The 288,358-nt window shown below is 44.3% G+C and overlaps 2 protein-coding genes, 1 long non-coding RNA gene and 1 other non-coding gene across 4 annotated transcripts; 2 read left to right on the top strand and 2 right to left on the bottom strand.

Annotated features, from left to right (window-relative positions):
- Positions 1-45,749: 45,749 nt before the first annotated feature.
- On the top strand, positions 45,750-94,918 carry PROSER2 (proline and serine rich 2). The gene is made up of 4 exons (XM_003257635.4): positions 45,750-45,864; positions 74,313-74,531; positions 89,203-89,455; positions 92,146-94,918. Exons 2-4 carry the CDS (start codon positions 74,394-74,396, stop codon positions 93,060-93,062), a joined length of 1,308 nt encoding a protein of 435 aa, XP_003257683.1. The 5' UTR covers positions 45,750-45,864; positions 74,313-74,393; the 3' UTR covers positions 93,063-94,918.
- LOC105738215 lies at positions 72,999-115,539 on the bottom strand. Its single transcript, XR_001113963.2, has 6 exons — positions 115,000-115,539; positions 110,271-110,377; positions 92,021-92,157; positions 85,492-85,605; positions 79,579-79,699; positions 72,999-74,088 (listed from the first exon to the last, which is right to left on the bottom strand). It is a non-coding gene; the product is annotated as an uncharacterized LOC105738215 (long non-coding RNA).
- A 22,240-nt stretch (positions 115,540-137,779) lies between these two features.
- On the bottom strand, positions 137,780-258,104 carry UPF2 (UPF2 regulator of nonsense mediated mRNA decay). The gene is made up of 22 exons (XM_030819306.1): positions 257,970-258,104; positions 250,344-250,726; positions 244,329-245,108; positions 229,649-229,809; positions 220,186-220,383; positions 217,362-217,511; positions 215,610-215,713; positions 213,537-213,622; positions 196,738-196,846; positions 185,110-185,223; positions 181,783-181,899; positions 176,718-176,903; positions 173,781-173,984; positions 172,695-172,970; positions 169,540-169,723; positions 165,837-165,976; positions 160,538-160,642; positions 160,154-160,252; positions 154,133-154,300; positions 148,997-149,138; positions 146,921-147,041; positions 137,780-139,063 (listed from the first exon to the last, which is right to left on the bottom strand). Exons 2-22 carry the CDS (start codon positions 250,706-250,708, stop codon positions 139,054-139,056), a joined length of 3,819 nt encoding a protein of 1,272 aa, XP_030675166.1. The 5' UTR covers positions 250,709-250,726; positions 257,970-258,104; the 3' UTR covers positions 137,780-139,053.
- On the top strand, positions 140,915-141,022 carry LOC115836778. The gene has a single exon (XR_004031798.1). It is a non-coding gene; the product is annotated as a U6 spliceosomal RNA (small nuclear RNA).
- Positions 258,105-288,358: the final 30,254 nt, after the last annotated feature.

Below are 288,358 nucleotides of genomic sequence, written 5' to 3'. Positions count from 1 at the left end.
CGAGTATACATATGTATGTATATATAATCATATATGTTATGTATAATACATTGCATATATTATCTGTTATATACAATATATGTATAAAAACATACAAACAAAAAAAGAGCGTTTAGGGCATAAACTCAATAAAGGAATTTGTATTAAAATTGAGGAAAATCTCCTAGAAAATAAAGCAGAAAAACAGACACCATGGAAGAGAAGTATTTTAAAGAACCAGATCAAGAGAACCAACAACTAAATAACAGGAATTCCCAGAAGAAAGAACAGAGAAAAGGGAAGGGAAGAAAGCATTAGTGAAATAATTCAAGGAAATGTCTCAGAACAGAAAGACAGGTGTTTCCAGATGGAAGGGGCTCATGGGCCAGACGTGGTGGCTCACGCCTGTAATCCCAGCACTTTGGGGGGCCGAGGTGGGTGGATCCCCTGAGGTCAGGAGTTCGAGACCAGCATAGCCAACATGGTGAAGCCCCGTCTCTAATAAAAATATGAAAATTAGCCAGATGTGGTGGCGCACGCCTGTAATCCCAGCTACTCGGGAGGCTGAAGCAGGGGAATTGCTTGAACCTGGGAGGCGGAGGTTGCAGTGAGCTGAGACCATGCCATTGCACTCCAGCCTGGGCAACAAGAGTGAAACTCTGCCAAAAAAAAAAAAAAAAAAAAAAAAACTGACTCACAGCAAGGCCACATCATTGTGAAATTTTAGGACACTGTCCAGCAGGCAGCTGGGTGGCTTAAGAAATTGCCATCACTGTACCTTCTGTCAGCATCCCCTCTTTTGAACCAGATGAAACTGCTGGAAAACAGCTCCACCAGAACAGATGCACAAGCCACGAGGAAGAGAACCCGCATCCATCACAGACAACCTCTCTTCCCAGGCCACCTTCTACTCTCCCCACCGCTCTGTCCAGGCACAACCTCACAGCACCAAGTGAGGACATCTGTGAAACCCCACACATACGTGCTCATCACAGAAGTGCAAGGGACATATGGCCCCTCGAGGCCAGCCTTGGCCATCAGGGAACAGGAGCAGGTGGATACGAACTCCCCACAGGGCCTCTCAGGCATGGAATTCAGGGGACTCTTCTACTAAGCTCCTTGGAAAGCCCCATCAGGATGGAGCCCCAGCTGCCCACAGCCGTGACCAACTCAATAGCCCACCCTTGAGTTATATTTCCCTCCTCCTGTCTCCTGGGATCACCTTCTAGAATAAACTAGGAGCATGCAGGCCTGGGTCTCAGGCTCTGCTTTCTAGGGGAAACCCAGACTAAGATGCTATATTAGTCTGTTATGCTGCTAATAAAGACATACCTGAGACTGAGTAATGTATAAAGAAAAGAGGTTTAATGAACTCACAGTTCCACATGGCCGGGGAGGCTTCACAATCATGGCAGAAGGCAAAGGAAAAGCAAAGGCATGTCTTACATGTTGGCAGGCAAGAGAGCTTGTGCAGGGGAACTCCTGTTTATAAAACCATCAGATCTCATGAGACTTATTTACCACCCAAGAACAGTATGGTGGAAATAGCCCCCATGATTCAATTATCTCCACCTGTCACCACCCTTGACACGTGGGGATTATTACAGTTCAAGGTGGGACTTGAGTGGGGACACAGCCAAACCATATCAGGTACCAACCCGGGAGAGGGGCAAAGGGTGGCCCTGGGGCAGGAGGCTTGGGGAGTGACCAGCCCTGGTAGGAGGAGGAGGGAGGCCAGGGGATGTCTCCAGGAAATACACAGACACTCGCAGATTTGACATCGGACATAACTGAGCTTGTGGAGGTTTGTCCTGAGAGGCGGGGCAAAGGGGAATAGCACAGGACCGATTTAGGCTGAACCAAAGGTCATCCTGCCGACAAGGCAGCCTAGGGATGTGCTCCTGGTATGAAGGCACAGCTCCGTAGGAGAGAGATTTGGTAACATAAATCAATAGACTTAAAAGTGGCTATCCTCTGTACTCTTAGGAAAGAATCTGAAATTGAGAGAGAACTTCACGAAAAACTGAATCAGGTAATATTTATATTATCATTAAAAAAAAAAAAAGCAGGTCAGGTGCGGTGGCTCACACCTGTAATCCCAGCACTTTGGGAGGCCAAGGTGGAGGTCAGGAGTTTGAGACCAGCCTGACCAATATGGTGAAACCTTGTCTCTACTAAAAATACAAAAATTAGCTGGGCATGGTGGCACGCCCCTGTAGTCCCAGCTTCTCAGGAGGCTGAGACAGAAGAATCACTTGAACCCAGGAGGCGGAGGTTGCAGTGAGCCGAGAGAGCACCACTGCACACCATGCTGGGCGACAGAGTGAGACTCTGTCTCAAAAAAAAAAAAAAAAAAAGACAGTAGTTCAGCCTGGGCAACATAGTGAGACCCCCATCTCTATAAAATAAACATTAAAAATCAGCCAGTTGTGGTAGCATGCGCCTCTCGTCCCTGCTGAGGTGGGACAATCACTTGAGTCCAGGAGTTCAAGGGTATAGCAAGCTATGATTGCACCTCTGTCCCCCAGCCTGGGCAACACAGTGAGACGTTGTCTCTTAAAATTTTTCCTTTATCAAATTTTAAAAGCAGTACTGTTTTCATGTGTAATCCCAGCACTTTAGGAGGCCAAGACAGGCGGATCACCTGAGGTCAGGAGTTCGAGCCCAGCCTGGCCAACATGGTGAAACCCTGTCTGTACTGAAAATACAAAAATTAGCTGGGCATGGTGGCAGGTACCTGTAATCCCAGCTATTCGGGAGGCTGAGGCACAAGAATCACTTGAACCTGGGAGGTGGAGGTTGCAGTGAGCCAAGATTGCACCAGTGCATTCCAGCCTAGGCAACAGAGTGAGACTCTGTCTCAAAAGAGAAAGAAAAAAGCAGTACTGCTTTGAGTCCAACTCAAGTGTAGTAGTGATTCCAGGACATCTACTGGAAGGGGTATCACCACGCAGCCACTGTAAGTGATGTGTGAGGCCGGGTGTGGTGGCTCACACCTATCATCTCAGCACTATGGGAGGCCAAAGCAGGTGGATGGCTTGAGCCCAGGAGTCTAAGACCAGCCTGGGCAACATAGCAAGACCTCGCCTCTCTAACAAATACCCAAAAAAATGGGATTATGGGGACAGAGAAATCCCACAATCTGCCGTCCGCAAACTAGAGACCCAGAAAAGCCAGTGGTGTCATTCACAGGCTTGAGAGCCTACGGTGTCAACTCCAGTCCAGGTCTGAGAGTCTGGGAACAAGAAGCACTGAGGCAGAAGAAGATCCATGGCCCAGCTTTAGCAGCCAGGCAGAGAGCAAGTTCCTCTTTCCTCTGCCTTTTTGTTCCTTTCAGGCCCTCAGTGGATTGCATGACACCCAGCCCCACCAGGGAGGACCACCTGCTTTAGGAGCCCACCGATTCAAATGCCAAGCGCTTCCAGAAACACCCTCCCAGACACACTTAGAAATCATGTCTAACCAGCAACAAGCTGGGCATCCTGTGGCCCAGGCAAGTCGTCACATAAAATGAACTATCACAGTATCTATGCTGGTAGAGGCACAGCCTAGCCCTGGAAAGATACACACGAGATAGTGGTGCTCACCTCTGGGGAGTGCACCCCTGAGTTCTGGAGCTGAAATGGCCCATTGGAATGCCTCCATATTGGGCCAGCATGATCAGGCCTCCATCCCCAGCCTCCGTCAGTCATGGCGCAGCTGGCTCCCTGGCGCGGAGACAATCCCTGAGGGGTGGCAGCTGAGGCAGCAGCTGGGCTCACAAGTCCTCCCCTGGAAAAGGCATCGGTGCACCCCTCAAAGTAACAAAAGAATGCCCATGATAACATGGAGAGATGTTTAGAGAGAAAAAAAGCAGAGCATATATTTTTTTTGGTGGTGGTGGAGGGGATGGAGTCTCACTCTGTTGCCCAGGCTCGAGTGCAATGGTGTCATCTCCGCTCACTGCAACCTCTGCCTCCTGGGTTCAAGTGATTCTCTTGCCTCAGCCTCTGAAGTAGCGGGGACTACAGGTGCCTGCCACCACACCCGGCAAATTTTTGTATTTTTAGTAGAGATGGGGTTTTACCATGTTGCCCAGGCTGGTCTCAAACCCCTGACCTCAGGTGATCCACCCGCCTCAGCCTCCCAAAGTGCTGGGACTACAGGTGTGAGCCACTGCACCTGGCCAGCAGAACACATTTTTATCTATAGTACAATAATGATTATGTGAAACAAATTTTTAAAAATCATAGAAAAAAATTCCATAATTTTATTTATTTATTTATTTATTTATTTATTTATTTTTATTTTAGAGACAGAGTCTCACTCTGCCACCCGATCTAGAGTGCAGTGATGTGATCATAGCTCACTGCAGCCTCAAACTCCTGGGCTCAAGCATTCCTCCTGACTCAGCCTCCAGAGTAGCTGGGACTACAGGAGTGAGCCACCACTCCCAGCTAATTTTTAAAAAAATTTTTGTAGAGACAGGGGTCTCACTTTGTATCCTGGGGTGGCCTCAAACAATCCTCCCACCTCAGCCTCCCAAGGGTGCTGCCCACTGTGCGTGGTCTATAATTTTTTTTTTTTTAAGACAGAGTTTTGCTCTGTCACCCAGGCTGGAGTGCAGTGGCACAATCTCAGCTCACTGAAACCTCTGCCTCCCAGGTTCAAGCGATTCTCCTGCCTCAGCCTCCCGAGTAGCTGGGATTACAGGCTCCTGCCACCACGCCCGGCTAATTTTTGCATTTTTAGTAGAGACAGGGTTTCACCATGTTGGCCAGGCTGGGCTCAAACTCCTGACCACAGGTGATCCGCCTGCCTCGGCCCCCCAAAGTGCTGGGATTACAGGCGTGAGCCACCACACCCACCGTGGCCCATAATTCGTAAGTAATCAAAACTCTAAAAAGCACCCCCTAGGCTCTGCTTCTGTTGTTTCTCTCATTAAGCTTTGCTCTTGTTTCATGACTTCTGTGCTTATAGAGAAGGAACAGGAATAACTAATCATTATCAAATAACCTCTGAATGTATAGGGTACCACAACAGAAGGAAATTGGTCATATAAGCCAATATACTCCCCACCCTTGTAATCAATCACATGTTCAAAGGAAAAAGTCAGTGGTCCCAGACATTCTGTTAAGTTAGAATGACCTGGAACAATTATTTCTTTTCTCAACACTTAATGCAGCAGTCATAAAATTCTCCAGCAGAGGGCAATGGGTATTTATCTCTAGAATAAAAAGTTAGCTGTGTAACCTGCTGCTGGTTCCTTCGACTAGAAAATGATACAGACTTTTCAGCCCTGAAACTAAAAGTAACTCGTTTAGCAATTTACATAGCAAAGTTAGCTAGATGTCAGTTCAGCTGAGGCAGTGGAGAGAAAGAAGTTCATAAATATAATTGTTTGCATTTTATTTTTTGAAATAGACCCGGCTGACGTCATAGCCTGCTATGAAATCGCTGATGGTTCAGTCCTGGGCTCCAGGGCAGGGTTTCTCAACCTTGGCCCCGTGGACCTTTTAGGCCTGACGGTTTTTTGTTGTGGGGACTGTCCCAGGCCTGGTAGGATGCTGAGCAGCGCCCCTGGCCTCTCCCCTCACCAGCCGTGACAGCCACAAATGTCTCCAGACATTGACAAAAGTCCCGTAGAGAGAAAGGCTCCCCCACAGGTGAGACCACTGTCCTAGATGATTGTCTGGGCAGGTGAGTTTACTGTTAAACATTGCATAGACCGTGCAGGTGATGCCGGAGTCCCGCTTTATTCCCGCCTTGGGCTGTTTTTGGGAGTTCTCAAGCCCTGAGCTAAGAGCTGCTTACAGAACTCAGACGCAATAAATCACATGTGTTCTAGACCCAAGGCCACCTCAGGGCAGAATCAGCACCTGGAGGCTTCCCTGACAAGACTCCACTCTCAGGAAGCTCGACGGAGCAATGGGTGTATGACTCAGGATGTCCTGGAACAGAAGAGAGGCCTGTCAGTAAGATTCTCCCTCGGACATTTCTGTTCTCAACGCCCCCAATTCCGCCCAGCCTCTGGCAGGGTGGGACAGAGGAATTCGAGCACCTTCCTTCAGATCCAGCCCACCCTGCCCCGCCCACAAGGCACCTTCATGTTCCTCAGGCACATCCCATCTTAAGAAGCTTAGCAAAGTCTCCCCCCATTCAAAGAAGTTTCTGGCTAACAAGGAGGCTTTCTCTCGAGTTTGTTTTGCTGCATTTCTGTCATTTTTATAGCTAAGGATACTAAGTGATTGTCCCCACATCTCACAGGCAACGCATGATGCCGGATCCTGCTATGATTTCAAGCAGGACTGAGGCCCCAGAAGCAGGGAGCTGACCTCTGCCTGGGCCAACGGCCCCGCAGGGCCCGAGGCTCGGTGCCCGGGGCTCCTGATACTTTCATGGGCTCGTGAAGACGTTTTCATGTTACTTTCTTTTCCAATCAGGAGAAGGCAGTCGTCAAAAGATCATTTTTAATTTTTTTAATGGAGGAAGGAGCCCTTGAAGGCAAAGGTTCTCAGGGCCCACTAAAGTCATCCTTCAGCCCTCATCATTGTGCTGCACCCCCTTTTAGGTGAGGCTTCATACAGGCACGGTCTTGGTTGGTTAAATACAGAGCTAACCTCAACACCAGGGGAAAACGGGAAGAGTACAGGTCTTCTCTATTACGGGGTCCATTGCATCATTTCCATATATTCATTTATTCACTCATCAAACATTCAAGTGGCTGGGTATAAATGAAAGAAAAAAAGATAAAAAATTTAAATATATTGCAAAACTTTGGGTTTAAATAATACATTAATTCCAAATCATGAAAAACAGAGAATTGTTTTTAATTCTATGTTAAATCCTTAAGCCACCATAGCTACTTTTCCAACACTGGGTTTGGAGGGGAGGGAAGAAATCAAGCTCCTTTCTTTCCTCATTTTACTGCAGCCTCTCTGTGACAACTAGAGGTGAGATGACATCTTAGTCAGCCTGGGCTGTCAAAACAAAATACCATAGATTGGGTGACTAGAACAACAGACATTTATTTTCTCACAGTTCTAGAGGCTGGAAGTCCAAGATCAAGGTGCCAGCATGGTTGGCTTCTGTTGAGGGCTCTCACCTAGGCTTGCAGACAGCCACCTTCTCCTTGTGTCCTCACATGGTAAAGAGTTCATTGATGCTCTTCCTCTTCTTATAGGGATACCAGTTTTATGGGATCAACGTTCCACTCTTTTGACCTCATTTAACCATAACCATTTCCTGAAAGGCCCCCTTTCCAACACAGCCACAGTAGGGGTCACGGCTTCAACTTATGAATTTGGGGCAGGACACAATTCAGTCCATAGAAGGTGAGTTGGCCAAACAATGGCATATTTTTAGCCTTTAATTGCAAGGCTGGTCTAAAAAAACAATCAAGGAGGAAGGGTGGAGTCCTTTGAGTCTTCTTTCCTAAACCTCACCTTTTCACTGATCTTTTGCTCCAGTGACTGCAGAATATAATGACCTGATAGCCTGATGGCCATTGCTCCTCTAATTGCTGGAACTGGTGAGTAACAGTGGTTATTTGTTTGAGGTGAGGTGGATATTTTGAGTTTGGTTCAGTTTCTTGATTTGGGTTTGATGCATTTGGTTTTTTTCTTCTTCTTTCTTACCCTGAGAATAGGAAGAGGAATTATTCCTGCCTGGAAAAGATAGCAAGGTTTTTTTGTTTTGTCTTTTGAGACAGAGTCTTGCTCTGTTGCCCAGGCTGAAGTGCAATGGCATGATCTTGGCTCACTGCATCCTCTCCCTCCAGAGTTCAAGCGATTCTCCTGCCTCAGCATCCTGAGTAGCTGGGATTACAGGTGCACAACACCAAGCCTCGATAACTTTTTGTATTTTCAGTAGAGACGGTGTTTCACCATGTTGGCCAGGCTGGTCTTGAACTCCTGACCTCAGGTGATCTGCCCACCTTGGCCTCCCAAAGTGCTGAGATTACAGGCGTGAGCCACCACCCCCAGCCTCGATGGCAAATTAATTGCCTAGGAAAGAAATGTCATCTGCGCTGACTCTTCCATTCAGTAGCTTAACATCCCTCTGTCACGTGTGTCACCGCTAAGCTGTATCTCTCCACAGTTGACTCTGACTTTGAATAGTCCATTGAGTGAAGATATGAATAACAAGGTTTCTTAAAAACGTATTTGGTAGGGCACAAAATTATTGTGCTAATTACATTATGTTTGGTGGGAACTTGAATTTCTATTACCTGAGCACATCTTCCCTCTTGCCTGAAAACCCTCTGCCTTCGGATGTTCGCGTTCATGATTTCTTGACCTTCAGAGCTCAGATATTTAATCTGGGACAGCCCTTGCCTAGTAGTGGCCCAGTGTAAAATCATTTGTTCACCCCATCACATTTTTCTTTTTCTTTTCTTTTCTTTTCTTTTTTTTTTTTTTTTTTTTTTTGAGACAGAGTCTCACTCTGTTGCCTAGGCTGGAGTGCAATGGCTCAATCTCTGATCTCGGCTCACTGCAACCTCTGTCTCCTGGGTTCAAGTGAAAGTGATTCTCCTGCCTCAGCTTCTTAAGTAGCTGGGACTACAGGCCTGTGCCTCCACGCCCAGCTAATTTTTGTATTTTTAGTAGAGATGGGTTTTCTCCATGCTGGCCAGGCCGGTCTTGAACTCCTGACCTCAGGTGATCCGCCCACCTTGGCCTCCCAAAGTGCTGGGATTATAGGCATGAGCCACTGTGCCCGGCCCATTCCTATCATATTGTTCACTCATTAGGTCCGGGACAGCCAGAATCACAGAACCATGGGACAAGAGTAGGATGGTGGTAGTTTGAATTTCTCAGGTGGAATAGAAGGTGTAGGAGATGGGGGGATCCTGGGTGTGACTGGGAAGTGGTGTGGACATGAAGGTCATTGGGGATACGGAGTTCAGGGTTATGAACTGGACTCTTTACAGATGGGCTCCCAGGACTATGGCAGGAGCAGAAGTAGGAAGAATGAATGGGGTCCCCATGAAAGAGGATGGCTGATAGGCCAGGTACCGTGGCTCACATCTGTAATCCCAGCAATTCTGGAGGCTGAGGTGGGTGGATCACGAAGTCAGGAGTTCGAGACCAGCCTGACCAACATGGTGAAACCCCAACTCTACTAAAAACATAGCTGGGTGTGGTGGCACATGCCTGTAATTCCAGTTACTCAGGAGGCTGAGGCAGGAGAATCGCTTGAACTCTGGAGGGAGAGGATGCAGTGAGCCAAGATCATGCCATTGCACTTCAGCCTGGGCAACAGAGCAAGACTCTGTCTCAAAAAGAAAAAAAAAAAGAACAGCTGAGCAGGTGGAAGAATCTTAGGGGGAAGCAGGAAGCATCCCGCAGGGAGAAGGCAGAGGAGGAAGACAGAGACCTCCTGCATCTCATCATATGCCGAAGCTACATGTTACAAAGAAAGATGTTCAATTTTTTTTTTTTTTTTGAATAAAAGGAATGACAAAGCAACACTCCAGGATGGCGTCACTTCTCTCCAGCCTGGGTGAGAGTGAGACTCCATCTCAAAAAAATAAAAGGAATGCTTTGGAAGTGATCATGAAGAATATGGGAGAACCCCAGTTCCCTTTTCCTGGACCCCAAGGTGGGGAAGGAAACACCTTCTCCTTGCCGAAGGGCTGCACAGGGAGCCCATCCTCAGGGAAGAGGGGAGTTTCTTTCCTACCAGGAAGGTGGATCAAGCCCAGAATTAGCATGGGAACTGCCAGAAGGTAAACTGAGGCCCATGAAAATATTAAACAGATTATTTGAGCAAACAGTGATTTGTGGATCGGGCAGCCCCAGATGGCAAGTGGTTTGAGGTCTGAGGAAGGAGCGCGCGGGGCAGGCTCCCAGAGGTGAATGCAGAAGCAGAGCACATTGATCAATCACAGCAGAGCAGAGCCTTATACAAGCGGCCCAGAGCCTGGTCCTTAGTTACGGGGCAGCAGGCAGCTTCTGATGGGCCTAGAATATAGCCCCGAATGCTGAGTTGGGTTAGGGTTTGCTGACATAGGAACCCCGGGCCCTGCTGCAGCCTCAGTCTCAGCCCCCCGATTAGTTATTCCAACAGAATGTAAGAAAGACTGCGGAGAAAGAGGCTGGGTGCATGGACAGCGCTGGGAGGCAGCAAGGCTGGGGCAGTGTGGTGTGTGCCCTGCCCAGGTGCACCTGGCTCTGAGAGACAGAGACAGAGGGACACAGAGACACAGAGACCGGTCTCACCTGCCGCTCCAGCCGAGCTCGCACCCTGGCACAGAGCTGCACCTGCTCAGAGGAGGGAATGCCGTGAGCCCAGGGCCTTTGCCCAGAGGGTCAGCTCTGCAACACCAGCCGCTCCCCTCCATGTAGCCCAGCAACATGGAGTCCCCCCCAGACCCAGGGGACTGACAGCAAGAGGAACTGGAGAAGGCACAGAGCAAACAGAGCTCCCAGGCTGGAGAGGGTGAGCAATGGGGGGCAGGGGGCGTAAGCCTGGAGAGACCAAGACTTACTACCAGGACATAAGCCACTTGCTGCAAACTCAGAATGTGTCCCATGCAGCCTGGTGCACCCGTGGCCAAGTCCTGGCCGCCCTGCATAGGGTGGGCTGCAGGAGGACACAAAGGAGCCATGGGAGGAGATGCTCTGGAATAGTTGAAGGACAAGCGAAGAAATCCGACTGTTCTCTCAACCTCACCTATGCTGGCATCAGGGAAATATGTGAACCTGTGACTCCTCAAGCAATTTTTATTTTTATTCATTCATTTGTTTTGGAGATAGTCTGGCTCTGTTGCCCAGGCTGGAGTACAGTGGCATGATCACAGCTCCCTGCAGCCTCAACCTCCAAGACCCAAATGATCCCCCCACCTCAGTCTCCTGAGTAGCTAGGACTACAGACACATGCCACCACACCTGGCTATTTTTTTTTTTTTTTTTTTTTTGACACAGAGTTGCTCCATTGCCCAGGCTGGAGTGCAGTGGCATGATCTCGGCTCACTGCAAGCTCCACCTTCTGGGTTCACACCATTCTCCTGCCTCAGCCTCCCGAGTAGCTGGGACTACAGGCGCCCGCCACCACGCCCAGCTAATTTTTTGTATTTTTAGTAGAGACAGGGTTTCACCGTGTTGGCCAGGATGGTCTTGATCTCCTGACCTCGTGATCCGCCTACCTTGGCCTCCCAAAGTGCTGGGATTACAGACGTAAGCCACCGCGCCCGGCATGCTAATTATTATTATTATTTTTTTTTGACTTTTTGTTGAGACAGGATTTTACTATATTGCCCACGGTGGTCTCAAACTTTTGAATGCAAGCAACCCTCCCACCTCGGCCTCCCAAAGTGTTGGGATTACAGGCGTGAGCCATCACTCCCAGCCCTCCTCAAGCAATTTGATACGGGCAGAGAAAACAGAAGGCTTATTAATTTCAGAAATAAATGATTTAATTGGATTACTATATGTTGAGAGCTAACGCCACATAACACTACACAACACTAACAATAATTACTTTTGTTGTGATGAGAGAACGATTATGTATTCACCTCATAAAACTTTGTGGAGGGAGGGCATTGCAGAAAATAAAAAGAAGCATTAAGTCCCTGGAATACTCCTGTCTTCACTTTGGCAGCTCAAATACAAGCCTCAGGGCCTGTCAAAATTTCTCTCTGGAACCATTCGTATTAGAACCACCTGGAATGTCTCAGGCCCGCTTTGCTGCAATAGAATCTCTGGGTTTGGAGAAATACAGGAATTTGCATTTTTAACAAGCCCCTCCTTGATGCTTAGTGTATCAGCACTAAGGAGAAAAAAAATATATATATACACACACACACATATATATATATATACACACACACGCATATATATATACACACACACGCATATATATATACACACACACGCATATATATATACACACACACGCATATATATATACACACACACGCATATATATATACACACACACGCATATATATATATACACACACACGCATATATATATATACACACACACGCATATATATATATACACACACGCATATATATATATACACACACGCATATATATATATACACACACGCATATATATATATGCTTTCATTTTGCTCTATGCAATCCTTCATGAAGTGAGCAAGGGAAAAAAAGAAACTTTCCTGTACAGCACAAATTCACATTTAATAGTCCTCCTCCAGTTCTGAGTTTGTTTTGTCTAGTCCTAAAGTTGCTTTTAATAAGGGAGTAGCGATCCTAGCCCATTGAGCTTGTTTTTTAAATGATGCTTTGATTTCTCAGGCAGGCTGGGTTGATGTTACCCTTGGCATCCTCCCAGATAATTTTAGTGTCAATAAAAAAATCTGGGCGTCTGCCGCCCTCCTTATTTTACCCTTGGGTGATGTGAGCAGGATATCTTAGGATGTCCCCAGCTTCAGACATCTGAACTCAGAGCTATGTAGAGATCCGTGAGTTTGCACCCTGGCTAGACTTCAAGAGCAACAGGAGAAAATCAAAAGGAAAAGTCCATGCAAAGAGGACCTTCACCAAGGAGGCTATGAAAGTCAATTTCAATAACATCTGGATCTTGCTAGATATTAAAACCAGCTTGTGGTATTCATGGCTGTTCACGAGAGACAGGAACTTCTCCTGCTTGAGCTCCCAGAGGCCTTAAGCTCCCAGAGGCCAAGAGACATGAAATGAAGATCCTGGCAGCAACAGAAATGTCTTGAAGATGAGGTCCATTCCTAGGAGTTGTATAGAACACCCCAAATAAAATGCACCAATAAAGCCTCATTCCTAAGAACAGCAGATTAAATTCTCAGTTCCAGTGAACTTTTTGGGTCAGAAGGTGCCAACCAATCAAATACACCGTGCCTGCCTTCCCTCTCAAAAGCGGGCACTTCCCTCTCAAAAAGAAAGTTGGTACCAATAGCCTGGGAATCCAGCCCCACCTCCGCCAGTGCTGCCCCTGCCTGCTCTGTTCAGCAGCGGATCCCCAGCTTCACCAACGAACCTCCCTTTTCCTATTTCACATTGGACTTCCACAAGTGATTTCAACTGATGAAAGCATCCTGCTGCTTTAAATTTTTTTAATATTTGAAACCCAACCAGGTCCAGTGGCTCACTCTGGTAATCCCAGCACTTTGGGAGGCCGAGGTGGGAGGATCACTTGAGGCCAAGACTTCAAGACCAGCCTGGGCAGCATAGTGAGAACTTGTCTCTACAAAAAATCAAAAAATGAGGCAAGAGGATGATGGCTTGAGCCCGGGAGGTAGAGGCTGCAGTGAGCTGTGATTCTGCTTCTGCGCTCCAGCCTGGGCAACGGGGATGAGACCCTGTCTCAAAAGAAAGAAAAGTTTGAAAGCCATTGTGTGTGGGACTTTCCAGAATAAAGAGGAGTATCTTAGGCCAAGAAGAATGACCTGCCCAGGGGTCACATAGCTCATCCATGTCAGAGGTGGGACCCATTATCTTCCCAGGGTTCTTGTAACAAATTACCACATATGCGGTGGCTTCCGACAACTCAGATGCGGTACCTTACAGCTTTGGAGGTCAGAAGCCCTAAACAGGGCCAGGCTCAGTGGCTCATGCCTGCAGTCCCAGCACTTTGGGAGGCCAAGCTGGGCAGATCACTTGAGGTCAGGAGTTTCAGACCAGCGTGACCAACATAGACTCCAGCTTTACAAAAAATTAGGCAGGTATGGTGGGGCACACCTATGGTTCCAGCTACTTGGGAGGCTGAGATGGGAAGATCACTTGAGCCCGGGAGGTCAAGGACGCAGTGAGCTGTGATTGTACCACTGCACTCTAGCCTGGGCAACAGAACGAGACCTCATCTCAAAAAAAAGAAATCCAAAATGGGTCTCCAAATGGGCTAAAATCAAGGTGTTGGCGGGGCTGCATTCCTTCTGGAAGCTCGAGGGGAGAACCTGTTTCCTCACCTCTTCCAGCTTCCTGCCACTGCCCAGGTGGTTTTGACCAGTGGTCCCAGCCAGCGCTCTGATCACTCACAGCCTCTTGTTCTCTGGCTGTCCACCTCCCTCTTGCAAAGGCGCTGGTGATTCCATTGAACTCACCTGGCGAATCCAGGCAGTCCCCCAGCTAACGAGCCTTCACTTAATCACGTGTGCAGAGATCCTTTGGCCACGTGAATCAACGTACCCACGGGTTTTGAGGATTAGGACACCAGCATCTTCAGGGGACCATTACTCCGCTTACCACGTAGAACCAGAATCCAGGTCTGTTAACCCCCAACCCAGGTATCCCTACAGCTCTCAGGTCCTCACTACCCCATTTGTCGTCTTGGGCTCCTCAGAGTTCAAGGTCACCTCTGCGGCTCAGAGACAGCAGCAGAGAATTACCCCTTGAAGTGATGGTTTGGTATTGTGTGTACTGCATATACCCCTAGAGAATCCATAGCACCCACCTCGCCCCATGTTACCTAACTCCTCAGAAGGAAGGGGGTTTGCCCCTTGGGGTCAGGGTGCATCTTGGTGATCCACTGAGAAGGGTTAGGGGGAAGACTCTTTATCCAGGAATAAAGCAAGTGCTGCTCACCTGCTGGTGACTTCTTGGGAAACTGGGGAAGAGGGAAGGAACCACCCCAGTGTCCACGAGTCCCTGAGCGCAGGCTGTAAATGAAAAAGTGTCTGAGACAGGTCTCAATCCGTTTGCATGTTTGTTTTACTGAGGTTAAAGATGCGTGCTCAGGAAGCAGGTCTGTGCCTTTCTCCAAAGATGATTTTGAGGGTTTCAATATTTAAAGGGGGCCGGGCGAGGTGGCTCACACGTGTAATCCCAGCACTTTGGGGGATTGAGGCAGGCGGATCACTTGAGGTCAGGAGTTTGAGACCAACCTGGCCAACATGGTGAAACCCCGCCTCTACTAAAAATTCAAAAATTAGCTGTGCGTGGTGGCGGGCGCCTGTAATCCCAGCTACTTGGGAGGCTGAGGCAGGAGAATAGCTTGAACCCAGCAGGCAGTGAGCCGAGATCACGCCACTGCACTCCAGCCTGGGTGACAGACCAAGACGGTCTCAAAATATATATATTTAAAGGAAAAGGGGTGTATATTGGGGAAAAAGTAAGAACTTTTAAAAAGTGTGGGTAGACAAGAGGCAAATGGTTGCATTTTTTTGGGTCTTTGGTCAGCCATTCACATGAGAGGAGTGACAGAGGAATAGTCTTAGGCATTCATCTAGCTCGGTGAATCTGCATTTTTACATAAGAGATGATCAAATAAACAGGGCAGAGGAAGCAATCAGATACGTATTTGTCTCAGGTGAGCAGGGGGATGACTTTGAGTTCAGTCCTTTGTCCCACACCTGTGTAGATAAGCTATCCATTTACATTAGCAGAGTGAAGCGCAGCAACTCTTTCAGGGTAAAGACCTCAGGGCCACAGGGAATTTCTAGTGGGCAAATTGTGAGAGAGGTATGTAGCTGCTTTTTTTTTTTTTTTTTTCTTTTGTAGCTACCTTCTTTAGGAAGAAAATGAGAGGCAGGTTTGCCTGATTGCAGTTCCCAGCTTGACTTTGCCCTTTGGCTTAGTGATTATGGGTCCAAGATTTATTTTCCTTTCACAACCCCAAGGCTTGGTACCTTGTGTACCACTTGTGTTGATCAGAAACCAGGAAACACGGGAACCAGGATGGGAAGAGGAAGGCAGGCTGGGCTGATGGTGTCCGTGGGTCTGTCTGATACCAGGATCAGGGAGGCTGCAGGGACAGGCCAGGGCTCCCAGGAGCAGTAAAGGGCTGGCACCCGGCATCACCCAGCTGAGTCACCTCTGTCCGCACTTCAGAGCCCACTAGGCCAACAAGGGTGAACTCAAGAGGAAACGCAAGGGGCTTCTGACTAAAGATACACGCACCAGGAATTCCTGCATTCCTTGGTGGGTGTGCCTGAGAGTCATTCTCCCTCCCACTGCCAGAATGATAACATTCCAAAGGTGTCACTGACCACTGTCCTACAACCAGCAGGGGCCAAGAAGGCTGTGAGCCTCTGAGAGGAGCCAGATGGGAGAAGCGGTGCCAGAGCGCATGAACTGTGACCCCTGAGCCAAGCCTCCCCTGTCCCTCCCCAGCTCTGGGCAAACTAACAAGAATAATGGCAGTAGCGCTTTGGCAGGCTGAGGCACGTGGAGTTCGAGACTCCTGGCCTGGCCAATATGGTGAAACCCTGTCTTTACTAAAAATACAAAAAAATTAGCTGGGCATAGTGGTGGGCGCCTGTAGTCCCAGCTACTCGGGAGGCTGAGGCAGGAGAATCTGCTTGAACCCTGGAGGCGGAGGTTGCAGTGAGCGGAGATCGCGCCACTGCACTCCAGCCTGGGCGACAAGAGCAAGACTCCAACTCAAAAATAAAAAAAAAGAATAATGGCAGAGCCTGAAGTCAGAGCTTCCTGAGAGCACCGAGGACGTCTCTGGCAAAGCCAGTTGAGAAAAGGCTTCATGATAACTAGAGGTTAATGAAGACTCTTTAGTCATCTAGGAGGGGGGTAATAATTAACCAAGAGAGGTCCTCTTCAGTCTTAGCCCTGGAGGGGCACTAGCAGGTTCTGAGGGCTGGTTTCAGGGGCTTGTGACCCACGCAGTCACAGGGCCTCAAGCTTGGTTTAATGGTCTGCTGTTGCCATCTTGAAGTAATCAATTATTTTGTTTGTTTTTAAAGACAGAGTCTTGCTCGATACCCAGGCTGGAGTGCAGTGGCGTGATCACAGCTCACTACAGCCTCAACTTCCCAGGCTCAAACTATTCTCCTATCCCAGCCTGTAGCTGGGACTACAGGCATGTACCACCACGCCCGGCTAGTTATTTAGTTTTTGCGGAGATGGGGTCTCACCATGTTGCCCAGGCTGGGCTTGAACTCCTGGCCTCAGGTGATCCTTCTGCCTTGGCCTCCCAAAGTGCTGGGACTACAGGCATGCGCCCCACTGCACCCAGCCAGTAATCAATTTTGAACAAGAGGCTCGGCATTTTCATTTTGCACTGGGACCCACAAATTATGTAGCCGGTTCTACAGGTCTGCCATCGTTGTGTTTGTGTAGGACCGAGAGTTGGCAAGGCCGTAAAATGCTCAGTCTCTCAGCTTCCAAGCAGATGACTCATCTAGTCATGAAATCAGATTAAACTTGGCAGAGAACTCCCTCCCACACACACACCCCACACGCGCACCCACACGCGCACCCACACGCGCACCCACACGCACACCCACACGCACTTACACACACACCTACACACACCCACACACGCACCTACACACATTCACCTACACACGCACACACGTGTACCCACACGTGCACCCACACACGCGCACCCACACACACAGCCACACACGCACACGCACCCACAGACGCACCCACACGCACACCCACATACACCCACATGCACACCCACACGTGCACTCACACGCACCCACACGTGCACCCACACACCCACACACGCACACCCATACACGCACACATACGCACCCACACACGCATCCACGCACGCACACTCACGTGCACACATACACACACACGTGCACACATACGCACCCACACACGTGCACACACACGCGCCCACATACACACACATGCACCCACATATGCACACGCACGCACCCGCATAAGCGCACACAGACGCACACGTATGTACTCAACAGATCACACCAAACTGAAGTTCAGCGATGAATGTAGGTGGGATCAGGCCATGACTGAGAGTTGCTCGAGGGAATTTCATCACATTTCAGGGAAATAATTTGGAACTCAGCTAATGGGCTCCTATCCACTTCTACCACGGCTCAGTGAACTCAAGAAAAGAGCTGAGGCCAGGCCAGGTGGCCCACACCTGTAATCTCAACCCTTTGGGAGGCTGAGGGGGGAGGATCACTTGAGCCCAGGAGTTTGAGACCAGCCTGGGCAACATAGCAAGAGCCCATCTCTGCAAAAAAATTAGCTGGGTGTGGTGGCATGCCTCTGGTTCCACCTACTGGGGAGGCTGAGGCAGGAGGATTGCTTGAGCCCAGGAGTTGGAGGTTTCAGTGAGCTATGATCTTACCACTGCAATCCAGCCTGGGCAACAGAATGAGACACTGTATCCAAAAAAAAAAAAAAAAAAAAAAGAGCTGAACTTCAAAACTAGTTTGAATATTTGGAATTAAGTTCTTTAACAGCCCCAACCACCACCATTATGACTGTACCAGCACACAGGGATGCGGGGAGAGCCCACCTCCATCCCCTGGGGGCTCCTTCATCCCAGAAATTTGTGTTAAATGTATGGCTGGCCCACCACTGACCCCATCAGGAGCACATCCTCAGACTCCCAGAGCTGTGGGTTCCTCCCACTTGTTTCCTACTGAGTCCTCTATTTTACTGTCAACACTGTGCCCCAAATCAATGTGTCCCCTTCAGCAGCCAAGTTGATATTTTTTCCGGTCAGCCCCCTGCTAATAAAACCACTACCAGAACTGGGGAAGAGGGAGGGGCTAGGAACAGAGCAGAGCAAAGGCTGCAGACTCCTGCTGCCACCGTCTGAAGCTCAAGCTCATTTTCATGAGTAAACGCTTCTCAATTTGTTTTCTGCTTCTGGCCAGTCTCCAAAACTCTGAAATGGTTGTTTTTGACCTTTTTTTTTTTTTTCCTATTTGATCCTGGTCTTTTTGGGGAAGGGGGAAGGACTTGCTGACATTTTCATGCCTCCATAGCTGGATATTTGGCTGCTAAAGGAGTTTTTTTTTTTTAAATTTTAGGGTGGAGAGGTCCGACGCTGTCACCCAGGCTGGAGTGCAGTGGCATGATCATAGCTCACTGCAGCCTCAACCTCCGGGGCTCAAGTGATCCTCCCACCTCAGCCTCCAGAGTAGCTGGGACTACAGACATGCACCACCATGCCCAGCTAATTTAAAAAAAAAAAAATTTGTAGACACGGGTCTCATTATGTTGCCCAAGCTGGTCTGGAACTCCAGGGCTTAAGCGATCCTCCTTCCTTGGCCTCCCAAAGCACTGGGGTCACAGGTGTGAGCCACTGCACCTGGTGGGCTTTCTACATTTTTTAATGTGATGAGGCATGAACTTTCCAGTTTTCCGCTGTTTCCACCACCCCTCTGGCCCTACCCTTGTCTTGTGACTTTAATGTACGTTATCTGCCCGGCCCTGAAAGGCTTTTGAGCTTATAAACTGTGGCCCACAGGAGTGGCACCAGGACATTGTCTTAAAACTGTATTGGAATTTGTAATTAGCAATAATCCTTCCACGAACATCCACCATTCTCCAAGGCCTTTGTGCTAGATCCCCGCAGAGACAAAAGCATAGAAGATCCTTGTCTTCAAGGCCTCTGAAATCCTGGGGGAAATGAGGGACGGGAACACATAGCCATAACTGAGTGCAATGCCTGCAGCGTGTGATCGGCACAAATGTGTTCTCTGTGGGTGGGGAAGGATGAGATTCCTCCAGTGAATACATACAGACCCTGCGAATGGTTTGGAAGGTTCTTTTCCAACTACTAAACATGAGTTAGGTACTTAAACACTTGGAATGAAATCGCTTCCATTAGAGAAAATAAATAGGTGCATCCTACAAAAGAGAATTGAGGTACAGAATGTTCTGGAGGGCTAGACAGCATCTTGTTGGTTGAAGGTAGAGAGTGAAAGGAATACTGGATCGAGAACCCAAAGACGTGGGGTTCGGTCCTAGCACTGCCACTATGATGCTGCGTGACTTCGGGCAGATCACCTACCATCCTGAGAATCAGTTTTTGCATCTGTACAATAAGGAAGAGGTGAGGCCAAGTGTACCGGCTTGTGTCTGTAATCCCAGCACTTCGGGAGGTCCAGGTGGGAGGACAGCTTTGACCCCTATGATTTCATCTCCACCCCAGCCAATCAGCAGCAAGGCCTAGCCACTCCCACCCCTTCCCCCAAACTGCCTGTGCTCTCAAGAGCAAACACAGAAAAAGAGACCACAGGGAGCTTTGGGTGGTAGGATTCAGCTCTGCTAGCAGCTTCTCATTCTTTTTAAAACAGTCGGAGGGAGAAAAGTGAATATTTGGATTAAAAACTAGACCTAGGGCTGAGCATGGTAGCTCACGCCTGTAATCCCAGCACTTTGGGAGGCCGAAGCAGGAGGATCACTTGACCCTAGGAGTTCGAGACCAGACTGAGCCACATACCAAGAACCTGCCTCTATAAAAAATACAAAATTTAAAAATGAGTCGGGTGGTGCTGGTGCATGCCTATAGTCCCAGCTACTCGGGAGGGTGATGTGGGGGGGATCACTTGAGCTCAGGACTTCAAGGCTGCAGTAAGCCAAGATTGCGCCACTGCACTCCAGCCTGGGCAACAAAGCAAGACACTGTCTCAAACAAAACAAAACAAAAAAACTAGACCTACAAATATGTTATAGAAAACAAAAATGAACTGGGCACAGTGGCTCACACCTGTAATCCCAGCATTTTGGGAGGCCGAGGCGGATGGATCACTTGAGATCAAGAGTTTGAGAGCAGCCTAGCCAACATGGTGAAACCCATCTCTACTAAAAACACAAAAAAATTAGCCGGGTGTGGTGGTGGGAGCCTGTAATCCCAGCTACTTGGGAGGCTGAGGCAGAAGAATCGCTTAATCTGGGAGGCGGAGGTTGCAGTCAGCTGAGATTGCGCCACTGTGCTCCAGCCTGGGTGGCAGAGCGAGACTCTGTCTCAAAAACTAAAAGAAAAAAAAGAAAACAAAATGGTTCCACACTAAGAAAGGCAGACTAGAAAACAAGAAAATATCACTCTTAACAGAATCCCAGGCCCGAAGAAGGAATGGCAGATTAAAGGCGTTCATATTTATCATAGCCAAAGAAGGAAACACTGCAGGAAATGCTTAACAAGGCTGCAAGACCCAATTATAACCAAAGACAGGAAGCTGAAGCAGGAGGCTTATCTCATTAGCTAATTTGAATGCAAAACTACAGGGGATGTTTCCTGTGCGCCTCCAGGGAGCCCTTAATCCCTGCATAGGAAGGGCCCTCAGAGATCTCGGAGGAGTTATTGAAGCTCTCTTGGGCCTCTTCCTTATGCTCTCTCTCTTGGAAAGTGGAGAAGGAATTCACCCAGGATGAGTGAGCGTTTTTATTTGAACTCCTAAAACATTTGTGTTTGGTGTTCATTTTGAAATTAAAGCATTTTACCAAGAAGCAGCCCCAGGGAGCTAAGGTAGCAGGGCCCAGTGGCCAATGGGGCCTTTCAGCTTCGACCTCCTGGGCTCAAGTGATCCTCCCACCTCAGCCTCCCTGTAGCTGGGACTACAGGCATATGCCACCATGCCCGGCTAATTTTTATATTTTTTGTGGAGACGGGGTTTCTCTGTGTTGCCCAGGCTGGTCGCCAACTCCTGGGCTCAAGCGATCGGCCCGCCCCCACCTTGGCCTCCCAAAGTGCTGGGATTACAGGCATGAGCCACCTCGCCTGGCTTGCCTCGTGTTTAATGTGCTTATGCCGCCTGGAGCAAGAGGATGGAAAGACCTAGGTTACCAGGGTTACCAAGCACCCAGGCTGGCAACTCTCACATTCCACAGTCACAGGCGCGAGACCATCATCATCTCTCCCAGTGCTACTGCTGTGTTTATGAGCTCCCAAGTCACTCAGCAGGGACAGTGGCATCAGATGCAGAGGGTGGAATCTATAGCACTAAAAGGACTTTGGAGAAGAAAGACAAAATCCAGTGCAACCACCCTGTGTGCCCAGGTCTGTGCTTTTGGCTGTGGACAGGCTCGCCGAAGCCAGCAGCATGGCAGCTCGGTTTGAGTCGCGCCACACCAGGAGCGCATCTCAGAGTTTCCATCACATCCATTTTCTCTCCCCCAGTGGCACAGTTTCCTGATCAAATACAAAATGAGTCCACTTGAGGCAGCTGCCTTTGAAGTATGAGAGGCACCACGTTTTGGGCATTGTAGGAAAGAGCCCTGGTAATTATAAAGTTTTCATCCACTTTCCTTATTTTTTTTCCCTTTCCACCAGTCACTGACAGGATAATCAATGGTAAAGCTGACCAAAGCTACTCTAAGCACTGACGGGTGTTCCCTGAATTCTACATTGTACATCCAACTGCCTACAGGAACTTAGCCTTGCTTTTTTTTTTTTTTTTTTTTTTTTTTTGAGGTGGAGACTTGCACTGCCACCCAGGCTGGAGTGCAGTGGCGCGATCTCAGCTCACTGCAGCCTCCACCTCCCAGGTTCAAGTGATTCTCCCGCCTCAGCCTCCCAAGTAGCTGGGATTACAGGCGCCTGCTACCATGCCCGGCTAATTTTTTGTATTTTTAGTAGAGACAGGGTTTCACTATGTTGGCCAGGCTGGTATCAAACTCCTGACTTCGTGATCTGCCTGCCTCAGCCTCCCAAAGTGCTGTGATTACAGATGTGAGCCACGGAGGTCAGCCTTTTTTATTTAAAGACAGGGTTTCACTCTTCCCAGGTTAAACTCGAACTCCTGGGCTCAAGTGATCCTCCCACCTCAGCCTTCTGAGTAGCTGGGACTATAGTCATGCACACCATGCCCAGCTCTTAGTCTTGCCTTTTTTTTTTTTTTTTTTTTTTGGAGACAGAGTCTCGCTCTGTCGCCCAGGCTGGAGTGCAGTGGCGCGATCTTGGCTCACTGCAGGCTCCGCCTCCCGGGTTCACACCATTCTCCTGCCTCAGCCTCCCGACTAGCTGGGGCTACAGGCACTTGCCACCACGCCTGGCTAATTTTTTTTGTATTTTTAGTAGAGACGGGGTTTCACCGTGTTAGCCAGGGTGGTCTCAACCTCCTGACCTCGTGATCCACCCACCTCGGCCTCCCAAAGTGCTGGGATTACAGGCGTGAGCCATCGCGCCCGGCTGGTCTTGCCTATTTTTGAACTTTCTATAATTGGAATGATATTGTGTTCATTTTTCTCTAACGCCTATATACAAGCAATTCTTACCTTTTCGAGAGTTATGTTTCACCCATATTGAAGCATGCAGCTGTGGTTCATTTCCACTCCTGTAGTATTCTATTTATGAATATAAGTCAGTTTATTTATCTGTTCCCTTTTCTAGCTTTTCCCCCTTATTATTACAAATAGTAGTGCCATAAACATTGTTTGAATGTGTCCTGGTCCACAAGGCAAGACTTCTGTGGGAATGGAATTGCTAGGGCTCAGTTTTATAGCTAATGCCCAAAAGTCCAAAGTGACAGTACAAATGTATCCTCCTCTTGTGGGTGGAATTAGTCTCCCCAAAAGTCATAAGTTGAAACCCTCACCCCCTCGGACCTCGGGATGTGACCATATTTGGAGATGATAAGTCTTTTTTTTTTTTTTTTTTTTTTTGAGAAGAGTTTCACTCTTGTCGACAGGCTGGCATGCAATGGCGCGATCTTTGCTCACTATAACTTCTGCCTCCCAGGTTCAAGCGATTCTCCTGCCTCAGCCTCCCAAGTAGCTGGGTTTACAGGCATGTGCCACCATGCCCGGCTAATTTTGTATTTTTAGTAGAGACGGGGTTTCACCATGTTGGTCAGGCTGGTCTCGAGCTCCATACTTCAGGTGATCCACCCACCTCGGCCTCCCAAAGTACTGGGAACACAGGCATGAACCATGGCTCCTGGCTGGAGATAAGTCTTTAAAGAGGTAATTGATGCAGAGATATGGAACCAACTGAAGTGCCCATCAGCCGATGATTGGATAAATCAAATGTGGTATATAAACACCATGGAATACTACCCAGCCATGAAAATGAAATTTTGTCTTTTGCAGCAACTTGGATGGAGCTGGAGCCCATTATCCTAAGTGAAGTAACTCAGGAATGAAAAGTGAATACTGCACATTCTCACTTAGAAGTGGGAGCTAAGCCATGGGTACACAAAGGCCTATGGAGTGGGACAGTGGACACTGGAGACTCAGAAGGAGTGGGGGTGCAAGGTGGGTGAACAAACTATATGTTGGGTACAACGTATGCCCCTCAGGTGATGGGTGCACTAAGATCTCAGACTTCACCACTACACAATTCATCTGTGTAACCAGAAACCACCTGTGTTCCAAAAGCTATTGAAACAAAAAATATATACATTAAATAAATAAATAGAATAACATTTAAAAATAAATAAATACTAAAATATTGGGTTGGTGCAAAAGTAATTGCCATTTAAAAATGTCAAAAACTGCAATTACTTTTGCACCAACCTAATGAAGTCATTAAGTTAAAGTGAGGTCTCAGGGTGGCCCTAAGCCAATAGGATGGGTGTCCTCCCAAAAAGACACAGACACAGAGGGAAGGCCACGGGAAGTCACAGGGCGAAGGCAGCCAACTACAGAAGGAGAGAGGCCTCAGCAGAAGCCAATGCTGCCAACACCTTCATCTCAGATTTCTTAGCTTCCAGAACTGCGAGATGACGCGTATCTATTGTTGCGAGACGACGCGTATCTATTGTTGCGAGACGACGCGTATCTATTGTTGAAGCCACGCGGTCGGAGGTGCTTTGTTGTGGCAGCTAAGCCAAACTGAGCCATCTCCCTCCAGCAGTCCATGCGCATTCCAGCAGCTCCTTGCCTTCTCCAAGTGATTCTTCCATTTTTGACAACTGGGTGGAGGTGAACGATATCTCATGGTGGTTTCAAGCCGCGTTTCTCTGATTATTGATGACGCTGATCATAGATGGTATTTTCATTTGTTTATGAGTCACTCGTGTTCCTTCTTAGAAACGCCTGGGCATGTTGTTTGAGACTTTTGCATTACTTTTTAGGAGTTCATATATCCTAGATACTAACCCACTGGCAGGTATGTGTATTGAGAATATCTTCTCCAAGTTCATGCCTAGTCTTTTTGCCCTCTTTACGCACTTTTTTTAAATTATACTTTAAGTTTTACGGTACATGTGCACAACATGCAGGTTTGTTACATATGTATACATGCTCTTTACACACTTTTTGATGAACAGAAGCTCTGTCGCCTAGGCTGGAGTGCAATGGCACAATCTCAGCTCACTGCAACTTCCGCCTCCCAGGTTCTCCTGCCTCACCTTCCTGAGTAACTGGGATTATAGGCACCCGACACCATGCCTGGCTAATTTTTGTATTTTGAGTAGAGACGGGGTTTCACCATATTGGCCAGGCTGGTCTCGAACTCCTAACCTCAAGTGATCCACCCACCTTGGCCTCCCAAAGTGCTGGGATTACAGGTGTGAGCCACCACACCGCCCAGCTAATTCTACAGCCTTAATTGACTACGGTTCTGTCATAAGTCTTGTTCTCCAGAGTGTGGCCCTGCCTGAGTATTTCCTTTGGGGAAGAAGAGGTCTAGACTAGCGGTCCCCAACCTTTCTGGCACCAGGGACTAGTTTCATGGAAGACAATTTTTCTGTGGAGGAGGGTGGGGGATGGTTTTGGGGTGGTTCCAATGCATTACATTTATTGTGCACTTTATTTCTATTATTATTGCATTGTAATATGTGACGAAATAATTTTGCAGCTTGCCATAGTGTAGAATCAGTGGAAGCCCTGAGCTTGTTTTCCTGCAACTAGATGGTCCCATCTGGGGGTGATGGGAGACAGTGACAGATCATCAGGCATTAGATTCTCATAAGGAGCACGCAGCCTAGATCCCTGGCACGCACAGTTCACAATAGGGCTCTTGCTCCTATGAGAATCTAATGCCACTGCTGATCTGACAGGAGGTGGAGCTCAGGCGGTAATGAGAGTGAAGAGGCGTGGCTGTCAGTACAGATGAAGCTTCACCCAGTCACCTGCCACTCACCCCATGCTGTGAGGCCCTGTTCCTAACAGGCCACAGAGCAGTACCGGGGTTGGGGACCCTTTGTCTGGATTATTCTTGGCACTTTTCCCTTCTATTTTAAATTTGAGATTTGTCTTGTCCAATTTCAGAAAAAAATTCTTATTGAAACTTCAAAAGAAATTACATTAAATTTATAAGTCAGTTAAGAACGGACATCTTTATGACATGAAGTATTTCTTTTTATAAACATGGTATCTATTTGAGCTTTCTTTAATGTCTTACAAAGAATTTTATAATTTTCTCCATAAAGGTCTTTTATAGATGTATCCTTAGTACTCTATTTTTTGTCATTGTTACTGTTTTTTATTTTTTTACATAAAACTGAATTTCTGTTTGTCGCTGGTGTAGAGAAACAGAGTTGACATTGTGTATTGATTCTGTCACCAGAAAACTTGCTATCTTATATATTCTAGTAATTCTTGTATTAGGGTTCTCTACAGGGACAGAACTAATAGGATAGAAATATATTCAACGGGGAGTATATTAAGGATGCTGACTCACACGATCACAAGATGAAGTCCCACAACAGGCCGTCTGCAAGCTGAGGAGCAAGGAAGCCAGTCCCAGTCCCAAAACCTGGAAAGTAGGGAAGCCCACAGCGCAGCCTTCCGTCTGTGGCTGAAGGCGCCAGAGCTCCCGGCAGATCACTGGTGTGAGCCCAAGAGTCCAAAAGCTGAAGAACTTGGAGTCCGATGTTGGAGGGCGCCACGGGCTCTGCTGCGCAGAGTGGGGACCTTGCAAGGGCCCCGGGAGTGACTTCTCCTGGATTTCCTGAGCAACTCCAGACCCGGGGAGGAGCCGCCAACCCGTGCAGCCAACTCTCAACGCATCTCAGCATTAAAGGGAAAGAATGACACTCCCACAGCCATCAAAACCGAAGTCCTTGTTTCCTCCCCTGGCTGGATCCCGGGGGTTGGAGAAAGCCCGCCTTGGCAGCCGTCGCGGAATCTGTGATGCAGGCAGAGCCCTCCAGGCCCCGTGCAGGTTTCATCATCTGCGGTGCGCACCTTCCCGAAAGGGTGGCCGGTGGTCCGGGGCTGTGCGTAGCCCTCCTGGCTCTCCCTACACGCTGTAGGTGTTCGTGCAGCCGCGTCACGCCGAGGCCCCACTCCGCGTGGCTAACACAGGGTCTTCCAGCCCCTCCTTCCCTGGCGATGTGAGTTAACAGCCTCATCCTGGGAACCTTCCCCAGCTACATGACTTATACCCTGATTCTGGGAACCACAGAGTTCAGCACTCAGTGCTGAAATGGGAGATGTCCCCCCTGCCCCCCGCAACACCCCACCCCGTTCCTCACCCACCACCCTCGACACTGGGTTTTTCTCAGAATCCAGAAAGCACAGGGTACCCTCTGCACGCGATCACCTGCAAGCTGGAGTGTCCCTTCCCCCTTCCCCCTTTTCCTGCCCGAGGCCTGCAGAACCAGGACAGAGCGGCCCTCCTGGACGCCTTCTTCACATCAGGGCTCTCCCAAAAAACAGTTTGCAGAGTTTCCCAGACGCACCCTTCGCTAACCCATGCTCTCTCCCATTCTCCATGCAAGAAAAGAGTGAGACCTCCTTTTCTGGAAATTTCTAAAAATAGGTGAGAAGTGCATCTATTAGAGCTGGAGAACTGGGGACTGCCCAGAGAAACGTCTCCTCCAGCCAGTGCTGTCCGCTGCCTCAGTCAGTCCCCTGCTGAGTGGTCTGAGTGGCGCCGGTCATCTCAACAGGGTGGACCAGCCACTAGCCATGCCCCTAGGTCAGGACAGCCCTGGGCACTTTGACATTTTCCCCACCCGGCTAAAATTAAGATTGAGCTGCCCTGGGAATAGGGCCCATGTGCTGTGCATGCAGGGACCCATGGGTTGTGTTGTCTTCTCTGAGACCATAGATGGAAGACTCCAGATGCTCTCTAGGCCATCTGGAGTGTTCCTTGAGTTTCTGTCGGCCCGTTGGGGAGCAACATAGTTGGGCGTGGTGGTGCATGCCTGTCATCCCAACTACTTGGGAGGCTGAGGCAGGAAGATAATTTGAGCCCAGGAGTTTGGGGCTGAAATGAGCTATGATCACACCACTGCACTCCAGCCTGGGTGAAAGTGAGACCCTGTCTCATATACATGCATATATACCTACATGCATACATACATAGATGATGAATACCAGCGGAGTGCAGGGGCGGGCACTTGTCATCCCAGCTACTCAAGAGGCTGAAGAGGTTCACTTGAGCCCAGGAGGTCAAGGCTGCAGTGAGCTATGATTGCATCACTGCGCTCCAGCCTGGGTGACAGAACGAGTCCCTGTCTTTAAAACATTTTTTTTAAGAAAGAGAGAAAGAAGGAGACATGGGAAATGGTTGGGGATACTTGAAAACCTTCATGAAAAAAGTGAAGTCGAAGCTGAGCTTCAAGGACCAGCCAGATTTTTACCAGGGCAGGGGACAGCCCAAGCAAAGACGCGGGACCAGGAAGTACAGAAAGTGCTCAGGAAACAGCAGAACTGCAAATATTAAAGCAAGAGAAACAGCAAGGGACTAGAGGGCAGCAGTCATTTGGGGGCCAGGTAGAAGAATACAGCACTGGAGGGGCTGAATTTAGGAAGCCATTGAGCGTTTTTGAGTAGGACTTGGCTGTGAGGGGTTTCTCAGGCAGCCCAACACCTGGAAACGGGCTCAATTCCTACTTTCCCACTTACTAGCAACAAAGGAATGGAGTCATTATTACGGCTGCAACGTGTCCCTGAAATTCACATATGCCAAGCCTCCTGGTCCTTTTCCACTAATGTAGGAAAAAAGAGAACTCAACAGCCTCATGAACAGTAATTGACTTCAGAGCCTTAATGTGAGCAGCATCAGAAGTTTCCATGCTGAGCCTCCCGCGAATAAAGCATGACAGACTGCCCTCTTTCCTTCTCAAATGTGCTAACCAACAAATCAAACCTTGGGGTGAAGGACAGGTCACAGCTCTGCCCCTCTCTGAAATTCAGAAGCTGCTCCAGCAGGATTGAAGGAACCTGGGCTTCCCACTTCAACCTCTCAGCTTCTGTTCTCTCCCAGTGTGGCTTTTATTGTGAGAACTGGGTCATCACAAAACCATCTGGAAATGCCTGCCAAGAAGGCTCCTTCCCCAGAGTACCTGCAGCAAGCCCAGGTGAAGTGGAAGGCCTTCCAGATAGCACACAATGCTGCCTGCAGATAGTGATCAGACCCCAGAGAGGGTGGTCAGGCTAGTGCTGAAATGTCACACTACCCTGGCGCATGCCCATCCTCCTGTTTCAGTTACGAGATACTTTTTCACTTATTTAAAGATATCTGGCCAACGCCACCCTATGACATCTCTTCGATGGGCAAGAAAAGGAAGCCTATATGTTTACAAAATATATTTAAATATTTTTCCCCTGATCCAATGTTGATGGCTTTTTTCAAATAATTAACTGAAAACTATTTTGCTAAAAAAAATCATAGTATGTTATTCCAGCACTGCCTTGTTTTGTTTTGTTTTGTTTTGTTTTGTTTTGTTTTGTTTTGTTTTTGAGAAGGAATCTCACACTGTCGCCCAGGCTGGAGTGCAATGGCATGATCTCAGCTCACTGCACCTTCTACCTCCTAGGTTCAAGTGATTCTCCTGCCTCAGCCTCCCAAGTAGCTGGGATTACAGGCACCCACCACCATGCCCAGCTAATTTTTGTATTTTTAGTAAAGATGTGGTTTCACTATGTTGGCCAGGCTGGTCTCGAACTCCTGACCTCAAGTGATCCGCCTGCCTCAGCCTCCCAAAGTGCTGGGATTACAGGCATGAGCCACCATGCCCAGCCGTAACCTGAATTTTATTAATGTACCAAAGGAACTCACTATGGAAAGGTGCCTTTTAGCAAATGCGTTTATGAAATGAAGAATTATTTTGCCTTCTTAGAAACACTTCAAACATTTGTGTTTTCTTAGAACAACTTTTAATGCAATGTAAGCTAAAATGACTTCTTCATTCTGTAATTCCACTTATTAAATTAGATGACTTCTTGCTCATATATCATATTGCTTGCTAGCGTCAGATCTTAATTGCTTAGCCTGTTCAATTGCTGAACCTAACCAGGCCTGTTCCTCTTTGGAGCTCATAAACACTTCTTCCCAGGAGAGGAAGGACAACAGAAAGTCAATGAAAATTAGAGTTAATTTTGTTATTTTTAGTAGATTTGGGAAACGGACTCATGAAAGATGAAGCTCAAACCTATTACGGAATTATGTCTGGGTATCAATTATCCCTGCTCTCCTCACATAGTTGCTTGAAAATGGGCATATGGAAAAACCCCATTGAGAATAATTATTCCCCCAGCATAACACATGGTTTACAAGGATGGCCCATCTGCTCTGCCTGGGGGTGTCAGAGAGAGGAGCAGCCTGTATCCTGGGGCCAGGTCTGCCTCTCACCTGCACGGCCTTAACTTTCCTCTTTGTCACCTCTGACAGTTCTGGCTAAAGGTTTCCAAAGAAGACTAAAGAATGACATGACGATGTGCAAAATGACGACGTCTGTGTAGTATGAATCCCGTGGCATGATCTCTTTGTGGCTTCTGAGTTTTGCTTGGATGTAGGGCTTTTGTCTGTCTCCAGCAGAGATGATGCTTTAATCTATGTCCGCTGTGCCCATGGCATTCTTCTGTTTGGGGTTTCGTTGATACATGGAAGTACCGAATCTTTTCATACACATAAAACAGCACTTCGTAGTTGTCATGTGGTAATTCTTTATGGACACTTGAGAAAGATTTTGATGCTTTCCATCAAAATCTTAATGGATTTTTATGAAGTTTTCAACCTTTTGCTAGGAAACACAGCTTCTATTTTGTTATCATTCTCCCTGTAGCCCTTCCTCTTCGTATCTGTCAGTTCTCTCTACTTAGATGAATATTTAATAAGGTGAGATTTCCACATTTCTAATGAGATTTCCACATTGCTCATGTTTATTACAATTCCTTAAACTCTCATAAAGGTTATGCTTTTCCCCAATACTAATTTAATAACTTTGAAAATGGTCAACAATGTGAGCACAAGTCCCTTAATGGGCTTTATGGAGAGCAAACTCATGGAAAAGGTACTGCTACACCAGGCAACAAGAAACTCATGAACAACAGCCCTGGTGAAAAGCAGACAGCAGTAGACCTAGAATGATCACTCTGCCACTTACTACATGAGTGAGATAGAGCAAAACATTGAATCCTTTTGATCAGCTTCCTCATCTGTGCAATGGGAATAACAACACTTTCCAAGGCTGTCGTGAGAATGAAACGTGCGTGAATCAGTTTTGCAGGCTATGAAATGGTATAAAGATACAAGGTGATATTATTTATACACGTGAAATGTGAGAAAGAGGGTGTCTAGGCTTTTTAAAGAGCTTAAGGAAGAGGATAGGGGGTGGGGGGCCTGAGACAGAAGATGATGAGCCCAAAGGGAAGGTGAGGACCCAGCCCTTAGTAATAGTAAACACATTTACCTCATGAGTTCTCTCACATATATGGAGATTAAGCACCTAATGCCACAGGGCAATGGCATGCACATGAGTTTTTTTTTTTGTTTTTTTTTTTGAGACTGAGTCTCGCTCTATCGCCCAGGCTGGGTACAGTGGCATGATCTTTAATCACTGCAACCTCCACCTCCCGGGTTAAAATGATTGTCGTGCCTCAGACTCCTGAGTAGCTGGGATTACAGGCGCCCACCACCGCGCCCGGCTAATTTTTGTATTTTTAGTAGAGATGGGTTTCACCATGTTAGCCAGGCTGGTCTTGAACTCCTGACCTCAAGTGATCCACCTGCCTTGGCCTCCCTAAGTGCTGGAATTACAGGCGTGAGCCACTGCGCCCAGCCATGTACATGAATATATAATTCAAGCATCTCCATGATCTCCGACTTCTTTTCTTTTTTTTTTTGAGGTGGAGTCTCACTCTGTTGCCCAGGCTGGAGTGCAGTGGTGCGATCTCAGCTCACTGCAAGCTCTGCCTCCCTGGTTCACGCCATTCTTCTACCTCAGCCTCCTGAGCAGCTGGGACCACAGGCGCACGCCACCACGCCCGGCTAATTTTTTGTATTTTAGTAGAGATGGGGTTTCACCATGCTAGCCAGGGTGGTCTCGATCTCCTGACCTCGTGATCTGCCCACCTCAGCCTCCCAAAGTGCTGGGATTACAGGCGTGAGCCACTGCGCCCGGCCGATCTCCAACTTCTTGAGGTCACTATTTTATTTAACATCAAAGTAAAATGCCTTAAGTAGTTATAATAGGAGCATCTAGAACACTTGCTACTATTTCTTTAACATATTCAAGAGCAAGGGAGTTTGCTTTCGTTGTTGTTGTTGTTGAGGCAGGGTCTCCGTCTGTCACCCAGGCTGGAGTGCAATGGCACAAACACAGCTCACTGCAGCCTCGACCTCCCAGGCTCAAGTGATCCTTCCACCTCAGCCTCCCAAGTAGCTGGGACTACAGGCGCATGCCACCACTCCCAGCTAATTTTTGTAATTTTTGTTAGAGACAAGGTTTCACCATATTGCCCAGGCTGGTCTCAAACTCCTGAGCTCGTGCAATCCACCCACCTTGGCCTCTCAATGTGCTGGGATTACAGGAATGAGCCACCGCACCCAGCTGGCTTTGTTTTCTTACTCATAATCACTGACTTCTCCGCATTCCTCCAAACCATCACGCCCAGCTCTATTTCAGCCTCTACTTGCATTCCTGGAAATGATAGGATGTGACCCCCAAGAGCTGCTAACACCAGGCTGGTGTCACTGAAGCTCAGGAAGTGCTGAATGACCACACGATTTGCAAACACTTCAAAGTGAACGCCCAACATCATCAGTCTGTTAATGTCCAGGCCACGTCCCACATAGAGAACGCTTTACTTCCACATCTCTCCATACATAGGTCCTGGTCTCCTATCACATTGCCACGTAGCCCTCCCTCCCCTTCCCCCATAGACCGTCTTCAGGGCCCCAGTCCCCCTCTGAGACTCCCGTGGATCATTCCTGTTTCTGTATCAGGCAGTGATTTAACTCCTTTTTTGTTTATACTCTCCCATCTCAAGCACTCCGAAAAGAGAACCTGGCCTTTCACAATCAAATAGAGGTGATGGATGGATGAACGCACTTAATAAGTGAGATGCCCAGCAGATGGTTTAAAACAAGGTTCCCGAGTGGAACCAGAGTCAGTGCTCAGCTTGTTAAACAAAACAAATAATGCCCAGCGGTGGTGATTTTTCAGGTCATCATCATCGAGGTAATATTTGAGGCCAGGGTGATGAATGCTTTTGCCCAAGGAGAGCTGTCTAAACCCTGGGCTGAAGATTCAACTTTGGGAAAAATACTAACATTTAATGGATGATCCAAACAGCCAGATGCCTGAGAAGTGGATAAGACGTACGAGAATGCAGCTTTAGAATCGTGGTGGGAATAGAACCGAGACACCAAGTGTTTAGAAAATAAATGGGGGATGAGATAGTGAAGGCAATAAATAGATTTGGCCTGCTGTAATCTCACGTGAACAATTTTGAAAGTTAGTAAGCATTTTAAGAAAAGCCAAGAAAGAAAAAACTCTCTTTTTCTTATTGCTTTATATTCCCGTAACTGGTTTATTCAGGACTCTCAACTTAATGGGGTATAAACATGAAATGGTTTTATTGCTGTCAGTATCTGTCCCCAGTGCTTCCTCGTTGAATTTCCATTTTCCACAGAGTGGCAGTACATCAGTGATCAGATGGGCCAGATTTAATAATTTTTCTAACATCTAACATTTTTTACTTAATAATCAAATTAAATTAGACTAGCCTAATAACCAGTCTCATTTTTATAGCTAAGATGCAGCCCTTTTTTTTTTTTTTTTTGAGATGGAGTCTCGCTGTGTCATCCAGGCTGAAGTGCAATGGTGCGATCTCTGCTCACTGCAACCTCCACCTCCTGGGTTCAAGCGATTCTCCTGCCTCAGCCTCCCCAGTAGCTGGGATTACAGGCACCTGCCACCACGCCTAATTTTGTATTTTTAGTAGATGCGGGGTTTCACCATGTTGGTCAGGCTGGTCTCGTACTCCTGACCTCAAGTGATCCACCTGCCTCAGCCTCCCAAAGTGCTGGGATTACAGGCCTGAGTCACTGTGCCCAGCCCCTGCTTTTTTTTAAAAAAAAGAAAATGACAAATGTTGGCAATGAAGTGGATAAGCTGGGACCTTCATAGATTGCTGGTGGGAATATCAGATAGTGCAACCACTGCAGAAGACAGTATGGCAGTTTCCCAAAAAGTTCAACATAGAATTATTATAGAATTAGCATAGAATTCAGCAATTCTTCTTCTGGGTGAATACCGCAAACCACTGAAAGCAGGGACTCAAACAGATATTTGCACACTTGTGTTCATAGCAGCATTATTCACAATACCAAAAGGTGGACACAACTGCAATGTCCATTGGCAGATGAATGGATAAACAAAATGTGATCTATACAGACAGTGGAATAGTATTCAGCTTTAAAACATGAGATCCTGCTACATGTTACAGTATGAATGAACCTTGAAAACATTAGGCTAAGTGAAAGAAGCCAGTCACAGGCCAGGTGCAGTGGCTCACGCCTGTAATGCCAGCACTTTGGGAGGCCAAGGTGGGAGGATCACCTGAGGTCAGGAGTTCAAGGCCAGCCTGGCCAACATGGCAAAACTCCATCTCTACTAAAAATACAAAAATTAGCCGTGTGTGGTGGCAGGCACCTGTAATCCCAGCTACTCAGGAGGCTGAGGCAGGAGAATAGCTTGAACCCGGGAGGTGGAGGTTGCAGTGAGCTGAGATTGTGCCACTGCACTCTAGCCTGGGTAACAGAGCAAGACTCCATCTCAAAAAAAAAAAAAAAAAAGAAGGAGAAGGAGAAGGAGAAAGAAGAAGAAGAAGAAGAAGAAGAAGAAGAAGAAGAAGAAGAAGAAGAAGAAGAAGAAGAAGAAGAAGAAGAAGAAGAAAAAGAAGAAGAGGAAGAAGAAGAAAAGAAGAAGAAGAAGAAGAAGAAGAAGAAGAAAGAAGAAGAAGAAGAAGAAGAAGAAGAAGAAGAAGAAGAAGAAGAAGAAGAAGAAGAAGAAGAAGAAAAACCAGCCAGTCACAAAAGGATAAATTGCCTAAAATAGGCAAATTCATAGACAAAGTAGAATAGTGGATGTCAGGGGCTGGCAGAAGGGAGAATGGGGAGTTACTGTTTAACCGGTGCAGAGCTTCAGCTTGGGAAGTTGAAAAAGTCCTAGAGATGGGTGGTGACGATGGTCGCACAACATTGTGAATGCACTCAATGCCACTGAATTGTACCCTGAAACACAATTAAAATAGTACATTCTATGTTATGTATATTTTACCACAATAAAGCAAATTTTAAAAATTCAGTCCTAGGCATTTGAGAGCTTCCATTTCAAACTCAACCGCCCGCCCATCAGCCCCTCACCTTCTCGCTCTGCACCTCGCACCAGAAGTTTCTGTGCTCTTCCATGTAAAGCCTTGGGAAGTGAAGGGTCCCCTTCCGTTGCCTTGGAGGGACTTGGAGAACTGGGGTGGGTAGAGTTGTCCCATCCTCTTCCCAGACTCACTGAGCTTCCAGCACTTCAAACCTCAAAGGAGCAGATTACTCCTAGGAACTCCACAGCCTGGAGACGGGCACAAGTGCTACAGGTCTGCCCCTAACCTCAGTGGGAGAGGGACAGAACCAGATGTGGCACCATCCTCCTGGATCCCAGAGCACTCGCGCTGACGCCTCTTACCAGGCCCAGCTCTGTGTGGCCTGGGAACATCTGTGTCATCTGTATCTTAGCAAGAGTCCAGCTGGAGAGAGATGCTGAGAGCCCCATCTTGCTGGACTCTTCATGAGTGATTGTCTCAGGACACGCCTCCTTACTTAGCTTCAGGGATCAAAGGGACCCCTTCTCCTTTGTGATAGGAAGAACTCTAAGACAGTCCCCATGATCCCCACTCCCCACCCTGGTATGATCATATAATCCTTCCCCTTGAGTATGGATGGAGCCTGTGAATATCCGTAATGGAGCTCTCTTCCGTGATAATATTACATCACCTGGCCAAGGGATAGCGCGGATGTGAAGTCCTAATCAGCTGACTGTGTGACCATCAGAAGGGAGATTGCCCTGGGTAGGTGGACAAGGAGGAATACCTCCTTCCCAGCTCCTGTCACCAGGAACACTGACTGTAGCTCCATGTGACTTAGGACCCAAAAACCTCCTTAGTTTGGAAATGAGGGTGGGGTTGGGGTGTCATTGGTGGTAGAGTCAGTTCAGGCCTGCAGACCTCAGGAAGCCCTGGGATGTGGTGAGCTCCTGGTAACATCTTGAACTTGGACTGTAAGAGCTAATGAGAACCTTTGGCCCTGAGGTTTGGTCCTATGTTGCAATTTTAGGACAACAGGAAAAATCCCACTTAACATTTTATGACGGGAGGTGGATGGCAGAGTTTGGTGTGTTTCTCCTTTCTTTTCCTGTTGTGGTTCTCTGTAGGAAGAGTTGTTTTTTTTTTTTTTTTTTAATCCTACTTACCAATTTAGAAATTGAAATAAAATATTTTAAGTGTTTCCAGGAATTGTCAGTTAAGGGTCCTCCATCCTCCCCTCCGCCAATATTGCAACACGGAAATACAATGGAGACTGAGTACCCGAGAGCCTGCTCACATCTAAGGCGCCCTGCCCAGAAGCTGCTGTTGGATCTGTAAGGCTCAGGGACACACCTGCGTCTGCTGCTACACTAAGTGGGCGGCTCTCCTGCTGCTGACCCCTCTATCCTGACCCTGCAAGTGGGATAAAGAGCTCAGCTCAGAATTCAGAATTCAGGAAATGAACACCCTTCAGTTCAGGGACAGATGGGAAAGGAAGTTATGTCATGAGTCACCACTGAATTTATTGTATGGAAAAATTAGAAATCTGGTATTATGAAATACCCGAATTAAAAAGGCTTGACAACAATAAACTTCGCAGAAGGGTAACACAGGCTCCCAGTGTGTGCCAGGTCCTCTCCGTATGGTGCCCATCTTCCCTTTCCGATGGGCCGCCTCCTATGTCTGTAACACAAACAGAACTGGGTTTCAGTGGGGATCCCTGCTGTTACCTGGCACTCACCTGAGGCCGATGTCACTCATATTCAAATCTCCTGAAAACAAAGTTCACCCGCAAAGCACTCAGGGAGAATGTAGGTTTTACTGGAGGTTTGGCGGGAAGCAGGAGGTTAAAGGATGCCTTACCTAGGAAACTTCCTGAAGCTCTTCTTTAAAAGAAAGCCTTGGCCAGGCGCGGTGGCTCACACCTGTAATCCCAGCAGTCTGGGAGGCTGAGGTGGGTGGATCACCTGAGGTCAGGAGTTCAAGACCAGCCTGGCCAACATGGTGAAACTTCGTCTCTACTAAAAATACAAAAATTAGCCAGGCGTGGTGGTGCGTGCCTGTAATACCAGCTACTTGGGGGGCTGAGGCAGGAGAATCGCTCCAACCCAGGAGGCAGAAGTTGCAGTCAGCCAAGATCGTGCCACTGTACTCCAGCCTGGGGGACAGAGTGAGACTCCATCTCAATCAATCAATCAATAAAAGCCTCGCTTTCTCTCCGCAGCTGCCTTACCTTGATCTCCCCAGATACTGCAGAGTTCCCAAGCCAGTTTCAACATCCTGCCAGAGTGGCCTACTCCATCTGCAAACCGAAAACTAGCCAGAGGTCAGCAGAAGCAAAACACATTGTCCTCAGCAAAATTTTAACTGCAGTCACTTCTCAGGCTTATCTTTGGGGAAATCATCCTACCTGTTGCTTCATTTGCAGAATCACTTATATTCTATCTGTGGATTAATTAATTGTTAGCCATGAATGGCTTCCCATCTGATTCTTGCCTGTAGCCCCCAACCCCTCCTGGACTATAAGTTCCATGCAGGCAAGGGAGTTTATCTCTGCTGTTCATAGTGGTATCTCTCGGACCTTATGCACAAACAGCACAGAACAGACCGCAATTTTTTTTTTTTTTTAGAAAGAATCTCACTCTTATTACCCAGGCTGGGGTGCAGTGACATGATCTTGGCTCACTGCAACCTCTGATTCCTGGGTTCAAGTGATTCTCCTGCCTCAGCCTCCCAAGTAGCTGGGATTATAGGCATGCATCACCACACCCAGCTAATTTTTTTTTTTTTAAGTAGAGACAGGGTTTCACCATGTTGGCCAGGCTGGTCTTGAACTCTTGGCCTCAAGTGATCCACCCACCTTGGCCTCCCAAAGTGCTGAGATTACAGTCATGAGCCACCATGCCTGTCGTCACAAATCATTTTTGAATGAAGAATAAATGGGTGCCATACACCCTCTGGTCCTGTTTGGATCTCAGTCACTTGCGGTTCCTAAAGTTTGCACAAACAACACTTGTTTCTTACCAGAGACCACTGGGAGACCTGCTTCTCTTTCACAACCCTTATCATTAACCTTAGACATCACTACTGTTTTCTTCCACAGTCAAACGAAACAAGAAATGTGTTTCTCTTTCAAAATATCAGCCCGGAATATGGACGAGGCAGCGCATCACTCCTTTGCTGGGTGTGTGAAACTAGTTTGTTATCTTTTTACAGCTTTTCTCTAAACTTGTCACCAAAAAGTCTCCAAGTCATAATTTCCTCATCTGTAGAAATAGAATAACTTTTAACTTTCTTTTTTTTGAGATGGAGTCTCACTCTGTTGCCCAGGCTGGAGTGCAGTGGACAGTGGTACGATCTCGGCTCACTGCAACCTCCACCTCCTAGGTTCAAGTGACTCTCCTGCCTCAGCCTCCAGAGTAGCTGGGATTACAGGCACCCACCATTATGCCTGACTGATTTTTGTATTTTTAATAGGAATGGGGTTTCTCCATGTTGGCCAGGCTGGTCTCGAACTCTTGACCTCATGTTATCCTCCTGCCTCGGCCTCCTAAAGTGCTAGGATTATAGGCGTGAGCTGCCTTTTTTTTTTTTTTTTTTTTGATCAGGAAACTTCACTAACAAGTTATCCCTGAGATGTATCAATCTCCTTTCCCTTCCATACACCTATCAAATATTTATTGAAAGTTTGTGGCTGGGCATGGTACCACTCGCCTGTAATCCCAGCTATTCAGGAGGCTGAGGTGGGAGGACCACCTAAGCCCAGGGGACAGAGGTTGCAGTGAGCCAAGATCCCACCACTGCACTCCAGCTTGGGGCACAGAGCGAGACTTTGCCAAAAAAAAAAAAAAAAAGATTTGATATAAGCCAGATTCTATGTTGTGCACACTGGCATTTATTGTCTCATCTAAAAAAATGAAATATATTAGTGTTTGTTCATTATAAAGAGAATACGAGGCCGGAGTGGTGGCTCATGCCTGTAATCCTGGCACTCTGGGAAGCCAAGGTGGGTGGATTACCTGAGGTCAGGAGTTCAAGACCAGCTTGACCAATATGGTGAAACCCCGTATCTACTAAAAATACAAAATTAGCTGGGTGTGGTGGTACATGCCTGTAATCCCAGCTACTTGGGAGGCTGAGGCAGGAGAATTGCTGGAACCTGGGGGGCGGAGGTTGCAGTGAGCCAAGATCACACCATTGCATGCCAGCCTGGGCAACAGGAGCAAAACTCCGTGTCAAAAAAAAAAAAAAAAGAATACGAAGTCACAATAGGAAGTTTGAAATATATACAATGCTATAAATAAGAATTACACATAATTACATCCAGAAAGAGTAACTGTTATCCTTTTAATATATTTCTGTCTGGGTTTTCTGTATATATATGCATTTTCCATAGCTGAAGTAATAATTTACATACAATTTTGAAATGTTCTTTTTTCTCTCTTAACAATATATTTAGGTATTTTCCTGTAGTTCATAAAAAATTCCTTTTTTTTTTTTTTTTTTTTTGAGACAGAGTTTCACTCTGTCGCCCAGGCTGGAGTGCAGTGGTGCAATCTCAGCTCACTGCAATCTCCACCTCTCAGGTTCTAGAGATTTTCCTGCCTCAGCCTCCCGAGTAGCTGGGATTACAGGCATGCACCACCATGCCAAGCTAATTTTTTGTATTTTTAGTAGAGATGGGGTTTCACCATGTTGGCCAGGCTGGGCTCGAATTCCTGACCTTAGGTGATCTGCCCGCCTCAGCATCCCAAAGTGCTGGGATTACAGGCGTGAGCCACCGCGCCTGGCCGAAATTCCTTATTTTTAACAGCTGCATAATATTTATTTAAACTTCTCCCTGATTTGGGGTATTTTGGTTGTTTCTAATTTCCTGACAGTATGGAAAAGGGAGACAGTGTATATATATCTTTATCCATAAATCTTTCTGAATATTTTTTATTTTTTCCATAGAAGCCCTAGATATGGAATTACAGGGTCAAAACACATAAACATTTTAAGCTCTTGAAATATTTTACGGCCGGGGACCGTGGCTCACGCCTGTAATCCCAGCACTTTGGGAGGCCGAGGCGGGCAGATCACGAGGTCAGGAGATCGAGACCATCCTGGCTAACACGGTGAAACCCCGTCTCTACTAAAAATACAAAAAAAATTAGCCAGGCAAAGTGGTGGGCGCCTGTAGTCCCAGCTACTCGGGAGGCTGAGGCAGGAGAATGGCATGAACCCGGGAGGCGGAGCTTGCAGTGAGCCGAGATTGCGCCACTGCACTCCAGCCTGGGCGACAGAGCCAGACTCCGTCTCAAAAACAAACAAAAAAAAGAAATATTTTACAAAATTGCTTTTCAGTTAAGTTATATCAACTTATGTTCCCACTAATTGTATTTAAAATTGCCCACTGGAGCCGGGCGCAGTGGCTCACTCCCGTAATCCCAGCATTTTGGGAGGCCGAGGCAGGTGGATCACGAGGTCAAGAGATCAAGACCATCCTGGCTAACATGGTGAAACCCCGTCTCTACTAAAAACACAAAAAATTAGCCGGGCATGGCGGCATGTGCCTGTAATCCCAGCTACTCCGGAGGCTGAGGCAGGAGAATCACTTGAACTTGAGAGGCGGAGGCTGCAGTGAGCCAAGATCGTGCCACTGCACTCCAGCCTAGGCGACAGAGCAAGACTCCATCTAAAAATAAAAAAATAAAAATAAATAAAATTGCCCATTGGCTAGGCAGGGTGGCTCATACCTATAATCCTAGCACTTTGGAAGGCCCAGGCCAGTGGATCACTTGAGGTTAGGAGTTCGAGACCAGCCTAGCCAACATGGTGAAACCCCATCTCTACTAAAAATACAAAAAATTAGCCTGGCGTGGTGGTGCACGCCTGTAGTCCCAGTTACTCGGGAGGCTGAGACCTGAGAATCGCTTGAACCTGGGAGGCTGAGGTTGTAGTGAGGTGAGATGGAACTACTGCGCTCCAGCCTGGGTGACAGAGCAAGACTCCGTCTCTAAATAAATAAATAAAATTGCCCATTTCTTTGCACTCCTGCCAGCATTGAATATTAGAACCTGAAATATATTTTCTAATTTATAAGGTGAAAATATTGTATATTATTTAACATTTTTATTTTTGAAATTACTAGGTAACCTAAACCCTTTAAAATGTAATAACACACACTTACACAGATATACGCATGGCTAATTACTAACCACTTTAATTTTCTCTTTAAGGAAATTTTCCCACAGACTTATTAGGGTTTTCTTATTAATCTGCGTGTACTCCTAAAGATGCAATTAACTCTTGGGTTTGTTATGCAGAGTTTTGTCATTTCAGATTTTTTTTTGTCTTTTAGAATTCTGTTTGCAATATTTTTAGTTACCAGAATTTTTAAAATTGTATGCAATCGAATCTAATGGTCATTTCCTTCCTGAGTATTCCATTTCTTTTCTTTCTTCACCTTGAGATCAAATAAATATTTGCCTATGTTCCCCTAATTTAAAAATTTTTTTTTGTTTTTTTGAGACACGATCTCTCTCTGCCTCTGAGCTGGATTGCAGTGGCACGATCACAGCTCACTGCAGCCTCAATCCCCCCAGGCTTAGGTGATCCTTCCATCTCAGCCTTGTGAGCTGCTGGGACTACAGGCATGCACTACCACGCCTGGCTAATTTTTGTATTTTTTGTAGAGAGGGAGGGTCTCATTATGTTGCTCAAGCTGGTCTCGAAATTCTGGGCTCAAGCAATCCTCCTGCCTCAGCCTCCCAAAGTGCTGGGATTACAGGCGTGAGACACCACGCTCAACCTTAAAATTATTTAATGTAGCTAGAACATCTTTCAGCATATAATGACAGGTAAGGGCTTAACTTGATTATCTTTTCGAAGTACTACGTTTCTTACCTCCATTTATTGAGACTCCATCTCTTTTTCATTTATTTTTGATGACTTTTATCACATATGAAAGTGTACACTACCTTTTCCTGGGTTATATTGTTCTATTATGATACATTTCATCAGTACAGCCTTAGACTATGTTTCAATAATAAATAGGTCAATTTCCCATGTTTTTCTTCATTTTCTTAATTTTGTTAACTTTTCTCACCTGTTATTTGTTTAATTTGTTCAGATACACTTCAAAATACTTTTATTTTAGCCTTATAGGGTAGGTGTTAATAGTCTTATTATATAGATGAGGAACTGAGGCTCAAAAAGGATAAACAGCTTAAGGTAATAACAAATCATGTCTTTTACATCTCCCCTGTCAGATGCAAACTGCTGTCGATTTTTTAGTAAAGTTACGAAATTTTCTTACCTTTCTTTCTCCTTTCCTGTCTGCTTCCCTCTAGTGGTCACGATATATATTACAATATAGTACAGTTTCTGAAGTCAATTTTTTTTTTTTTTTTTTTTTTTTTTTTTTTTTTTTTTTGAGACGGAGTCTCGCTCTGTCGCCCGGGCTGGAGAGCAGTGGCGCGATCTCTGCTCCCTGCAAGCTCCGCCTCCCGGGTTCACGCCATTCTCCTGCCTCAGCCTCCCGAGTAGCTGGGACTACAGGTGCCCACCACCACGCCCACCTAATTTTTTGTATTTTTAGTAGAGACGGGGTTTCACCGTGTTAGCCAGGATGTTCTCGATCCCCTGACCTCGTGATCCACCCGCCTCGGCCTCCCAAAGTGCTGAGATTACAGGCGTGAGCCACTGCGCCCGGCCCTGAAGTCAATTTTATACAGTAATTAATATGCTCCTTTATAACATAAAAAGACATAGCTTTTTTTTTTTTAGCTTACTTTAAAATTCTTAACCTATATAAAGTTCATTAATATTTCTTTAATATTTGGGGGTCATGTATTATCAGGATTTTCTTAGCAAAGACCAGCCTCAGAAAACATTTATGAAAAAGTCAAGTGACATTACAGTGAAATTTTAAAAATTTCATAGGTTTTAAAACTGTAACAATACAAAGACCCTCCAGATATTTCTTTGTTCATTTATTTTCCTATGGACATTATCTAAGTACTTTCATAAATAACTATCTTTATTTAGTTATTTTTGAGACAGATCCTGTCACCTAGTCTGGAGTGCAGTGACGTAACCTCGGCTCACTGCAACCTTCACCTCCTGGGTTCAAGCAACTCTCCTAGCTCAGCCTCCTGAGTAGCTGGTATTACAGGCATGTGCCACCACGCCCAGCTAATTTTTGTATTTTTGGTAGAGATGGGATTTCGCCATGTTGGCCAGGCTAGTCTCGAACTCCTGACCTCGGGTGATCTGCTTATCTTGGCCTCCCAAAGTGATGGGATTACAGGCATGAGCCACCGTTCCCGGCCAAATAACCATCTTTAAATTTCCCCCTGTAAACCATTTCTTTTCCTCTGACCTGGCTTCACTGTCCTTTCTCACTTTTTAGTCCCTTTGTGCGTACAGTTGTCATAAAGGTGCATAGGCCAGGGGTCATTGGGGCGGTAGGCCAGCCTGAGCTAACTTTCTGGCCAGGTCTGTGCCAGGCCACAGGAGGGCCACCTGATCATAATTCCCATAAAGATTTAGGACATGCTAGCAGGGGCTGGCCTCACATCCCTAACTGCCTGTTGATTGAAGCCTTCTCAGTCTCATTTTCTTCCTTGTTCATTTTCTGCTTCTATTTTTCTGCCTTTTTCTTTTCCCTTTCTTCCTTGCTAACCCCATCATCCTTCAATCTCATCCCTCTCATTTCTTTTTCAGCTGCAAGAAAAGGCACCATAAAAGTTTAACCGAGCAAAAAGAATAATAATAAAAAGAAAACTAATTCTAGAAAGCATTTATCAACATTTATCAAAATTATTTATCATTTATCAAAATCAAGGGAAAAATTTTTTTCTCTTGATCTGATTTCCTTAAAGGGCCGAGTGTGGTGGCTCATGTCTTTAATCCCAGCACTTTGAGCGGCCCAAGGGAGAGGATCGCTTGAGCCCAGAAGTTTGAGACTACTGTGGGAGTGAGACCCTGTCTCTACAAAAAGAAAAATAAAAAATTAGCCAGGCATAATGGTTCATGCCTGGAGTCCCAGCTTGGGAGGCTGAGGCAGGAGAATCACTTGAGCCCAGGAGTTGGAGGCTGCAGTAGGCTACAATCTCACCACTGCACTCTAGCCTGGGCAACAGAACAAGGCCCTGTCTCAAAAAATAAAATAAAATGAATTCCTTAAAGACAGCAGCTGCTATATTACCTGTTACCTATAGGTAGGTGTTTAATATTACCATTTATTATGTCACTTCATTATAAATGTGTTCATATTTAACACAACATGAGACAAAAATGTAAGAGGGAAAATAAAAGAACATAACCAGAAAGCTTAGGTTTATTATTCACTGAGGATTAAGGATTGTCAGAGTTGATTGTCTCCTGGATTTTGTTCAGAAAGAGAGGATAATAATACTGACCCAATTAAGTAGCAAGTTGGGTAGATTAAAGTGCTTTGTAAACATTAATTAAAGATGCAGGGAGTTAGGTGAGGCCAATGTGTTATTAGAGGAAAAGTTTTCTTCCCTTTAATCAGGTTTCTCTTTCTGGGGAGGGCAAAGAAATGACCTCAGGACTAAGGCATTGGGGCTGAACCCTGAGTGGGGCCAGTGACTCTGTCATTCTGTGCAACCACTTCCTTCTTAGTTTTCTGTAAAATGGGAATCAATACAAACATTTTGGGAATCTAGGTTGTTATAACGTTTGCCATTTGAGTATATAACAAACCCTACAATTAATACAACCCCATAACCCTTGCTTTCTCCCTGCCTACTGAGTTAAACCCAGTAACATTAACTTCCACCAACTTCCAAAAGCCTTCCGCAACCAGCTATTAACCTTAGGAGATATTTCCACGGTGATAGCCTGAAGAAGAAAATGCAGCGAGCCGTGGGGTCAAAAATTCTCCCACGAGTTTCTTCAGCTGTGTGAACCTCAGCTTTCCTGCTCTGTAAAATGGGGTTAAGAAACCAGAAAACCATTTTAAGGATTAGATGAAATAATGTATGTGGTGTATGCACATTAAATGCTGTGTCTGAGGGTACAGGTATGCAGTAAGTTGCATCAGCATTATTAAGTATAAAATAGCCTCTCAAAGCTGACCATAATAAAAAAGAAAAGAAAAAATTAAAGGCCAGGTGCAGTGGCTCAGGCCTGTAATCCCAGCACTTTGGGAGGCTGAAGTGAGAGGATCGCGTGAGCCCAGGAGTTCCAGACCAACGTGGGCAATATAATGAGACCCCACCCATCTCTACAAAAAATTTTAAAATTAGCTGGTGTGGTGGCGTGCACCTGTGGTACCAGCTACTCGGGAGGCTGAGATGGGAGGATCACTTGAGCTTGGGAGGTGGAAGTTTGGAAGTTGCAGTGAGCCAAGATGGCACAGCGTGCACTCCAGCCTGGGCGACACAGCAAGACCCTGCCTCAATAAAAATTAGATTAAATTAATGTCCCATCTCTTGCAAGCTTCAGACACACATCCCTATTGCTTTTCTCCGCGTGGGTCGCTCGGCGATGGGGTTGGGGATTTTCACGGTGATGTCCCCCAACTCGAACTTCACACCTTGACCGAGGGCCCCCGGGAGGCGGCCGCGAGGACCCCAGCGCGGCGGGGCCTGGCCCTTTAAGCGTTGGGGGCGCGCGCAGTGCGTGCCTGAGGATCGCGAGTCCCGGCGGCGCGAGCGCGCGGCGGGCGGTGGAGCGCGCACGGGGAGAACGCGCGGTGGGGCGGCCCGGGACAGTCTGCGCCGGACGGGCGGCGGCGTGAGGGCTCCGGGTCGCTGGCTGTGGGGACACCTCAGTCCCGGAGTAGGGGTCTCCCGCGAGGTGAGTGTGGCCCTAGGACTCCGGGCAGGGCTGGAGCGACGGGAGGGCGTCCTGGCGGCGGTGGCGGCACTCGGGTCTGGCTAGGACGCCGGCGGGTCGGGCAGCGAGGGGGCGCCGGACCCTGCCTTGCGCGCTCCTCGCTCCGACTGGGGGAGCCCGGCGCCGCCGCAGAGGCCACCTGGTGCCCGACCCGCGACCCCGGGGCGTCGCTGCCTTCTCGGGGACCTCGGAGTCGGGGCGCGGCGGGGAGCGCGCTGGGTTCCGAGTCTGGGGCTATCCTGGGGGCGCAGGGGTGGAGGCGGGTTTCCCAGCCTTGGGCGCAAAGCGTCCCCGCTGTCCCCACCGCTCGTCCCCCCAACCCGGGACCCCTGTCCTTTGCGCCGTGGGACCCCCATGCGGCCTCGGGGAGAGGGTGCGGGTCCGACACGGCGGGCCGAGCCACCTGTTCCACCCGGGCCCCCAGGTCCTGGAATCACGCGCGGATGTGCAGGGTCTCCCCAGCCCAGCGCGGCGGGAGGGACTAAAATAGAGCAGAAAATGTGTCCCGTGTGATGAAATTGAAAAGGCAGTAAAATAAACTCCAGTATTTCTCCAAGGCTTTGAAAGTTTCCCAGTATTGTTTTACGGAGTCTAAATTTAAGCATCTAGTTGTTTGGTGTATTTTTTTTTTTTCCTTAACCGCAGGAACTAACCTCAAAACTTTTAACTCTTTACCAGAACCTAGTGTGTGCAGAGCAGAAAAAGTGAATGAAAGAAAATGACTGTGTGTGTGTTTTTCCACCCTAAACAGAGTAAAATGTTCAGATCTGTAGGAAGAAGGTTCTTTCTGGCTCCAATTTTAACGGAGAATATTTTTTAAAAATCGATATTTCTGAAAGGTATCGAAAGACCAAACCAGGCATACGTGGAAACTTGAGGGAAATATTCATAGGAGAAAACTTTATTAAAAATACTTTTTACATTATTTTTTAAAAACACTACATAAAAGTGCCCCAGCATGCACTAAAAAGTTTGCCCTCCAAGTTCCGTGTCTGAATGTTACTGATTGTTTTTCTAGGTGGAGGAGGTATTTTCGTTCATGAAGCCAGTGTGGAAATACAAACAAATGCCCTATTGACTTGGGATTGGGTGGGAAGGATGGAAGTTGTCTAAAATCTTTCTTGCCAAAGTTGACAGCGTATGTATGGAATCTTGTGTGTTTTCTTGTCCAGACTAGTAATAGCCATGTTAAAGTGACTATATTCCTTGGTAACAGCACTTCAAATGAGCTTTCTTTGGAAATTTTAGGTGCTGATGATTTAAAAGTAACACATTTTCTCCATTACTAGAAATCAGAAATCCGAAATTAGAGTGATAGTGGAGCGAAGGCTGGAAAGAGGAGCGATGCTTTTAGGAAGGTCTGAGCGTGTTTGAATCTGTGGTTGCTGGGGGTAGGGGAGTTGCCCATTAATTCATTCAGGAATATTTGTAGACTGACCACCTACAGCGCGCAGAGCCGTGACTGGTCATCCAGCCTACGGTCATTTCTAGATAACAGCCACATGGCCCAAACTGATTAAAACCAGATCAAGCAAGCCTTCATCAGCAGCTGAAGAGATACCTGGCCTTGGTTCCAAAGTTCTCAGACACCCAAGGCGCCCAGAGTTGGCACTGTGTGTTGATTTGGAAGATCATCTCAGATAACTCCAGGAGTGGAGCCTGGAAACCTGAAGGGGGAGAGAGGAAGGGCCTGCGTAGAGCAGAGCTGAGAACCCGGGAGCCTCTAGAACTAGAAATTCAAGTGCATCTTATCTGCAGTGTTGTGGGACAGCTGCCAGTGGCACAGAGGCCATTCGGGAGGTGCCAGGGGAATCCTAGGAGCATCCCAGAACCTGAGCTCTTTCCTTTGACGGTGAAGGCCATCGTTGCGTTTCACTTTCCTTTGCACTTGGTGGCTTGCTTCCTAGATGCCTGTGTGCTCTAAGAAGAGGGCCTTGCAATTCCGCCCCTGACTGACTGCAGCCATCCCGCTCCACTCTGAGGGGTCTCCTGGCCACCATAGGAAAGCCTGTGTTCATGGAGGCACTGCCCTCTGCACGGGTTATGTCCAGCCAGTGGCATCAACAGCCTCTGTCTGCGGAACCCACAGTGAAGCTGCCGCTCTCCGTAATGCCCTTGTCCCCTTTCTAGACTGGCAGCATTCATCTTGAAACCTAAGAGTATTTTAAGAAAGTTGGTGCTGGGTTTCTAATCTGTGCATTCAGGATTGGCAGGGAAGGACCGTATGGAGAGAGCATTCTGCCTTGTCAGACAGGGATGGGGGAGCTCTTCGTGAACGTGCCTCTTCGGACTGGATATTGCCAGAGACTGTAGCACTGTAAAGACTTGATGCTGTTTATCTTTTTTATTATAGTCAAATACATAGAACATAAAATTTACCACTTTAAAGTGCACAAATCAGTGGCATTAAGTACATTCCATTCCCAATGTTATGCAATCATCACCGCTATCAAGTTCCAGAGCTTTTTCATCACTCGAAAAGGAAACTCGTTAAGCAGACGATTCCCATTCCCCTCTCCCAACCTCTGGCAACCACTGATCTCCTTCTGTCTCGGTAGACTTGCCCCTTCTGGATGTTTATACAGATGGAATCTTAAAATCTGTGGCCTCTTGTGTCTGGCGTCTTTGACTTAGCACAGTGTTTTTCAAGGTCCGTCCATGTCATGGCGTGTATCATTGCTTCCCTCCTTTTTATGGCTGAATAATGTTCCATTGTGTGGACAGATCACATTCTATTTACCCATTCATCAGATGAATGACTTTGGGTTGTTTCCACCTTTTGGTTATTGTGAATAGTACTGCTATGAACCGTTGTGTACAAGTTTTTTGTTTGAACACCTGTTGTCAATTCTTTTGGGTCTGTACCTGAAAGTAGAATTCCGGGTCATATGGTAATTCTGTGATTAACTTGCTGAGGAGCTGCCAACTGTTTTCTATAGCAGCTGTACCATTTTGTGTTCCCACTAGCAACGTGTGAGGGTTCTAGTTTCTCAACATCCTTGTCAACCTACTTGTTATTTTCCCCTGCCTTTTTATTTATTTATTTATTTTTTTTTTTGAGACAGAGTCTTGCTCTGTTGCCCAGGCTGGAGTGCAGTGGTGTGATCTTGGCTCACTGCAAGCTCCGCCTCCCATGTTCACACCATTCTCCTGCCTCAGCCTCCTGAGTAGCTGGGACCACAGGTGCCCACCACCACGCCCGGCTAATTTTTTGTATTTTTAGTAGAGATGGGGGTTTCACTGTGTTAGCCAGGATGGTCTTGATCTCTTGACCTCATGATCCGCCTACCTCGGCCTCCCAAAGTGCTGGGATTACAGGCATGAGCCACTGCACCTGGCCTTTTTTTTTTTTTTTTTTTTTTTTTTTCTGAGATAGGGTTTCACCTGTTGCCCAGGCTGGAGTGCAGTGGCACGATCTCAGCTCACTGCAGCCTCAGCCTTCCAGGCTCAAGTGATCCTCCCACCTCAGCCTCCGGGGTAGCTAGGACCACAGGCACATGCCACCACGTCCAGCTGTGTTTTTGTGTTTTTTGTAGAGACTGGGTTTTGCCATGTTACCCAGGCTGGTCTCAAACTCCTGGGTTCAAGCGATCTTCCCACATCTGCCTTCCAAAGTGCTGGGATTACAGGCATGAGCCACCACGCTTGGCCTTCCTTTACAAAAAAAAAAAAAAAAAATTCCGGTCCTCCTAGTGGGTATGAAGTAGTATCTCACGGTGGTTTTGGTGCATTTCTCGAATGACTTTGATTCTGGACATCTCTTCAGATGCTCGTTGGCCACATCTTCTTTAGAGAAATGTCTGCTGAGAACTTGATTCTCTTTTTGTGTTAGCTTTCATATCGTGAAATTTTGCATGTGACTAAGTACAGTTATTTGTATAGGGCTTGGTTTGTATATTTAGGTTCCTTCCTAAAGCTTCTGTTGTGGGTCTTTTCCTGCTTTCTCTTTTAGGCTGCTGCTGCTTCTCCTCGGAAGCCAGTTGTCTGACTTGTGCTTTGTCATTTTTAATCTTCTGCCTGTTGTAGTTCTTGACCCCAAGCCTGGGGTATTGATCAGTTCATCTGGCAGTACAGTATTTGTGGATTGACCACGTACAATGTGCCAAGCTATTGGGCGGGTCATTGGGCATACAAACATAGAAGTCCTCTTTTTTTTTTTTTTTGAGACATGGTCTCACTCTGTCACCTAGACTGGAGCGCAGTGGCATAATCACAGCTCACTGCAGCCTTGACCTCCCAGGCTCAGATGATCCTCCCCCTTCAGCCTCTAGAGTAGCTGGGACTACAGGTGCGTGCCACCATGCCTGCCTAATTTTTGTATTTTTGATAGAGATGAGTCTCGCTGTGTTGCACAGGATGGTCTTGAACCCCTGGGTTCAAGCAATCCCCCCACCTTAGCCCCTGAAAGTGCTGGGATTACAGGCAAGAGCCACCTTCTTTTTTTAATATACGTCTTTGCGATGTGCACAGATTACATTTTATTTTTTTAAATTAGGTTAGTGGGCACATCGGGAAAAAGAACGGTACTACACTGGAATTTAAGAGATCTGCGTCAGGTTTCAGCCCCCGATAGCTGTGTGGCCTCAGGGTTCACCCTTCACCCTTCTGGAACTTGGATTCCTGGTCTATAAAATTTGGGGTAAGACTGAATGGCTTCTCAGACCTTGAAACTGGAGTTTCACTATATATAGCTTTCCTTTACAAACCTGATTCTGGGGGTATTTCAAACCATTTAGTTTGCACATATTACTTAAAGGAACTCTCTGTGTGAAAAAAAAAAAAAAGTCTATACTCTTTTGTACTAGACTATAAACAGGTGAGTTGGGTCCGTTGCTGCCTCCAAAAATAGTGCAATTGGTATTTTCTATAAATATTCAGAGCATTTTGGCCGGGCACGGTGGCTGACACTTGTAATCCCAGCACTATGGGAGGCCAAGGCAGGCGGATCACCTGAGGTCGGGAGTTTGAGACCACCCTGGCCAACATGGTGAAACCCCATCTCTGCTAAAAATACAAAAAATTAGCTTGGCGTGGTGGTGCGTGCCTGTAATCCCAGCTACTTGGGAGGCTGAGGCAGGAGAATCGCTTGAACTCGGGAGGCGAAGGTTGTAGTGAACTGAGATCACGCACTACACTCCAACCTGGACGACAGAGCGAGACTCTCTCCAAAATAAATAAATAAATAAATAAATAAACAAACATGCTGAGAGTTTAAAGAGTTGTAGTGAAGATTTGAGTTCCTAACACGCTGGGAATACGGAGGTGACTAAGGCAGTGTGGGCCCTGCTCCCATGAAGCTTTGCGTGGGTAAAGGAGACGTTCAGTGTCCAATGTGAATTGATAACAGAGACCCACAGGTGTTTTGGGAGCAGAGGAGAGAGAGTCTTTCTGTCAGGGGTGGCAGAACACCAGCTGGAGAATGTAGCTTTTGAGCTGGGCCAACAAGGGCAGTATAGGGGAAAATTTAGGCCAACATGGTAGAATCGAGGAGTCAGTTATTACGCTGCAAGGGGTTAGCCTTCCAGTCGGGGGCATGGACCAGCGAAGGTTTCTGAGTAGGCTGCAGTGGCAGATCTTGTTTCCCGGCTCTCCTGTGGAGTAGACATTTACATATGGAGGGATTAACTTGAAGTTGAACAGGATGTTAGGGACTGAGGAAGGCAGCATAGAAAAAGGAAGATATAAGATGGTATGAACAAGGGGAAGACACCTGGGCATGTCAATTGTCGAATTGAATTTTAGGTACAAAAAAAAGTTTTTTAAAAAGTATTACATACCCAGGCATGCTAGATCATGTCTGTAATCCCAACACCTTGGGAGGCCAAGGTGGGAGGATTGCTTGAACCCAGGAGTTTGAGACCAGTCTGAGAAACATACGGAGACCTCCATCTACAAAACATTAAAAAATTAGCCAGGTGTGGTAGTGTGCACCTGTAGACCCAGCTACTCAGGACGCCGAGGCAGGAGATGCTTGAGCCCAGGAGGTTGAGGCTACAGTGAGCTGTGATTGTGCCACTGCATTCTAGCCTGTAAGACAGAGTGAGACTCTGTCTCAAAAAAAAAAAAAAGTATTGTGCTAGAGTAGAAAGCTAGAACCAGCTCTGTCAGACTTGCCAAACTGACTTAGAGGCGCTGTACCACGGTTTTTTCATATGCCACAAATTGCCCACCATCTACACCAGGTAACCAATGAATTTGTTGCATGAGCTCATGCTAATGCCAGCAGTATCACTTTAAGAATGAGATGGCACTAAAATGTACATGAGGTGAGTCTGTTCTGTTAATTTTCTTTCTTCTGATTTTTTTTTTTTTTTTTTTTTTTTTAAGACTGAGTCTCACTCTGTCACCCAGGCTGGAGTGCAGTGGCGTGATCTTGGCTCACTGCAGCCCTCACCTCCTGGGCTCAAGCAATTCTCCCACCTCAGCCTCCGGAGTATCTGGGACTACAGGCATGTGCCCCCATGCCTGGCTAATTTTTGCATTTTAGTAGAGATGGGGTTTTGCCATGTTGGCCATGCTGGTCTCGAACTCCTGAGCTCAAGTGATCCACCTACCTCAGCCTCCCAAAGTGCTGGGATTACAGGTGTGAGCCACTGTGCCAGCCACAATAGGCAGTTTTTCAGCCCTCCTCTCCCCGCTCCGTGGACCGTCCCACCTTTTGGAGTCTCTTCCATGTCCATTATTGCACTCTGTGCATTTATGTGGACCCATCATTTAGTTCCCACTTGTGAGAACATGCAGTGTTTGACTTTCAGAGTTAGAGTTAGACTTTCACTTAGGATAATGCCTTCAGTTCCATCCATGTTGCTGCAAAAGACATGATTGCATTCATTTTTATGGCTGAGTAGGCATCCGTGGTGTTTATATACCACATTTTCTTTATCCTGTCATCTCTCAATGGACGCCTAGATTGATTCCGTGACGGTTACTGTGAACAGCACCGCGGTAAAGGTACAAGTGCGAACAGCGCCGTGGTAAAGGTGCAAGTGCAGGTGTCTTTTGATGTAATGATTTCTCTCCCTGTAGGTAGATAACCAGTAGTGAGATTGCTGGGTCCTGTGGTAGTTGTAGGTTTAGTCCCTGAGAAATCTCCATTCTGTTTTCCATAGCCGACTCTACCCTTGAGCTACTTAAAGGTGTCCTGATTTCTCTGAGAGAGATTGATAGGCATTCCTTAGACTTCTGAAAATAGTAACATGGGAACTGTTAGTTGGAGTCTTCCAGTTTTTTCAACAAACATTTGGTGGTCCCCATTGCTTAAAAATGTGCTAAAAACCCCTGCTTTCTCTCTGTCCTATTAAAACTGGGTAATGCCTTTGTGCCCACAGGCTTGGATTGACTTGAGGAATTTGCTAGCAGGTTCCCCAGAGGTATAGGAAGAGCAGGAGGAGAAGCAGCCTCTAGCTCCTCCCCAGGGAGGAGGTGGTTACTGGCCTTACCTTACTGACATCATGCGTCATCCGGCTCGCAAACGGACTGGTGGAAGATGAGGTTAAAAGTTTCATGCGTTGGATTCCCAGCAGGAGGTCTTGTGTGAGCTTGTTCCACGCTGGTGTGGATTTAAATCTGTTCAACTTGAGATAAGATATGTAAATCAGACCACGGCTGCCAGTCTAACCAGGTGTTATAAATACCAGTGCTAAATGAACATGCTCTAAGCCAGCTTTCTTTTCACTGGGAGCATGGATTAAAAATTCAGCCAAGAATTTTGAGCTTCTTGGGGTGTGGGTGTTGGAGCACTGTAGAACCCTATAAAACAATAAGGTGTAATTCCTTCCTAGCGAGAAGTACTACATTTATCTCATTAGTGAAGCACATATTGGGTGCTCAGTAATATTTGCTAAGCAAATAAAGACAAAGCACACAAACTTGTTTCACAAAAGTAGAATGACTTCAACTGGAATTTCCTTCTATCCATAAATAATTTGCTCAGGAATCCAGAAATGTAATAGACATACCAACTGTCCATTTTTCAAAAATGAGCTGAGTAAAAAATGTGCAGGGTCTCTCTTCACAAACATTTCTTTTTTCAATTTTCATTATTTTCCAAAACTTCGGAGATTGATACCAATTTGCAAACATTGCGTCAGCTAGAACTGTTCCCCAGCTAGACTCTGCTCTGGTTGACCTCCCCTCGCCTTCCTTCTGGGTCATTCCTTTTTGTTACTAGGACCCAATCAGATGTCTGGTCACGATTGTTTTCAGGTGAGATTTTACTTTAGGAAAATCTGGTTTTGGTATCTTTTTCAGTGATGGCGAACCGACAGTAGGAAACTTCTTCCCTCGGGGCCTGTTAAACCAGCCTCTCTAGGTAAGGCGACCTGGTGAACTTGTTTGCTTTAAGTGTGGGCGAATCAACTACTTCCATGTGATGGGAGTAAGTCACTGCTCCTACTAACACAGCTGAAACTATTCACAACAGAGACAGTTTGAAATCAACCTTGTTTTTGTACATTGTTCAGAAAGTGCTTTTTATTTAAAAAAAATTAAATTTAAAATTAAAAAAAAAAGTGAAAGCATGATCATTCTTCCAGGAAGTAGAATTACTAGCCTTTTAAAATCTGTGTTTAAGGTTCTAAGTTCTTACGTAAGGCATTTCAGAAGGGAAATCCCAATTTGGAGGAAAAGCAGAATCATATGAAAAGGGTGCTAACCCGTGACCGCATCGACGATTCAAAACTCCAGAACAAAACTGCCCACACTCCCAGCAGCCAACTTCCACCTGGATCTTTCTTTGATCTTCAGTGCTGGGATATAGTCCTAGTTTGCTTAGGGAGAATTTTTGGAAGCATTCTTTTCTTTCCAAGGTTTTTTTCTTGAAATTGAGAAATAGCGCAGAGTAAAGAGTAGTTGCTTCATATGCTTCATATTTATTTTACTGCAGCCTCTGTATTTCTGTGGAGGCCCATTTTTAAGATTAATTTTGGTCATGGATTACACTTGGAGATGCATACACATTCATATTGACGGGGATTACCTATTAATATTGGGAGGCGTTACTGGGTTAGCGTGTGTAATGTATATTGGCGTCAACTTTTTAATACATCGTTATTTATGAAGCTGGGTTAAGCATCCTTTCTACTGCTGTGTTTAAAGTCACTCCCCTCATCCGCCCGTTTCCCGATTTAAATGTATAAATTGGATGAGATTAATTTCTCCTAAGTTGGAAGGACTTGATCTATAAATATGGTGGAGAGGGAGGGATAATAACCACACTGATGTTAACATGTTTGAAACCACTCTGAAGTATTTAAGCTTTTCTTTTAGATCCAAGGTCTGTTTTTAGGGTGCTCTATCCTTTTTTTTAATAAGATGGTTTTAGAGTTTTGTTTTGTTTTTGAGACAGGGTGTCACTCTGTCACCCAGGCTGGAGTGCAGTGGCTCGGTCTTTGCTTAGGGCATCCTCCACCTCCCAAGTTCAAGCAATTCTCCCACCTCAGCCTCCCGAGTAGCTGGGATTACAGGCACATGCCACCATGCCCGGCTAATTTTTGTATTTTTTGGTAGAGACAACATTTCACCTTGTTGGCCAGGCTGGTCTCAAACTCCTGACCTCAAGTGATGCACCCATCTCAGCCTCCCAAAGTGCTGGGATTACAGGCTGGTTTTAGAGTTTTTAAACACTAATTTTGGTTAAGTAACAAATAGTGATTAAGTCTGTATTTTGTGACAAGTATTATACAAAATGTTGTGGCTTTTTTTTTTTTTTTTTAGGTCTTTGCTGGGTGCAGTGGCTCACACCTGTAGTCCCACCTCAGGAGGCTGAGGCAGGAGGATTGTTTGAGCCCAGGTGGTCCAGGCCAGCCTGGGTAATGTAGTGAGACCCCATCTCCAAAAAAATTTTTTTAAATAAAAAGCTTTGCCGGCTGGGTGTGGTGGCTCACACCTGTAATCCCAGCACTTTGGGAGGCCAAGATGGGTGGAAGGTCAAGATGGGTGGATCACCTGGGTCAGGAGTTCGAGACCAGCCTGGCCAACGTGGTGAAACCCCATCTCTACTCAAAATACAAAAATTAGCTGGGTGTGGTGGCTGGTGCCTATAATCCCAGTTACCCTGGAGGCTGAGGCGGGAGAATCGTTTGAACCCAGGAGGTGGAGGTTGCAGTGAGCCAAGATCATGCCATTGCACTCCAGCCTGGGTGACAAGAGTGAGGCTCCATCTCAAAACACAAAAAAAAGAGCTTTGCCTACAAGGAGTTTATCATCTAATGGAGGAAAATAAGAATTACATGCAGAAACTTTATGGGATCAATTGTATCCAAGTGGGGAAAATGGCACATAGAGTGAGCAAGCGGTGGGTATCAACAGCAAGCTCGGGAGTCTGGCGGGGAGGCCAGTGATGAGGGAGTCACGAAGGCTTGACCGTGTTCGGTAGAGTTTTTGAACTAAGCTTTGAAGCCTGGGAGGAGGGCAGCAGGGAGGCAGTGGGAAGGGGTTCCCAAGTGAGTAGCTCTTTTTTTTTTTTTTTTTTTTTTGAGACAGAGTCTCGCTCTGTCGCCCAGGCTGGAGTGCAGTGGTACAATCTCAGCTCACTGCAACCTCTGCTTCTTGGGTTCAAGCGATTCTCCTGCTTCAGGTTCCCAAATAGCTGGGATTACAGGCACTCGCCACCACACCCAGCTAATTTTTGTATTTTTAGTAAAGACGGGGTTTCACCATGTTAGCCAGAATGATCTCGATCTCTTGACCTCGTGACTCACCCACCTCGGCCTCCCAAAGTGCTAGGATTACAGGCGTGAGCCACCGCACCTGGCCATGAATAGCACTTTCATAGGAGACCTGGTTCATATCGTGGAAAGGAAGGTGGAAGAGACAAGGCTAGGCCAGATTCTAGAGAGACACTTTTTAAAGCCTCGCATTCTTACAGATTGGCTCCTTGGCAGTACAGATGAGGAAAATGAAAACTCAGCCACCTGGCAGGGCGCAGTGGCTCGCACCTGTAATCCCAGCATTTTGGGAGGCCGAGGCTGGTGGATCACCTGAGGTCAGGAGTTCGAGACAAGCCTGGCCAACCTGGTGAAACCCTGTCTCTACTAAAAATACAAAAATTAGCCAGGCATGGTGGCAGGTGCCTGTAATCCTAGCTACTTGGGAGGCTGAGGCAGGAGAATCATTTGAACCCAGGAGGCAGAAGTTGCAGTAAGCTGAGATGGTGCCACTGCACTCCAGCCTGGGTGATAGAGTGAGAATCTGTCTTAAAAAAAAAAAAAAAAAAAAAAAAAAGAAATGTTAGTTATTGAAATATCTGGTAGTTTACAGGTGGGTGTGATATGAGTGTTGGTTTCTTTTGACCTTGGAGGAAGAAAACGCTCTAGGAGCCCCAGCTCCTCTTACCTCTGCCTGAGGTTGGCTTTGTGCACTTGTGTCTGAATGTGCAACTTTGGTGCGGCGGGGACAGGGATGACATGGACATTGGGCTCAGTGTGTGAACGCAGAGAAGGAACCAGGCGTGTGCTCAGAGCTCTCGGGTGTGTCATGATAACTAGGGTAAAATCCTATTTTTACGAAAGTAGTCTATAAATTATTTTTAGAGTAAAAAGGAAATGGTTAATTTAGTCTAAGAGTTTGTTTTTGTTTTTTAAAGCCCCACTTAAGTTGAATAATAGAAAACAAAGAATGTATGGACTCAGTTTCCTTTAATTTATGAATTGAGTTTAAAAAACTATAGAAGAGTCTTGACATCATTCATTGCTTCCTTTTCCAGTACATTTCTTATTATAAAACTCATTTTTGTTAATACACAATTACATAAAAATAGGAAGTAACACAGAACCAGATAGAAACTATGAAAAAGCAGGACTCTCTTCTTCGTTTGAGTAAAATCAAAGCAAAGTGCCTGTCACATAGAAGACACTGATGCCTGTTCACATGGATGAATGTTGTCAAGAGCCACTAGCATTAGGGCCAACAATGGCTGTTTTGTGTTTCCTGATCTTTATTTTCACCCACTGCTTACCCATATGAAGAAGCCCACTCATGGTAATGAGCGGGGTGATTCAGAAAGAGTTCCCACTGTGAAACGCTCTCATTCATGGTGCTCTTGAAGGTCAAGGAAAACACAGCTTTTTGAAAAGGGCTTGGCTGTTAAGTCACCATATAGGGATTTTTGGGGGATGTGGTTTTATTTATTTATCTATTTATCTAGAGACAGAGTCTCGCTCTGTCGCCCAGGCTGCAGTGCAGTGGCACAATCTTGGCTCACTGCAACCTCCACCTTCTGGGTTCAAGCGATTCTCCTGCCTCAGTCTCCCGAGTAGCTGGGATTACAGGTGTCCACCACTATGCCTGGCTAAATTTTTTTGTTTATTTTTTTGAGACAGAGTCTCACTCTGTTGGCCAGGCTGGTGTGCAGTGGTGTGATGTCCACTCACTGCAGCCTCCACCTTCCAGGTTCAAGCGATTCTCCAATCTCAGCTTCCCAAGTAGTTGGGATTACAGGCGCACACCACCACACCCGGCTAATTTTTGCATTTTTGGTAGAGACGGGGTTTCACCATTTTAGCCAGGCTGGTTTCGATCTCCTGACCTCAGGTGATCCTCCCACCTCGGCCTCCCAAAGTGCTGGGATTACAGGCATGAGCCACCGCACCTGGCCAGGATGTAGCTTTAAAGACAATTTCTTTCCTAAGATGTCTTTATTCTATATTTTGGAATAAATCTTCACAAAATTTGCGGTGTGCACGCCAGCCCCTTCCTAGCGTGTAGATGTGCACTTTGACCCTGCTGTAGTATATAAGTATGCTCATTGACCTCTGCCCTACTGTGTATCCTGACACAGAAAGGGGGATGTCTTTTAGAAGCTCATTTCTACCTCTTTCCCAGCTCAGCTGTGCTTGTCTTGACTGTATCTTAAAAGTGCTGATTAATGGTGGGTGTCTGGACAAGGTAGGAGAGTCTATAAACCTATACCGAAGTCCTGTCTTACACACGGTTTTGCTTTCCATGGTTTCAGTTACTTGCAGTCAACCATGGTCCAAAAATATGCAATGGAAAATTCCAGAAATAAATCCTTCATAAGTTTTAAGTTGTGCACCATTCTGAGTAGTGGGATGAAGTGCATCATTCTGATCCATCGCCTCCTGCATGCGAATCCTCCTTTGCCTGGAGTCCCCACCTGCCCATCACTTAGTAGCCAACTCAGTTCTCAGATCAGCTGTCTATGTGACAGTGCTTATGTTCAAGTCACTTTTATTTAATAATGGCCCTGAAGCAGATGAGGCATGATGCTGGCTGGTAATTTGTATATGCTGAAGAGAAGCTACCAAGTGCTTCCTTGAAGTGAAAAGGTGTGAAAGTTCTCAAGTTAGAGAAGAAAAAAAATCAAATGCTGAGGTCGCTAAGACCTACTGTAAGAACAAATCATCTTCTGTCTGTGAAGGTGTGAAGAAGGAAAAAGAAATTTATATTAGTTTTGCTGTCACACTTCATACTGTACAAGTTATGGCCACTGTGTGACAAGTGCTTAGTGACATTTGTAGGTAGAAGACATGAACACAAACAAGCTCCGATTGCTGGCAGACGGGTTGGGATCGGTGCTGTCTACAGTTTCAAGCATCCACTGAGGGTCTTGGAACATACCCCCTCAGATAAGGGAGAACTGCAGCAATATAGGTACATGGGGTTGAGTCTTCAGACCCAGCCTGGACCTGTTTTTGTGAAGTGTTTGCAATGGCAATGAGTTGGGACAGCTCTGTTTTTAAAATGTAACATAGACATGCTAAGCAAGATTGGTTCTACATCACTTGGTTAAGAAGAATAATTTTTCCATTCACGTTCAGAACTACCAAAGACAGTAATTAGCTTGTGATTTGGTTGAAGCTGTCTGTAGGGAATCCAAGTCTTATAAGACACGATTTCCTTCCCCCACATTTACTCGGTGCAAAACCTAATAGTAGAATGTGGGAAACTTCATATTACTTGTTCCAGCTTAGATTCTTCAGTAAAGTGCATTGGGTTAACCGTTCCCTGGTTAGTTTTGAGCTGAACTGTGATGCTAGAAAAGGTTACCTTCGGGGTTTTTCCTCTTCCTGTTACTACACCCTTGCGGTCTTCGGACTTCCCTCCTGAATTGCCCCAGGGTTTCTAGGTGGTGCCTGTCTTTTCTTCCCTCATTAAATCATAGCTTATCTGCCTGTATCATCTCCTGACATACTGGGTCTTTCAAAGGCTCCAAGGTGCTGAAATGACCTGATAAATCATTTCTTTAACCTCCAGGAAACCTTCCTTTTCTGTGTTGGTAGCAGCCAGACTCAGGTGCCCTCCGGTGAGTGAGGTGGGCGGGTGTCTATTTTAGAACAATCAGGTCATGCACCCCACACACACTCACCCCCAGACTCACCACTGGCTTGCGAGCCTGGCTATGCATGTAAAATACAGCGCTGGGTTTTAAATGTACATGAACAGAATTGTGCTAAGAATCTAACTCTGACTTTTCATTGAATGCTTTGAAGGTCTGTGCATGGCCTCGTCCAGCTGATCTAACTGATGTGCAGTATTCCATAGTAAGCATTTACCACGTTTCTACTTATAGAAAGTTCATAGCAGGCGAAGAACCTGGACTGCCACCAACTCATCTCAACAGCAAGCAACACTGTATACCCATCCTGGCACGTGTTTCCATATGTTCCTAGTAGACAGCTCCCCTGGAGTGAAGGCTGAGCACTGGGATGTGTGGCTCGTAGGACACACTTAGTTTCTCTAAGTACTGCCCAGTTGCCCTACAGAAAGGTTGTGTGAATTCACTCCCAGCAGGTTCACAAAGCTTGACCCACGTTCTTGCTGACACTTGTTATTTTTTGTCTAATTTTTGCCACTCCAGTAGGTATGAAATAATGTAGTAGTTTTAGCTTGCACTTTTTTTGTTCACTAGTGAGGTTGAACATCTGTCTTGTACTTCGTAATCATCTGGTTTCCTCATTTGTACACTGTCTGATCATATTCCTTGTTCATTGTTTTTTTCTGAGTTTCTTACTAGTTTAGAAGGTTTTCTTATATTCTAGCTATCAATTCCTTATACGTATTAGACATAGTACATAGCTTCTAAGAGCTGGCAGCTTTTCTGTTAATATTGTCTATGGTGTCCTTAATTTTTATGTAGACAGATGCATTGAAATTTTCACCTTATAACTTGTATTTTTTGAGTCCTAATGAATAGAAAGATTAATAGAGCAAAATAGGAAATTCAGAAATAGAACCAAAAACATATAAACATTTAGTACAAATAACATGAGTATTTCAAAACAGTGGTAAAAGATGGGTCCTTCAGTACTTGGCACTTGAGCTGTCGGGTAACCTTTTTGGCTTGAGGGCAGGGAACAGGTCTCTACTCCACACATTACACTAACATGAATCCAAGGCAGATCAGATATTTAAATATGAAAAGTGGAACCATAAAAATGCTAGTAGAAATTCGAGAGGTATATTCTATATTCTTAGAGTAGGAAAGGCCTAAATTTGCAAAAACACAAGCTGTAAACAAAAAGATTGATAAATTCAACTACATAAAAATAAATTCTTTAGGTCATATTACAAATTTAAAAAAAATACTTGCAATTTATATCAAACGATTTCTATTGGATAGAAATAAAACTTTCCAGTCTGTTTCACTGCTGTCTATCCTAGTACCAGTGCCTTGTGTTTTACTTACTGCTACTTTATAATAACTCCTTGGCCGGGCGCGGTGGCTCACGCGTGTACTCCCAGCATTTTGAGAGGCCAAGGTGGGCGGATCATAAGGTCAGGAGTTCAAGACCAGCCTGGGCAACATGGCGAAACCCCATCTCTACTAAAAACACAAAAATTAGCTAGATGGGGCAAAACCCCATCTCTACTAAAAACACAAAAATTAGTAGCTGTAATCCCAGCTACTCGGGAGGCTGAGGCAGGAGAATCGCTTGAACCCGGGAGGCAGAGGTTGCAGTGAGCTGAGATCATACCACTGCACTCCAGCCTGGGCAACAGAGTGAGACTCTGTCTCAAAAAAAAAAAAAAAAAAAAAAGACTTAAAATACAATATGGAATAGCAGTGGTGAAAACAGGAATGGTTTTTAATATTTTCCAGTAAGTATGGTGTTTGCTGTCATTTATTTTTATTTTTATTTTCATTTTATTTATTTATTTTTGAGACAAGGTCTAGCTAGCTCTGTCACCGAGGCTGGAGTGCAGTGGCCATGATCTCAGCTCACTGCAACCTCAGCCTCCCAGTCTCAAGCGATTCTCCTGCCTCAGCCTCCCGAGTAGCTGGGACTACAGGTACACTCCTCCACCCCTGGCTAATTTTTGTATTTTTAGTAGAGATGGGGTTTCGCCATGTTTGCCCGGCTGGTTTCAAAAGCCTGACCTCAGGTGATCCTCCTGCCTTGGCCTCCCAAAGTGCTGGGATTATAGGTGTGAGCCACCACGCCCGTCCTCATTTGTTGTCATTAAAAGAAAAAACCTCTTATTTAGATAATAGAAAAATTCCTCCTAAGTTGTGAAGTTTTAAAAACATTTCTGCATAATTTTAAGTTTCTCAAATGCTTCTTTCATCATCTATTGAGATGATTGAACGGCTTTTCTCATTTAACCTGTTAATGTGGTACATCACATTGGAAAATTAATGTTATGCCAGCCTTACAATCTTGGGATTAACTCTTCTTTATCATTATTTGGTTTATAGACCCAGTTTACTAATAATTTTATTTGGGACTTTTTGCATCTGCATTCTTAAATGACTGGCTTATCATTTTTCCTTTCTTATATATTCTTTGGGTTTTGGTGTCAAGGTTTTAGTAGCCTCAAAATTAGATAGTGGGGGCTGGGCGCGGTGGCTCATGCCTGTAATCCTAGCACTTTGGGAGGCCAAGATGGGTGGATCACCCTGAGGTCAGGGGTTCGAGACCAGCCTGGCCAACATGGCGAAACCCTGTCTCTACTAAAAATACCAAAGTTAGCTGGGCGCGGTGGCTTACGCCTATAATCCTAGCTACTTGGGAGGCTGAGGCAGGAGAATCGATTGAACCAGGGAGGTGGAGGTTACAGTGAGCCAAGATTGTGCCACTGCACTCCAGCCTGGGCGTCAGAGTGAGACTGTCTCAAAAAAAAAAAAAAAAAGAGGTATATATATATATATATATATATGATGGTGGGGGTTGCTTCTTCTTTTTCTCTTCTCTGGAAAAGTTTGTGTAAGGTTGGAGTTATTTGCTCCTTGAATGTTTGGTAGAACTCTCCAGCAAAACTTTCTCACCTGCTTTTCACTATTGAAAGATTTTTATCTGCCGATTCATTTTCATTAGTGGTTATAAGACTTCAGATTTTTTATTTTATTCTTGAATAAGCTTTAACTAGATTTTCTTCCAGGAATTTGTCCATTTCATCTATGCTTTCAAATTTACTAGCATAAAATTGTTCATAAAAACCTTTTCAACACCCATGGCACCTGTAGGTATGTCCCCACTTTTTATTCTGATATTGTTCATCTATTTTTTTCCCTCAGTTCTGTTGAAAGCTTGTCAATTTTATTAATATTTTCAAAAACCAATTTTTTGTTTTATTTTTCTCTACTGTATGTTTTTCTATTTAATTTCATGTTCTTTTTCTTGCTGATTTTGTATTTGTTCTTTTGGGTTTTTCCTAACTTAAGTTAGATGCTTGGTTCGTTAAATTTCAGCCTTCTTGCCTAATGTCACAGGCATTTCAGTGATGTTTCATCTGCATCCCACAGGTTTCGATAGATAGCGTTTCTGTTATTTACTTATGAGTATTTCTCAATTCCCAATATTGTTTCTGAGAGTTATTTAGAAGTATAAATTCCTAGTGCCTACACAAATGGGTTCTTCCAGTTACCTTTAGTCTATTGATTTCTAATTTAATTGCTTTGTAATAAACAAATGTATATTTGATACCAGTCTCTTAAAATTTGCTGAGACTTGCTTTCTGGCCCCACGTCATCAGTTCTCCTACATATTCTGCATGAGTCTGAAAGAATGTGTATTGTGAAGCTGTTGCGTATAATATGTTGTAAATGTTGATGAGATCAAACTTCCCATTATATTGTTTAAGTCTTCTATATTCTCATGCTTGATACATCAGTTGCCAAGAAAGGTGTGCGAAAGGCCAGGCTTCCTAGCACTTTGGGAGGCCGAGGCAGGCGGATTGCCTGAGCTCAGGAGTTCGAGACCGGCCTGGGCAACATGTGGAACCCCGTCTCTACTAAAATACAAAAAATTTGCCAGGTGTAGTGACGTGAGCCTGTAGTCTCAGCTACTTGGGAGGCTAAGGCAAGAGAATTGCTTGCACCCGGGAGGTGGAGGTTGCAGTGAGCTGAGATCGTGCCACCGCAATCCAGCCTGTTTACAGAGTAAGACTCAGTCTCAAAAAAAAAAAAATCCAATGTGACAATGTTTTTCTTTTAACTGGATCATTTTCCATTAAATGTAAATATGCAAATATTTAGATTTTTATCATAATTTGTGCTTTTTATTCTCTTCTGTTTTGTCTTTTGTCCTTGCCTTCTTTTGGAATGATTTTTTTTTAATCTTTCATTTATCCCCTCCTCTAATTTAGATGGTAAATATTCTGGGTTTTTTTTTTAGTGGTTTCTCTAGAAATTTTAACGTGAATGCTTATACAATTTTAAAGTTGGTCAACATTTTAACTTCCTCCAAAACTCAAATCCCCTCCCTCCCATGTGTGTGCTGTCACTGTGGCGTGTTTCAGCTCTGCCTTGTACTAGAAAACAAGACTGTTTGATATACTCAGTGTTTGTTTACATTTACTTGCATTTTTAGTCCAAATCTTTCCTCCCTGAAATAGAGCCTTTTTAAAACTTTGCTCTATTGGTAGCAGACTCGCTCTGTTTTTATTTATATAGAAATTTATAAAATTTTCCCTTGGTCTTTTTTTCCACAGACTTTTTTTAATCTGAGGTACAGGTTTTCAACAGTTATAATCTTTAGCAGTTTTTCACAAATATATGTATGTATACTTACATATATGTGTGTGAATGTGTGTATTTTTCAACCTGTCTTGGTTTCAGATGAAACAGAACTCCTAGAAATTTGCATTTTCTATACTATTTTGCCATTGTTCTTTTTTTTTTTTTTTTTTTTTTTGAGATGGAGTCTTGCTCTGTTGCCCAGGCTGGAGTGCTATGGCACAATCTCGGCTCACTGCAAGCTCCACCTCCCGGGTTTATGCCATTCTCCTGCCTCAGCCTCCCAAGTAGCTGGGACTACAGGCGCCCACCACCACGCCCGGCTAATTTTTTGTATTTTTAGTATAGACGGGGTTTCACCATGTTAGCCAGGATGGTCTCGATCTCCGCACCCAGCCTTGCCATTGTTCTTGAAAGAATATTTTTATAGGCCGGGCACAGTGGCTCACACCTGTAATCCCAGCACTTTGGGAGGCAGAGGCGGGCAGATCAGCTGAGGTAAGGAGCTCAAGACCAGCCTGGCCAACATGGTGAAGCCCCGTCCCTACTAAAGATACAAAAATTAGCTGGGCGTGGTAGCACATGCCTATAGTCCCAGCTACTTGGGAGGCTGAGGCAGGAGAATTGCTTGAACCTGGAAGGCAGAGGTTGCAGTGAGCCAAGATTGCACCACTGCATTCCAGTCTGGGCAACAGAGTGAGACTCTGTCTCAAAAAAAAAAAAAAAATTTTTTTTTTTTTTTTTTTAATTAGCCCACCGCAGTGGTGGGCTCCTGTAATCCCGGCTACTTGGGAGGCCGCGGCAGGGGAATCACTTGAACCCAGGAGGCAGAGGTTGCAGTGAGCCAAGATAGTGCCACTGCACTCCAGCCTTGCCGACAGAGCGAAACTCCATCTCAAAAAAAAGAATATTTTTATAGTACATATAGGTTTAGGTTGAGGGTTTTTTTTTTCTCAATATGATTGTTTCCACTGCTGCTGTTTCAAGAAGTCAGTCTGATTATCACTTCTTTGAAAATAATCTGTCTTTTCTTTGAGTGCATTTGATTGATTGAGACAGGGTCTTTGCCCTGCCACCCAGGCTGGGGTCCAGTGACATGATCACAGCTCACTGCTACCTCCAACTCTCCTGGGCTCAAGTGATCCTCCCACTGCAGCCTCCCCAGCAGCTAGGACTATAGGCATGTGCTGCCCTGCCTGGCTATTTTTAAAGTTTCTTATAGAGATAAGGGCTCACTATGTTGCCCAGGCTGGTCTTGAACTCCCAACCTCAAGAAATGCTCCCACATCAGCCTCCCAAAGCACTGGGATTACAGGTATGAGCCACTGCACCCAGCCACTTTGAATATTTTTACAATATCTTTTAAGTTTTTCAAAAGGTAATAGATTCATATGGTTAAAAAAGAAAAAGTAATTATATTTCTAAAAACTCTACATCTAACTCTTGTCCTCAACTCACTTCTACTCCTCACACCCAACAATTGTTCTTGACTTGTATATCCTTCCAGTTTCTTATGCACGTAACAACAAATACAAATATACATTCTTAATCTGTAATCTCTCGGTTTTACACATAGTATTTTATATATTGTCCTAGACTTTGCATATTTTTGCTCAGTAATATACCCAGAGATCTTTAACTCATCAGTACATAGAGAGCTTCCTCATTCTTTTTTATTTTTGAGACGGAGTCTCGCTCTGTCACCCAGGCTGCAGTGCAGTTGCACCATCTCAGCTCACAGCAACCTCTGCCTCCTGGGTTCAAGCAATTCTCCCACACCAGCCTCTCGAGTAGCTGGGATTACAGGCATGAGCCACCATGCCCGGCTAGTACTTGTGTTTTTACTAGAGACAGGGTTTCACCATATTGGCCAGGCTGGTCTCAAACTCCTGACCTCAAGTGATCCGCCTGTCTTGGCCTCCCAAAGTGCTGGGATTACAGGTGTGAGCCACCACTCCCAGCCTTCCTCATTCTTTATACAGCTGATTAGTATTCAGTTACATGGATGTACTCTATTTAACCAGCCCCTTATGTTAGACACTTAGGTTATTTTGGGGATTTTTGTTATTACAGACAATCCTACAGTGAATAACATTATAAGGTTGGTGCAAAAGTAATCACGACTTTTGCCATTGAAAATAATGGAAAAAAACCTGATTACTTTTGCACCAACCTAATATGTATGTCCCTGTGCGTGTGTGCAATTTCTCGGTAGGATAAATTTCCCCAAATGGAATTGCTAGGTGCGTGGGAATATATTTTACATTTTGATAGATATTATGTGGTTGCCCCCAGAGGGGTTATGCCAGTTTACACTCCCACTAGTGGGGCCTCAGAGCACCTTGTTTCCCCACCGCCTTTTAACTACTGTTTTGAGGCTGCTTTCAAAATTTGTAGCTGCTTTTAAGTTTTTCTTGTTTTCGGTGTTCTGTGGTTTCATTGTGATTGTCTAATAGTACGTTTAAAATTTTTATTCTGTTTGAGATTCATCAGAATTCCTCTGTCTGTAACTTGATGTCTTTATCAGTAAGCAGGATATAGAGGATACACACAAAAATGAATAATCGAGGAAAGTTTAATAAATAGATTATTTACAAAAAATATAGGCAGGGTTAGGGAAAGCAACAGAGGATGGTTCGGTACCTAGAGGACAGCAACACTCGGTAGCTGTTAGCACCCCTAGGCCCTGGGGGAAAGGGAGGGAGCCATGGAACCTGGGGAGGGAGCTGAGAGGAAGGGCAGAGGCTGGGGTTCTCGGCAGGACCCACCAGCCTGCAGGGAGCTGGCAGCCTGCCTTTCGTGCCTGGGTCTCCTTGGCTGGACTCAACCAGCAGCCCCACAGCAAGGGTGCCCATCTGATACATTCCTGCTCCTGAGGCAGGAGAGTGAGGCTAGAGAAAGACGGAGAATGGTTCTGGTGGGGGAACCCTGAGACTGAAGTTACACCACCTAGTATCTTTCATCCATTGTGAAACACAGCCATTGTCTCCTTAAACATTCATTCATTCATTCATTCATTTTGGAGATGGAGTCTCACTCTGTTGCCCAGGCTGGAGTGCAGTGGCGCGATCTCGGCTCACTGCATCCTCCACCTCCGGAGTTCAAGCGACCCTCCTGCCTCAATCTCCCAAGTAGCTGGGATTACAGGTATGCCCCACCACGCCCGGCTAATTTTTGTATTATTCGCAGAGACGGGGTTTTACCATGTTGGCCAGGCTGGTCTTGAACTCCTGACCTCAAGCGATTCACCTGCCTCAGCCTCCCAAAGTGCTGCAGTTACAGGTGTGAGCCACCATGCCCAGCCTTGAACATTACTTCTGCCACCTCAGCTCTCCTCCCCTCTGAGAAACTCCAGTTAAACACAAACCTTAGACATAGACATAAACCTTTTCAACCTGTGCTGGGTCTCTTAACCTCTCATTGGTTTTCACATCTCTCTGTGCTACAATCTGGACAAATGATAGGTTTCTTCAGATCATTTTTCTTTCTCTCATTCTCTCTCTCGCTATATTTGATCTTCTGTTAACCCCATCTGTCGAGTTTTTTCATTGTTATCAATTTTTTCTTCCTAAAAAGTTCTATTTGGTTGTTTTTCACATTACTCTGGTTATTTTTTAGGATGATAGCATTTGCTCGTGCCTGTCGCTGGAAGCGGGGAGTCACAGGTGTTTTATATTTCATCCAGCGCTGAAACAGCTTTGAACAGGCCGACCAGGCCATGGAGTCTGTCTAACTGCCAGAGAGGAAAGTTTCTGGGATTTGGTTTGGTTTTTGTTTGTTTTAGAGATGGCCAGCTCTGTCACGCAGGCCGGAGTGCAGTTGTATAATCATAGCTCACTGCAGCCTCAGATTCCTGGGCTCGAGCCATCCACCCACCTCACGAGACTACAGGCACGCACCACCACGCCTGGCTGATTTTGCTATTTTTGGTAGAGTTGGGGCGGGGTCGGGGAGCATCTCTATGTTGCCCGGGCTGGTCTCGAACTCCTGGCCTGAAGCAGTCTTCCCACCTCGGCCTCCCAAAGTGTTGGGGTTACAGGTGTGAGCCACCACTCCCAGCCTGTCCAGGGTTTTACCTTCTCTTTTCCCCAAAGCTCATGACTAGTAGGCTCAAGTGTCTCCTATTCTTAAAGAAAAAAAAAAAAGCATAAATATACGTGTGTGTGTGTGTGTGTGTATATATATATATATGAATCCAAAATCCTTTTCTTCAACCCCATTTTCCTCTACAGCTATTGCCCCATCTCTCTTTTCTGTTTCTCTTTTCACCCCAAATTCAAAAACCACTAACCATCTGCTCCCAGGATCGCTGTTCCCGGCGCAGCCCACTGCAGTGTGATTTCTAACCCGCCTTCACCTTAGTTGATGGAGTCAGTGGCTGATTTTTAGTCCTTATTCTGTTTTGTTTTGTTTTGTTGTTGTTTTGAGACGGAGTCTCGCTCTGTCACCCAGGCTGGAGTGCAGTGGCGCAATCTCTGCTCACTGCAACCTCCACCTCCCATGTTCGATTCTCCTGCCTCAGTCTCCCGAGTAGCTGGGATTACAGGTGCCTGCCACCACGCCTGGCTAATTTTTTGTGTTTTTAGTAGAGATGGGGTTTCACTATGTTGGCCAGGCTGGTCTCAAACTCCTGACCTCAAGTGATCCGCCCACCTCGGCCTCCCAAAGTGCTGGGATTACAGGTGGGAGCCACCGTTCCCAGCCCTTATTCTGTTTTGAATTTTTGTGGCTTGTTACTTCTCTCACTGTTGAAATGTTCTCTTCCCTTACGTCAGCCACTAAAACTTGTTGGATCTCACAGCTTTTCTCCTCTTACCTGACAGCCACCGCAGTTTTCACATCTTCATCGTCTCTTTTGTGAACTGATAAAGTAACTTGATAACGGTTTTTATTACCTCTTAAATAGTCTATTGAATAGTTAAGATGTGCAGCATTCCAAAGATAAGGAGATCATTTGGTAAAAGTGCATGTCCCTCCATCCTCGTCTTCACCCATTTCTCTTCCCAGAGTCAGCCATGGTCATTTTCCTTGTGTATCCTTTCAGAGGTTGTTTGCGCATAAAACCATTCACACATATATTTTGTTTCCCTGTCAAAGTGGGAGTGTGCCCCACTCTGGTTTGTTTTTGTTTGTTTGTTTTGTATTTTGAGACAGAGTCTCACTCTGCCGCCCAGGCTAGAGTGCAGTGGCACGATCTCGGCTCACTGCAACCTCTGCCTTCTGGGTTCAAGCAATTCTCCTGCCTCAGCCTCCCAAGTAGCTGGAGTTACAGGCACCTGCCACCATGCCCGGCTAATTTTTGTATTATTATTATTATTTTTTTTTTTGAGACGGAGTCTTGCTCTGTCGCCCAGGCTGCAGTGCAGTGGCGCAATCTTGGCTCACTGCAAGCTCTGCCTTCCGGGTTCACGCCATTCTCCTGCCTCAGCCTCCCGAGTAGCTGGGACCACAGGCGCCCACCACCACGCCCGGCTAATTTTTTGTAGTTTTAGTAGAGACGGGGTTTCACTGTGTTAGCCAGGATGGTCTTGATCTCCTGACCTTGTGATCCGCCCGCCTCGGCCTCCCAAAGTGCTGGGATTACAGGCGTGAGCCACTGCACCTGGCCTAATTTTTGTATTTTTAGTAGAGGGGATTTCGCCATGTTGGCCAGGCTGGTCTCGAACTCCTGACCTCAGGTGATCCACCCACCTTGGCCTCCCAAAGTGCAAGGGTTACAGGCGTGAGCCACCGTGCCTGGCCCCCCACTCTGTTCTTTCCCTTGCTTTTTTCCACTCACAGAATGTCATGGAGATGGAGGGGCCACCTCATTCTTTTTTAAACAGTGTGTCGTGTTCAGTTAGCCTCACTGCTTTCAGGGCCTTCTCCTGGTTCTGCCCACCCTTCAGACCATGGCCAGAGTCATCTTTCTAAACTGTAAGTGGGTCCTGTCCCTCTGCGGGGCGTAAACCTCCCTTGGTGCCCCTCATCTGTCGGCAAAGTTCAGAAATCAAAGCTGCTTTTACTGAGGTCCAGCTGACCTCATCTCCCCAGTTTGCACCTCTCTCTACCTGTTTTGCACCTTGTGTTGTATCTTGTGCTTGAGCTGAGTTCACTGCTTTATCCTGAGCACTCGCAATTTTTCAAACAGGCTTACATTTCCACATCTGTGTTGATTCTTTTTTCTGTTAGGAATGCCCATAGGAGTGGGTGATGTTGAAGCGGTGTTTCAAGAGTTTGTTTAACAAGCCAGGTGTGGTGGCTCACGCCGGTAATCCCAGCACTTTGGGAGGCTAAGGCAGGCGGATCACAAGGTCAAGAGATCAAGACCATCCTGGCCAACATGGTGAAACCCTGTCTGTACTAAAAATACAAAAATTAGCTGGGTGTGGTGGCATACGCCTGTAGTTCCAGCTACTTGGGAGGCTGAGGCAGGAGGATCGCTTGAACCTGGGAGGTGGAGGTTGCAGTGAGCCGAGATTGTGCCATTGCACTCCAGCCTGGGCAACAGAGTGAGACTCCATCTCAAAAAAAAAAAAAAAAAAAAACACAAAAATTAGCCGGGCATGGTGGCGGGTGGGCATCTGTAATCCCAGCTACTCGGGAGGCTGAGGCAGGAGAATCACTTGAACCCAGGAGGTGGAGGTTGCAGTAAGCCGAGATTGCAACATTGCACTCCAGCCTGGGCAGCACAGCAAAACTCTGTCTCAAAAAAAAAAACACGAAAAAAAAAAACAAAAAAAAGAGTTTAACTAGCTGTCTCCTTAAATCTTAGGGCCATGGGCACTCCTGGACTCCCTGTAATGGCACTGAACATTGTTACATATCTGTCTTCCCTTAGAGTTGGTGCTATGTGGCAGAATCACTTGTGGAACTCCTTAAAAACACACACACTCCCAGCCTTTACCCCCATAAATATATTCTGTAGGTCTGGGTCTGAGTCCCAAAGAGCTTCTGATCCATTGCCTGGCTTAAGCATCAGTGCATAGATGGGCTCCTCTCTGGAAGGGAAGTCTCTGACTCATCTGCCTTTCTCTAGTACCTGGAATCTCCCCAAGGTGAGGTAGGAAAACAGTAAGCATCAAAGAATATGCTTAGGCTAGAATGGAAGATAGGGTTCAGATGGAAGCAGGTGATGACTGATTGGCTGAAACTTTTATTCTCAAGCCTGTTGGGAATGGGTTAAAATTGACTGCTTTTGGGAGAGTGGTAACAATTAAGTGATGTTTCAAGATTAATCCAACTAGAGAATCCGGCAGAAGTGTAGAGAAGAGGGAGAAGGCAAGAAGGACAGCAGGTGGCGGCTGTAGTTGGAACATGTATCCCAAAGCTCATGTGTTAATCCCCAGCATGGCCATGTTGAGGGGCAGGGACGGGAAGAGGTGGTTAACATTTTAACGTTGATATTGCAGGAGTGGGTTCACTATAAAAGCGAGTTTGGCCCTTCTTGTGCTCTCTCTCTCTCTCTCTCTCTCTCTCACCAGTGATGCCTCCTGTTATGTTACAGTACAGCAGGAAGGCCTTCAGCAGATGTGGCCCTGGATCTTGTATTTCCCAAACTCCCGAACCACAAGCCAAATAAGTTTGTTTCTTGTACAGCAGCACAAAACAGATGAAGACAATGGCTGTGGCAATAACGTAGGCACGTGCTAAAATCGTCCTAAACTTGCGTGTGGGATCAGAAGGGAAGTGGATACAACTGACGTTGTAAAGGAAGAGTCTGCAGGGCTCGGCAGCTGGCCGCTTGTGAGTGGCAGGGAGGGGAGGAGTCGGAGACGTCTCCATGGCTCGTTTGTGTGACAAGGCTGCAAGCTCGTGTCTAGGGATGGGCACTGATTAACACAATGTGGCTCTGGTATTTGGCAAAACCAGCCCTTTCAGGGGAATGGCGGGAAGACCTGGTTACTTGAGCTGCTCTGTATACCCGAGTGTGGCCATTTGCTCCTGAGATGATGGCGGGATGGGAAAAGGAGGGTTGTGTGCGTAACACCATCTAGGTGGTTCTAGGGCCTCCTGGAATGTACAGGGAAGCTGAAGGGAGCTGCCTTTCTCTCCTGGCTCCACAGCCCACCAGCTCTCCTAGGACCATTGACTTTGTCTTTTTTTTACTATTTGGAATAGTGGCAACTTTATGTATATGCATATCATCTTCTGGTTTCCTAGCCTTGCTCTTAAATCACCATTTGATGTGTACTGATTGAGCAGAAATGTGTTTCTTTTTAAATCTGTTTTACAGAGTTGTCTGTAAGGTTTCTCAGAGGAGGTTTTCATGGTAATGCTTGAAGTCTTAAATGACATATCCCCTAAAGGTGTTCAATGCAGATTGCACTTTCTCCACAAATGGTCATGTTTCCATTAATCAGCAAGAGGCTTATTCCTATGAGTCTTCTTTGGTCTTCTAGAAGGCTTTGTTGAACTGTCTAATATGCCGTTCAGGGGCTGGGCTGGATTTCCTGCTAAAAGGGTCAAAGGACCAGGCATGGTGGCTCACGCCTGTAATCCCAGCACTTTGGGAGGCCAAGGCAGGAGGATCACTTGAGCTTAGGAGTGAACTCCTGAGACCAGCCTGGGCAACATGACGAAACCCTGTCTCTACAAAAAATAAGCTGGGTGTGGTAGTGCACGCCTGTAGTCCCAGCTACCCAGGAGGCCAAGGTGGGAGGACTGCTTGAGCCCATGAGGTCAAAGCTGCAGTGTGTTGTGATTTTGCCACTGCACTCCAGCCTGGGTAACAGAGTGAGACCTTATTTCAAAAAAAAGTAGCCGGGGTTGGGAGGGTGGTCAGAGGACTGTATGAAATTAAGGGGCTTACAGGGGACAGTTTCAGTGTCTTTGCTCCTGGAAGTAAAGATGCAAACTTCCTCATAGTTTTAACCTGGGGTACTTTACTTTTGATGTACACATTGCAATAGCATGAGGCTTCCATAGTCTTCAGTTTCGGAGATGTCAGCCAGGCTCCCAGTGGTAACTTGTTAGCTCTTCTCACCTCCCCTCAAGTCTGAACTGTAACAGAGCTGGAGAAGCAACCACAGTTTATGGTGTCTGAGGCAGAAAAGCCATGAAGAGCCTGAGTGTGAAAGAGCTTGGAAGTGCAGAGGAAGATACCACATTATTCTGTCATATTTCCAGCAGCAAATTCATCTTAAATATACCCATCTTTTCTTCAGATTATTCCGGCTGGGCATGGTGACTCGTGCCTGTAATCCCAGCTACTCAGGAGGCCGAGGCAGGAGGATCGTTGGAGCCCAAGAGTTCAATGCCAGCCTGGACAACATAGCAAAACTCTATCTCTGAAAAAAATTTTTTTAAATTATTCTTATGTGTTCAGAATGATTAACAATATAAAGGAGAAGTGGCAGTCAGCATCCTCAAACTGGTTGACTTAGCGTTTCCCAATCCCCTTTACCCTAATGGTCGAGTCTGAGAGTGGAGATGAATCTAAGCCATGTTTTTGAGGGATTGAGGCGTTCTGCAGTCTCGGCTTACCATTGTCATTTGTGTTTGGTGTCTCTAGGAGTGAGCTGTTGCCGCAGAATGGGCTGCTGGCTCCTGCCCTGCTTCCTGTGATCGAGCCGGCCCTGAGGACTCTGTGGAGATGCCTGTAACCCACCGGAAATCAGACGCATCTGACATGAACTCGGACACGTCCCCCAGCTGCAGGCTCCAAGCCTTCAGCAGAGGCGGCAGCCTGGAGAGTCGAAGCAGCAGCTCTCGCTCCAGAAGCTTCACTTTGGTGAGTGACAGTTTTTCTTTCATGCTTTCCTGTGCCTGGGTCAGTGGATTTTGCCTCAATCCCTCTCCCTTGAAGGAATATCTTACCAGATCTTTTTGGGTCAACTAGCTTGATGTTTTGGAATACCTCTTTGTGAAGTGGTTCTTTATTTTTAATCATCTTAAATTTTGCACAAATACAGAGCATTACCCATAGCCATGGAGCAAATCCCTCACTGTGGCCAGTAACTCATGGCTGCTTAGACCCAGACAGGACCAGGCCCGGGGCAGAAACCAACCCAGGTGGGAGCGCTGCTGAAGAGCTCACACGATAAACACAGTTCACTCTTTTTTTTTTTTTTTTTTTTTTTTGAGACAGAGTCTCACTCCGTCGTCCAGTGGTGCGATCTTGGCTCACTGCAACCTCTGCCTCCCAACTTCAAGCAATTCTCCTGCCTCAGCCTCCCAAGTACTGGGATTACAGGCACGTGCCACCACACCCGGCTAATTTTATTTTTGTTTGTATTTTTAGTAGAGACAGGGTTTCACCATGTTGGCCAGGCTGATCTCGAACTCCGCCCACCTCAGCTTCCCAAAGTGCTGGGATTACAGGCGTGAGCCACCGCGCCCGGCCTCCCAAAGTGCTGGGATTATAGGCGGGAGCCACCGCGCCCGGCCACTCAAGCTGATGTTTCACTCCTGTGCAAGTAAAGATGCTTTTGTATCCTTCTCAGAATCCAGACCCTTGCATAGCTTTGGGAACTTTACAAAGAGTTTGTAAAGTTAAGAGGATCTCGTACCTTCCCCGGTGAGGACATTCATCTTTCAGGAGAGGGGAGACCATGACACTCATTCCTAGAGGGAGGAGCACAGGAGAGAAATGGCCCCCCGGGCCTCATAGGAACCATTGGGGGCACCTCTCAGGTCCTCTCCTTCCAATGGGAACACCAGTTTCCCTCAGATACACTGAGCCATAAAATTAGCCTCAGTTACGCTGAAGCTAGATATACTTGGTATGGGGTAGTTATTAGTAATGACAGAATTTTCTAGACCCCCACTTGCATATTTTTTTTAAAACCATTATGGTAATACGCGATAAATATTATTTGATTGGCCAGGCACAGTGGCTCACGCCAGTAATCCCAGCACTTTGGGAGGCCAAGGCAGGCGGATGACCTGAGGTCAGGAGTTTGAGACCAGCCTGGCCAACATGGCGAAACCCCGTCTGTACTAAAAATACAAAAATTAGCCGGGCGTGGTGGCGGGCACCTGTAATCCCAGCTACTCGGGAGGCTGAGGCAGGAGAATCACTTGAACCAGGAGGCGGAGGTTGTAGTGAGCTGAGATCGCACCACTGCACTCCAGCCTGGGCGACAGAGCGAGACTCCGTCTCAAAAGAAATGCCCGGCACCTAAGCAGCGCTGGTGCCGGCTCCTCCTTCCCTGGTGTCCTGTTAGTGTCCAGGTGGGGCGCCATTCCCCTTCATCCTGCCGCCGCCATCTTGTTTGGATCCATGCTCCTCCTTCCATCTCCTTCTCTTCTCCGTAGACGTTTAAATTATTTTTTTTTTTGATCGCTAAAGGTGAGGTGGTAAAAGGGAACATTCCTTCCTCCTCCTTATTGTACACATTTCTTAATTCTACCAGTTTTATGGGCATGAGTTTGATTTTAAATTAAAGGATTCCTGTTCTACCCAGTTCTTTCCCATCCGGTAAATCATCCAGTAGCACTCCTGTGGTATATGTGATGTCTGTCTGTTCCCTGCCGTGCCTGTCCCTGTATATCACAGCGTAGAATAATGGAAACAGCATTGTAAAGCCCACTCATAGGACGCCCATAATTAAGTTACGTCTACATGGTGTGTGTTTGGGATCACAGAATTCTGCTGCATATCCTGCCTTAGACCTGTTCTCCTCCCGATGTTAGAGGAATGTTCTGGTCGTGTTTCCTTGCCTTCCCCTCAGGCATGTTAACTGTTTTCCGGCATTTTCCTCCAGGGACAGTTAGTGAGCTAAGTTTACTTGTCATCTTATTATTTCACAGTTGTGTACTTTCCTTTAGAACTAGCAAAATGAGAAAATACGGCATTTAACTTTAAATGACAACTAAAGTGGTTTTTTGTTGTTTTTGTGTGTTTAAGACAAGGTCTTGCTCTGTCACCCAGGCTGGAAGGCAGTGGCACAATCATAGCTCACTGCAGCCGTGACCTCTTAGGCTCAAGTGAGCCTCCTGCCTCAACCTCCCAAGTAGCTGGGATAACAGTTGCAGCGGCGCCACATCTGGCTAATTTTTTAAAATTTTTTGTAGAGATGAGGTCTTGCTATGTTTAACAGGCTGGTTTAGAATTCCTGGCCTCAAGCAATCCTCCTGCCTCAGCCTTCCCAAGTGCTGGGATTATAGGCATGAGCCACCATGCCCAGCCTGCTTAAAGTTTGTTTTTTTTTTTTTCCTGCAACCTCCGCCTCCCGGGTTCAAGCGATTCCCCTGCCTCAGCCACCCGAGTAGCTGGGATTACAGGCATGTGCCACCATCCCTGACTAATTTTTGTATTTTTCCTACTAAAGTTTTTTAAACAGTCACATGACACTTGATTTTCACAGAGCCGCACTTAGCAGCCAGTCCCTATCACAGCATTACAGCGTCTTTAAACGTCATACTCCACTTTTTTGGAAGTGTAAATTCTGAGAGTAGCTGTAAGTTTTATTCTAACTCATCAGATCTTTTTTTTTTAATGTGACTTTTATCTTTAAAACAAAAATCAACCATAGCGGTTTCTTCAATTAAGCGGTATCCTTTAATTCCCAAGGTCATGAAAGATTAGTCAGTCAACAGCGTTTTTAGGTCTCTAGGTTGTACGATATGTAAATGCACCTCTTAGAGGGCTCTTTAAGTAAAACATAACCTAGTTAGGCTGTGGGTTTCTTAAGAAAGAAAGAAAACCTCGTTCTCATTTATAGAGGTTTTTTTTTTTTTTTTAAGCAAACATTATTCTTAAAAGAAGATAAGGCCAGGCGTGGTGGCTCACACCTGTAATCCCAGCACTTTGGGAGGCGGAGGCAGGTGGATCACGAGGTCAGGAGATCGAGACCATCCTGGCTAACACAGTGAAACCCCTTCTCTACTAAAAATACAAAAAATTAGCTGGGTGTGGTGGCGGGCGCCTGTAGTCCCAGCTACTGGGGAGGCTGAGGCAGGAGAATGGCATGAACCCGGGAGGTGGAGCTTGCAGTGAGCCGAGATCACGCCACTGCACTCCATCCTGGGCGACAGAGCAAGACTCCGTCTCAAAAAAAAAAAAAAGAAGATAAAAGATGAATGCCTGATTTTAATCGAGAGTACCCTAAAGTTTTAAGTGCTAGTTGGAGTGTCACCTGGTATATAACAGATCTTTGCTCATTAGAAACTTTTCTCCTGCGCCAGTGCAAGTTAACAATTTAAAAAGCGTCCAGGTTTGGTGATGCACAACTATAGTCTGAGCTACTTGGGAGGCCTGAGGCAGGAGGGTCACTTCAGCCTAGGAGTTAAAAGCCAGCCTGGGCAACATAGCAAGACCCCTATTTCCACACAAAACAAATACATAAATTCTAGAAGATGATCTCAAATATTTTTTAAAGTTAAAATAACCACTTAAATAGGATTGTTGAGGCTATCCGTATGGCCACAATTATGACTGAGGCTGTTCTAAGAGGGCAGTGAACATGAAGTTTTTATTTCTCAAGAGGCTAGTTGTGTGTGTGCATTTTTCTGGTAAAGAATCCTGCCTGTGAACATTTTTTAATGAAAGGTATAGGTAGAACTAGAATGAGTTGTCCAAATCCTAGAATATGTGGCCACAAAGGTGTCCCTTGAATTATGTCTTTTCATTTGAAACATAAGAGGGCAGCTTTGATGTGTGTGCAAGGCGGTGCTTCCTGACAACGTCAGGAGTGTGCTTGTGGAGTTTACTACCTGGAGAGGTGATGCAGGCACAAAATAAAAGGCCTGAGAAGGGCTGGAGACATCCATATGTGACAGCTTTCCTCTCCATGGCTGCTGCAGGCGGCTCTGGGTGTTTGGTTACCAACGTCACCCTCTGAGGCCTGTGTCTCCAGGGCTCACCTCGTCTCACAAAACCCCCTGGGTGCACGGCGAGGGCACGGTGCTGCCTCACACCAGTGTTCCCAGGCTCTCGCTCCGAATGAGGTCTGAAGTCGGGTCTGCCTTCACACATCCTGAAGCTTCCTCTAGAAGAAAATAGGATTTGGCTGCTCGGAATGGGCAGAGAGCTCTCCATTCGCATGATTCTCAAGGAGCGGAGCTCGAACACCATGGCTGCTTTTGTGAGGGTGGCTGGGGACATCCCACATCTACCTCTTATTTGTTTTACTTCTGGCTTGGGCAAAAACAATGATCCAAATTTATGAACGAGTTTTTAGGATTTAATATTGGATGAACTGTCTTGAATCCCCCTCCCTACGCCCACAAGTGCTATGGCCCTGAAGTCACACAGCAGTCTGTGACCAGGCAGCAGCCGGCAGCTCCTGGGCCACCCTGTTCCTCCAGAGCACCTGACACCTTTGGCCCCACACACGGCTCATGGACTAAGAAGGTGCGGCAAGCACTGGGGGACTTCCCACGTGGCCGGGCCAGAGCAAAGTCTGAGGAGTGTGCTAGAAATCCGATGTGCTGTTTGCTCTGTGACTTCAGGAGGGGACACTGAACCGGAGGAGCCTCAAGGGAGCCACCACCCCGTTAGCCATAACCCCGCCCTTTCATCCTGCCTTCTCACCCAGCTGGAATCCAAATGATCCTGGTCAAACAGCTGCTTTAAAATGTAACTCAGTAGCTTTTCTAAAAGGCCAATTCAGTCAACACTTCATAAATGCCTACTGCATATAAGAACTGAGAGGTGATGGGATAAGACTCAGTTTGCCCCCTTTTAGGAACTCACAATATAGTGGTGAGGCAGCCATGGAGGACCCAAGCTCATGAGGGTCTCGGAGCGCCTCAAATGCTGCACACTTAGGGTATGTCTGTCTCAGTCAAGATCTCTCTGTGAGAGAGAGAGAAGAAAGCAAGATCTGTATCACCTGTTTAAAGACATTGAAGGCAGCCCAGGAGCCCAGCCGTCCTCTTGTGAAGCCATTATTCTTTGGTTTTATAATCAAAACTGTGCACGCATCTCATTCTTCATAGGTTTGTGTCTCTTTCCTGCCAGAAGTACAGGTTTAAGAGAGCCATCTTGAAACAGGACAGTAATGTCTAGCTAGAAATAACCATAATTGGCTGGGTGCGGTGGCTCACGCCTGTCATCCCAACACTTTGGGAGGCCCAGGTGGGTGGATCATCTGAGATCATCTGAGGTCAGGAGACCAGCCTGGCCAACATGGTGAAACTCCGTCTCTGCGAAAAATACAAAAATTAGCCAGGCGTGGTGACGCATGCCTGTAATCCCAGCTGCTCCGGAGGCTGAGGCAGGAAAATCACTTGAACCCGGGAGGCGGAGGCTGCAGTGAGTCAAGATCGCACCACTACACTCCAGCCTGGGCAACAGATGGAGACTCCATCTAAAAAAAAAAAAAAGAAACCATAATTAAACCTTTGTCCCAAAACTGTGGGACGCTCCACCTGCATTTACAGTCTCTCTTCCGAGGTTGCTGAAGTGGGCGCGGCACTCAAAGCTGCGCAGGAAGGGGCTGCCTGCATTTTCTTCTCTCTGCCCCTCTTCTGTTTCAGCTCCGAGGGGTTCTCTCATAAGGTTGGATTATTAAATCAATAAAGCATTGCTCGAGTGTCAGAGAGCTAACTGTGGTGTTTGTAAGAAGACATCACATCACACTCTGCCCAGTACCTCAGTACCAGCTAGCCCAGGCTGCCGACCAAGGACACGGGGGTTCAGAGACACCTGGCTCATCTCCAGACATTTTCTTAGCCATCAGCAGCTTTTTTGTGATTTTTTTTTTTTTTTTTGGTCTAGACTAGAGATGAGTTCTGCTGCTTCACATTTTTTTAATCCCTCACAGGGAGTTGCCACAATTGTCTTAGTCTGCAGTTAAACTAAATTTCTTTTTTTTTTTTTTTTTCCCAGGATGGAGTCTTGCTCTGTCACCCAGAGCTGGAATGCAATGGCACAATCTCAGCTCAGTGCAACCTCTGCCTCCTGGGTTCCAGCAATTCTCCTGCTTCAGCCTCCTAAGTAGCTGGGATTACAGGTGGGTGCCACCATGCCTGGCTAATTTTTTTTTTGGTATTTTTAGTAGAAACAGGGTTTTGCCATGTTGGCCAGGCTGGTCTCGAACTCCTGGCCTTAAGTGATTCGGCCTCTCAAAGTGCTAGGATTACAGGTGTGAGCCACCACGCCTGGCCAATTCAGCTGTTTTTTAGGTAGGGGTTACTTCAGTACACGTATTTTAAGCCTTCTCAGCATTTTTGTTCAACCAACCAAAGATTTTATTCTACCGTTTCTCTAAAAACAAAACTCCTGTCCCAAATCTGTGCTGGCATAGGAATATCTAGGACTATTGACTTCTCGACCTGTTGCAGTTTTTTAAAAAGTTGTCATCTAGCTTTGTATTGGGCTGCTGCCCTCAGAGCTTGAATGGGGCTTGGATAGACCTTTTTTCTGCCATCTCTGTGCAGGAGTCAACAGAGATCAGCTAGACTGGGACTTTGTTCTCTACGTGGGGGCTTGTTCTGGTGCATTATAATTACCTTAGTATGTTCAGCATTTTGAATTTTCTGGTTTGAATGCACTAGCAATTCTTTCTTCAAAATCATATCATATATATTAGGGTAAAAATACATTGCTCACATTCTTGAAGCAAAGCAATATTTCCTTCAGAGACTTGTCATTTCTTGAAGTCAGCATGGTAGGATAGAATATGTGAGGGATGGGCCGGGCGTGGTAGCTCACACCTATAATCCCAGCACTTTGGGAGGCTGAGGCGGGCAGATCACAAGGTCAGGGGTTTGAGACCAGCCTGGCCAATACGGTGAAACCCCATCTCTACTAAAAATAAACAATTTAGCCCAGCGTGTTGGCAGGTGCCTATAGTCCCAGCTACTCAGGAAGCTAAGGCAGGAGAATCGCTTGAACCCAGGAGGTGGAGGTTGCAGTGAGCCGAGATGGTGCCACTGCACTCCAGCCTGGGCAACAAAGCGAAACTCCGTCTCAGAAAAAAAAAAAAAAAAAAGTGAGGGATGGTTTTCTAGCCTGTTCTTTTAACATCTGAAGATGTGTAGCCTTAAAGAACTGCCATTTACTCCACAATCCAAACTGGTACATTAAAAAACATCATTTGGGCCAAGCACAGTGGCTCATGCCTGTAATCCCAGCACTTTGGGAGGCTGAGGCGGGCAGATCATTTGAGGTCAGGAGCTTGAGACCAGCTTGGCCAACACGGTGAAACCCCATCTCTGCTAAAAATACCAAAAAACAAAGCCGAGTGTGGTGGTGCAGCCTGTAATCCCAGCGACTTGGGAGGCTGAGGTGGGGGAATTGCATGAACCAGGAGGCAGAGGTTGCAGTGAGCCAAGATCACACCACTGCACTCCAACCTGGGAGACAGAGTGAGACTCTGTCTCAAAAAAAAAAAAAAAAAATTGTGAGAAGGGAATTTTCTTTTCTGCTCTCCGCCTTCTTCTACCTTTCCAACGAACAGGGACAAACTTACACTTTCTCCAACTCACGCTTGCCCAAGAAAGCAGCTATTTTTGCTTCTCATTTCCTATGTACATAGTTCTTAGGGACCTGAGTCATTAGCAAATGCCCCTTCCAATAGCACCCAGCCCTGCAGGAGCCTCCACTGTGGGCTCCAGCTCTCCCGCCTCCACGGACCACCAGGCAATGCCTTGTGCTTTTGGATTTTTTACTATAACAGCTTTATTGGAATACAAGTCACATAGCATACAGTTCACCCGTTTATACATTCAATGGCATTTAGTGTGTTTACATCCCCACAGTCCATTTTAGAATGTTTTCATCTCCTGAAAAGAAATCATGGCCCATTTGCAGTCACTGCCCATCCCTGCCCCTGCCCTCACCGCCATGACCTGCTCCCCCAGGCCATCTCTTTCTTTTGGGCATCTCTCGAGGGAGGGGTAGACGGATTCTCCCTACCGAGGGCCACAAGCCTCTTTTCTGACCCTGAGGCCCTGATCCCTTCCCCACCAGCTCTGTCTGCTTCTGCCTCCCCTCTCCTCCCCTCCCAGGGAAGGCAGATCCGGGTTCACTGTGGAGGGTGGCTTCATCCCCCAGGATTAGGCAGCAGACAGCCCACAGCATGGCTGGCCCTGCCTTGGGACTCAGGGCACAAGGCCAGGCTGACCACAGAGAAGGTGCTTGGGATACACACCAGGTGCCCAGCACTCACTCCAGCTCCACACCTTAGAGGGGCTCGGGTAGGTTGAGGATGTGAGAATCTCAGGCTTCCAAGACCTGGGAAGCTAGCTGCTCACCAACTGGCTCGGTGAAAATGGATTTTTGGGCTGGGCGCGGTGGCTCACACCTGTAATCCCAGCACTTTGGGAGGCCAAGGTGGGTGGATCACGAGGTCAGGAGTTCGAGACCAGCCTGGCGAAACCCCGTCTCTACTAAAAATACAAAAATTAGCCAGGCGTGGTGGCAGGCGCCTGTAATCCCAGCTACTCAGGATCCTGAGGCAGAGAATTGCTTGAACCCAGGAGGCGGAGACTGCAGTGAGCCAAGATCGTGCCACTGCACTCCAGCCTGGGTGACAGAGCAAGACTCCGTCTCAAAAAAAAAAAGAAAAAAGGGATTTTTGTCTTGTTTTATACAAATAATAAGTAAGCAGAGGAAGAAAGAACCCTGAGGTGAGACCGTGAGTGGAGGAACTCTGGGATGAAATGTATGAGGCCTGCGTGGGGATCCGAGCAAGGGTCCGTTGATGCTTGTTAGTGTGTGATGGGAACCAACAGAACAAAACCAAAAGCAAGTATGCAGCTGGGTCAAGGCTGGGCACAGTGGCTCATGCTTGTAATCCCAGCACTTTGGGAGGCCAAGGTGGGTGAATCACTTGAGGTCAGGAGTTCGAGACCAGGCTGGCCAACATGGCGAAATCCCATCTCTACTAAAAATACAAAAATTAGCCGGGTGTGGTGGTGTGCACCTGTAATCCCAGCTACCCTGGAGGCTGAGGCAGGAGAATTGCTTGAACCCTGGAGGCAGAGGCTGCAGTGAGCTGAGATCGTGCCCCTGCACTCCAGCCTGGGTGACGGAGCAAGACTCCTAAAAAATAATAATAAATTGTTTCCCATATTCAGTATTTTCTGCACTATAACCAACGTGATCTTTCCAAAATGCTGTGTGGATGACTGTGCCTTGTTCCTTGTTGCTTAACTCTCATCCAGTTCTTTCAGGTTATTAACTGACATGTCATTTCCTCTCTGAAGTTTTTCCTGCACAGACCCCTTTCCCCAGAAGTGTGGCTTGGTAACATGCATGCTGTGTTTCCATCACACCCCAGGCTCACCTTGTCATAGGAGTTCCACACTCTAGGGCAGTTGCTGATGTTCTTATCTGAAGCCCTCATTGGGTGGTAAGCTCTAGACAGCAGGAACATGATTTATACTGTGGTACTGGATTGTGTGCTTAGCAGGTGCATGTGTGTGGCTGTGATTCAGGGGATGCTGTGGGGGTGGGCTGAGGTTTGAAATCCGGCCGTGAAAGTAGGTGAGATGCAGCAGTGCACAGATGGGCGTCGCTGCCTTAGAAGCCGACATAGGAAGAGCCAGTGTTGGACTTGAGCAGGGAGCAAGAAGCGAAAAACCATAGCCTGTGACCCATAGCTGCCCCCACTCCTTGCTTTTGTAAACATAGTTCAATGTAACAAAAGTGAGGCTCATTCCTTTCCTTGGTACAGTTGAGTAGCTGCTACCCTAAAGCCTGCACAGCCCAGAATAATTACCAGCTGGCCCTTTACCAAAGAGTTGGCCATGCCTCCTGAGGAATATAAAGGAGAGAATGGTGGAAAGTTAACTGTGAAGGGTAGGCGGAGCCATAGTAAATACCTAGGAAGACATAGGGCAGAAAATGTCTATGCTGATGTAGATGCAAGATGTCTACGCTGGAATGCAAGATGTCTAGCTGGAAACTATGAGAAATCATTGAGAGAAATTAAAGAGCCAGATCTGTGCATCTAAATTGTCAGTGCATCAGACTCCCTGGAGGCTGCGTCCAACACAGACTGACAGGCCCAGCACCTGAGAGTTTCTAATGCAGCAGGTCTGGGATGGGACCCAAGAATGTTTCTAACAAGTTCACAGATGCTGCTTCTGGTCCAAAGACCACACATTGAGAACCACACATCTAAATAAATGAAGCCATGCGCCATATTCATGGGTCAAGAAAAGATTGCAAAGACATCAGTTCTCTCCAATTTGAGAAACTTTTATGCAAATCCCAATTAAAGTCACAACAGGGGTATGTGTGTGTTTATGTGAATATGGAAACTGACAAACTGATACTAAAATTTATATGGAAATAAAAAAGGACTAAGAAAGCTAAACAGATTTAAGGAAGACTTTAAGAACTCCAACAAAACTGGAGGACTTTGCCAGATATCAAGACTTACTATAGAATGGGCACAGTGGCTCATGCCTACAATAACACCACTCTGGGAAGCTGAGGCCAGAGGATTGCCTGAGCCCAGGAGTTCCAGACCAGCCTGGGCAATATAGTGAGACTTTGTCTCTACAAAAAATATATAAAAATTAGCTGGGTATGGTAGTGTTTGCCTGTAGTTCTAGCCACTGGGGAGGCTGAGGTGGGAGGATCACTTGAGCTGGGGAGACCTGGGCTGCAGTGAGCTGTGATTGCACCGCCGCACTGTAGATTGGGCAACAGAGCAAGATACAGTCTCCAAAAAATCAACAAAAGACATATATGAAACATCAATATTTCATTATGTATATGCAAATATTTCAAAATGTGAAAAAATCCAGAACACTTCTTATCCCAAGCATTTCCGACGAGGAGTACTCACCTGTATTATGGAGAAAAAAAAGCTCAACATCATTAGTCTTCGTGGAAATGACACTGAAAATCACAGTGAAATATGACTGCATTCCTCTCCTTCGGGGCGCTAGGGCAACCAGCCCTGCTGAAAGCAAGTGTCAGTCAGTACAACCACTTCAGAAAGCTGTGTCCGCCCACCCAAGCGGACACACATCTTCAGACCTGGCGATTGTGCATAGGTTTATATCCAACAGATACGCATTGCTTATCCTCCCTAGCAATGTTCTGCCTGCCTACCTAACCCATGCCTAGGTATTTCCTTTTCCTGAGCCATCCTTCTTTCAGGATTAAGCTAATAAGACCAGGGTAGCTTGAGAAATTTGCATGTGTTCTTGTGTTTTCATCCCCAAAACAACAGTGTACTATGCTTTCAACTATAGTCTCTGAAATTGTGTAGACCACAGGCTCTTTGTGGGCCTGGGAGTTAGATGCTTTGGGTAGGTGGGCATTTGAATACCTCTCAGATCACAGTGTGGAAAGCATCAGACTACACCACATGCATCAGCTCTTAATCACTTCCGATAAGACAAAAAAAATAACATTAGCAGGGCACAGACGTGCACCTGTAGTCCCAGCAACTCTGGAGGCTGAAGCAGGAGAATCGCTTGAGCCCTGGGGGCAGAGGTTACAGTGAGTCAAGATCGTGCCACTGCACTCAACAGCCTGGCAACGGGAGTGAAACCATTCCCCCCACACACACAAAAAAAAAGTACAGCAGAAGCAGAGTCCACGCTCATAGTATTATAGAGTCAAATAGTCTATAAGATTTATAAAAGCATCAGTCTGCATGTACCACCTCCATTTCCTACTCAGTGGGAGGTAACAGCTCTTTACTGTACCTATTGGTTATTTACCTCCACTATTGACATATTGCTATATATCCTTTCAATTTTTTTTCATGTGTCTGTATTAAGTATGCATAATTTCAATCTGAGACAACAACTCTGTTATGGTGTCGGTGTGTATATTGCTGTACATAGATGATAGATAAATGCTTTCTCTCACATTAGTTTTTCTGTGGTTGATCATGGTTTCGGTTTTGCTTGCGTGGTTTCCTTTGTCACCCTTGGGCTTGCTGTGAACTAGACTACCTGCTGAGCGCACAGGTGGCTTCCTGGGGAGCCCTCATTATTCTAGGATTCCCTGCAGCTTTCTCATGTGGACGCTCCTGTTACCTGGCTCCGTGTCTTCTGTCTGGGTTTACTCCGTGTTTAGAGGAACAGCTACCCTTCCTGACTACCCTGCAGTAGCTTCCTCAGAAAGGCTGACATGGGAGATCAGATTGAAGACCTTGCATGACTTAAAAACACCTTTATTCTTCCGTAGTTCTAATTAATAATCGGATTATGTATAGGATTCCAGTTCAGAATTTATCCGGGTTTTGAGCCCCCATTGTCTCCCGGCTTCTGGTGTTGCTGCTGAGAAGTCTGCTGCTGTTTTCTGATTCCTGATCTTTTGTTTGTTTAAATTGTTTGGAAGTTATTTCAAACTTAATGGAGTCGTAAGAATAGTACAGAGAACTCCCACATACCCTTTAATTAGATTCACCAATTTTTAAATTTTTTCCACATTTTAACATGCACTCTCTCTATACACACACACACACTCTTTATTTTTTCTGAACCATTTGAATGTAGTTGCTACATAATGCTCCCCTCAATACTGAAGTACATTTTAAAAACAAGGATATTATTCTCTTACATAACTTACACAGGCAGTTATCAAATTCTGATTTCTGATTTTTTTTTTTTTTTGAAACAGAGTCTTGCTCTGTCACCTAGGCTGGAGTGCAGTGGTGCAATCTTGGCTCATTGCAACCTCTGCCTCCCAGGTTCAAGGGATTCTCCTGCCTCAGCCTCCTGAGTAGCTGGGATTACAGGTGCACGCCACCATGCCCGGCTAATTTTTGTATCTTTAGTAGAGACAGGGTTTTACCATGTTGGCCAGCCTGGGCTCGAACTCCGGAGCTCGAGTGATCCACCCACTTCAGCCTCCCACAGTACTGGGATTACAGGCGTGAGCCACTGCACCTGGACTCTGATTTCTGATCTTTTGTATGTGACCTGCGTTTTCACTCTGGGAAGCTTTCTGGATCTTTTCTTGGCTTTCAGTATTCTGAAATGTCACAATGATGCATACCGTGGCATGGGTCTGTTTGATTTTTATTCATTAGGTTGTACACTAAGGACCCCTTTCAGTTTGGAAACTCACGTGTTCCTGTTTAGGGGCATTTCCCTGAATTATTTTATTTTATAATTTCTTCCTCTCATTTTCTCTGATTTCTCTTTCTGGAACTCTCATTATTCACACAGTGGCCCTCCCAAATCTATCCTTTGATTTTCTTATCCTTTCTTTTGATAGTTTTCTGATTTTACAACTTTATCTTTTAGGCTTTTATTTAGTTTTTCATTTTTTTCTGCTGTTAGTATTTTTTTTTTTTTATTTCTAAGGCTTCTTTTGTCCTGTAAAGAAAAAAAAAATGATGCTGTTTATGGATTCAGTATCCCCTCTTATCTGACAACTGATGATAGCCTTTTTGAAGTTTTCCATCACTCCACGTAGTTCGTTTCCTGTAAGTTGCTTTTTTGTCCTTTGATTTTGATAGCTGTTTCACGTTAACAGTTTTCCTCAGATGCTCGGTGGTTATTCGATATCTGCACATACTCCAGAGTAGGACAGTAAGAAACTGCTGCGCAGTTCTACATTCGTTGACTGTAATCTTTACCTGTGGATTGATCTTGCTAGGGAACCCTTGGGATCAGCCTTTTTTGGCTCTTGGATTCCTCAGGTTTCCCAGAGATGACGTGCACAGTCCTCCGTCTGGAGGGCGGTCACTTGGCTGCACTGACAGCCCACACTGTTAACACGGCACTCCACCATCAGCTTTGCTCCATGGCCCCACTTCAGGGTTCCTCTGTCACCTTTTTCGAGGGTAAGTGGCGAGTTTTGTGCCGGGATGAGCTCATTGCTTCTGAAAGAGACTTTCAAACAGTTCAGCTCTCTTCACCGTCACCTTGCCCACACTTCCAGAGCCGCTCAGCACCTCCAGGGCCTGAGCTTCTGGGCAGTTCTGCGGCACGCAGCAGGTGGGTCACTGGCTTTCCTGGGCCTTCTCAGTCAGTTTCCACCTGTCCTGCTCTCCGGCTGCCCTGCTTTTGGCTCTTGGATTCTTCAAGTTCCCCAAAGATGACGCATGCTCCACCATCTCTCTTCCTGTTATTTTGTCGTTGTGATTTGTGCCTTAAAAAATCCCTTTGTTTTAGTAAGGTTTCTAGTGAGAAAGGAGATAAATATGTGAGTTCAATCCACCATCTTTAAGCAGAGGTTTCCCGTGATTATGTAAAAACAAGTGTGTCGGATAGCAGTAGGCTGACTGCAGCTCTCCAGTGTGCTCCCAAAAGGGTGCTTTTTGTCATTGACTTGCTAGGAACCCCAAGGCGAGGGCCCGTTATTAACAGCTTTGAGGCTCTGTATTTGCTCTGCCTTTCGGAGCACGTTCTCTTCCGTCTGGGTGGTGGAGAGGCACACGCAGGCGCTGTGTGGCAGGGCACTCTCAGGACACAGTGAGTTCCGCCCTGGGCTATGGACCACTCCCAACTTTGCTTCAGCTTTTGTCTCTTTAGTGAAGCCACTGTTTGTTTTCTCTCTTCTATTCCCAATCCCCAAACCTGTACTCTAGGATGATGAGAGCCTGAAGTACCTCACCCATGAGGAAAAGGATGTCCTCCTGTTTTTTGAGGAGACGATTGACTCCCTAGACGAGGACTTTGAGGAGCCAGTGCTGTGTGATGGGGGAGTGTGCTGCCTCTGCTCCCCGTCTCTGGAGGAGAGCACCTCCAGTCCCTCCGAGCCTGAAGATGTCATTGACTTAGTGCAGCCAGCACCTGGCGCCGGGGAAGCCGACGGCCTTCCAGAGGGGACCCAGGCAGCAGGTGAGGGGGAAGACAGGCCATCCCTGGGATGTGGTTTGCTGGTGTCTGTGAGACCCAGAGATACTTCTTTTGTGTTCCCCTGTGTTTGCCAGTAGAAGTTGTTGAGTCTTACCAGATTTTTTAGGGGAAAATAATCCTTGGCAGTTTCATCGTCCAGCAAAGGGAAATGCCAGAGGGACTAGAATAAAGAATGGAATGGGCCGGGCGCGGTGGCTCAAGCCTGTAATCCCAGCACTTTGGGAGGCCGAGGCAGGTGGATCACGAGGTCAGGAGATCGAGACCATCCTGGCTAACATGGTGAAACCCCGTCTCTACTAAAAAATACAAAAAATTAGCCAGGCGTGGTGGCGGGTGCCCGTAGTCCCAGCTACTCGGGAGGCTGAGGCAGGAGAATGGCGTGAACCCGGGAGGCAGAGCTTGCAGTGAGCCGAGATTGTGCCACTGCACTCCAGCCTGGGGGACAGAGCAAGACTCTGTCTCAAAAAAAAAAAAGAAAGAATGGAATGAACTGGGCACATAAGTGGAGTTTACGTTTTTTTTAATACACAATGCATACATGCACAGAAAGAAAATTGGAAATGGCTTCCAGGTAATTATTCTATTTTACAGGCTGGGTGCCATGGATCACTTGAGGCCAGAAATTCAAGACCAGCCTGGCCAACACGGTGAAACCTCATCTCTACTAAAAATACAAAAATTAGCTGGCGCACACCTGTAGTCCCAGCTGGTCCGGAGGCTGAGGCACGAGAATCACTTGAACCTAAGGAGGTGGAGGTTGCAGTGAGCTGAGATCGTGCTACTGCACTCCAGCCTGGGTGGCAGAGCGAGACCCTGTCTCAAAAAAATAAAGAGAATCTAATACCACTGCTGACGTGGCAGGAGGTGGAGCTTAGTAATGCGAGCCATGGTTAGTGGCTGTAGATACAAATGAAGCTTCGCTCGCTCACCACTCACGTCCTGCTGTGCGCCCCGGTTCCTAACAGGCCAGACCAGTACCAGGGTTGTTGGGGATCCCTGAACTGGAGGGAAATGGGCAGAGATAAATATCTGCCAGTTTTTTTCCCTGATTGGAAAGGATACTGTGAACAAATGTGGCCAAGGGGTTAACATTGGAAGGGATTAGGAAAAATTTTTTTGCTCTGGTAAGGATAAAATACTGTCATTTGTCTTGAGCCACTAGAAGTAAAGTGTGTGCACGTGTGTACACATATATGTCTTTTAAGCAAGGCTATGTATTACTCAGAACTTCACATACTACGGTTATGGATTCCATGTAAATATGGAGCTTGGTTTGCAGCCATCTCTTCAAAGAGGAGAAGTAATGTACTGTACATTTTTACTGTGCTTCTGCTTTGAAATAGAGTTCCAAAAGTAATTTGAACCAGCCGATCCTTTTAAAATGTGAGATCACGTAGTCATGCCAAGGAAGACAGTCTTTTGAAAAATCAGCTACACCTGTCCATCAGTTCTCTAACGTTATATTTTCATAACAATTCTTCTTTCATTTTTCTGAGACAGGAACTCGCTCTCTCACCCAGGCTGGAGGGCAATGGCACAGTCCTGGCTCACTGCACCCTCCAACTCCTGGGTTCAGATGATCCTCCCACCTCAGCCTCCCAAGTAGCTGGCACTACAAGCATGTGCCACCATGCCTGGCTAATTTTTTTTTTATAGTGATGGGGTCTCACTATGCAGCCCAGGCTGGTCTCAAACTCTTGGGCTCAAGTGTTCCCACCTCAGCCTCCAAGATTGCTGGGATTATAGGTGTGAGCCACCACACCTGGCATATTCATAACAACTTTAAGTGCCCACAGAGTACAGAGGAACATAAAAAGATATGAATTTCAGGTTTGTTTTTTTTTTTCCTGAGACAGAGTCTCACTGTGTCGCTCAGGCTGGAGTGCAGTGGTGCCATCTCAGCTCACTGCAACCTCCGCCTCCCAGGTTCAAGTGATTCTCTTTCCTCAGCCTCTGGAGTAGCTGGGACTATAGGCACACGCCACCACACCCAGCTAATTGTTGTATTTTTAGTAGAGACAAGGTTTCACCACGTTGGCCAGGCTGGTCTTGAACTTCTGGCCTCAAGTAATCCACCTGCCTCGGCCTCCCAAAGTGCTGGGATTACAGGTGTGAGCCACCACGCCCGGCCCAGTGTTGTATTGAGAGACAGGTGCATAAGTACAGCAGTGCCAGGTGATCTGTGATTGATACATGCTATGTAAGGACTCAGAGGCAGACCTGTTAAATTCTCTGTCATAGAGGAAAGTGACACAGCTACATGTCCCTCATCCCGAAAGACCTGCTGGTGTCGGTGTGTGCCACACACTTTCTAGCCTCAATTTCCCCTTTGTAAACTCCCCTGATGAGTTGGTCACTACTTGCGTCCTGTCCCAGCCTAAGGGGCTGGAGCCTCAGCAGCCCACATGGACGGAATGTCTCCTAGGTGCGGACTGTCTGACTTGCAGGGCTATCGTGATTTGTCCCGTATCAACGTGAGGTCATGAGCATGACATACCACCTTCTCCTTACCAAGTCCCGGGAACAGGGAGAGAGGAGTTGACTCACAGGCAGCACCGGGGAAGTTGGTGTCAGGTCCAGATTGAGGCTTTTTTTCAGTTAAGCGAGAGGGAACTTCATGCATTTACTTTCACGTGGGCCGGTGGCTCACAGGCTCCTCCCTCGTCTTCCAGGGCCTGCACCTGCTGGGAAGGAGCACAGGAAACAAGATGCTGAGACTCCTCCACCTCTGGACCCCCCGGCTCCCGAGACCCTTCCCGCGCCACCACCCCTGCCCAACACCCCCGATCCCCCCAGGAGGGAGCTGCGCGCCCCCTCCCCGCCGGTGGAGCACCCCAGACTCCTGCGCTCCGTTCCCACACCCCTCGTTATGGCGCAGAAGATTTCTGAGAGGTTGGCAGGGAACGAAGCCCTCTCACCCACCTCCCCGTCCAGGGAGGGCCGGCCCGGGGAGTGGAGGACACCGGCCGCCCGGGGGCCCCGCAGTGGAGACCCTGGCCCGGGGTCCAGCCACCCGGCGCAGCCCAGGGCCCCCCGCTTCCCCAGCAACATCATCGTCACCAACGGCGCGGCCCGGGAGCCCCGCAGGACCCTGTCCAGGGCGGCCGTCAGCGTGCAGGAGCGCAGGGCGCAGGTGCTGGCCACCATCCACGGCCACGCCAGCGCTTTCCCCGCCGCGGGGGACGCGGGTGAGGGGTCCCCAGGGAGTGGCTCCTCCCCGGAGCCGGTGGCGCGTGGCCAGGGCCTGCCGGGCCCGGCCGAGAGTCTCCGGGCAGGTGGTCAGGCTCCGCGGGGCCCGGCGCTGGCGAACGGCTTCCCGAGTGCGCACGAGGCCCTGAAGAGCGCACCCAGCGCGTTTGCGCCCGCCGGGAAGTCCCTCTGCTTCCGCCCCGGCCCAGCCCTGCCCAGCACGCGGGCCCGCCAGAGCTTCCCCGGGCCCCGGCAGCCCAATGGCGGCCAGGACTGGCGCCGCGCAGACTCCCTGCCCCGGCCCCAGGGCATCACCGTGCAGTTCGCGGGCCGCGGCTCCTCGGAGGAGGCGCGCAGGGAGGCCCTGCGGAAGCTGGGGCTGCTCAGGGAGAGTTCGTGAGGGCTGCGCGGGCTCCGGGCCACCCTGTTTCTCCCCACCCTGAAGAGAGGGTGGAAGAGTCGCTGCACCCAGGAGCTGTTTGGCCTAAAATGGAAGTGACAGCGGGAGCCCCGACCTCTGTGGCGCATCAGAGTCTAGAGGTGCCAGGTTGGGGCCTCTTGGCTGAGCCCGCACCGCAGGCTTCAGCCACCGGAACAGAGAACTCTTCCCTAAAGGAATCTGGCTGGGGGCTTGTCTCCCTTTTCCCAAGAACTGAGAGAATAACCTGTTAGACCCATAGGTTTCCGTGATGTGTAAATGCCATCTTTTGGGGGTTGGGAGGAGCAGGACTGGTCTCATTATCATTCTTGAGTCTCATCTACCCTTTTCTCGAAGTACATGACATGAAAGTCAGTTCAGATCCCTTCCACTCAGGATTCTCGCCGCCTTTTCTAAGAAAATAATAAAAAATGCTGGTTTCATTTTGTAATGTCTTAATATACTTTTGTTTTTGAAGGGTGAGGCATCATGATACTTTGCTTTTGTTTCTTGACGTAATTTAGTTTGCCCAGTTTTGTTTTTTTACTGAAAACTGAAATATGAAACCTTTAGATTTTGAGTTTTGGGAGTGAAATGGAAAAGTGGTAATTTTGAGAAAGCAAGTCTCATCAGACTCTGAGGTGAGCCTGTGTTTGTGTATGTTTTTAGATACGTATGTGTCAACATACATGCATAGGTATCCGGGGTGTCCACATGCATCATTATTACATAAATAGAAACTTCTGAACACCCTCCTAAGTCACTACAGGATGCCAGCGCTTCCTATTCTTGGGTAGACAGAGCCACCTCAGCATCCTGATGGATGATACAAGAAATTGTTACTTCCTAGTATGGAAGTGTCTTAAAGACCCGTCTCCATGATATTTTGGTGAACCCAAAGTGCTTTTTCCTCAACAAAATGTTCCTCTGTTCCCAATGAAAGTAATATTCCCTGCTTCCAAGTAAGCAAGACTGTTTGTTTGCTAAAGAAGGAACTTTTTAGAAAACTAATCTCCTTTATCATCTAATTTTAGTTCTGCATGTTCTGAGGTAGCCAGTCAACAGAATGAAGCAAAAGATTCTTGAAGATCCACCGACCGTCATGTCCCACAAGCAAGATCTCAGAATTAATAGGGAAAAACCAGTCAACGAGGTTGCACAGCAGGAAAAGAACTGGTTTCCTCCCAGACTGTGTCTTACACGCTGAGTTATGCCACAAGCGTTATTATCAAAACTATTTAAGGCTGGAGTCTTAGACCTCTAAAAATAGACGGGAAGGGTTGCCCTGAGCAGTCACACCCTTGTGTTTTTATGTCTCTGCCAGCGCCGTAACAGAGCCTGTTTCTTTCCCGTTGAGTATTACTTAAATTCAGACTTCAGTGTGCTGTGAAGGGCATTTTTAATAGTATTCCATTTGCCTTGTAAGTTATATAAAGTGCATGATTATAATTTTTTCCTTAGAAATGCAATATTTAGTTTCATCCAGCTCTTATTCTCATGAATAATAACCTCATAGATTCTTGATCTTAATTTAAATAGGTGCTTTAATTTTACAGCTTTCAAAAGTAGTTACTGTAAATTTTAGTCCTGTTAATGCTGGATTGGTTTAAAGGACTTATAAGGGCTGTGTTTTCTCTTTACAAAGCAAGATGCCATACAGTGTTCAATAATAGAAGGTCTTGATACAAGCGGCATTTTAAATATTCTTTATAGATGAGGACTGCATCTTTTTCACTGACCCTATGATTTCACTGTCAGTAGGGTGAACTGGACTGCATATTAGTTTATTTGTTGCCATAATCACATTTTTGAAAAATAAATTTGAGTTTTTTCTTAAGCTTGTTTTTGCATTGCATGCTATATTCTCAGTTACTTTCTTTTAAATAGTTACACTCTTCTATTCATAATTTCTTCTCTTTATTCACAGTTACACTGACTGTCACTCTGGTCATTCTTGTGTCTAAAACCCTACTAATTATAGCCATATGTTTTGTACAAAGTTCAAATTATAGCTGCTGCTGAACTAACCTGTAGGTGTACTTATGTTAGAAAACCCAGTTTGTGGAGAGGCATTAGTTTCCTTGCCATAATTACATGATGTGATTTCTTAAAGGTCATCTGGTTCACGGTAATTTGAAGGACCATGCATATCTCAAAGCAAAATCGTAATGGAAAGGAAAGATGAATTGTAAAATGCCCCACTTTTTTCCCCAAGTGATGCTTGAAATCATTCTCCACTTTTACAAAACTCTTTATCTTAATGCTTAAATCAGAAAAAAGAAAATTACTCTTTTTTTTGAGATGGTCTTGTCTCCCTCTTCCCAAGAAGTGAGAGAGAGAATAACCTTCGCCCAGGCTGGAATGCAGTGGCGTGATCTCGGCTCACTGCAACCTCCGGCCTCCCGAGTAGCTGGGATAATAGGAACGTGCCACCATGCCGGGCTAATTTGTGTATTTTTAGTAGAGATGGGGTTTCACTATGTTGGCCAGGCTGGCCTCAAACTCCTGACCTCATGTGATTCCCCCGCCTCGGCCTCCCAAAGTGCTGGGATTACAGGCGTAAGCCACTGCCCCAGCCATATCCTTTCCTTTTCAAAAGCTGTGTGCAAATGGCCAAACCAGAGTCCCGTGGGCAGATGTCAACACCAAACACAGGATCACAGCATCAGCCGCAGTCCTCTCCTCCTCCTCCCCTTTCTGATACTTGGTTCCTAGCATGCATACCCAACTTCGTGAGATTGGCAGAAATGTTGATCTTTGCTTCTCCCCTGCCCGCATTCTCCTGTAAGGCTGGCTGGGGAGAGAAGGGACAGGAAAGACAAAGACAGATCCTGGGATGCTTTCATCAAGAATTTGGGGGACAACTTCTCCATGGCATTTAATGATAGAGCCCTTGGCTTCATGAATTATTGACCAAACTCACAGGCATCTGAGGGTGGCCCCAGGCACGGGGCTCACAGTCTATACTGCCTGCCTGCCCTTCAGCCCCTCCTGGGCTATACAAGCTGTCTTCTGACTCTAGGATTCCTCACTCAAAATTCCTGGTGCAGAGTCCCACTGTAGGATGCCCATTTGAAACCAGCTGTAAAGAGCTGAGCAGAGGTGATGAGCAAGGCCTTATGGAAACCTTAGGATTGACTGTTTTATTAAAAAACAAAAAATCAGAAAAACATTCTCTTGGCCAGTGGCTCATGCCAGAACTTTGGGAGGCTGAGGTGGGGGGATCAATTGAGCCCAGGAGTTTGAGACCAGCCTGGGCAATATAGTGAGTCCCTAGCTCTACAAAAAAAAAAAAAAAAAAAAAATAGCCCAGCCTGGTGGCATGCACCTATAGTCCCAGTTACTAGGAGGCAGAGGTGGCAGTATCGCTTGAGTCTGGGAGGTCAAGGTTACAGTTAGCCGAGATCTTGCCACTGCACTCCAACCTGGGCGACAGAGCGAGACCTTGTCTTGAAAAAAGAAAAAAGAAATGGATTCTCTTTAAATTTCCACACCTCTGGCTGTGAGGATTCTGACTTGTCAGAGGATTTGGTGGGGGGTTTTTTATATACAATAGGTAATCTAAGGAAATCAGTTATTTAATAGTTAATAAAGAGGAATGAAAGAGAAAGATAAAATATGACAACAATTTACTTTTATCGAGAAACTCCTGCTGGGCGCCACGGCTCAAGCCGGTAATCCCAGCACTTTGGGAGGCCGAGGTGGGCGGATCACAAGGTCAAGAGATCGAGAACATCCTGGCCAACATGGTGAAACCCCGTCTCTACTAAAAATACAAAAAGTAGCCGGGCGTGATAGCGGGCGCCTGTAGTCCCAGCTACTCAGGAGGCTGAGGCAGGAGAATGGCATGAACCCGGGAGGCAGAGGTTGCAGTGAGCCGAGATTGCGCCACTGTACTCCAGCCTGGGCGACAGAGCGAGACTCTGTCTCAAAAAAAAAAAAATAAAACAAACTCCTAACTGCTGTGCTGTTTTCCCGATGCTGACTCCCCTCAGGAAGGCACTGTTTCTCTGCGTGTATTTATTCGCTATGATGTGGCGAGATTAATAAACTTGTTTTCCCCTAAACTGCTTCCCTGGGTTCTTAAACTTCTGTCATCAAAGAATGGTGAACTCTGAGTGAGCAGTCGCCTTGTTTTCCTGTTTCTTCTCATCTTGCCTGTGGTCCCCACCAGGGCTGCTGGGGGGAAGAGGAAGGGGAGGAGTTGGGAGTGCTCACCTGGAGAGAGGTTTGTGTTTTCATTGAAATGACAAGTCACCAAACAGGTTTTGTATCTTCTCTTCACAAGGCTTTTCTCTCCCCTGCTTTTAAGTAGGGGGAACAAGTTCCATCTCCTTTTCTAATCTGCTAGTTGGACAAGCCCTGCTTTCAAATAGCTGAGGAAAGAAGACAGAGCTGCAAGCCGCCGTTTCCTGGGAAATCACGTGCTCTGTCATTGAATTTGAAGCGGAGGCGTGGCTGGGAACCCCACTCCACGTGGCCTACCTCCCCCAGGCCTCTGGGGCTTCTCCCTCACCGCCAGAATCACCACTTTCTCTCGGCATGAAAGCCTTGTCGGGGGATCCTGCCATCCACGGAAGAAAAGACCTAGGGGCCCTCCCACCCCACGCTTTTTCACCATGGCAACAGTCTGCCCTGGAGTTTGACAGATAAAGGTTTTCTGAAAGGCCTTTTCCAAACAAGATAGCAGAACTCAGCCCTCTGCATTCCAAATTCACAAGACTTATGAAATGCCCATCACTCCGTGAAGCAGGCTTCATGCTTCCTCCTGGGCGTTGTCCTGGGGGGAGACGGGGAGCCAACCCCCAGGAGCCCAAAAGGGTGTCCTCCAGGCTTGCTTTTTAGACTGTAGGAGCTTCCTATGCAACAACCAGCTAAGAAGGGGCCACATGGTGACTCCCAGTAATGACCTAAACAGCCTCAAAACAGCAAACTCCAGCCTAGGGGAGTAGCACCCCAATCACCCTGCAGAGTGCAGCGGGGTCACAGTGCCCCAGCATTTCCTGGATCCCACTGCAATCCCCAGGTCTGAGTGCAGGGTCCACAGCCAGACCTCTCTGCCCTGGGCACAGGAGGATCTGGAGCAAGGCGGGGTCGGGCTGTGTCCCCTCTTGCTTCACTGCTTGGGTTTCATGCAGGTTTTCCTGGCTCCTGAGGCTGCTTTAAAGCCCTGGTCACCCTGTTCCCCACTGACCCTTGCTTTTGAGGTTCCTGAGCATCTGGAAGTACAGCCCACTCCAGGCATGCTCAAAGCCCCAGGCCTCTCTGCTGCAGGCTGGGCAGACGGCAGGAACCCCAGGCCAGCATGCGACCCCCACCCCCACGTCCCCTGCTGCAGTCAGAGCAGTCACTGTGACCAGCCCACCCTAGCCCAAGATAAGAATTCACATTTGCAAGCGGAGGCTGCTGGAACTCAGTGGTTGATAAACAGGTCACCCTTCATAAACTTTAACCTCAGAGTGTTTGTGTATGAAGCAACGCTGCCAACAGTAGTGACCTAAATTCTGGAAATGCCTTTCAGGGGTGGGGCTGAATGAACAAGGGAGCTGCGTGCCCGGCCTGCACAACCTGTGCGCCTGACTAAGGGACAGCTCCCATTCAGGCCCAGGCTCCTTTGACTGCGGGGCCGGCACGTTGCCTTTCACCCCATGAACTGCCTGTGAGTGTGAGGATGGCAGCAAGGGACCTGCCCTTGTTCCTGAAGACACCCTGGCCCTCTGTGGCCCTTATGCAATGGCCCAAGTCCTCATACAACCCATGTCCCTGACAGGTTACGGTGCCGGCAATGCCACCTGGCCACCTTCAGTTTCCAACCGGTTCTCGGACTGTACAGTTTCCTGGTCCTTGAAATCAGACAGACTGTATCCCTTTTACTTGGCTATTCACTTGGTGTCTGGCATATTGAATTTGGGGAAAATAATCTCTGCTTGGGAAGATGGTTTTCAAAGAGTAAGAAGGCTTAAGAAGGCCTGGCCGTGCCCAGATGTCGGAGCAGCTGAGGTGCCCCATCTTCTGCGCCCACCTTCCCAACTCAGGGCTGAGGGGCTCACGTGGCCGTGACTTCCCTAATTCATCACATCACCCATGTGACTGTGAAGCTTTCTGTGAGGCTCTTCATTCTTCAGCCCAGTCTTTGTTTTTGTTTGTTTGTTTTGGTTTGGTTTTTTTTTGAGATGGAGTTTCTCTCTGTCATGCAGGCTGGAGCGCAGTGGTGCCATCTCACCTTACTGCAACCTCTGCCTCCCAGGTTCAAGCAATTCTGCCTCAGACTCCCTAGTAGCTGGAACTACAGGCGCCCACCACCATGCCCAGCTAATTTTTGTATTTTTAGTAGAGACAGGGTTTCGCCATGTTGGCCAGGCTTGTCTTGAGCTCCTGACCTCAGGTGATCCACCTGCCTCGGCCTCCTGAAGTGCTGGGATTACAGGCGTGAGCCACTGCGCCTGGCGCTTCCATCCAATCCTAAAAGCCACAGGAACTGAATTTAAACATCTATCATGTAAAACAGTTGGTGGCAGTGGGGAGATGCCAGATATGACAGTCTCATTCATTCATTCACGCATTCAGCCAATCTTTGTGTCCCTTCCATATGCCAACACTGAGCAGTGCTAGATGGTGGCTCCTTTCTCCCTACGTCCACCTGACAGGTGGGGCCGTCCCAGCAGCTTACACATGGAACAGGGAGGCTTCACTTCTCTCCCCGGGTCCTCTAGGGGCTGCTGCGGGTGCCCTATCCTGGCGGCCGGGCTGCACCCTCCAGTGTGTCCTGCCCTCTTGCCTCCTTTCTTTCCTTGCCACCCATGGAGTCACTTCCTGAATGAACCTGGCCCTCTTCTCCCCATAGCTCCTCCTGATCTTTAGGTAGGCTTCAGGGGCATAGTAATAGGGACAGGGCCACTTAGAGGGGTGACAAGAAAAGGCAGCTGAAAGCTAGGCCATTTGAGGGCAGGCTTGGCAGGAAGAGGGAGCGGGGGCAAAGGGCAGCTTCCAAGAGGAAAGGGAGGTGGGGGGTGAGTCTGGGCCTGAGAAGGGCCCTCAAGGCAGTGGGTGGGGGAGGTCCTTGATATCTGGTGCCTGTGACCTTGGCCTTGGGGACCCAGCTCCAGGCAGGTCCTTTGGTGGCCTCTGTCTCCCTTCCCCCACTTAGGAGCTGGTTCTGGAACCTGGAATTGCCTGTAGGAGTTTCCAGCGCCCTGACATGCAGGACTGCCACGCACAACATGGCTACACAAGCTCCCGGTGTTGCCTGATCCGCTCCTTGGCAGGCCTTTGAAGCCATGGTTGTTGCTAGAAAGACAAGGAGGCTTCCGTGGAGAGTCCAGGGGCCTGGCTCCGACCCAGCATCTGGGCAGCACTGCGCTGCCCTGGCCTGCCTCCGCCTCCATCCCGGCCCCAGCTCAGGGGGCAGCAGGGACCAGGTGGTATTTCGCCTTACATGTTTCCAGCTGCAGCTCCATCATGACACAGGTACCCTACAAACTGTTGGCCCCCTCCTGCCCTGTCACAAATTATCACAATTGTGCCGATATTCCTCAGTGGCACTGCTGACATTTTTGTCTCCGTTTTATTGGGTGTGCTGGCCCTCAAGGAACTGAGGTCTCCTTGCCTTGGGAGGCCCCACACTTTGTCTCGTAACCTTGCTATCATTTCGATTATCTTTTGTACATTTCTCTAGGAATAACTACTTTCAGTGCCGGTTTAGGCCAGGTTTTTTTTTTTGAGACGGAGTCTTGGTCTGTCACCCAGGCTGGAGTGCAGTGGCGCGATCTCTGCTCACTGCAAGCTCCACCTCCCAGGTTCACGCCATTCTCCTGCCTCAGCCTCCCGAGTAGCTGGGACTACAGGCGCCCGCCAACACGCCCGGCTAATTTTTGTATTTTTAGTAGAGACGGGGTTCACCTTGTTAGCCAGGATGGTCTCAGTCTCCTGACCTCGTGATCCTTGGCCTCCCAAAGTGCTGGGATTACAGGGGTGAGCCACCACGCCCTGCTAGGCCAGGTTTTTTTTTTTTTTTTTTTTTTGAGACGGAGTCTCGCTCTGTCGCCCAGGCTGGAGTGCAGTGGCGCGATCTCGGCTCACTGCAAGCTCCGCCTCCTGGGTTCACGCCATTCTCCTGCCTCAGCCTCTCTGAGTAGCTGGGACTACAGGCGCCCGCCACCACGCCCGGCTAATTTTTTGTATTTTTAGTAGAGACGGGGTTTCACCGTGGTCTCGATCTCCTGACCTCGTGATCCGCCCGCCTCGGCCTCCCAAAGTGCTGGGATTACAAGCGTGAGCCACCGCGCCCGGCCAAGGCCAGGTTTTTAAAATCACTCAAGTTTTCCTTTTAAACCAGATTTTTGTTTTTTTCTCAGCTCAATCATCCACCTCATACAGTTTTGATTCCAAAGGACTGCTTGCTGTTTGTAAAAACCAGATCCTCCTGGTTTCAAAGGTACATTTTGCTGTAAGTGTACCCCTGCTGGATTTTCAATTCCACGTTGAAGCCTGCAGCTTCCAGAGGAGCCCAGATCCGGTGGAAAGCACAGGGCACACTGACCCAGGAAGTACAGACAGCTCGGAGGTTCCAAAGGCTGAGGGGCCGTTACACTAGATCATTCTGTGTGGCCACAGAGAGGACAGGTGGAGAGATTTTGACTCAGTCCGGGGAACTGTAGAGCACTCAGAATGCCTGGGATGGAAAGAGCCATTCATAAGAACATGGTCTCCCCTCCCTATGGCGTGCAGAGGCAGGGCCAGGGCTGGGGAGAGAGACTGTCCTCAAGGACCGGCCTCAGCAACACCAGTGTCAGGTGCTTGGCATGTGCCTGGCTCACACCTTCCTCATCCCCATCATCACCGCAGGGAATTCCTACATGGCCCTGGGAACTCGGGAGCAAGACCAGACGCAGGAGTGAAAGCCCATGGGCCTGGCAGCCCCAGCCAGGGACAACCAGCCAGTCCCAACCAGGGACAACCAACCAGCCCCAGCCAGGCACAACCAAAGAGCCCCAGCGAGGCACAACCAACCAGCCCCGGCCAGGCACAACCAACCAGCCCCAGCGAGGCACAACCAACCAGCCCCAGCGAGGCACAACCAACCAGCCCCAGCGAGGCACAACCAACCAGCCCCAGCCAGGGACAACCAACCAGCTCCGACCAGTGACAACCAACCAGCTCCAGCCAGGGACAAACAACCAGCCTCGACCAAGGACAACCAGCCAGCTCCGACCAGTGACAACCAACCAGCTCCTACCAGGGACAACCAGCCCCCACCAGGAACAGGCAGCCCCCACCAGGAACAGGCAGCCCCAGCTAGGCATAACCAACCCCAGCCAGGCACAAGGAGCCCCGGACACCCTGCAGCGTAGGCCCCTCCCTGACAGTCAGTGAGGACTTCAGCAGAGCAGCCAGTTTTACATTTAAATTTCACCACCCCCTGAGAAACAGAGCTTTCCCACTTTCTACAGATATGTGTCCAGAGTTTATTTTCCTTCCCCGGGGCTGGGCAGGCCTGGCTTCCTGCTCAGAGACAACACGGGAGGAAGCCGCCCACCCCAGCGCAGGTTTTTCCACGTTCCCTTCCTTGCCCGTGGAAATACGGAGCTCTTCTTAGAGCCGGCCCCTCCCTATGCCTCCCTCCCAGCCTCCTTCTGATAAGACGGCACTGAACCCGGACCAGCCCGGCCCAGTCCAGGGACACTGGAAACTATGAGGCCCAGCGTCCCACGGCCACCTGGGCTGGCACAGAGGAGGTGATTGTGTGAACTGCAGGGCCACAGGCCCCAGCCTGGCCATCACGCACAGCATCCTCAGGCCAACGCTGCTCTGACCTCCCACTGGGGCCTGCGCAGAGGTGGGATGACCCAGGCCCAAGTCTCAACTGCTGAGGGAGAGGAGGACCGCCCAGGAAGGAGCGCCACCTGCCCCTCCTCTGCCTTCTAGGTAGGGGCCTGGGGCCCCGCCCACGAGCTGCTCTGCCTCCGCCCATCCTGCCAAGCCAGTGCTCCTTCCAGAACGGAAAGGCAACCCACCACACTGCTTCCCAGACATGGTCTCCTCTGGCCTCCACCAATTCCCCACAGCTTCCCCTGGCCGGGCCCCACAGCTCTCCTAGAACCCCGATGGCACCGGAAACTGTTCGTGTACCACCCGGTGCCGCTAGGAGAGAACAGCGTCCAACAGGAAGACCTGGGCCCAAGACACAACGCCGACTCTCCCTTGCTGTGTGCACTGAAGTTACCAAGGAGAGGGAGGCTGAAAGACTAAATGATTAGGTTGCGGATGTGCAGGACTCGTGAAAACTGCCAGCCTAGGTCAGTCTACGGCAGGGCTTCTGAGTGCAGGCCCCTGACGGCAGAGCACGCACCGGGGAATCTGTGAGACACACACATGATCAGACTCGCCTCACGCCTGATGGATCAGAAACTCTGGGGTGGGCCCCAGGAAGGTGGGATCTCAATGCACTGGGCTGGCAAACAGAACCCAGCGTGCTCCTCCGAGGTGCACAGGAGGAGATGCACGCTCAGGCGCCGCACAGGCATGGGGCTGTGACCTCCTGGAGGTGGGGCCCCACTGTGCTTATCTCTGCACCCCCAGTACCTAGCGTGGCATCTGGCACATAGTAGGTGTTTAATAAGTAGCTCTTAAAGTGAATCACCATGTGAACACTGATAAACAAGAGTGGCTCAGAAGCGTCACCGAGAGCATATGTCACAATTTAGGAAGCAGAGTCCAGCTCAGATGAGAGAATAGTAGACCCAAGCCACTTTCTTTTTTTTTTTTTTTTTTTTTTGAGACGGAGTCTCGCTCTGTCGCCCAGGCTGGAGTGCAGTGGCACGATCTCGGCTCACTGCAAGCTCCACCTCCCGGGTTCATGCCATTCTCCTGCCTCAGCCTCTCCGAGTAGCTGGGACTACAGGCAGGTGCCACCACGCCCGGCTAATTTTTTGTATTTTTAGTAGAGACGGGGTTTCACCGTGGTCTCAATCTCCTGACCTCGTGATCCGCCCGCCTCAGCCTCCCAAAGTGCTGAGATTACAAGCATGAGCCACCGCGCCCGGCCTCAAGCCACTTTCTTAGTCCTGAGCACAACCACCGATGACCAGGGCAGCTTCAACATGACACGGAACCAGGCCACACTTCCTGCATCCCCGTACGTGACCTCTGGGTGTCCCTCGAGTAGCTCACAAGGCCACACCTGGCTGTGGCCAGCTATTCCTTGGTTCGTCCTTCTAGCATGTGGCGCCTGTTATGCGTGTCCAAGGCCATCCTGAGGATACAGTGGTGAGCAGGACAGACACAGCCCCACACTCCCCAGGCTCGCAGTCCAGGGGAGGGGAGAGGACAGACAAGTGATCCAGCTACTTGCAAGAAGGTATGGCAACACTGTGACAGGGGAGACATGGGGCTGGGAGATGAGTACGGGGCAGTGGTCAGGGAAGGCTGGAAGGACGCCAAGGGGAATATTCTAGGCAGAGGGCACGGCCTGTGCAGAGACCTAGAGCCAGTCAGGAGTCAGAGGCATGAGGAAGGGGGTCTACCCACGTGGCGCTGTCAGTCTCTACAGTCCCTGTATAGAGCACTGTGCCACGAGTGGGGGCACCCTGCCCACACAGGCCTCGCAGTCTAGCAGTCATTCAACAAACACTCAGACACCATCCTAGACGCTGGGGATACAGTATAACAAAAGCAAAACACGAAGCAAGACTCTTCTCTTGAGGAGCTTGTGTACTCTCGTGGTAAAGACAGAAAGCAAAGGCCAAGAATGGTGCTTCAGGGTCAAGCAGAAGTCATGGATGGAATCCCTGCCCAGGAGAGACTGGGTGGGGCCAAGGAAGTTGAAGGCCAGTGTCATCACCAGGTAATCAAGAGTTAGGAATGTACCAGCTCACCCAAGTCACAGCCCGGATCTGGCCTCTGTGACTTCAACCTGATGGTTTCAGCCTCCCTGTTTGCAATCAAAGGGAAGGTAGCCAGGCTTTCAGGAGAGGAAGGAACAAGGCAGAGAAGACTATACGAATTAAGCTTATTATACTGTACCACCATATTGTACCATGAATATTATGCATATTGTACTGATCCATGACATTATACTGGGCATGTATTAGACTTATACTGTACTATAATTATGCTACACACACATTGCCCTGCACTAGGCTACACTGTACTACAGTAAACAGCCTAACGCCTGACTCGTAATCCACATTTAAATGTTCGTGCAACTAAACTGAGGTTTTTTCAGCTGAGAATAAGGAGCCGTTTGTCCTGCTTGGCATTTGGGGCCCGAGAGAGTGTCACGTCCAAAGCTGGTTTTCCATCCGCCCAAGTACCAGATCTGCTCTAGATAAACCAAACGAAGTGGTAAATGACAAGGCCAGGGAGGCTGTTCGTGGGTGAAACCTCACCGAGGCTAAGGCTAATCACACTTAATGGGAGCCTGAATCCCAGCCATCAGCCGCCCTGGCTGATCCTCTAATGACAGGCTGTGTGGTGAGTGTGCCTCCTGGGTTGGCTACCATTGGAGCATCACCATGCATGGGTCCTAACCAGGTATTGTCTGAAATAGGGCTTAGAACAAAACCCACCTCAGATTCACACTTTATTTTGTATTTCCAAAAAAGTGTTTAGGAGGGAAGAAATGGGCAGAGGTAGGAGGTAGAATGACAATGAAGATGGGCTCTGGGCTGGGCCTGCCACTTAACAGAAGGTACAGCCTGGCCCAAGTCACCTCCATCGCTGAGCTTCAGCGTCCTCATCGGATTAGTCAGGATGGATGAGGCTATGCAGTGATAACAAACAGACCCTGTGATCTCAGTGGCTTAACAAAATAAGCTTATTTTACTCACACTTTGTGGGCCAGGCATCCTTTTTCTACCCTGTAGCTACACTAGCAGGAACACGTGGCGTCTGATGCTCCCAGAGGCTGCAGGGAAGGAGAGGGATTTGGAGGGTCTCATGGATTCACTGGAGGGCAGGCCTGAAGCTGGCTGGCATCACCCTTCCATGTATCACTCACCACACGGCCACACTCACTGCAGAGGGACCAGGAAATGCAGTCACCTCTCCAGGAAGCAGCAATGCTATGGGGAGAGCATGATCCAGTCCTCACCCACTCAGCTGTTCAACCCCTTCATTCACTCAGTTTGGGGAGGGCACCTAATATGTGCCAGGCATCATGTTAAATGCTGGAGCCACAAAAGTCACTCTGCCTTCAAGAAGTTCAGTAAGTGAGACACACAAAGCGGTGGCACATTAGAGTTCTGGACAGGTTTCTGTGGGAGCAGCAAAGAGAGGCACCAACCCAGCCCAGGCAAAGGAGGTGGGCAGCAGTGTGCTGGTAACTGTTCAGCAGCTGGCTCTCCGAAGAAACATGTATGTATACATGTTTACTTATAAATTTATAAATTCTAATGATACAAAGGATACAGAGCACACAATTTACAAATAACGTTAAAATATTCAATTTCACATAACAGACTGATGCTCACAGAATTTTTATTGATTTTTTGCCAAACATATTCAGCCATGATTTGACACAGTTGCATCTTACTCTGCTCTTTCCCCAACAAGTGTCCTTAAATCCAGTAAGTGAACAGCTGGTAAGCCATTTATCGCCTTCATGTTAATTATTTTTATTAAACTGAAGCCTCTTTTTGGCTTTGGCAGCATGTATTTCTGAACTTGTCAATGACACGAGCAACTTCTTTGCTGAATCACAGAATAATTTCCAAATGCGAGAAAAATATTTCCTCCACTTTTTGTGTTATTCACAATGGAATGGCTATAGGTACAATGCATTGTTAAGTTTAATCTGTATTACTAACATCACTGTGAAGAATAATCAACAGAACCATAAATCAAACATTGATTTATAGCATTTGCCAATTGCAATGGTGTAAATATTCCCACCATGGCCCATTTCCAGCTATCAACCTGATGGTGTCGAGCTCAGAGTCGGGAAGAGACACGCACGAGCAAACCATTACGTGGTGGTCTCCCTCCATACAAACACAGTGGACACACGTAACATCCAAAGTATAGAAAATAGTGATATGGGCCAGGCACAGTGGCTCACGCCTATAATCCCAACACTTCGGGAGGCCAGGGCGGGCAGATCACTTGAGGTCAGGAGTTTAAGACCAGCCTGACCAACATGGTGAAACCCCGTCTCTGCTAAAAATACACAAAAATTAGCCGGGCATGGTGGTGCATGCCTGTAATCCCAGCTATTCAGGAAGCTGAGGTAGGAGAATCGTTTGAACCCAGGAGGTGGAGGTTGCAGTGAGCCGAGATCACGCCATTGCACTCCAGCCTGGGCAACAGAGAGACTCCATCTCAAAAAAAAAAAAGTGGTATGATTAGGAAGTCATGAATTTACTTATTACCTTTGTCTTATTATTTGATTGTACGTTTGCCTAATTTTAAAATGATGGCTGTGTTTAACACCTGGCTTGTAAAATTCCTGAAACTGTACCCATCAGTCTGGCCAACCTGGACAAGCCAGCTCTAGCAGTCAGAGAAGACAGGGCCCGGCCTACGCTGAGTGACTGGATGCCTTGGAGTTAGTGATTCCAGAAGGAAAAGGCAGGCCAGTGCAGAGCCAGCAGCCAGGGCTAAGCCGAAGGGCAAAATGTTCTGGGCTTGAACAGGGTGACCACACAGCCTACCCACAGACTGGCCAGGGCAGTCCTGGTTATGCTTGGTGTCCCCCAGCCCCTTTTAGTTTCAAAAGCACCTGTTTAGGATGGACATTACATACTTTCCCTGTGACACTTGCAGAGCTATGGCCTTCTGGGTCCCTAGAACTGGCTGAAGAGGGGGTGGGCCGGGCTGGTGAGCAGAGACCAGGATGGGAGGGCAGGGGTGAGTGCAGATGGAGGAGGCCAGGCTGGGAGGGCAGGGGTGGGTGGAGATGGAAGAGGCCGAGCTGGGAGGGCAGGGGTGAGTGCAGATGGAGGAGGCCGAGCTGGGAGGGCAGCGGTGAGTGCAGATGGAAGAGGCCAAGCTGAGGGGATGGGTGGGTGGAGATGGAGGAAGCCAAGGGAAGGAAAAGGTGGTGACAAGAGTGGCAGGCACTTTCTGGGAAGCTGGAATAAGGGAAGGCACTGGGAGCCATCCACTGGTGCCAGGGAGAGTTCCATTACAAGGAGCAGCTGAACTCTGAGCTGTCTCCAGAGCCAGGGGCTGGGTGGGTGGCTTCTCCAGGGGAACAAGGGTGCCCCCCACCCCATCCCTGATCAACTAGGGTGTCTGTCATTCATCGTTGGCCTCACAAAGCTGGTGAGGGAAAAAGAAAAAAAATGCATACGAAGTTCAAGGGCTTCGCACCCTAGCTTTCCAACACATGGGAGGAGACAGCAGGATGGGTCAGAATCCCCCACCTGTGGGAGGCCTGGGACTCCTAGGTCTCAGCCAGAGCCCCCCAGGTAAGAGCCCCCTCGGAGACTGGCGGGGGGAGGTGGGGTTGTTCCAGCAGCCAGTTCCCGTCACTCTCTCCCCCAGCCAGCAGCCTCCTGAATGCCCAAATCCCGAATCTCTCCTGGCCTCCTTTTCCCCCCAATGGGGACAGGGCATAGCTGGCCCGTCTCCTGGAGGACAGAGCCAGGACCAGGCCAGCAGGCCCTTCACTTCCTCTGCTGCCAACGTGCGAACACACCCGTGTGTGGTGTCCAAAGCCAAGCCACTCTCTGGCAAACCAGCAAAAGACAGATCCCCAAACCCAAATGTTCTGAAATCTTTTCCAGGCTTTCAAACCTTGGCTAAACAAGGCAAAGGAGCTAGGGAACAGTCTTTGGCCTTGAAAGATGAGAAGGTCGAGGGCTCTCCAGGATGCAGGGCAGATGCCTTTGATGGCAGCATTTTATAAAGAGAGAAATAGAATACAGCTAAGTGCTGTTCTGAAGACCCTCTCTTTGAATATCAGTATCAGGTTATTTCATCTTCACATGGAGCCTGTGGAGTAGGTTCTACTGCAGGAAACTGAGGCACGGAGCAGGTAGGTAACTTCCAGATCCCAAAGCTGATGAATGTCAGAGCTGTGACATGGACCCAGGCTGCCTCGCTCTCAGCTGCGATGCTGAGCCGACCCCTGCACAAGGGCCTTGTTCTCGATCCTTTCCTGCCACCATGGGAACCGGGAGCCTGGGAGTTACACTGTATGTGACATCAGAGCCAGAGCTGGCCCAGGTCACAGGGCTTACAGCTTACACGCTTTGAGGGACACTTCTTAAGATCAAGACTATAAAACTGTGACTGTGAAGAGCTCAGGCTTCAAAAGCAGCCCAGGCCAGCCAGGGAGGCTGAGCTGGAGGCTTCTCTAGCCTCGTGGTAGATGGGCCCTGCCCCAGGGGACCTCCCCGATGATCAGCGCCAGGGCTTCCCGGAGCCCCTTCTCCTCCAGGCAAGAGAAGCCATGTCCCGAAAGCCCCGCAGGAGGGGTCTGAGGGGAAATCCAGAAGCAGCCCGGCCTCTCATCACGCACCACTGAGGCCGACACCCAGGTGGGGCCCAGACGCCGAGTGATTCGGGGAGGCCCTGGCAGCCCGCCTGCCCCCAGACGCTCGAGTAACCAGGGCAAGATGGGGAAAACCCCCTGACTAGACCCGAAACCGGTGGGAGTGTTCGAGTTTAACCCACCCAGGGTCGGGAACATGGCCTGAAGCCAAAGTAGAAGCCCTGGAGGAGAAAAGGGCCCATTTCTTTCCTGGGCATGGCCAATGGCTTTTCTTTTTTAAGAGGCATAGACAGGGTCACAGATGGCCCCAGGCAGAAGCCTTGGTGTGGAGGGACTGGTCCACTGCAGGCCCTATCTTGGTTTTGAAGATTCAAACACCACCGACTAGAATGTTCTGTGCCATCGAAGGCCCTCATTGGCCACGTCCCTCTTGCTTCCTGAACAACAGCTGGGCAAGGCTGGGGTCTGCGGGGCAGGATGGCCTCTGCAGAGGAAGGCATCAGGGCCCAAGTGAGGGAAGCCTGGGTCCTGGGTCCAGAGGCCTGGTGTGGCCAGGTGGGGTGAGGAGAGCTACTGGGCAGAGAGAGTCCAGGTGGGGTGAGGAGAGCTACTGGGCAGCAGGGGGCCTGGTGCTGAGTCTCAGAGCAGGGGCAGTGGGAGGAAGGCAGCACCCCCAGGGAGGAGGCAGCATGGGATGAGGCCAGTCACAGACAAAGGGAGGGACTCAGCACGTCCAGAAGAATAAATGAGCTCACCAGGGCGCAGCTGCTCACACCTGTCATCCCAGCACTTTGGAAGGCTGAGATGGGAGGATCGCTTGAACTCAGAAGTTCCAGACCAGCGTGGCTGACATGGAGAAACCCTGTCTTCACAAAACAAACAAACAAAAAAACACGAAAAATTAGCTGGGCATGGTGGCACACACCTGCAGTCCCAGCTACAGGTGGGACACTGATAGATACAGAAGCAAGCATGGATATAAAGCACGTACATGCGTGTGTATCCCCAGCTCAGTCCACTCAGGGCTGAGGGCTGGGATACCCAATATCCATGAGCACAAACGGCACCTAGACACTGACTTCTGAATTTCCATCCCCCACTAAAAAAGAATCAGGGAGGCCGAGACAGGAGGATCACTGGAACCTACGAGTTTGAGACCAGCAGGGCAATACAGCGAGACTCCATCTCTATAAAAGATGAAGACATCAGTTGGGCAGGGTGGTGTACACCTACGGTCCCAGCTACTTGGGAGGCTGAGGTAGGAGGATTGCTTGAGCCTGGGATTGCACCACTGCACTCCGGCCTGGGCAACAGAACAAGACCCTGTCTCTGAATAAATATATAATTAAATTAAAAATTAAAATAAAAAGAATCACAGCTCTTGAGAGAGATGGTTGACTCCAGAGCTTGGGCAGGGAAATGACAAGATGAGCCTGGAACATATTCTTGGGCCAGAAGGTAAGGAAGTGCTCAAAGAATGATGGAGACAGGTCAAAGTAACACAGAAGTCAGCTTGAAGGGACTCCCGCTGACCAAATCTGGCCTAATTTGAGCATAAAATAAATAATATAACAACAAATAGATTGTAACCCATTACAACCCACTGAATAAAATGGGAAACCACATAAGGCCACACCTGTATTAATTATATCCATTAGTTATATTATTAACTATAATTATTTCATGAGCAATGAGATATTTATATAGTTCCAGAGTACCTCTTCTTGAAAAACTTAATTACAAAGGAAAAATAACATCACCTGGAGAAGCCTGGCCAATTCTACCTTCATCGAGTGATGGAAGTGACACCAGGGAAGGGGCAGATGAAAATGGTGTGCCTGGCTAGGCGCAGTGGTTAACGCCTGTAATCCCAGCACTTTGGGAGGCCAAGGCGGGTGGATCACAAGGTCAGGAGATCGAGACCATCCTGGCTAACATGGTGAAACCCCATCTCTACTAAAAATATAAAAAATTAGCTGGGCGTGGTGGCGGGTGCCTGTAGTCCCAGCTACTTAGGAGGCTGAGGCAGAAGAATCGCTTGAACCCAGGAGGTGGAGGTTGCAGTGAGCTGAGACTGTGCCACTGTACTCCAAACTGGGTGACAGTGAGACTCCATCTTAAAAAAAAAACAAAAACAATCAATGCCATCCCAAGCAGAAAAGAAAAAGCCATAGAGTATTAGGCATGGACTTGATGATCAGCGCTGAACTGGGATAGCTGGGTCCATCTGTATGTTTATAAAGTCCTCTAAACAACAAAATCCTCTCTCGCAGCCCCTTCAGATTCCCTGAGGGGAGAGGGCAGGGCAGGTGGAGAAGGAATTATCAAGTAAAGCTTTCCCCAGGAGAGAGGTAGGGGCCATTCATGAAAGGACAATGAGACAAAGACATTTATTTTAAGGGAGCAAGTCCCTTGCTCAAAGACGTGAAGATGAAGAAATGGAAGGTAACAGCAGGAGTTCTGTGGGAAGCAGAAGCGGCCCTTGTTCTTGCCCTTGAAGGTTGTGAGAGATGCTCTCGTCTGTGCCTGGACAAGTAGGCCCAGGGGACCACCTACCCTCCCCCTACAGCACAGCCCAGACCTAGCCAGACACCAGAAGGCCAAGCTCATCACTGAGGTGAGAAATCAGGAAGGGTGCCAAGCTCCCCTGGTGGGTGTGTGGCAGCACCAGGGCCTAAAAGTAGGCAGGCTGGCTCCAAGACTGTGTCAGGCTGTCCCTTGGGACACAGAACTGACACCATCTGGGTGGTTTTCCACTTAAGTCAAACTACGAGACATCAAATCAAAGATGGTCACCATCTCTGAGAAATGCAATCCACCATAGACTTGAATTTAAAAGTTTCCCCAGGTTCCTGGGGTGACAGAGCATTATGGAGGGACAATGACATTTGTTTTTACAAACAGAGAAACTGGTCTAGAGCCACTCCGTGACTGGTGAACAGAATCTTTTCCCCCTGCCCTCAGTTTGAATGAAACAACCAGGGTCAGCTCCCCTTTCTAAAAGCACTGGCCAGTCCGCCAACCTTCAAGTGGCCACAGGCCCACAAGGAAGGAGGCTGCCTGGAATAGCTTTCTTTTCTGTTTTCCTACAAACTGACCCCAATATGTAGTCCCTGTGACCCCAGGCAGATGAGACCCAGCATATGCTGAGCCCTGTAGCGTGGTGTTCCATATGCATGAGGAATTACAAAACCACTGCACCCAGAGCGAGGGCATCGGGAGCCCCGCTGAGCTCTGAGCTGCAGTAGTAGCATCGCAGCTTACCTCTGGAATAAACAGACCTGAACAACACTGGCTTAGACAGAATCGGTACCACCGCCATGCCGAAGTTCCAGTGGTGGACGGAGCCAGTATGGCAGCTCCACAACCATCAGGGATTCAGAGCCCCTCAACTTACAGTCTTGGGCTGCATAACGATGGCACACTGGCGACGGACTGCATATATGATGGAAGTCTCATAACATTAGAATACCGCATTTTTACTATACCTTTTCCATGACTAGATACACAAACACCACTGTGTTACAACTACCTCCAGTATTCAGCGCGGTCACACACAGCCCAGGTTTGCAGCCCAGGAGCAATACTCCACCATATAGCCTGGGTGTGTAGCAGGCTCCCCGGTCTAGGTGTGTAAATACATTCTATGATGTCCTCACAGCAAGAAGATCGCCTGGTGACTCATTTCTCAGAACGCATCTTCATCATTAAGTGAGGCGTGACCTTATTTTCTCTGCCATCCTCAACACGCACTTCCATGTTGGGACCCAAAATAGCTGTTCCAGTTCCTGCCATCATATTCAGAGTCAAGCCAAAAGGAAGGCAGCCTAGAAAAAGGTGAGGGCACACCACGTCCTTTCAAACACACCACCCAGAATTCATACACGTCTTGTTCATTCCCACTCCATGAGCCAGGATTTCTGTCACATGGTCACGGCCAGTGGAAGGTGAGGCTGAGAACCTAGAAACTCTAGTACTACGTGAAAGGGTGAGAATGCACAGTAGGGCATCAGTTAGCAGATTCGAGCACAAGAGTTGTGCATTTTGTTATTTATTTATTTATTTACTTATTTTGAGACAGAGTCTCGCTCTGTCGCCCAGGCTGGAGTGCAGTGGCGCGATCTCGGCTCACTGCAAGCTCTGCCTCCCGGGTTCACACCATTCTCCTGCCTCCGCCTCCTGAGTGGCTGGGACTACAGGCGCCCGCCACCAGGCCTGGCTAATTTTTTGTGTTTTTAGTAGAGAGGGGGTTTCACCGTGTTAGCCAGGATGATTTTAATCTCCTGACCTCGTGATCCACCCGCCTTGGCCTCCCGAAGGGCTGGGATTACAGGCGTGAGCCACCGCACTCGGCTGAGTTGTGCATTTTAGCTGCTAGCATCAAGAACTTCCTTTTCTGCCACCCTAGCACAGCCAGGTCTAAACTGGAGCCAATTTTCTTGGCTAAGAAGTGCACACTGGACCTGAGCCAGACTAGACCAGAGTGTCTCCTCGGCCTCTCAGGAATCTTTAAAAAAAAAAAAAAAAAAAAAAAAAAAAAGACAGTCTCACTCTGTTTTCTGGGCTGGAGTGCAGTGACGTGACCTTGGCTCACTGCAACCTTCACCTCCCAGGTTCAAGCAATTCTCCTGACTCAACCTCCTGAGTAGCTGGGATTACAGGCGCCCATCACCACACCTGGCTAGCTTTTGTAGTTTTAGTAGACAAGAGTTTTCATCATGTTGCACAGGCTGGTCTGGAACTCCTGACCTCAGATGATTCGCCCGCCTCGGCATCCCAAAGTGCTGGAATTACAGGCCTGAGCCGCTGCCACCCCAGCCCAGAATCTACTATTCCACACTCTCTTGCCTGTTGGCTGGGTCCGTCCCTTCTGCTCAGGAGGATCAGGCCTCCCAGCCTCCTGCTCTGTCACTGGGGAGTCAAGCTCCTGGGCATCCACCTCTACACAGTGAGCCAGCAAGGATGAGCACAGTCTGGCCAGCAAGGATGAGAAAGGGGGGCAGGAACAGGCAGTGGGCCCCCAGGAGAACCAAGGCTCTCTTGGCCAAGGTGAATTTTCAAGCTCATCAACCAGTACCAGCATTGCCTACAGATGTGGAGGTGAGGGCAGCCGGGGCTGCGGGCCCAGCCTGAGCCAATGCTGTTGGCAGACAAAAGGCAGAAATGCCCCATGCCCACCAGCAGACCCAATGCGGGAGTCCCGAGAGACTGGGATATGGTCCTCCGGTAGCCAGGCTGCACGTGTCGCTGGCTGTGGCATCCCTGGGGCTCCTTTCAACCCAGCCGGCTTAAAGCAGCTCTAGGGCCCACAGGAGGGGCCCTCTGGCCTGGGCATTCGGGCAGCTTCAGCAGGCGGCAGGGACGGGGAACTCAGCCCACGCATCTAACAGCTCTGCAGCCTGGAAGGGGCCACGGAGCCTGGTGATAACATAAGGCTTCAGTGTCGGAGTTACTAGACTGGGTAGCTTGTGGCGGGCGAGTTACCTGATGCCTACACGTCCTGGTTTCCCATCTATGACACGGAGACGGTCGTTCCTGTGTGGTGGATGGCAACACGTCGCGCGGAGGGAGCCCTTGCTATACCCGCCGCTGGCATAGCGCATCTCTGGGCCTCAGTTTCGTCACGCAGACAGGCGAGCAGGCTGTCCACACGGCAGGGCAGACGAGGAGGGCACCGGGCCCCGCCTGCCTCCTCCTTGCTTCTCCTCTGCAGTCCCAGGTCTCGGCTTAGCTGTCGCTTGCAGGGAGACCCGTGCTGGCCCGCCTGCTCCCGGGAGGTCGCACTGGCCTTCTGTGCCGAGGTGGGTGCGCCATCTTCTTTGCGTGTCTTGTCCCTTCTGCTGCGTCCTGGCCGATGTCGTGACCCGCCGTGATAGGCAGGGGAGGCAGAGCCGAAAGGCCCAGGCAGGGTGCCGCGCTCCGTGCTAACGGCAAAGGCTTCTGGCAGTGGAGGGCCGGGACAGCAGGAGGTCACCAGCCCAGCAGCCGCACGCGGTGCTTCCCTGCAGGCGACTGAGGCCCACCGGAAGCAGGGAGCACTTCAGCTTAAGGGGAGGGAGGAGGCCCGCCGGAAGAAGGGGGAGGGGGCCCACCGGAAGTGAGGGGAGCTTGTCCTCCGGAAAGCGGGGGAGGAGGCCTGCTGGAAATGGGGGGGGCACACCTGCTGGAAAGAGGGGGAGGAGGCCTGCCAGAAGTGAGGGGAGCATGCCCACCAGAACGGAAGGAAGCGGCCCAGCAGAAATGGGGGAGCACGCCCACTGGAAGGGAGGGAGGAAGCCCAGCAGAAAGCGGGGCGAGGTGGGGCATACCCGCCGGAAAGCGGAGCACGTCAGCCAGAAGGGGGAGGAGGCCCGTCAGACAGCCGAGAGGACGCCACCAAAACAGGGCAGTGTGGAGGCGCACACCCACCAGAAGTGGGGAACATGTCCAGAAAGAAGGAACACTTCAGGAAGCCAGGAGACTTACAGGGGAAGAAGAATTCACAAGGATAACACGACAGTCACCCTATATAGCAATGGTCCAGTCACTGGTCACCTTCCAGAAACAGGGCCCCCATGACCAGCGAGAGGCGGGATCCCCAGCAAAGCCACAACGCGTCTCGCCCGCTCATTCCCCATCACCGCTCAGCTCACGGTCCAGGGGACAGTTATGAACTGCGGGTTCCGGGGTCTCAGAGCAAGAGACAACCGCCTAAGAGCAAATAGAAGTCTCAGAAAACAGAAGCAGATTCTGTCAAAAGTCTGTTGACGTGTCTTTGACATCACCAGACATTAAGGACCTTTGTGTTTTTATTTTTATGTATTTTCTTTTCAGATGTTATTTTAGGTTCAGGGGTTAAATGCGTGCGCTTGTTACATGGGAATTAGGTATACAGATAATTTTGTCACCCAGGTAAGAGCACGGTACCCGTAGCTTCTCGATCCTCTCCCTCCTCCCACCCTCCACCGTCAAGTAATCCCCAGTGTCTGTTGTTCCCTTCTTTGCATCCATGTGTACTCATCATTTAGCTACCACTTAAAGTGAGAACATGCAGTATTTGGTTTTCCCTTCCTGTGTTATTCGCTTAGGATAATGGCCTCCACGTCCATCCACGTTGTTGCAAAAGACAGGATTTCACTCTTTTTATGGCTGCATAGGATTCCATGGTGTATAGGTACTGTATGTTCTTTATCCAGTCCACCATCCATGGGCATTTAAGTGGATTCCAAGTCCCTGCTATTGTGAATGGTGCTGCGATTAAGGCAAGTGTGCATCTGTTTTTTTGTTTTGTTTTTTGAGACAGTCTCACTATGTTACCCAGGCTGGAGTGCAGTGGCACGATCTCGGCTCACCGCAAGCTCCACCTTCCAGGTTCACGCCATTCTCCGGCCTCAGCCTCCCGAGTAGCTGGGACTACAGGCGCACAACACCATACCCAACTAATTTTTTTGTATTTTTAGTGGAGACGGGGTTTCACCGTGTTAGCCAGGGTGGTCTCGATCTCCTGACCTCGTGATCTGCCTGCCTCGGCCTCCCGAAATGCTGGGATTACAGGCCTGAGCCACCGTGCCTGGCCTTTTTTTTTTTTTTTTTTTTTTGAGACGGAATTTCACTCATTGCCCAGGCTGGAGTGCAATGGCGCAACCTTGGCTCACTGCAACCTCCACCTCCTGGATTGAAGCCATTCTCCTGCCTCACCCTCCCGAGTAGCTGGGACTACATGTACCCACCACCACGCCCAGCTAATTTTCTGTACTTTTAGTAGAGACGGGGTTTCGCCATGTTGGCCAGGCTGGTCTCAAACTCCCGGCCTCGGCCTTCCAAAGTGCTGGGATTACAGGTGTGAGCCACTGCCTGCGGCTGCATGTGTCTTTTCGGTAGATTTACTTATATTCCTTTGGGTATATACCCAGTAATGGGATTGCTGGGTCGAATGGTAGCTCTGTTTTAAATTCTTTTGAGAAATTTCTAATCTGCTTTCCATAGTAACTGAACCAGTTTGCATTCCCACCAGCAGTGTATACGTGTACCCTTTTCTCCATAACCTCCCCAGCATGTCATTTTTTGGCTTTTTAATAATAGGTCTTCCGACTGGTGTAAGATGGTATCTCATTGTGGTTATGATTTGCATTTCTCTGTTGAGCATTTTTTCTTATGTGTGTTGGCCGCATGTGTGTCTTCTTTTGAGAAGTGTCTGTTTGTGACCTCTGCCTGTTTGTTTCTCCTTCTAAATATGAGAAGTAGCTTGGAGCAGATAAGGGTGCAGAATGAGGCCTCAAGCAAGGGTCAGCACAGGGTCCCTGGTGGTGAAGTGGGTCCCGCACTGTCTGTGACAGCTGCTGTACCCTCCCGTCAGTTCCTGGGCATGATCTATCTGATGTGCCTTTCTCCTGGCTTCCAGGCACTTTTTTTTTTTTAATAAAATATTCTTAGTCCCCCTTTATGGTCCTTGTAGAATTTTGTCCTTGTGGCCTGGGCTCTCCCCCAGTATATTTTGCTGACTTTTTCTTGTGATTTCTCAGAGTTTTATACTTGGTTCAGTCCTGTCTTTACTTCTTAAAACTTTGAATCTTTTAGGTAAAGATTCTGCTGAATGCCGGCCGGGCGCGGTGGCTCAAGCCTGTAATCCCAGCACTTTGGGAGGCCGAGGCAGACGGATCACGAGGTCAGGAGATCGAGACCATCCTGGCCAACACGGTGAAACCCCATCTCTACTAAAAATACAAAAAATTAGCCGGGTGTGTTGGCGGGCGCCTGTAGTCCCAGCTACTCGGGAGGCTGAGGCAGGAGAATGGCGTGAACCCCAGGAGGCGGAGCTTGCAGTGAGCCGAGATCGCGCCACTGCACTCCAGCCTGGGGGACAGAGCAAGACTCCGTCTCAAAAAAAAAAAAAAAAAAAAAAAAAAAAAAGAGAACATTCTGCTGAATGCCCTTTGCTCCGGGTTAGGTTCATAATGAGTAACATGGGGTAACACTGATAGAAATTTTAACATTTGATCTTTGTTTACTGTGAGGTAAGCAAAAAAATGTTCAATTAAAATAATTTTAAAAAGAAATTCTAACCTTAATTTCAAAAATATGATGTTAGTGTTTAGAAAAGCATATGTCTGGTATACCAGCAGTCGCTACCAAACCGTCACCTGTAATTCAAGATTACAAGTGACCAGTCGGGCTTGGTGGCTCGGGCCTGTAATCCCAGCACTTTGGGAGGCTGAGGCAGGCGGATCACCTGAGGTCAGGAGTTCGAAACCAGCCTGGCCAAGATGGCGAAACCCCGTCTCTACTAAAAATACAAAAATTAGCTGGGCATGGTGGTGCATGCCTGTAGTCCCAGCCACTCGGGAGGCTGAGGCAGGAGAATCACCTGAACCTGGGAGGCAGAGGTTACAGTGAGCAGAGGTCATGCCATTGCACTCCAGCATGGGTGACAAGAGCAAAACTCTAAAAAAAAAAAAAAAAAAAATTATAAGTGACCTAGAGGGCTGTCATAGGATCACAGGATACTTCTACCCATCAGGGGCTGACATGATCTGGAGTGATCGTCGGGGAGCTGTGTTCCTCCCAGCCTGGAGGAAGCAGATTTAACCAGCAAATAGAAGACTTTCTGTTTTGTCTTTATGATGATAGCAACTTCTCTCTCCTCTATAACCTGCTTGTGTTTTGATAATTGTTGTCTTATCTAATAAAATTTATGTTCAGAAAGGTGCACCATGGTATCCTATGGCTTTGTCTAGCCCCCAGCACATCACCAGGTAACCCTAGAGATTTGTGATCCTAGTTTCAGAAGCCCAAGACGAAGGCCATGTCAAGCTTGTTAAAATAACAGAAGAAAGGGGATGGCAGAGCAGCAAAGTGCAGTCAGTCATTTACACTACAGTCTAAACGTACCCCCTTTCCTAAGGAAAGGTTTGAGATGAGGGGAGAGGAGAAAGACCAGGATGAGTGAGGGCAGCAGCAGATGAAAGGGAGGGAAAAAGCTGGGGTTAGCAAACTCAGCCTTCACCTCTGTGCGTCTGGCCCAGGGCCAGCCCCAATTCCTCTGACATCACTGAGCAAGCATTTGTAGCACTCATTACACACCTGTTGGTCCCAGAACATTCCATTCTGAGTCCCGTTGCCAGGAAAGGACTGCATTCTCTGACCGGGAATGAAGCCCCAGGGAGACAGAGACCCCACTGGGACCTGGCTGGAGTTTGTGCCACTGTAATCACAGGGCTGGGTGGCTTCCGCTGAGGGCCGCCTTTATCTCTCATCTTTCATCTCCAGGCTCTTCGTGCTCCTCAGTTAGTCCACCCCCACAGCTGCCTGGACTCCACCCTGGGGGAGGAAGAGGCCCTGGGATGGGGTGGCCAGGAGGTGACTTGCAGGCCAGGTAGGAAATGGCACATGGCCCCTGGCCTTGTGAATTCGTGGTCTCCTGCTCCCACCCTCACCTTATCCTCAAGGCCCGGACACCAAGGCCCACTAAGGCCTGGAGGAGGGGAAGCCCGAGGGTCTCTCCCCTATCTCTGCACTAGCATCACCTCTGCACGCCCCTGGTGCCTCTCTGGGGGATGTCTGCATTCTGTTTGGAGGTGTCTTAGGGAAGTGGGTCAAGCAGGCTCTGCCCAGGGCTTGTCTGAGTTGAGGGCAGCCGAGACCCCAGGGAGCATTCGGCTGAGGGTGTCTTTGAGCCTGTGGGGGAACTAGTGGCCTTTCCCTAACACCACATGGCGTCTGTCTGCTGAAGGTGTGGTCATGGAGTCCACAAATTCAAGCCGTGTTTCTCCCTTAGGGAAAATGAAGCTCTCTGTAAGGTAAGATGGTGACAAAGCCAAGTCCCCATGACTCAACTTGACAAGGCATTGTGGCCCCCTCATGTCCAACAGCCCCAATCAATGCACACTCACTGTTTTCATCACCAAGGAAAACAGCGTGCCTCTGGGACTCCGGCAGACTCCACCATGGGATGAGCGAAGCAGGCGGCTCAAGACTGACAGTCAACAGGGGCAAATGCGTGGGCCTCTATGCAACAGTTACCTGGCCAAGGGCCGTATGCTAATTACCAATTCATTCGCATGACAAGTTTATGAAGTAGCTCCCATTGTTATCTCCGCAGTAGGATGAAGAGGCTGAAGGTCAGAGGCACAGAGAGAAGGCATAAACCAGTGGCCCGACTCTACCAGCCCCAACCCCATCTAGACCATCTAGATCCAGCCAGGCACAACGAGCATGCCCCAGGACTACGCAGCAGGCTAAAGCCCACGGTGTTGTTGAGCCGCACGGCCACTGCCCAGGCCAGACAGTGGGGTCCCTGGCATCGTCCACATGCCCTGTGCTCATCTGGGTAGGCACTGAAGAGGTGATGAGAAGCCATCCCGCTCTCCACCTCACAGCCCACGACCCTCAGCCAGCGCCCCAACAGGGAGGTGAAGACTCAGGGGCTCACGGGAGGCTGCAAGTCCTAAAGCATCCGCATCGAGCCCACGTCCACAGCAAGTCCATCCTAAGAAAAGGAGCAGATCCTGCCCCGCCAGGAGGGAGGTGGGCTGCCTTCTACAAGGCCCAGTTTTTTGGTTTTTTTTTTTTTTTTTTTTGAGACGGAGTCTTGCTCTGTCGCCAGGCTGGAGTACAGTGGCATGATCTTGGCTCACTGCAACCTCTGCCTCCTGGGTTTAAGCAATTCTCCTGCCTCAGCCTCCTGAGTAGCTGGGACCACAGATGCACGCCACCACCACGCCCAGCTAATTTTTGTATTTTTAGTAGAGACGGTTTCACCATGTTGGCCAGGATAGTCTCCATCTCCTGACCTCATGATCCGCCTGCCTCGGCCTCCCAGAGTGCTGGGATTGCAGGCATGAGCCACCGCGCCCGGCTGGCCATTCAGTTCTTAAAGACTCATTTCCTGAGTGAGCCCAGTGCCTGCAGAACGAGGCTTACTGACCACGTCTCTCAACTTAGCCATCTCCAACCAGGAGCTGCCTCCAGGGACAGCAGGAGTAAGTGTCTCAAGTCAGGACTGAACAAAGCCTGGGTCCTGTGGTCCCTGGACATCACACGCTCCTTCCCTATCTCCACTTGCTTCACCCACCCACAAGAGGTGGGCACGGCCAAAACGCACAGGAGCCACACTCCTGCCAGCCCCAGCTTTTCCCGGCGCGGCACCACCACTGGCTGTCAGAGGTGCAGGAGTGGCGCCTCTTTGCAGGTGTGATTTGAGGTGGAGCCGCAGAGATTCTCACAACCCAAAAAGCAGGAGCCGGCTGGGCGCGGTGGCTCACGCCTGTAATCCCAGCACTCTGGGACGCCGAGGTGGGCAGATCACGAGGTCAGGAGATTGGACCATCCTGGCTAACATGGGGAAATCCGTCTCTACTAAAAATACAAAAATTAGCCGGGTGTGGTGGTGGGTACCTATAGTCCCAGCTACTCGAGAGGTTGAGGCAGGAGAACTGCTTGAACCCGGGAGGCGGAGGCCGCAGTGAGCCGAGATCGCGCCACTGCACTCCAGCCTGGGTGACAGAACGAGACTGTCTCAAAAGAAAAAGAAAGAAAAAGCCGAAGCCCAGGAACCGATTTGTGTTTTGTAAAATGCCTTTTGGAATCTCTGATGAGATGAGGCTGTTCACTGTGGCTGTGGAGAGGCAGGCGTGGGCGCTGGGGGTGGGACCACGGTAGCAGGCAGCCGCCCGGTGACAGCCTTCTTGACTTCCCTTTCTTTCCTACCGTTCTGAAGGGGGGCAATGGCCTTATTACACTGAGCCAGAAAATACCCAGCAAAGGTCACAATAAGGCTATGTCGAGAACAAGCCAGCTTTATTGTTACGTGTGGATGTGGCTACTCCAAAGACCATGTTCTGTTGCCAGTTGGGCGCGGCGGCGCCCAGAAAGACAATAGCTACTATTACACTGCCAAGACAGGTCTCAGAAGTTCCATTTCCCTAAAAAGGGCATTTCTGGCTCTGAAAGGGATTGCCCAAAATTTGTTTTTTGATAAAAACGTGTTTTAATAAGAACATTTTTCTTGGGGGTTCAAAAACATGTCTTTTTGGCCTGAGGCAGCCCAGAAACAGCAGGGGGACGTGCTGTGGGGCGGGAGAGAGAAGTTCCAGTAGGCGGAAGGCAGAGGGAAGAGGCCCCTGCAGTAGAGATGGGCTCTTGCCCGCCCTCCCCACCCCTTCAAGAACCATCTCCCAAGGGCGGATCTTGACCAAGGTTGTGGTTCCTGCTGTCTGCTCTGACCTTGCCCACCAAAACTTTGGCCCCGTCAGCAAATACAAACAGAACAGATGACTTATCTGTGTTGCCTAATGAAGGCAAGCTGCCCTTCACATGCCCAGGTTCCTGCCCAGGCTGGGCTGCTGGCCCACACACATGCCCAGGGAGATTCTTTTTCTGGCGGCTGTTTCCTCCTGTCTTCTCCTGGATTCAGGAAGTTCCGTTCAAGAGTTTCCTCACTGCCATCATAGAAATCTAAGTCTGGAAGGATCTCTAAGCAGCTACGAAGTCTATTCCCAAACATCGCCAAACTCCCTGCCGTTTTCAGAGGCAGAACCCCCCTATCCCCCGACAGCTGCCAGCCACGCTGTGACTCACTTCTTCCACCACTTTGTGAGGTCTCAGCTGAGGTCTTCAGGTTTCTGGGGGGCCCTGCTCCCTGTCGGCTCTTGTCTCTCAAGTGAACAGAACTGTTTCTGAAGGGCACACGTAGGGCAGGTGTCCCCACCCACACTGTCCTTCAAGTTCTGGCTGGGCCAGATTCTCAAAGCCCACCCCAGACCCACTGAATCAGAATCCGCATTTTAACAAGATCTCAGGTGAGTTGCGTCCTCATGAGAGCCCGGGGATCACTGCTGTAAGGGGGCCCGAAATCGCCTGTCAGGCATCTGCTGTCAAAATCCTATACGTATTTTAGGGCTCAGCTTGACTGTGCCCTGCTCCATGTCACCTCCCACTTGCCCTAACCACACCCTATGTGCGGGCGCGTGTGCGCGCACACACACACACACAGATGTACTGCTGCCTTTCCTGCAGTGACCACATCGCTGAGTCTCTTTTAGCCCAGAGTTCACCCTCTTTCCTGAAGTGCATTTGAGACTCTCCCTCTGCTGTCAATTACAGCTGTGTGCTGAGTGAGGGCCTTGTTAATCTATCGCATCCCACGCCATGCCTCGAGAGATGCCGTGGACAAAGCCTGAACAGCACAGATGCATGAAGCAAATGAATGGAATAATGGAGGGAGGAACAAACAGAGGTCAGGCTCTTAACACAGGAAGGTCTGCAGGATTCCACTGGCAGCACTATACCGGACACCCTGGGGTGCGAGTTTCACAAGCTTGGCCCCAGCTTTCTTCCCGTGAGCAGTGGGGAGCACCTTAGTTTGCCTGCCCCCATCTTGGAGTGACAGGAAATGAGATGCACCCTGGGGTGCGCCCAGGAGCCTCAGAGGCCATGAGGCTGTTCCTGTAGGTCCAAAGAGGACAGGGGCATCTGCCTTGCCAGAGGACGCACAGCAAAGCCTGCGTTCGCAGCAGGAGCCTGAGCCCACCCTCTTCAGTGGCCAGCTCCAGCACCGGGATGTGAGGGCAAACTCACAAACTCCCTGCCCTCGGCAAGCTGTCTTCCTAGCTGCTCATCTTCTGGGAAAGCCTTCCTGGACCGCCTTACCCAGGATCCTGGCTACTTGGTAGGTATATGGTTTTCTCTGTTGATACTGCAGTGTAAGAAATAGAACACTTTCCTTCTAAGACTGGAAATGAGGCAACCGTATCACCCCCACCACTTTCGTTGATTATTGTGCTGGAGAGTCTAGCCAGTGCAGTCAGGTAAGAAAAAGACATAAAAGACATCCACATTGGAAAGCTGGTACAGCTGCCGTGATCCCAGATGAAGAAAATCCTAAGGAATGTACAAAACAACCACTAGAACTAATGAAAGAATCCAGCAATGTCACAGGATACAAGATCAGGGTAGAAATATCAGTCGCATTTCTACGTATTAGCAATGAACAATCTGAAAATGAAATTAGTGGCTGGGTGTGGTGGCTCGCACCTGCAATCCCAGCACTTTGGTAGGCCAAGGTGGAGGTGGATTATTTGAGGTCAGGAGTTCGAGACCAGCCTGGCCAACATGGTGAAACCCCGTCTCTACTAAAAATACAAAAATTAGCCAGGTGCGGTGGTGGGTACCTGTAATCCCAGCTACTCGGGAGGCTGAGGCAGGAGAATCACTTGAACCCAGGAGGTGGAGGCTGCAGTGAGCTGAGATTGCACCACTGTACTCCAGCCTGGTGGCAGGGTAAGACACTGTCTCAAAAAAAAAAAAAAAAAAAAAAAAAAAAAAAAAAGAAGAAAATGAAGTCAGTAATTAATAGCATCAAAGATAATGCTATTCCTATCAAAATCCCAGTAAGATATTTTGCAGAAACAGAGAAGCTTATTCTAAAATCTATATGGAAAGGCAAAAGAACTAGATTAGGTAAAAACAACCCTGATGAAGAAAAAAGAGGGAGAAATCACTGTCCTCAGTCTCAAGGCTTACTCTACAGCCACAGCAACCAAGTCAGTGTGGTATTAGTGGAGGACTAGACAGACCAAAGGAACAGAACCCAGACCTAGGCCCCCACGAGCATGTTCAGCTGATTTTTTGAGATGGAGTCTTGCTCTGTCACCCAGGCTGGAGCGCAGTGGCGTGATCTCAGCTCACTGCAACCTCTGCCTCCTGGGTTCAAGCGATTCTCCTGCCTCAGCCTCCAGAGTAGCTGGGATTACAGGCAAGCGCCACCACACCCGGCTAATTTTTGTATTCTTAGTAGACACGGGATTTTGTCATGTTTGCCAGGCTGGTCTCAAACTCCTGACCTCAGGTGATCCGCCTGCCTCAGCCTCCCAAAGTACAGGGATTACAGGCATGAGCCACCGTGCCCAGCCTCGTTTTTGTTGTTTTTTTTTTTTTTTTTATATCCAGCAAAACTCTTTCAAAACTGAAAACAAAATAAAGACACTTCCAAATGAAAAAAAGCTGAGAGAATTTGCTGCTGGCAGACCTGCCTTATAAAACATAACTCGTGTCACCTGATTTTTGCCAAAGGTGCAAAAGCAATTGAACAGAGCGAGGAGAGCACTTCAACAAACGGGATGAGACTGACATTCACAGGTGAAAGTGATCCTCGACCCAAACCTCACAACCGATACAAAAAGTCGGCCCAAAATGAATCATGGACCTAAATGTAAAACATGAAACTGTAAAACTTTTAGGAAAGAAAACAGAAAATCTTTGAGACCTAGAGCTAGGTGAAGACTAAAGTTTTTTTTGTTTGTTTTTGAGATAGTCTCGCGGTGTCGCCCAGGCTGGAGTGCAGTGGTGCAATCTCGCTTGGCTCGGTGCAGCCCCTGCCTCCCAGATTCAAACGATTCTCCTGCCTCAGCCTCCCGAGTAGCTGCGATTATAGGCATGCACCACCATGCTCGGCTCATTTTTGTATTTTTAGTAGAGACAGGTTTTCACCATGTTGGCCAGGTTGGCCTTGAACTCCCCACCTCAGGTGATCCGCCCGCCTCAGCCTCCCAAAGTGCTGGGATTACAGGCGTGAGCCACTGTGCCCAGCCAAGAGTAGAGTTCTTAGGCATGATACCAAAAGCACAATCCATGAAAAAAAAAAAAATAGGTTGGACTTCATCAAAATTTAAAACTTGCTGTGTAAAAGAACTGTTAAGAGGATGAAAAGACAAGCTGCCTACTGGGGAGAAATGTTGAAAAACCACATAACTCACAAAGGACTTGTATCTAGAGTACATAAAGACTTCTCAAAACCCAATGGTAAAAAACACAGATGAAGGTCCTGCTTCTAATTAAATTAGAAAGCGGGCAAAAGGCAAACAGACATTTCACCAAAGAGGAGGTGTGAATGGCAACCAGGTGCATAAAGCACATTCAACATCATAGCCAGCAGGAAAATGCCAATGAGAACTACAAGGAGACGCCCCCAAGCACCAGTTAGAGCAGCTACAATAAAAATACTCTTAACAACAGGTGCCAGCAACGTTAACAGAGAAACTGGCTCCCTCAAACACGGCTAGTGGGAATGTAAGATGGTACATTTACTGTGGAAAACAGCTCAGCAGCTCCTTCTTAGAAGACCAAACAGGCACTTTCCATGTGACACAGCAATCATCCTCTTGGGTGTTTGTCCCAGAGAAATGAACACTTTTACATTTACACAAAAACCTGCACATACCCAGAATTGAACACTTAAAAATGGTTACGGGCCGGGCGCGGTGGCTCACTCCTGTAATCCCAGCATTTTGGGAGGCCGAGGCCGGTGGATTACCCAAGGTCAGGAGTTTGAGACTAACCTGGCCAACACGGTGAAACCCCATCTCTACCAAAAATACAAAAATTAGCCACATGTGGTGGTGCCTGCCTGTAATCCCAGCTACACGGGTGACTGAGGAAAAACCAAAACAAAACAATAAAAGGGTTACTGGTACATTTTATATTACATGTATTTTACCACACAAAATCTGTACATAAATATTCATAGCAGCTTTATTCAGAAGAGCCAAAAACAAGAAGCAAACCAAACGTGCTTCCATGGGTGGATGGTTAAACCAACTCTGGTCCATCCAGCCACAGAATTCTACTCAGCCATAAAAAGAAACACACAACACACACAACAGCTGGTGGGGCTCCCAAGGCCATTGCAGAGCCACACTGTGTGACCCCATTGACATGAACATTCTCAAAATGACAGAAGAGTAAGGATGGAGACCGGATTAGGAGTTGCCGGGGGACAAGGACAGTGGTGCTGTGACTACAGAGAGTTCCTCTATGGTGGTGGAAGTTTTGTATCTCGACTGCACGGAGTTACAGCAACCCATACACGGGATCACGTCTCGTAGAACCACACACGCACGCACGTGTATGTGAAAGTGGGTGGAACTGCGTAAGGTTCGATGTCTGATCAACAGCACTGAACCAGTGTCACTTTCCTGGTTGTGACGTTGGACAATCATCCTATAAGATGCCACCGTTGGGGGAAGCTGGTTGAAGGGTTTGTGGGACTCTGTGTTATGTTTGCAACTTCAGGTGCATCTGTAATTCTTCCTAAATCAACAGTTTTGTTTGGTTTTGCTTTGTTTTGTTTTTATTTTGAGACGGAGTCTTGCTCTGTCGCCCAGGCTGGAGAGCAGTGGCGCAATCTCGGCTCACTGCAAGCTCCGCCTCCCAGGTTCACGCCATTCTCCCGCCTCAGCCTCCTGAGTAGCTGGGACGTCCTACAGGTGCCCGCCACCACACTCAGCTAATTTTTGTATTTTTAGTAGAGACGGGGTTTTACCATGTTAGCCAGGATGGTCTCAATCTCCTGACCTTGTGATCTGCCCGCCTCGGCCTCCCAAAATGCTGGGATTACAGGCGTGAGCCACCATGCCCGGCCATAAATCAACAGTTTTAAGTTGTAAATGTGATCAGGAATTTTCATCCTTATTTTGCGTCTCCTCGCCCAGTAACACAGGATGTTGCTGCCTTCTGTGCATTTGACCCCCACACTTGGATCCGATCGGAGATGGCAGGGCTGGGTGCTCTTGGGCCCAGGTGGGGTGCACTGGCTGATCGTGGAAGGAGGAAGGACGCCAAAGCCCCACAGGGCTGGCACCAGTGATGTAAACACTCCTCTAACCTTCAGCCTCTGTCCCGCCAGGCCACAAAGAGGGACCCAGATGGCTTTCTCCTGAGGGACTGAGTTAGTGTCACTGCCACGGAGCCTCAGCAGGCCATTCTCTGCCCCTCCTGCTGTGGGCGGTGAGGCAGGCGGCAGGGCAGGGGTCAGGGCCCGGGCCCAGGTGGGCGCTTCTCGCCTGCTGCTGTGGGAAGTGAAGCTTTTTTCCCAAGTCTCGGGTCTCAAAGGAGACACAGCGCAGCAGGCTGTGGCCGGGAGCCCTCTGGCCTCCCCAGGTGTGCGACACTCTCCACTGTCCAATGCCAGCAGCCCGGGCCACCACGGTCACAGCTCCTGAGGCTCGCTTAGGAACAATGCAAAGCACATGCCCAGCAAACAAACGAAGTCAAAGCAGAAGGAAAGGAAAATCCGGCCAGGCAGAACAGAGGGAGGCACCAGCTCACAACCAGCCCCTCTCCCCAGCTCCTGTCCCTGCTGGGGCACTCCCTGCACTCCTCAGGCCCCAGCCCCAGGCCTGAGGATCCCAAGTGGCTCTAGAAGCATCTTCGGTTACCGCAGTTCTGGAAGGGAGCCTCCGTCCCATGCACCCCAGTGCCTCCTTTGCCCTTCCCAGAGCAACGTGACCTCCTCAGCTCCCTGGCCAGACCTCTGCCTGCCAGCTGCAGACCGGGGGCCTCCAGAAGCCAGGTCCACCTGGCAGGGGCCGTTCTCCCTGGCAGCAGTAAAGCCATGAGGCCATGCCAGGCACGCAGACCAGGAGAGGCACACGGCACTTAGGCAGCTCATCCTCGCCCTCCCCACGAGTGGCACCACCAGGGGCTTCCCACACTCTACCACCCTCCCAGTCGCCAGGCCAGGAGCCCCAAGTCCCCTCACCCCACCTGCTCCTCCATGGAGCCCATTGCCCAGGCCTGGCTGCTCTGCTGGGAACACACGCTCGAGCCTGTCCGCTCCTTTCCTCCCGTCCACCATCCCCACAGTGTCCCATGGCCAGGGCCTCGCCCTCCTGACTCCACCTCAGCCCCTACCATCTGCTCCCCACCCCACAGCCAGAGGGAGCCTTCAAGTCAGATCCAACCAACCCCGTAACACTTAAAAGGAAACGTACAAGTCCCACTGGCGACCAAGCCCACTCCAGCACCGGCCCTGCCCTCACGCCGCTTCCGCTGCAGCTCTCTCCACCTCCCGCTGCATCCTCCTCGTTCCTCAAAGGGCCATGCTCAGTCCTTTCCCTCCGTCCTCTTCTCCTGCACTGTGTCCCCCAGCCTGGGACTGACCCCCCGTCAGCTCTTAATTCTCTCTTGTCCTAGAGGACTCATCCTCCACACCCAACCCAGAGTAGCCAACAAGCCACTGAGCTGTGGTGGGTACGATGGCTCAAACCTGTGATCCCAGTACTGTGGGAGGCCAAAGCGGGAGGGTTGCTTGAGGCTAGGAGTTCAAGATCAGCCTGGCCAACAAAGTGAGACCCTGTTCCGCAAAAAAATTTTAAATAGTCAGCTGGGCTGGGTTGCATGTGCCTGTAGTCCCAGCTACTTGGGAGGCTGAGGTGGGAGGATCACTTGAGCCTCGTAGGTCCAAGGCTGCAGTGACCCGTGATCATGCCACTGCACTCCAGCCTGGGCAACAGAGCAAGTCACTCCACACACACACACACACACACACACACACACACACACCCCAAAAGTCACTAAGCCATGACACGGGCCCAGCATCAGCTCCCAGGAACCCTCCAGTGAGGACGGCCCTTTCAAGTCGCCTTGACTTGGGCAGAGGCATCAGCCCTTGTACTCCCACACTGACCAGCGTTTACATGGGGTGTCCCCAGGCCACCCCCAGCCACGTCTGCAGCCGAGACCATCCCAGGAGCTGACAGCTGGAGGCTGCCTGCCAAGAGCACTCCTGGCAGCTCCCAGCATGAGTCCTCCAGGGAAGGCAGTCTAGGCAGCAGGCACAGTCTCCGTCAGCAGTGACCTCTGTGAGACACTGTCCTTAATCACTGTTTATGTGTCTCACCCTCGGAAAACGTAAGCGCCGCAGAAGCAGGACTTTCTCTGCCCTGCGCATCACTGTAACCTCGTTTATTACCCGTAACTAGCATGCAGGAGGGCTGAAGGAATTTTAGCTGCCCAGGACTGGAACCTGTTTTCCATTCTATTTTCACCATCACCCTAGAACTTTCAGAAATTTATTCTCATTATACAAATACTTTAAAGAGGCTTCAGTTATGAAACTTACCTGGTAAGTGGCAGGAGCAGAACTCACATCCAGCCTTGCTTCACCCACAGCCAGTGTTACCCAGCGACACGCTTGCTGCCCCACAGGCAGAAAAGCCAATACTACGACGCCGGCGGTTGCGAGTCCCCGGCACGGAGACAGGAAGCCACACTCCCACCCTTCTCCCCATATGAGGTGGGTTAAGCCCTCCTGGCCGTTCTAACTAGTCTCAGCTGATGGCAATGCAGCCGGTCTGCCAGGCTTGTGGTGTTAACAATGAGGATGTCAAACCCTTCCTGCTGTGCATGCCTGGCAATTTTGGCTCTGTCACCTGTAACAACTTAAGAAAAAGTGAATTGGTATGAGCTGGTCCTGCGGGTACACTGGCATCCCTGCCACTGTACCAGAAGGATGGCAAAGGAGCAGTCAGTGGTCAGTCCTGTATTGAAGGATGAGGGTACACATTCCAGATGGGTAAGGATTTGAGCAAATCCCCACAATTCCTCATCCTCTCAGTGTTGAATGCAATGCTCCTGGTATCATAGAAGTCATAGTAAATGTGGGCTCATTGATTTGAGAACCGACCCCCGCATCCCCTTGTTCTAGGCACACAAGCTAGGGGTCAAAACTGATTATTTCAAATCTTCTTCCTGCTTTGCTTCCTTCACTTATTCTTTGCCAATCCAGTCTCAACGAAGCCCTGCAAAAATCCCACCTTCAGTCTCAAAATGATTCTTGAGTATTGTTCTGGCCCACTCTACTGAAAGAAAAAGTCACTAGCCTGTGGGGTTTAAGAATTCCCATCTTGCCGGGCATGGTGGCTCACGCCTGTAATCCCGGCACTTTGGGAAGCTGAGGCGGGTGGATCACCTGAGGTCAGGAGTTTGAGACCAGCCTGGCCAACATAGTGAAAGCCCGTCTCCACTAAAAAATACAAAAATTAGCAGGGCATGGTGGCAGGCACCTTAATCCCAGCTACTTGGGAGGCAGAGGCAGGAGATTCATTTAAACCCGGGAGGCGGAGGTTGCAGTGAGCCAAGATGGAGCCACTGCACTCAAGCCTGGGGACAAGAGAGAGACTTCTCTCAAAAAAAAAAAGAACTCCCAAATTCCCATCTTTTCAGCTGGGAGCGGTGGCTCACGCCTATAATCCCAGCACTTTCGGAGGCCGAGGTGGGTGGATCATGAGGTCAGGAGATTGAGACCATCCTGGCCAACATGGTGAAACCCCATCTCTACTAAAAATACAAAAATTAACTGGGCATGGTGGCACATTCCTCTAATCCCAGCTACTGAGGAGGCTGAGGCAGGAGAATCACTTGAACATGGGAGGCAGAGGTTGCAGTGAGCCAAGATCGCGCCACTGCACTCCAGCCTGGCGACAGAACTAGATTCAATCTCAAAAAAAAAAAAGAATTCCCATCTTTTCCAAAGGGCACCTTGGATTTTGTTGGTCCCGACTGCCATCCACGATGTGTCTCAGAAACTAACACCTGGGGTGGTTTGACCGATGCAAGTTCCTGTCCAGGCACTTTGCAGGGCTCAGAAGCTGCCATGATACTTTTTGGATGAAGGAATCATATAAACTGGGAATACCATGTATTTCTCCTTGATATTCAATAGCCTCCCAACATTATTGGGAGGGAAGAGCATACAGAAGAAACATTAATGAGAGAATAAAAGGTTTGTGCCTGAATTTAAGTGGTCAGTGGTCTCTGGGGGAGGTGGGAACATTCTCTCTACTTGGTGAGGCCGTATTCCCTGAAGGGTGGCATTCCCATGGTTCCCACTACTCTTCAGGTACGTTTCTATGTGCAATAAAGCACAGCTGTTGAAAGTTGTGTGTGTGATTTTAGCTGCCCAGTTCTGAACCTGATATTGACTGTGTACACCTGAGGAGTTTCTGAGGTCTTCAAGGACAGAGCCTGCTTGGTCCACTGTGCGTTCAACACCGTATCCAACACACAGACACTATGATCATGATAATACTAATAGTTAACCTTCCTTGAGCACTTATGCTATAACAGCCACTGTCCCTGGCCAGGCGCGGTGGCTCACACCTGTAATCCCAGCACTTTGGGAGGCCGAGGCGGGCAGATCATGAGGTCAGGAAATCGAGACCATCCTGGCTAACACAGTGAAACCCCATCTCTACTAAAAATACAAAAAAAAAATTACCCGGACATGGTGGTGGGTGCCTGTAGTCCCAGCTACTCAGGAGGCTTAGGCAGGAGAATGGCGTGAACCTGGGAGATGGAGCTTGCAGTGAGCTGAGATTGTGCCATTGCACTCCAGCCTGGACGACAGAGCAAGACTCCGTCTCAAAAAAAAAAAAAAAAAAAAGCCACCCTCTTATGTCCTTTATCCCATTAACTCCTCATACAACCCTACTAAGTTATCCCCATCTTACAGATAAGAAAACCGAGAGTCAGAGGTCGATAACTACCCAAGGTCATAATGGTAGGAAGTGCTGAAGCTGGGGCTCAATGTGCATCTAATGAGGGGCCACCACGGCCAGCCTGGAACCTTCGCTCTCTTCTGACTGCAGCAGGTATTTCTTGCCTCTGGGCTTCTGCTGCAACAATGTTCCATACCTGAATGCTCCCTAGTGGCAAGTGTACATGAAGCTTGCCTGTTCATCTCGTAGATTACAAATGAAGCTAACAGTTTGTGGCAGTAGGACAGCGTTCTCTGCCCATCAGTCCAGGCAAGCTATTTCCTGCCAGCATTGACACCAGCAGGCTCTAAGTGACCATGCCGCCATCCAGAGTCAATGTGAACTGGGGACGTGGTGACTAGCAAGACCTGCCTTTATTTTCCAAATTCCTGAGCTCCTCTGGTGGAGCCAGACTAGACAAGCGACAGCTCACCAGCAAGCCTGAGGTGAGGCAGCGTTTGGGTCAAGCGCGGAAGCCCTGTTCCAAACCAGGGCAGGGCCGATTCCCTCCAAATCGCCATAGTCTGGGGGGTGGGAGGGAGCATTTGTTGAGCACTTCCCAGGGCACCCCCATTCCTAACCTTAGACTCCTGTACACAGGTCAAGCTTGTTTGTTTTGCAAGACAGCAGCCAACTAACCACTCTCCCTTTAAACTCATCCCTCCGCCAGGGCTGCGGGCAGACAGAGAGACACCTCCTACAAAGCTCAAGGGAAGGAGCCCCTAAATCATGCTGGGGGCCCAGAGGACGGCCGTGCATTTCCAAGAAGAGGTGGTGTTTGAACTGAATCTTGACAGGCAAGGTGCATGAGCCTAGGAAACAGCACACGCAAAGGTGTAATTACAGCAGCGGCCACTAAAGGAATCCTTCCTATGTGCCAAGCCTTGCTCTAAGCACTTCACAGATACCATGGCTTAAATTCACTGAATTGTTCACATTTCTTGTCTGTTTCCCCCACTGGAAGAATGTTGGTTCCTCCGGGGCAGTGACTGTCCCTCCACCTCTATCCCCAGGGCTTACAACAGTGCCTTGGCATATAGAGTGAGATCAGGAGGTATCTGTCCAATGAATCTGTTTTCCCTTGGTCTCCAAATATTCATATAAAAGTTTAAATCTGGCCAGGCACAGTGGCTTATGCCTCTAATCCCAGCACTTTGGGAGGCTGAGGCGGATGGAGCACTTGAGGTCAGGAGTTTGAGACCAGCCTGGCCAACATGGAGAAACCACATCTCTACTAAAAATACACAAATCAGCCAGGCGTGGTGATGCACACCTATAATCCCAGCTACTTGGGAGGCTGAGGTGGGAGAATCGCTTGAGCCTCGGAGGCAGAAGTTGCAGTGAGCAGAGATCCTGCCACTGCACTGCAGCCTGGGCATCAGAGTGAGACTCTGTCTCAAAAAAAAACAAAAAGAAAAAAATCTACAAGACACATTGGGCTCCCAATAGCTGAAAGTTTACCTCTGAATACATAAAAACTTGAAAACGATTTTTTTTTTTTGAGACAGAGTCTCGCTCTGTCACCCAGGTTGGAGTGCAGTGGTGCGATCTCGGCTCACTGCAAGCTCCGCCTCCCTGGTTCACGCCATTCTCCTGCCTCAGCCTCCAGCTGGGACTACAGGCGCCTGCCACCATGCCCGACTAATTTTTTTTTGTATTTTTAGTAGAGACGGGGTTTCACTGTGTTAGCCAGGATGGTCTTGATCTACTGACCTTGTGATCTGCCCACCTCGGCCTCCCAAAGTGCTGGGATTACAGGCATGAGCCACCGCACCCGGCCAGATGAAAACAATTTTAGAAGGGAACCTAAGACATGTTGCATCTCTGCCTTTTCCAAAGAATATCTTCAGTTTTTCACTGAGTATCGTGAAGATATTACATGACATGTTTGGAGTTGGGAAATCTGCGGTCTCACCTCTCTACTGTAGGTCTCACTACTCCAGGACTACAGTTGACTCTTGAATAACACAGGTTTGAACTGCATGGGTCCACTTATACATGGATTTTCTTCCACCTCTACCACCCCGAGACAGCAAGACCAACTCCTCCTCCTTACCTACTCAATGTGAAGACGATGAGGATGAAGACTTTTATGACGATCCACTTCCACTTAATAGTAAATATTTTCTCTTCCTTATGGTTTTATTTATTTATTTAGAGACAGGGTCTCACTCAGTTGCCCAGGCTGGAGTGCAGTGGCACAATCTCTGTTCATTGCAGCCACAAGCTCCATGGCTCAAGTGATCTTCCCACTGCAGCCTCCAAAATGCTGGGATCATAAACATAAGCCACCATACCTGGCCCATGATTTTCTTAATAACATTATCCCTAGCTTACTTTATTGTAAGAATAAAATACATAACATATAACATACAAAACATGTTAACTGACTACTTATGATATTGCTAAGGCTTCCAATCAACACCAGGCTATATTTGTAAAGTCTGTGGGGAGTCAAAAGTTATATGCAGGCCAGGCACGGTGGCTCATTCCTATGAGCCCAGCACTTTGAGATGTCGAGGCAGGTAGATCACCTAAGGTCAGGAGTTTGAGACCAGCCTGGCCAACATGGTGAAACCCCATCTCTACTAAAAATACAAAAATTAGCCAGGCGAGGTGGTGGGCACCTGTTATCCCAGCTACTTGGGAGGCTGAGGCTGTAGAATCGCTTGAACCTGGGAGGCAGAGGTTGCAGTGAGCCGAGATTGCGCCACGGCACTCCAGCCTGGTGGCAGAACTAGACTCCATCTCAAAAAAAAAAAAAAAAAAAAAATTCCCATCTTTTCCAAAGGGCACCTTGGATTTTGTTGGTCCCGACTGCCAACCACGATGTGTCTCAGAAACTAACACCTGGGGAGGTCTGACCCAGGCCAGTTCCTGTCTAGGCACTTTGCAGGGCTCAGAAGCTGCCATGATAGTTTTTGGATTAAAGAATCATATAAACTGGGAATACTACATATTTCTCCTTGATATTCAAATGGCCTCCCAACTTTGGGAGGGAGGAGGCATACAGAAGAAACATTGAGAGAAGAAAAGGTTTGTGCCTGAATTTAAGTGTTCAGTATTCTCTGGGGAGGTAGGGACATTGTTTCTCTACTTGGCAAGGCCGTATTCCCTGAAGGGTGGCATTCCCGTGGTTCCCACTACTGTTCAGATACGTTTCTATGCACAATAAAGCATAGTTGTTGAAAGTCGTGTGTGTCGGCCAGGCGCAATGGTTCATGCCTGTGATCTTAGCACTTTGGGAGGCCGAAGCGGATGGATGACCTGAGGTCAGGAATTCGAGACCAGCCTGACCAACATGGAGAAACTCTGCCTCTACTAAAAATACAAAATTAGTTGGAAGTGGTGGTGCGTGCCTGTAATCCCAGCTACTCGGGAGGCTGAGGCAGGAGAATCGCTTGAACCCGGGAGGCGGAGGTTGCAGTGAGCCGAGATTGCACTGCTGCACTCCAGCCTGGACGACAGGGCAAGACTCCATCTCAAAAAAAAAAAAAAAAAAAAAAAAAAAAAAGGCAAGGGGCATGAGCCTAGGAAATAGCACACGCAATAATTACAGCAGCGGCCACTAAAAGAATCCTTCCTACGTGCCAAGCCTTGCTCTAAGCACTTCACAGATACCATGGCTTAAATTCACTGAATTGTTCACATTTCTTGTCTGTTTCCCCTGCTAGAAGGATGTTAGTTCCTCCAGGGCGGTGACTGTCCCTCCACCTCTATCCCCAGGGCTTACAACAGTGCCTTAGTGTATAGAGTGAGATCAAGAGGTATCTGTCCAATGAATCTGTTTTCCCTTGGTCTCCAAGTATTCATATAAAAGTTTAAATCTGGCTGGGTGTGGTGGCTCACGCCTGTAATCTCAGCACTTTGGGAGGCCAAGGCAGGTGGATCACCTGAGGTCAGGAGTTCAAGACCAGCCTGACCAACAGGGAATTAGTAGAGCTAATTCTCTATTAAAAATATAAAATTAGCTGGTGTGGTGGCGCATGCCTGTAATCCCAACTACTCGGGAGGCTGAGGCTGGAGAATCACTTCACTTGAACCTGGGAGGCAGAGGCTGCGGTGAGCCAAAATCGCACCATTGCACTCTAGCCTGGGCAACAAGAGTGAAACTCTGCCTCAAAAAAAAAAAAAAAAAAGTTTAAATCCATAAATCCAACATAAAACGGACTATACACCCTGAAAACAAAAAGGTTTTCCATTAACCTATAGGAGGCCAAACAATAAAAACATTAGCATTTTCACACATGCAAGCATACACGCAACAGAATCTGATGTGCATTTCCCAGTAACTATACAATTAGAATAGCTTCTAAAGAAACTGACATTTAAGTGATAATCCAACAATTTTCAAGGTTACTCGTCCAGAAAGAAACATGTCTATTGAGACAACAGAAGATGACTGAATGCCCTTTGTACTTCCAAAGGTTTACAAAAAATCATTTAAATTAAGAATGCATGCATGTGCGTTACCAGAAGGAAAAAAAAAAACAACAGAATGCCAAAAATGTGCTTTTACTCATAGCATACTAAGTCTTAAAATTTTAAATTGATTTCACCTCTAACTTCTTCTTCTTATTATTTTTTTGAGACGGGGTCTCGCTCTGTCGCCTGGGCTGGAGTGCAGTGGCGCGATCTCGGCTCAATGCAAGCTCCGCCTCCCAGGTTCACGCCATTCTCCTACCTCAGCCTCCCGAGTAGCTGGGACTATAGGCGCCCACCACCGCGCCCGGCTAATTTTTTGTATTTTTAGTAGAGACGGGGTTTCACTGTGTTAGCCAGGATGGTCTCGATCTTCTGACCTCGTGATCTGCCCGCCTCGGCCTCCCAAAGTGCTGGGATTACAGGCGTGAGCCACCGCACCCGGCCGAGAATGTATTTTTAAAGCACAAAGATGACGCTGGGAGATACCAATTTACCCGTTCAATCCATTTCCAAAACCCAAACCAAATAAAACAATACCACGCCACATCTAAATTACAACACTTTATTGCAGCATCGGCAAAGGTCAGATTTCTGAAGCTGGTGAAGATTGGGCAGCATTTCCATGTGAAATGTTACAACTTTACAACTTTTGTTTCTTATTTAAATCTACATGCAGAAACTGAAACATGGTAAATGAAAAAATGCAAAATAGCTAGAAAAAAAGATGTAATCAAGTTGTAGCATACAGATGTGCTCTTCAACTAAATGTACTATGCCTACTGGAAAGCAAACGAAAGACAACTATCCTAAGAAATTAACAGATTGTCAGAAACAGACTAAGAACCCTCATTTCTATTTAGTGGGGGAAAACAAAACGAAACAAAACAAAAATAAAAGCAAAATAAAAGCTCTACTTGTTTCCATACTTTGTTTAGAGACAGAGGCTGTAAACCCATGAAGGTCAACAAAATATTCTCATCTGCTTCTTGTTGTCCTTCGTTCGTTTTCTGTGACATGCTGACTGGCATGTTTTGTTTTCAATGATACTTACAATGGGCTCAACTAGATCCCTGTTCTTGGGCTGGTATCACTTTTCTAAGCCATCTGAATTAATGCTCTCTGTATACTAAAATAGTCTTCACATTTTTCTTTTACCCTAATAGGCAATTTTATATCACTGACTCTGATGGATAAAACGGATTTTTCTCCCTCATCCCTTGTTCCTCTTGAAACAAATTCCTAAACGAAAGCCTTCCTGGTGGATTATCTGGTATTTGGATATCTTTCATCATTTTGTTGTCCTGCATGTAAGTTTTACTAGAAGATTTTCCTGCTTGCTCTATACTTTTCTACTGTAGTCCTGGAGCCCCCAAATGTATCTTCTTCCAACGTGGGATGTTCAATTCAGAGACACTGAAACTGAAATCAAGTTTAAAGCTCAAGTTCATTTCCCCCACACCATTACCATCACAACCCGTTTCTTCTCTGGCTCAATCATCTCCTTCACGCTCTCCTTGGTGTAACTGCTCAGTAGTCAAGTGAACCATCTCATTTCTTGACTGCCATTCTCAAGAGAAGATTAACCCTCGCGAGATTTCCATTACAAAAGGCCTTTTCCGCCTTGTCTGGAAGCGTCGGCTTGTTCCGGTGTTGGCAGAGGCTGGTGTTTCTGCCTCCTGGCCCCAGCCTGTCCCAGGTTTAGATTCGCAACTCTCTAGACCGACCTGCTGAGATGTGTCCACTGCTCTCATTCAATTGCTGGAGGACTCCACTATCCACAACATCAGATACAGGACCTAATGAAATGACACGTGCTGCTGGATCAACGTCTCCTAAAGGAACAAACAGGGTCACATCAGAGAGCTTATTGCCACAGGGCAAAGTCCAGCAAGATGGTGTCTGCAACACTACCCACCACCACCAAGTAACTCCCTCAAGTTACAGTTGGCCCTGGCATCTGCGGGTGCCACATCCATGGATCAAAAATATTTGGGAAAAAAAAAACCCAAACAATAAAAAATTACATAAATATTAAAAACAATACAGTATATCAACTATCTGCATAGCATCTACACTTTATTACGTATTACAATTAATCTAGAGATGATCTAAAATACACGGGAGGATGTGCATACGTTATACATAAATGCTACACCATTTTTTACCAGGGACTTGAGTGTCTGCATTTTGGTGTCTGAGGGGGTCCGGGAAGCAACCCCCTGTGGATACCGAGGACAACTGTAGTGCTTTTTTGAGAGCATTTGTGCTCACTACTGAACTACAACTTAACCAGAGCCATTGGAGCAATGACTGGAGGGGTGGCTCTGTTCTCTTCTACAACTAATTCTTAAGATGCTAAGAATTCACAGTTTGTGTTATGGTTCAGTTGTGTATCCTCAAAATTCACATGTTGACACTGAACTGCAGGACCTCAGAATGTGACCATATTTGGAAACGAGGTTGCTGTAGATGTAATTACTTAAGGTAAGGCCATACTGGAGCAGGGTGGAGCCCTAATCCCATATGACTGCATCTCTATAAAAAGGGAAATTTGCACACAGACACACACAGGGGGAAAAGGCCACGTGAAGACAAAGGCAGAGACCAGGGTGAGGTATGACAAGGTATGGAAGCCAAAGACTGCCAGCACCCCCAGCAGCTAGAAGGCAGGCCTGGAGCAGTCTTCCTCCAGGCCTCAGAAGGAACCAGCCCCACTGACTCCCTGACCTCAGTTTTCCTGCTGGCGGCCTCCAGTGCTGTGAGACAACAGACATCTGTCGTTTAAGCCACTAGGGTTGTAATACTTTGTCATGGCAGCCCAAGTAGATGAACAGTTTGTTTTTCACAGAGCAAGAAACTTTCAAAGCGTTAAGATGCAAATATGGAAAAGTATATCCTCAGCTGGATAAGATCCATAACTCTTCCAGAAATGAACTGATGGAAAGAACAGAAGTATTCCCTGAGAGAATGAAAGAGAAGATTCAAGCATCTCTCCTGAAGTCAAGAAAAGGCAGCTATCTAACCTAGAACACTTTAAATAAGTGCAGTAAATGACAGGAAAAAAATGTTCCAAATCTTTGCTAAGTAAGGTATAGTTATATCACTAGTTATAGCACAAGGTGTCATTCGACTGGTTTATAGGCAAACAATCATTCTGAGTGACTCAAAAATCTATCAACTCAAAAACTGTGTATTAATACAATATACACTTCAGATTAAATGCAATTCTACAAGGGACTCTATAACAAAACTATCACTAATTTAACCTTACATAAAGATATAAAAAAATCTGATGAAAAAATGCAGACTCTACTTAAGATAGGTTTACAAGAGTTCAAGACCAGCCTGGGCAACACAGTGAGCCCTTGACTCCACTAAAAATAAAAAAAAAATAGCTATTTGTAGTGGTGTGTGCCTGTAGTCCAAGATACTGAGAGGCTGAGGCAGGAATGCTTGAGCCCAGGCGGTCAAGGCTGCAATGAGCTGTGATCACGCCACTGTACTCTAGCCTGGGTGACAGAGCAAGACCCCGTCTCAAAAACAAAATAAAACAACAACAAAATCATTTTTAAAAAGATGGGTTTAAAAGTCAGATAGTACACTCCTATGCCGCTAAGTGTAGGCCACACACCAGCAGCTTTGACATCACTGGAGATCTTGTTTAAAAGTAACCAGAGCTTGTTGTGCTCACTTCGGCAGCACATATACTAAAAATTGTAGTGATACAGAGAAGATTAGCATGGCCCTGTGCAAGGATGACACGCAGGTGGGGTGCAGTGGCTCACGCCTGTACTCCCAGCACTTTGGGAGGCTGATGCAGGCAGATCACTTGAGGTCAGGAGTTTGAGACCAGCCTGGCCAACATGGTGAGACCTCATCTCTACTAAAAATACAAAAATTTGGCTGGGCGCGGTGGCTCACGCCTGTAATCCCAGCACTTTAGGAGGCCGAGGAGGGTGGATCATGAGGTCAGGAGTTCAAGACCAGCCTGGCCAAGATGGTGAAACCCCATCTCTACTAAGAATACAAAAATTAGCCGAGCGTGGTGGCAGGTGCCTGTAATCCCAGCTACTCGGGAGGCTGAGGCAGAGAATTGCTTGAACCCAGGAGGCGGAGGTTGCAGTGAGCCGAGATCGCACCACTGCACTCCGATATAGTGAGACTCCGTCTCAAAAAAAAAAAAAAAAAAAAAAAAAAAATTAGCTGTGCGTGGTGGCACATGCCTGTAATCACAGCTACTTGGGAGGCTGAGGCACAAGAATTGCTCGAACTCAGGAGGCAGATGCTGCAGTGAGCTGAGATCCCGGCACTGCACTCCAGCCTGGGCAACAGAACAAGATTCCATCTCAAAAAACAACAAAAAAGAATGACACGCAAATTCATGAAGCATTCCACAATAATAATAAAAAAGTAATAATAATAAAAGAAACTAATCAGAACTTGCTTTTTAATAAGAGTCTAGACAGTTAATATGTATTTTAAAGTTTAAGAAGCATTAAAATAACCCATATGAATTAGTAGCATCTAAGCCATGTAAGTATTAATACTTGCCAAAAATGTTAAGCTTCACAGTTTTTCAATACTAGTGCATTAGAAAAACAACCTTGTTCTGCAATACAGAAAACCCTACATAATAGTTTTACTTACAGCACTGCTGCCATTTCAACTCATTGTAAGCAAATGCCTCTTATTTGTTAAAGGGCTGAAATTTTAATTTATGTCCTTATTTCAAGGATCTCCTGGTTAGAAAATATACAAATACAAATTAAAATCTGGGAGTCCATCAAAAGCTACAGGAGAAAAATAGTTTATGCCGGGTGTGGCGGCTGACACCTATAATCCCAGCACTTTGGGAGGCCCAGGCAGGCAGATCACCTGAGGTCAGGAGTTCAAGACCAGCCTGGCCAACATGGTGAAACCACGTCTCTACTAAAAATACAAAAATTAGTGAAGAGTGGTGGACTGCACACCTGTAATCCCAGCCACTCGGAAGGATAACAGGAGAATCACTTGAACCCAGGAGGTGGAGGCTGCACTGAACTGAGACTGTGCCACTGCACTCCAGCCTGGGTAACAGAGCAAGATGTCGTCTCAAAAAAAAAAAAAATTTTTTTTTAAACTACTTTTTTTTTTTTGAGACAGGGTCTGGCTCTATCACCCAACCTGGAGTGCAGTGGTGTGATCTGGCAGTCTCTGCCTCCTGGGCTCAAGCGATCCTTCCACCTCGACCTCCCAAAGTGCTGAGATTACAGGCGTGAGTCACTGCTCCTGGACCTAAACTACTTTATAATCAGTTTCCAAATAAATTTCCCTTTATCTGCCATATAACATTACTAATATTAATAACTGATTTTTTTTAATGGAGTTTCGCTCTTGTTGCCCAGGCTGGAGTGCAATGGCGCAATCTTGGCTCACTGCAACCTCACCTCCCAGGTTTGAGTGATTCTCCTGCCTCAGACTCCCGAGTAGCTGGGATTATAGGTGTCCACCACCACGACTGGCTAATTTTTCTATTTTTAGTAGAGACGGGGTTTCACCATGTTGGTCAGGCTGGTCTCAAACTCCTGACCTCAGGTGATCCGCCTTCCTCGGCCTCCCAAATTGCTGGGATACAGGTATGAGACATCACAACCAGCCTTAAAATGTAAATTTTAAAAAAGGCAAAGAACATCTGGACCTCTAAAGGGTAAAATCTCATGTTTCCATGTTTGCCTGTTCGTCTACCATGTTTATTGCACCTATGCTTTAGGAGCACTGACTATAAAAATTCCAGTCATGATACTTTACAGAGTGCTATTCTTAAGACTGATGGACAAGTTAGGTTTTCTTTTTTTAAGGTGCTATTTTAAGAGATTTTAAAACAGGTTGAGTGGCTAGCTCAAGAGCTGGGACTCTTACAAAAAAGAAAAACAAGAGGGAAGAGCTAGGGAGCAGAATTGGAGTGAGAACGTTTATTCAGTGACTAAACACAGACTGTGAAAAGCTCTTTTGTCCATTCACCAAATATTTACTGAGCATCTACTAGGTGCCAGGCACCAAGAGCTTTGAAGGAGACAGAATGGAAACAACATGAGACTTAGTCCCTGCCCTCGTCGCCTGTAATCTCATGGGGAATAGAGACAAGCTAAGCGGCACTTAAGGAGGACAAGGTCTGCAGAAATACCGTTAAGTCATGGCAGCAGATCCGCACTGACCTATGTCAGACTCAAGAACACCAAGGCAGGACCTGAAGGAGCAGGCGCTCTCCAGGGGAACAGCTGGAGACTGTTCCACATAGAGGAGGCAAAAAGAACACAGAACTAAAGGTCAGCTAGGCTGCAGCAGGGGAAAGAACAGCAGGAGATGAAGCAGTAACGTATGTCCACCTGCACCACGGGGCCTTGGGAACCAAGTTGAGGAGTTTAGACTTTTTATCCTACAAGCCACGAGGAGCCATTGGATGATTTTAAGCAGAAGGGCACACGCAGATATCAAATTTGTATTTTAGAAAGAACACTGGGTCTCTAGGGAGAGAATGAATTGGAAAGGGTTGAAGGGTTGAGATGGAGAGGCTGATGAGGAGGCTGAGGCAGCAACAGCAACCCAGGCAAGAGGCAATGGTGGCTTGACCCAGGGTCTTGGCTATGGGCAGAGAATAGAACAGGCAAGAGTGAGGGCCATTTGGGAGCAGAATGCAGAGGATTTGCTAGTGAACTAGATCTAGGGATTGAGGGAGGAGGAGCTGTCAATAACACAACTTCCTCTTCTTTTGTGGACAAGGGGGCAGACAACGCTTCCTCTCCCTGCACTGGAGACCCTGGGGAAGAGGGATCTGGGGCAGGGGCACGGAGTCTTCCATCTCTGAGTCACAGATGGGTGGAAAGTCAGAAATGAAAACGTGAGATCTGGGCTGGAGACCTGGATGGTAGCCAGGCCACTGGGAGGGATGACACCTCCTTTGAGAGTGCAGAAGGAGAAGAGGGGCCAGGCTGAGCCCAAGGAACACAGACATCCCTGGGCAGGGGCAAGCGCAGAAAGGAGGCAGTGTCAGCAGCAGGAGCCGCAGTGATCAGGGGGAACGGAAAACCCAGAAGCCAGCAGAATCACAACGCCAAGGAAGGGTCTGTTGGGAGAACAAGGAGGGCCCACAATGCAAAGTGCTGCTGAAATGAGGCCAAGAGATGGCAGGTGGGGATGCCAGTGACGGCAGAAGCTCCCTAGACCTAGGCTGAGAAGGTGACAGGGGTCAATAATGAACTTTTCTTTTCTAGCATAGCCACTGGGGTGGGCAATGCCTCCCACTGCCAGCTTTGAATTGGCAGGGGTAAGCCACCCAAGTGGGAGCAAGGAAGAAGGGGCAAGTGTAGCCGATTCTTCCAAGGAGGAACTGGAGGGAGGAAGGGAAAATAGAAAGTGAAGGAACTCTGCAAAGTGACTAACACTGGTAACCAGGTTAAGAAATGTGCTATTCAGAGACGTTAGGCTGCAATATGAACAGGTGAAGATGATGAAAACACCAAGATATTACGCTGGTGCAAAAGTAATTGCAGTTTTTCCCATTACTTTTATTGGCAAAAACCGCATTACTTTTTACCAACCGAAATAAAAATATTCTAATAGTTTTGGTCTCTGATGATGAGACCAAATGTTATCAAGATGTTGTTATCAAGAACACTGTGGCATATATTTAAAGCTACTCTAAGAAAATGCAAAAACAGGAAATGAACATTTTTCATTGCCTGTTAACCTAACTAGTGTCTACATTTTAGCAGCAATAAAACAGGCTTAATTAAAGGACTTTAATAAAGCTTGGATAATTAAAAATAACCTAATATCTTATTATGCCCAATTAGATGGGTTTACAGGTCATTTCCAACTAGGATTTTTTTTTTTAAATTATACTCAACAGATGCTAAAGAACAGATCTCTAAACTGTCTTGACAAGCCAATTTTCTACATTACAATTTGATTAGAGTTATCTGAGCAAATAGTTCAAAGAAAAATACCACCAGAACACATGAATATGTTCAGTGATGTTCAGTGGGTAACAGACACAGGCTCTGATGACTACATTTTCCCCCATGCTACCCTCCTGAATCATGATCTAATTCTGCCATCCCCAGCACACTCCCTGTCTACACCTGCTCCCCTGCTCCCAACAACAAAGTGACATCTTAGGCTGCTGTAGAGCCTCGGTGTAAACACTAATCCACTAAGTGAGATCCGTAAGGGCAGCAGAAGCCACTGTCACTTTAACTTAACTGCAAGACAAAATTGAGATGGGTGGACCACCTGAGGTTAGGAGTTTGAGACCAGCCTGGCCAACATGGTGAAACCCCATCTCTACTAAAAATATAAAAATTATCCGGGCGTGGTTGGTGGGCACCTTTAATACCAACTAGTTGGTAAGCTGAGGCAGGAGAATCACTTGAACCCAGGAGGTGGAGGTTGCAGAGAGCCAAGATCACGCCGCTGCACTCCAGCCTTGGTGACAGAGTGAGACTCGATCTCAAAAAAAAAAAAAAAAAAGAACAAAATTATTTGATGATATGGGTCTTTAGATCATGTCCCAGAAAAACTTTAAATTACTTACCCTTAAAAAACATAAAAGAGGTCTTATTAGGGAACATCTTCACTTTCGAATTCTTTATAGAGTTTTAAATTATCTCACATTAAACAATTTAAGTGGAACTGGTAGGAATTCCACCAGGAAATTTTATAATTTAAAAAACAGACTGGGTGTAGTGGCTCACGCCTGTAATCCCAGCACTTTGGGCGGCCAAGGTGGGCGATCACCTGAGGTGAGGAGTTCGAGACTAGCCTGGCCAACATGGTGAAACCCCGTCTCTACTAAAAATACAAAAATTAGCCAGACGCGGTGGCGTGCCCTGTTGTCCCAGCTACTCGGGAGGTTGAGGCTGGAGAATCGCTTGAACCAGGAAATGGAGGTTGCAGTGAGCCGAGATCACGCCACTGCACTCCAGCCTGGGTGACAGAGCAAGACTGTGTCTCAATAAATAAATAAATAAGAGCTTAGGAACAAACTCTACTTGCATGGTTAAAAGTCTAGAAAATAGATTTTTAGTTTTTGTAAACGTCGATATTAATTAACCCTCACCTGAGAAATTCTAACACAAAGCCTATGATGTCTCTCTCTTGCTCATCTATAACAACTCCTTCCTATTAAAGCAAAAGAAGAAAGAAGAAGTCCACTCAGAGAGGGCAAAAGCCAAGCTCTAGCTGAAACCAATGTCTTTGTAAGAACAGCCACATGGGCAGATGGCTTGAGCTCAGGAGTTCGAGACCAGCCTACACAATATGGCGAGACTCTGTCTCTACAAAAGACATACAAATTAGCCAGGTGTGGTGGTGCATGCCTATAGTCCCAGCTACTTGGGAGGCTAAGGTGGGAGAATCACTTGAGCCCAGGAGGGTGAGGCTGTAGTGAGTTGCGATTGTGCCACTGCACTTCAGCCTGGGCGACAGAGCAAGACCTTGTCTCAAAAAATAAAAATAAAAATAAAAAAAGCAGAACAGCCATAACTATAGTATAAAGCAGGTTTTTTCCCCTCAAATATCTACAATTCAAAGACTTTTCTATTTTGCTAAAAATCAGGCCTTTGCCAAAAACTATAATCCAAATTCTCGAATTTATTCTTATGGACATCATGAACACAAACAGCTAAGGAAGAAGTAATGACTGTTTTTACCTCCCACCAGTCTTAAAGATTAGATCTGCATTAGGTGCTCCCTTCGGATGTTGGTAGCGAGGCCGCCTCTCACGATTGGTGTTTGCTGGAGCCGGGCGCTGTGCAAGAGACTGCAACATTTCTGTAATTAGGAGCAAAAAAAGAAAATGCTGTTAACTCTTAGAAATGTACTCCTCCTACAGAGTGAATGAAATGTTGGGGAGATTAAGTTTAATAGTCCTGTCAGGGAGCTGACTAAAGAAAAATAGCCATTATACAGACTAAAATGATTAAGAAGTTTTAAAAAAGCATTATCAAGGGAGGAGACTCTTTTAATACCCAATGTTCCCTTTACTGTGAATTTGGCCACCACATAGCTATCTTACGAGGCAGTAAAAAAGCCTAAGAGGCAGTGCATTGCAATAGCTAAGAGCATCGTGTGTAGAGCGAGACTATTGGTTAATATCCCAGCTCCGTCACTTTCTAGCTGTGGGACTTTAGGTTCAATTTCCCTCAATGTAAAAAGCAGGTAACAACAACACTTATCTCAAAGAATTGTTATGAGGATTATATGCTTTGAAAAAGTACATAAAACAGTGTCTGGCCAAAGAGTAAGCACTCAGTGTTAGCTATTATCATTAAGAATGTTGGAGCTGGGTGTGGCGGCTCACGTCTATAACCCTACCATTTTGGGATGCAGAGGCGGGAGGACTGCTCAAGCCCAGGAGTTCAAGATGAGCTTGGGCAACATAGCAAGATCCCCTCTCTACAAAAATTTAAAAATTAGCCAGGTATGGTGGCACAAGTCTGTAATCTTAGCTACTTGGGGAGCTGAGGCAGAGGCAGGAGGATCACTTGAGCCCAGGAGTTTGAGGCTGCAGTGATTGCGCCACTGCACTCCATCCAGCCTGGATGACAGAGGAAGGCTCTTAAAACAAACAAAAACACTGTTGGGTATCAACTAGGAGAGAACATTCTACAAGTGAGATTAAAAGATTAGAAACCAGGCCGGGTGCGGTGGCTCACGCTTGTAATCCCAGCACTTTGGGAGGCCGAGGCGGGTGGATCACGAGGTCAGGAGATCGAGACCACAGTGAAACCCCGTCTCTACTAAAAATACAAAAAATTAGCCGGGCGTGGTGGCAGGCGCCTGTAGTCCCAGCTACTCGGAGAGGCTGAGGCAGGAGAATGGCGTGAACTTGGGAGGCGGAGCTTGCAGTGAGCCGAGATCACACCACTGCACTCCAGCCTGGGTGACAGAGAGAGACTCCGTCTAAGAAAAAAAAAAAAAAAGATTAGAAACCACAAATACTGATTTACACACACTCTCCTGCACAAATAGCCGTTTGTTCAGTACAGTGCTGTATAAACAACTGTTATGGCTGTAAAATCTGCATACCACAGAACACCAAAACGCTAGCTTATGAAGTCTCCATGGACTCAATATGTAAGGTTCCAATTAACCGAAAAATGCTGGGTATGTATGCATAAAACGAGAATCCTAATTTGAGTATTTCCTCAAATCTGAAGGAACACAGGTTCCTCAAGACCAGGACTCCAAACAGACAAAAGGAGGTAAATACAGTCGTGTGCCGCGTGACCATGTTCCAGTCAATGACAGACATCTATACAATGGTGGTCCCATCAGTTCATAACGGCTACACCATACAGCCTCAGTGTATAGTAGGCTACACCATCTAGGTTTGTCAAGGACACTCTATGATGTTTGCACAATGATGAAACTGCCTAATGCCACATTTTTAAAAATGTATTCCTGTCATTAAGCAATGCACACTGTTTGTTAAATGAATCTGCACACAACTGGCTGGCAATGTGAAGCAATTAAAAATTGATTATCACTTTGCTTGCAAACATAGCTAGCAGTTTATACTCTAATTTAATTAGAGCAAAATATGGTGAAAATTACATTATTGTTATTTTACAAATAAGTGAAGGAAAAATAAACACAGTGGGATACAAAATGAATTTCTCAGCATAAATATGGAAAAATATGACATTAAAACGTGAGACAAAATAACAATTTTGATGCTCAAAAGGCAACAAAAATTTCCACTTCTCTTATAGATGATTTTATACCTTGATAATCTTCTTGTTCTTGCCGTTCATTGATATCTAGTGTGAGCTTTTTCATTCTCATCCTCTCTTCTTGTTCTGCCTGTTGCTGGTTCCAATGATTTGCAGCAAGTTGAGAGGACATGGGTACGTTAAGGATCTTAAACTGGGAGAAAATAACAAAGGAGTTACAAATAGTTTGAGAACACTGAGAGAAAGAAAAAACAGATTTCAAATAAAATAGCAAGTAGAGGCTGGGCACGGTGGCTCACGTCTGTAATCCCAGCACTTTGGGAGGCCGAGGCGGGCGGATCACAAGGTCAAGAGATCAAGACCATCCTGGCCAATGTGATGAAACCCCATCTCTATTAAAAATACAAAAATTAGCTGGGTGTGGTGGCATGCACTTGTAACCCCAGCTACCCAGGAGGCTGAGGCAGGAGAACTGCTTGAACCCGGGAGGCGGAGGTTGCAGTGAGCCAAGATTGTGCCACTGCTCTCCAGCCTGGGCAAAAGAGCAAGACTCCAACTCAATTAAAAAAAAAAAAAGTAGATAGATAATTTCTTAATCATGAAACTGGAAGTTGCAACTCTAAGACGTTTTTATCTAAACACTCAGAAATAAAACAGGGTGGCCATTTTCCCCCCTTTTTAGGTTCCTGACGATAAAATTTGTAATTTCCTTCATAATCCACTAATAATAAGCCTAATGGTGATGGTACTAATCACAATAATAGTATAAAACATGGTAAAGAAAATTTCATAATGGGATCAAAAAAGGTGAAAAATATAGGCTTTCTTATTCATTTATAAGATTAACAATTTCTTCGTTTACATCTTCTAAAGGGAAACAATTATAAATAAAACATGAAGAGGCCAGGCATGGTGGCTCAAGCCTGTAATCCCAGCACTTTGGGAGGCCGAGGTGGGTGGACCACGAGGTCAGGAGATTGAGACCATCCTGGCTAACACGGTGAAACCCCATCTCTATTAAAAATACAAAAAATTAGCCGGGCGTGGTGGCGGGCGCCTGTAGTCCCAGCTACTCGGGAGGCTGAGGCAGGAGAATGGCGTGAACCTGGGAGGCGGAGCTTGCAGTGAGCCGAGATCGCGCCACCGCACTCCAGCCTGGGTGACAGAGCGAGACTCCATCTCAAAAAAAAATAAAATAAAATAAAAATTAAAAAAAGATGAACAAAAACACATTTTATGAACTCTGAGACAAGTTTTACAAAAGGCAAAGTTCTCAAGTATTATGTACTTAAAAAGAACATAAAAGAGACAGTAATAAATACAGGGAAATGAGGAGACAAATTTACTGATGGCCACCTTTGCCTACTGCCTTTACTGCAGAGCTGCTAAGATACTATTAACAGAGACACACTACTTTATAGCAAATTAGATGATAAAAATATTGAAGTCACTCAAACTAAATTTCCTGAACGTAATAGCAATGAAGGTGATTTAGCTCATATTTTGCGGCTACTCCATGACTGTAGCTAAAATTAAAAAACATATAATCCCAAGTTACTATGACATATAACTATCAATTATTCTATTCAAAATATAACAAATCATAACTCCTTATGTAAATATTAATTGCAAAAATGGTTTGTCTGCTAGTATTAAACTATACTATGTTATGCATTTGTTTGAAATAATAAAAAAGCTTTTTAAAGCATTTTATAACATTTATATTACATTAAAACTTGTTTTAATTGAAATTCATTATTCTCATTCATAAATATTTAAATCTAGTAAGAAATAAATGGCTAAAAGCATTATCTTTTTCTTTCTCTGCAACTACTCACTTCATTGGTGCAATTTTTTTTCCCCTAATACCACAACAGAAAGTTATTTGTGAGTACAAATTTGATGCACAAAGAGGCCTTTCACTTAAAAACCAAAGATGCCTATAAGGCAAGACATTTCACATTTGTAGAAAAACCGTTGCACCAGAAGGGCCAACACCCAAAAGCCAAATAAAGGAATAAAAATCAGAACAAAATATACTTTCTTTTTCAGACCACAACATACCAGTGATGTTTCTTCAAATAATGTTCCAAAAACTGAACATTTTCCAAAATTCCAAATAAAGTTTAGAAGCATTGAAAATTTACTTAATAACCAAGTACTCCGAGTTTTCATTTCATGTCTGCTAATATTTTTAAAATTTAGTGACAATATATCCTTAAAAATTAAAAATTAAACTAAATGCTACATTTTAAGAAACAAGGACTTCAAATTCATTTACATAAAATTACGTAAGCCACCCGGTTTATAATCTACCTACTTTGAACCAAAAATATTCCTTCTAAAACACACATAATCTTATTTTGACCCATACAATTTAGAATTTCAGACTGTTGGGGTATACTTATTTTCCAAAGCCCACAAGTTTCTTTTAAGTAGGCGTTGATTAATTTATTCTCAATTCCTACACGTTCTATAAGGGCCAGATGGGGTGTAGAGTTGACAAAGGTGATAATGAATATTCATGTACTTCATGAAAGGGAGGAAGAAAAAAAACTCATTATTTACTGTTGTGCAACCTGACCTTCAAAAAGAGATATTCCTAAACTCTCTTTTAGTTAACAAAAATCATGGCCTTAGTGTGCCAATGTAACAGCATTACTGTGCAGGAACAGAGACCAAGGTATATCTAGCTAAAACTGCCATGTACTGCCCTCCACAATTCAACAGACAGATATGTGCATGTGTGCATGCCTTCCAACTTTACAGCCTAATTACCTTTAGAAACTGTGTGCCAAGAAAGCTGGTGACGGGGGGAATGGAGGAGGAAGCTAAGTTTTTAAAGAGAAAGAGAATGAAGGAGATCTAAAACGTGGTAACTGAAATATTAAAGTCTAGTTCAGAGAACTAAATAGTCCCTAGAAAAGCAAAAATGCTGGGATTTGTGAAAAATAGTCCCTAGAAAAGCAAAAATGCTGGGATTTGTGAATCCTCTAACAGTGGTGAATTAGCATTTCCAGGTGCTCTGAGGACAGCAGTCTTAGCAAAGATCTCAGGACAATGCCAAATTTAGGGCCTGATTTTTTAAAAAGCTCTCATTTTCCTCACAGATAGAAAATGGAGAGTAAAGGAATGGGGATGTGCCAGAGCCCAACCCTGGTCGAAGGAGGGGAGGGGTGTGGCTCTCCTGAAAGCACCAGGAGGCCTGGCTGGAGCCTGGACTGGAGGCAAGGCCGGATGATGGCAGTGTCTGAGGAAGATTCAGCAATGCTCTGATCCTGTCAAAGTTAACTCTCAATACAAGAGTCGTGCCGTGACGTCTTTGCCAGCTCCGCACTCTATAATTATTTATTTATTTATTTATTTTTGAGACGGAGTCTCATTCTGTTGCCCAGGCTGGAGTACAATGGTGCGATCTTGGCTCACTACAACCTCCACCTCCTGGGTTCAAGTGATTGTCCTGCCTCAGCCTCCTGAGTAGCTGGGATTACAGGCACACGCCACCACGCCTGGCTAATTTTTGTATTTTTAGTAGAGACAGGGTTTCACTATGTTGGTCAGGCTGGTCTCGAACCCCTGACCTTGTGATCCGCCCGCCTTGGCCTCCCAAAGTGCTGGGATTACAGGTGTGAGCAACCATGCCCGATCACACTCCACGATTCTAATTGGTATATAGGCGGTATCACTGCAGCAAAAAGTAGTATACTGCTCAAGTATATCACTTTCATGCTGCACAAGTATATCACTTGTATACTGCACAAGCATACTGCACAATTTTGATCTCGGTGTACATGAGAAGTTGCCTGACAAATGCAGGGATAAAATTTAGGCATCATCTGTTTGAGGTTGTGCTAGTGGGGAGGACATCTCAGATGCAACTTATTGTAGAGTCTTCCCTGATCATCCTACCTAAGAGGCAGCCTCCCTCTCCTGGCATCTCATCATCCCTGTCTCTTTCCATCCTCTTACCCTGCTTTATCCTCCTATGTTCTGCACACAGAAGTGCCTGGTGTGTAGCAGGTAAATAATAAATACTTGTTAAATGACTGTGTAGATGAATGTGGTACTGGACTTGTCTAAGATAACTGTGGCAGCTACCATATACAACAAAATCTAACATTCTATTAATTCTAAGATACACCATTATTTTACTTATCACTAAAGCAGAAATAAATGCTGTCAATTATCACAGGATTTCATGGACTCTAAGAAGCAACTTGATCTCAGAAATGTTAAGATGTAAAAAAATTTTACAGAATTGACCTAAATACACCTAAAGGTGTATCTGAGAGCTGGCCTATATTCTCTTCACACCATGTTTCACTATCTGCAAATATGTGCATTTGTCTCTCTCGCTCTCTCAGTAGGAGATAAGTTCCACGAGGGCAGGAACATTGTTCTATTTTAGGTCCTGTAGCCTCAGGACCTGAAACAGAATAGTACCTGGCACGTAATAGATGCTCAATATTTGACAAATCAACTATGAATCCCTAGAGTAACAGCTTGGTAGAGGGGGAAACAGTTTTGAGGGACCATCTTGTATGAAGGGGGAAAGAGCAAACAACAAGAATGGAGAGGGATATGGAGAAGGGTTGGGTGATTTTCAAGTGACGGCAGCCGAGCCTCTTCCTGAGCTGCATCAGTCGCCATCCTCCTTTCCTTCCCCACCTGGGGCTTGCTTGTGGAAGTTTGTGCTAGAAGTCAAGGTACTTACATATTCTTACAAATATATATGACTTAAAACACATAAGGGGCCAGGCGCAGTTGCTCACGCCTGTAATCCAAGCACTTTGGGAGGTCAAGATGGGTGGATCACCTGAGGTCAGGAGTTGGAGACCAGCCTGGCCAACATGGTGAAACACCGTCTCTACTAAAAATACAAAAATTAGCCGGGCATCATGGTGGACACCTGTAATCCCAGCTACTCGGAAGGCTGAGGCAGAAGAATCGTTTGAACCTGGGAGGAGGAGGTTGCAGTGAGCCAAGATCCTGCCACTCCAGCCTGGGCGACAAAGTGAGACTCCGTCTCAAAAAACAAAACAAAAAAACCATATAAGGGATGAAATTATTCTACCACTGAATGCTTTAAAACTGTCCAACCCTTATCCCCTTGTAGGTCAAAGATAAGTTAAAACCTAAGTGGATAACTCACAATCAGCTATAATTACAGGGTGGGCAGTTTCTTACCTGCTGTTTATTGCCTTTTCTTGTTAACATGACAAACGGCATTGTGTCTGCAGACTCGGCCTCTCCTTCCCCACCTCCCAGTGGGGGCCCCTTCCTCAGCTGGCTTTTGAGATGCAAAGGAATGGCAACATCTAGTTGGTGCACTTTAACAGATTCACCACTTCGTTGCTAAAAGAAATTTAAAAGGACATAATAAACTCTCCAAGATATATACTGATATATGTCAATATAAATTGCAAACTCATTCAATGCTGTATTTCTTAAAACACAACAATCATAAGAGCCGTAACAGTCAACAATTACAACCACCATAATACTCTTTCTGAAACGTGGATAAATCTAGAGAGTATTTCTCCCTCCACCTAACACCTCTGCCTATGACATGGAAGGAAATGTGGGACTTGACTGCTGTTGACTGCTCCAGCCTCTCCCAAGCACGCAGTGCTGCGGGTTCTACCGAATCCCCCTGCTCCTCAAATACACCCTTCTATTCATCCTCCTAGATCACATCTTTCTTCATAATCACCAGGCAAGGTGGGCTCATCACTGCATCCCTTTTCCAGGGCTCCCCAGCAGGGTGTTACCCACAGCCGGCGCTCAGGGAGTACTGAAGAATGAATGGAATCTGTGATCATTTGGATTAATTCCTTGGTTGGTAATATCAATTATTTTTAACATTTATACTGAACTTTCCAACCAATTAATTAAATGTACCTTCACTGAAGACTTGCCATGTGTTACAGGCTTGGAGATAGTAATGTTAAAAATACTCAGCCTCTACCCTCAAAGAGCTCATAAGCTTGTTAAGACAGATACAGAAACAGTTATGATACATCATAGGTGTATAGCACATGTGGAGGAGATGAAGTGACTACCTGTACCTGGCTGGGAGTGGTTGCGTGCCTTTCACGAAAGGCTGAATAGAAATGGCACATTTGAGAATGTTAAGGACTTCATCAACTTCTTTCAGACAGATGGTAAAAGAGCAGTTTGGGGGACGTAGAGGGAATTGAGGCAGGGGAAGAACAGGTGCAAAGCAAGGACATGAACCAGCATGGTACACTTAGGGAACTGCAAACACATGAGTGATGAATGAGGAGCAAAGAGGGACAAGCTGAATGTTCCACGAAGCTAGGCAGGTCATGCTGAAAGGCCCTCAATGTCTTGGAAACTGCTCTACCACCATTTAAATATTCTTCTGATATAGGCCCCATATATTCAGGAGACTTGCAAATCAAGCAAAATCCTGTTTTATTGTTTCTTTCTTAAGCTCTAGTTTATCATAATCTGCTTGAAGTCTTCCCAGGTTCATAAGATTTATAAAGATTTTTTACTTAAAATTCAAAAGGATCACAATAGACAAATCTTGATGTTTCTCCCTGATTAGAAAATCAGCATATTCTCTTCATAAAATATTTAAATACAAAAAAGTATTGGTAAGTCCAGCGACTTCCCACTGCCCCAACCCCAAGATGCAACAACTATTAACAATGGAGTATGTTCTTTCGGATTTTTTCAACTATTAACAATGGAGTATGTTCTTTGGGATTTTTTCTTGCATATACTAATAATATATACATGTAGACACAAACAACCACTATGCATATTGCTGTATACTCAACATACGTATTTTTTCTTCTGTTTAATCCTATATCTTGGTTATCTTTCTCTTTGAGTATATACAGAGCTAATTACATTGCTATGACCTTATTATTTATTGACAGACAATTTTTTTTTTAAATGCTCCTTCCCACACATGGAAGGACTTTGTTTCCTATTACAATGTGACATCTTTGTATATTTAGCTTTATAAACAGAATTACTAACTAGGGGTAAATTTTTAGATCAACTGGCAAGCCCATTCTACAGGTTTACTGAATTTCCCTCTAAAAAAGCTGGACCGATAGACATTTACAAACACGTTTACTCAAACAAAACCATACTGGATATTATCACTTAGTAAATCCCAATATCTGATGGTCTGATAAGTGAAAAGGCTCATTTTAATTTGCATACTATTTTATTACTCATGACCTTTGGCATGATTTTGCTATTACCTTTCACACAATAAAAAAAAAACAACTAGATCATTCATCATTTCTCATTGATTTGCTATAGCAGAAGTATTAGGCCTTTGTGTAGACTATAAATTTTTTCTTTCTGGCCTGTCATTTCTTCAAGTTTCTTATAGCATCCTGTGCTAGAAGGCAACACAGTAAAATAGTTGAGAACAGACTCCACCACGTCCTAGCCATGTGGCCGTAATAAAGTTTTTTTTTTTGGAGACGGAGTCTCACTCTGTCCCCCATGCAGAGAGATCGTGCAGTGGCACAATCTCAGCTCACTGAAACCTCTGCCTCCTGGGTTCAAGTGATTATCCTGCCTCAGCCTCCCAAGTAGCTGGGACTACAGGCGCCCACCACCACAACCAGCTAATTTTTTGTACTTTTACCGGAGACGGGGTTTCACCGTGTTAGCCAGGATGGTCTCGATCTCCTGACCTCATGATCCTCCCACCTCGGCCTCCCAAAGTGATGGGATTATAGGCGTTGAGCCACCATGCCCAGCCAGCAAGTTTCTTGTCTTTCCAAGCCTCTGTTCCTTTAGCTAAAGCAAAGGAATACTAACAGTATCTGACAGCACTATGCAAAGAATAGATGTAAAGCGCTCGATGCAGGGCCCAACAGTCTTCAAAATTATTGGAGTGTTTGATAGATTTGCAATTAATTCTGCTGTGGAAATAAAACAGAATGTCAACTTTATTTTTGTTTATTGTCTGTTTTCCCTTAACTGATTTGCAATGTTATCTTCATCATATTACTAAACAGTCATGTTTTGGGTCTACTTTGGATTCTCCTCCATTTCATTAATCTGTTCCTGTATCAAACTATTACTGTCGATTTAAAATGTTTTATTTTTATTTTTTTTAAGACGAAGTCTTGCTCTTGTCCCCTCAGGATGGAGTGCAGTGGTGTGATCTCAGCTCACTGCAACCTCCACTTCCCAGGTTCAAGCGATTCTCCTGACTCAGACTCCCGAGTAGCTGGGATTACAGGCGCCTGCCACCATGCCTGGCTAATTTTTTTGTATTTTTAGTAGAGACAGGGTTTCACCATGTTGGCCAGGCTGGTCTTGAACTCCTGACCTCAGGTGATCCACCCGCCTTGGCTTCCCAAAGTGCTGGGATTACAGGTGTGAGCCACAGTGCCCGGCCATGTTTTCATATCTTGTAGAGCATTTCACTCATTTCCTGAAAATCTGTTAGCTATTTTGCTTATTCTTAAGGATGTTTTAAGAAATAATTTTAAATTCATTCTGCATTGATCTCCCTGCTCTTCTCTTTCTCTTGCAAAAACAAAACAAAACATCTTCCTGGTGTGATATAATTAGGATTACACTAAGTTTAAGGGCTTGATTTATGGAAAATTAATATCTCTAGGATACTGCATCTTCCTATGACAATTTCATCAAAACAAAGAGACTCTGTACAGTTGTTCAGTATTTTGATAATGCTTATAAACTAGGGCCTAATATAGAATTAAGTTTTTCTCCAGCACAAAAAGCACATCTCCTGCAAAAATGTGAATCCGAACTTCCCTCCTCAATTACATCTTCCCATCTTTCCAGCTTGCTTCTTCAAGAACTGTCAATAAGCAAAAATTATTGGACCATATCAAAAACTTCTATTCCTTTGACTTCATCAGCTTTTCTACCTTATTTCTAAATGTTAGGGTTCTTCAGGGCTCAATCCTGACCTGCTTCTCTTCTCTGTCCGCACTTTACACCGGGGATGAATCATGTGTTCCGATGCTTTAAACATACTCTACCCATCACATTTCTGTTTTCACTCCACATATCCCTCTGCTCTCCATACATTTCCATTTGGACACCTCAAAGGCTTCGCAAGTGTAACACGGCCAAAGGGAAACTTTTGCTCATTGGTCCCTTGTTTCCTGTCCCAGAGATTAGCCAGTGGCCCAATCTGGAAAACTAACTATCATCTTTGATGCCTCACCCCCTACACGCCCATATCCAATCCAGCGCCAAATAAGCCAGGTCGTTCTACCTCCTAAATAGCTCAAATCCAGACTTCTCTCCAAATGCCTTGCCATATGCTAGACAGCTGACCATCATCTCTCACCTGAGTCACACTACAACAGCCTTCTGTCCAGGCTCCCTGCTTTTAGTCTTGCCCTGGTGGGTACCTCTGCCCTCTCACATCGGATCGTGCCCCGCCCTCTATTAGTGCTGGCCTTCTTTTAGTTTTTTAAATACAGGTTCTTTTCTCCCTCAAGACGTTTCCCATATTCCCTTAAATTTTCACCTGGATGGATGGCTCAACTTTATTTTGCCCTGTTTGAAATTCATGACCTCAGAGACTTTTTCCCCATTATCCTATCTAGGAATGCCCTTCCCTTAATCTCTACCAAAGCATTCTGCTCTTAGCATTTATCACAATTTGAAATGATACATTTGTTTAGTTGTTAAATATCTACCTTCTGTTAGAACAGGAACCACCTCAGTTGTATTTATCACTTTATACTTAGCCCGATGCACACTGTTAAGCACACAATAGGTACCCAATAAACATATCTGCTAAAGAAATGAGTGGCTGAGTAAATGGCTACTGATTCATATAAGATGGGAAGTTTCTCAGAGAAGTAAACTATTCTCTCCTCCAAGGGATTATAATGATTATGTTTTATTTGATTGCTTGTGCTCCTAAATAACATAAATATAAGATTTATTTCATAAATTAGGAGCTTTCTGGATATATGAAGACATGTTATTTTAATATATAAAGAAAGAAGATCACCTAAGACACCTATAACACTAATTTGTATTTGATCATACCTTTGGCTGTAGCAGCATCAAGCAAAGTAAAATCCAATATTTCAACTCTAAAGGACTGCTCCATGAGCATATAAAGATTCCATAATATCTTCTACCTTAAAAAAAAAAAACCCTGTCTTTTAACTCTATGACCTTCTCTAGCTACCTCCCTGTTTCTCTTCCCTTTCTGGCAAAACTCCTCAAGACTTATCTATATCTAGTATCTTCACTCCCTCCCTTCCCATTCTCCACCAAACCCATCCCAATGGGGCCTGCATCCTGCCATTCGAACAAACCCACTTGTCACGTCACCAAAGGGTTAACAACAAGTACGTATAGGGCTGAAGTAAGCAGTCTAAGATTTTGCCTCTAACTCTAGAAAAATATAGTTACTTGAAATTACTGTGGCATTCAAAAAACTGCTAGAGAGTGCTTTTTAGAAAATCCAGTTTATTAATGTTATGAATACATATTTTTCCATTAACATAGAAACTATTCAACTAATAAATGTAAGAATTTACTGAATTAAATGACCCCAAATGTCTATCTTCGGCACAGTTTGGCTTCCAAACAAACTGCAAGAAAGAAGTCTTAGAAATATGACTTAATAGGCCAGGCACGATGGCTCACACTGTAATCCCAGCACTTTGGGAGGCCGTGGCAGGAGGATCACCTGAGGTCAGGAGGTCGAGACCAGCCTGGCCAACATGGTAAAACCCCGTTTCTACTAAAATACAAAAATTAGCCGGGTGTGGTGGCACATGCCTGTAATCCCAGCTACTAGGGAGGCTGAGGCACAAGAATCGCTTGAACCCAGGAGGCAGAGGTTGCAGTGAGCTGAGATCGTGCCACTGCACTCCAGCCTGGGCAACAGAGTGAGACTCTGTCTCAAAAAAAAAAAAGAAAAGAAACACGACTTAAGAAATAAAAGGGAAAGATTGGCACAATGAAATTATTCTGTTCCAAATCTTGTGTGTGTTGCATTTTCACCAACTCTACCTCATGCAAATCAAATCAGGATGTGGGATGCAAGGACAAGAAGCTGGCTGCAAGCTGTCTACACACGATCTAGCAAAAGCTGCTGCAGAAGAGACACTTAGATAGGAGAGGCCTTCACATGAACCAGAATGTAATGGGCTGCAATGTTTTGTATTGAGAAGAGTCTTTGGAACAAATGACATTTAATACCTGTAGATTTTCTAGCATCATTTTATCCAGAGCTTGAATGAAGTCCTCATCTTCTACACAAGGTACATGCTTAAGTCCACCGCCTTTAATCATTACCTCCTTATTAAAACAAGACAACAAAATCAGACCAGAAATTTTAACTGTAATGTTTTCTAGGGCAAAGCCTTTTAGTATTGACAACATAACTCAAGGAGTAAAGTGAGTAAAATATCTAACATTATTCAATGTTAAAAGAATTTAAAGAAAATGGTTAGGAAAACAAATTGAAAATGAATTTCTAAAGAAATATTTTTCATAATCAGAAACAAAAGTTTAGTGACTAAAATTCAAATACTATAAAAATGTTGCCCAATTTCAAAAAGTAAATTTTTCAGCCATACGTACAGTATTCTCTTCATCGGTTTCATTTTCCTTATTGGAATCTGTAAGGTAATCTGTATTCTCTTCCTCCTCTTCTTCTCCCTCATCATCATCATTATCTGAACCCTCCTGAAATTATTGAACATTAGAAGATTAAAGCACTTTTCGAAGTGTAACCATATTTTACATGCCTTAAAAAGATTTCAAAACTTCTGTATAATTGTTTATTATTCTCAAGTTTTAGCTCTTTACGTAGTTGGTTTCCAATGGGAGGGCAAAGTCAGCTAGCAACATTTAAAACAAATCAGTAGTTGAAAACCCATCTCACTACCTTCAACTGATCTAACAATACAGAGATCTACTGTAGAAGCTCTTCCTTGAATTCCACAATGAAGAATTTTCCTGAGCCTTTTGTGTTCTCCTCCTGAAACAAATCTGGAGAGGCTGAACGTCTCACTGTAGTTCTTTAATACCCATCTAACTGCAATGGAAACCAACAAAAGTTCAAATATAATAGCATTACCAGCTGAAAGCAATGATACAGCATTACCTTTTATAAAGCATTTTGATTTGGAAGGTGTTCTCATACACTTCATTTTGTTTGCTCTACCCAAGTCTGAGGATGGAAGGACAAGCTTTATTGTTCCTATTTTACACGTGAAAAAACTGAGGCTCAGAAAAGTTAAGTGACTTGCCCAAGGGCGCACTGCTATTAAGCAGAAGACCTGGCCGTTCAGCTCCCCTAACTGGTGGTTTTCAAGGACGACTACACCCCATCCTCACAGTCAGTCCCTGCCTCCATCCACTTCGATCAGCTGAAATTTCTTGTCAAACAGAAGATGGGGCAGAGCTCCGAGAGATTTTCAAAGGGCACAAAGCACAGAGTGGAGCTTCATTTACCCCTCCACTCCAGTATCCCAAGTCAACCCCATATGGTTCCTTAAGAGTAAAAAACAACAACAAACAACAACAAAACCCCCACTAAACCCAGCTGCTTCTCACTGTGCCCAGATGGCTGAGAAATAATTCCTGAAACAAATACTTAAATGTGTTACATTATCTTTAGTGTATGTGGCAATTAATTCCAAAACCCCAACAGTGTATAGACAGCTGAAGATTCTGAGTTCTTAAAATGAAAACGTTTCAAAAATGTATACCAATGGCCGGCGCCATGGCTCACACCTGTAATCCCAACACTTTGGAAGGCTGAGGTCAGGGGATTACTTGTCAGGAGTTCAAGACCAGCCTGGCCAACATGGCGAAACCCCGTCTCTACTAAAAATACAAAAATTGGCCAGATGTGGTGGCAGGCACCTGTAATCCCAGCTACTCGGGAGTCTGAGGCAGGAGAATCACTGGAACCTGGGAGGCAGAGGTTGCAGTGAGCTGAGGTTGCATCACTGCACTCCAGCCTGGGCGACGGAGCGAGACTCCATCCCCCACCAAAAAGAAAAATGTACACCAATACATTACCTTTTCCCCCCCAAATGCATTAATGTTTTCTGAATTAATTTTATAATTCAAAATTAAATTTGCAATAGAGGTGCTCTTAAATTTGCTCTTGAAAAAATGAATCCCTTCTCAACACTTAAAAGACACTTTTCATTCAAAAAGTAAGCTAAAATATATTAACTTTCCCCCTCTCTCCATCCTTTATGTTTCATAGCACTCAGGGAATGTAGCATGCATTAATTTTTCAAATTAAGATTTTGAACAAGAATTTCATTTGTCCTAATCCCAATGTACACTGATATAATAATGGGTGGAATTAAGAAGTGCTCGACAATGGACCACAAAACCTAAGCAGGCTAGGGAAAGCAAGAGGAACAGCGTAGCAAAAGGCAAACTGCTTGAGTTCAAATCCCGGCTCTGCCATCACCTGCTCTATGATCTTGGGCAAATTATTCAACCTATCTATGCCTTCGTTTCCCACCTACTGCAAGTGTAGTATGAGAAATGGTAATACAAATACAGCACTTAGGGCAGTAACCATGAACAATAAATGCTCAGTAAATAATTATTATTCCTCTTATAAGAATGAATCTTGTACTTTCTGTTGATAAATTACATAATGCTAGAGAATATTGGAGTTATCACTGAAGAACATTTAATTTAAACAGTTATCTTTAACTTATAGAGCTGATATTTAAGAGAAAATGTTCAGGTTGTTAGGTGCTAAAAGTCATCCCCACTCTTCAAAAGGTCAAATAGAACTTTAAACAGCTGAAAACCAAGATAAAAATAGAACACAGCATTTGTTTTTAAGAGCTGAATTCTAACCCTTCTGTCTCAAAGTAAATAACTGTAGAATATCCATTGCTCTTATTACTTCATAATCAATGCATCTTCTTTCTTTAATAAATTTCTCCTCCTTATGTTTGGAGGGCGGTCACGGGAAACTGGTCTCAGGGTGAAAGGAGAAGTGAACTATTCCAACCTGATTTCTCACAAAGTGAACCAGAGTCCCCGTTCACTTCTCCCACACACAAGCACTTGGAACCTCCCTCTGCACATTTTGCTTGCATTTTTATGTAGCAAACACACGTATGCTGTGCAATATGCATTCTCCAACTGGAAAAGTAAGTAATGGTTACAAATGATATAACTATCAAAATTATAAAGTTCATGTTTAAAAAGGAGAAAATGCACTTAGAGGAGGAAACATATCAGAACTCTTCAAATGAGAAATTAATAAGAAAATGAGCGCCCCTTAATGTCATATTTACCAACAATGCTGGATTTATTAGATACTGCTCATGTAATTAGTACAGTAGCCAAATCCAAGACAACCATAAGATTAGTCTGAAAATATGAAATGGAAATACTTTCTCATTTCCCTTTGTTGTTATAAAATACTTAATAAGTCAACTTGAATTCTATTACTGAATGTTTCTATTACAACCTCATTTTGAAAACAAAGCAATATAATTATGTTCATCTAGTATACTGAAGCCAATTAAAGAAACATATTCCAGTTCTAAATTTTTACTAACTTATTTATATCTAAGGAAGTTCTAAGGTTGTCAAGAAAAAGTGGTAGCAAATAACATAAATACTTAATGGTGCATTTCCACTGCCTATAAATACTAGCCAATCAGGAAAACCATACATTATTGCCTATACTGTCTTTTCACAACCAATCCTTTTTAACTAACAGCGAAGCCATTTGTTATGCAGTTAAACCATTCCAAATATCCAATAAGTTACAAAGCTTTAGGGCTAAAGGAAACACAGCCTTATGGATTTTTACATCTGACCGTAGAAAACTTTAATCACCTTAAATTATGAGTCCTTTCTCTTTAATTGTAAATAAAGCTTTTTAAAAATCCAGTTGGCAAATCTATCTTATGAATGTCATAAACAATTAACATTCCTTTAAATATTAAACCCACATTCTCAAAATATTTACATCCCATTTACTCAAATACTTTAAAAGTGAAATTAAATTTCCCCAAAACACTTAAGTATTGACTGCAAATTTAAACTTTTTTCAATATTTAATTAAAATCATACTTCCAGTGAAAAACTGCTAATTTCATGGCTTACATTTTAATTTCATCAGTATTCTATTTGTATCTTTACTCATTTTAACTTTTTAAACTCTTGTTTTGTTTCTTCTATACCCCTAACCCATTCCCCAGTCTACCTCGAGATTATAAAGCAAATCCCAGACATCCTTTTATTTTGATTGACTTTTTTTTTTTAATTTAAAGAAACAGGGTCTCACTATGTTGTCCAGGCTGGACATGAATTCCTGGGCTCCAGCAATCCTCCCACCTCAGCCTCCTGAGTAGCTGGGACTACAGATGTGCACAGCTTCATGGAACATTTAAACATAAGTGAGTTTGGAAGAAAAAACTGAAGAATTACGGGCCGAACGTGGTGGCTCACACCTGTACTCCCAGCATTTTGGAAGGCCGAGGTGGGGGGATCACTTGAGGCCAGGAGTTCGAGATCAGGTTGGCCAACATGGTGAAACCCCATCTCTACTAAAAATACAAAAATTAGCTGGGCATGGTGGCACACACCTAAAATCCTAGCTACTTGGGAAGCTGAGGCACAAGAATCGCTTGAACTATGGAGGTGGAGACTACGGTGAGCCGAGATGATGCCACTGCACTCCAGCCTGGGCGACAGTGAAGACTGTCTCAGACAACATCAACAAAACCCAAAGAATTAAAACTGCTCGTTTTAATCACACAGAAATGACATTTTGCTAAGTCAGGAACAGTACAAGAGCAATTTCATATGGTTTAGCTTAATAGTCATAGATACAAAAAGGGTGTATCAATTGCTATCGTATATGTTGAATTTCGGATTTCATATAACCATGAGATCTGGGAAAAATAAAGCAAAGCTCATTAATATCTAGCCAGTAATTTTGTTTTGAAGAGCATAAAATCCACTGACTAAAAAGTCCATATTCAACAGCGAGATTAAGATACATAAAAGTGGGGTGCAATGGCTCACACCCATAATCTCAGCTCTTTGAAAGGCTGAGGGAGGAGGATTGCTTGAGCCCAGGAGTTTGAGACCAGCCTGGGCAATATAGCAAGATCCCCATCTCTACAAAAAAACCCAAAATAATTAGCTGGGCATGGTAGCACGTCCACGCGGTCTCAGCTACTGAGGAGGCTGAGGTGGGAGGATCGCTTGAGCCCAACAGGTTGAGGCTGCAGTGAGCTATGATCACACCATTGCACTCCAGCCTCGGCAACAGAGAGAAATCCTGTCTCAAAAAAAAAAAAGAAAAAAAAAAAAAGACGTGGAGATCAATTTTTTTCTTTAAATTGCTTATTAAATAAAAATGCTATAATCAGTATTTTATTACTTTCTTTAAAAACTTTTAATTAAACAAGAGGTTTTATGATACATACTACTAGTTACATTTACTATAATAAAACTAAGGAGGAGGCCAGGTGCAGTGGCTCACGCCTGTAATCCCAGCACTTTGGGAGGCTGAGAGGGGTGGATCACCTGAAGTTAGGGGTTCAAGACCAGCCTGGCCAACATGGTGGAACCTCATCTCTACTAAAAATACAAAAATTAGCTGGGCGTGGTGACACGCTCCTGTTATCTCAGCCACTCAGGAGGCTGAGGCAGGAGAATCACTTGAACCCAGGAGGCAGAGGTTGCAGTGAGCCAAGATTGCGCCACAGCACTCCAACTTGGGCGACAGAGGAAGACTCTGTCTCAAAAAGAAAAAAAAGAAAAAGAGAAAAAAACAAGGAGGAGGTCTTATGTATTAAAAAAATTTTGGCTCATATAATCAAAATACTCTTATACAAATGTACTCTATATTGCTATGCATAAAAGTCATCACCTCTTCTTCTGGCTCATTTACTTCACTTTCATTTCCAGATTGTTCTTCTGTTTCAGCCCCACCTTCTTCTTCTTCTTCATCCTCTTCAAGATTTTCTCCTTCTGTCATAGAATCTTTTGAGTCTTTGTCATTTACTAGGCCTTGAAATGAGAAGGTGGAAATGGAAAAATACATTAAAAATAGAGACAGGCTAGTTTTCTATACTATACCAATTCATGTAAAAGTATGCATTAAGAATTCAACAGCCATTTTCTCAGAACAAAGGTAAAATAATTAAAAACTATGGTGAGAAACATTTAAAAAACTAAATGTGTAGGCTTACATTTCAACAAATAAACACAACCAACAAAAAGCGAGAAAAAATAAGTGTATGTGTGTGTATACTTTTCCCTCTTTTCTTACAGCTTTAAATACTTGGATAATCTTGTATATCTCAGTCTTGGACAAAGGTAGAAAACAGTAACAGATGAGGTACAGTCTCAGCCATATGTAAGATACAGCGTTGGCCACACTCTTTACCAAATGAGATTTAAAGAGTCTCCAAAAACTCAAAGACATGAAAAAAATCATGCTACTTTAATGGAGAAATCATATTTGGCTATCAATTTGAATGTATGCAAATTAAGGCAGGGTGAATGGGGCAAAACGCCATAGCAGCTTTGTCACCATACAGACTAATTTTTTTTCTTCAATAACAGCATTCTCCTCCTAAGCCTAATGGAACTCCCTGGCCTGAATTTGCTTTCACCTCCTGTGTCCATCCCACATTTCACTGCCCAGTCAATTCTTCTTCCTGTTGGAATTCCAATCCGCCCTCTCTACTTTTGATATGCACACAAAGTGGTCTCATCTGATCCCACTGATCTGCTACCCACTCCTCTCTCCTAAGCCCTCCCCTGAAGTTGCCTCAGACGTCTCCTGTCACAGAACACACTGCTTTGAGATCTTGCTTGCCCAATATCCTTCTCAATAGATAATACTCTTCAATATGTACTTTCAAATCCCATCCACTCTTCAAGTTCAGTTTCAGTTTTACTTCCTGTATGAACTGTCAATGAGTACCTCAATCCATTACTTTTTCTCCTATTTGCTCCTTAAGCATGTGGAGAACCTACAGCATCTTACATTTGATGATATACCATGTTGTTATTTTTTCCTAATGATCTCATAAATATTACATCAGATCATAAGACCCTTGAGGACAAAGAACTTGTCTTAAATGTTCGAAACTGAAGACAGCCCATATATTAATAAAGACACAGTAGGTGTTAAATAAATACCTGTTCATGCATAGAATCTTAGAGGATTCAAGCAGGAAGAAACTTCAGTGATGATGTGATTTAACTCTCTCATTTCATGAATACTGCTTTGAACACTTCCAAACCAGAATTAAATAACATTGCCTATTACCATTTTAGTTTTGTTCTTAAATTAAAATAAAAATCTGACCCAGTAATCTTATCTATCCTGAGAAAATCAGAGGTACACTAAAAATGTTATTTACAGTGGTATAAAACTAGAATCAACCTAAGAGTGAAACAGTTGTATTAGGTAAATTATGGCACATAGATACAAATGAATACAGCCAATTAAAAAACAAAAAATAAAGCTTTAAGAGAATATGTGTAATGTCAAGAAAAAATTTCATAACGTATTAAGTAGAACCAATTGGTTATAAAATCACAAACATAAAAAATTTAAAAAGAGTAGAAAAATATGTATCAAAATATTAACACATGATTATCTTTCTGTATGGAATACTGGTATTGTTTTCTTGGTTTTTTAAAAATTACTGTCATGAACACATTACTTTTAATACTATTAAAAGTTATTTTAAAAATCCAATAAAACGGTTTTAGTGTTTTCCAATTAACTATTATGTTAATATTGGGATACTATAAAACTAACATGAGACAATGAATTTTCAGGTGTCTGAAAACAAAAAACTACCAAAGCCACAATACTGTATTATCTTCTGGTTTATCAGTAGGAAACTGATTTAATATCGATTTTTCTGCATATGTCTTCTTCCTCAACCAGGAAGCAAATGGCGACTTGGGAGTGCACTCATTGCGGCCGCTACCATCTTTAGAGTTTCATTCATAAACAGTGATTTATTTTTACCTCCACATTCTAAACAAGGACAGAGTCCTCACAAGAAGCCTGCAGTCCTTTAATTTAGCCTTTTGATCTACAAAGGACAAAGCACAACTGTTCTCTTTTCTGTCACCAAACTAGGTGTCACACTAATATTTACTCATGTCCACTATACAGAGAGTACCATTCATGAAGGTTTTTAGGAAACAAGGCTAAGACTTAACAATTTTCCAAGGATCCAAAGCAAGTGAAATAAGTTCATAAATACTCTGCTTGATATGAGATAATGTATTCAATTGGAAATTTCAAAAGGAAAAGAAAGTAGGTAACTTGGAAAAAGGTTCAAAGAACAAAAAGAATCACATATGCCTTTATGGGTTAAGTTGTAGGAAAAGTCAATACTTGCACAATCAGTAGCAGCACTTATAAAACCTTTACCATGAAAAGTGGTTCTTCAGATATGCGATGTAGTAGATGTAGTAAATTTATATAATTTGCGTAACTGGTGAAGGTAAAGATCCCTTAATGACAGACATGAATGTACCAAGTTCTAGTGGGAAATCAAATACTAGCTTAATAGTCTGAAAACGCGTCACTTTTTATTTATTTGTTTTATTTTATTTTTTTGAGATGGAGTTACGCTCCTGTTGCCCAGGCTGTAGTGCAATGGCATGATCTTGGCTCACTCCAACCTCTGTCTCCCGGGTTCAAGCAATTCTCCTGCCTCAGCCTGCTGAGTAGCTGGGATTACAGGTGTGCGCTACCATGCCTGGATAATTTTTGTATTTTTAGTAGAGATGGGGTTTTGCCATGTTGGCCAGGCTGGTCTCGAACTCCTGACCTCAGGTGATCTACCTGCCTCGGCCTCCCAAAGTGCTGGGATTACAAGCGTGAACCACCACACCTGGCCAAAACGTGTCACTTTAAAATGACTACAATAAAACATGTTAAGAACTATCAGCATATAAACCAGATTGGTATGGCTATACCTTGTACTGGTTATTTCTAAAGACATATAGGTTCCCGCAGCTCTAGTGGAAGCTGTTCAAGAGTTAACTCTTCTCCCCAAAACAACCTCAGGATACTAAAGTATATAGAGAACCTTCTAATTATCTCTAGATTTTCTCTAGTCCTTAGAAACAGAAGCAACTCTGCCAGTGGGTAAGTCTGAAATCCTGTAGGGTAGTTCCAAACTTCTGACAGGTACTCCCTTCTACAGTTTCTTTGCTTGCACTTTTTAGGAAATAATGCCTGTTGAAAATTCATAGCAAAAATAAGAAATGCTTTAATAAAAAATAGATTTTATATTAGCAACCAAAAATTCTACAATTAAGAGAGGTAGACAGGATTGTGGTTTTTTTTTTCCCCCATCACTGTCACTTGCTTCAAGTCCTGTCCTGCGAGTCCTGCATAACTGTTGTCCTCCAGTTTGAAATTACTTAGTGAAATCAAGCACACCACACAGGCATTACCTAACACTACCACATAACACTCAACGCTGAAAATAGAAAAGATACAATGTAAACTCTGGTAACATTATAACGCAAATTCCAGAAACAATCTGCCAAATATCACCTTCATTTTCTGTCTGCAGTCAATTGCTTACCTAGTTTTATTAAGAATTCTCGTTCCAAGTCTTGTACCTGCCTGACGGATTCTTCCAGAGAATTACAGAGTTTGATCTTTGGTCTTAGCAGTTCTAGTGTGTCACTGATCATGTAATCTATATCAATAGGAAATGGATGGTCTTTTGTCCAAACCTCCAAACTTTTCTTCCACCAAACATAACGCTGATAACAAATGAAAAATAAATTTAGCTATAAGAAATTAATAACAAAATATTTTAAAATAATAAACTATATTGTGCTGTTACCTAGTTATAACTACTAAGCTAAAAGGTTGTAAAAGACACCTACCATTTCTATTAATGGTCAACAGCAATGATCCTATTCCAATCATTTCCCTCTGTCTATACAGGTTTTGAGCTATTTGGTGAATTTATTAAATATCTTTTTTTTTTTTTTTTTGAGACAGAGTCTCGCTCTGTCACCCAGTCTGGAGTGCAGTGGCGCAATCTCGGCTCACTGCAAGCTCCGCCTCCCGGGTTCATGCCACTCTCCTGCCTCAGCCTCCCAAGCAGCTGGGACTATAGGCGCCCGCCACCACTCCCGGCTACTTTTTAGTATTTTTAGTGGACATGGGGTTTCACTGTGTTAGCTAGGATGTTCTCGATCTCCTGACCTCGTGATCCGCCCGCCTTGGCCTCCCAAAGTGCTGGGATTACAGGCGTGAGCCACCGCGCCCGGCCCTAAATATCTTTTTATTATAACTGTCACAGTTTTTTTAAGGCAAGGAAATATTATAAATAAAATACCAAACAAATTTTCAGGTACTCCAAAACAAGGCACTGATTTCTCGTATTTAATTTTACAAATTTAACCAAATTCAAAGCCATCGTTGTGATAAATGTTCATTATTTTCTCTGTGCTACTTGCTTTGATTTTTGAAGAGTTAAAGTATCTGAAGATATGGTTTTTGAAATACATAAAAATCACTAATCATCAACAAACCTTTATTGAACATCTACTGTGTATATGGCACTATGTAGATATTTTCCCTCTCTACTCCAAGCCTGGTTCCCACATTCTATTTTATACTTGTTCTAATTCCTAAATTTACATTAACTGAAAGTACAATCCAAGAATTTACTAGTATATGAACAGGTGTTCCTCTGGGAGTTGTACTCTTCCTTTCCAGTTTGTTCCTGGTCCTTGCTACTGCAAGTGTAGACCTCATCTGGGAGCTTGTTAGAAAGGCAGAATCTCAGGCCTCCCCCTAGGTCAACTGAATCAGAATCTGCATCTTTACAATGTCCCCAGGGGACATGGATGCACAGGAAAGTTTAGAAGCACTGCTCCAGGTGATCCTTTCTTCCTGACCTTCTAATACTAAACCGTACACTCCATGTTCTGGATGGAACACACAGACCTCATCACCCAGGCCTCACTCACTTCTGACTCCAATTCCTAGGTATGGCTCTGCTATGCATTTTTGTCTGTTAATCAATTTGGAAAATATTTTTGTCTCTTTTGGCTCCTGAATATTTCTGAGTGTTTCTTTTCTCTCAGCCTAAGATGTCAGAGTGAATCCAAAGGATTCTGAGAGAGATTCTACTTTGGATGCTGTTATAGCTGCCATCTTGCGGCAAAACTCTAGCTTTTAATACAGTAACCAACTTAAGATGGTCCTTACATACAACAGGGACTCCAACCCTCAAATCTGCAAGTCCTTTTCCCCACTTTTTGCTCATCAATTCAGAAAGTAAAGGAGTAATAAGTTTCCCTCTATTGCAAAAGAACAGCGGTAGGATAGGAGCAAGCTAACAGACCGCAATTCCCCAAAAATATTTACCCCCAACTTAACACATGCCACCATGTGGATGTATTTTTGATACTTCAACTTGTAACATTAAACTTATTCTCTTCATAATGGGTAAATGAAAATACTAACAATTGTGATTATATAGAATCGAATGGTACTATCACCACTTAGTAAAACTTAAAGCACTTGATAGTGAGTTGTTCACCCTAATTGGCACTTAGAAAATTGTATTTTATGGGAAATAGTAATTGGGCTCCAACTCATTAACCTATAAGTTAACTTCTGAAATATAAACTTTATAGAGGTTGTAGTACTGTCCTTATATTTGTATATGAATTTAATTTATATTGTACTTGGTCTAAATCACAAGTTTATATAATTACCCAAAATTAAGATATGGAAAACACAACCCAAGAATTTATGAATAAATGAACAAATATTCTTACTGTATTAAAAATAACACATTTTCCTCAAAAATGATAGGTTTTCTTTAAAAAAAAAAAAAAAAAATTAGGCTGGGCACGGTGACTCACGCCTGTTAATCCCAGAACGCTGGGAGGCCGAGGTGGGCAGATCATCTAAGGTCAGGAGTTCAAGACCAGCCTAACCAACATGGTGAAACCCCCTCTCTACCAAAAATACAAAAATTAGCCAGGTGTGGTGGAGTACACCTATAATCCCAGGTACTCTGTAGGCTGAGGCAGGAGAATTGCTTGAACCTGAGAGGTGGAGGTTGCAGTGAGCTGAGATTGCACCACTGTACTCCAGCCTGGGTGACAGAGCAAGACTCAGTCTCAAAAAAAAATATATATATACATATATATATCTTTTAGAAACAAGAATTTGGGCTGGGCACGGTGGTTCATGCCTGTAATCCTAACACTTTGGGAGGCTGACGCGGGAGGTTTACTTGAGGCTAGGAGTGCAAAACCAACCTGGCCAACATGGCAAGACCCCATCTCTATTTAAAAAAAAAAAAAGAAAGAAACAAGAATTTGAGATGTAAACCAGAATATACATGAGTGAGAAGAGAACATTAACAAATGTATTACAAATCACAAGTAATTTAATTGATAAATTACTGTATTAAATATCACGGTCCATAAATTACTGAACCAAATTTATAAACTGTAGAAAATAACTCCCAGAATTAATGAGCAATCATTATCAATCATAAAAGTTACATGCAATGAAAATGTTCATATAATAGAATCCATCATATATCTTTAAATTTCCAAAAGCATTCTTATATGAATATACTCTAATTATGAACATATATCTGGTATATGAATACCATAATGTTTCTTCTCTAACAGTATTTTTTTTAAAACACATGCAATGTGTTAAATGATGCCAAACCGAATATTTCAGCTTATATACCTGAAAATATACAAGGAAACAATCAAGTTTCCGTTTGCTGGAACCTCTGTCAAAGTACTGGCCACATGTGTCCAGAATAGTGCATACGAGTCTAATTCTGAAAAGATGCTCAGGTGGGTCCAGGGAACTTGGAGAGCCATCAGGATTAACACCAAATGAGGTAAAAGAATACAGAGTTCTGAAAATAACAGCTGATTCCACCATTCGGTAATTGTAAAGTTCTCCTAAGAACTTGGCACTGCTGATGCGCCTCTGATTAAATTTAGGTTGATTAACCTAAAAGGCAACAAAAACACAGATTTTCATTAAAGAGGAGTAGTGTATATGAAAACAGGTTAAACTTGTGTCTGTAACTCGAAAATATCAATTACTGAAAGAACACTGAATAGAGAAACAACAGATCCTTTCTAATAAAGTGGTCACTTCCAGGTGTCCTTTTCTCTCTCTAGGAAATGGCTATCTTTAAAGTGTTTTCATAAAAACAACATGTTAGATATTAAATTAACTATCATTGCATGAATTGTTTCTAAAACAGTTAAAATGTAATTCTACCCTTAACCTATTTTCTCTGCAATCAGTGAATTAAGGAAACAATAAATCTGGGTTTTACAGTAAGAGGAAACTGTCAGGCCGGGCACAGTAGCTCATGCCTGTAATCCCAGCACTTTGGGAGGCCAAGACAGGCGATCACCTGTGGTCAAGAGTTCGAGACCAGCCTGGCCAACATGGCAAAACCCCGTCTCTACTAAAAATACAAAAACATTAGCTAGGCGTGGAGGCATGCTCCTGTAGTCCCAGCTACTCGGGAAGCTGAGACAGGGGAATTGCTTGAACCCAGGAGGCAGAGGTTGCAGTGAGCGGAGATCGTGCCAGTGCACTCCAGCCTGAGTAACAGAGCGAGACTCTGTCTCAAAAGGAAAAAAAAAAAAAAGGAAAGTGTTTACAGAAAATTCTTATAAAATGATTATCAGCTTTTTCTAACTAATAAATTTACAGATTCCCATAACTTGAGCCTCAATAGTAACCTAGAAATAATAAATTCTCCACAAATTCCAATTGTGTGACATTAAAGGAAGTCTTGTTTACCTCCATTCCTAATCGAATATCTTCTAACACTCCATCCACAACGTGGATCCCAACATCCTCTTGGTAGAGCACTAGTCCTGCTAAGAGGTTGGCTACACAATGAATACTATTATATTTCACATTCCAGATGTTTATCATACAACAAATAACATAGTCTTTCACTTCTTGGTCCTGCCAGGGCAGCTTTCGCATCTGTCTCAAAACCTAAATAAAGAGAATTTTGTTTAAATTATTAAGTACACAGTAGTCTGACCAAATAATACAGAAATTTTGCTATGATTGTGCAGAGAACTTTTGAAATAGAAAATACATTAGAAATCCTCTATCGGCCTCTTCAGAAATAGAAAAAATGAGACTTTCTAATTACGATAAAATGTATTATCATCTTTCCTAAATCCTTCCATAGTGCTCTCAAATTTTCTAGAGTTTTCAGGTCTTTAATCTAGGTGACTGTTCTCAGGTCATTAAAAGAAATATCCAATCAGGAGTTTGGAGTAGGTTTTTTTTTTTTTTTTCCCCAGACACAGTCTCACTCCGTCACCCAGGCTAGAATGCAGTAGCGCAATCTCGGCTCACTACAACCTCCGCCTCCGTGGCTCAAGCAATCCTCCCACCTTAGTCCCCCAAATAGATGGGACTACAGGCACACAATAGCATGCCTGGCTAATTTTTGTATTTTTCGTAGAGGTGAGATCTCCCTACGTTGCCCAGGCTGGCCTCAAATCCCTGATCTCAAGTGATCCCTGTGCCTTGGCCTCCCAAAATGCCGGGATTACAGGCATGAGCCACCATGGCCAGCATGGAGTAGGTCTTTAAAAACAAAAACGGGCCAGGCGCAGTGGCTCACGCTTGTAATCCCAGCACTTTGTTAGGCCAAGGTGGGTGGATAATCCGAGGTCAGGAGTTCGAGACTAGCCTGGCCAACATGGCAAAACCCTGTCTCTACTGAAAATACAAAAATTAGCCAAGCATGGTGGTGGGCAACTGCAATCCTAGCTACCAGGGTGGCTGAGGCAAGAGAATCACTCGAACCTGGGAGGCAGAGGTTGCCGTGAGCCAAGACCCCACCACTGCACTCCAGCCTGGGTGATAGAGTGAGACTCCATCTCAAACCAAAACAAAAACCAAAACCCAAGGTTTATGAAAAATAACATGTTCTCTTTGGTGCATCATTTGACATAAATAATCTCACTTTCTTTCTTTTTTTCTTGAGACGGAGTCTCGCTCTGTCACCCAGGCTGGAGTGCAGTGGCATGATCTCAGCTCACTACAACCCTCTGCCTCCAGGGTTCAAGCAATTTTTATGCCTCAGCCTCCCGAGTAGCTGGGATTACAGGCATGTGCCAACACACTCGGCTAATTTTTGTATTTTTGGTAGAAATGAGGGTTTGCCATGTTGGCCAGGCTAGTCTCAAATTCCTGGTCTCAAGTGATCTGCCCACCTTGGCCTCCCAAAGTGTTGGCTCATAGGCATGAGCCACTATGCCAGCTAATAATCTCACTTAAAAAATAAAATTTAATAATTTAATAATAATAATAAAAAAATGAGCCACTATGCCAGCTAATAATCTCACTTAAAAAATAAAATTTAATAATTTAATAATAATAATAAAAAAATAAAAATTAATTGCCAACAAATAAATCCAAAGTCAACTGGCTAAAAGATCCCTTAAGGTGGAGGACACTGTATCAAGTCTGACACTGTCCAACAACCTCAATTTCCTCATGTGTAAAACGGGGGATAACAAAAAAATACTTACTTCCTAGTTTATGGTAAAGACTAGGCAAGTTAAAAATATGTGAAGTACACAGGAAAGCGTCTGGCACATTATAAAAATGTTAGTGACCAGGTGCAGTGGCTCACACCTGTAATTCCAACACTTTGGGAGGCTGAGGTGGGAGGAGGATTGCTTGAGACCAGGAGTTCGAGACCAGCCTGTGGAACACAGCAAGACCCCATCTCTATTACATTAAAATGTTTTTAAAAAAGTTAGCAATTACTATTTCAAAGTCTCTACTATAACAAGATAATCAGCAGAGCTCTAAACCATAATCAAAGTCTTTCCATTTTTCTCCTTATATAAAATGGATACTATTAGCTAATTGCAAAGTAATCCTTTCATCTCTACTCTCTATTATCATCCACAATTCATCTTTCAAACACTAAACATGACTCTGACATTTCCAATGAAGCTGGTATGAGAACTCATTTAGCCATTCTATACTTTTCAAACTTTTAGCCAATTCCAAAACTATCTGAAACAACTACTGCCTCTGACTGAGGAAGCTGGTTTCAATTTTCAAACCTGCAACATCATTCCTTATCACCTTCCATCCTAAAAAGAAAAAAATTCTACACTGTATTATATGTCAAGTTGTAGAGTTCACCAAGAAATGTTTTGTTCAACATATCTTACTTAAAAGCAAAGTTTCTAACATGGTAACTACAATTATTAAGATAATAGGTCAGTGATTCTTTACCTTCACTGGAAATTAACCCCTGTTAAGAATCTAAAGAAAGCTACAGACCCTGTTTCCAGAAAAATACAAATAGCCAGAGACATTCAAAATTATGAGATTTCAGAGGGATCATGGGCCTCTTATAAAGTCTACTAAAGGTTAGGATCCCATGTACTGATGCAAAATAATATTTAAGTACAAATTTATTATGGAATACCAGAGAGAAAGTAATAATTTCAAATAAAATCAAAATTTACTAGTTACTATTTCAATTAAAACAAAAAGTTATCATAAAAGGAAAACAAAACCTATGTCCCAAATATATATCATCGTAAGAATTCCTTCTTAGGATGACTTACACAGAGCCAACTGTAAAAGAACTTGAGCTCTACCCCCACTTCTCCTAGACTCTACATAAGCTTAGTACTACCACAAATCTCATGTTAACTATTAACTGCATGATTTCATAAGATTTACCTTCTCGGTGGTAACCTTAGAGAGATCCTTGTACAAAAGTTTCCGGACATATTCCTGGAGAGGAGGACGTTTCTTTTTCACGGTTTTTTCAGCTGGAGGCGGGTTGCAGTAGTAATATGCATTCTCTACCATTGTGACGTATCTCGCATCAAGATGCATTGCTTGCTTCTTTCTCATCATTTGCTCCTGAAATAAAAAGTCCAAACTAATCAAAACACTTTCCTTCTAAGATTCCTTTACTCCTAACTAAACTTCTATTCTCAGTGATTTACTGTTTCAAAGTAATGGGTTAGAAAGGCGGCAAAGAAAGGACCGGGCACTGTGGCTCACGCCTATAATCCCAGCACTTTGGGAGACTGAGACGGCAGGATCACTTGAACCCAGGAGTTCGAGACCAGCTTGGGCAACATGACGAAACCCCATCTCTACAAAAGACACAAAAATTAGCCAGGTGTGGTGGTGCACAACTGTAGTCCCAGCTACTTGGGAGGTTGAGGTGGGTGGACAGCTTGAGCCCAGGAGGTGGAGGCCGCAGTAAGCCATGACTGGCACTGCACTCCAGCCTGGGCAAGAGCAAGACCCTGTCTCTTAAAAAAACAAAACAAAACAAAAACACACAGAGAGGTGGGGGTGGTGAGATAAAAACAATCAACAGGCATATCAAAGAGCATGTAAGACACTAACTGTTATACTACTTACCATTTTTAGAACATACTAGCCCATGACTACTTAGCCTTAAGTTTCATCCAACAAAATACTCAGAGAACTTTTCTACCAAGGTAACTTCTTTCATAACCTTGCCAAAAAAACATGAACTTTAAGGAATGCAAGGCTCGAATATACAAGTGAGTGACAATAAGGACTAAAAATATAAATAAAGGGCTGACTATAGCTGTTCAAAGTACAACTAAGAATTCATTCTCAAGGCTCCAATGTTGTATCAGATACCTGACATGTCTCTACAAAAAAGTAAAAGTCCCCAAGGTCTTATAATGTGTCTAGGGTTGCTCAGTACCAGCTCAGAAGAGGTAACTAACAAATACAGATCTAGTCACTCACCATCTACTTCATGGTTTCTCAGCCTCAGCACTACTGACATTTTGAATTGGATAATTTGTTGTGGGGGATTATTCTGTGCATTGTGGAATGTTTTACAGCCACTCTGGCCTCTACCCACTAGATGCCAGTTGAGAACCACTGACAAGTTGAAGATCTTTCAACAGCACTCTTAATTCTTAAAACAGCATCATACCAAGCATTAAGATTACTGAATAATTAAGTCATTTTAAAAACATCTGCTGGGCCCAGGGGCTCAAGCCTATAATCCTAGCAACTCGGGAAGCTGAGGTGAGAGAGTCTCTTGAGACCAGGAGTTCGAGACTAGCCTGGGCAACAAAGTGAGACCCCCTCTCTACATTAGAATAAAATAAAGTAAAATAAAATAAAATAAATAGCTGGGCACAGTAGTAGGTACCTGTAGTCCCAGCTACTCGGGAAGCTGAAGCAGGAGGATCACGTGAACCCAGAAGCTCGAGGCTATAGTAAGCTATGATCATGTCACTGCACTCCAGCCTGGGTGATGGAGTGAGACCCCATCTCTAAAATAAAAAATAACAGAATAAAAGAAAAACAAAGTAAAAAATTACCCAGGCATGGTAGTGTGCACTGTCATCCCAGCTACTCAGGAAGCTGAGGTGAGAGGACTGCTTGAGGACTGCCTGAATCCAGGAGTTCAAGGCCGCAGTGAGCTATGATCATGCCACTGCACTCCAGCCTGGAAGACAAGCCTAAGACCTTACCTCAAAAAAAAAAAAAAAAAAAAAAAAAAAGAAAGAAAGAGAAAGAAAGAAAAGAAAAGAAAAGTAGCCAGGTACAGTGGCTCATGCCTGCAATCCCAACACTTTGGGAAGCCAAGACAAGAGGATCCCTTGAGGCCGGGAGCTCGAGAGCAGTCCTAGCCATGTACTGAGACCCTGTCTCTATAAAATAAAAAAATTAGCCAGGTATGGTGGTGTGCATCCATAGTCCCAGCTACTCGGGAGGCTGACGCGGAAGGATCACTTGAGCCCAGGAGCTGGAGGCTGCAGTGAGCTATAATCACACCACTGCACTCCAGCCTGGGCAACACCGGGAGATCCTGTCTCAAAAAAAAAAAAAAAAAAAATTACTTGGTACTTATTAGTGTTATGCACTATGGCAGGTGCGGGAAACTCATCAGTGAACAGGACAGACATGATTCCTACTTTCAAGAAACTTAACAGTCTGGTGTCAGAAGACAGAATAAAATCAACAAATAAATCAACTACTATTCTTATCAATAATAATTGCAACAATAGTATGAACAATAAGTACTGAGATCCGAAACAACAGAGAACCTACTTTAGTTCAGGGTGGGTTAGGGAAGGTTTTTCTGAGAAAGTGACATTTAAACTAGGATCTGAAGGATAACAAAGGCTGAAGAACCACAGGAAGAGCATGCGTACAGAGGCCCAAGGAGAAAGAAAGGCAGATGTGGCACAGAACAGAAGGCCAGTGTGTTCCTAGCAGGGAGCAGCAGAAGAGGGAAGAGGAGGGAGGGGCCGGGTAATAGAGAGCACTGCACAGCAAGATGAGACGGCTGGGTTTAAGTGTGCAGAGGGAGATCACTGACGAGCTTCAAGCGGTGTATTGGACTGGGGTGCTGGGTGGTGATGGATTTCAAGTTGTGTGTGTACGTGAGCTCAAGGTGGGCGGGGGCTGTATCTTTTTCACTGTCACACACGTAGCACCTAAAACAGTGCCTGACAGACATGCAATTCATATTTAACGCATGAATAAATGAATGAATTTTTTAAAACATATTCACTCTTTCCTATGGACTGCTTTTCTATCTGTGCAAAATCATCATATACTAGGAGAAAGTTTTGCTGTTTATAAGTTCAACTGTGGGTACACCAAGTTTCAAAACTGTTTCTCGTCTCCTAGGATTTCTATAGTACACTGACTGTAGCTAAGCTCCTATACTGATGCATCTCTGTACTATAATTAGTGAATGCCTGTTACATATTCAGTCTTCCAAACAGACAAGAAAACACTCCCACATTTAAAAGAGCTAGAGATTTAACGACCACACCCTATAAGTTCTTTGGACAAAATAGAATGCATCATTTAACTTATCACTCATACACAGATAATCCAGCTTTTAATCTCAATTAGTCTCAACCTGTTAGCTGGCCTGCTTTAGAACTTTCCCCTCCACACACACACTCACGCATACCCCAAACTAATTTTAACATTAGCCAAGAATAATTTTGAAGGCAAACCAGTTAAAAGGTTATGTCTTCTCAAATAAATGTGAATACATTTTAGATGATCCCATAAGCACTGATGTGCTTCAAACCAAACTCGTCATCTGTTCCCTCCCCTTTATTCCCTCATGTCTGTGACTGGCACCATCATCTGCTCAGATGCCCATGGCAGAATTTTAGTCTTATCTTAGGGTACTTTCTGCTTCCTCATCCCTTATATCTCACCACCAAGTCTCCTCAGTTTTAACTCCTAAAAATTTTCATATCGCTAGTCAGAACTCTCCAGCTTCTCCCCAACCATCCATACCCCAATTCATTTCTTCGTTGTTGTCCCCCTGGGTTTCTGAAACAGCCTTTTGACTGTTCTCTCTACCTCTGGTTTCAGCAGTTATCGCCTCCATACTAATCTTTCTAAAAACATGAATCTGATCATATCCACCCTACCTGCTTAATTAAAATCCTTCAACAGTTATTCACTGCCACCAGGAAAAAAACCTCAAGCTCCTTAGCATGGCACTCTGGGCTCCTTATAAACTAGTGTGTGCCTACCCTCCTCTCCAGTCTTACCTGCAGCTGTTTTATTCAACTGGTTTCTCTTCTCTGCCTTTAAGACTCAACTTAGATCTCTAAAACAAAAACTGCTTTTTCCAAGAACCCTTTCCTGATACAGTAAATTAGGTGCCTCTTCTACCTACACCCAAAATACTCTAGGCTTATACATTTACCATAATGTATTTTTTTTAATTTCCCATAATGTATTTCAATTCTCTATTTATTTGCTGACTGTCCTATTAGGCTATAAACTACGCAAGGGCAGAAACTCTTCCAACTTTATATTCCAAGGGTCTAGCACAGAGTTCACACTCCATAAATACTATCAAGCCATTAGGGGAGATCTTTCCTACTGTCAGTCTGGTTTAAGTACCTCCACCATGAGTCCACAGTATCCTCAGCAGCCCTCCATTACAGCATCTACGACACTGTATTAGAATTATGTAGTTAACTCTCACCCATTAGAGGTGAACAACTTTGAAGATAGTAATTATATTTCATTTCTTTTTATCATCCCTCCTATCCAGCTGTGAGTATTCATTCATTCATTCACTCATTCGTTCATTCATTCATTCATTCACTCGAGACAGGGTCTCATTCTGTCGCCCAGGCTGGAGTGCAGGGGCGAGATCATGGCTCCTGCAGCCTTGGTCTCCCAAGTTCCAGAGATCCTCCTGCCTCAGCCTTCTGAGTAGCTGGGACTACAGGAAAGCGCCACCACGCCTGGCTAGTTCTAAAATGTGTTTGTAGAGAGGAGGTCTCACTATGTTGCCGAGGCTGGTGTTTTATAAGTGCTGGGAATACAGGTGTGAGCCACTGCGCCTGGCCTTAATTTTAAAATAAATATATTTAAGCTTACATTTTATGTGCTTACATGACACATGAATAATGGTTTGAGATGCACCAAAACATTCATAACAGAACAAAAACATTCATAAACATGGCTCTAACAAAACAGTATTGGGTGCCTGCTCATCTGCATCATTTGTTAAAAGTGTTACAAGGTTGAACTTAATTACCCCTTGCAATACTGTGAACTCACTGGTAGCCAAGTGAGAAAAATGTCTACAGCTCTCCAGGGATGGCAACTCATATGTATGGGGTGCTCCAGTTTAGGTAGAAATGTTTGTATTTGTATGAAAGAATAAGATATTCAATATTTTCAACCTCTGAAGCACAGGTAAATCAAGAACCTCTAGCTCTTACCAGGATCCTCAAGCCCTTACCAAAAGTACACTGGTCCTCAGGTGAGATTCTGGAGATCTGAAAAGAAACCGTCCACATGTCTCCAGCAGGGTGCATGCCATTTCAATATGGTGATGAGAGAAGTCTGACAGAAGCATCTGCAACAGGAAGAATGATGAAAACTACAAAGGCAACTCTTCAATCCTAGTAGAGAAGAAATTGTCATACATCTAATGTGTGTAACAACTTGGAAAATGTAAAAAACAGAAGTGAGTCTACTTGGGTTCACTGCTGGGCATCTTTTGTGTTCTGCCATTAATTTTTATTGAAAAACTTCAACATATTTGACGTCTTTCACAGAAAGATATGTGGAGACGAATGTCAAAGCCCTTTCTATATTTATTATTAGATGTTTTGTATTTAAACACATGCCACATACACAGCAGACATTTTCTCAATGCCTTTTGTCTTGGTCTATGTATTTATTTTCCAAAATTCTCACTACAAAAGTATTATTTGCTCATTATATGAATTACAGACACAACATATCACTAGAACATTTTAGTATTTACCCTCCTAATCATTTATGCATATTTCTAAACTAAAACAGATTGAGACATTTGAGAACTTGGTTTCTATTGTATCATTTAATCACTTGGTTTTTCTGGCTTACTAGGAAAATTTTTTTGTGTCCTTTTTTGTCCTTCTATGGCATGATTTGCAAAGTATATAGTACACATAATATGAACTAGATTAAAACTTACTTGATTCTTATCCATCACCCCAGTTGCCTCCCATTTCTTGCTACAGGTGAAGTATCCCTTATCTCAAATGCCTGGGACCAGAAATGTTTCAGATTTCCAATTTTCTGAGATTGTGGAATACAGTATTTGCACATACATAATGAGAGAGCCTGAGGATGGGCTCTCTCTACACACAAAATTCATTTATGTCTCATATAACCTTATAAACATAGCTTGAAAGTAACTTTATACAATACTTTATATATTTTATATGAAATAAAGTTTTGACTGTTTTGACTGTGACTTGTCACATGAAGTCGGGTGACATGTCATAATGGTACTCAAAAAGTTTTGAATTTTGGAGGATTTCAAATTTTGGATCTTCAGATTAGGAATGCTCATCAACCTGTATTATAAAAATGGTGGGACACACATCATTGTAGAGAAATCTGTGGACATATTTATGATTATTTCCTTAAAATGAATTCCTGGGAAACAAAGTTCTGTGTCCAAAAAAATGTACATTCTTCATATATATTTTTAAGAATTAGTACAAAGAAATACACCAATACATTTAAACAATTCACAGCATATTCCTTTCAATTTCAGCACTCAGAACATTTTCATAATCCCTCCTATAATGCTATCTGGAATTTACCTAAATATACTTATCAGTATACTAGTTTCCAGAGATGCTCTAAGTAGGATTAGGAAACTTATCCCTTCAATATTTACAATACTTATTAGTATTTTATTTTATTTTATTTATTTATTTTTGAGACAGAGGATGGCTCTGTCGCCCAGGCTGGAGTACAGTGGAGCAATCTCCGCTCACTGTAAGCTCCGCCTCCTGGGTTCACGCCATTCTCCTGCCTCAGCCTCCTGAGTAGCTGGGACTACAGGCACCTGCCATCACTCCCGGCTAATTTTTTGTATTTTTAGTAGAGACGGGGTTTCACCGTGTTAGCCAGGATGGTCTTGATCTCCTGACCTTGTGATCCGCCCGCCTCGGCTTCCCCAAGTGCTGGGATTACAGGCGTGAGCCACCACACCCGGCCTCTATTAGTATTTTAAACACTCTAAGAAGTCATGCATTAAAAAAACTGTTCAATTTTGTTTACCTCAGGATGTTCCAAATGTATCTGAATCCATGAAACCTATTTTATGTGACATATCTATTAAGATCTCAAGGAAATCAAGTTGATGAAAAATTTGTTACAGAAAAAAACAACCTTAGTAATGGAATGATCACTTTCAACTGCAGAAGAATTATTCCATCTATTCCCCAGCAGCTTTACCACATATAATTAATTACCATTACTAATTAATTTCTACTTTAATTCTCTTTGGACAAAAAACATAATCTGAGTAATTTCAATCTTCCAAATTTTCTAAGACTTTATGACTGATTTTGGTAAATAATCCATAGGCATTTGAAAACATTGTAAATTCTGCTGCTGTTGGATATAGTATAAATTAGATCACCATTGGTAACTGTGTTGTTCCAATACTGTATATACTTACTTGTTCTGTCTGCCTGTTGTTTCAGCTATTGAGAGGTGTTTTCAAGTCTCTCACTATGATTGTAAGATATTTACTCTGTTACTTGCCCATTTTTGCTTCACATATTTTGAAGCCATGTTATTGGTTGCATACTGATTCAGAAAGGTAATCTTTTCCTGTTAAAATAACCTCTTTATCATTACCAACCAGCCTTATTTCTTTCTTTTTGAGACGGACTTTCACTCTTGTTACCCAGACTGGAGTGCAATGGTGTGATCTTGGTCACCAGAACCTCTGCCTCCTGGGTACAAGTGATTCTCCTCCCTCAGCCTCCCGAGTACCTGGGATTACAGGTGCGCAGCACAACGCCTGGCTAATTTTGTATTTTTAGTAGAGACAGGGTTTCTCCATGTTGGTCAGGCTGGTCTCGAACTCCCAATCTCAGGTGATCTGCCTGCCTCAGCCTCCCAAAGTGCTAGGATTAAAGGCGTGAGCCACCATGCCCAGCCCTTTATTTCTAATAATACTTCATGCCTTTGTCAAAAGTGTTACAGTTTGATCTTAATTACCCCTTGTAATACTGTGAACTCACTGGTAGCCAACTGAGAAAAAATTTCTACAGCTCTCCAGGGATAGGAACTCATATGTATGGGATGTTCCAGTTTAGGGAGAAATGTTTGTATTCACATGACGGAGTAAGGTAACTACCACCAGTCAATATTTTTAACCTCTACAATAATACAGAGAAACCAGCTTTCATTTTATTAGTATTTGTATAGCATATTTTCCCCATCTTTTTAATTTTTCTCATCTTCATATTTAAGGGTAACTCTGTTGTAGATAGCTCCTAGTAGTTGTTTTTATCAAGTTATATATTTTTAAGGCTTTTACTTGATGTATTTCACCCTTTTTAGATTTCATGTAATTACTGGTAGAACTGCATAAGTATCTAAGATCTTACTATTTGTTTTGTATTTTGCACACCTGTTTAATGTTACTTTTTCTTCCTTTCTTGGTCTTCTTTTGGATTAATCAAATATTAAATTATTTCACTTTATCCACCATTTATAATTAAAACTTTACACTTTTCAATTAAAAACAATCAACTAATTCAGCACTAACCTTTAAACAATGTAGTGTGTCACTTTTGGTGAACATCTTAAACTTAGTTAGTTCTCCTATAAAACGAACAGTTTTATTCTTTGTTTCAATATTGATCTGGTCCTTTTTCCGTACCTAAAAATTAAGAGAGAAAAAGATAATGCTTAATCAACATTTTGAATCTCTGTGATAAAAACTATTATTTTAATGCATTCGAATTCACTCCAGATTTTTTTTTTTTTTTTTTTTTGAGACGGAGTTTCGCTCGTCACCCAGGCTGGAGTGCAATGGCGCAATCTCGGCTCACTGCAACCTCTGCCTCCTTGGTTCAAGCAATTCTCCTGCTTCACCCTCCCAAGTAGCTGGGATTACAGATGCCCACCACCACACCCGGCTAATTTTCTGTATTTTTAGTAGAGACGGGATTTCATCATGTTGGCCAGGCTGGTCCCGAACTCCTGACCTCAGGTAATCCACCCACCTCGGCCTCTCAAAGTGCTGGGATTAGAGGTGTGAGCCACCGTGCCCAGCCCACTCCAGATATTTTTAATACATATGGGTAAAATTTCTTGCTATAGGTCAGGTGCGGTGGCTCACGCCTGTAATCCCAGCACTTTGGGAGGCCAAGGCTGGCGGATCACGAGGTCAGGAGTCCGAGACAGCCTGGCCAAGATGGCGAAACCCTGTCTCTACTAAAAATACAAAAATTAGCCAGGCATGGTGGCCAGCGCCTGTAATCCCAGCTACTTGGGAAGCTGAGGCAGGAGAACTGCTTGAACCCCGGAGGCGGAGGTTGCAGTGAGCCAAGATCGTGCCACTGCACTCCAGCCTGGGTGACAAGAGCAAGACCCCGTCTCAAAAGAAAAAAAAAAATTCTTGTTATATTCAAACTATTGTAAGTTAAAGAAAAAATTGCTCTGTATAACACCAGTCCCAAGAAGTGCTCTGCAAAACAGTTCCATGGTCAAGTAATTTGGAGAAAAAAATGAATTTTACCAGGCCTAAGGAGGCTCTTAAATAAGGAAAACTTTAAGTCAATGTTTTTCAAATTTATTTGGCAACACGAACCTCCTTTTTCAAATGTTAACTGCTATTAGTTAACATCCCATTAAATTAATACTATAAGGAACACACTTTAGGAAATGCTGCTTTAAAAATAAGAATTCCAAGTGCTCACCTAAGCAAAACTGGTATTAAGGCTGGCTAGTGCATTGTAATCATAAACTATGCTGCACTTTTATTATAAATACATTACAAGGAAAGAGCCAATATAATCACTGTTCTTTTTTATCACCAGTCATGGTTGTATGTCAAAGTTTAAGTCCTTTGCACACGTAAGTCCTCTAGTTAGGCACAAATTTCAAGAATTATCAGATGCAACAAAATCCTGCTGCAACAGTACAATGCTAACAGACACATCAAGATAAATGTAATTGGATTTAACCTCAGAATTCCATTTTCATCGGAAAACCAAACCTACAGTCTAGAAAACTTTCATTTTAACACCAGTGACCATAATGTGGTGCCCTGAATTAGTTTAGCACTTTCTTTTCTTGTTTTCTGAGACAGTCTCACTCTGTCGCCCAGGCTGAAGTGCAGTGGCACAATCTCGGCTCACCGCGACCTCCACCTCCTGGGTTAAAGAGATTTTTGTGCTTCAGCCTCCCGAGTAGCTGTGATTACAGGCGTGTGCCATCACGCCCGGCTAAATTTTTGTATTTTTAGTAGAGATGGGGTTTCACAATGTTGCCCAGGCTGGTCTCAAACTCCTGGCCTCAAGTGATCCATCCACCTAGGCTTCCCAAAATGCTGGGATTACAGGCGTGAGCCACCACAATCAGCCTAGAACTTTTTTTTTTTCTTTTTTTGAGACAGAGTCTCACACTGTTGCTCAGGCTGGAGTGCAATGGCGCGATCTCAGATCACTGCAACCTCTCTGCCTCTCGGGTTCAAGTGATTCTCCTGCCTCAGCCTCCCAAGTACCTGGGATTACAGGCGCCCACCACCATGCCTGGCTAATTTTTTTGTATTTTTAGTAGAGACGGGGTTTCACTATGTTGGTCAGGCTGGTCTCGAACTCCTGACCTCGTGATCCGCCCACCTCGGCCTCCAAAAGTGCTGGGATTATAGGCGTGAGACACTGCTCCCAGCCAGAACTTTTTTTTTAATGACATCATTTAAGTATACAAAATAGTTTTGCAATTACAGACAAATACAAAATAGAATGTCTCATTTTTAATATTAAACAAAATGATACTGAATAAACTTGACTGCTTATTATTAGTCTTGTAATTTACAAAGAAGTACAGCCTTCATAAAGAAACTTTCACAAATAAGTGTTTCATATACATGCACATAAAAAACTTCTCTTATTAATTTACCTTATTTTCTGAGCTTCGAGGATTGATTGAGTGTGCACTGTGGACCAGTTTTGCTGGATTTCAATCCTAGCACTATTACTTACACTTACTGCCTGTTACTTAACCTGTGTCTCAATGTCCTTATCTGTAAATTGGACCTAATAGGGTTGTGAGTCTTAAATAAGATAATACTTGTAAAGCACATAAAACAGTAATTTTATCCTTCCTTGTATATTTGTATCTCTAATACATGGGCACTAAATAAATGTTTGCTGGAAAATAACTGAAAAGCTAAAGCTTAATATACATATTGCAGTGACATGAAAGAGCAAAAGTTCTAGAGTTAGAATGTCTGTCCTCTTAAGATCACTTTATGGGATATATTATCTTGAGCAAGTCATATAAACTCCCTGAGCCTGTCTGCCCACTTGGTAAAGTAAGGATAATGATGATGATGGTAGTGACTACACTTCACTTGGTACTAAGCAATTAATGTACAGGACAAAAGAAGATTATACAACTTTTAAAATGATGTTTAAGGAGTATTTTAATGACAGGGTAAAATGCTTCCGAGAAATAACAGAAAATTATACATAAAATATAATTCATTCATGAAAAACTATAGAGAAAAAAAGGTAAAAATAAAACTAAAAAAAACCCACCAAAATGTTGAGAGTTTGCTATTAAGTAATGAAACTCGGATTTTTCTTTCCTTTTTTTTTACTTCAAACGTTTTCTAAATTACACTGATCTTGTGTCTTTGTTTGGGAAAACACATAAGAAAGCACATCAAAAACTACACACTAAAACTGGCCGGGCATGGTGGCTCACTTGAGGTGACGAGTTTGAGACCAGCCTGGCCAACATGGTGAAACCCTGTCTCTACTAAAACTACAAAAATTAGCCGGGCATGGTGGCACGTGCCTGTAATCCCAGGTACTCGGGAGGCTGAGGCACAAGAATTGCTTGAACCTGGGAGGGGGAGGTTGCAGGGAGCTGAGATCATGCCACCACACTCCAGCCTGGGTGACAGAGTGAGACTCGAACTCAAGAAATAAATAAATAAATAACAAAAAACTATATACTAAAACTAAGTCTTTAGGGCCAGTAGAGTTGGGAAATACATATATATATATATATTTTAAATCTCCTTGGATGACGTTGGATGCATATCCTCTTCATCATCTGCTATGGAATATCACACCATTTTAAGCATTAGTAAGCATTCTAGTTTTCAAAACATGTTAACATGCTGTGTCATCCACATCATATATTTACATTAATTCTAATTATTCTGAAATATTATAATGGTTAAGGAGGTTAGATCTAATAAAAATGACAAAATTATACAATATTTAAATGAAGTGTTATAAATCAATGATCTCACTCCCTCATTTTCAGATGAGAAAACTGAAGGCTTTTTAAAAGGTTGTAACTTATAAAAATGGCTAACACTCTCATTCCTCATTCAACATTTTTCACAATCATTTCTTTCTTTTTTTTTTTTTTTGAGACAGAGTTTTGCTCTTGTTGCCCAGGCTGGAGTGCAATGGCGCAATCTCGGCTCACCGCAACCTCCGCCTCCAGGGTTCAAGTGATTCTCCTGCTTCAGCCTCCCAAGTAGCTGGGATTAAAGGCATGTGCCACCATGTCTGGCTAATTTTGTATTTTTAGTAGAGATGGGGTTTCTCCATATTGGTCAGGCTGGCCGAACTCCTGACCTCAGGTGATCCACCTGCCTCGGCCACCCAAAGTGCTGGGATTATAGGTGTGAGCCACTGCGCCTTGTCTTCACTCTCATTTCTTAAAACCTTATGATCAAAAATATGTCAAAACACTTCTGGATGAATTCACAATGTAATATTTTCTATATATTTGTAGTTCAGCAATGCCTCTTGTAAGATTTTACTTATATAATCAATCATCCATAGCAAAAATGTGGCTTGCAACTCTGCTAAAGACAACTAAAATTTAGATTAATTGAATAACAAAGTTCGTATACACTAATTAAAACTCTTCAGGCCGGGCACAGTGGCTCATGCCTATAATCCCAGCATTTTGGGAGTCCAAGGCAGGTGGATCACTTAAGGTCAGGAGTTTGAGATCAGCCTGGCCAACATGGTAAAACCCCGTCTCTGCTAAAAGTACAAAAATTGGCCAGGTATAGTGGCCTGTGCCTATAGTCCCAGTTACTTGGGAAGCTGAGGCAGGAGAATCACTTGAACCCAGAAGGCTAAGGTTACAGTGAGCCAAGATCGGGCCACTACACTCCACCCCAGGTAACAGAGCAAGACTCCGTCTCAAAAAAACAAAAACAAAAACAAAAAAACACTCTTCAGATATGTCAACATACATGAACTGTAAGGATTTCCTAATGCCTATCATTTACCACTTTCCTACAGAAAGAACCCTCTGTTCTAGTCAAGCTGGCCCCTCTAGAAGGGCCAAATAGATATTCACCCAAATAGAGATTTTCTATCCTCCGTAATTTGCTCACTTTGTTTTACATGAAGTTTATTCATTCATCAAACTTTTCTGAAAACCTGTAGGCTAAACATAAAATCAGTACTGACTCTATAAATAAGTAAATTTGTCTTGACATAAAACTGTCTTTTTTATTATTATACTTTAAGTTCTGGGGTGCATGTGCACAATGTGCAGGTTTGTTACATATGTATACATGTGCCATGTTGGTGTGCTGCACCCGTTAACTCGTCATTTACATTAGGTATATCTCCTACATTAGGGATATGCTATCCCTCCCACCTCCCTCCACCCCACGACAGGCCCCGGTGTGTGATGTTCCCCTCCCTGTGTCCAAGGGTTCTCATTGTTCAATTCCCACCTATGAGTGAGAACGTGCACTGCTTGGTTTTCTGTCCTTGCGATAGTTTGCTCAGAATGATGGTTTCCAGCTTCATCCATGTCCCTACAAAGGACACGAACTCATCCTTTTTTATGGCTGCATAGTATTCCATGGCGAATATGTGCCACATTTTCTTAATCCAGTCTATCACTGATGGGCATTTGGGTTGGTTCCAGGTCTTCGCTTTTGTGAATACTGCCACAATAAGCATACGTGTGCGTGTATCTTTATAACAGCATGACTTATAATCCTTTGGGTATATATCCAGTAATGGGATGGCTCGGTCAAATGGTATTTCTAGTTCTAGATCCTTGAGGAATCGCCACACTGTCTTCCACAATGGTTGAACTAGTTTACAGTCCCACCAACAGTGTAAAAGTGTTCCTATTTCTCCACATCCTCTCCAGCACCTGTTGTTTCCTGACTTTTTAATGATGGCCATTCTAACTGGTGTGAGATGGTATCTCATTGTGGTTTTGACTTGCATTTCTCTGATGGCCAGTGATGATGAGCATTTTTTCATTTGTCTGTTGGCTGCATAAATGTCTTCTTTTGAGAAGTGTCTGTTCATATCCTTTGCCCAATTTTTGACAGGGTTGTTTGATTTTTTCTTGTAAATTTGTTTAAGTTCTTTGTGGATTCTGGATATTAGCCCTTTGTTAGATGGGTAGATTGCAAAAATTTTCTCCCATTCTGTAGGTTGCCTGTTCACTCTGATGGTAGTTTCTTTTGATGTGCAGAAGCTCTTTAATTAGATTCCATATGTCAATTTTAGCTTTTGTTACCATTGCTTTTGGTGTTTTAGTCATGAAGTCCTTGTCCATGTCTGTGTCCTGAATGGTACTGTCTATCTAGGTTTTCTTCTAAGGTTTTTATGGTTTTAGGTCTAACATTTAAGTCTTTAATCCATCTTGAATTAATTTTTGTATAAGGTGTAAGGAAGGGATCCAGTTTCAGCTTTCTACATATGGTTAGTCAGTTTTCCCAGCACTATTTATTAAACAGAGAATCCTTTCCCCATTTCTTGTTTTTGTCAGATTTGTCAAAGATCAGATGGTTGTAGATGTGTGGTATTATTTCTGAGGGCTCTGTTCTGTTCCATTGGTCTATATCTCTGTTTTGGTACTAGTACTATGCTGTTTTGGTTACTGTAGCCTTGTAGTATAGTTTGAAGTCTGGTTGCACGATGCCTCCAGCTTTATTCTTTTTGCTTAGGATTGTCTTGGCAATGCGGGCTCTTTTTTGGTTCCATATCAAGTAGTTTTTCCCAATTCTGTGAAGTCATTTGTAGTTTGATGGGGATGGCATTGAATCTATCAATTACCTTGGGCAGTATGGCCATTTTCATGATATTGATTCTTCCTATCCATGAGCATGGAATGTTCTTCCATTTGTTTGTGTCCTCTTTTATTTCGTTGAGCAGTGGTTTGTAGTTCTCCTTGAAGAGGTCCTTCACGTCCCTTGTAAGTTGGATTCCTAGGTATTTTATTCTCTTTGAAGCAATTGTGAATGGGAGTTCACTCATGATTTGCCTCTCTGTTTGTTATTGGTGTATAGGAATGCTTGTGATTTCTGCACATTGATTTTGTATCCTGAGACTTTGCTAAGTTGCTTATCAGCTTAAGGACATTTTGGGCTGAGACGATGGGGTTTTCTAAATATACAATCATGTCATCTGCAAACAGGGACAATTTGACTTCCTCTTTTTCTAACTGAATACCCTTTATTTCTTTCTCCTGCCTGATTGCCCTGGCCAGAACTTCCAACACTATGTTGAATAGGAGTGGTGAGAGAGGGCATCCCTGTCTTGTGCCCGTTTTCAAAGGGAATGCTTCCAGTTTTTGCCCATTCAGTATGATATTGGCTGTGGGTTTGTCATAAATAGGTCTTACTATTTTGAGATACGTCTCATCAATACCTAATTTATTGAGAGTTTTGAGCATGACGGGCGTTGAATTTTGTCAAAGGCCTTTTCTGCATCTATTGAGATAATCATGTGGTTTTTATCTTTGGTTCTGTTTATATGATGGATTACGTTTATTGATTTGCATATGTTGAACCAGCCTTGCATCCCAGGGATGAAGCCCACTTGATCATGGTGGATAAGCTTTTTGATGTGCTGCTGGATTTAAAGAGTTTTAAAACTCTTTAAAAACTTTTGTGAAGCAGTGATCTCCAAAGTAGAGTGCATAAGACTATTTACCTACTTGGAGTAGGGAGGGGAAATTGAAAATTCTATTTATATATTTTATCTCACACATTTCTATTTGTTTTTGTATGGTTTATAATGCACAAAAATATTTGGTACAACTGCCAAGGTATATAATTTTGAAATAAATATACCTATAGTGGGGGTATGTAGTCAACTTATTTTAACAAATAAAGAAACGTAATCAAAAAGCTGGAAGATGATTAATATTTAAAATGTCAATGACTGTAATTTGCTTATGTTAAATAAAAGTTGTCTCCCCAGTCAGGCGTGTTGGCATGTGCCTGTAGTCCTAGTTACTTGGGAGGCTGAAACAGGAGGATCGCATGAGTCCAGAAGTTTGAGGCTGCACTGAGCTATGATCATGCCACTGCACTCCACCTTGGGTGACAGAGTAAGATACCATCTCTTAAAACAAAACAAAACAAAAAGTTGTCCCCTTCATCACTAAAGAAGTAGGCCATACTGAAACTTTAGAGAACACAGAAAATTAGAACGGAAAAGAATTCCTCATGTTCCCACCATCCAAAGACTGCTACATTAACATACTGATATGTAATTGTTTTCTCTTTTCTACTTTCTAAGCTTTTTAAGTGTTCGTTTATTATATGTAAGATTTTATATCTTGCTTTTGAAAAAAAGCACTTTCTGATATAAAAACTTTGTTGTTATCGTTGTTGTTTTTTGAGATGGAATTTCACTCTTGTTGCCCAGGCTGGAGTGCAGTGGTGCAATCTCAGCTCACCGTAACCTCCGCCTCCCGGGTTCAAGTGATTCTCCTGCCTCAGCCTCCTGAGTAGCTGGGATTACAGGCATGTGCCACCACGCCCGGCTACTTTTGTATTTTTTTTTTTTTTTTTTTTAGGGAGACGGAGTTTATCCATATTGGTCAGGCTGGTCTCGAACTCCCAACCTCAGGTGGTCCGCCCGCCTCGGCCTCCCAAAATGCTGGATTATAGGTGTGGGCCACCGCGCCCGGCCCTAAAAACGTTTTTGTAGACATCAATTCTAACGGCTCGCCATCATTTCAGCATTGTGATTAGATGGCCATTTTATTAATCCACTGTTGGGCTTTCAGATAATCAGTTTTCCCTATTAGAGTCATACTGTGAATCACGCTTTTTTGGTACATAGATTTGTTTACTTAGGACATGTCCTCATAGCTGTCCAGTGTGTGAATGCCTCTAGGGCTCTTGAAATCTAGTGCCAAAGAGCTTCACCAGATTCTCACCTGAAGTATCTGAGAATGTTGGTTCTCATTTCTATTACCTTTTCTAATCGTCAGTTAAATTAGCAAACCCATTGTTTCAACTAGAATTTCCTTAACTGCCAGTGACATTTCATACGGCTTTGTTAACCTGCTTTATTTCTCAGCCGAGGTTCTTAGGGGAAAAAACATATCAGACTGCAGAAATATACTGGATCTAGGTAGAAGACAGAGACAGGAAAAGCTCGTTAAAAATCTACTATCATAACTCCAGGTATGGAAATGAAAGACAGTGGCAGGAGGTATGAAGAGGAGATGCTAGATTTTAGTTGTTTTAGAAGACAGCATCAAATGAATTTAGTAAACAATGGCTCCTAAATGTCTAGGTGCAAAAGTAGAGGTATTTATCTCAGTAATTGGACAAAATACATTGTAAATTTACGTGGGAAATACAGAAGCAGATTCAAGGAAGTAAAAGACATTTATAAGAAGAAAATAATGAATTTGGTTTGGGGACCAATTTAGCTCAAAGTACATGAAAACTTGCTAAGTATTGTAAGAGAGATTCTGGCAAGATATGTATATTTGGGGTTGTTGAGAAATAGATGTGAATTAAAGGCCAGGTAAATGCATCCCATTAAAAAGGAGGCTGAAGGAAGAAAGCTGAGCCAATCCCAACAAAGACACTCAGCTAGGAAAAAAGGTGGAGGAGATTAAGAACAGTAACACAAGTAAGAACCAGGAGAGAATGGTGGTATAGAAGGTACAATTATTATTAAAATAATATTTATGTACAGGTGCTATGTGAGGAGCTACATGTGCATTATTTCATTTAATCCTTAAGAACAATCCTATTTTAAAAGATGCAATTAATAACCCCAGTTGGTAGACATGGAAACCAAGGTTTAGAACACTTGAGTAAGTTGGCCAAAGTTACGATGCTAGCACGTGGTGGAGCCAGAGGCAGGCTTCCTAAAAAACCGGAGAGTCCGGCAGTTGAGAGTCTGCAGAGACACCAACTAACAGGCAACTGGAAAAACACTGGTCTCTGCCAGGGTGCTGCTATGATGGTGAATCAAAGAGTAAATGTCAGGAGAAACAGAGACAAGTATACTGTAAACATTTCAATAAGAAGGAAATGAAATAGTTGTGGCGGGGGGAGGGGCGGGGGATGCTGAGAAAAGGTGTTTGTTGCTGTCACTTTGATTTAAGGATGTGAGTGGTGAACATGCTTCTGCCTAATAGAAAATCACTGGCAAAGTCTATAGATCCTGGAGGAAGTAGAAGGTGATCAAGTATGTAGAGTGCTCTTTCTTCTCTCCTCCGAGAGCACTGGTTCCCAAAGCGTGCTCCTGGAGTTCTGATATTCTTCCCTTGTAATGAAGCACTGCAACAGTACAATAAAAACGCCAATTCCCCAACTCTCACCCCCATTTTCAAATGAGAGAGTACATACAGACAGAATTTTCTTAATTTAAGTTTTTCATCAAAAGCACTAATTATGCTCGGTCCAGCAACTTGTGTTTTAATTTGGGGATTGACTGAGGGGTATAGGCATATAACCAATATAATAACTCATACTGTCCACTAGTAAAACAGTTCCTTCTTTGTACAACGGGATTAAACATATCAACAAGAATATCACGGCTTCTGATGTATCTGTCTCTGAACTAGCAGCATTTATCAAAGTGTGTTCTTTGAGGGGTTCCATATTCATGCCCCTCCAGGAGATTCACAGAGCACATTACCATATTAATGCTTTGAGAATTCTTACAACAAAACAAAACAAAACCATTTAACTTTATTAAGTTCAGTGTTTCCAACCTCTCTAAACATAGAAACCTTCCCTTACGTGCTACTACCTATGAAAATCTGAAAAACACTTTAGCAAAAGTTGGCCCAGAAAAATCTTAATCACAAATCTCATAATAACAAGAAGTGCTTACAGACCATTCTCCTCTGCAAGAGACTCTCTCTTTCCTTCGCACTCAAAGCACCCACTCTCCAATAATTCACTTGGCAATTCAGCATGCAATTCCTTACAGCTATTACATTTGAGGATTAATTTTTATTTAAACCTTGTGTCCTCAACTACATCGTGAGTTCCTGACCTCGGAATTGTGTCTGCTCTTCCGAGAGCTTGGCAATACTACTGACTGGTGCACAGTGAGTGAGAGAAAGCATGTGCGGACATTTCCCATTTTTATTTGCATTCTGAGCAACTTATGATAAAGCGAAGTTTTGTAAACACCACTTTTCCACTGGCTAACAACAACTGAATTTCATGTTTTTTTACAGTCTAACAATGTCCACTTTTAGTCACCTCTGGCGGTATCATTTCCCCACTATCAAGCCTGTATTTGAAGCAGAAGCACCTCTGTGAAATAAATGGGTAACATGCGTTGGGAAAACCACTAACAAATAGTTTGTTCATACTTCTAGGGTTAGAGAGGAAGGGAAGCCATCTGGTAACCGGCCCCTGTTATTTCCCAGGGTGACCTTTCAAAAACTCACCATGATCCAAGGTAAAATTTCTTAAGGCAAAATCAAAGAAACACAGGCTATGGCAGCACTCGCTAGTATCAGAGTATTGATGGAAACTTGCAGACGCCACACATTTGGACCCAAGCACCTAAAGAAGCATATTCTATGCGGCACCACACCCTGACTCATGGCGGCCAATGATGTTTCTTTTGGATACAACAGTGAAGGCTCTGGCTGTCTTGACCTTGGAGAATCATTTCTACCTTAGAAAAGCAAAAAGTGCTGTTCCTGAAATGGGGGAACAAGGTAGCAGCAACGGCTCACCTCCCAACCGGAATATCACTGATCAATTTCAAGCTTCGTTAAGTAAATCACATTTCAAAAATTTAGAATGCCGTAAATTCTAAACTGTTACACCACTATCAAATTTCAAGAATATGCTTACCAACAATTACATTCTTAAAGAATCCTCACTCAGTGTTTAAGAATAGATATATTACAAAATAAATGCTTAAATACATACATGAAATCTGAAATCCCCCCTCAGCATGGAACAAAGATCCTCTGCTACATCAGACATGCAGGGATGCAATGTAGCAACCAATCTTGCATAAAATGGTAGCAAATCCAACCTGCAAAAGTTATATGTGATATGTGTCAAAGGAAAGACATATCAAAAATAATTCATTTTAAAATTTAAACTTTTTCAGATGTATTCACACATTAAATGATCTTAAAACTCATAATCATACAGACATGCCTATTTATTGCCATCATAAAGAAGTGTTTGAAAATTCAATAAGCCTTCTAAAATTTTATTAATATTCTGGCATTTTCCATTCCATGAATTTATTGCACATCTGTAATTTTATTATGTAATTTTGATAAAATATGAAACACCACGCACAAAAAAAGTATGTTTTGACACGACTTAAATTTTTAATCACATAATTACTGAGTAACTGCATATTTACAAATCTGAAGGTAACTTCTTTAGGGCAAGACAAAATCCTTTAAAGCCATTTCCTTCATTTATCTCAGGGTAAGTTATTTGGAAACCTCAAGGTCTAAAGTAAAAAGGTAATCAATAGGCTGGGCGCGGTAGCTTACGCCTGTAATCCCGGCACTTTGGGAGCCCGAGGCAGGCAGATCATGAGGTAAGGAGATCGAGACTATCCTGGCTAACATGGTGAAACCCCGTCTCTACTAAAAATAAAAAAATTAGCCAGGTATGGTGGCAGGCGCCTGTAGTCATAGCTACTCGGGAGGCTGAGGCAGGAGAATTGCTTGAACCTGGGAGGTGGAAGTTGCAGTGAGCCCAGATCACGCCACTGCACTCCAGCGTGGGTGACAGAGCAAGACTCCATCAAATAAATAAATGAATGAATGAATGAATGAATGAATGGTACTCAAAAAGTGAAAAAGCCTCTACGAAGGCAAAACAATATTACAAAATCTAAATACTAATGTATGTATTTCACTCATTACAGAACCCACTCAGATTGTCATTCAGGATCTTAATTTGGACAGTAAATGGCAAATATGTGGCACTCACACTGCCACCCTCTTCCATTGTCAGAGCACTCTTTCCCATTACACAGGAATGATGCTCCAGAATCCTGCTTAGCACAGCACTCCAGGTGGCCACTACTAGTTGGGATCAACACACAAGCTAAAATTTATTTTCCATTTCTGCCATAGATATTATTTTGTAAAACCTGATTACTCAATGATTCAACACTCAGCAGATCAGACTCTGAAGATTAGAAGTAGTGAGGAACTGATAAAAGCAGATGAACTGACAGCAGGAAATAATGGAGTGACAGTGAGACAGGAAGCTAAAAACTATAAAATTACAAGAGCTTAAAAATTATGACAGCTTGAAACCAATTAGAACAGAAACAAATAATCATACAAGTCTTAATTATTGCTGAGTGGAGGCTGGGCACGGTGGCTCACGCCTGTAATCCCAGCACTTTGGGAGGCTGAGGCAGGCAGATCACCTGAGACCAGGAGTTTGAGACCAGCCTGGCCAATATGGTGAAACCCCATCTCTACTAAAAATATAAAAATTAGCCGGGTGTGGTGGCAGGTGCCTGTAATCCCAGCTACTCGGGAGACTGAGGCAGGAGAATTACTTGAACCCAGGAGGCAGAGGTTGTAGTGAGCTGAGATCGCACCATTGCAATCAAGCCTGGGCAACAAGAGCGAAACTCCATCTCAAAAAAAGATTATTGCTGAGTACATCACTGTACCATACAATAATATATGAAAATGTTTGATCATCAGGAAAAAAACCGCATAATTCGATCTGGAAAGCTCCCCAGATGGATACATTAACCCTTAGCTAAAGGGACACAGTGAAAAAAGAAGGATGGAAATAAATTTGAAAGGTATGGTTAGGCTGGGCATGGTGGCCAGTAATCCCAGCACTTTGGGAGGCTGAGGCAGGCGGATCACCTGAGGTCAAGAGTTCAAGACCAGCCTGGCCAACATGGTGAAACCCCCATCTCTACTAAAAATACAAAATTTAGCTGGGTGCAGTCGCGCCTGCCTGTAATCCCAGCTACTCGGGCCTGGGAGGTGGAGGATGCAGTGAGCCAAGTCCATGCCACCGCACTCCAGTCTGGGCCACAGAGTGAGACTTTGTCTCAAAAAAATTAAAAAAAAAAATTGAAATAAAGAAGAAAGATATGGTTAAAGGGAGGAAACTGGCTAAATGCATACCTAAAAGCCTCAAAAACATGGTACTCCTCAAAAACTTGGGCTATTAAAATTTCTAAGCAGATTAGCTTTTACTAATGTGCTGGGCCCTGTCCTAGGCCTCTTATATATATAACTCAACTTGTTAAACCTAATAACCACTCTATAAGGTGGATATTACACTCATCGTTGCAGAAATAAGGGAACAGATGCTGAGAGAAGTCGTCAATATGATAGCTTTGTAGTAATACCGCAATAATTTTTTAAAACAAATCATATCTTTCTTTAAAGAAACAGCGAAAACTACAATCCATTATATAAAAACATTTAATGATAAAATTTAAATGTTTATTTAAAATATTTTTAAGGTTTTATCAATTAAAGTCTACGCTGCTGTCACATGGAAAATGCACATAAGTAGGTCCCACCACTAAAGATATTACAAAAATAAGGTTTTCTTGTAAGGTACTCTTTTTTTTTTTTTGAGACGGAGTCTCGCTCTGTCGCCCAGGCTGGAGTGGAGTGCAGTGGCGCAATCTCGGCTCACTGCAACCTCCACCTCCTGGGTTCTTTCTTAAAAGGCTAAAAATACTCAGTTAAGTTTCCTAGTCTTATTCTATTTAAGATGAAATTAATTGATAACTTTTTTTTTTTTTTGAGACAGAGTTTCGTTCTTGCTGCCCAGGCTGGAGTGCAATGGCGCGATCTTGGCTCACCACAACCTCCGCCTCCCGGGTTCAAGCAATTCTCCTGCCTCAGCCTCCTGAGTAGCTGGGATTACAGGTATGCGCCACCACACCCAGCTAATTGCGTATTTTTATTAGAGATGGGGTTTCTCCATGTTGGCCAGGGTGGTCTCAAATCCTGACTTCAGGTGACCTGCCACCTTGGCCTCCCAAAGTGCTGGGATTACAGGCGTGAGCCAGTGTGCCCGGTCAATTAGTAACTTTTAATGCTTTCTTCCATGATTACTGTTCTATGTGGGTATTTTATCTTGAATGAATTTTGAAAATGTGTATATTTTTCAAAAAATTATGTTTCACTGAGATTTTCAAGTGGTTTTAAAATATTTTAAGCATATCATCTGCTCATTTCTTAAACTTTTTAATGTGCTTTTTCTTTAAAATATATTTTCTACACACTTCTCTATTTTGATTTTTCCAAGAACCGATGTTGAATTTCTAAAACTTTCATCTTAGTTGTCTTTTTCAATGTATTTTTCAACAAAGTTTGAGATAAAACACATCAAATATTCTTAAACTATGTCATTTCACTTTTTCTTCTTTTTTCCTTCCTCGTGCTACCTAGTCTGTTTCACTTTTCTTCTACTTGTTGGTCTGTCCCTTGCACTTCACTTCATTTTCTTCTTCTAAGTAGCCCAATCTACTCTGAGATTTGTTCTGAGTCCCCCACAAAAAGGCAGATATAGCCATCTTTTTCTTAAGAGACGGAGTCTCACTCTGTTGCCCAGGCTGGAGAACAGTGGCAGGATTTCAGCTCATTGCAATCCCCACCTCCCAGGTTCAAGTGATTCTCCTGCCTCAGCCTCCCGAGTAGCTGGAACTACAGGGACCTGCCACCATGCCTGGCTAATTTTTGTGTTTTTAGTAGAGACAGGGTTTCAACATGTTGGCCAGGCTGATCTCGAACTCCTGACCTCAAGTGATGCACCCGCCTCAGCCTCCCACAGTGCTAGGATTACAGGCGGGAGCCACCGCGCCCGGTCCAGCTATGCATTTTAAAGCAAGACAGTTTTGTGCTACCTGTTCAGGCACAGATTAGTGAAGTAACAACACAGGAAAATGCTTTCAGCTTTAATAGGGATTTTTAAAATGAGTTAAGGAAGTTATGAGTTAAAGAGTTATGGAAGTAAAGTTAGATACTCCATTTTCTGGGTAATCCTCTACCCCTATAAAAAGGATAGTTGATACAAAATATCACCCTTCCCTATTTAAATCTTGAAGTCCTGCGTCTGTTCATCCATTACTTCACAAAATAAAATCCTTTATGTTGTAAATAATCAATTATACAGTTGTTCAATGCTACTCCTGCTTAAGAATGCTTTCTGCTGGCCGGATGCAGTGGCTCACGCCTGTAATCCCAGCACTTTGGGAGGCCGAGGCTGGCGGATCACGAGGTCAGGAGATAGAGACCATCCTGGCTAACACGGTGAAACCCCGTCTCTACTAAAAACACAAAAAATTAGCCGGGCGTGGCGGGCGCCTGTAGTCCCAGCTACTCGGGAGGCTGAGGCAGGAGAATGGCGTGAACCTGGGAGGCGGAGCTTGCGCCACTGCACTCCAGCCTGGGCGACACAGCGAGACTCCGTCTCCCCCCCAAAAAAAAGAATGCTTTCTGCGTGTTCTGCCTTCCAAAGGGCACACAAGCTCAAAAAGGGGATGGAGTGCAAAATGTCACATCAGTCACATGAAAGTTATTAATAACACAAAATAAAATATTTTCATCAACATAAACTGCAAATTTGTGCTAAAATTTAAGCTAGATGGCTATTTCATCTAATTTGAGTGTTCTGAAAAAGCAACTGAAAAATACTTAGATCCTTCCTTTGAAAACGGAATTCTATAATCTTATAAGATGGTGGCAATTACGTTTACCAACAGTGAGCCACTTTAAAAGAATGCTATTTTCCCTTAAATAATAAAATCTTGTTTATGTTTTTAAGGTCTCCTGAATCACACATTTAAGTATCCTACTAGCAGTTAATGATTATCAAGTTAGTAAACAGTCACTAAACTACAAGTAAGCAGAAACAACAAGAATGCAGAAACACACAAATACTTTTGTTATTGAGAAGGAAAGAAGAAATTCTTATGAGTTTTTATCACCTAATCAACTGGCTTTCTAAAAGAAATGTCTAGCTCTCTTTTTCTCTTTTAAATCTAAAGAATTTGACTGTTGAAAGCTATTTAATTTTCTCTGTGCTCAAAAATGCCTGGAAAAAAATGAATGTGAAAGAACGCTGTTATGGTTCAATTAAAGAATACAAAGGATTTCATAGGAAACACTAAAGCAGAAGATGATTCCTAAAAAATGAAATATAATAAACAAAAGACTGAGGTCATTTACTCTGAAATCGACAACCGAATGCCCTGTTGACTTTTCCACAGTGCTGTTGTTTCCAACACAACAGCGCCACCAAGTGGTGCAACATACTAACAGATTTCACGAAAACATTCATAGTTCTAAATTCAGTGAAGGAGGAGGTCCAATCAGAAAATCTCTTACAAAAAGTCCAGCAAATTCTCCTAAAAGCTAGATAGGAAAAAGCTGTTCAAGAATCAAGGGCAGGCCGGGCGCGGTGGCTCACGCTTGTAATCCCAGCATTTTGGGAGGCCGAGGCGGGCGGATCACGAGGTCAGGAGATCGAGACCACGGTGAAACCCCGTCTCTACTAAAAATACAAAAAATTAGCCGGGCGTGGTGGCGGGCGCCTGTAGTCCCAGCTACTCGGAGAGGCTGAGCCAGGAGAATGGCGTGAACCCGGGAGGCGGAGCTTGCAGTGAGCCGAGATTGCGCCACTGCACTCCAGCCTGGGCGACAGAGCGAGACTCGTCTCCAAAATAAAAAAAAAAGAATCAAGGGCAGCACTTCACCTCTGAAGAGTATTCTGTTTACATTAATCTAAAGAGCCAACACTTGGCTAAAACAATACCAAGTGCATCTATACTTTAAACATAAGGAAAGAAGAGATTCTTACATACTTTCCTTGATATTGATTGACTTTAAACTTAAATTTTGGCTTAGGTGAGGGGCCTTCTGGGGTGCTGGGAATCTCATATATCTTGATCTGAGTGATGGACACATATGTATACTTTAGATATAAACACCTCAGGAAGAATAGTTAGTGGAGGCTGGGTTTAATACCTAGGTGATGGGATGATCTGTGCAGCAAACCACCATGTTACATGTTTACCTATGCAACAAACCTGCACATCCTGCACATGGACCCTGAACTTAAACTTTAAAAGTTGAAGACAAAAAAAGATATAAACACTTAATGTGACATCTCGTTTAGTTGTGTGTATAGCTATGTTATAAATTACCTATAAAATAAAATGCAAATATCTAAGGGGATTCCTACATCTCAGTGGAGTCCAAATTAATAGGCTAAGAGAGGCTGGGCACGGAGGCTCCTGCCTGTAATCCCAGCACTTTGGGAGGCCAAGGTGGGTGGATCATTTGAGGTCAGGAGTTCATGACCAGCCTGGCCAACATGGTGAAACCCCATCTCTACTAAAAAAATATATAAAAATTAGCCAGGAGTGGTGGTGCATGCCTGTAGTCCCAGCTACTTGGGAGGCTGAGGCGGGAGAATCACTTAAGCCCAGGAGGCGGAGGTTGCAGTGAGCTGAGATCACACCACTGCACTCCAGCCTGGGCGATAGAGCAAGACCCCGTCTCAAAAAAAAAAAAAAAAATGCTAAAGGATATAATGATAGTGTTTTGAGATTTTGTTCATCATTTATTTAATGAAGGAAGAATGCAACTGAAAGTTAAAACACTGCTTCAGATCAAACCTTTAAGAACTATAAAGATGAACTACATCAAACTTTAAAAACTGTGCTGCAAATTATACTACCAAGCAAGTGAAAAGACAACTCAGAAGATGGGAGAAAATACTTCCAAATTATGTATCTGATAAGAGATGTGTGCCCAGAATATATAAGTAACTCTTACAACTCATTCATAAAAAGACAAATACAATTTTAAAGGGACAAATGCTGTGAATAGATACTTCTCCAAAGAAGATATTCAAATGTCCACTAAGCACATGAAAATATGCTCAAGGTCATATGTCATTAGGGAAATATAGTCATCCCTAGGTATCCGTGAGGGACTGGTTCCAGGAACTACTACCCCCACTCAAAAGATATCAAATTACTTAAAATGCCTAACACAATATAAATGCTATATAAATAGTTGTTATGCTGTGTTTATTTTTGTAATTTTCTTAGAGACAGTCTCGCTGTCACCCAGGCTGGAGTGCAGTGGTGAGATCAGAGCGCACGAACTTCGAATTCCTGGGCTCAACTGATCCTCCCACCTTAGCCTCCCAAGTAGATGGGACTACAGGCACATGCCACTATGCCTGGCTTATTTTATTTTTTGTAGAGGATGGGGTCTCACTATGTTGTCTAGGCTGGTCTCAAACTCCTGGCTTCAAGCCATCCTCCTGCCTTGGTCTCCTAAAGTGTTGGGATTACAGAAGGGAGGAAGGAGCATGCCACAGAGAGGAGGACGAGCATCTGACAAAAGGAGTCCAAACAGGCTGGGTCGGTATGGGTGCAGGACGAGGCCTGGATGCCAAAAGGTGATAGTATTTCCTTGCCCCCTCTCCCAAAGTGTTCCAGCCTGCCCCAAGTGCCAAAGACTCGAAGTAACTTGCTACCTCCAATACCACTTCACTGCCTACCCAGGAGAATATCCCAGCCTGCTTACTCTACACTCAACTCTCTTTACTCCCCTTATCTCCCCGCTTGCGGGCTATCAGTCATCACTATCACTCAAAGGATAGAAAAAGCTGTGTGAAGATATGGGGTCTGGAAGAATCAGAAATGGGATGACAGGGAATTGATTGGCACTTGATTACTATCTTTCTACTCCAGGCTCCCTAGGGATCAAGATGTCCCCCTCAGGGATAAGCCAAATCCTGCAGGTAGGGTAGAAATGCACCTGGGAGTGAAGGACAAAATAAGACCTTCAAAATGAAAGGCTTTTCTGATCAGTAATAATATACAGCCAACCAGGAAATGTCAACCTGGTCCAAGTCCCTCCCTATTACCTCATTTTACAGATCTGTAAACAGAGGCCTTGGCTTTCCAAATCCCACAGTAATGAACTTTAAAAAGATTGAGAAAGTTTAAACACTGAAAAGACTACACAGAGTACTATTAACACAAGAAATGTATAAAAATTAGAAATCTACTTGAACAAATTATAGCTCAATTGATTAAAATCTATATAAAATATAAAAATATGCCAGGCATGGTGGCACATGCCTGTAATCCTAGCTACTCAGGAGGCAGAAGCAGGACTGCTTGAGGCCAGGAGTTCAAGAGCAGCCTGGGCAACACAGCAAGACCTTGTCTCTTAAAAAAATAGATAAATAGAAATGTAAAGAGTAACAGTCAAAGCTATGTATAAATAACATCCTTCAAAAGATTGTCCTCTACCAGCCAAACCATGAGTATTTCTTTTATTGTTTTCAACAAGATAACTCACTAGAGAAATATTAACACAAGTCTACTGACTGAAAACAAATCCCTGTGAGTATTTCCATGGCAAGGGACACAATGTTACCCCAATGCTTCACATGCTTCCCTACATTTTCTAAATGCTCTTGTCCTAGACAATAGGCTAAGAATAAAAATGGCATGGCACTTCTTGTCCAAAGTATCTAGGACTAAGCTGAGCTCACACGCTTGCCTCCCATAGCACGGCCATCTAGAAGCCATGCTAGTGACGTAGATAAAAGTGGTCTGGATCCTTGAGTCACCTCCTGAAAGGGTACTCTAGGGAGCCCACCAAACCCAGAGGACTTCGAAAACCTCAGATTTCGGAGGTTTGTTGTTCCTCCAACATCCCTAACCTATCCTGGCTTATCCATTTTCTCAGGAAAAGTAATGGCCCACACCAATAAAGCTGAAAATAGTTTTTCAGGCCGGGCGAGATGGCTCATGCCTATAATCCCAGCACTTTGGGAGGCCAAGGTGGGCGGATCATGAGGTCAGGAGATCGAGACCATCCTGGCTAACACGAGGAAACCCCGTCTCTACTAAAAATACAAAAAAATTGGCTGGGCGTGGTGGTGGGCGCCTGTAGTCTCAGGTACTTGGGAGGCTGAGGCAGGAGAATGGCGTGAACCCAGGAGGCAGAACTTGCAGTGAGCTGAGATCGCGCCACTGCACTCCAGCCTGGGCGACAGAGTGAGACTCTGTCTCAAAAAAAAAAAAAAAAAAAAAAAAATAGTTTTTCAGTTATAGGAAGCTAGAATGATATTAACGTAAGAAAACACGAACTTCGAAAAAAAAGTCTGACTGAAGCCACCCAATCTGTCCAGATTTGCTTCAAGCTACATTATAGCAGGATACGCAAATGAAAAGAAAAGGGAAAGCTGGCCCAAACAGGGCAGATCTTCAAATATGCAATCAACATGCTTCTTTCAATGATAAACACATATTGTTTCTCTATAGTTTGACCACTTATCCTCAAGTTCTACCTTTCAATGATAAACCCATATTCCTGACATACAACAAACGCTTAGCATCTGGAAAGGCAGGGCAAAGACTGAGCAAAAGCTCCATGAGGAAATGCAATGCCCATGCAGAACAGGGAAATGGCCCCCAAAGCAACCAACATCAGAAACAACAGCAAAAATATGTCCTTAAAAAGGGTTAGGAGGCCGAGGCAGGTGGATCACAAGTTCAGGAGATAAAGACCATCCTGGCTAACAAGGTGAAACCCCATCTCTACTAAAAATACAAAAAATTAGCCAGGCGTGATGGTGGGCGCCTGTAGTCCCAGCTACTCGGGAGGCTGAGGCAGGAGAATGGCGTGAACCTGGGAGGCGGAGCTTGCAGTGAGCCGAGATCACACCACTGCACTCCAGCCTGGGTGACAGAGCAAGACTCTGTCTCAAAAAAAAAAAAAAAAAAAGGAAACCTGTTGGCCGGGTCCGGTGGCTCATGCCTGTAATCCCAGCACTTTGGGAGGCCGAGGTGGGCAGATCACTAGGTCAGGAGATCCAGACCATCCTGGCTAACATGGTGAAACCCTGTCTCTACTAAAAATACAAAATATTAGCTGGGCGTGGTGGCGGGCACCTGTAGTGTCAGCTACTCAGGAGGCTGAGGCAGGAGAATGGCGTGAACCCAGGAGGCGGAGCTTGCAGTGAGCCAAGATCGGGCCACTGCACTCCAGCCTGGGTGACGGAGCGAGACTCCATCTCAAAAAAAAAAAAAAGGAAACTTGTTAATAACAAAGCTGAGCAAATCTAACTCATGATACGTAATAAAAAGAGGGTAAGTACAGCATCAATGCAAAGGTACTGTCAATTTTTTTAAATTAAAAAAATAAGAAAGAGAAGAACAAATTCCTCAAAACCTACCAAGCAAAATTCTCCAGAAACATACTGCCATGAAATATATGAAAATTCTGGCCAGTTTTCCACGCATTTTTTAAAAAACTGAATGAACTGAAAGAAGAAATGAGAAAAACAGTAGTAGAGGGAAGACTTTGCAGAATGCTGAGTAAGAAAAAGACAACACTGAAAAAAGCGATTGGTAAGAATAAAATAGCCAGAAAACAACCAAAGCACAGTCAACATATGCATCATTGGGGTACCTAAAAAAGAAAGCCAAAACAAGAGAACAGAACTAGTATTTAAATATATTTGAGGAAAAAAATAAATAAATAAAATTCCCTGAATTTTTCAATATGAAAATGGAAAGGGCATGAAGAAGGACCCAGAATAAGCAACACCAAGAACTATCTATCCCAGGAAAGTTACTGGATTTACTTGATTAATTAGAGAAAAAATTACTTGGGCAGCCATTTAAATGACCAAGTCAATTTTAAGAGAGGAAAAAAAAAAAGGCCAGATGGCCTAGATTTCAACACAATAATGGCAAATGCCAAATTACTATTGAGTGACACCTACACAATATTTAGTGTTAAAAGGAATGAGCTGTGGATTCTCCACTATTACCAGTCAAGCAGCCATTCAAGTAACATAGCCCCAATTCTGAACATAGAGAAATTCAAGGCATATTTTTCCCCAAGAACACCTTTTGAGAAAACTATTAGAAAATGAACTTCAGGCCAGGTGCAGTGGCTCTCACCTGTAATCCCAGCACTTTGGGAGGCTGAGGTGGGTGGATCACCTGAGTTCCGGGGTTTGAAACCAGCCTGGCCAACATGATGAAACCCTGTCTCTACCAAAAATACAAAGATTAGCTGGGCGTGGTGGTGGGCGCCTGTAATCCCAGCTGCTCAGGAGGCTGAGGCAGAAGAATCGCTTGAACTGGAGGCAGAGGTTGCAGTGAGCCAAGATCGTGCCACTGCACTCCAGCATGGGCAATAGAGCAAAACTCAGTCTCAAAAAAAAAATGAAAACGAACTTCAGCAAATAAGGGCATTAGAGCAAGAAATTTTAACATAAATGTTTTATTCCCTATCGGGATATGTCATCAATATAAAAATAAGTGAGGGGGGATGGAAAAGCAGACAGGAAGTCAGGTATGCTGCTTGCCTGCTTATAATGCTGAAAGTTAAATATCACTCAAATACAAGAATAAGTACATTTAAGAGTAAAAAGGAAAATATTAAGGAAGAAAACATTATTAACTAATATCAGATGAGTGACTAAAGAGAGTAAGAAAAGAAGACACCACAAACTAATCTTACCACTGCTCATGGTAGGAAACAACAGAGGCTGTCTAAATAAATAATCGCTAAGCAAACTTACAATCATAAAGTACTAAAATAATCATGCAAACCTTTCTAAAACCAAGAAACACACACTCATGCACGCACACTAAATTAAAAAATATAAAAGACCACTTAATGAAAGACTTTTGGGAATTAAACCAAAAAGGAAAATATTACAGAACTCAAGCCAAACATAAATAGCCTAAATTACTTTCATTAAAAGAAACATACTTTCAGAATATGTCTGAGAGTAAAATTCAATTCAATTGTACATAAAAGAGACTCAACTAAAATAAAATGATTCTGAAAGATGGAATATAAAATAAAGGGCACAGGTATACCAAACCAAATGCAAATAAAAAGAAAGCGGCGCAGGTGGCTCACACTTGTAATCCCAGCATTTTGGGAGGCCAAGGCGAGTGAATCACTTGTGATCAGGAGTTCAAGACCAGCCTGGTTAACATGGTGAAACCCCGTTTCTACTAAAACTACAAAAAATTACCCGGGCGTGGTGGTACACGCGTGAAACCCCAGTTATGTGCAAGGCTTAGGCGGAAGAATCACTTGGACCCAGGAGGTGGAGGTTGCAGTGAGCAGAGATCACACCACTGCACTCCAGCTTCGGTGACAGAGTGAGACTCCACCTCAAAGAAAAAAAAAAAAAAAAAAGGCAGCAATCATAATCATTAATATCAGATGAGTTGTTGGAATTCAGGCCAAAAGGCATTAAATAAGACCAAGAAGAACACTTTATAATGATAAAAGATGTATGTAATTCACAATTAAGTTTTATCTATACAACAAATAACACAACAGTAATATACAGAAAGCTGGAATCATAGTAGCTATCAGGTGAAACGCAACACATCGGGAGTCACAGTCTTTAATCCACCTCTCAGGCCATGACCTCTGGGCAAGAGGCCAAAAATGTAAGAAAATAGATCTGAATCATTATTTAATCATGTAAACCTGATCAATACATTTACTGACTATATAATTAGAGACAAAGTAAACTTCAAAAATTCCAAAAAAAATAAAAATAGTATTCTCTAATCAAAATGCAATAAAAATATACATTATTGACAAAGCCACAAAACAAAAAAAAAGCCCCTCTACCTGGAAATTTTGAAATTCCTTGGGTCACATAGGAAATAAAACTAAAATTACCACATGTCAGAACTAACAGATGGCGGGGAACAGTGGCTCATGCCTGTAATCCCTGCACTTTGGGAGGCCAAAGCAGGAGGAGCTGCTTCAGCCCAGGAGTTCAAGACTAGCCTGGTCAATATAACAAGACCTCGACTCTACCAAAAAAAAAAAAAAATTAATTTGATGTAAAAATTAGCCAGACATGGTGGTTCATGCCGGCTACTTGGGAGGCTAACGTGAAAGGATTGCTTGAGCCTGGGAGGTTGAGGCTGCAGTAAGCCATGATCTCACCACTGCACTCCAGCCTAGGCAACAGAGCAGGACCCTGTCTCCAAAAAAAAGAACCAAGAGACATGGCTTAAATTATGCTCAATGGACAACTCATATACGAAGTGCCAGAAAAGAAACAAAATAAATGGAAGAAACCCAAAAGAAGAAATTAATAAAGAACAAAGCCAAAAATAACAGTAAGAAAATCATTAAAGAGAATAAATAATAAATCTAAAAGCTGAGTTTTTTTAGTAGGAAAAAACTAGGTAAACCACTAGCTAACATAATCACGAGGAGAAAAGAGGAAGTACAAATTCAAATATGGCACTGTCTGTAACGGCAAGACTGGAAAGTCCAAAATGGTTAAATATAGTACATTCATCAAAAGAAACACTGCAGCTTTAAAATAACGAACAAGGGAAATCTTTATGTCCTGAGATGAAAAGATATGTATCAGCTGCCCACTGTGTTAAAAACAGGAAATAAGAATCTATAATTGTATTTTCTTGTATATGCAAAAGAATCTTTGGGAGAATACATAAGCATCAAGACACTGATTTCCTACTGAAAGGAGTGGAAATTGGGTAGATGGGAAGGCAAGGATAAGAAGGATACTTTTCATCATATAATGTTTTCTACTTCTGGATTTTGAGCTATAGAGCCTTATAATTTATTATTTAAAACTGCATATGACCAAGATTAATTCATCAAATATTTTAAGCTTGGACTATATGCCAAACACTGTACTTGGTGTTGGAGATGCACAAAATGAAAAGATCGAGTCCTCTTTCCTAAAGAGTGATAGTTTCCGCCTGTAATTCCAGCACTTTGGGAGGCCGAGGCGGGCGGATCACAAGGTCAGGAGATCGAAACCATCCTGGCTAACACAATAAAACCCCATCTCTACTAAAAATACAAAAAATTAGCCGGGCGTGGTGGCGGGCACCTGTAGTCCCAGCTACTTGGGAGGCTGAGGCAGGAGAATGGTGTGAACCCGGGAGGTGGAGTTTGCAGTGAGCCGAGATCGTGCCACTGCACTCCAGCCTGGGCAACAGAGTGAGACTCCGTCTCAAAAAAAAAAAAAAAAAGAGTGATAGTTTCAAGTCTGGCAGAGAGACAGGAAGCAAACCAACAATCGGAATATGATGTGCCTAATTCTTTGTGAGAAGACATGAAGTGCTATAAAGAACATCTCTATCTACACAAGGGAAAAAAGGAAGGCTGTTCATAGAGGATGGCTCTTGTTAAAGACTTAAAGGTGAGTCAAAGATTTCCAGTGGAAAAATAAAGGACATCCCAGATAAAAGCAGAAAGCAGCGGCAAAGGTATGGGAGTAGAAAGAGCAAACAGTATTTGAGAAACCATTACAGATCAAGATTCTGCAGGAGGAAGAATAGCTAGAACTAAGACTGAAGAAGTTGAAAACCAGCTAGCTAAGAAAGGGCATTACATATCATGTTACCTAATTTTATCACCTTTTACGTGACAGGCATTGTGCTATGTGCTGGGTATAAAGCAGTAAACATGGCCTCCTTCCTGCAGTTTACAGTCTAGAGGACAATGTCAAGGAATTTAAGAAAGAGGTTTGGCTGGCACAGTGGCTGACACATATAATCCCAGCACTTTGGGAGGCCGAGGCGGGTGGATCACAAAGTCAGGAGTTCAAGATCAGCCTGGCCAACAGGGTGAAACCCCATCTCTACTAAAAATATAAAAATTAGGCGGGCATGGTGGCGGGAGCCCATAGTCCCAGCTACTCGGGAGGCTGAGGGAGAAGAATCACTTGAACCCTGGAGTTGGAGGTTGCAGTAAGCTGAAATCGCACCACTGTACTCCAGCCTGGGCGACAAGTGAGACTCTGTATCCAAAAAAAAGAGGTTTTACCAAGAGTTTGATGCCATGACCTTTCCTGTCTCTGACTCCCTGCACATACTGTTGCCTCTGTCAGCAATGCTCTCCCTACATTCCCAATCCCCACCCATCCCTTATCTAGTCCATTCTTCTCAGGCCTCAGATTAAATGACCGTTGTTCCAAGCAGTCTTCTCTGACTCCTCAGACTCAGTCAGTTCTACTTGGCTCTATGCTTCAAAGCATGCTGCGCTTCTTCTTAACAATGGCACTTCGAATTACTCCTCTGTCTTCCTCTCCAAACTGTAAGCTGTATGAATACAAGAACTAAGATGATCTTGTTCACCCCTGTACTGTATCTCCAGCATGGATCACAGTACACAGCAGACCCGTAATGAATTATTTAATGAATGAGTAAATTTTAGAATAATATAACAACCTTTCCTGATTATCAGGCTGATTATAATATACTTCATTGTATTTATATACTGCAAGTATGTAAGACTATGAGATCTATTTCTCATGGCTCTAGAATACTTGCATCTTTTTTTAATACTCATGATAAGCTGTCACTTCATTCAACTTTTTTTTTTTTTTTTGAGATGGAATCTCGCTCTGTTGCCCAGGCTGGAGTGCAATAGCATGATCGTGGCTCACTGCAACCTCTGCCTCCTGGGTTCAACCGGTTCTCCTGCCATGGCCTCATGAGAAGCTGAGTACGGGCATGCGCCACCACACCCAGCTAATTTTGTATTTTAGTAGACATGGGGTTTCACCACGTTGGTCAGGCTAGTCTCAAACTCCTGACCTCAGGTGATCCACCCACCTCAGCCTCCCAGAGTGCTGGGACTACAGGCCTGAGCCACCGCACCTGGCCTGAAGTATGTAATTTTACGTTGTAAAAATATTCATCCATATGACTTCTTCAATTACATAATTCTTAATTACCTACTCACTACATTAACACATTCCCTCTCCCTTGCTCCACTAAAATGAATAATGCTAGCAGGAGATTAAAAAACTAATATGAAAGAAAAAAGGCAAGTAGTGATTTGGTTTCACTGAGAAATCTTACCATTATCAAGAGATCATGGGCCTCCATCAATGAATGAACCACATTAAAACTCTGCTCAGAAACCTTCAGTGAAATCCCTCAGAATCCTCATCTTTTGGGGAGAGTATCTGTCTTAGCTATGTCATATGTAATCATCTTAATAGTTAACTAACTTATTTCATTATTTATTGTTGAATAAACAGAAATAGATCTCCTCCAGGATTCTAAGGTCAACAGTCTATGAGTGGTCCTGAAATGTTCAGGTGAAGTAGAAATTTTAATTTAATGTAATATAATGCATCAGAATTCTCTAAAAGCATTATGCAACTGAATGTGTGTCTTGAATTACTAAGAACATAATCATTAATGTGATTTCCAATTCTATCCGATGAGTCTCTAGGCAGGCTATCATACCTCTAAACTATCATAATTACCTAAATAACTTGAAATTTTTCATTTAAACATAAATCTGAGAACTAACTATATTACATTAGCCTGATCTTTGCACAAAATAAAAACTCTCCAAAAAAATTATGTTCCATTTATTACTTTTTCCTCAGAGGCAAAAATGCAAAACAACTGCTTCTAGCAATTCTTATTCTTCTTCTTAAGCTACTCTCATTTTCTTTTAAAATAATTAGATATCAGAAGAAATATTCTCATTAGAGCTAATAAGCAATGAACAAAAATTAATGGGAAACAAGTTCTAAAAAATATGCTAATAATGCTAATGACCTACAGAGTGAATAAAATCAAAAGCAATATTTTTAAAGAGGTAAGAATTTTGATCTTACAACCAGCACTACAGAGTAAAAACACTAATAAATTTCTCTTTTATAACACTTACCTTTGTCTAGGAACTATGAAGAGTGCCCGTACCAACTTCTTCCTGTTTGCTTTTGTGTTCATGTTCATGCAAAAATCCATTGCTGCCTATTGGGAAAAAGTAAACTTTTTCTTTAAAAACCTCTATTTAGTTACGGAGAGCAGAAATTCTGCCTACTACGATATTTTTATTTGTTCTTAAACATTTCAAAATGGTTTTAAGAAACTAGTATTGTTAGTATCAGTAAAGTTTTCTGATAGAGCTCAAAAGTAGCAAGAATAGTTACCAAGAGCCAAGAAAATTACTAATGCTAATAAGGATAACCAAAAAGCAGTAAAGGTGAATGAGCAAAGAGAAAGAGACAGGCACAAATAATACCCAAGAAGATGGAAGAAGTGTGCCCCCACATTCACTAAAAAAGTTTAGTGTCGACAGTCAGATTTGGTAATGTTAGGGTTTAGAAAACAATACCCCAAAATATGGCTCTTTGGATGCTGAGTACTTCATTTGAACTAAGAAAACTGGAAAGCCTGATAAGCGGCCTCAGTCAAGGTCTCTCTGACCATCCCTTGTTTCTCTTCGCAAGTGCAGGAAATGACGCTCTCTCTCTCAAAATGCCTTAACTGACAGAGGAGAATTCTTCCAAAAGAAACTCAACTGTCTTCAATCCCCTGTCTAAAATTTCATAAAACAGGGAATTTATCTAGATGACCATTACCACCTGGACAGACTTTTTTCTGAGACAAGGTTTCACTCTGTCACCCAGGCTGGGGTGCAGTGGCGCAATCATGGCTCACTGCAGCCTTGCTCTCTCAGGCTCCAGTGATCCTCCTGCCTCAGCTACCAGCCAAGCAGCTGAGACTATAGGCATGTGTAGCTAAGGTTGAAACATAATAAAAATCGCTCCTTGGCTGGGCACGGTGGCTCACGCCTGTAATTCTAGCACTCTGGGAGGCCAAGGCAGGCGGATCACCTGAGGTCAGGAGTTTGAGACCAGCCTGGCCAACATAGTGAAACCCCGTCTCTACTAAAAATATAAAAAATTAGCTAGGCGTGGTGGCAGGTGCCTGCAGTCCCAGCTACTCGAGAGGCTGAGGCAGGAGAATGGCGTGAACCTGGGAGGCGGAGCTTGCAGTGAGCCGAGATCATGCCACTGCACTCCAGCCTGGGCAACAGAGCAAGACTCCGTCTCAAAAAAAAAAACAAAACAAAACAAACAAAAAAAAGCAACTCATTTGTACGGACTCAACAAGGAGACTCTTAAGTGAAAGTGACACTGTTTTTTTAATTGCAAATGCATGGTGAAAATATAATGGTACTAGTATAATTTGGTACCACTACCTTGAATCATGATAAAATGCTAGTAGCTCTACCCACCATCACTTTTGCAAATGTCAAAACAATGAAAAAGAAAACAAAATCGGCCAGGTATGGTGGCTCATGCCTGTAATCCGAGCACTTTGGGAGGCCAAGGCAGGCGGATCACAAGATCAGGAGTTCCTGACCAGCCAGGCCAATATGATGAAACCCCATCTCTACTAAAAATACAAAAAAATTAGCTGGGCGTGGTGGCGCATGCCTGTAATCCCAGCTACTCGGGAGGCTGAGGCAGGAGAATTGCTTGAACCTGGGAGGTGGAGCTTGCAGTGAGCTAAGATCACACCACTGTACTCCAGCCTAGGTGAAAGAGTGAGACTCCATCTCAAAAAAAAAAAAAAAAAAAACACACACACAAGAAAAAAAAAAATCTTAGTATTATCATCAAAAGAATTTCTGACCTCACAGAACCCCAGGAAGTGCCTCAAAGCCACTAAAAATCCAGAAACCATACTTTTAGCACCTTTGATCTAAAACAGTATTTTCCAAACTATGGGATCCATACATGAACAGGACAGGATGCTACAGCCAATTCTATACCCAAACAGAGCATCTAAGAATTACACCCAATTTTGTCTGCTTATGCTGAATTCCCATCTAAGCCTTTATTTGAAGAAATGGTAGAGCTCAAATAGTCTAAAAACCATAGACATTCCTTATCGGAGGACTCCTACAAGGTCCATGTGCTTGAATAAAGTTACACAGAGATACCAATACCTTGTCTATCAGATCTCGGTTGACACAGTTGGGCAACTGCTGTAGGAAAGCATCTACTATGAGCTTGAGATGAGATCCAGTGCTGGCTTCCTCATCTTCTTGTTCTAATGTAAAATTAGTTTTTAAATAGGTTAAAAAAAATACACAGAGAACACAGAATAAAAACATCCAATGATGAGTTATTTGGAAAATAGATAATCTAGACCAATTTTTGTGCCCAGGAAAACATTAGTCATTTTTTAGAATATTATCCTAGAAAGTTTAGGTAAGTCTAGAATCATAACATCAAGTCACTACAGTCTTTCAGGTATCAACTATAAAAAGTCAAACTTTTTGCATTAGGCACAAAAACTTGGTCAGAAAAAGCATGCAGTGTTATGGTAAATGTTATTTGTGTCTGCCCAGCATCCCTTCCCCTATGTTCTTCAATTAACAGCACTCCCAATTCTTGCCTTTGAAGAACTAAGGCTCCCTATTCCATGTGATTCTAAGGAGGGTGGCTGGTTTACATAGAGAAAGAATCTGCAGTAAAATAGGGTAAAGCCAACAGAGAGAAAAGCAATACTGACAGAGGGTATCCTTCTAATAAAGAATCTTGGCCAGGTGTGATGGCTCATGCCTATAATGCCAGGGCTTTAGGAGGCTGAGGCAGGAGGATCACTTGAGGCCAGGAGTCCAAGACCAGCCTGGGCAACATAGCAAGACCTTGTCTCTAAAAAAATAAAATAAAATAAAATAAAATAGCTGGGTGTGGTGGTGCACATCTACAGTCCCAGCTACTTGGAGGTTGATGCAGGAGGACGACTTGAGCTCGGGAGTTTGAGGCTGCAGTCAATTATGATCATGCCATGGCACTCCAGCCTGGGCAAGAGTGAAACCCTGTCTCAAAAAAATAAATAAATAAAGGAATCCTAGCTAATCAACTCAAAACTCGACAGGAAGCATTTAGGGAATAAATGTAATATTTGTATTACTGAATACAAAATATAACTCAATTATAAAGACAGATAAAATTAATAGATGAACTGATAAGCTAGCGTATTCCCACCTAGTAATCATTTCAGAATAACTTTCAAATACATTTATGTTGTTTGTAAAGATTACGTCATAGAATTAAATCAATCAGGAGAATGCTATCAAGTTCTCAGAAAAGTGTAAGTATCTTTATTCCATCATAGAAGGGGTAGCGAGAAAAGTGTATTTTAAGATATTTAGAGCCGGGTGCGGTGGCTCATGCCTGTAATCCCAGCAGTTTGGGAGCCAAGGCTGGCGGATCACCTGAGGTCAGGAGTTCGAGACATGCCTGGCCAACATGGTGAAACCCCATCTCTACTAAAAATACAAAAATTATCTGGGCATGGTGGTGGGCAGCTGTAATCCCAGCTACTCGGGAGGCTGAGGCAGGAGAATCGCTTGAACCCAGGAGGCAGAAGTTGCAGTGAGCCAAGATCGTACCATTGCACTCCAGCCTGGAGGACAAGAGTGAGACTTAGTCAAAAAAAAAAAAAAGATTATTTAGAACTAAACTAAGGTATTTAAAATTTAGATGATCATTAAAATTTGCAGACACATAATACTGGGTATGTAGTGTCCTGTTATAAATCAAATTCCAAAAAGAGTGACGGACTGAAAACAACAGAAAAACAAGGGATTAAAAAATACAGAATTAAGGAGAAAAGATCTATATTCTTAGGCAAGAGCTCTGTGTGTAAAAACCAATTAAAAATGAAAGTTGGTAAAATAGTTTTTTACCTTGTTCATCAAGAAGTTTCTTTGTAAGATCTTCAGCTTCATCTCCACCCTCTAATTCTAAGGTGTCATCATTAATTTCTAGATTCTCCAACTCAAGTTCCAAATCATCAGGACTCGATACCTCCTTATTATCCTTAGATTCTTTTGCTTCTGTTGAAAAACAAACAAGTATACCTAAATTCAAAGTCATATTAAAATCCTGCTGCATAAAATAGCTTAAGACTCACAAAATCTGCATCACTTCTTTTAGAACCTGCATGTATACCTGGCAACTGAAGTTAATATATTTAGATTTTATAAAACACATTATGCTTGGCTGGGCATGGTGGCTCACCCCTGTAATCCCAGCACTTTGGGAGGCCAAGGAGGGAGGATCACCTGAGGTCAGGAGTTTGAGATGAGCCTGACCAACATGGTGAAACCCGATCTCTACTAAAAATACAAAAATTAACTGGGCATGGTGGCGCATGTCTGTAATCCCAGCTACTCAGGAGGCTGAGGCAGGAGAATCGCTTGAGCCCAGGAGGTGGAGGTTGCAGTGAGCCGAGAGAGCACCACTGCACTCGAGCCTGAGCAAAAAGAGCGAAACTCAGTCTCAAAAAAATATATACATTATTCTCATTGAGAACGAAAGCTATATCTTCTCTGATTATGTATACCATTTGTTAACTGAAGAGGTGGATGGATGACTGGATGGAGAGAGAGATGTGTGGATGAGTACTTACACGGCATGAGAGGATCTATCTATGCTAAAGATGAGGGGGAAAAAAGGCTGATTAAAGTGGACTCACATTAAGAAGGGTCTCAAACTTCCAGATGAGGAGTTGAGACTTTCTCCTTTATGCAAGGGATAACATTTAAAAGGGATCTGATGTGAAAATTAACTTAGCAGCAATATATAAAATCATTAGAAAGTCAGAAAAGGGTAGATGTAGAAAGACCAATTAGGAAAATATCCTTATCATTTCAATGTGAAGGGTTAGAGAAAACCAAAAAATGAAACACAACAAAGGAAAATGGCCAGTAATTGGTAAAAGGCAAAATAGGAAGAATAAAAAAGAAAGAGAAACCAAACCTTAGCTGAATAAGACTGACAAAATATTAATAACTGAAGTTGAGTGACAGGTAAATGCAAGTTCACTATACCAGCCTTCTTTTGTGTTTTCTCAAATAAAATAAAATTTTCGTAAATAAATAACAAAAGCCAATAAAACCTGAATTCAAGAATGTATACTTAAACTGAAAGTATGGTATTTCTCAGCTTCATCTCTTATAGTCTCTAATCTCCTAATTTCTGCATTGAACACAGAAATGTCTTACTGATACTTGATGTCATATCTTATTTGGGAGGATGAAAACTCTAACTAGTATCAATCAGTTTTGCTACCTCCAGATGAAAACAGACTACTACTTTCTCATTCATTCATCTTTTCATTCTACTTTTATTGAATTCCTACTATGTGCTAGGTATTGTTCTAAGCACCAGGAATATACCTGTGAGTACAGCAGAGAAAAACTCCCGCCCACATGGAGCATGCATTCACTCCCCAATGTCCCCTGATGTCTGGCTACTACAACATCTACTAATCAGCTACATGTTCAGAATGATGCTAAGCTGTCAGACATTCTGAAAAAAGCTTAAAATGTGACCCTTGCTCTCAAAAAACATACAATTTATCTGAGGAAATTAAACTAATATGCATAAGGTAGTCAAATAGGGTATGGTGGGAGAGGGTTCCAAGCAGAAAACAGAACAATGCAGGAAGGCAAGAAGGCAAGAAGATGGGCCCATTTCAGAGACTGAGAAGGATGGCAAATTAAGGGTAATAGAGTTGTAATGGTAAACCTGAGAGAAACTATGCAGGGTCCTAGAGACAATGTTAACAATTTTAAATTATATTCCAAGTACATGGAAAGGGCATTAGGTAGGTAGGAGAGTAAAATTAATGTTTAGGAATGCATAGGCTGAGCGCGATGGCTCACGCCCGTAATCCCAGCACTTTGGGAAGCTGAGGCAGGTGGATCACTTGAAGTCAGGAGTTCAAGACCAGCCTGACCAACATGGTGAAACCCCGTCTCTACTAAAAATACAAAATTAGCCAGGCGTGGCAGCACACTTCTGTAATCCCAGTTACTTGGGAGGCTAAAGCAGGAGAATCACTTGAACCTGGGAGGTGTAGGTTGCAGTAAGACGAGATCACACGACTGCACTCCAGCCTGGACAAGAGCAAAAACTCCGCCTCAAAAAAAAAAAAGAATGCATAGAAGGAAACAGAGCAAATACAGGGCTACCAGGTAGGAGGTATTACAGTAACCCAGGTGAGAGAGGATGGGAGTTAGATTACAATATTAGCAGCAAATATAAGACAAACCTGAGAAACACGATGTAACTGGCATTCAGAAACTCCCACTCTATTAATGACCTAAAAGCTCTGACTTCTCAAAAGTCACTCTTCTTCACAGAGTTGGTTCTATCTAGCCTAGAAAGGGCAGTACAGGTAATGAGCACCATAGAGCTAACACCTGCCCTAACAATCTGATACCCGGGGGAAATGCGTGTCTTACCAAGACCTCACATGAATTCACTACAAGACTATAAACAAACACTTTCAAATTAATTCACATTAACTTAAATGTATCAGCACTGTTAAAAGTGTGTCAATTATCATCCTTTAATGCTCCATCATTCCATATAATTCTGTCACTCATTTACTCTGACTCAATGTTCATATAACAAAACTAGTAATTTTTTTTTTTTTACAAATACTATTTTGAAGCTAATTCTTGTAGCACTTAATGTAAATACTTTTTCTCTAGAATTTACCTTTGGTATCATCTTTGTTGGACTCTTTATTCTGACAACTTTTTTCATTGTCTTTAAACAAGATGGCTGGGACAAAAGCCTTCAAATCAATGAGGTTCTCATAAAAATTCCGAGCATCTTCATCTTCCCATATACCACCTTCCAAGTCATATTCTCCAGGTTTACCAGGTGTGAATATATCAATTCCAGGCCCATGTTCTACAATAAAATAAATCACAAGTAATTAACATAACTTGAGGTTATAGCATGATAAACATGACACAAGTTATTTTTTCAGTTTTATAGCTATTGAATCTTGAGTGTTTCAACTGACAGGAACTTCTTCAATTAATAAGCACATGTGACCGTTTTCAACACCAAATCACAAACTGTGTTTTAAATAAAGCTCTAAAATAAAACAGACAAGAGAACAACATATTTTTTTCTGTTACATTTGTTTTAAGCAATTAATATGAGATTAAGTAGCCATTTGATAAATTAGGTCCTACTTTCATGAAACTTAAAATCAAAAAATAAAATATATAAGCCTGGCCACTCCCAAGACATCCGTTTAAAGTCCCACCTCCCCCATGAGTACTTTTTTTTTTTTTGGCAACTCATAATCCTCTATACTATTTACATCATACTTATAAACCATTTATATCTCCAAAAATAGACCATAAACCTTTAATTAAGAAGCATCCCTCCTTTTGGCATAATCCTTGGCACATGGTAGATTGCCACTGTCAACCTAAAATAATCAAAAAGGTCAGAATCTAGTTTTAAAGAGAGTTTATTCAATTGCAAAGTTTGAGGACAGCCTCCCAGGAAGCACAGATTCCAAAGAACAGAAGTCAGTGTTCCAAAGTGTAGAAGTTTGAGATTGTTTATATAGAGAAAGTTTAGGTAATTTCAACATCTTTCCACATAAGGCTTAATGCACAGTTACAACAATCTGATTAGTAGAAGTCGTCTTTTTTGGGAAAGATATATACAGGTTATGTAATTCAGTCTCCAAGGCTTAATTTCCCCCTTGCTATAATAAATTTAGAGGGTCCTGAAATTTTATTGTTTTAAACAGAGTCTTACTCTGTCACCCAGGCTGGAGTACAATGGCGTGACATCAGCTCATTGCAACCTCCACCTCCCGGGTTCAAGTAATTCTCCTGCCTCAGCCTCCCAAGAAGCTGGGATTACAGGCGCCCACCACCACACTTGGCTAATTTTTGTTATTTTTAGTACAGATGGGGTTTCGCCATGTTGGCCAGGTTGGTCTCAAATTCCTGACCTCAGGTGATCCACCTGCCTCAACCTCCTAAAGTGCTGGGATTACAGGTATGAGCCACCACGCCCAGCCTTTATTTATTATCTATTTTTTTGAATTGAGAAAGGGTCTCGCTCTGTTGCCAAGGCTGGAGTGCAGTGACATGATCATAGCTTACTGTAGCCTCGAAATCCTGGGCTCATGCAATCCTCCTGCCTCAGCCTCCTGAGTAGCTGGGACTACAGGCATGCATCATCAAGCCCAGCTATTTTTCTGTTTTTAGTAGAGATGGGGTTTCATTACGTTGCCCAGGCTGGTCTCAAACTCCTAAGTTCAAGGGATCCACCTGCCTCAGCCTCTCAAAGTGCTGGGATTACAGGCATGAGTGAAAACACTCAGCCTTTATTTTCTTTTATGCCATAAATGTCAGTCAATTGATAACTGGAAAAGAAGGGAAGATGAAGTGTACAGATCTCTTATTAGAGAATGGAAAGTATGTAACTATTTACACACATGCAGTACATACAACTATAGATCATAAACTCAGAACACTGAAAGTAATTAACTTCCTACTTTATGATTATGAGCCCATTCATGAACTTATCTACTCTGTGTGTACTTCTCTCCAAATGAGAATTACAAATAGAGTGATTATGTAAATTAAAATTAACCCTAAGTTAGATTATTCATTAAATGTGATTTATGAAAATAAGAACACCAAAAACAAAACAACACTGGCTCCTTGAAACTCCTTAACTTCCTTACAGAAAATATATTTAAACACAGACTTATTAGGACACTAAACCCATACACCAAAAAGAAAAACACTGACATATTTACAACTTCTGTTTAATGAAAAGTATAAACAAAAGCAAAAAACAAACTAGAAGACAATATTGACAATATTTAAAGAATACATCCATAATATATAGAGCATAGTATAATAAATATATTTGGTGTTTGTCCTTGGTTCCTGGAAGACCTCCTAAAACGCTTGGAATTTCCTGAGTGAAAGGAATGTATTTTGTTATTCATAACAAGCTTTTTGATCCTACCTCAGCTGATGCTAATGAGGTGACTAAGGGTGGAGTCTCTGGATAGTCTCAGGATGGAGCCAGTCACCAAGAAAGACCAAGTGATTATAGGATTAGAACTTTCAGCCCCACTCGCCCACCCATCTATGAAGCAGAGTCCTCGCCAGACACCAACTTGGCTGGCACCTTGATCTTAGACTTCCCAGACTCCAGACAGGAGGAATAAGTTTCTGTTGTTCATAAGTTGCCCAGTCTAGGGTATTTTGTTACAGCAGCCTGAAAAGACTAAGACAGCTATGTAATATTAATCAGGTGTTAAAAGGAATGAGATGTATCTACAAGAACTGACTCAGAAAGCTCTCAAAAATAATAATTGAAACAATAAAGGAAATCATGCAAAATATCTCACCTAAGTTAATGAAGCTAGAGATATCTAATTATATATATTTTGTGGGAAAAAGTAAAGTCTGGACACATTACTATCAAGCTGTTAAGAGTGGTTACCTTGGAGAATGTAATGCATCTGACAGTAAACTTTCACTTTTTAATCTATAATATGCATAAATATTTTGTATATCTAAAAAATAATGTAAATCATAAAAAAGAAATCCAACTTTTGAGAGGTAAAAATACTACCAAATCAAAAGTAATAAAAAATAGGAATATCACAGGCACAGGACAAGAGAAAAACAGAGGAGTGATAGTTGCAATGCATATAAAAAATATAATTTCGTTGGCTGGGTGCAGTGGCTCACGCCTGTAATCCCAGCACTTTGGGAGGCTGAGGCGGGTGGCTAACGAGGTCAGGAGATGGAGACCATCCTGGCTAACACAGTGAAACCCCGTCTCTACTAAAAACACAAAAAATTAGCCGGGTGTGGTGGCGAGCGCCTGTAGTCCCAGCTACTCAGAAGACTGAGGCAGGAGAATGGTGTGAACCCGGGGAGCAGAGCTTGCAGTGAGCTGTGAACGTGCCACTGCACTCCAGCCTGGGCAACAGAGCAAGGCTCCGTCTCAAAGTAATAATAATAATAATAATAATTTCCTTAATATACAAAGTGCTTTTTTTTTTCTCTGATATGGAGTCTCGCTCCGTCACCCAGGCTGGAGTGCAATCTCAGCTCACTGCAACCTCCGCCTCCTGGGTTCAAGCAATTCTCTCACTTCAGCCTCCCAAGTAGCTGGGATTACAGGCACGCTCCACAATACCTGGCTAATTTTTGTATTTTTAGTAGAGATGGGGTTTCACCATGTTGGCCAGGCTGGTCTAGAACTCCTGACCTCAAGTGATCCACTCACCTCAGCCTCCCAAAGTGCTTTTATAAATCAATTTTTTAAAAAGATACAAGGGGAAAAAGGACGGGGCGGGGGGTATAAAAGATTCAAATAGGAATTTCACAGGGAAAATAATACATTTATAAAACAGCCAATAAACTTAAAGATGCTAAAACCTGACTTCAAATTTAAAAATTAAGAACTGCAATGTGGTAAGAGTGTAAAGAAACAGTCATTCTCGGGCCAGGCGCAGTGGCTCACGCCTGTAATCCTAGCACTTTGGGAGGCCGAGGTGGGCAGATCACGAGGTCAGGAGATTGAGACCATCCTGGCTAACATAGTGAAACCCTATCTCTACTAAAAATACAAAAAATTAGCCAGGCATGGTGACACACGCCTGTAGTCCCAGCTGCTCAGGAGGCTGAGGCAGGAGAATCGCTTGAACCCGGGAGGCGGAGCTTGCAATGAGCTTAGATCGCACCACTGTACTCCAGCCTGGGTGACAGAGCAAGACATTGTCTCAAAAAAAAAAAAAGAAACAGTCATTCTCTTATACTTAGTGGCATGTAAATTTTTAAATTTTTTAATTTTAAGTTCCAAGATACATGTGCAGAACATGCAGGTTTGTTACATAGGTATACATGTTCCATGGTGGTTTGCTGCACTTACCAACCCGTCATCTAGGTTTTAAGCCCCACATGCATTAGGTATTTGACCTAATGCTCTCCCTCCCCTTTCCCCCAACCTCCCAACAGGCCCCAGTGTGTGTTGTTCCCCTCCCTGTGTCCATGTGTTCTCACCGTTCAACTCCCACTTATGAGTGAGAACATGTGGTATTTGGTTTTTTTCCTATGTTAGTTTGCTGAGAATGATGGCTTCCAGCTTCATCCATGTCCCTGCAAAGGACATGAACTCACTTTTTATGGCTGCATAGTATTCCATGGTGTATATGTACCACATTTTCTCTATCTAGTCTATTATTGATGGGCATTTGGGTTGCTGTAAATTTCTTTAATAGAAAATATGGCATCATATATTGAAACTTAAAATACATATATCCTTTTAACCCAAGAATTCTAATTCTAGGAATGTATCCTGTAAATACTAGCATATATACAGAAAGAAGCAGGTTCAGAGATTTTGTTACAGCACTGACAATAATAGCTAAAAGCCAGAAATATTAAGTGTTAATCAACAGAGGACAAGTAAATTACAGAACAACCATACAACAGGATATTACTATGTAGCAATTAAAAATAATTAGATGGCACTAATGTATTAAAATGCAAAAAAATCTAAGACATATGATTAACTGGAAAAAGTGGCTATAGAATAAAGGATATTCTGACCATTGGACAATGTAAGCCTCTTCTGGACAAGATGAAGTACTATATCAGTGACCCAAAATAACTAAAGATTCAAGCAAACAATATTAAAACAATGATTTTCAAACACTGGACATCAGGCAGTATAGGAAAATAATCCCTGATAGAGAGCAGACAAAAAACTCAGCTCTACAATTGCCCCAGCTTACTTCGTAAAGAGATTTTTCCAGGCTGTGGCCAAATAAGAGAGAAGCCAGGCAGTCTCCCTGAGTTGAGGATGAGAGCTGAGGGTCTGGTAATACTCTACCCAAGGCAGGTAGAGTTCCCAGGACACAGTACCAGAGAGGAGAAACCAGCACAAAGATGGACTTCAAAAGATTTGCAGAGTCTCCTTGAACATTCAGCTGAGTACTGATCAGCTCCTATGTATAAGGAAACAAAGTGTTCAACTGAGTACTGATCAGGCTCTATGTGTGAGGAAACTATGTGAGACTAAGAAAATAACTACTGAAAAGAATTAAGACTCACAGAGAGGCTCATGGGACCAGGAATAGTCTGTATACCCACGAGGCTGACTGGAAGAATCTTCTATGACTCTATCAGATAGAGTTCAGAAAGGTAATGCCTCAGTATTAGGAAAAATTAGCCTTAGATTAAAGGCTGCTCTGGTACCTCCTAACAAAGCATCCTTTCAAAGAAGAAACTATTTACAAGTAACTTAACTGCACCCCAGGATGATGCTTAATGATATTTATAAGAATACAAAAATATCCAGGACACATCCAATAAAACATGAGCAGGCAGCCAAAGAAGTAGAAAAATGACCAGACATGCACAGGAGGTCAAGCAACTGCAATCAATTGAAATCAACTTGGAAATCACACAGATGACAAAATTTGTAGACAAAGACTTTAGAAGTTATTGTAACTGTATTTCATATGTTCAACAAGCTACAAGATTGAACATATCAGATAAAAGAAAGTATGACAAGATATAGAAATAAAAAACGACTTCTCTAAATGGAATTAAGTTATTGGACACCGCAGAAGAAAAGATTAGTGAACTTGAAGACATAACAACAGAAACTATCCAAAAGGAAAGGCAGGAAAAAATAATGAAGAACAAAAAGGACAGGACATCAATGAACTGTGGGACAACTTTGAACAACCTAAAATACTTGTAATTGAGTTCCTATAGGAGAGGTGACAAAGCAGGAAAGAGAAAACACAATTGAAAAATAAAGGTCAAGATTTTCCTAATTTGATGATAACTATACACCCACAGACCCAAGAAGTTCAAGGAACCCGAAGTTCAAGAAACGAAGAAAACCATACCAAGCTACACCATAACTAAGTTGCTTGAAATCAGTGATAATGAAAAAATTTTAAAACAATGAGAGAAAAAAATATAGATTATATAAATAAGAACAAAGGTAAGAAAGGTAGGAGCATTCTTGATGGAACAATGCAAGCTAGGAGACAGAGGAGTAACATCTTTAAGTACTGAAAGAAAAAAAAACTCTAGCCCTTAAGTTCTATGTCTGAAAAAAAAATTTTTTTTAAGAGATAAGAGTCTCACTCTGTCACCCAGGCAGGAGTGCCTGGTGTGATCATTATCTAACTGTAACCTTGAACATCTGGGCTCATGCAATCTTCCCACCTCAGCCTCCCAAGTAGCTAGGACTACAGGCTTGTGCCACATGACTGGCTAAATTTGTTTTATTTTTTAAAATTTTTTGTAGAGACAGGGTCTCGCTATGTTACCCAGGCTAGTCTCAAACTCGCCTCAAGCAATCCTCCTGCCTTGGTCTCCCAAAGCCCTGGTACTACAGGCATAAGCCACCATGCCTGGCCAAAAAGATCTTTTAAAAACAATGACAGGGCTGGGCAAAGTGGCTCATGCCTGTAATCCCAGCACTTTGGGAGGCTGAGGCAGGCAGATCACTTGAGCTCAAAAGTTCAAGATCAGCCTGACCAACATGGTGAAACCCCATCTCTACTAAAAATGCAAAAATTAGCCGGGCTTGGTGGCACATATCTGTAGTCCCAGTTATTGCCTGGGAGGCTGAGGCACAAGAATTGCTTAAACCTGGGACGCAGAGGTTGCAGTGAGCCGAGACTGCATCATCGCATTCCAGCCTGTCTCCAAAAATAAAAATAAAAATAAAAACAATGACAGAATTTTTTCAAGCTCTATTAATTCTGGAAAATGTCTAAAAATACATTTAAAGTCATGACAGGGCGCAGTGGCTCACGCCTGTAATCCCAGCACTTTGGGAGGCTGAGACGGGCAGATCATCTGAGGTTGGGAGTTCGAGACCAGCCTGACCAACATGGAGAAACCCTGTCTCTACTAAAAATACAAAATTAGCCGGGTGTAGTGGCACATGCCTGTAATCCCAGCTACTCAGGAGGCTGAGGCAGGAGAATTGCTTGAACCTGGGAGGCAGAGGTTGCAGTGAGCCAAGATCTCGCCTTTGCACTCCAGCCTGGGCAACAAGAGCGAAACTCTCTCTCAAAAATAATAATAATGATAATGATACATTTAAAGTCATTTAAAATGAAAAGAAAAATTAGCTTAAATTTCAGTATGACAATTAGAGAAAAAGCGTAAAGAAACCAACTAAATCAATACCCAAGTATACTAACTTTTTTTTTTTTTTTTTTTTTTTTTTTTGAGACAGTCTTGCCCAGGCTGGAGTGCAATGGCGTGATCTTGGCTCTCTGCAACCTCCGCCTCCCGGGTTCAAGCGATTCTCCTGCCTCAGCCTCCTGAGTAGCTGGGATTACAGGCACACACCACCGTGCCCAGCTAACTTTTGTATCTTTAGTAGAGACAGGGTTTCACCATGTTGGCCAGGCTGGTCTTGAACTCCTGACCTCGTGATCCGCCCGCCTTGGCCTCCCAAAGTGCTGGGATTAGAGGCGTGAGCCACCGTGCCTGGCCATATGCTAAATATTATAAAGAGATTTTGGTTCTAAAATATCTTAACAAATATACTGAGAAAGTTCTGAGAAACAAGCCAGGGTCAACCAAAACACAAATTCTATGATGAAACTTTTTTAAAACATTTAAAAAGTTTGGCCAGGCACAGTGGCTCACGTCTGTAATCCCAGCACTTTGGGAGGCCAAGGCGGGCAGATCATGAGGTCAGGAGATCGAGATCATCCTGGCTAACACGGTGAAACCCTGTCTCTACTAAAAACACAAAAACTTAGGCGGGCGTGGTGGTGGGCGCCTGTAGTCCCAGCTATTCGGGAGGCTGAGGCAGGACAATGGCCTGAACCTGGGAGGCGGAGCTTGCAGTGAGCGGAGACCGTGCCACTGCACTCCCAGCCTGGGCAACAGAGCAAGACTCCGTCAAAAAAAAAAAAAAAAACATTTACAAAGTTTGAGACTGAGTTTTGAGATATTGAATAGGAGGCTGGGTGCAGTGGCTTACACCTATAATCTCAGCACTTTGGGAGGCCAAGGCAGGAGGACTGCTTGAGCTAAGGAGTTTGAGACCAGCCTGGGAAACACAGTAAAACTTTGTCTCTAATTAGCCAGACATGGTGGTGCACACCTGCAGTCCCAGCTACTTGGGAGACTGACGCAGGAGAATCATTTCAGTCCAAGAGGCAGAGGCTGCAGTGAGCTGAGATTGTGCCACTGCACTCCAGCCTGAGCGACAGAGCAAGGCTCTGTCTCAAAAAAAAAATTGTAAGAATTATGTACATGATTATATATAAATATAATAAATGCATTCACAGTATGCAATAGGTATTTCTTACTGAGGATATTAAATATAAATTTTTCTTTAATTATAAAAGGATATTTTACAAATACTTCACCCTTAAAACTTTTTTTTTTTGAGACAGGGTCTCACTCTGTCATCCAGGCTGGAGTGCAGTGGCACAATCTCGGCTCACTGCAACTTCTGCCTGCCAGGTTCACGCAATTCTCCTGCCTCAGCCTCCTAAGTAGCTGGGACTACAGGCACATGCCACCACACCCAGCTAACTTTTGTATTTTTAGTAAAGACGGCGTTTCAATGTTGGTCAGGCTGGTCTTGAACTCCTGACCTTGTGATCCTCCCGCCTCGGCCTCCCAAAGTGCTGGGATTACAGGCATAAGCCACTGCACCCGGCCACCCTTAAGATTTCTAAGTAAACAGAATTGCCAGGAAATTCAAAGATATCTATCTATTACACAAGAACCTGAATGAACTCATCATATTATCATATGAGTTAATTATTATTTTCTATGTCCAGAGACTCTTCCATTCAGGGATCATTTCAGATAGCTTTTCAAGGTTATCAATAGGTTTTAATACCATTTCTTTATTTAAAAAAAATTTTTTTAAATAGAGATGGGGTCTCACTATGTTGCCCAGGCTGCTGTCAAACTCCTGGTCTCAAGCGATCCTCTTACCTTGGATTCTCAAAGTGTTGAGGTTACAGGCATGAGCCACCATGCCTGGCCCATTTTTAAAATGTTGAAGCCATTTTAAAAACTTAAATTCTCAATACTGCACATCTGACAAGCCTAAAGGTAAGTGACAGTGCTTATAGAAAACACAATGTTTGTTTTTAAGGATATCTTACCTTCTGGTGTTGGTTTGTCTTGAGGAAGATCTGGCATATTTTCATCCAAAAGGTCTGCTAAGGATTGAGAATTTGCCAGCAGCTTCTGGTAAGACATAGCAAATTCTTCATACTGTTTATGTCTATCTTCACTGAGCTCCCCTTTAGAATGTAGAATGCGCCTATAAACAAATGAAATCATCTGACAGTCTTATCAAAATAGATGTGATCACAAATTGTTATATATGGGAAACATTCCATAATTTGATTTTCTCGTACAAATTTAATATAATCTTCATTTTTATTTAACATTCGAATCTAATATTTTCAAAATGTATCTGAAATGTATAATCAAATTCACCTGAACATTTAAATTTTAACACTGGTTCCTCAAAGAATATGAAGCATGCTTGCTAAAATACAATATTTAACAATATACATCTAAATAATTTTAAATTATTCAGTATTTTATCACAGTCACACTCTTCTCAGATATAGCGTTAACCAAAACGAATACAACTACACAAGCCAATTTTCAAAAGCAACAGGTTATACAAAGAATCAATTATTCTTAAACCTCCATGATTTTAAACAGAAATATCATATTTAACAATACATCACAAAATAATCAAAAATTATTTGGTTTTTTATTACTGTCATACTCCCCTCAGACATACAGAGCTAACTAAAAATATTTAACACAACCACACAACTCAGTTTTCAAAACCAACAGATTTTGAATAGGTTCAAAAGCAACAGAATCAGTTATCCTCAAACTTCCATAACGATTTGAATCAAAATTATCTTTTGAAAAAGCCCACAATCTTCCCCACAGACAATTCTCAATCTACTGTGCAAGTACTGGTTATTTATCCAGGTAACAAATACTGAGAAGTCCACTGTCTCAGGCCGGCCCTTATCAAGGAACTAAGGACATAACCACTCTTCCACTCTGCAAGAATACACCAATAAGCCCCTAACTACAAATGCAAAACTACTGAAAACACTAAAATGTATAGAGTGAAAGTCTTATTATATTCATAGAAATCACTGAGACTTATATAGCTGGATCCAATTTTTTACATACAAAATATCCATGTGGTACTATAATATTTGAAATTTATAAACCATAATGCAAATACAGTATGTTTCAAAAAGTCAATTATAAATTATAAATAATAAGTAATGCTTAGAAGTTTTTTATTTCTTGTTATTTGAGTTTTCTTATGAATAGTGAAGAAAACAAGGTTTTCTGTAATGCCATCTTCCATCTTCTAAAAGTTACAGAGAAAAAGGCAAAAAAAATGCTTATACTTATTCTTCCCAGATTATTTGAAACAATGTCAAAACTTTCCCATTTTACCCTATTTCTACTCACATAAGCTTTTGTTTAAATACTATAACAATTCGGCCAGTCATGGTGACTCATGCCTATAATCCCAGCACTTTGGGAGGACGAGGCAGGCGTATCACCTGAGGTCAGGAGTTTGAGACCAGCCTGGTCAACATGGCAAAACCTCGTCTCTACTAAAAATACAAAAATTAGCCAGGTGCAGTGGCGGGTGCCTGAAATCCCAGTTAGGAGGCTGAGGCAGAAGAATCACTTGAACCTGGGAGGCGGAGGTTGCAGTGAGCTGAGATCGTGCCATTGCACTCCAGCCTGGGTGACAAAGCCAGACTCTTGTCTCATAAATAAATAAGTACTATAACAATTCAAGTAACAACATTTTCAATTTTCCAAATATTAGTTCCAATTACAAGTGCATCAGTACATAGATTCATGAAATCCAGTTATTTCCTCTTTTCAAATCTGGCCTATTAAAGTCTAAAATGAGAAATTTCATTCTCTTATGATTTAAATATACATTAGATATCATTCTACCAACACATTAGTAAAATGTTAAAATAGTTTAACCATAATAATCCAGGCCAAAAAGTGCTTCTCTAAAAATACTGTCATTAGAGAGCATGTTTCCCCCTCTTCAAACATTTGTTTCAGACTACTGTTACAAACACAAATCTTTTCAGTAATTTTGTGAATGAATTTTAAAAATTAAAACAAAAACCCATAGCATTTTAACATATTCATACCTATGAAAGACACAACATTAGCATTCTGAATGAGCTTGTTAAAACTTTTAATCAGAAGTTCTAATAGAACTCATTTTGGAAGTTAAAAGTCATTAAAAAAAATTTTTTTTTAATTTACTTTTATTTTTTGTAGAGATGGGAGTCTGGCGATGTTGGCCAAGCTGGTCTCGAACTCCTGGCCTCAAGCAATCCTCCCACCTCAAACTCCCAAAACGTTGGGATTACAGGTGTGAGCCACCACACTCGGCCAAAATTAAATAAAATACTCAAATAAGTAATGCTCAGAAGTAGGTTACTTAGGCTGGGTGCGGTGGCTCACGCCTGTAATCCCAGGACTTTGGAAGGCCGAGGTGGGAAGATCACAAGGTCAGGAGTTTGAGACCAGCCTGGCCAATATGGTGAAACCCTGTCTCTACTAAAAATACAAAAATTAGCCAGGCAGAGTGGCAGGTGCCTGTAATCCCAGCTACTTGGGAGGCTGAGGCAGGAGAATCACTTGAACCCGGGAGGCGGAGGTTGCAGTGAGCCAAGATTGCACCATTGCACTCCAGCCTGGGTGACAGAGCGAGACTCTGTCTAAAAAAAAAAGAAAAAGAAGTTGCAATGTAGGGCTGGGCACGGTGGTTCACGCCTATAATCCCAGCACTTTGGGAGGCCAAGGCAGGCAGATCACCTGAAGTGAGGAGTTCAAGGTCAGCCTGGCCAACATGGTGAAAACTCATCTCTACAAAAACATAAAAATTAGCCAGGCACGATGGTGGGTGCCTGTAATCCTAGCTCCTTGGGAGGCTGAAGCAGGAGAATCATTTGAACTCAGGAGGTAGAGGTTGCAATGAGCTGAGATTGCACCATTGCACTCCAGCCTGGGCAACAGAGCAAGACTCCCTCTCAAAAAAAAAAAAAAATCTGCAATGTATTAAGAAAAATGTTAACAGGTAAAAATTGAAGAGTTTATTCCATGGCACTTTAGTTGGAAAAAAATTAAAAAACAAAAACCGAAGAGTTTATTCTGAAACAAATTATATTAAAGGGATAATAATGGTTCTAAGAGATTTCAAAACCCCTAATGACAATTACTATGCAACATTATTTCATACTTGAAAAGAAATCGGAAAATATATCTCAGAATAACATAACCCAAAACTTTATTTCTCTTAACAAGTTCTGACATTTTGGTCATCCACAGAACAAACATCCAGTCCATTGAGATACATAATAATCACACTAAGGATTTCTAATATATAAGCAGTAGCAAGGTGATGACTACCTTATGAAAACAAAAATGAACAGTCCTTTTCCTCACTTTCACGTGTGGATTTGCCTGTGACTTTGCGCTGAGTCCACTAAAAGTGATTTCATTCTATGATGGTTCCCTGAGTCTGCGTTCCAGTTCCTCTCCAGTCCTGCTGGAACCAAACTAAAACTTTAAAGCTTCACTGATACTCCTTACCCTCCCCTTAATTCCATGGTCAAATGCATTAACAGCACTAACTTACCTAACTAATGAGTGTGTACTTAAGTTATTATTGAGTGAGAATAGTCCTCAAGAAAAGTTTAGATTTTGGGATTTGTTTGTTCATTTTATAGCTCCATAAGCCTTTTACTCCCATATTTTTTTATTATTATTATACTTTAAGTTCTGGGATACATGTGCAAAACGTGCAGGTTTGTTACATAGGTATACATGTGCCATGGTGGTTTGCTGCACCCATCAACCTGTCATCTACATTAGGTATTTCTCCTAATGTTATCCCTCCCCTAGTCCTCCAACCCCCAGGATTTTTTGTTTTGTTTTTAATGATATCTTACACCGAGCACTCAGTTAACAGGACAGAATACCAATTAATACAATATGACTTCTGTTATATATAAAACTGACATATGTAGCCATATATCCTTTCCTTGACATCTAAGTAATACACATTTACTGAACTGACTAAATCCACAGCATGCAGTAAGACAACATACAGACGAAGCAGAGAAATAACTCATTATAGTGCCTGAACATTTAAAAACCCAAGGATCAGCCAGGCACAGTGGCTAACGTCTGTAATCCTAGCACTTTCGGAGGCCAAGGAGGGTGGATTGTTTGAGCCCAAGGAGGGTGGATTGTTTGAGCCCACAAGTCCAAGACCAACCTGGGCAGCATGGTGAAACTCCATCTCTACAAAAAATACAAAAATTGGCCAGGCACTATGACTCACACCTGTAATCCCAGCACTTTGGGAGGCTGAGGCAGGTGGACCACGAAGTCAGGAGTTCAAGATCAGCCTGACCAACATGGTGAAACTCCATCTCTGCTAAAAATACAAAAATTAGCCAGGCATGCACCTGTAATCCCAGCTACTCAGGAGGCTGAGGCAGGAGAATCACTTGAATCCGGGAGGCGAAGGTTGCAGTGAGCCAAGATCGCACCACTGCACTCTAGCCTGGGGGACAGAGCAAGACTCCGTCTCAAAAACAAACAAAAAAAACACAAAAATCAGTTGGATGCGGTGGTGGGCACCTACAGTCCTAGCTACTCAGGAGGTTGAGGTGGGAGGATCACCTGAACCCAGGAGGTTGAAACTGCAGTAAGCCGTGACTGTGCCACTGCGCTGCAGCCTGGGTGACAGAGTGAGACCCTGCCTCAAAAAATAAATGAATAAATAAATAAACCCAAGGATCATTTAGAAATTCTAATGAAATTAAACGTTTAAATGTAGGTACTAAAAATGTCAGGGTATTTTTTGTAACTTTATGAAACTCATTGGAAAAGGTTTTCAGTTTAATTGTTTTTGAAAACCCATGTGAGGGAACTAAATATTATACAACACATCTGACCAACAACTATCTCTGCTTTACATCAATGTTATCAAAAAACATGACCAAAATTTCTCATGTGAATTCCATGGGAATGTATCACTGAAAATATAACCAAAATCAAGCTGAAAACATGATTTCATCACATATTTTAATTATTGCCTTTTTAGAAATATATCAATTACATAAAGCTGAATTTAAGCCATTCTTTTGAGAATGTCATAAAGTAGAGGTCAGCAAACTTTTTCTGTAAAGGGCCAAACAATACGTATTTCAGTCTCTGCAGACCATTTGGTCTTTGCTGAAACTACTCAACTCTTCTAACATAACACAAAAGCCGCCACAGACCATATGTAAACAAATGAGGGTGACTATAATAAAATTTTATTTATGAACACTGAAATTTGAACTTCAAATCATTTTCATGCTTCCCAAAACATTCTACTTCTGATTATTTTTCAACCATTTAAAAAAGTAAAAACCATTCTTAGGTGACAGGCTGTAGAAAAACTAGTCATAGGCTTAATCTGGCCCACAAGCCATAGTTTGCCAATGCCTGTCACACTACTACATGTCTTATAAATTAGTGCATTCCCTCCTGCAATATCACTGCACACTAGAGAGGTACTTGTCCCCTTTTACAGATGTAAACAGTAAGTAATGAGAACAAAATCAGTGCCAACTCTTATGCTTTGTTATAAAAATACAAAAAAAAAATTGCCCTACTTTCTGCAACATACGTGAGACATCACTGTCCAGAAGAATCTCTAAAGTACGTCAGTCCTTGATTTTATGGAGTGTTTTTTTTTGTTTTTGAGATGGATTCTCACTCTGCTGACCAGGCTGGAGTGCAGTGGCACAATCTCGGCTCACTGCAACCTCCGCCTCCTAGGTTCAAGCAATTCTCCCTGCCTCAGCCTCCCACATAGCTGGGATTATAGGAGCCTGCCACCATACCCGGCTAATTTTTGTATTTTTAGTAGAGACGGGGTTTTGCCACATTGGCCAGGCTGGCCTCAAACTCCTGACCTCAGGTGATCTGCCCACCTCAGCCTCCCAAAGTGCCGGGATTACCGGCATGAGCCACTGTGCCCAGTTGAATGTTTTTTATATTACTAATTTAATATTATAAAACCAACCAAAAAAAAAAAGTCAATTTCTGAGTCAAGGATTATACATCATAAATAAGAAAATTCATTAATGCCTAAAAAATTCTAATATTAAGAGAACTTTTTTCTTTTCCATTTTTTCATTTTTATTATTATTGACTTTATATTTCCTTCATTTTATTAATTTTTGCTTTGTATTATCGTAAAAAATAAATTTTATTTTTATTTTTTTAAATTTTTTTGAGACGGAGTTTCGCTCTGTCACCCAGGCTGGAGTGCAATGGTGCGATCTCGGCTCACCGCAACCTCTGCCTCCCGGGTTCAAGCCATTCTCCTGCCTCAGCCTCCTGAGTAGCTGGGATTACAGGCATGCGCCACTACGCCCGGCTAATTTTGTATCTTTAGTAGAGACAGGGTTTCCCCATGTTGGTCGAGCTGGTCTCAAATTCCTGACCTCAGGAGATCCGCCAGCCTCAGTCAAGCTACTAAAGTTTAAGAAGTTTAACATAAAAATTTATAAAATCATAAAAAGACAGAATAGACAAATTCTCATTCAAATGTCTTTCAGAAAGGTCAGGCAGGCAATCTATTAATAAAAGCTAACTAACATTTACTAAACACAATGTGCCAGACACTGTTATTAAGTGCTTTTACACATATGAATTCACTACATGACTCACATTAATCTCAGAGTTACAGAACTATTGTTATGCCCATTTTACAGATTGGAAAACTGAAGCACAGAGATGCTAGGTAACTTGCCCAAAATTGCAGAATGTGCAAATGACAGTGCTCTAGCTCCAGAGTCCACGCTCTGAAATATTGGACTATGCTGCCTTTCAAATTATAATTATCCACTTTGCACGTTATAGTGAAGTTAAAATGTCTCTCAAACACGTCCATGAAGGCAAGCCTTCACCACAGAACTGCTTATTTTATTTCCTCTTTTGGGTCCCTCTCTTGTTTCGATTTGACTTGGTAAATATTGAGTGGCTAGCGTGTATACTATACACTTCAAAAACAAGTGCTAAATGTAAATATGGATGGATATTATATAATTGTGAAAAGTACAGTATGAAGAGGAAGAAAAGAACCTGACTGTCACTCACTTTCCATGTTATATTGGGCAAGCCCTTTAATCCCTTTGTTTTACCATCTTCAAAATATAGGCATTTATATAATATAGGTACTGTTAGGATCAATTAAGATCATATAGGCCAGGTGTGGTGGCTCATGCCTATAATCTCAGCACTTTGGGAGGCCAAGGCGGGAAGATCACTTGAGCCCAAGATATCAAGACCAGCCTGGCCAACATAATGAGACCAAGTCTCTACAAAAAAAAAATTTTTTTTTAATTAGCCAGGTGTGGTGGTGCATACCTGTGGTCTCAGCGACTTGGGAGGCTGAGGTGGGAGATATTGAGGCTGCAGTGAGCTATGACTGCGCCATGATACTCCAGCCTGGTTGACAGAGCAAGACCCTGTCTCAAAAAAAAGGATCATATGTGTGATTTATTATGTTAACGTAAAATGGTATTTTCATGAGAAAAAAAGTGCCAAAGCCTAATATAGGAAAGGCAAGAACTTCAATGTCAAATTCTATTAATCATTAGCCAAATTAAAAAGGAAAATAGTCTTGACAAACATACAGAACATTCATTTTAACTTTGACCCTGTGCAGTCATACAAAATTATATATAACACATGGACAAAATCTTTAAAAGAATGATCATGAAGAAGACCCCAGAAAAACTGCTGGGTTTTATATCTCCTCCAGCATTCTGTCAAATTTTAATAAAAATTGGCCTTAGAATTATCTTAGATTTTCTTGGCTGGACGCAGTGGCTCATGTCTGTAATCCCAGCACTTTGGGAGGCCAGGGTGGGCAGATCACTTGAGGTCAGGAGACCAGCCTGGCCAACATGGTGAAACCCTGTCTCTGCTAAAATACAAAAATTAGTCGAGTGTGGTGGCAGGTGCGTGTAGTCCCAGCTACTCAGGAGGCTGAGGCAGGAGAATCGCTTGAACCCAGGAGGTGGAAGTTGCAGTGAGCCAGGATCGCGCCACTGCACTCCAGCCTGGGTGACAGAGTGAGACTCCAGCACAGTGGCTCACGCCTGTAATCCCACCACTTTGGGAGGCCGAGGAGGGCAGATTGCATGAGCTCAGGAGTTCGAGACCAGCCTGGGCAACACGGTGAAACCCTGTCTCTACTAAAACACAAAAAATTAGCCAGGCGTGGCGGCATGTGCCTGTAGTCCCAGCTACTTGGGAGGCTGAGGCAGGAGAATTGCTTGAACCTGGGAGGCGGAGGTTGCAGTGAGCTGAGATCACGCCACTGCACTCCAGCCTGGAGACAGAGGGAGACTCCGTCTCAAAAAAAAAAAAAAAAAATTATCTTAGATTTTCTTTTGGTTTCATTTTAGAATTAATTTGTTTATGGATGTCTCATAATCTTATAAAAAGACTCTAGAACATAGCAAAGCAAAACTGTACCCATTAAAATGGGTACTACTACTACAGCAAAGTCATTTAAACACAATTAGAATATCTAGGAGATAATTTTAGAGCTCTTAGAATATTACAGCTATGACACTAAATCTAAAGTACAGAGAAGTAACATCTTAATTGTGCTTAAATAGTACCAATTAATTAAACAACCTACCTGTGAAGCAAGGTACAACTCACCTGGAAGGAAAGTGAAAGTAAAAGCAGCACCATTTCATTATTGGCTGATGTGTTTCTAAGTTTCGATATCAGTCAATAATGCCTCAAGAATTAGCATTCATAAAAGAAACCTCAGACTTTTTTTTAACAATGGGCAGATGAAAAAGTCTGCATTCTACTTAAATGTTTTTTCCTGAACTTTGTCAACTCAACTGCTGTTAGACTAAGCCTGCAATCATGAGGGTACTAAGTCAGGGGTGCTAAAGAGAAACTTGTTACCACTTCCACCAATTAGGGAGAAAAAAAGGAATAAAGATACTTCGAGATTACTCAAACAGGAATTCTGGCCTACTACCTGAATTCATGATTTCACTATACTGAAAGAAACAAATTCTGTAACATAATTGAGTTATAGCCATGAAAATTAAATCATTTCTTCATCCAATTAAATGCCCAAAATATACTAATAGGACCTCTCTAATATTTCAAAATACAAAGCATTTCAAAGCATATAAAGTAAGAGCACTTGACATTATAAAAGGCAAAACTCACCGAGAAAGTAGGGCTATTAATTCCAAATAGGCAAATACTACTGCAAGATATTTTTAAATTTATAATAATTGTAACTCACCAGGTCAATCACTTAACCAAAATGTATAACAAAAAATAATATTCGGCTGGGCGTGGTGGATCACACCTGTAATCCCAGCACTTTGGGAGGCCCAGGCGGGCAGATCACGAGGTCAAGAGATCGAGACCATCCTAGCCAACATGGTGAAACCCCGTCTCTACTAAAAAAAATATATATATATATATATACACAGAACTAAAATTAGCCAGGCGTGGTGGCGCATGCCTGTAATCCCACTGTGAGCCTCCTTACTCGGGAGGCTGAGGCAAGAGAATTGGTTGAACCCGGGAGGTGGAGGTTGTGATAAGCCGAGACCGTGCCACTGCACTCCAGCCTGGGCGACAGAGCAAGACTCCATCTAAAAAAAAAAGATATTGGCCAAGCACAGAGGCTCATGCCTGTAATCCCAGCACTGTGGGACGCCCAGGCAGGTGGGTGGCTTGAGCTCAGGAGTTTGGGACCATCCTGGGCAACATGGAGAAATCCTGTCTCCACCAAAAATACAAAAAAAATTAGGCAAGTGTGGTGGCACGTGCCTATGGTCCCAGCTACTCAGGAGGCTGATGGAGGAGGATTGCTTGAGCCAGGAGGTGGAGGCTGCAGTGAGCATTTCAGCCTGCCACGGCACTCCAGCCTGGGTGACAGAGTGAGACCTTGTCTAAAAAAAACAAAATAAAATAATAAAAGATATTGAATAGAAGGCTTAAAGACTTTAACTACGTAGGAATCTTAAATATCAGCTAGCTTAGTTTTCTCGCTTTATCACACCTCAGGGAAACCTTACTGGAAGAACTATTGCCCGTTATTTAGTCCTATGATGTAGGAAAACCTCAAAACACCTACTAGATGAGAGGTGCAGTGGCTCACACTTGTAAACCCAGAAGTTTGGGAGGCCATGGCAGGAGGATTGCTTGAACCCAGGAGTTCGAGGCCAGCCTGGACAACAGTGTGAGACCATATCTCTATGTTTACAAAAATTCTTTTAAAGGTTGGGATGGGGGGTGGGCACAGTGGCTGACACCTATAATCCCAGCACTTTGGGAGGCCAAGGCAGGCAGATCGTCTGAGGTCAGGAGTTCGAGAACAGCCTGGGCAACATGGCGAAACCTCGTCTCTACTAAAAATACAAAAATTAGCTGGGCGTGGTGGCATGTGCCTCTAGTCCCAGCTACTCAGGAGGCTGAGGTGGAATTGCTTGAACCCAGGAGGCAGAGGTTGCAGCAAGCCGAGATCACGCCACTGTACTCCAGCCTGTGCAACATAGTGAAACCCCGTCTCAAAAAATTAATTAATTTATTAATTAAAGGTGGGGTGGCACTGAGCACAGTGGCTCCCATCTATAATCCCAACACTTTGGGAGGCCAAGGTGGGAGGATCGCTTGACCCCAGAAGTTTGAGATCAGCCTGAGCAACACAGGGAGCTCCCTCTCTATAAAAAAATTAACCAGGCATGGTAGCACGCGCCTGTAGTCTCAGCTACTTGAGAGCCTGAGGTAGGAGGATCCCTTAAGCCCCAGGAGGTCAAGGCTACGCTGAGCCATGATCACACGACTGCACTCTAGCCCAGGTAAGAGGGAGACCCTGTCACAAAAAAAAAAAAAAAAAAAAAAAAAAGCACACAACTACTGGATAATGACTGGGAGGGACAAAATGATCATTTTAGCAGAACACCATAATGTACCCTCACAGAAGGTAGGAAACTATCATTAGGCCAAGTAGGGATTGTGCACTAATCCATTCCTCATGTCTTTTTTGCTCAGTCACGTATCTGCATCTTCTCTATAGTGGCTGCTCAAGTTGAGGCCATCCTAAGGCATGAGTGATTTATTAAGCCATATGCCAATTATTTTCTACATGGTGATTAAGATTCTCACATCAATTCACTACATCTAAATAGGCAAAGTCTCCCATCATAAAAAGGCTGTGATGGCCGGGCACAGTGGCTGACGCCTGTAATCCCAGAACTCTGGGAGGCCAAGGTGGGCAGATCACCTGAGGTCAGGAGTTTGAGACTGGCCTGGCCAACATGGCGAAACCCCATCTCTACTAAAAATACAAAAATTAGCTGGGTGTAGCGGCGCAGGCCTGTAATCCTAGCTACTTGGGAAGCTGAGGTAGGAGAATTGCTTCAACCCGGGAGGCAAAGGTTGCAGTAAGCCAAGATCATGACACTGCATTCCAGCCTGGGAGACAGAGTAAGACTCCATCTCTAAATAAATAAATAAATAAATAAATAAATTGGCTGTGACAATACTAAGGTCAGTTTACACTACGTAAGTAAACTCCTCAAATAACTGTGGATTAATAGTTCTGTATCAAATGGATAAAAGTTTCTAGGAAAAGGACACAAAGCTGTATTCTTAACTATATCCTTTTCAAATTTTTATCAATGACTTGAATAATAAAATACAAGAGCTGCTTATCAAAGCTGAATGTGACCAGAAGATAAGCACTATTCAGTTTCTGTTTCGAGACAGGGTCTCTCTCTGTCACCCAGGCTAGAGTGCAGTGGTGCGATCATGGCTTACTGCAGTCTCGACTTTCCAGGCTCAACTGATCTTCCCACCTCAGCCCCCAAGTAGCTGAGACTACAAGCGCATGCCACCACACCCAGCTAATTTTTATATTTTTTGTAGCAATGGGGTTTTAGCATGTTGCCCAGGCTAGTCTCAAACTCCTGGGCTCAAGCGATCCTTCTGCCTCAGCCTCCCAAAGTGCTGACATTACAGGCGTGAGCCACCGCACCCAGCCAGTACTATTAATAATACACATGTAATCAATATCCAAAGCTTTCATAAAGCTAAAATAATATACCAAAAGCATCTAAATAAAGTTTAACAGAGATAAGCAAGTACACATTTAGGCTTTAAAAATTGTATTTCACTAGTTTAAGGTAAAGAAGAACAGGCTTGTCAGCAGTTCATATGAGAATAAAGCTTTAGTGCAGATAAGTTTAACAAAAACCAAAAGAACAACAAGGTAGCTATAAAAATTAAGGCAATTTTAGGTCACAGATAGAAAAGAATGCATCCAAAACAAGTATCCTAAGAGTAGTGAAGTGTCTGGAAATCATGGAGCAAAGTGAAAGAACTGGAGGTATTTAACATGGAGAAGAGAAAAGGGAAACATCACGGCAGTCTGAGTATCTGAGATACTGTCATGGGAATAAAAGTGGACACATATGTCCTCTATCGGTGTTCCTCAAACCATCTGTGGTAAAGCGCCACCTTTCCTTCCCCAACCATTGGACACTTCTGTAAAAACATAGTAAGAATACCAGGACCACTGAAAATTCCTATAAACCTTCTTTTTTTTTTTTTTTTTTCTTTTAGGACAAAGTCTCACTCTTGTCCCCCAGGCTGGAGTGCAATGGCACAATCTCGGCTCACTGCAACCTCTGCCTCCGGGGTTCAAGTGATTCTCCTGCCTCAGTCCCCTACAAGTAGCTGGGATTACAGCGGCCTGCCACCATGCCCGGCTAATTTTTGTATTTTTAGTAGAGACAGGGTTTCACCATGTTGGCCAGGCTGCTCTAGAACTCCTGACCTCAGGTGATCCACCCGCCTTGGCCTCCCAAAGTGCTGGGATTACAGATATGAGCCACCGTGCCCAGCCTGAAAATTCCTATAATAATTTCTAAATGCTCACTCTCACTTTCTGTGTTTCATTAAATTGTGAACAGGTCAAAAGTTCATAGATTTCCCACTTCAAGTATCTGTATTGCATCCATACCAGAAAAAAGAACCAAATCAAAGGGAACCATTTTGTGGAAAGTTAAATTTCCACCTGATGTAACAAAGAATTCCTAGCCCATAAGTGTTTCCAACAGTGCAATGGCACCGAGAGAACTGAGCTCCTTTGGGAAGTATTCAGAGGAAAAATAATCTTATCTGTTAGATAATCTATAAAATGTATTCCTACTTTGGAAAGGTGAATGGATTGGATTAAAACATCGTAGAATCTCTCCACTCTCCAAGATTCTGAGTCCAATCAAAGGCAAATACACACACATACACCCTCAAAGTAGCCAAGAACTAATCAATCATTAGCATACTATTAGCATACTCACAAATCAGTTATGATGTATTAGGTAGAATGTATGAGCGAAGGATTATGAAACTGACAAAGCATGCGGAAATCATAATTAAGCCCTAAGTAAGTGAGAAGTATGAATAAAGCACCACCATAATCCTTTTTAGTCCATTACTGATGGTACAAGTACATTCTCAGGTTGCCTCTTCAAAGTTTAAACCAGTCCTAGCAAACCAAAACACAAAACAAGGACAAGCCTTTTTCTTTTTCCTAAAAGAATTATTGATAACACCATTGCCATCTTAAATTCTCACCTCTGAGTGACCTTCAGCCACAAAGATTTAACTACACAGTCTCTACCTTGACCCTGCCCTAACTGTACTACTGGCATACACTACTCCTGTTCAATCTTCTGGTTAAGTCAATCATCTTCTAGTGGTAACTACTTAAACCACTCCTCCCCTACCACAGACTTATGAAACTAGAAATTTCTAATCAACAGTCATTTCAGATTCTCAACCATGCAATATAAATAAACAAATAAATAAATAAATATTAAAATAGTTTAATACTCAGCCATGCTATGGCTATTACCTCTTTTCTACACTCCCTCAGCTCCCACTCCAAAACCATCCTCCATAGAAATTGACCTAACGCCCAGCAACTCCATCAACTTCTAGCTTCTTGTTGTTCCTCAGGTACAAACACTACACAGTAGTCTACAATACCTTTTAACAATCAAAATTGGCCCCAAAGTCAGGTCTTTTCACCAATTACCACAGGCACAGTACATTCCTCCTTTAGAATTTTAAATGAATGCCCCCAGGAAGGAGACTCCTACAAATGAGTCTTGTAGTTGCATTTAAGAAATTTTTTCACAGCGAATTTTGTGCATTATTTCCCAAAACTCTAATCTGAAATACCACTGGTAATTAATGACTCATTTTCTTAAGAAGAGCAACAGTGACGTAAAGAACTTAAAATACAAAACAATGAAAGCAAACCTGTTATAGAGAGAACGTTAAAGCACACAGAAAAATATTAGCAGGTAAGTTTAAGTGACAGAAAAGGAAAATTTCCCCCTCAATTATTAAACAGTGTTTAAAATCACAGGAAGAATACACATCCACAAAGCGAAAATCACCATCTACCTGGCAGATTTTTTTTTAAATCAGAAACAAAATCTATTGTAGACTCAATTAAAACATGAGTACTCAGACTGTTCTACTTTGAAATTTTCCTGGAATGTTAAGAAATCACCTGTAAGGAGCCCTTTTCCATAAGTTCTTTCAGTGGCATGAAGACTTTAAACATTTTTAAGTATGAGCTCCAAAATAAATTCTCAACTCTGAGAAACATTTGAAAATCACCTGTTTTGTCTCTCAGTATTCTGGAGCTCCCTGTGGTCCCTTTTCAGGTGTTTGGTCAAAGACGTAAAGTACTCTTTTAAAAGATTCTGGAAGGGCTGTTGTTTCTCTGGACTAATTATCTCACTAGGAGGAAAACTCAAATTAAACTTCTCTGCAGCACTCTTTACTTTTCTTGGTACAAGTCCAGCAATATCATCTCCACAATGTCGACAGAAACTAATCACTACAGAGACATGGGTGTGGGACTCCCGATCAGCATTAATAATATTTTTTAGCTGTTCATAGATTAAGGAAAGACCTTCCTTGTCAGTGAAAATCCCAACTATTGTCAATTCTGCAATAAAACGCAAATCAGTTCTTAACTTGGTAATGTTAGGTGTTTTCTCCTCTTTCCTTGCTTCAAAATGTTTTTTCCAGACCTGAAGAAGTGATGGGGCAAAGTCAGCATAACGCTGGTGAAAGAGAGAGCAGAGGTGCACAGCACAGTTCACATCAGAGATTTTTAGTTTTGCTTCCACGATAGAAGCTACAGCTTCGGCAATGTATTTGCTTAAATTTAGGCCATTAAAATCATGGGACAAGGAGTCTCTCTGTTGTTCCGTAATAGTTTTTAGTTTCTTGACAAAAGCAGTATTTTTCTTCAAACTTGAGTCAAGGCGGCTAAAGAAGTTTTCCTCTGGTCGGTTGTCCGGAGCATTTTGGTTTTTGCTACGAAGTTCCTTTCTTAAATGATGTCGTTCCCAAGCTTCCTGATGAAGCTGAATGGATTCTTCTTTTTCTCTATATAAAAACAAACAAATAAATAAAATACTCTCTATATTTTGAAGCATTATACACAAATCCCCTAAGAGTAAAAAGCCAATGAAAAAAAATTATCTAAGTATAACAATCTACAAGATTCAAAAGGCCTTTCACTACTTTTAAAGACATTTTACTGGCCGGGCATGGTGGCTCATGCCTGTAATCCCAGCACTTAGGGAGGCCAAAGCAGACAGATCACCTGAGGTCAGGAGTTCAAGGCCAGCCTGGCCAATATGGCGAAACCCCCACCTCTACTAAAAATACAAAAATTAGCTGGGTGTGATGGCGCTCACCTGTATTCCCAGCTACTCAGGAGGCTGAGGCACGATGCTTAAACCCAAGAGGCAGAGGTTGCAGTGAGCCAAGAACGTGCCACTGCACTCTAGGCTGGGCGACACAGCAAGACTGCGTCTCAAAAAAAAAACAACAACAAGAAACCACATAGACATTTTACTAATGACTAACGATATTATCTTAATGAGAAGCCCAGTACTGTAGGTTGATAACAAATGTCGTAGAGTTGAGGATACTGACTAGATTAAAATTAAAAATCATTCTGCCAACTGGCAAGCTAACTAGGTAAGACATATAATGCTACCATGAAAAATATAGTATGTTTGGGAAGGATATAAAATGTGAAACAAAAGCAATGGGCAAAGAGAAAAAAAAAACAATTATCCACAAAGAATTACTTAAAGAATTAGCACTATAAGACCAGGTGTGGTGGCTCCCAGCACTTTGGGAGGTGGGTGGATCACCTGAGGTCAGGAGTTTGAGACCAGCTTGGCCAACATGGTGAAACCCTGTCTCTACTAAAAATACAAAAATCAGCCAGTCATGGTGGTGGGCACCTGTAATCCCAGCCACTTGGGAGGCTGAGGCAGGAGAATTGCTTAAACCTGGGGGTCGGAGACTGACGCTGCAGTAAGCCAAGATTGCACAACTACACTCCAACCTGGGCAACAGAGCGAGACTCTGTCTCAAAAGAAAAAAAAAAGAGAATTAGCATTATAAAAGAACGCATTAAAAATGTCTTGAGGCCCAGGCGGTGGTTCACGCCTCTAATCCCAGCACTTTGGGAGGCCGAGGCAGGCAGACCACGAGGTCAGGAGATGGCCACCATCCTGGCTAACATGGTGAAACCCTGTCTCTACTAAAAATAACAAAAAATTAGCAGGGCGTGGTTGCACGCGCCTGTAGTCGCAGCTACTCGGGAGGCTGAGGCAGGAGAATCGCTTGAACCTGGGAGGCGGAGGTTGCTGTGAGCCACGACCATGCCACTGCACTCCAACCTGTGCGACAGAGCAAGACTCTGTCTCAAAAAAAAAAAAAAAGTTTTGAAATGTTAGATATTGTTTTTCCATACTCGGCACATTAGCCAAACCTTTAACAAAGTACCTTGCTATGTTTGGGCTCTTAAAAATTCAAGTGATTTAGAAAATTTGGAAAGGAACCAGAAGACAACTATCAAATAAGAAACTTAATAAAAAGCTAGTAGACTCAGTTTATACTGAAAAGAATAACTAAAAACAAATATACCTATTTTTCCACTAAAAAGACAGAACAAGTTTAAATTGAAGAAGTAATAAAATAGGCAGGAGCGAGGGGCGACAATCCGATTTTGAAATTTATTGAAGTTTTTGAGATAACAAAATATATAACTTAAATCTCCACTTCGGGAAGCTGAGGTGGGAGGAGTCCAAGAGTTAAGACCAGACTGGGCAACATAGTGAGACCCAATCTCTACAAAAAATTTTAAAAATTAGCTGGACATGGTGGCACATGCCTGTAGTCCCAGTTACTTGGGAAGCTGAGGTGGGGGGAATCGCTTGAGCCCAGGAGGTTGAAGCTGCAGTGAGTCATGATCACACCATAGCTCTCCAGCCTGGGTGACAGAGTGAGGCCCTGTCTCAAAAAATTATACACATATCTATAAACCTCTAAAAAAGTAGATTTTCATCTTTCTGAGATAATCACCCCTGAATTACAAGGTAATTATTTGATTTTTCCACTAAAAGCTACAACATATTAACAGAAAGGTGGCCTCTATCACTGAGAACATGAACAGTTGAGTATCTCTTTGAAGTCTCCCAGCAACACACAAATACAAAATGAGCAGTGAAAGTACATTTTAAGAAAGTATGTACAAGGCCGGGTGCCATGGCTCACACCTGTAATCCCAGCACTTTGGGAGGCCAAGACAGGTGGATCACCTGAGGTCAGGAGTTCGAGATCAGCCTGACCAACATGGAGAAACACCGTCTCTACTAAAAATACAAAAATTAGCCAGGCGTGGTGGTGCATGCCTGTAATCCCAGCTACTCAGGAGGCTGAGGCAGAATGGCTTGAACCTGGGAGGCGGAGGTTACAGTGAGCCGAGATCGCGCCACTGAGTTCCAGCCTGGGCAACAAGAGTGAAATTCTGTCTCGAAAAAAAAAAAAAAAAGAAAAGAAAGTATGTACATACATTAAATAACTCAATTTTCAGCTGCACTGAAAACACTTTAAGATATAGAATGAAGTTTTTATGGGTAAATGCTATGATGCTTTAAAATACTCCAGGGGGAAAAAGTGGGTAATTATCGATGCCAGGTAGATGGGGGACTAGTTCACTATACTATTCTATATTTGCATACATCTGAAATTTTCCCAGGAGCTCAGGAGTTGAAGACCAGCCTGGGCAACACAGCAAAACACATCGCTACAAAAAATACAAAAATTAGCTAAGTATGGTGGTATGCATCTGTAGTCCCAGCTATTCAGGAGGCTGAGGTGGGAGGATCGCTTGAGCCCAGGAGGCAGAGATCACAGTGAGCCGAGACCAGGCCACCGCACTCCAGCCTGGGCGACAGAGCAAGACCCTGTCTCAAAAAAAAAAAAAAAAAAAAAAAGAATCTCTTAAGAATCATGGTTCTGAATATTCCAAAACTAGGCACTACCATAGCCTTGCAGACCTAAGGCTTCGTTCCTTATTAAAAGAGGTCCTGGCCAGGGGTGGTGGCACGAGCCTGTAATGACAGCTACTCAGGAGGCTGAGGCAGGAGGAATCACTTGAGCCCAGGAGTTGGAGGCTGCAGTACATTATGACGGAACCTGAGAATAGCCACTGCACTCCAGCCTGGGTAACAACACAGCAATGCACCCATCACCCCCACAAAAAAGGGAAGAAAGTAGAAGTCCTAAAGAACAACTCTTGAGAAGAAAGGGGCTGTTCTAGAGATCTATACAAAATCGTGCTTGCAAAAAGCTTTTTAAATTATATATTTGGCCACACACAGTGGTGTACATCTGTAGTCCCAGCTACAAGGGAGGCTGTAGTGGGAGGATCGCTTGAGCTCAGCAATTACAGACTAACTTAGACAAAATAGAAAGACACCGTTTCCAAAAAACGATTTTTTAGGCCAGGCACGGTGGCTCACGCCTGTAATCCCATAACTTTGGGAGGCTGAGGCAGGAGGACTTCTTGAGTCCAAGAGTTCAAGACTAGCCTGGGCAACATGGTGAAACTCTATCTACAAAAAGTACAAAAATACCCAGGTGTGGTGGCATGCACCTATAGTCCCCACTACCTGGGAGGATGGCTTGAGCCCGGGAGGTCAAGGCTGCAGTGAGCTGGCATTGCACCACTACACTCCAGCCTGGTTGGAGTTTGTTGAGTTCTTGTTATGTTACCAGGCACTGTACAAAATATATTAGCAAATATCCTTAAGACAGTACCGATGAAGTTAAATTCTACAAGCCTCATTTTAGAGATCAATAAAATGAAACTTAAAAAGGGTAAGCTGCCCTCTTAAATTAAAAAAAAATTTTTTTAATTAAAAAATAAATAAGCTATATATTTATTCTTTCTCTTATTTTTCTTCATAGAGACAGGGTCTCGCTATATTGCCGAGGCTGGTCTTGAACTCCTGAGCTCAACCAATCCTCCTGCCTCAGCCTCCCAAAGTGCTGGGTTTATAGGCGTGAACCACCATGCCTTGGCCTAATAAGTTTTATATTTAGAGAAGAGCTTATGCTATTCAACAACAGTCACTGCTGATGCATCTCTGGTGTTTTTCCTATAAGAACTACATTTTTCACTAGTTTATTATTTACTTGCACAGATTTACAAGGTTAAAAATAGATTTAAATAAAGATAAGAATGGAAGGCATTGTGGAATTGTGCTTAATGAATAGTCAAAAGTTTTAAAGTCAGGCCAACCCAGCTTTAAGTCCCAACAGCTCTACTATTTGCTGTGACCTTAAGCAACTTACCCTCCTTAAGCTTCATTTTATTAATCTGTAAAATGAGGATCATAAAACTTACTTCACTGGGATTGTTCTAAGGATGATGCTAATATGTTCTGTACAATGCCTGATACATAAGAACTCAACAAACATCAGCCAACTGAAGGTTTTCAATTTTTTTAAAAAATGGAGTATTATCATACCATGAAAAAAAGTATTTTATTATTATTATTATTACTTTTTTGAGATGCAGTCTTGCTCTGTTGCCCAGGCAGGAGTGCAGTGGCACAATCTTGGCTCACTGCAACCTCCGCCTCCTAGGTTCAAGCAATTCTCCTACCTCAGCCTCCTGAGTAACTGGGACTATAGGCACGTACCACCATGCCTGACTAATTTTGTATGAAAAAAAGTCTTTAAAAAATAAACAGCCGGGTGTGGTGGCTCACACCTGTAATCCCAGCACTTTGGGAGGCAGAGGCAGGTGGATCACCTGAGGTCAGGAGCTCAAGACCAGCCTGGCCAACATGGTGAAATCCCATCTCTACAAAATACAAAAATTAGCTGGGCATGATGGCAGGTGCCTGTAATCCCAGCTACTCGGGAGGCTGAGGGAGGCTGAGGCAGGAGAATCACTTGAACCCAGGAGGTGGAGGTTGCAGTGAGACGAGATGGTGCCACTGCACTCCAGTCTGGGCAACTGAGCAAAATTCCGTCTCAAAATAAATAAATAAATAAATAAATAATAAAAACAGATTATCCAAGACCTCAAACAGTACTCATTAAAGATTGTTACTATTATTTAATTTGAATAATTAACGCACCTTAAGCATGCCTCTAGTCAGTGAAACTAACGGAACAAGTAAATTAAGATACTCCCAATTCTTAAAGAGCTGCACCCAGGACGCTATATTTCAAATAATGTTTTTTTCCCAAAATATTCCAATCTTCCCATTCCCTTGTATCAATAAATACAATCAACTGCCTTACTTCATCTGAGCAGCTGCTTCTTCTTCTTGCTGACGTTTGGCCTGCTCTTCTTGCTTCTTTCTCTCTTCCTCTTGATGTTTCTTTTTTTCTTCCTCTTCTTTTTTCTTTGATTCTTCCTCTGCCTTCACCTTTTCTTCATCTTTTTTCTTGCGTTCCTTGTCTTCCTTTTTTCTCTTATCATCTTCCAGTCTCTTCTTCTTGTCTTCAGGGGCCTTGCTGACCTCCTTCTTGGCAGTGAGCTTGATATCGTCTTTTGGCCTCTCCTTGCTGCTCACTGGCCGCCTTTCACTGCAGTCTTTTTCCTTGTTATTTGGTAAAGAGTCTTTTTCTTCCATACTTGCTGGCTTTTTACGCTCAGCTGGCATTATGTGACCCAGGACAATCTGTAAGAGGGAAAGAATGTCAGTACCGTAGATGCAGTGACTTTTTAAAATGATATCACACTATTTTTTTAAACAGAACATATTAATGCAACTTGGCAATTGTAAAAGAGTAAAAACAGGCATGTAAAATGAATACTATTTCTGTGACAAAATAAGTTATTGGTCACATTCCAAATCCTATCATTATTAGTTAGGCCTATGTCTAAGTACTTGTTTTTTACTTTTTATAAGGAAAAATCCAAGCCCAGACAAAAGTAGAGAGCATAAGGAACCTCATGTACCCATCACTCAGATTCAGCCACGATCAACTCCAAAACAATATGTCATTTAATTGTAAATACTTCAGAATGTATCTGTGAACATTTTGAGTCAGCTTTAACCCTAGCATTTGACAACCGTGAAAGATGGAGGTTCACTATTTCATATAATATTCAATGTCAGTATTTCAGCTGAGAAAGGAAACAAAAACAAGCCCTTGCCTCCTATATGTCAACAGACAAAACAGAACAGCGGACTCACGAATCTCACTTCATTGCTCTAACCTTATCATCAAACTTTCAGATACAAAAACTGTTAACTACCTCAAATTAAACTAGACTTTTAACTTCTTCATCTGTATTAGTTAAAGTTAATTTATAAATAAACATGAACCTAAAATCCGTATGTTCTGTGCTATATCTGTCAATATACAGTAGCTATTAGCCCACGGTTTCTAAAGTTCAGCACCATTGACAGTCTGGGCAAAACACTTCTTTGGTTTTAGAGGGAAGGGGTCACCATGTGCTCTGTAGGAGGTGTTTAGCAGTGTCCCTGCCTGCTATGCAGTGCATACAAGTAGCTCCTCCCTCATTTTGACAACCAAATATAACTCCAGACATTGCTAAATATCCGTTGGAGACAAAATTATCACCCAAAAACTCTGCACTTGTTATATGTGCTTACTTAAATATAAATTAATTAAAATTAAATAAAATTTGAAATTCAGTTCTTCAGTCAGTATCTGTATTTCAAGTGCTCAATTCCACATGTGACTAATGGCTTCCATACACAGCAGGGCAGATACAGAACATTTCCACAGAAAGTTCTATTGGATAGCATTGGCCTATAGTACAGGCTTATAGTTAACTGAAAGTAACTGTGGAACAAAAAACTATACAGAAAAATTCTGAATTTTTCTTTTCTAAAAATATATTTCTCTACTCAGAACTAATTGTCTAATTTTTTTTTAGGCACAGTGTTTCACATTTTAACTCCTAAATTATCTAAGAGTTGTATATAAGAAAATCAAAATTCGGCCGGGCACAGTGGCTCATGCCTATAATCTCAGCACTTTGGGAGGCCGAGGCAGGCGGATCACCTGAGGTCGAGAGTTCGATACCAGCCTGACTAACATGGAGAAACCTCGTCTCTACTAAAAATACAAAATTAGATGGGTGTGGTGGCACATGCCTGTAATCCCAGCTACTCGGGAGGCTGAGGCAGGAGAATGGCTTGAACCCGGGAGGCGGAGGTTGTAGTGAGCCAAGATCACGCCATTGGACTCCAGCCTGGGCAACAAGGACAAAACTCCGCCTCAAGAAAAAAAAGAAAATCAAAATTCTATTTTAGAAGTAGAAAATTAACGAAATTTCTTAGTTTTTTGTTTTCTTTTTGAGACAGGGTCTCACTTTGCCGCCCAGGCTGGAGTGCAGTGGCACAATCACAGCTCACTGCAGTCTCGATCTCCCCGGCTCAAGTGACCTACCTGCCTCAGCCCCCCAAGTAGCTGGAACAGTAGGTGCTCAAAACCACATCCAGGTAACTGTATTTTTAGTAGAGATGGGATTTCCCCATGTTGACCAGGCTGGTCTCGAACTCCCGAGTTTAAGTGATCCATCCACCTGGGCCTCCCAGAGTGCTGGGATTACAGGCACGAGCCATTGTATTTTTGAGCCTTAGTGTTTTTGTTTTTCTTTTTTTTGAGTCTCGCTCTGTTGCCTAGGCTGGGGTGCAGTCGTGCGACCTCGGCTCACTGCAACCTCCAACTCCCAGGTTTAAGTGATCCTCCCACCTCAGCCTCCCAAGTAGCCGAGATTATAAGTGTGTGCCATCATGCTCAGCTAAGTTTTGTATTTTTAGTAAAGACGGGTTTCACCATATTGGCCAGGCTGCTTGAATTCTTGACCTCAAGTGATCCACCTGCCTTGGCCTCCCAAAGTGCAGGATTACAAGCATGAGCCACAGTGCCCGGCCAGCCCTTAGTTTTTTTTTTTTTTTATTAAAAGCAATAGTATCCTTAAATATTTTCAAATATAGGTTTTAAATTACAGCATTTAAAACTAGGTTACCAAAAAAAGCATTTGTAATATTGATATTTTTAAAATACAAAAATACTTTACTTCAGTACTCTAATAAAATGTTAATATCACAGAAGGCAACCTAGGCCAATAGAAACACTTTAATTTTTGCAGGTACATGCCATAGCCTGTACCTTCTCATAACTACCTTTTCCTTCTACTTTTTCTTACTCCCTCATTGCTCTCCACTCCCTTGTTCTATGCATTTATTCTGACAGTGACACCTAAAAGCTGTAGTTAACCCCACTGGTAAAACTCAGAACAACAACAAAAAAGCTGTTGGTCTTATTTTTAAAATCGTCATTAGGGGCTGGACACAGTGGCTCACGCCTGTAATCCCAGCAATTTGGGAGGCCGAGGTGGGCAGATCACCTGAAGTCAGGAGTTCGAGACCAGCCTGGCCAACATGGTGAAACCCCATCTCTACTGAAAATACAAAAATTAGCTGGGCGTGGTAGCAGGCACCTGTAATCCCAGCTACTGGGGAGGTGGAGGCAGAACTGCTTGAACCCAGAAAGCAGAGGTTGCAGTGAGCCGAGATTGTGCCACTGCACTCCAGCACGGGCGACAGTGAGACTCCATCACACACACACACACACACACACACACACACACACAAATTACCTTTAATATATGAAAAAGCAGGCTGCGCACTGTTGCTCATTCCTGTCATCCCAGCACTTTGGGAGGCCAAGGCAGGCGGATCACTTGAGGTCAGGAGTTCACGACCAGCCTGGCCAACATGGGGAAGCCCCGTCTCTACTAAATATATAAAAATTAACCAGGCATGGTAGAGGGTGCCTGTAATCGCAGCTACTCGGGAGGCTGAAGCAAGAGAATCACTTGAACCCGGGAGGCGGAGGCTGCAGTAAGCGGAGATAGCGCCACTGCACTCCAGCCTGGGCAAAAGACGGAGACTCCATCTCAAAAAAACAAAAAAAGGAAAAGCATTGTTTCTACGCCAAGACAACATTAGCATTTATATTATCTATTTTTTTAATTAAAAAAACTGTTTTAATAAAATAAAGACAAGGTCTCAGTACGCTGTGCTGGCTGGTCTCACACTCCTGGGCTCAAGGGACCCTCCCGCCTCTGCCTTCCAAAGTGCTAGGATTACAGATATGAGCCACTATACCCGGCCAGCATTTCTATTATCTAGAAGTGTAGTTATTGATTCTTATATATTTTCAATTAAATATCCAACTTTAATGTGAAAACATCATGCCCTTAAAGCAAGCAAACTTTCAAAGAGACTGTTAATACTAATACACTACTTATGGTACCATACTAAACATTTTACATATATTACCTCATTCAATACTAAAATCTTTATGAGGTGGGTATTATTTTCCCTATTTTATAAATGAGTAAACTGAGACTTGACCAAGTAACTTGATCAAGGCCTGCACAGCTGGTGACAGAACGGGAATCTGAACCCATTCTCTGAACCAAAGAATCCTAAGAGTACCAAATCGTGAGATGGGAGACTTCCCCTAAAAATGACTATAGCAACCCATAGAATTATGAATCTCAAGAGAAGAAAGAACCCTTCATAATGGTTAAGTAGTTCTCATAAAATGTTTTTAACTTTTAGCAGATTCTGGCTGAAACATATGTGGACAACTTAATGTCTAAGGTAATAACATGATCTTATTGAGGGATATTAATCATTAAGTGAAAAAAAGTTTATATAGATTTCACATTTTCTGATGTGACGCATCAACAAGTAACATTTCAGGACCACAGGAAACTACAAAGAATGGCATCAGAACTTACAATTCATGTCTCTCTCTCTTTTTTTTTTTTTTTGAGATTGAGTCTCACTCTGTCACCAGGCTGGAGTGCAGTGGCACGATCTCGGCTCACCGCAACCTCTGCCACCTGGGTTCAAGCCATTCTCCTGCCTCAGCCTCCTGAGTAGCTGGGATTACAGGCATGTGCCACCATGCCCAGCTAATTTTGTATTTTTAGTAGAGATGGGGTTTCTCCACGTTGGTCAGGCTGGTCTCAAACTCCTGACCTCAGGTGATCTGCCCGCCTTGGCCTCCCAAAGTTCTGGGATTTACAGGCATGAGCCACCGCGGCTGGCCTCATGTCTCATTCTAAAAATAAAATAAAGTCTTAAATTCTTCAAAGAAAAGATTAAGAAATTCATGTAGCATCTGACAAATTCACAAAGATCATAATTTATTAGTTCAACAAAGTCCCAAACTTTTATGACTCTTTAGTAAGATTCATTTGTTCATTAAATTTTAAGTACTTAGTATATGAAATAAAGCTATAGTAGGCATGTAAGAATTAGACTCGGGGCTGGGTACGGTGGCTCATGCCTGTAATCCCAACAGTTTGGGAGGCCAAGGTCGGCAGATCATGAGGTCAAGAGATCGAGACCATCCTGGCCAACAACATGGTGAAACCCCATCTCTACTAAAAATACCAAAATTAGCTGGGCATGGTGGCACACGCCTGTAGTCCCAGCTACTCAGGAGGCTGAGGCAGGAGAATCACTTGAACCCGGGAGGCGGAGGTTGCCGTGAGCCGAGATGGCGCCACTGCACTCCAGCCGGGCGACAGAGCAAGACTCCGTTTCAAGAAAAAAAAAAAAAAAAAGGATTAGACTGTACCCTAGAGCATAATAAAACAGATTCTCCATAAAACCCTTAAGTCCTGATACTGGTATCTTCTTTCAACCACTTCATCCTTACATTACAAGCATACACCCAAAGTATACTTGGAACTAAATTTCCGTAAACAAAAAAATAAGACAAAAACCTAGAAGTTCATGAGGCAGCAATGCAACTTGTGAAAACAACATACATGGGCTTGGAAGTCGGACTGATTTTAAATCTGCATCCCAACTCTGCAGCCTGATAGCTACAGAAATCAGGCAACAACTTCTCTGACTCCACTTATTTATCAATAAGATGGATATACTGCTATCTATCTTGTAAAGTTCTTAAAATTCTAGCATAGTAACTAGTATGAGGGAGGCATTAATAAATGTTCTGTCACAAAGAACACTGAGAAGTTCAGCATACAATGAAAGATTTGTAAAGTCAGATAAAGACTATTAGATTTTATCTACTTCTATCCTCAATTTTTACATTCCAAAGACAGCAGCAGAGTCACCTACCCAAGATTACACAGCTAGTTTCCGTGGCTGGACCAATACTCACTACCCCGTGCTCTTTTTCACTACCTACACTAAAACGAGTAAAATATACAAACACCATGATTCACCTCAATACACGTTTGTTTTATGTAGACTTAAAAAGCTGAACACTAAGTGATATTTAATAAAATGCTAAAATTCTTATTTCAATAACTTCAAGCTTTAACAGCCAAACTTTTCATCTAAAGTGTTTCCAAAAGTTTTTCAAGTCCAAACTACAATTTTAAATAGGTCCTTTCTCAAGATAGTAAGGAGAAAAAGTCGTGATCTTTTCACTGGAATCCGATTAGCTGTTACAAATTAGTTTGCTGAATACAATTATATTCAGACTACCCTTAAAAGGAAACCATGCTTTAAAACCACCTTCCTAGCTCCCAAAATAGTGTCCTGTCACTTGAACTGTATATTTTATTTGGTATTCTAAATATATTCTGAACTTCCAAAAGAAAGCAAAACTAATTTAGTAGCAAAAGTACCAATGGAGTGTATTGGGGGGAAGAGAGCACAAAACGGGGTGTTTCCCTTTTAAAGACATTCCCTTGCAAAGTACCATATGGATTAGGTATGAAATCCCAATCAGAGTGCTCCGAAAACACTCCACAGTGAGAGAATGCTGTTTTATCTTTCAATTCTCTTATTCAAAATGCTGTAAGGACAGAACAGCACAGGAACACTATCTCCCAGTTTCTGACTTTATTTTTTAAAGAACATCCTTAGCATAAAGGACGTGTTAAGAACTGTTAGAAATTGTACCAGCTCACAAATGAAGAGACTGACGATGTTAAGGAACACCTAAGAACTATGGAAATGAGATAAAGCGTCTGCGAGGATTTCACTTTGATCTGATGCATCACTTCGTGTCGAGTAAGTCCTCTAAGAAGAGCAAGAGAGCTGAAGGTCCGATCACCCCAGCGTGGACCCAGCTGGCTCTGCTCTACCAACCTGGGGACCAAATATCCTGTGATCACTTTCTTAGTCCAACAGTCCTAGCAAGAAGAGAGTGCTTGGAGCCTTGAAGAAGTGAAGGTAAAGTGAAGAATCAACCAGCCTATGTGATTAAAAGGAAGTCAACCGAACAGCCCATGCCCACCATCCCCAGACACAGCCCAAGCCCCTTCCCCTACACACACCTCTCCTACAAACCCCTGCTCTGGTGGTGTAGGAACCTCTACACCCACCACACTTCCCCGCCACAACTCCCCTTCCCACAGGTATCCACGGTCACCTTCGCGGACCATCGCTGCCCCAACCCCAACTTCTCGCCCCACACTCCCTCGCAACAGAAGCCTCCCCGGCCGGTCTCCCCACTCCGCAGCCTCCCACACACGCGCCCTCCCCACTTTCTCGCCCTCGCTTCCCTCTCGGCTCTCGAGGAGCTTCCCCCGACCTCCCCTCGCTCTCCTCCACGCCCCCGAACACCTTCGCCCCTCCACCGCGGGCTCCCCGCCTCCAGCCCCGAGGCCCGGCCCAGGCATGTGGGGCAGGCACCTCCTCCACCGCCCCCCAAGCATGGCCCAGCCCGGGGGCTCCCGCATTGATGGGAGCCTCGGAGAGAGGGGGTCTGAGGAGAACGACGCCGGACCCGCGGTCCCTCCACCGCTCGCCGACCCCGGAGAGCTGGAGTGTGGAGTCGCCTCTGGGGTCCCCGAGGGAGTAGGAGTCTAGGCCGGTGCCCCCCAGCCCCGTTTCCTCCCGATCGTTGGAGCGGAGGGGAAGGAGGATCTCCGGGACTCACCTCGAGCCTGTTGTCAACATTAGCCCCGGGTTTCCCAGCACCAACTCCAGCGCTCGGGCTCTCCCCTCCCCTCCCCCCACCTATCTCGCAGCCGAGGGCCCGCCTTCCCTCAGCTCCCCCTCCTCCCTCCGCCCGCCGGCCCTCCCGCCCGCCACTCACCAGCGCGGCCGGGCTGAGGGTGGGGGCGGGGCGGAAGGAGGCGAGCGGGAGAAGGCCATCCGCGCGACTGCCCGATTAGAAACAGTCCTGATCGTCTTCCCCGCGGCATGGCGATGCCCCCAGCTTGACTCTGGGGTGGCGGGTCCGGGGCAAAGGCTCATATGAGTACCACCCACTTAACGGCTCTTCCAAATTCCTCAGTCGATGAGAAGAGCGAATTTTTCAGACAGGCAATACGTAAGGTAGCCACTACCAGCACCTCAAACCAGGGCCCCAGCGGAGGGGTGGAGTGTTCCGAGGACCCGAGGCAGGAAGTGGATTGGTCGCCAGGAAAGGGGAAGCGCCTGAATTGGAGCTGCGCAGGCGCAGGCGCTTCGCGGGGGATGGGGGTGGGAAGCGCGAATGGGGCGGGGCGGAGCTCACGGGAGGCGAGGAAAGGTGGTAGAATAGTGGGAGGGTTACGGAGCGCCACTAAGGACAAGCCTGGCCACGTGATTCTCCTGGGAGTTTCCTGGTGCGAACCTAAGGAAGAGGTCTAAGAAGAGAAAGTTTGATTGGACTAATTCGAAGGGAGACGTGGAAGATTTAGAAAATTGGAAACTGGAGAAACTAAAGCATATGGCTGGTTTGGGATGTGGGAGTCGCTTAGGAATGGGTCTAGTTTTAAGAATGCCCTAAAAGACATCGAAAGTCCTGCGGGGGGATTTCCAGAAGCACTTCTAGGTGTTCGACGTAAAAACCACCCAGGGCGAAGAAGAATCAAGGCTTTTTCCATACACTTCTTAGAAAGTACCCGGTTCTAGGAAGCAAATTTTTAAAAATTACAGTGGCAAGACCTCCCTGTGTTATCAAATCACCCATTTAAAAAAAAAATGGCCAGCGTCGACATTTCTTACGAATGCGAACCCAAGCCGACTTTCAAAAATGGGTATCAGTTTATCCACACTGCTTATTTCCTCCTGAATTGCTGAAATGGTGCATCTGGCCTCGAAACAGTACTGGGTTCTGCCAACGGGATCCGAGTAGGTGGCTCTGGCTGGTGCGGAGCTAGAGGAACAAGGGTGCGAAACTGGTCTTGACGTTTGCTTGACTTGAGGGGGCCCCCACCTGGTGTCCAGGCCCATGTAATGAACTACTACCAACCACAAATACCTGAGGCAAGTCCAGGTTCCCTATGACTCAACCTTTGCCCATTTGCCTCTATTTACTGTTTGCTTCCCCATTTGTTCTTAGCACGCAAATTATCCTCTCATACTGCGTGTTGCTGCTTCCTGTATTTAAAAATATATATATTTTTATACACTACACATAGGTCAGTTATTTAAAGGATAGTAAAAGAGAAAGATGAATACTGCTATTCTGCAGCATTGATAAACAATTATGAGAACTGCCCCAAATACCATATTGGTGATAGCCACCCACGCTTCTCTTCAAGGTTCCCTTTTCCCATTTCGTCGGATTACCTTAAGAAGCTTTAGGTCTGGCTGGCGCGGTGCCTCATGCCCGTAATCTCAGCACTTTGGGAGGCTGAGGCTGGTGGATTACCTGAGGTCAGGAGTTCCAGACCAGCCTGGCCCCAACATGGTGAAACCCAGTCTCTACTAAAAATACAAAATTAGCCAGATGTGGTGGCGAGCGCCTGTAATCCCAGCTACTTGGGAGGCAGAGGCAGAAGAATCACTTAGAACCCGGGAAGCAGAAGTTGCAGTGAGCCGAGATAGCGCCACTGCACTCCGGACTGGGCAACACAGCAAGACTCTGTCTCAAAAAAAAAAAAAGAAAGAAAGAAAAAAGCTTTACCTCTTTGTTAATAAATATAATAAATCCTTCTCATCCTAAATCAAGTCAACCTTTGCCTTTGATCAGGTGTTAAAAGGAAATAACCTAAAATCAAAAAACAGGAGGGCCTTTTTGTTGAGCATTTGCTATTTTACATTTGTGATTTTAGTTAATCGCAATCACCATTTTATAAAAATTGAGTGAGATTAATTTACTATCACAAAACCGATAAGTATACTATCTAGTATTCTACTCAAATCTAACTCCAAAAACCCAAGTTCTTTCTGCTATGTCTGTACGCAAACTTTTACATAAACTGAGAATGCTGCCAATCATTTTACTTCCAAAGACAGATGTCAAGCTAGCCACCAAAAGCCTGATGTGGGAATATCATTGTAATCTCTTAACTAGAAAAAACACCCACTCTGAAGAGGTCGTCATTTTTTTATTTGGATAATAATTCAAACTTCATGATTTTCTGAAAATATATTCTCAAGATGAATTTTTGAGAAAAGTCTCAAAAATGTTCATTGTTCTTTTTGCCTGCTTTAATTGACAGAACGGTTCTACGTGGGGAAAAAAGAGAATGAAACTATTTAGTTTTTATTTAGACCTACACGATACTACTCACTACTTAAAACCTACCTAGTGGCAGCTTCACAGACAAAAGCAAAGGCCAGGCAAAGAGATTACAATTACAGAGCAGGACAAATCCTGAGTTTAAGGAAAAGAAAAAAGCATCAGATGAGGCCAACCAGCTATAACTACAGCCTCTGCCCACTGACCTCAGAGAACTGGGAGTGTTCTGTTCCATGAGGAAATCCAGCTTTGATCTTTTAGAAACCGATGTTTAACTAACCTAGTTTAAGCTGCTTTTTAAAAAATACCCAACTCTTGGTTTATCTCTGGTAGAAATTTTTTCGGTGTCTCCTCTATCTGCTTAACAGTTTCCAAAAGTAAATGTGTTGAAGTGTGTCCCTTCAACATGAAATATAAGCATTGGCCGGGCGTGGTGGCTCACGCCTGTAATCCCAACACTGGGAGGCCGAGGCGGGCTGATCACCTGAGGTCGGGAGTTCGAGACCAGCCTGGCCAACATGGTGAAACCCTGTCCCTACTAAAAATATAAAATTAGCCAGGCGTGGTGGTGTGCGCCTGTAATCCCAGCTACTCAGGAGGCTGAGGCAGGAGAATCACTTGAACCCGGAAGGCAGAGGTTGCAGGGAGCCGAGATCACTCCATTGTACTCCAGCCTGGGCAACAAGACCGAAACTCCGTCTCAAAAAAAAAAAAAGAAAGAAATATAAGTATTGAGGGTGCATTTAAACAAATATAAACATACGAAACATATTGGTACTTGTTAACAAATCATGTTGGAATTTCTTGTGGAACTGTAAGATGAAAATCAGTTTACTAACACTGGCTTCTCTGAATTCCACCAAAATAGAACACAAGCAATGTGAGATTAACCTGTTTTATTTTTCAAGCTTTTAATACGGCTAGTCAAAAAAGTAAATTAATATTGGCTTGGCCGGGTGCCATGGCTGACACCTGTAATCCCAGCACTTTGGGAGGCCAAGGCGGGTGGATCACCTGAGGTCAGGAGCTCGAGACTAGCCTGGCCAACATGGTGAAACCCTGCCTCTACTAAAATACAAAAATTGGCCGGGCATGGTGGCAGGCGCCTGTAATCTCCACTACTCGGGAGACTGAGGTAGGAGAATCGCTTGAACCCAGCAGGCGGAGGTTGTAGTGAGCCAAAATCGCGCCACTGCACTCCAACCTGGGCAACAAAGCGAGACTCCCTCTCGAAAATAAATAAATAAATAATATAAATAAATCAAATGATAAGACTTATAAAGTGCTTAGAACAGCACTTGGCAAGTTAGTGAAAGTCCGATGAATGAGATTAAAATCTAATGCAGGAGGTAGATCGTAAATAAACAGATAAAAACTGTGATGGTTAGAATAAATGCTCAAAGGGAAAAAGGGTAACGTAATGCAGAGTAACAGGAGAGAGGGAAGAGGGTGGCTGTTTTACAGTCAGGAAAAGGCTCTTGAATGATGTAAAATTTGAACTAAAACTTAGAGAATTGGAAGTTCCTAGTTATGCAAACTGGAAATGTCAAATGGGCATTTGGAACACAGGGGAGAGCTCCAGCCTAGAGATGAAATTTTGAAAGTCATCCGTAGAGACAGTATTTAAAGCCATAAGAATGGATGGGTTCAGGTCAGGCGCAGTGGCTCATGCCTGTAACCCCAGCACTTTCGGAGGCCGAGGAAGGCAGATCACTTGAGGTCAGGAGTTTGAGACCAGCTTGGCCAACATGGCAAAACCCCATCTCTACTAAAAATACAAAAATTAGCCAGGTATAGTGGCACACACCTGTAGTTCCCGCTACTCCAGAGGCTGAGGCAGGAGAATGGCATGAACGTGGGAGGCAGAGGTTGCAGTGAGCCGAGATGGTGCCACTGCACTCCGGCCTGGGCAAATACGATCCACGTCGCAGGGGGGCGGGCGCCCCCGCGCGGGATATCCCGCCTCCCCCCCGGGAATCGATCCGTCGCAGGGGGGCGGGCGCCCCCCGCGATGCGGGGAGTAATATCACCCCCCTCTCCCCCTCTGGATATTACGATCCATGGTGGTCACACAGCGTGTTGACGATATTGTCAGTAATATCTTCCCCGCCTCTGGAAATTACCAGCTATATAACAGACTGGTGTACATCCTCTGCACTCTTTGTAGTAATAGCATCCTCTCGCCCCTGGATATTAAGAACAATACCACAGGAGTGTTTCTACCCCCAGCAGCATTGGGTGTAGTATCGTCCTGTCCCACGTTGAAATTAGGAACAGTATCACTGGGGGCGTGTCTACCGCATGCGATATTGAAAGTAACATCCTCCTCTTCTCTCCTGGATCATGGGGACAATATCCCTGGGGTGGTGGACACTTTCTGCGGTATTGGGAGTAGCGTCATCCTCTCCCCCTTGGAATATTAAGGACCATATGACAGGGGTGCTGTACACACCCTGCGCTATTAAGAATATTATCCTCCCCCGCCCTGCACATTAGAAAAAATATCACAGACTGGGTGTACACCTCCTGCGATATGGGGGTAATATCATATTCTCTTCTTCTGGGTAGTAGGAACAATATTACACGGGTTTGTACACTTTCTGTGATATTGGGAGTAATATCAACCTCTCCGCCTTTGAATATTAAGAACAAGGTCGGGCGCGGTGGCTCACGCCTGTAATCCCAGCACTTTGGGAGGCCGAGACGGGTGGATCACGAGGTCAGGAGATCGAGACCATCCTGGTTAACACGATGAAACCCCGTCTCTACTAAAAATACAAAAAATTAGCCGGGCGCGGTGGCGGGCGCCTATAGTCCCAGCTACTCGGGAGGCTGAGGCAGGAGAATGGCGTGAACCCGGTAGGCGGAGCTTGCAGTGAGCAAAGAACAATATCCCAGACTGGATGTACACCGCCTGCCATATTGGGAGTAATATCAGTCTCTCCTCTCCATGGATATTAGGAAGAATATCCCAGGATGGGTGTACACCTCCTGCTGGATAGGGAGTCATATCGTCCTCTCCCTTCCTGGCTACTAGGAGCAATATCAGAGGGTGGGTGTACACAGCCTGCGATATTGGGGGTAATATCACCCTCTCCCCCTCCGCATATTAGGAACAATATCACAGAAGGGGTGTACACTTCCTGCGATGCTGGGAGTAATAGCATTCTCTTCTTCCGGGAATATTACGAGGAATATCACGGGGTGGATGCACACCCACTGCTAGATTGGGAGTAACGTCATACGCCACCCCCTGGAGATGATATTCGGATCAATATCACCGGGTGGGTGTACACCTACTGTGATATTGAACGTAATATCATGCTGTCTCCCTCCCTGGACATTAGGAACAATATCACAGGTGGGTGTACACCCACTGAGGTATTAGGCATGATATTCATATTAATTCTTCCTCATTTATTATTCACAGGAATATGTATTACCAATATTAATATTAATATTCAGAAATCATTGCTAATAAAAAATGTTCAGGTTATTAATATTAATATTAAATATTAGGAGCTAATATTAATGTTTTCTCATAAGATCAATATCAGTTATTAATACCAGGAGTCATTAATCATTAATATTAATCATTTATTGTTATCATTAGTATAACTCTTTAATACTCATTATCATTATTATCAGTATTGATTTTAGAAATTATATGATCAGTTATTAATATTGATAATTATTAGTATAAATTAATAATTGATAGTATGAATTGCAGTAAGTAACATTGCGCCATTCCACCCCTCCCTTGGCAGCTCAGTTACGTACCCAAAATGAGAATACATATGCCCCTGAGAGAGCGGCGGTATACTGGGATAGATGAGGATGGTCACGTGGTGGAGAGGCGTGTTTTTGTGTACCAGCCCTTCACCTCTGCCGACCTTCTCAACTGGGAAAACAATACCCGTCCTAGACTGAAAAACCACAAGCCCTAATTGATTTGCTCCAAACTGTTATCCAGAGCCACTACCCGACCTGGGCTGATTCCCACCAGTTGCTCATGTTCCTCCTTAACAGAGATGAAAGGCGAAAGGTGGAGAGGGCTCCAAGCAGCAACTAAGTGGCTAGAGGAACATGCACCAGCTGATTATCAAAACCCCCAAGAGTATGGAAGGACCCAGTTACCAGGAACCGAACCCCAGTTGGACCCACATGAAAGAGAGGATATGCAAAGGCTAAACCGAGACAGGGAAGCGCTTTGGAAGGATTAAAGAGGGGAGCTCAGAAGGCCACAAACGTTAACAAGGTCTCTGAGGTCATTCAGGAAAAGAAGAAAGTCCAGCACGATTCTACCAGAGACTGTGTGAGGCCTATGGTATGCGTACTCCCCTTGATCCCGACAACTCTGAAAATCAGCGCACGATTAACATGGCTTTCGTCCGTCAAAGCGCGGAAGACATTAGAAGAAACCTGCAGAAGCAGGATGGGCTTGCAGGGATGAATACATCACGATGAGTAGAAAGAGCTAAGCAGGTGTTTGTAAGCAGGGATGCAGTAAGCGTCGAGGAAAACCGCAAAGAGAATGAACGTCAGGCCCGGCGAAACGCCGACCTGTTTGTTAGCTGCAGCAATCAGAGGGGTCCCCCCAAAGAAGCAAGGGAAGGGGGGCCCTGGGAAGGAAACTCAGCTTGGCTGTCAGAGTTTGCAGCGTAACCAGTGTGCTTATTGTAAAGAAATAGGACATTGGAAGAACAAATGCCCTGAGCTCAAAAGAAAACAAGGTGACTCAGAGCAGGAGGCCCCGGACGAGGGGGAAGGGGCCCAGCTCAACCTGGCAGAAGGGTTATTGGACTGAGGGAGACTGGGCTCAAGTGTCCCCAAAGAACCTCTGGTCAGAATGACAGTTGGGGGTAGAGACATTGATTTTCTTGTAGAAAGCGGTGCTGAACATTTGCTAGTAACCACCCTGGTCGCCCCCTTATCCAAAAAGACTCTTGACATCACCAGAGCCACTGGGGTTTCAGCCAAGCAAGCTTTCTGCTTGCCTGGGACTTGTACTGTAGGAGGACATAAAGTGATTCATCCGTTTTTGTACATGCCTGACTGTCCCTTGCCGTTGTTGGGAAGGGACTTGCTTAGCAAGCTGAGAGTCGCTATCTCTTTGACAGAACACGGCTCTTGGCTACTAAAGTTACCCGCAACGGGAGTCATTATCAACGGTCCCCCGAGAGGAGGAATGGAGACTTTTCTGAACTGAGCCGGGCCAAGAGATAAGACCAGCTCTGGCTAAGCGGTGGCCAAGAGTATGGGCGGAAGACGACCCTCCAGGGTTGGCCAGTTAAGACTGGGGCCCAGCCAGTTAGGCAAAAACAGGACCCGGTCCCTAGAGAAGCTCTTCAAGGTATCCGGGTCCATGTCAAGCACCTAAGAACTTTTGGAATGAGAGTTCCTCGTCAGTCTCCATGGAACACTCCCCTCCTGCCTGTTCCCAAGCCATGGACGGAGGACTACAGGCCGGGACAGGATTTGCGCTTGTTTAGTCAAGCTACACTGACTTCACATCCAAGAGCACCTAACCCGTCCACATTGTTGGGGTTGCTGCCAGCTGAGGACAGCTGGTTCACCTGCTTGGACCTGAAAGACGCTTTCTTTCCTATCAGATTAGTCCCTGAGAGCCAGAAGCTGTTTGCCTTTCAGTGGGAAGATCCGGAGTCAGATGTCACTACTCAGTACACTTGGACCGGGCTTCCCCAAGGATTCAAGAACTCCCCCAGCATCTTCAGGGAGGCGTTGGCTCGAGACCTCCAGAAGTTTCCCACCAGAGACCCAGGCTGCGCGTTGCTCCTGTAGGTTGATGACCTTTTGCTGGGACGCCCCACGGCAGTCGGGTGCGCCAAGGGAACAGATGCCCTACGCCGACACCTGGAGGACTGTGGGTGTAAGGCGTCCAAGAAGAAAGCTCAGATCTGCCGTCAGTAGGTACGTTACTTCAGATTATGAATAATATTACAAGGTGTACAGCCCTTGCGATATTAGGAGTAACATTTCCATAAAATATTATGAATAATATCACTGTACACCACGGGTGACATTAGGAGTAGCGGCCCCGAAAACTATTATGAATAACTTCACAGGGTGTACTCCCTCTGTGACATTAGGAGTAACATCTTTCTAAAATATTACGTGTAATATGGCAAAATGTACACCCCCTGTGACAGCAGAAGTAACATCGCCTGAGGATCTAAGAAATAATATCAGATTGTGTACCTGCATTGTGACATCAGTAGCAACATCCCTTTAGGGTATTACAATTATTATCAGAGTATGAACAGCTTCTGTGACATTAGGAGTAACATCACCTTACAATATTGGGAATAAGACTGCACGGTGTACACGGCCTGTGACACTAGTGGTAACATTTCTTTAGGATATTACGAATAACACGACAGGGTGTACAGCCCCTGTGATATTAGGAGTAACATATCAAAAAAAACTTTACAAATAATATCACGGTTTGCACACCACGTGTGACATTAGGAGTAACATCCCCTGAAACGATTATGAATAACCTCACAGATTGTACACTGTCTGTGATATTAGGAGTTAACATCTTCCTAGAATGAGAAGGATAACATTGCAGGATGTACACCGCCGTGACATAAGGAGTGACATCACTCTAGGATATTATGAATAATATAACAAAGTGCACACAATTTGTATGGTAGGAGTAACATTCCCCTGGGATACTACGAATCATAGCACAGAAAGCATACCCCCTGTGACAATAGGAGTAACATCCCCTTAGGATATTACAAATAATTTCACAAGATGTACACGCATGGTGACACTAGTAACAATATCCAGCTAGTAGATTGTGAATAATATCACAGCCTGCACACATTGGCGACATTAGGAGTAACATGCCCCTAGAGTGTTATGAATAATATCACAGGGTGTACACACCCTGCGACTTCAGGGTAATCATCCCCCTGGATTCCTACAAATAATTTCACAGGTGTACACGCATTGTGACATTAGTAGTAATATCCTGCTAGCATATTTTCAATAATATCACAGAAGGAACACACCTGTGACATTAAGAGTAACATCACCCTAGAATAGTAAGAGTAATAACACGGGGTGTACACATTCTGTGACATTAGGATCATCTCGCTAGAATATTACAAATAGCGTCACAGGGTGTTATCCTCTGTGCCAATAGGAGTATAGACCCCTGGGAAATTATGAATACTATCATAGGGTGTACACCCCCGTGACAGTAGGAGTATTACGAAATACTTCCCTCAGAATAATATCACAGGGCGTACACCATGTGTGCACACCCACTGTGATTTTTAAAGTAATATTTCCTTAGGATATTACGAATAATATCGAGGGGTGTACACACCCTATGACATTAAAATAACATTTCTTTAGGATATTCGACATAATATCCCAGGGTGTACACCCCATGTGACATTACGAGTAACATCTTCCTAGGATATTACGAATAAGATCCCAGGGTTGACATCCCCTGTGATTTTAAAAGTAAAATCCCCCTAGAATATTAGTAATAATAACACAGGGTGTACACCCCTGTGACGTTGGGAGTAAGACCCTCCCAGGATATTACGAATGATATCAGAAGGTGTACACACACGGTGACATTAGTAGTAATATCCCGCTAGTATGTTGTGAGTACTATCCCAGGGTATACACACCTGTGACTTTAGGAGTAACATCCCCCTGGAATATTCTGAATAATATCACAGGGCGTACACCTCCTGTGACTTTAGGAGTATCATCCCGCTAAAGTATTATGAATAATGTTACAGGGGGTTAGCCCGTGTAATATCACAGGGTGTACACCCCCTGTGACATTAGGAGTAACATCTTTCTAGAACATGACGAGTAATATCACAGTGTGTACACCCTTTGTGACGTTTAAAGTAAAATCCCCCTGAGATATTCCGAATAATATCACAGGAGTACACCCCATGTGACATAGGAGGAATAACCCATGAGGATATAATGAATAATATCAGAGGGTGTACACGTATTGTGACATTAGTAGTAACATCCCACCAGGATATTATGAATAATATCACAATGTGTACACGCCGGGTGACATTAATTTATGTCACATTCCCCTAGAATACGACCCATAACATTACAGGGTGTAGAACACCTGTGACTTATGAGTAACGTTTCTATAGAATATTACAAGTAATATCATTTGGTGTGCACCCCGTGTGACATGAGGAGTAACATCCCACGAAACTGTGACGAATAATTTCAAAAGGTGTGCACCCTCTGTGACATTAAAAGTCACATCTCGCTAGGATATTACAAATAATATCACAGGGTATACAGCCCCTGTGACATGAGGAGTAACGTCTTCTTAGGATATCACGACTAATATAACAAGATGTACTAATATAACAAGATATACCCTGTGACATTAGGTGTAACATCCATCCAGGAGACTACGAATACTGTCACAGCGAACACAACCCCTGTGACAATACGAGTAACATCCCCGTAGGATATTAGGAATAATATCACAAGGTGTACACACATTGTGACTTTAGTGCTAATATCCCTCTCATGTACTGTGAATAATATCACAGGGGTGTACACCCCTGTGATATTACATTAGGAGTAACATCTCCCTAGAGTATTACGAATAATATCATAGGGGTACACATGCCTTGGGTTTAGGAGTAATATTCCCCTAGGATATTACTAGTAATATCGCAGTGTGTATACTCACTGTGACATTATGAGTCCCATTTTCCAAGGATATTATGAATAATATCACAGTAGGTGTTCACACGTAATGTGTACACCATGTATGTACACCCACTGTGATATTTAAAGTAATATCTCTCTATAAGATTACAAATAATATCGAAGGGTGTACACCCCCTGTGACATTAGGAATGACATCCCCCTACAATATTGGGAACAATATCACACGGTGTACACCCCTGTAACATTATGGGTAACATCCCCCCTGAATATTACTAATAATATCACAAGGTGTACACGCATTGTGACATTAGTAGTAATATCCTGCTAGCATATTTTCAATAATATCACAGAAGGAACACACCTGTGACATTAAGAGTAACATCACCCTAGAATAGTAAGAGTAATAACACGGGGTGTACACATTCTGTGACATTAGGATCATCTCGCTAGAATATTACAAATAGCGTCACAGGGTGTTATCCTCTGTGCCAATAGGAGTATAGACCCCTGGGAAATTATGAATACTATCATAGGGTGTACACCCCCGTGACAGTAGGAGTAACATCTTTCTAGAATATCACGAATAATATCACAATGTGTATACCCCCTATGTCATTAAAAGTAAAACTGCCCTAAGATATTACGAAATAGAACACAGGGAGTACACCCCGTGTGACATTAGAAGTAACATCCCCTAGGATATAACAAATAATATCAGAGAATGTACGTGCATTGGGACATCAGTAGCAACATCTCTTCAGGACAATAGGAATAATATCAAAGGGTGTACACGCATTGTGAAATGAGTAGTGAACTCCCGCTAGGATATTATGAATTTTATGACAGGGTCTACGCGCCCTGTGACATTAGCAGTAATGTTTTCCTAGAATATTATGAAGAATATCAAAGGGTGTACAGGACCTGTGAATTACGAGTAACATTTCTATAGAATGTTGCACGTAACATCACTGTGTGTCCACCCCGTGTGACATTAGGGGTAACATCCCACAAAATTATAACAAATAATTTCACAAGGTGTACACCCTCTGTGACATTAAAAGTCACACTTCCCTAGAATATGACTATAATATCACAGAGTGTACACCCTCTGTGATATGAGGAGTGACATCTTACGAGGATAATACGAGTAATTTGACAAGGTGTACAAACCCTGTGACATAAGGAGTGACATCCCTCTAGGATATGATGAATAATATCAAAGGGAACATGCCCCGTGTGAAAATAAAAGTAACCTCCCCTTAGGAGAATAAGAATAACACCACTAGGTGTACACACGTTGTGACATTATTATTAATGTCCCGCTAGGATACTGGGAATAACTTCACCGTGTGTAGGGTCCTGTGACATCAGGATTAACATTCCCCTACAATATTACGAATAATACAGCAGGGTGTATGCCCCGGTGACTTCAGTAGCGGCATCTCGCTAGAATATGGAAAATAATGTCTCAGGGTGTGAACCCAGGGTGGCAGTAGAGAAAAGACCCTAGGAAAAATCAGGGAGTAATATCACCCCCCTCTCCCTGCCTGGGTATTACGATTCACGTCGCAGGGGGGCGGGCGACACCCGCAATGCGGGGAGTAATATCACCCCCCTCTCCCCCCCTGGATATTACGAGTCACGGTGCTCACACAGCGTGTTGACAATATTGTCAGTAATATCTTCTCCGCCTTTGGAAATTACCAACTGTATCACAGACGGGTGTCTATCCTCTGCACTGTTTGCAGTAATAGCATCCTCTTGTCCCCGGTTATTAAGAACAATATCACAGGAGTGTTTCTACCCCCAGCAGCATTGGGTGTAGTATCGTCCTCTCCCACGTTGAAATTAGGAACAGTATCACTGGGGGCGTGTCCACCCCATGCGATATTGAAAGTAACGTCATTCTCTTCTCTCCTGGATCATGGGGACAATATCCCTGGGGTCGTGTACACTTTCTGCGGTATTGGGAGTAAGATCATCCTCTCCCCCTTGGAATATTAAGGACCATGTCACAGAGGGGCTGTACACACCCTGTGCTATTAAGACTATTATCCTCCCCCGCCCTGCACATTAGAGAAAATACCACAGACTGGGTGTACGCCTCCTGCGATATGAGGGGTAATATCATCTTCTCTTCTTCTGGATAGTAGGAACAATATTACACGGGTTTGTACACTTTCTGTGATATTGGGAGTAATATCAACCTCTCCGCCTTTGAATATTAAGAACAATATCCCAGACTGGATGTACATCACCTGCCATATTAGGAGTAATAACAGCCTCTCCTTTCCATGGATATTAGGAAGAATTTCCCAGGATGGGCATACACCTCCTGCTATATGGGGAGTCATATCGTCCTCTCCCTTCCTGGCTAGTAGGAACAATATCAGAGGGTGGGTGTACACAGCCTGCGATATTGGGGGTAATATCACCCTCTCCCCCTCCGGATATTAGAAACAATGTCACAGAAGGGGTGTACACTTCCTGCGATACTGGGAGTAATAGCATTCTCTTCTTCCGGGAATTTTAGGAGCAATATCACCGGGTGGATGCACACCCACTGCTATTTTGGGAGTAACGTCATACGCCACCCCCTGGAGATGATATTCGGATCAATATCACTGGGTGGGTGTACACCTACTGTGATATTGAACGTAATATCATGCTGTCTCCCTCCCTGGACATTAGGAACAATATCACAGGTGGGTGTACACCCACTGAGGTATTAGGTGTACTATTAGTATTAATTATTCCTCATTTATTATTAACATGAATATGTATTACCAATATTAATATTAATATTAAGAAATCATTGCTAATAAAAAGTATTCAGATTATTAATGTTAATATTAATTATTAGGAGCTAATATGACTGTTTTCTAATGAATAAGATCAATATCACTTATTAATACCAGGTGTCATTAATCATTAATATTAATCATTTATTATCGTTAGTATAACTCTTTAATATTCATTATCATTATCGGTATTGATTTAAAAAAAGTGATCAGTTATTAACATTGATAATTATTAGTATCAATTAATAATTGATATTATGAATTGCGGTAAGTAACATTGTGCCATTCCACCCCTCCCTCGGCAGCTCGTTTACGATCCAAAACGGGGATACAAATGCCCCTGAGAGAGCGGCGGTATACTGGGATAGATGAGGATGGTCACGTGGTGGAGAGGCATGTTTCTGTGTACCAACCCTTCACCTCTGCGGACCTTCTCAACCGGGAAAACAATACCCCGTCCTAAACTGAAAAGCCACAAGCTCTAATTGATTGGCTCCAAACTGTTATTTATCCAGACCCACAACCCCACCTGGGCTGATTGCCACCGGTTGCTCATGTTCCTCCTTAACAGAGATGAAAGGCGGGAGAGGGCTCCAAGCAGCAACTAAGTGGCTAGAGGAACATGCACCAGCTGATTATCAAAACCCCCAAGAGTATGGAAGGACCCAGTTACCAGGAACCGAACCCCAGTTGGACCCACATGAAAGAGAGGATATGCAAAGGCTAAACCGAGACAGGGAAGCGCTTTGGAAGGATTAAAGAGGGGAGCTCAGAAGGCCACAAATGTTAACAAGGTCTCTGAGGTCATTCAGGAAAAGAAGAAAGTCCAGCACGATTCTACCAGAGACTGTGTGAGGCCTATGGTATGCGTACTCCCCTTGATCCCGACAACTCTGAAAATCAGCGCACGATTAACATGGCTTTCGTCCGTCAAAGCGCGGAAGACATTAGAAGAAACCTGCAGAAGCAGGATGGGCTTGCAGGGATGAATACATCACGATGAGTAGAAAGAGCTAAGCAGGTGTTTGTAAGCAGGGATGCAGTAAGCCTCGAGGAAAACCGCAAAGAGAATGAACGTCAGGCCCGGCGAAACGCCGACCTGTTTGTTAGCTGCAGCAATCAGAGGGGTCCCCCCAAAGAAGCAAGGGAAGGGGGGCCCTGGGAAGGAAACTCAGCTTGGCTGTCAGAGTTTGCAGCGTAACCAGTGTGCTTATTGTAAAGAAATAGGACATTGGAAGAACAAATGCCCTGAGCTCAAAAGAAAACAAGGTGACTCAGAGCAGGAGGCCCCGGACGAGGGGGAAGGGGCCCAGCTCAACCTGGCAGAAGGGTTATTGGACTGAGGGAGACCGGGCTCAAGTGTCCCCAAAGAACCTCTGGTCAGAATGACAGTCGGGGGTAGAGACATTGATTTTCTTGTAGAAAGCGGTGCTGAACATTTGCTAGTAACCACCCTGGTCGCCCCCTTATCCAAAAAGACTCTTGACATCACCAGAGCCACTGGGGTTTCAGCCAAGCAAGCTTTCTGCTTGCCTGGGACTTGTACTGTAGGAGGACATAAAGTGATTCATCCGTTTTTGTACATGCCTGACTGTCCCTTGCCGTTGTTGGGAAGGGACTTGCTTAGCAAGCTGAGAGTCGCTATCTCTTTGACAGAACACGGCTCTTGGCTACTAAAGTTACCCGCAACGGGAGTCATTATGACCCCTACGGTCCCCCGAGAGGAGGAATGGAGACTTTTCTGAACTGAGCCGGGCCAAGAGATAAGACCAGCTCTGGCTAAGCGGTGGCCAAGAGTATGGGCGGAAGACGACCCTCCAGGGTTGGCCAGTTAAGACTGGGGCCCAGCCAGTTAGGCAAAAACAGGACCCGGTCCCTAGAGAAGCTCTTCAAGGTATCCGGGTCCATGTCAAGCACCTAAGAACTTTTGGAATGATAGTTCCTCGTCAGTCTCCATGGAACACTCCCCTCCTGCCTGTTCCCAAGCCACAGACCGAGGACTACAGGCCGGGACAGGATTTGCGCTTGTTTAGTCAAGCTACACTGACTTCACATCCAAGAGCACCTAACCCGTCCACATTGTTGGGGTTGCTGCCAGCTGAGGACAGCTGGTTCACCTGCTTGGACCTGAAAGACGCTTTCTTTCCTATCAGATTAGTCCCTGAGAGCCAGAAGCTGTTTGCCTTTCAGTGGGAAGATCCGGAGTCAGATGTCACTACTCAGTACACTTGGACCGGGCTTCCCCAAGGATTCAAGAACTCCCCCAGCATCTTCAGGGAGGCGTTGGCTCGAGACCTCCAGAAGTTTCCCACCAGAGACCCAGGCTGCGCGTTGCTCCTGTAGGTTGATGACCTTTTGCTGGGACGCCCCACGGCAGTCGGGTGCGCCAAGGGAACAGATGCCCTACGCCGACACCTGGAGGACTGTGGGTGTAAGGCGTCCAAGAAGAAAGCTCAGATCTGCCGTCAGTAGGTACGTTACTTCAGATTATGAATAATATTACAAGGTGTACAGCCCCTGCGATATTAGGAGTAACATTTCCATAAAATATTATGAATAATATCACTGTACACCACGGGTGACATTAGGAGTAGCGGCCCCGAAAACTATTATGAATAACTTCACAGGGTGTACTCCCTCTGTGACATTAGGAGTAACATCTTTCTAAAATATTACGTGTAATATGGCAAAACGTACACCCCCTGTGACAGCAGAAGTAACATCGCCCGAGGATCTAAGAAATAATATCAGATTGTGTACCTGCATTGTGACATCAGTAGCAACATCCCTTTAGGGTATTACAATTATTATCAGAGTATGAACAGCTTCTGTGACATTAGGAGTAACATCACCTTACAATATTGGGAATAAGACTGCACGGTGTACACGGCCTGTGACACTAGTGGTAACATTTCTTTAGGATATTACGAATAACACGACAGGGTGTACAGCCCCTGTGATATTAGGAGTAACATATCAAAAAAAACTTTACAAATAATATCACGGTTTGCACACCACGTGTGACATTAGGAGTAACATCCCCTGAAACGATTATGAATAACCTCACAGATTGTACACTGTCTGTGATATTAGGAGTTAACATCTTCCTAGAATGAGAAGGATAACATTGCAGGATGTACACCGCCGTGACATAAGGAGTGACATCACTCTAGGATATTATGAATAATATAACAAAGTGCACACAATTTGTATGGTAGGAGTAACATTCCCCTGGGATACTACGAATCATAGCACAGAAAGCATACCCCCTGTGACAATAGGAGTAACATCCCCTTAGGATATTACAAATAATTTCACAAGATGTACACGCATGGTGACACTAGTAACAATATCCAGCTAGTAGATTGTGAATAATATCACAGCCTGCACACATTGGCGACATTAGGAGTAACATGCCCCTAGAGTGTTATGAATAATATCACAGGGTGTACACACCCTGCGACTTCAGGGTAATCATCCCCCTGGATTCCTACAAATAATTTCACAGGTGTACACGCATTGTGACATTAGTAGTAATATCCTGCTAGCATATTTTCAATAATATCACAGAAGGAACACACCTGTGACATTAAGAGTAACATCACCCTAGAATAGTAAGAGTAATAACACGGGGTGTACACATTCTGTGACATTAGGATCATCTCGCTAGAATATTACAAATAGCGTCACAGGGTGTTATCCTCTGTGCCAATAGGAGTATAGACCCCTGGGAAATTATGAATACTATCATAGGGTGTACACCCCCGTGACAGTAGGAGTATTACGAAATACTTCCCTCAGAATAATATCACAGGGCGTACACCATGTGTGCACACCCACTGTGATTTTTAAAGTAATATTTCCTTAGGATATTACGAATAATATCGAGGGGTGTACACACCCTATGACATTAAAATAACATTTCTTTAGGATATTCGACATAATATCCCAGGGTGTACACCCCATGTGACATTACGAGTAACATCTTCCTAGGATATTACGAATAAGATCCCAGGGTTGACATCCCCTGTGATTTTAAAAGTAAAATCCCCCTAGAATATTAGTAATAATAACACAGGGTGTACACCCCTGTGACGTTGGGAGTAAGACCCTCCCAGGATATTACGAATGATATCAGAAGGTGTACACACACGGTGACATTAGTAGTAATATCCCGCTAGTATGTTGTGAGTACTATCCCAGGGTATACACACCTGTGACTTTAGGAGTAACATCCCCCTGGAATATTCTGAATAATATCACAGGGCGTACACCTCCTGTGACTTTAGGAGTATCATCCCGCTAAAGTATTATGAATAATGTTACAGGGGGTTAGCCCGTGTAATATCACAGGGTGTACACCCCCTGTGACATTAGGAGTAACATCTTTCTAGAACATGACGAGTAATATCACAGTGTGTACACCCTTTGTGACGTTTAAAGTAAAATCCCCCTGAGATATTCCGAATAATATCACAGGGAGTACACCCCATGTGACATAGGAGGAATAACCCATGAGGATATAATGAATAATATCAGAGGGTGTACACGTATTGTGACATTAGTAGTAACATCCCACCAGGATATTATGAATAATATCACAATGTGTACACGCCGGGTGACATTAATTTATGTCACATTCCCCTAGAATACGACCCATAACATTACAGGGTGTAGAACACCTGTGACTTATGAGTAACGTTTCTATAGAATATTACAAGTAATATCATTTGGTGTGCACCCCGTGTGACATGAGGAGTAACATCCCACGAAACTGTGACGAATAATTTCAAAAGGTGTGCACCCTCTGTGACATTAAAAGTCACATCTCGCTAGGATATTACAAATAATATCACAGGGTATACAGCCCCTGTGACATGAGGAGTAACGTCTTCTTAGGATATCACGACTAATATAACAAGATGTACTAATATAACAAGATATACCCTGTGACATTAGGTGTAACATCCATCCAGGAGACTACGAATACTGTCACAGCGAACACAACCCCTGTGACAATACGAGTAACATCCCCGTAGGATATTAGGAATAATATCACAAGGTGTACACACATTGTGACTTTAGTGCTAATATCCCTCTCATGTACTGTGAATAATATCACAGGGGTGTACACCCCTGTGATATTACATTAGGAGTAACATCTCCCTAGAGTATTACGAATAATATCATAGGGGTACACATGCCTTGGGTTTAGGAGTAATATTCCCCTAGGATATTACTAGTAATATCGCAGTGTGTATACTCACTGTGACATTATGAGTCCCATTTTCCAAGGATATTATGAATAATATCACAGTAGGTGTTCACACGTAATGTGTACACCATGTATGTACACCCACTGTGATATTTAAAGTAATATCTCTCTATAAGATTACAAATAATATCGAAGGGTGTACACCCCCTGTGACATTAGGAATGACATCCCCCTACAATATTGGGAACAATATCACACGGTGTACACCCCTGTAACATTATGGGTAACATCCCCCCTGAATATTACTAATAATATCACAAGGTGTACACGCATTGTGACATTAGTAGTAATATCCTGCTAGCATATTTTCAATAATATCACAGAAGGAACACACCTGTGACATTAAGAGTAACATCACCCTAGAATAGTAAGAGTAATAACACGGGGTGTACACATTCTGTGACATTAGGATCATCTCGCTAGAATATTACAAATAGCGTCACAGGGTGTTATCCTCTGTGCCAATAGGAGTATAGACCCCTGGGAAATTATGAATACTATCATAGGGTGTACACCCCCGTGACAGTAGGAGTAACATCTTTCTAGAATATCACGAATAATATCACAATGTGTATACCCCCTATGTCATTAAAAGTAAAACTGCCCTAAGATATTACGAAATAGAACACAGGGAGTACACCCCGTGTGACATTAGAAGTAACATCCCCCTAGGATATAACAAATAATATCAGAGAATGTACGTGCATTGGGACATCAGTAGCAACATCTCTTCAGGACAATAGGAATAATATCAAAGGGTGTACACGCATTGTGAAATGAGTAGTGAACTCCCGCTAGGATATTATGAATTTTATGACAGGGTCTACGCGCCCTGTGACATTAGCAGTAATGTTTTCCTAGAATATTATGAAGAATATCAAAGGGTGTACAGGACCTGTGAATTACGAGTAACATTTCTATAGAATGTTGCACGTAACATCACTGTGTGTCCACCCCGTGTGACATTAGGGGTAACATCCCACAAAATTATAACAAATAATTTCACAAGGTGTACACCCTCTGTGACATTAAAAGTCACACTTCCCTAGAATATGACTATAATATCACAGAGTGTACACCCTCTGTGATATGAGGAGTGACATCTTACGAGGATAATACGAGTAATTTGACAAGGTGTACAAACCCTGTGACATAAGGAGTGACATCCCTCTAGGATATGATGAATAATATCAAAGGGAACATGCCCCGTGTGAAAATAAAAGTAACCTCCCCTTAGGAGAATAAGAATAACACCACTAGGTGTACACACGTTGTGACATTATTATTAATGTCCCGCTAGGATACTGGGAATAACTTCACCGTGTGTAGGGTCCTGTGACATCAGGATTAACATTCCCCTACAATATTACGAATAATACAGCAGGGTGTATGCCCCGGTGACTTCAGTAGCGGCATCTCGCTAGAATATGGAAAATAATGTCTCAGGGTGTGAACCCAGGGTGGCAGTAGAGAAAAGACCCTAGGAAAAATCAGGGAGTAATATCACCCCCCTCTCCCTGCCTGGGTATTACGATTCACGTCGCAGGGGGGCGGGCGACACCCGCAATGCGGGGAGTAATATCACCCCCCTCTCCCCCCCTGGATATTACGAGTCACGGTGCTCACACAGCGTGTTGACAATATTGTCAGTAATATCTTCTCCGCCTTTGGAAATTACCAACTGTATCACAGACGGGTGTCTATCCTCTGCACTGTTTGCAGTAATAGCATCCTCTTGTCCCCGGTTATTAAGAACAATATCACAGGAGTGTTTCTACCCCCAGCAGCATTGGGTGTAGTATCGTCCTCTCCCACGTTGAAATTAGGAACAGTATCACTGGGGGCGTGTCCACCCCATGCGATATTGAAAGTAACGTCATTCTCTTCTCTCCTGGATCATGGGGACAATATCCCTGGGGTCGTGTACACTTTCTGCGGTATTGGGAGTAAGATCATCCTCTCCCCCTTGGAATATTAAGGACCATGTCACAGAGGGGCTGTACACACCCTGTGCTATTAAGACTATTATCCTCCCCCGCCCTGCACATTAGAGAAAATACCACAGACTGGGTGTACGCCTCCTGCGATATGAGGGGTAATATCATCTTCTCTTCTTCTGGATAGTAGGAACAATATTACACGGGTTTGTACACTTTCTGTGATATTGGGAGTAATATCAACCTCTCCGCCTTTGAATATTAAGAACAATATCCCAGACTGGATGTACATCACCTGCCATATTAGGAGTAATAACAGCCTCTCCTTTCCATGGATATTAGGAAGAATTTCCCAGGATGGGCATACACCTCCTGCTATATGGGGAGTCATATCGTCCTCTCCCTTCCTGGCTAGTAGGAACAATATCAGAGGGTGGGTGTACACAGCCTGCGATATTGGGGGTAATATCACCCTCTCCCCCTCCGGATATTAGAAACAATGTCACAGAAGGGGTGTACACTTCCTGCGATACTGGGAGTAATAGCATTCTCTTCTTCCGGGAATTTTAGGAGCAATATCACCGGGTGGATGCACACCCACTGCTATTTTGGGAGTAACGTCATACGCCACCCCCTGGAGATGATATTCGGATCAATATCACTGGGTGGGTGTACACCTACTGTGATATTGAACGTAATATCATGCTGTCTCCCTCCCTGGACATTAGGAACAATATCACAGGTGGGTGTACACCCACTGAGGTATTAGGTGTACTATTAGTATTAATTATTCCTCATTTATTATTAACATGAATATGTATTACCAATATTAATATTAATATTAAGAAATCATTGCTAATAAAAAGTATTCAGATTATTAATGTTAATATTAATTATTAGGAGCTAATATGACTGTTTTCTAATGAATAAGATCAATATCACTTATTAATACCAGGTGTCATTAATCATTAATATTAATCATTTATTATCGTTAGTATAACTCTTTAATATTCATTATCATTATCGGTATTGATTTAAAAAAAGTGATCAGTTATTAACATTGATAATTATTAGTATCAATTAATAATTGATATTATGAATTGCGGTAAGTAACATTGTGCCATTCCACCCCTCCCTCGGCAGCTCGTTTACGATCCAAAACGGGGATACAAATGCCCCTGAGAGAGCGGCGGTATACTGGGATAGATGAGGATGGTCACGTGGTGGAGAGGCATGTTTCTGTGTACCAACCCTTCACCTCTGCGGACCTTCTCAACCGGGAAAACAATACCCCGTCCTAAACTGAAAAGCCACAAGCTCTAATTGATTGGCTCCAAACTGTTATTTATCCAGACCCACAACCCCACCTGGGCTGATTGCCACCGGTTGCTCATGTTCCTCCTTAACAGAGATGAAAGGCGAAGGTGGAGAGGGCTCCAAGCAGCAACTAAGTGGCTAGAGGAACATGCACCAGCTGATTATCAAAACCCCCAAGAGTATGGAAGGACCCAGTTACCAGGAACCGAACCCCAGTTGGACCCACATGAAAGAGAGGATATGCAAAGGCTAAACCGAGACAGGGAAGCGCTTTGGAAGGATTAAAGAGGGGAGCTCAGAAGGCCACAAATGTTAACAAGGTCTCTGAGGTCATTCAGGAAAAGAAGAAAGTCCAGCACGATTCTACCAGAGACTGTGTGAGGCCTATGGTATGCGTACTCCCCTTGATCCCGACAACTCTGAAAATCAGCGCACGATTAACATGGCTTTCGTCCGTCAAAGCGCGGAAGACATTAGAAGAAACCTGCAGAAGCAGGATGGGCTTGCAGGGATGAATACATCACGATGAGTAGAAAGAGCTAAGCAGGTGTTTGTAAGCAGGGATGCAGTAAGCCTCGAGGAAAACCGCAAAGAGAATGAACGTCAGGCCCGGCGAAACGCCGACCTGTTTGTTAGCTGCAGCAATCAGAGGGGTCCCCCCAAAGAAGCAAGGGAAGGGGGGCCCTGGGAAGGAAACTCAGCTTGGCTGTCAGAGTTTGCAGCGTAACCAGTGTGCTTATTGTAAAGAAATAGGACATTGGAAGAACAAATGCCCTGAGCTCAAAAGAAAACAAGGTGACTCAGAGCAGGAGGCCCCGGACGAGGGGGAAGGGGCCCAGCTCAACCTGGCAGAAGGGTTATTGGACTGAGGGAGACCGGGCTCAAGTGTCCCCAAAGAACCTCTGGTCAGAATGACAGTCGGGGGTAGAGACATTGATTTTCTTGTAGAAAGCGGTGCTGAACATTTGCTAGTAACCACCCTGGTCGCCCCCTTATCCAAAAAGACTCTTGACATCACCAGAGCCACTGGGGTTTCAGCCAAGCAAGCTTTCTGCTTGCCTGGGACTTGTACTGTAGGAGGACATAAAGTGATTCATCCGTTTTTGTACATGCCTGACTGTCCCTTGCCGTTGTTGGGAAGGGACTTGCTTAGCAAGCTGAGAGTCGCTATCTCTTTGACAGAACACGGCTCTTGGCTACTAAAGTTACCCGCAACGGGAGTCATTATGACCCCTACGGTCCCCCGAGAGGAGGAATGGAGACTTTTCTGAACTGAGCCGGGCCAAGAGATAAGACCAGCTCTGGCTAAGCGGTGGCCAAGAGTATGGGCGGAAGACGACCCTCCAGGGTTGGCCAGTTAAGACTGGGGCCCAGCCAGTTAGGCAAAAACAGGACCCGGTCCCTAGAGAAGCTCTTCAAGGTATCCGGGTCCATGTCAAGCACCTAAGAACTTTTGGAATGATAGTTCCTCGTCAGTCTCCATGGAACACTCCCCTCCTGCCTGTTCCCAAGCCACAGACCGAGGACTACAGGCCGGGACAGGATTTGCGCTTGTTTAGTCAAGCTACACTGACTTCACATCCAAGAGCACCTAACCCGTCCACATTGTTGGGGTTGCTGCCAGCTGAGGACAGCTGGTTCACCTGCTTGGACCTGAAAGACGCTTTCTTTCCTATCAGATTAGTCCCTGAGAGCCAGAAGCTGTTTGCCTTTCAGTGGGAAGATCCGGAGTCAGATGTCACTACTCAGTACACTTGGACCGGGCTTCCCCAAGGATTCAAGAACTCCCCCAGCATCTTCAGGGAGGCGTTGGCTCGAGACCTCCAGAAGTTTCCCACCAGAGACCCAGGCTGCGCGTTGCTCCTGTAGGTTGATGACCTTTTGCTGGGACGCCCCACGGCAGTCGGGTGCGCCAAGGGAACAGATGCCCTACGCCGACACCTGGAGGACTGTGGGTGTAAGGCGTCCAAGAAGAAAGCTCAGATCTGCCGTCAGTAGGTACGTTACTTCAGATTATGAATAATATTACAAGGTGTACAGCCCCTGCGATATTAGGAGTAACATTTCCATAAAATATTATGAATAATATCACTGTACACCACGGGTGACATTAGGAGTAGCGGCCCCGAAAACTATTATGAATAACTTCACAGGGTGTACTCCCTCTGTGACATTAGGAGTAACATCTTTCTAAAATATTACGTGTAATATGGCAAAACGTACACCCCCTGTGACAGCAGAAGTAACATCGCCCGAGGATCTAAGAAATAATATCAGATTGTGTACCTGCATTGTGACATCAGTAGCAACATCCCTTTAGGGTATTACAATTATTATCAGAGTATGAACAGCTTCTGTGACATTAGGAGTAACATCACCTTACAATATTGGGAATAAGACTGCACGGTGTACACGGCCTGTGACACTAGTGGTAACATTTCTTTAGGATATTACGAATAACACGACAGGGTGTACAGCCCCTGTGATATTAGGAGTAACATATCAAAAAAAACTTTACAAATAATATCACGGTTTGCACACCACGTGTGACATTAGGAGTAACATCCCCTGAAACGATTATGAATAACCTCACAGATTGTACACTGTCTGTGATATTAGGAGTTAACATCTTCCTAGAATGAGAAGGATAACATTGCAGGATGTACACCGCCGTGACATAAGGAGTGACATCACTCTAGGATATTATGAATAATATAACAAAGTGCACACAATTTGTATGGTAGGAGTAACATTCCCCTGGGATACTACGAATCATAGCACAGAAAGCATACCCCCTGTGACAATAGGAGTAACATCCCCTTAGGATATTACAAATAATTTCACAAGATGTACACGCATGGTGACACTAGTAACAATATCCAGCTAGTAGATTGTGAATAATATCACAGCCTGCACACATTGGCGACATTAGGAGTAACATGCCCCTAGAGTGTTATGAATAATATCACAGGGTGTACACACCCTGCGACTTCAGGGTAATCATCCCCCTGGATTCCTACAAATAATTTCACAGGTGTACACGCATTGTGACATTAGTAGTAATATCCTGCTAGCATATTTTCAATAATATCACAGAAGGAACACACCTGTGACATTAAGAGTAACATCACCCTAGAATAGTAAGAGTAATAACACGGGGTGTACACATTCTGTGACATTAGGATCATCTCGCTAGAATATTACAAATAGCGTCACAGGGTGTTATCCTCTGTGCCAATAGGAGTATAGACCCCTGGGAAATTATGAATACTATCATAGGGTGTACACCCCCGTGACAGTAGGAGTATTACGAAATACTTCCCTCAGAATAATATCACAGGGCGTACACCATGTGTGCACACCCACTGTGATTTTTAAAGTAATATTTCCTTAGGATATTACGAATAATATCGAGGGGTGTACACACCCTATGACATTAAAATAACATTTCTTTAGGATATTCGACATAATATCCCAGGGTGTACACCCCATGTGACATTACGAGTAACATCTTCCTAGGATATTACGAATAAGATCCCAGGGTTGACATCCCCTGTGATTTTAAAAGTAAAATCCCCCTAGAATATTAGTAATAATAACACAGGGTGTACACCCCTGTGACGTTGGGAGTAAGACCCTCCCAGGATATTACGAATGATATCAGAAGGTGTACACACACGGTGACATTAGTAGTAATATCCCGCTAGTATGTTGTGAGTACTATCCCAGGGTATACACACCTGTGACTTTAGGAGTAACATCCCCCTGGAATATTCTGAATAATATCACAGGGCGTACACCTCCTGTGACTTTAGGAGTATCATCCCGCTAAAGTATTATGAATAATGTTACAGGGGGTTAGCCCGTGTAATATCACAGGGTGTACACCCCCTGTGACATTAGGAGTAACATCTTTCTAGAACATGACGAGTAATATCACAGTGTGTACACCCTTTGTGACGTTTAAAGTAAAATCCCCCTGAGATATTCCGAATAATATCACAGGGAGTACACCCCATGTGACATAGGAGGAATAACCCATGAGGATATAATGAATAATATCAGAGGGTGTACACGTATTGTGACATTAGTAGTAACATCCCACCAGGATATTATGAATAATATCACAATGTGTACACGCCGGGTGACATTAATTTATGTCACATTCCCCTAGAATACGACCCATAACATTACAGGGTGTAGAACACCTGTGACTTATGAGTAACGTTTCTATAGAATATTACAAGTAATATCATTTGGTGTGCACCCCGTGTGACATGAGGAGTAACATCCCACGAAACTGTGACGAATAATTTCAAAAGGTGTGCACCCTCTGTGACATTAAAAGTCACATCTCGCTAGGATATTACAAATAATATCACAGGGTATACAGCCCCTGTGACATGAGGAGTAACGTCTTCTTAGGATATCACGACTAATATAACAAGATGTACTAATATAACAAGATATACCCTGTGACATTAGGTGTAACATCCATCCAGGAGACTACGAATACTGTCACAGCGAACACAACCCCTGTGACAATACGAGTAACATCCCCGTAGGATATTAGGAATAATATCACAAGGTGTACACACATTGTGACTTTAGTGCTAATATCCCTCTCATGTACTGTGAATAATATCACAGGGGTGTACACCCCTGTGATATTACATTAGGAGTAACATCTCCCTAGAGTATTACGAATAATATCATAGGGGTACACATGCCTTGGGTTTAGGAGTAATATTCCCCTAGGATATTACTAGTAATATCGCAGTGTGTATACTCACTGTGACATTATGAGTCCCATTTTCCAAGGATATTATGAATAATATCACAGTAGGTGTTCACACGTAATGTGTACACCATGTATGTACACCCACTGTGATATTTAAAGTAATATCTCTCTATAAGATTACAAATAATATCGAAGGGTGTACACCCCCTGTGACATTAGGAATGACATCCCCCTACAATATTGGGAACAATATCACACGGTGTACACCCCTGTAACATTATGGGTAACATCCCCCCTGAATATTACTAATAATATCACAAGGTGTACACGCATTGTGACATTAGTAGTAATATCCTGCTAGCATATTTTCAATAATATCACAGAAGGAACACACCTGTGACATTAAGAGTAACATCACCCTAGAATAGTAAGAGTAATAACACGGGGTGTACACATTCTGTGACATTAGGATCATCTCGCTAGAATATTACAAATAGCGTCACAGGGTGTTATCCTCTGTGCCAATAGGAGTATAGACCCCTGGGAAATTATGAATACTATCATAGGGTGTACACCCCCGTGACAGTAGGAGTAACATCTTTCTAGAATATCACGAATAATATCACAATGTGTATACCCCCTATGTCATTAAAAGTAAAACTGCCCTAAGATATTACGAAATAGAACACAGGGAGTACACCCCGTGTGACATTAGAAGTAACATCCCCCTAGGATATAACAAATAATATCAGAGAATGTACGTGCATTGGGACATCAGTAGCAACATCTCTTCAGGACAATAGGAATAATATCAAAGGGTGTACACGCATTGTGAAATGAGTAGTGAACTCCCGCTAGGATATTATGAATTTTATGACAGGGTCTACGCGCCCTGTGACATTAGCAGTAATGTTTTCCTAGAATATTATGAAGAATATCAAAGGGTGTACAGGACCTGTGAATTACGAGTAACATTTCTATAGAATGTTGCACGTAACATCACTGTGTGTCCACCCCGTGTGACATTAGGGGTAACATCCCACAAAATTATAACAAATAATTTCACAAGGTGTACACCCTCTGTGACATTAAAAGTCACACTTCCCTAGAATATGACTATAATATCACAGAGTGTACACCCTCTGTGATATGAGGAGTGACATCTTACGAGGATAATACGAGTAATTTGACAAGGTGTACAAACCCTGTGACATAAGGAGTGACATCCCTCTAGGATATGATGAATAATATCAAAGGGAACATGCCCCGTGTGAAAATAAAAGTAACCTCCCCTTAGGAGAATAAGAATAACACCACTAGGTGTACACACGTTGTGACATTATTATTAATGTCCCGCTAGGATACTGGGAATAACTTCACCGTGTGTAGGGTCCTGTGACATCAGGATTAACATTCCCCTACAATATTACGAATAATACAGCAGGGTGTATGCCCCGGTGACTTCAGTAGCGGCATCTCGCTAGAATATGGAAAATAATGTCTCAGGGTGTGAACCCAGGGTGGCAGTAGAGAAAAGACCCTAGGAAAAATCAGGGAGTAATATCACCCCCCTCTCCCTGCCTGGGTATTACGATTCACGTCGCAGGGGGGCGGGCGACACCCGCAATGCGGGGAGTAATATCACCCCCCTCTCCCCCCCTGGATATTACGAGTCACGGTGCTCACACAGCGTGTTGACAATATTGTCAGTAATATCTTCTCCGCCTTTGGAAATTACCAACTGTATCACAGACGGGTGTCTATCCTCTGCACTGTTTGCAGTAATAGCATCCTCTTGTCCCCGGTTATTAAGAACAATATCACAGGAGTGTTTCTACCCCCAGCAGCATTGGGTGTAGTATCGTCCTCTCCCACGTTGAAATTAGGAACAGTATCACTGGGGGCGTGTCCACCCCATGCGATATTGAAAGTAACGTCATTCTCTTCTCTCCTGGATCATGGGGACAATATCCCTGGGGTCGTGTACACTTTCTGCGGTATTGGGAGTAAGATCATCCTCTCCCCCTTGGAATATTAAGGACCATGTCACAGAGGGGCTGTACACACCCTGTGCTATTAAGACTATTATCCTCCCCCGCCCTGCACATTAGAGAAAATACCACAGACTGGGTGTACGCCTCCTGCGATATGAGGGGTAATATCATCTTCTCTTCTTCTGGATAGTAGGAACAATATTACACGGGTTTGTACACTTTCTGTGATATTGGGAGTAATATCAACCTCTCCGCCTTTGAATATTAAGAACAATATCCCAGACTGGATGTACATCACCTGCCATATTAGGAGTAATAACAGCCTCTCCTTTCCATGGATATTAGGAAGAATTTCCCAGGATGGGCATACACCTCCTGCTATATGGGGAGTCATATCGTCCTCTCCCTTCCTGGCTAGTAGGAACAATATCAGAGGGTGGGTGTACACAGCCTGCGATATTGGGGGTAATATCACCCTCTCCCCCTCCGGATATTAGAAACAATGTCACAGAAGGGGTGTACACTTCCTGCGATACTGGGAGTAATAGCATTCTCTTCTTCCGGGAATTTTAGGAGCAATATCACCGGGTGGATGCACACCCACTGCTATTTTGGGAGTAACGTCATACGCCACCCCCTGGAGATGATATTCGGATCAATATCACTGGGTGGGTGTACACCTACTGTGATATTGAACGTAATATCATGCTGTCTCCCTCCCTGGACATTAGGAACAATATCACAGGTGGGTGTACACCCACTGAGGTATTAGGTGTACTATTAGTATTAATTATTCCTCATTTATTATTAACATGAATATGTATTACCAATATTAATATTAATATTAAGAAATCATTGCTAATAAAAAGTATTCAGATTATTAATGTTAATATTAATTATTAGGAGCTAATATGACTGTTTTCTAATGAATAAGATCAATATCACTTATTAATACCAGGTGTCATTAATCATTAATATTAATCATTTATTATCGTTAGTATAACTCTTTAATATTCATTATCATTATCGGTATTGATTTAAAAAAAGTGATCAGTTATTAACATTGATAATTATTAGTATCAATTAATAATTGATATTATG

This window comes from Nomascus leucogenys, chromosome 9 (assembly GCF_006542625.1).
Source record: "Nomascus leucogenys isolate Asia chromosome 9, Asia_NLE_v1, whole genome shotgun sequence".
NCBI classification, from domain to species: Eukaryota; Metazoa; Chordata; class Mammalia; order Primates; family Hylobatidae; genus Nomascus; species Nomascus leucogenys.
The sequence above is the reverse complement of the archived record's forward strand: the minus strand, read 5'-3'. Positions and strand labels throughout refer to the sequence as shown.

Excerpts from the sequence above, each read along its gene's own strand:
- PROSER2 (XM_003257635.4), top strand. The coding sequence starts at position 74,394 with ATGCCTGTAACCCACCGGAAATCAGACGCATCTGACATGAACTCGGAC. Across the intron at positions 74,532-89,202 it reads GCTCCAGAAGCTTCACTTTG|GATGATGAGAGCCTGAAGTA; the intron begins GTGAGTGACAGT and ends CCTGTACTCTAG. Across the intron at positions 89,456-92,145 it reads AGAGGGGACCCAGGCAGCAG|GGCCTGCACCTGCTGGGAAG; the intron begins GTGAGGGGGAAG and ends CTCGTCTTCCAG.
- UPF2 (XM_030819306.1), bottom strand. The coding sequence starts at position 250,708 with ATGCCAGCTGAGCGTAAAAAGCCAGCAAGTATGGAAGAAAAAGACTCT. Across the intron at positions 217,512-220,185 it reads CAACAAAGATGATACCAAAG|AAGCAAAAGAATCTAAGGAT; the intron begins GTAAATTCTAGA and ends GTTTTTCAACAG. Across the intron at positions 165,977-169,539 it reads AGAATTCTTAATAAAACTAG|GCCTAGTAAATGACAAAGAC; the intron begins GTAAGCAATTGA and ends TCTCATTTCAAG.